This window comes from Aotus nancymaae, unplaced genomic scaffold (assembly GCF_030222135.1).
Source record: "Aotus nancymaae isolate 86718 unplaced genomic scaffold, 86718_ANA_hifiasm-v0.15.2.pri h1tg000015l_1, whole genome shotgun sequence".
Lineage (NCBI taxonomy): Eukaryota > Metazoa > Chordata > Mammalia > Primates > Aotidae > Aotus > Aotus nancymaae.
Genome location: NW_026988427.1, coordinates 11212817 through 11495043, shown reverse-complemented (window position 1 = coordinate 11495043; position 282227 = coordinate 11212817). Strand labels below are relative to the sequence as shown.

At 46.7% G+C, this 282227-nt stretch overlaps 8 protein-coding genes, 12 non-coding genes and 1 pseudogene across 41 annotated transcripts; 14 read left to right on the top strand and 7 right to left on the bottom strand.

Annotated features, from left to right (window-relative positions):
- Window positions 1–15862: 15862 nt before the first annotated feature.
- Window positions 15863–16003, bottom strand: LOC135275189 (U4 spliceosomal RNA). The gene has a single exon (XR_010342889.1). It is a non-coding gene; the product is annotated as a U4 spliceosomal RNA (small nuclear RNA).
- Window positions 16004–26470: 10467 nt separating this feature from the next.
- On the bottom strand, window positions 26471–26577 carry LOC135275196 (U6 spliceosomal RNA). The gene has a single exon (XR_010342894.1). It is a non-coding gene; the product is annotated as a U6 spliceosomal RNA (small nuclear RNA).
- Window positions 26578–39302: 12725 nt separating this feature from the next.
- Window positions 39303–45329, top strand: RACK1 (receptor for activated C kinase 1). Its single transcript, XM_012451538.2, has 8 exons — window positions 39303–39521; window positions 41043–41214; window positions 41730–41877; window positions 42534–42629; window positions 42950–43060; window positions 43722–43862; window positions 44249–44359; window positions 45222–45329. Exons 1-8 carry the CDS (start codon window positions 39413–39415, stop codon window positions 45285–45287), a joined length of 954 nt encoding a protein of 317 aa, XP_012306961.1. The 5' UTR covers window positions 39303–39412; the 3' UTR covers window positions 45288–45329.
- On the top strand, window positions 39800–39867 carry LOC135275206 (small nucleolar RNA SNORD95). Its single transcript, XR_010342903.1, has one exon. It is a non-coding gene; the product is annotated as a small nucleolar RNA SNORD95 (small nucleolar RNA).
- On the top strand, window positions 41489–41567 carry LOC135275204 (small nucleolar RNA SNORD96 family). Its single transcript, XR_010342901.1, has one exon. It is a non-coding gene; the product is annotated as a small nucleolar RNA SNORD96 family (small nucleolar RNA).
- A 1460-nt stretch (window positions 45330–46789) lies between the features above and the next one.
- On the bottom strand, window positions 46790–59043 carry TRIM41 (tripartite motif containing 41). Of its 3 annotated transcripts, XM_012451537.2 has the most exons (7): window positions 57522–59043; window positions 51994–52089; window positions 49607–49837; window positions 49089–49111; window positions 48761–48888; window positions 47827–48363; window positions 46790–47614 (listed from the first exon to the last, which is right to left on the bottom strand). In XM_012451537.2, exons 1-7 carry the CDS (start codon window positions 58338–58340, stop codon window positions 47607–47609), a joined length of 1842 nt encoding a protein of 613 aa, XP_012306960.2. In that variant the 5' UTR covers window positions 58341–59043; the 3' UTR covers window positions 46790–47606. The 3 variants fall into 3 exon arrangements, 2 of the variants coding, with proteins under 2 accessions (XP_012306960.2, XP_012306959.2); XM_012451536.2 differs by having other exon boundaries at window positions 46790–48363; XR_002479509.2 differs by lacking the exons at window positions 46790–47614; window positions 47827–48363; window positions 48761–48888; window positions 49089–49111; window positions 49607–49837 and adding an exon at window positions 55505–55603 and having other exon boundaries at window positions 52011–52089; window positions 57522–59036.
- A 1082-nt stretch (window positions 59044–60125) lies between these two features.
- On the top strand, window positions 60126–60198 carry TRNAV-CAC (transfer RNA valine (anticodon CAC)). Its single transcript has one exon. It is a non-coding gene; the product is annotated as a tRNA-Val (tRNA).
- Window positions 60199–60567: 369 nt separating this feature from the next.
- On the top strand, window positions 60568–60641 carry TRNAK-CUU (transfer RNA lysine (anticodon CUU)). The gene has a single exon. It is a non-coding gene; the product is annotated as a tRNA-Lys (tRNA).
- A 3617-nt stretch (window positions 60642–64258) lies between these two features.
- On the top strand, window positions 64259–64331 carry TRNAV-AAC (transfer RNA valine (anticodon AAC)). The gene has a single exon. It is a non-coding gene; the product is annotated as a tRNA-Val (tRNA).
- A 10843-nt stretch (window positions 64332–75174) lies between these two features.
- Window positions 75175–75247, bottom strand: TRNAK-CUU (transfer RNA lysine (anticodon CUU)). Its single transcript has one exon. It is a non-coding gene; the product is annotated as a tRNA-Lys (tRNA).
- A 474-nt stretch (window positions 75248–75721) lies between these two features.
- TRNAA-UGC (transfer RNA alanine (anticodon UGC)) lies at window positions 75722–75793 on the bottom strand. Its single transcript has one exon. It is a non-coding gene; the product is annotated as a tRNA-Ala (tRNA).
- Window positions 75794–75844: 51 nt separating this feature from the next.
- TRIM7 (tripartite motif containing 7) lies at window positions 75845–89467 on the top strand. 4 transcript variants are annotated; one of them, XM_012451533.3, is made up of 7 exons: window positions 75845–76368; window positions 78854–78949; window positions 82029–82259; window positions 83540–83562; window positions 83851–83966; window positions 84406–84441; window positions 87452–89467. In XM_012451533.3, the coding sequence occupies exons 3-7, from the start codon at window positions 82035–82037 to the stop codon at window positions 87961–87963; spliced, it is 912 nt and encodes a 303-aa protein (XP_012306956.2). In that variant the 5' UTR covers window positions 75845–76368; window positions 78854–78949; window positions 82029–82034; the 3' UTR covers window positions 87964–89467. The 4 variants fall into 4 exon arrangements, with proteins under 4 accessions (XP_012306956.2, XP_012306957.2, XP_064232716.1 ...); XM_012451534.3 differs by having other exon boundaries at window positions 75845–76423; XM_064376646.1 differs by lacking the exon at window positions 75845–76368 and adding an exon at window positions 77411–77920.
- A 2063-nt stretch (window positions 89468–91530) lies between these two features.
- On the top strand, window positions 91531–91603 carry TRNAT-UGU (transfer RNA threonine (anticodon UGU)). Its single transcript has one exon. It is a non-coding gene; the product is annotated as a tRNA-Thr (tRNA).
- A 2696-nt stretch (window positions 91604–94299) lies between these two features.
- On the top strand, window positions 94300–94371 carry TRNAP-UGG (transfer RNA proline (anticodon UGG)). Its single transcript has one exon. It is a non-coding gene; the product is annotated as a tRNA-Pro (tRNA).
- A 19664-nt stretch (window positions 94372–114035) lies between these two features.
- On the top strand, window positions 114036–142727 carry ZNF354B (zinc finger protein 354B). Of its 3 annotated transcripts, XR_010342881.1 has the most exons (6): window positions 114036–114159; window positions 115015–115099; window positions 119450–119576; window positions 120480–120575; window positions 134260–136050; window positions 140175–142727. XR_010342881.1 is itself a non-coding variant. In XM_012451529.3 (5 exons), the coding sequence occupies exons 2-5, from the start codon at window positions 115067–115069 to the stop codon at window positions 135840–135842; spliced, it is 1839 nt and encodes a 612-aa protein (XP_012306952.2). In that variant the 5' UTR covers window positions 114036–114159; window positions 115015–115066; the 3' UTR covers window positions 135843–137189. The 3 variants fall into 3 exon arrangements, 2 of the variants coding, with proteins under 2 accessions (XP_012306952.2, XP_012306953.2); XM_012451529.3 differs by lacking the exon at window positions 140175–142727 and having other exon boundaries at window positions 134260–137189; XM_012451530.3 differs by lacking the exon at window positions 140175–142727 and having other exon boundaries at window positions 114055–114128; window positions 134260–137189.
- On the top strand, window positions 136602–136770 carry LOC135275183 (U1 spliceosomal RNA). The gene has a single exon (XR_010342885.1). It is a non-coding gene; the product is annotated as a U1 spliceosomal RNA (small nuclear RNA).
- A 7506-nt stretch (window positions 142728–150233) lies between the features above and the next one.
- On the top strand, window positions 150234–182030 carry ZFP2 (ZFP2 zinc finger protein). 7 transcript variants are annotated; one of them, XM_064376643.1, is made up of 5 exons: window positions 150234–150252; window positions 152958–153054; window positions 161981–162110; window positions 162435–162530; window positions 179742–182030. In XM_064376643.1, the coding sequence occupies exons 2-5, from the start codon at window positions 153022–153024 to the stop codon at window positions 181202–181204; spliced, it is 1722 nt and encodes a 573-aa protein (XP_064232713.1). In that variant the 5' UTR covers window positions 150234–150252; window positions 152958–153021; the 3' UTR covers window positions 181205–182030. The 7 variants fall into 7 exon arrangements, with proteins under 7 accessions (XP_064232713.1, XP_064232714.1, XP_064232712.1 ...); XM_064376644.1 differs by lacking the exons at window positions 150234–150252; window positions 152958–153054 and adding an exon at window positions 158164–158171; XM_064376642.1 differs by lacking the exons at window positions 150234–150252; window positions 152958–153054 and adding an exon at window positions 159297–159373.
- A 6999-nt stretch (window positions 182031–189029) lies between these two features.
- Window positions 189030–216806, top strand: ZNF454 (zinc finger protein 454). 4 transcript variants are annotated; one of them, XR_001107349.2, is made up of 6 exons: window positions 189030–189276; window positions 190537–190673; window positions 194253–194379; window positions 194790–194879; window positions 211150–214288; window positions 215318–216806. XR_001107349.2 is itself a non-coding variant. In XM_012451520.2 (5 exons), exons 2-5 carry the CDS (start codon window positions 190641–190643, stop codon window positions 212478–212480), a joined length of 1581 nt encoding a protein of 526 aa, XP_012306943.2. In that variant the 5' UTR covers window positions 189030–189276; window positions 190537–190640; the 3' UTR covers window positions 212481–216806. The 4 variants fall into 4 exon arrangements, 2 of the variants coding, with proteins under 2 accessions (XP_012306943.2, XP_064232709.1); XR_010342880.1 differs by having other exon boundaries at window positions 211150–215543; window positions 215762–216806; XM_012451520.2 differs by having other exon boundaries at window positions 211150–216806.
- A 6212-nt stretch (window positions 216807–223018) lies between these two features.
- Window positions 223019–240818, bottom strand: GRM6 (glutamate metabotropic receptor 6). Of its 4 annotated transcripts, XM_064376638.1 has the most exons (11): window positions 240642–240818; window positions 239363–239416; window positions 235945–236161; window positions 235496–235631; window positions 234668–234822; window positions 233454–233594; window positions 233151–233351; window positions 231021–231166; window positions 230312–230935; window positions 227491–227802; window positions 223019–226474 (listed from the first exon to the last, which is right to left on the bottom strand). In XM_064376638.1, exons 1-11 carry the CDS (start codon window positions 240741–240743, stop codon window positions 226283–226285), a joined length of 2280 nt encoding a protein of 759 aa, XP_064232708.1. In that variant the 5' UTR covers window positions 240744–240818; the 3' UTR covers window positions 223019–226282. The 4 variants fall into 4 exon arrangements, with proteins under 4 accessions (XP_064232708.1, XP_012306941.2, XP_064232707.1 ...); XM_012451518.2 differs by lacking the exon at window positions 239363–239416; XM_064376637.1 differs by lacking the exons at window positions 239363–239416; window positions 240642–240818 and adding an exon at window positions 238528–239031.
- A 3027-nt stretch (window positions 240819–243845) lies between these two features.
- On the bottom strand, window positions 243846–269068 carry LOC105716767 (F-box/WD repeat-containing protein 2-like; annotated as a pseudogene).
- ZNF879 (zinc finger protein 879) lies at window positions 268465–281920 on the top strand. 3 transcript variants are annotated; one of them, XM_012451514.2, is made up of 5 exons: window positions 268465–268631; window positions 269267–269334; window positions 274401–274527; window positions 274965–275060; window positions 279561–281920. In XM_012451514.2, the coding sequence occupies exons 2-5, from the start codon at window positions 269302–269304 to the stop codon at window positions 280994–280996; spliced, it is 1692 nt and encodes a 563-aa protein (XP_012306937.2). In that variant the 5' UTR covers window positions 268465–268631; window positions 269267–269301; the 3' UTR covers window positions 280997–281920. The 3 variants fall into 3 exon arrangements, with proteins under 3 accessions (XP_012306937.2, XP_012306936.2, XP_012306939.2); XM_012451513.3 differs by lacking the exon at window positions 268465–268631 and adding an exon at window positions 268646–268933; XM_012451516.3 differs by lacking the exons at window positions 268465–268631; window positions 269267–269334; window positions 274401–274527 and having other exon boundaries at window positions 274976–275060; window positions 276200–281920.
- Window positions 281921–282227: the final 307 nt, after the last annotated feature.

Below are 282227 nucleotides of genomic sequence, written 5' to 3'. Positions count from 1 at the left end.
ACACGCAAAAGAATGAGATTAGACTTTATCTCTCACCATATACAAAAGTCAACTCAAAATGGATTAAAGATCTAAATTAAGAACTGACATTGTAAAGCCCCTGGAAGAAAACAAAGGTCAAAAGCTCTTTGATATTGGCCTTGGCAATGAGTTTTTAGGTATCACACCAAAAGCTCAGGCAATAAAAGCAAAAACAAACAAGTAGGACCACATCAAACTAACGAGATTCTGCACAGCAAAGGAAATAAGCAACAGAATGAAAAGGCAGCATGGGGATTGCAAGAGAATATTTGCAAACCATGTATCAGGTAACGGCTTAATATCCAAAGTATACAAGGAACCCACATAACTTAAAGCAAAAAAAAGGAAAAAAAAGGAATTAGAAAACTGGCAAAGGACCTGAATAATTTTCCCTAAGGAGACATACAGATGGCCAACAGGTATATGAAAAGGTATTCAACATCACTAATCACCAGAGAAATGCAAATAAAAACCACAATGAAGTAGCGCCTCATACCTGTCAGAATGGCTGTTATCAAAAGAACAAGATGGCCAAGCGTGGTGGCTCACACTGGTAATCTCAACACTTTGGGAAGCCGAGGTGGGAGGATTACTCGAGGGAAGGAGATCAAAACCAGTTTGAGTGACATAGTGAGACCCCATCTCTACAAAAAATAAAAAATAATAATTAGCCAGATGTGGTGGTACCTGTAGTCACAGCTACTCAGAAAGCTGAGGCGGGAGGATCACTTACGCCCAGGAGTTCAAGGTTTCAGTGAACTATGATCACACCACACTCTGGCCCTGGTGACAGAGCACAGCTGTCTCTAAAAATAAAGAAAGGAATAAATAAGTCAGAAGATAAGAGTTGGCGAGGGTGTGGAGAAAAAGGAACCCCGTATGCTCTTGGTGTGAATGTAAATTGGTATAGCCATTATGGGAAACAGCATAGAGGGTCTTCATAAAAATCGAATATCAAACCACCAGGTGACCCAGCGATCCCTCTGCTGCATGTATACAATCAAATGTAGCCATATCTGTGCCCCCATGTTCACTGCAGCATCACTCACAATAGCCAAGGTATAGAAACAACCTTCAGGCTCCTCAGTGGGTGAATGGATAAAGAAATTGTGAGAGATACATACATGTGAATATTACTCAGCCTTAAAAGAGAAATACACATGCCATTTGCCACAACATGGATGAACCTGACGGACATTAGGCTAACTGAAATAAATCAGACACAGAAATAAAAATACGAAATGATCTTATTTGTAGGCGGAATCTTAAAAGAAGTCAAATACAGAGAAATGAAACGTAGAAAAGTGGTTACCAGGGGCGAGAGGTGGGAGAAAATTGGGAGACATTGGTCCAAGGGTATAAACTTGCAGTTATATAAAATAAATGAGTCTGGATGTCTAACAGACTGTATCAGGACTATAGTTAGTAACATTGTATCCTGAAAATTCACTGAGAGCAGGTTATACGTGCTCTTACTATGTCAAATGTGACTAGGTGAAGTGACGGGTGTTCGTTTGCTTGACTATGGGAAATCATTTCACCATGTTTGTATATATGAACACATTATGTTGTGTACCCGAAATATATACAATAAAAAATAAATAAACATCTTTAGAAAATGAAGGGGAATTAAGGACCTTCTCATACAAACAAAAACTGAGGGAATTCGTTGCCAGTAGACCCATATTGTAAGAAGTGTTAAAAGTTCTTCAGAGAGAAGGAAAATGGTATAGTTCTGAAACTTGGAGCTACCTAAAGAAAGGAAGTATGTTAGATAAAGAATAAATGAAGGCAAAATAAAAGCTTAATTTTTCTTCTTATTAATTGACCTAATAGATAACTTCAAAATAATAATAGCAAAAATGTACTGGGTAAATATACCTTATGGATAAGTTAAATGAATGGTAGCAATGTGAATACTTCTATTATAAGGTACTCACACCACCCATGACGTAGATTTGAGAATGGACTTAAATTGGTTGTAAACTGCCAGGTGCAGTGGCTCATGCCTGTAATCTCAGCAATTTGGAAGGCCAAAGCAGGAACATACATGAGCCCAGGAGTCTGAGACCATCCTAGGCAACATAATGAAACCCCATCTGTACAAAAATTGTTTTTTAAAAAATTAGCTGGGCATGGTGGTGTGCACCTATGATCTCAGCTACTTGAGGGCTGAGGTGAGAGAGCTTCTTGAGCCCAGGAATCCAAGACTGCAGTGAGCTATGATTGCACCACCACACTCAAGTCCAGGTGACAAAGCAAGACCTTATCTCAAAAATAAACGAAGCAAAATTAGCGATAAATTAGTTGCAAAAGTATCCTGAAAACCCTAAGGAAGCCATTAATTTTTTAAAATAGAGATAGGGTCTCGCTGTATTGCTCAAAAAAAAAAAAAAAAAAAAAAAAATAGCAAATAAAACAATGAGATTTCACTACATGTTAAAATGGTTAAAATCTAAAACAATGACAAACACCAAATATTGACAAGAGTATGGGGCAAGTGACAGTCACCTTGAAAGATAGTTTGACAGCTATTTTTTTTTTTTTTTTTGAGATGGAGTTTCGCTCTTGTTATCCAGGCTGGAGTGCAATGGCGCGATCTCGGCTCACCGCAACCTCTACCTCCTGGGTTCAGGCAATTCTCCTGCCTCAGCCTCCTGAGTAGCTGGGATTACAGGCACGCACCACCGTGCCCAGCTAATTTTTTGTATTTTTAGTAGAGACGGGGTTTCACCATATTGAACAGGATGGTCTTGATCTCGACCTCGTGATCCACCCACCTCGGCCTCCCAAAGTGCTGGGATTACAGGCGTGAGCCACCGCGCCCGGCCCTTGACAGCTTTTTACACAGCTAAACAAAGCCTTACCATATGGTCCAGCAACTATGCTCCTAGGTATTTACTCAAATGAGTTGAAACACAAGCATCTGAACATGAATGCTTTATTCATAATCGTCAAAAACTGGACGCAACCAAGATACCCTTCAAAAAGTGAATGATTCAACACATCGTGCTATATCCACATAATGAAATATTATTCAGCAGTAAAATTAATTATCAAGCTACAAAAAGACATGGAGGAAGCTTAAATGCATATTACTAAGGGAAAGAAGCCAGTCTAAGAACTGCATACTGTATAGTTTCAATTATATGAAATACTGGAAAAGGCAGAATTATGGAAATAGTAGGGTTCAGGGGAAATGGAGGGATTAACAGGAAGAGTGCGGGAGATATTCTGAGCACTGGAACTATTCTGTATGATACTATAATGATGGATACATGGCATTTTGCACTTGACAAAAGACTTCGTAACAAAAAGAATAAATTCTAATGTAAACCACTTTCTGTACTGTCAGCTCAATTTTCTGTAAACCCAAAAGTGATCCAGAAAACAAAGTCTATTAGTAAGATTTGAGGAAAGCAGGTTTCCAAAAGCTTAGAGAAAGGAGGGCTAGCATCCCACGGCCCCATACTCACAACCACTCATAAATAGTTCCAGAACTACGGGAAGAGGGGGTCACTGCAGAATTCTGAGAGAAACATGGCAGTGATTCTGATTGCAAAGGGGTGAGGGATGGCAGGGAGCCATGTGGCAGCTCAAACAGCTCTGAAGTATCTGGCAGGGTAGACGGAGTGTCGCTGGCCTCACCCAGATCTCAGACACAGCAGAGGCCCTGGTGGACAGCTCAGATCCTACCTTCAGAGAAGAGGCTTCGCCTAGCAGCGGGTACTTGGCAAATTCATCTGTTTGAGAACTTAACTTGTGTTCCCAAAGCCTAGAAAGCATCAGGCCCTGTGCTGGGGGCCGAGGATCCAGTGTGAACACCGACGAGGGCCCTCTGGGTCTTCTGGCCTGGCAGGGAATGAAGACAGCAACGGCTGAAATAGCAGGAGCCCGTGGGTTCAAAACTGGGGGGTAAAGGGTGCACAATGTGATATGACCCCTGCCTGAGCGGAGGACCCGGTGGGGACAGAGAGGGTCCTCGGAGGACGAGAGGCCTGAAGGAGGAGGAGTCAGCTCAAGGCGGAGGAAGCACCAGGGTCAAGGAAACGCAGTCAGTGCTGGGGAGGCAAGAAAGTGCAGCAAGAGCCTGAAATCACAGCAAGGCTGGCTGAGGAGGTCTGTGAACCACAAGGAGGCCAGGCATTCCCTAAAGGGCAATAGGAGACCGTGGAAGATTGGCCACACCTGCAATTCGAACCAGACTTTTACTTTTGAGCACTATTTCAGAATACAGAAGTTAGAACATGAACTGACGTATGTGGGGAGACAGGCAGGTCATTCCTCAGGCCTAGCGACAGGGGATAGTGGCTTGGAGAGGGTGGCAAGAGTGACTAGGATGTCTAAGCAGTGTTGCAAGCCTGACCTGCACACAGCCAGCCTGCTCCTCACCACAGTCAGCCTCGCCCAGGCCCTGTTACACCTGCGGGTTCTAACACAGTCCACCTCGCCACAGTCAGCCTCGCCCAGGCCTGTTACACCTGCAGGTTCTAACACAGTCCACCTCGCCACCGTCAGCCTCACCCAGGCCCTGTGACACCTGCGGGTTCTAACACAGTCCACCTCGCCACGGTCAGCCTCGCCCAGGCCCTGTGACACCTGCGGGTTCTAACACAGTCCACCTCGCCACAGTCAGCCTCGCCCAGGCCCTGTTACACCTGCGGGTTCTAACACAGTCCACCTCGCCACAGTCAGCCTCGCCCAGGCCCTGTGACACCTGCGGGTTCTAACACAGTCCACCTCACCACGGTCAGCCTCGCCCAGGCCCTGTGACACCTGCGGGTTCTAACACAGTCCACCTCGCCACGGTCAGCCTCGCCCAGGCCCTGTGACACCTGCGGGTTCTAACACAGTCCACCTCGCCACGGTCAGCCTCGCCCAGGCCCTGTGACACCTGCGGGTTCTAACACAGTCCACCTCGCCACGGTCAGCCTTGCCCAGGCCCTGTTACACCTGCGGGTTCTAACACAGTCCACCTCGCCACGGTCAGCCTCGCCCAGGCCCTGTTACACCTGCAGGTTCTAACACAGTCCACCTCGCCACGGTCAGCCTCGCCCAGGCCCTGTGACACCTGCAGGTTCTAACACAGTCCACCTCGCCACAGTCAGCCTCGCCCAGGCCCTGTCACACCTGCGGGTTCTAACACAGTCCACCTCGCCACGGTCAGCCTCGCCCAGGCCCTGTGACACCTGCAGGTTCTAACACAGTCCACCTCGCCACCGTCAGCCTCACCCAGGCCCTGTTACACCTGCGGGTTCTAACACAGTCCACCTCGCCACCGTCAGCCTCGCCCAGGCCCTGTTACACCTGCGGGTTCTAACACAGTCCACCTCGCCACGGTCAGCCTCGCCCAGGCCCTGTTACACCTGCGGGTTCTAACACAGTCCACCTCGCCACCGTCAGCCTCACCCAGGCCCTGTGACACCTGCGGGTTCTAACACAGTCCACCTCGCCACGGTCAGCCTCGCCCAGGCCCTGTGACACCTGCGGGTTCTAACACAGTCCACCTCGCCACGGTCAGCCTCGCCCAGGCCCTGTGACACCTGCAGGTTCTAACACAGTCCACCTCGCCACAGTCAGCCTCGCCCAGGCCCTGTGACACCTGCGGGTTCTAACACAGTCCACCTCGCCACAGTCAGCCTCGCCCAGGCCCTGTGACACCTGCAGGTTCTAACACAGTCCACCTCGCCACGGTCAGCCTCGCCCAGGCCCTGTTACACCTGCAGGTTCTAACACAGTCCACCTCGCCACAGTCAGCCTCGCCCAGGCCCTGTCACACCTGCGGGTTCTAACACAGTCCACCTCGCCACGGTCAGCCTCGCCCAGGCCCGGTTACACCTGCAGGTTCTAACACAGTCCACCTCGCCACAGTCAGCCTCGCCCAGGCCCTGTTACACCTGCAGGTTCTAACACAGTCCACCTCGCCACAGTCAGCCTCACCCAGGCCCTGTGACACCTGCGGGTTCTAACACAGTCCACCTCGCCACAGTCAGCCTCGCCCAGGCCCTGTTACACCTGCAGCTTCTAACACAGTCCACCTCGCCACGGTCAGCCTCGCCCAGGCCCGGTTACACCTGCAGCTTCTAACACAGTCCACCCCGCCACCGTCAGCCTCACCCAGGCCCTGTGACACCTGCAGGTTCTAACACAGTCCACCTCGCCACAGTCAGCCTCGCCCAGGCCCTGTCACACCTGCGGCTTCTAACACAGTCCACCTCGCCACAGTCAGCCTCGCCCAGGCCCTGTTACACCTGCAGCTTCTAGGACTTCACCCCAGACTGCCTGAATAAGTGTCCGGGTGCTGCCTGGGATCTGTGTTTAGCCTACGCTTCTCCAATTTGATCCTGCGCCCCCGCAAGGGCTGTCGCTGACATGTTTTATTTGCAGGCTCGGCATCTCCTCCAGACTGTGGGATGAGATGGGCCCCCTCCAGCAGGGCCCTGAGCCACTGTGTGAGTTGACCAGTTACAAACACAGCTACTTATGGTCCACCACCAGCCCACTCCCCACCTCCCACACACCAGGCATTTGCTGTGGGCACAGGCAGGAAAAGCGAACATTGACTCAAGGCCCACTGAGTGCCAGGCACTGGGCACCAAGATGAAGCTGCTGTCAAGGAGCTCCCAGCCACAGAGAGACAGAAATTCGGTAGGCAAGGCTCTAGGACAGGTGATGGGAGGGAACAGCCAGGGCTGGCAGAGCTTGGGAAGCCCCAGCAGCAGGCGGCATTCAAGCCCAGTCTTCACACTTAGGGCACATCCGAATCACACGAGACCTTGTCATACACACGGATCCCAGGCTGCACCCAGACACTTATTCAGGCAGTCTGGGGTGAAGTCCTGGAACCCGCAGGTGTAACAGGGACTGGGAGAGTCTGACTCAGGTGGATGGTGTTAGAAGCTGCAAGGAGGAAAGGGAGGGGCTGAGAGTCATCACCACTGCAGGCTTCCTCACAGTTCTGGGGAGCTGTGGGTGGGCAGAGGGGTGCAGGAGTGCAGCTAGGGAAGAAAGAACAAGGCAAAGGGCAGCCCTGCTGGACAGAGGTCCGGATGTGGTGCCTCGGTCTCTGGCAAGTGCGAGTGAGGATACTGTGTGCCTCCCGGTGAAGACTCAGTGAGTGGCACATGATCCTCACATCACTTTTGTGGAGCAGATTATTGCTTTTTTCAGCCCCCTCAGTTCTCCATTTGCACCTGTTTTCCAGCCGCAATACAACACGAGGCTCCCTGACCTCCAAATCCAGTCTTCCCCTCCAAAATGGCCTTACCTGGCCCCACCAGCTGCTGCTCTTTGAGCTACAAGGACTCCTGCCTGTGTCGGCCCCGGGGAGTCAGTGCTAAGGGCTCTTATTTCCTTATGTATTGTTAAACCTGCTGCATGGAGTTTCAGAACAAGAATCGGGAAATCCCAGGAGCTGCCAGGGCCAGACAATGGGCTTGAGGTCAGAGAATTGCTGGATGTCAAACTCCAAGGAAAGGACCCTCCCTTCCCATTTTCTTCCCTCCCCTCCATTGGTGACTTTTCCGCCCCACAAAAACAGCTGGGGAAGATTCCCGCTGACCCTGCTAGTCAGCAGAGGCAACAGAGCTCTGCATCCAGTAGGGGGAAGGTGGGATAAAGGCGAGGGAAACGAGGTCCCCTGGGCACTGACCTGGAATGCAGGATGAGGTGTATGCTGTTGGAGGAAGGTGGGCCCAGTACAGGGAGAGCAGGAGCAGGGCATGAGAAAGAGGGTGGGATGGACATCACCAAGAACAGGCCTTGAAGAGATGCGAGGGCTGAAGCCAGCCACGGGGGCTGGGAAGAGGTCGCAAGACAGAAGAGCTTGGTTTTCTACTTTCCTTAGCTCTTACTTGACATAATGTCTGATGACTGGGCTTTTCTCTCTGTTTAATGCATGGATATTTTGATAAACAATACCAATCTTTGAGATTTGTTAATTTAGAAATGATCGTTTAGCTCATTCATTTAGAATGATCTTTACCTATCAACTGAAGGTGAACATATGCCTGAGTTTACTTGCTTACTGTAAACTCCTTGTTCTCTATAAGAGGTCTGTTTCTGGCTGGGTGCAGTGGCTCACACTTGGCATTCCAGCACTTTGGGAGGCAGAGACAGAAGGATTGCTGTAGGCCAGGGGTTCAAGACTACCCTGGGCAACACAGGGAGACTGCCCCACCCCCATCTGTACAAAAAATAAAAATTAGCTGGGCTTGGTAGCACAGTGAGACTCCACAGTAGTCCCAGCTACTGGGGAGGCCGAGGCGGGAGAATTGCTTGAGGCCAGGAGCTTGAGACCAGTGTAGGCAACATAGTGAGACTTTGTCTCTCAAAATTTTTTTTTTTAAAAAGAGGTCTTCTTCCTCTCTAAATAGTAAGCATATTATTTTAATATTCATCATGCTGAAAAATATTGGGAAAGAAAAAAGCACCCCTGACAATTCAAAACTGGCCTGGCACCCTCAGCCAAGCTCTCAGGTGGGCTTTGGTGCGCTCCTGTGGAACATGAAACATTCCACAGGACACCAACAGCAGACAATGCCAGTCTGTAATTAGGATGAAATGAGAAAGAAAAATAAGATACTCTGTAATCTTGTCGTAGCACCAACAGAAACAGGGTCACTGTGCAAGCCACAGAAATAATACCACAAATCTGGCTAATGTGAGTAGCTCTGGTCTGTCCCCTCCTGGACAGGATTTATCACCACACCCACCGTAGAATGAGCCCTGCCTCTCAGGAGCAGGTAGCCTAAGCAAAGCCCTGCGTCCTTCAATGCTCCCAGGGTTACTAACAAGAGTCCTAACCTCGTACTGAGCCTCCTCTGATGCCCTCTTACTGAGATACCCCACAGCTCCTGTGGGGAGTTCTTCCTCACCGCAACAAGGAATAAACCTAATTTGAAGAGTTACAGGTAGGTTTCAGGTGGCCTCTGGCAAGAAGAATCCAACAATGCTTTATTATTATTATTGAGACAGGATCTCACTCTGTCACCCAGGTTGGAGTGCAGTGGTGCAATCACAGCTCACTGCAGCCTCTGCCTTCTGGTCTCACATGATCCTCCCACCTCAGCACCCCGAAGTAGCTGGGACTAGAGGCGTGTGCCACCACACCTGGCTAATTTTTGTAGTTTTTGTAAAGATGAGGTTTCCTGTGTTGCCCAGGCTGGTCTTGAACTCCTGGGCTCAAACAATCCATCCACTTCAGCCTCCCAAAGCGTTGGGATTATAAGCGTGAGCCACCATGCCCAATCTATGCTTTCTTATTCTAGGATCCTGTGTGTTCTTGTTTCCATTTCTAGTTTTTCAAAAATTTTTTTTGGTTATATATTTTAGCATCAGCATCATAGTTGACCTGACATTTATTTCCTCCTCCATGTCGGGCACTGGGCTGGGGCGTGTGAACAGAAAGACAAGAATCCTGCCCTCATAACAAACTTCTCCAGGGTTGCGGCACGAAGAAGGAAATAGACAAGCTCATGGGAGGCCTACTTGTAAAACCTTGCCAAGGCCGGGCGCGGTGGCTCACGCCTGTAATCCCAGCACTTTGGGAGGCCGAGGCGGGTGGATCATGAGGTCAAGAGATCAAGACCATCTTGGTCAACATGGTGCCTGTCTCTACTAAAAATACAAAAAAATTAGCCGGACGTGGTGGCATGTGCCTGTGGTCCCAGCTACTCGGGAGGCTGAGGCGGAAGAATTGCTTGAACCCAGGAGGCGGAGGTTGCAGTGAGCCGAGATTGCGCCATTGCACTCCAGCCTGGTGACGGAGCAAGACTCCGTCTCAAAAAAAAAAAAAAAAAAAAACCTTGCCAAAAAAATATGAAAAACCCTTGCATGCCCCTCCCCATACATTTGTGCCAAGAAACCCTGTTAAAGCTCTGGCCTGAGGGAGGTAGGTCCACCTGATGCTCCCATCATCCCAGGGCCCTGCTCACCCCACCCCTGGCCCTCCCGAGGTCTGTCCCTTAGTGCTGAGGCCTTGCCTGGACTAGGGAGAGTGCCTGTGGTCAGACATCCAGCTTCTGGCCAGCACAGAAGGAGCTCGGAAGTCGTCACTTGGTCCTAACAACAAGTAAAAAGCTGAACAGACTGAAAAAAACCAGCAACTCTTCTTGGATCCAGAGAAAAAAGGTCACAGGGCAAACCACTGCCCCCAAAGTATGAGAGACAGGCAGACACAAAGAATCAGGACTTACCAGAGCAGAAACTCACGGGCGCCAACGCCAGGGCCGGAAGACAAAACAGTAACTGAAGAACTGCTGGAGGCTCCCCATGGACAAGTAATGAGAGTTGAAACCTCCAGGAGACCTCAGTTAAAAGGTGTCCCAAGGGCCGGGTGGGGTGGCTCACACCTATAATCCTAGCACTTTGGGAGGCCGAGGTGGGTGGATCACGAGGTCAAGAGATCGAGACCATCCTGGTCAACAAGGTGAAACCCCGTCTCTACTAAAAAATACAAAAATTAGCTGGGCATGGTGGCGCACACCTGTAGTCCCAGCTACTCGGGAGGCTGAGGCAGGAGAATTGCTTGAACCCAGGAGGCGGAGGTTGCGGTGAGCCGAGATCGCGCCATTGCACTCCAGCCTGGGTAACAAGAGCAAAAACTTCGTCTCAAAAAAAAAAAAAGTCGTCGCACACTGTAAGGCGTTTCACCTCCAGCTCTACCAGGTTCTCAGTGAAGGTCACAGAATAATCCACAGAATAATCCCCTCCTAATTACAGTAGGGGAGGGGAAATGTAGCCATTTTGAAACACACAAGAACATTCCGCCCTTCATCCGGCTTGTCCTCAAGAGAAACTACTTTACTAGAGCCTAAGTGACCTGGGGGAAGAGAAATACCTAGCTCCAGCCCCATCTAGCCCTCCTGTCCCACCCAAGGGTGGAAAGAAACTGAAAAGCAGTGGCAAAGTTCATAGCCCAAGGGCACAGGCTCACTAAGAGACAGACCTGGGCTGGTCGAAGTGGCTCAAGCCTGTAATCCCAGCACTTTGGGAGGCTGAGGCAGTTGGATCACCTGAGGTCAGGAGTTTGAGACCAGCCTGGACAACATGGCACAACCCTGTCTCCACTAAAAATACAAAAACAGGCGGGCAGGGTTACACATGTCTGTAATCCCAACTACTTGGGAGGCTAAGGCAGGAGAATCACTTGAACCCTGGAGGTGGAGGTTGCAGTGAGCTGAGATGGTGCAGCTGCACTCCAGCCTGGGTGGTGACAGAGCAAGACTCCATCTCAAAAAAATAAAAAAAGACTGAGAGTCAATCGTGAAAGCTTTGGGACCCTCCTCCTCCCCCACACTTTAATGGCACATCACGAAGGGCCTATTTACCAGAGTTCCTTTTTCCCAGTGGTACATGATTTTCTTGTTCAACAACAACAAAAACTTCACAAGGCACACTAAAAGCGAAACGCACGGTTTAGAGACACAGCGCAAATTAGAACCAAATTCAGATATGTCAGGGATGGTACAGTTAACAAACCATGAATCTGAAACAACTCTGAATGATACGCCAAGGCCCTGATGAAAATGTAGACAGCATGCAAGAACAGGTGGTGATGTACGGAGAGACGAAAATGCTAAGGAAAAAATAAAAAAGAAATGCTAGAGTTCAAACACTAACTGAAGAACGTCTTTGGTCTCATTAATAAACGGGACACAGCTGAGGAAAGAACCACTGAGCCTGAGGACATGTCAATAGGAGCTCCTAAAACCGAGAAGAAAAGAAAAAAGACAGGGAAAAGGGACAGAATAGTGAAGAACTGTGAGGTGAGTACAGTGGGTGTAACATACGTGAGACGTGAATACCGGCTGGAGAAAAAGGAACTGAATAGATGAACCAATGATGAATGAGAATTTCCCCAAGTTAATGTCAGACACCGCACCTGGGATCCAGGAAGCTCACAGAACATTGAGCAGGACAAATGCCAAAACAAAACAAAATAAACCAAGCCAAAACAGAAATAAACCTAAATATATTATAGGCAAACTGCAGAAAGAAAGAATGTGGCCCTGACTTCTACCTGGAAAACAAGGAGGAAATGAAAAGCTGAAAGTAGCTAGGCCTGGTGGCTCATGCATGTACTCCCAGCACTTTGGGAGGCCGAGTCAGGAGAATCGCTTGAGGCCAGGAGTTTGAGACCAGCCTGGGCAATATGGTGAAAACCCATCTCTACAAAAAGTGAAAAGTAGCCAGGCATGGGGATGCACAGCTGTAGTCCCAGCTACTCCGGAGGCTGAGGTGGGAGAACGGCTTGAGCCTGGAAGGGAAGGCTGAGGTTGCAGTGAGCATACATCACGCCACTGCACTCCAGCCTGGGCAGCAGAGCAAAACCCTGTAGGAAAAGAGGGGGGTGGGTAGGGGAGAGGGAGAAGGGAAAGAAGGGAGGGAGGGAGGGAGGGAGGAAGGAGCAGAGAACCAGAAACATACCATACCCACTGTCCTGATCAGAGGTGTCATCAGCCAAGGTACAGATGACATCACACAAGGAATGTTGGGAATTTCCCATGGTACCTGGTGCCTGGAAGCCGTTTGATCCATAGTTTCCACCTAATCTCTTTTATAAATAAACCTCTCTGCTCCTGGGACCATCACCCTTGGCGAGGCCGCAGCCTCATTTCCAGGTGAAGGCGGCCCAGGTCACAGCCCCCTTTCCGCACGCAAGGGGCAGAACTCAGCGTTGCGCAGAAGATGGGAGACCCCCTCCAGCTCCCTGGCCCTGGGTCCCCACCTTGGTGGCAACTCCTGCTGGACGACAACCTCCTGCGGCGGCTCGTCAATCCCTCACACCCCTCCCCGCACTCACCGCCTCGTAAAGGCCCTAAGGGCAGGAGAACAGACTGGAGTGGGGCTGGTGGGAGTGCCCCGCGGGGAGACTCTTGGAGCAAACAGTGGGGAGAGCTGATGCTGCCCCGCCTCGGGCCTCGGGGAGCGGGCTGCGCCCCTCCAGCCCGGCTTGGTGCACTTGGTATCTGGAGCCTGGCTGGGCCTGGAGGGGCAGGCGGTGCTGGCCGCAGCCCTAGGGGAAGCAGCGGGTGCCTGGACAGGATTCGGGACAGCTCCCAAATTAATCACAGAATAAGGCATAGAAGTTACAGAGAATGACTTGAAGCATTGCTTCCTTAAATGACAGACCATTGTATATCCTAAATTGTTTTAAAAATGCATTGATTGGCCGGGCGCGGTGGCTGGGAGGTGGAGGTGGGCGGATCACAAGGTCAGTAGTTCAAGACCATCTTGGCCAACACGGTGAAAATTAGCTGGGCATGGTGGCGCACACTTGTAATCCCAGCTACTTGGGAGGCTGAGGCAGGAGAATCGCTTGAACCCAGGAGGCAAAGATTGCAGTGAGCAGAGATCGTACCACTGCACTCCAGCCTGGCAACAGAATGAGACTCCGACTCAAAAAAAAAGAAAGAAAAAGAAATGCATCGATTACGAAAGCATATATGCACTTTCATGAAAAGAGCTCAAACTGCCAAAAGGGTTAAATGAAGTTTCTCGTTTGATCCCCCTTGAAACCTTGTGAGCTAATATGATTAGCTCCGTTGTAAGGAAGAAAATCCTGTTGTTTGAACTTAAAAATGTATCCAAAACCTGTCCACATCTGGCCACCTCCTTTATCTCTCTCCGGGTACACATGCCATCATTCTCTCACCTGAATGGCTACAGAGCCTCCCTAGTGAGGCAGCAGTCAGAGAGCTTCTATCGAAACGCAGGGCAGATCCCATCTGCCCTCTCTGGAAACCCTAACTCCTCAGGCTGGCCCACGAGGCTCGGGCGCTGTGGGCAGGCTTCTGTGGGCCATCTCTCCTCCTCTCTCCCTGGCTCTCCCACTCTGGAACTCATGCTCACCCTGTGCTCGGCTGTCCTCTCCAGAACACTCTGAATCTTACCGAAACCAAGGGCTAACCCAATTAAGGCCTCCAACTTAAGTGCCTCGCCTGCTTCTAGTTGCTCACCTGTAGCTGATCTTAAAATCTGTATAGCTAAGTCACATAGCCGAACAATACAGAGTTAGACCCCCACGAGCCTCCGTAGAGAGAACATCTGGGACTGTACGCCACTATGGTAATGGCTGCTTGAAGTTGCTTCAGGAACCAGGGGGAAGATCTTGTCCAGTCCAAACTGGTTGGAACCACTGGCCCTACAAACAGGCCTGCACGAATGCCCATGAGGTAACCTTTTGACACAGTGCCCAAAGCTCCCCCGTTGGATCATGGTCACCTCACCATCTCCTGAACATGCATCCTGTGAAGAGCCATGAACCCCGACTATGCTTGTGCACACCACTGACAACCTCAGTTTCCCCCAGTGCAATTACCTTTCCCCATGGCTGGGACCACCTTGCCTCTCCATCCCGTAAACATCCCTGAAACCCCATCTTTGAGGAAGTGGATTTGAAAGGTGTTCTCCTACCTCCTTGCTCGGCTGCCTCCTGAATAAACTCTTCCCCTTTTGCAAAACCTGTTTTCACAGTGACTGGCTTGCTGTGTGTGGCTGGTTCAGTATCTACCGGATTCCAAACTCCCCAGGGCTGGACCATGTCCAGTCCTTCACCATTGTGTGTTCATGCCCACATGGTACCCAATATTTCATGGGCTCTCAAGAAGTGATGCCGGTCTCTTGTGAGGGAGTGATTGAATGGAGGTTGTGGTCCACTGTTTTCAAGGAGGTCTTTGTAGAAGACATCGAACAAAAGAGTATTCCCCAAGTCCCTTCAGGGTGCTCCAGGATGGAATCTTGATTGAAGTACATCCCTGCCATTATCTCTTCCTCACACCTCACTCCCAATGGTGTCAGTGATAAAGAATAAATCTGCCCCCAAAGTCCTTGATTGCATGGAACGAGGCATTTGTATCCTCTGTAATTTCTACCATGTTAATGCTTATAGGAAAATCACAAAAACATTCTGGTGTTTTGAGATAACTGCATTTAGTGACAATCATTTCACAATGTATGCATATACCAAAACATCACACTGTACACCCTGAATATATGCAATGTTTACTTGTTAATTATACTGCAATAAAGCTGAAACTAATCAATAAAAACATCCTGGCTGTTTTGAGATTTTACGCCTTGATACTCGCATTAATATTTAAAGTATAATTGGGAGAAGGCACAAAACTCTGAATGTTGCTTAAAAATATAAGACACATAAAAATGGAGTTTGTGTTACAGAGAGTAATTAGTAGTTAGTGAGTGCCAAGCAACGTGGGACTTGACTTTGCAGTAGCTGTGATGCTGCAGAAGAGAAGTAACTTTCCCCAAGCTTGCACAGCTCCTGGAGCATGTCAGACCAGAGCTCTTGTTTCAGTGAACAATGATCAAAATCAATTTCCACTCCTGGGCCACTTCTTTGTTTTTGATATGAAGTTTTTGCTCTTGTTACCCAGGCTGGGGTGCAATGGCGCGATCTCGGCTCACCGCAACCTCCGCCTCCTGGGTTCAAGCAATTCTCCTGCCTCAGCCTCCCGAGTAGCTGGGACTACAGGCGTGCGCCACCGTGCCCGGCTAATTCCTGGGCCACTTTTAACATGCAATCCAGCAGAAACGCTGGGCCTTCCAACCCTGTTATTTCCAATTTAAGTAATATATCTGCTAGGTTTTAGATTTCCAATGGGCCTTGATCCCTTGGAAATAGTGCTTCTCAGTGGGGATAAGATTCATTGATTAAGTACCATTGGCTAACCTGGCATCTTCCTTCCAAGTGCCAAACTAAGAAGCAGAGAGGGAGACGCGTAGAGCCTTGCAGTGGGCATACATGTGCCACGGTAAACTACGCATTCAGAGAGGTAAGAAAACCAAAAGTATTTTTTTCTTTTTTTTTTAATTCAGTTCCCATAGAGACTGCCAAAAATTGCCAATGCCGACTATATTTCAAGTCATCGTGGCGGGGTATTGGGAAAAGTTTTCAATTAGCAATAATCGCGCCTCGAATAAACCTCATTGGCTACAGTACTGCATCGTGCAAAGTGACCACAAAGATTCTTAAAGAAAATATGAGACAGTTTACACAATTGTTTTGAGGTGATTCTGGCTTCGAGGATCAATAACAAGGGTGGTACCAGTTGGAGGCTGGACTGGCAGTTGCTGGGCGGCTGTCCTCACAGATCTTATCGTGTAGGCTGTAATGGCCTTTGTGCAAGGTTGTGGCTTTGCAGTCTTTTGTGGTAGTTTCTGTTATCAGGTATTCATTCATAAGAACCCTCCCTTCATGGCCTTCCCCAGCTCTATTTGTCAGGGTTTTTAACGCAAGTGACCCCACTTTGGTTCTGTCAACCTTCACATCAGTATCCTAAATGTTTGCAGCTTCCACAGCTCACAGCCTTGCCCCGACCACCCAGCGAGGTCCAGTAAGAGCAGACAGGAGGAGCAGAAGCAGTGGGGGTCTGGGCAGAGGAAGGGGCAGAGCAGAGAGGAAGCCCTAGAGAGCGGGCGGCTATACCTCTCATCAGTCCAGCACCCTCGGCAGGCCGGTGTTACCTGTCTATTCCTCAGCCTGTAAATGAGTGAGCTGAGCACGGATCGAGGACAGTGCAGAGAAGGAGGCGTCCTGGCCTCCCACTGGGTCCTCCATAGTAGAGGCCCACCACAGCCAGGTGGGAGAAGCAGGGGGTTAGGGCCTTCTGCTCGGCCTGGGTGGACGACACCTTCATCACAGCCGTGAACCGGGCGTGACGCCATTATGACCCCTTTTTCTTTCTTCCAAGCTGCAGGAGATCACCACTTGATTCACAGGAATAAGCAGGGTTAGTCTAAAATGTAGGCAAAAAGCTTAAAAACAATTAATGAGACCAGGATTTAATGACAAGTGTGTGATAAGCTTCGAAGCACAGTTTCTCTCTCCAGTCCTCGTGTCATAATTTGTTTTTATCAGAAATGAGGACTGGAGAGAGAAATTGTGCTTCAAAGCTTATCACACACTTGTCATTAAATCCTGGTCTCATTAATTTTTTTTAAGCTCTTCACTTACATTTTAGACTAACCCTGCTTGATTATTTGCATAAGGTGCCACAAGAATGGTTATTTCTACATAGGCCTTTTGGATTGGCTTTGGTGAAACTCTGTTCCACAAGGAATCTCAAATATGACCTTTAAAGCCAAGCCCAGCCATGGGTTTGTATCCTCACATACCTGTGAGTTGGGTGATCCTCTCCTCTTGAGGTCCCCAGATAAACTCAGAGCTCCCAGACCTGTCAGAAGGTGACATTCTTCACTGACCACAGGTGAAGAACCCTGTGTGGAGACTGTAGACAAGGTGTGAGGCCAGTTCTCCCCAAGGGGCTTTTGTGCCAAGCTTGATTCCTTAAAGGGAAGCACACCCTTTCAGTCAAAGCCTCGGTAAAATAACCAGTTTCTCCAATTGTGCCCTATTGACAAAGAAAAATGGATTACCATGCGCTGATGCAAACAGCTATATTGCAATAAGTTAAGAGTATTCACAGGTAGTCTCCAAATTCTAGAGGAACCAGCCAGATAAAAGTAAACATGCTCCAAATTTTGTTCACAGTAGAATACCTTACTCAGTTACTAAAAGCCATAAATGGTTTACAGTAAGTTTCCTTGACTCTGAGAAACAAAATAAGAATCGGCAATATTCCAAGCAAAAGTCAAAAAGGTCGGCTTTAACTTTCTGAGTGTGGTCCATTTAGTTAACTCTTATTTTGCTTCATATTTGTGAACACGTCAGTTCTTTAGGAGTTTATAACAACTTTACGCTTAGTTATGATTGACAGTATACACATCAGAATTTTAGAAAGCCCATACAATTGTGGAATATATATTAGTATTATTCACCAAAATATAACTTAAAGAAGATTCAGCATCATTTTGGCAATCTCATGTGACTAAACATGCCAAATAATCCTGTTTACCTCTTTTCTGAAGAGGCGCTCTGAACCATCCAAAAAGCCAGGCATCAGGAAGGACAATTTCCAGATTGCCATAAATTATTTTGCCAAAATGATGACTCAAAAGGCAAAAACCTTTCATCAGCCTTTACTATGACATGAAAATCCCTTTCAAAGCCAAATTTACCCTTACTTTAGTTTGTGAACGTTAACTCCAATTAGTTTAAATGAAACTTTATAGATCATTCTATCTAATCCCAACCAATTTGATCATGAGGTAAAATCTTTACAAACCTTTTATAACCCTTTTACTAAAGGGCAGATTAGTGTCTTACAGTCTCATTGCTATGTTTTTATTTCAATGCTCAGATTTTTGGCCTTTGAACTTTACAAAAAGTAACGTCATAGGTAAAACAGATGAGCCTTAATTAGGTTATGACTTAACTTCGAGCGTACAACGTATTTTCAAAGGAGCGATAGACAGCCTTTTGTTGGAAATATATGCCCAGTGCCGCAAAGAAAAATTAGCAGTGAGACAAAGGATCTTTCAGCAATGCAATTTTTACCTCCTGGACGGCAGGAAGGGTATTCTCACTACCTATCTTGCCATAAGAGTACAATAAACAAAGGAAAACACACAAATTTTTCCCTTACACTTTTGGGGTCGTCCTCACTGCTGTGTCTGATCTCCGTTGGCTGGAGCCAGACCTCACGATCTAAACAAAAACCCGACTGGCTAACAACTTCAAACTTATCTAAACAGGTAAAAGCAATGGAGAGCTGGGACATGCCTGTGAGCACGTCCAGCAGACACCTTGGTTACAGTACAAGGACATAGAATGTACTTCATGCCTGTAAGCACGGCGTGTCTCACAGCTACATAGGATAGGGCTTAACAAAGTTATCAGCACACTTACTCTTTAACAAGAAAGGAGATTTTAAAAAGGAACTTTTCTACTTCCCACATTTTGAAGCTGTCATTGCAAAACAGTGACTGAGACAGCGAAAGAGGTCCAACTCCAACAGCTTCCTCTGGTTTCCAGCCCCCAAGCGGTCCTCGCCCATCCCTGAGCACAGGCTGAACCAGCCTTGTGAGGAGCCCGGTTTGCAGTTTACAGTTTAAAGCAAAGATGGTAACAGCCCCTTCTGAAGATATACTTTCCTCTTGCCTGGGGAGCAGGACAAGAAACTAGCCATAAGATTAGAAACCATGGCTTAGGGGTCATGCAGCTGGAGGCCACAAGATTTTGACCCTCCCTAAACTGCTCTCAAGATCAGTGCTTAAGATATTTTGTAAGCCCTGCCCTTGATGGATCAGCTGGCACCACCCAGATGGACAAACTGCCTTATCGGATTTTGTGGCCCTCACCCGGGAACTGACTTAGTAAGAAGACAGCCACCACTGTAAAATGGTGGAGACTAAAACGCAGCGTTGCCGCGCTGTTACAGGCCATGTTCCCAGGGACATGAAACAAGATGCAGGCCTGGAGCCAAGTTTGTTACTGACTATTGTGTTGGGTTGGCTTCAACAGCAGGCTTATGGCCCGTGCTAAAGCCTTTACCTGTAGAAAAATGGTCCTGGTTAACTTCCGGTCTTAAAATCCCCTCATTAGTTAAGTCTTAAAGGAATGTAGGAACCGAGTGAGTGGCCATTTTCTTGCCAGTGGGACAATATCAAGACTGCTAAAGGCAGAAACTTCGCATTCCCAGGAGAGGCCTGGAGCCTGATTTCTACCAGGTGGCTTAGAAATACCATGTGCTCCCCATGGGAACTGTAGAGAGAGAGACATTTATTGAGTTACTGCTTGCTACGATTCACGATCTTTTCTGACAGACCTGTTTCCCTGAACTGTAAAGATTCCTGCACATTAGACACACAGAGAGAGGGTAAAAGACTGCAGATAGAAAGAGAAAGAAAGTTTGGCAACAGGGTAGCTGGAAGAGAGCCTTGAGATTAAAGGACAGATTTAAAGTTGAGATCCACTCCATATGCACCAGTCTGTTGAGTGAATTTCATTTCCTAGCCCAGGCACCAAAATGATACAGCTCCAATGAGTGGGGGAACACCAGGGCTCTTGTCTTGAGTCCAGTTAGAAAAGTAAGAAAGAAGGAAGAAAGCAGAAGGAAGACACCCCCCCATACAGAGACAGAGGGAGGGGGACTCCAAAGTCGAAAGAGGAGACCCCAAGTGGGGCAGAAACCACCCAGGTATATGTAGAGGCTGGAGGGAAGAGGTGATGTCTGATTTGCATAGGGCTCAAGGAATTGGTTGGCCAGGCACGTCATTCACATAGCCTGTGAGAAAACTGGCCCTCCCACCCTAGCCTTTTACTATGCAGATGCAGGGTGCCAGGATGTCCTACACACGTGGGGAGATGTGGGGGCGGCCATGTTGCCAGGCACATGTGGGGCCAGGAGGGCAAGAAGGCCGAGGGAATCACCAGGTTTGGGTGAACTCGGTTTCTAATGGCCTGCATTTGCATATCAGTTGCTGGCCCAGTTCTAAGAGCCGGGGCTTTCCAGATAGAAAAGAAACATTTCTGGAGCTGCATTAAAAAAATGAAAGTTTTACAAAGACCTCTTTTCCTCTCTATCTGCCTAAAATAATAACTCCTACCACACTATCAGCCTCCCATTACTTTTCTCTAAGACAGCGCCACACTCCTATTCCTTTCTGTAGCTCAGAATGCGTAAGCTTCAATCATCTGACCCATCTTTGAGTCTCGTGTTTTGTAAATCTCCCATGTGTATATAATTAAACATGTCTTTTCTCCTGTTAATCTGTCTTATGTCAATTTAATTTGAAGCCCAGACAAAGAACCTAGGAAGGTGGAGGGAAGCCACTTTTTTCTCCGCTGCAACCCTCACCTCACGCATGGAGGCTGTGAGGGAACAGGACCCCTACTGAGTGTCGCGGTGAGAATCTGCCTGCACTCAGGGTTTTGTTGATGCATGACTGACAGGAAGTGCAGTGCAGTCAGTTATTCTGTGGGCCTTGTCACCAGCTGATGGCCTATACTTTTAGGTACTCAATCATTGGTTATTCACTGTTCATTCAACAAATTCTTACTGAACACTGTGGAAAGAAATGAAGACCAACCAAATGAGAAAATCAAAGGCTGTTTATCCAGAGTTCACGGTAGTGAAGGAGTCAGCCACGGCCACTTGCACTTTGTCAGAGAAGAGGAAAAGCTTTCAAGTGTAAGAAGAAGCCTCAGGTGTGCTCTGATGGGAGGCTGTGGCTGCGGGGGTGCTGGAGGTGGCCTAACTAGGAGCAGGGTGTCTCACCATGTTATGGGATCTCTGGGGTGGCGATGGGTGACGGGTGCCTTCACAGGAGGTGTCTTGCATCTAGGAAGAATGAGGTTCACAGACAAGTGAAGGGTGAAGAAGAGTTGTATTTGGTGTTAGAACACCTCAAGGGGAGTGGGTGGCTCCTCTCTGTAAGCAGGTCATCCAGTCAAGTGTTCAGCTCTTAGCAGAGAAGAGGCCCTGGATAAGGTGACTCAGAGGATGCCCTGGAGAGGCTGGCTCCTCTCCTCTCCACAAGGACGATGTCTCTGCAGGTCTCTGAAGCTCTCAGCAGAGAGGATACTCCTCTCTGCAGCCAAGGGTACTCCTCTCTGAAGCTGATCTCGATTTTCGGTCCCTCGATCGTTCTCTGGCCATCCTCTACCCTGCTCTGGCCGAGCCCAGGGCTTTTAAGGATCTCAGAGGGGGAAAAGTGTGTGCTGACTGGCCCATGGGTAGCCATGAAGGGACCAGAAAAGGCACCACGAATCTCTGTTCTGGTCCACTGGACTGACATCCCGGGCCCCTAGCCTTCAGATGCTCCCTGGCCTGAAGGTGGGGCCTTTCTGGGGACATGTCCCCTTCCACCCAGGACTCTTGTCTACCTTCTGCTGCTATTCACGACCTTGGGCTTGGCCCCAACCCACTCTGAGATCAGAGAAGACACTGGGAGTGGAGAAGCCAAGCAGACACCCCTGAACCTGCAGGGATGAGGAGGTTCTTCCTGGAGCTCCTAAGGGTGCAGGTTGCAGAGACACCCAGCTCCTGCACCTAGGAGGGTGGCTGCAGCCTCAACCACACTGGGAAGACAGATCCTGACTGCTCCTGGCCCTCCCCAGAGAGCACAGGGACAGTGTTTGGAAGGGAAGCTAAACACCATCTTCGTCATCATTCCAGCAACTGTGTCAAAAGATACTGTTTCTTTAAGACCTCCTTCTCCTAAGCTCTTTGTCCAGGTCCAGCACTCATGACCGTAAAAGTTGATGCTTATCTAGTGCTTACTGTGGGGTCTGCACTAAGTGCCTGTCATATGCTCACTCACTTTACCTCCACAACCCACAAAGTACTATCATGATCCCCATCTTATGACGAGGCGACTAAAAGGCACAGAGAGGTTCATGACTTTCCCCCGAGTGGCTGGGACTACAGGCGCGTACCACCACGCCCAGCTAATTTTTGTCTTTTTAGTAGACACAGGGTTTCGCCATGTTGGTCAGGCTGGTCTTGAACTCCTGGCCTTATGTGATTCACCCACCTCAGCCTCCCAAAGTGCTGGGATTACAGGCATGAGCCACCACACCTGACCCAAAATTAAATTTTTTAAATGATGGATATTATAATATAGAAATGCTACACTCTGCAAAAAAATCAATGTTATGCATACATTCAGCCATATGCAGAGCCAAGCCTATATGAGGTGGGTATTATCATTCCCATTTTGGATATAAAGAATCTTGAGACTCATATCCAAAATGGGATACCGTTTCTATTTTGGGTATGATTCTTAAGAAAGGTCAGCTAACTTTTCTAAGATTACAGCCACTAGGTGGCAGAGCTGAGACTCCTACGCAGGCAGGTGTAATAACTTTAAATGCCGTGTTCTTAATCACTGACAGGATTTGAAACACTTCTCAGTTGCTACACTTCCTGCCTTCCAAACAGTTATTCTTTTTCTTCCACATACTGCAGTGCAGTGAATGGCACGATCTCAGCTTACTGCAACCTTATGAGAAAGTTATTTCAATATTCGGGCAATTTTTCCTAAAGAGAAACAAATGATCTATCTATATATATGTTTTTGTCCAAGTATGTGTCACAGACAGTGTATAAAAAGTGGGCTGGGCGTGGTGGCTCACTCCCAGCACTTTGGGAGGCCGAGGCAAGTGGATGGCCTGAAGTCAGGAGTTTGAGACCAGCCTGGCCAACATAGTGAAACCCTGTCTCTACTAAAAATACAAAAATTAGCCCAGTGTGATGGCAGGCACCTGTAATCTCAGCTACTTGGAGGCTGACGCAGAGAATCACTTGAACCCTGGAGGCCCTGGAGGCGGAGGTTACAGTGAGCTGAGAGCACATCACTGCACTCCAGTCTGGTGACAGAGCGAGACTCCATCTCAAAAAAAAAGAAAAGCAGATACTCTATGTAAATGATACTTATTTTTAATACTGACACATATGTTAACAAATAACAATCCATATAATGCTTGTATGCATAACATGTACTGGCACCATGATATTAGACAGTTACAATTTTATCAAAGTATAATACCTAGGATTACCACATGAGCTATAATTCTTTTTGTCAATTCGATCAGGCTTCAAAATTTCGAAAGAAGTTTAATTTGCTTCCTTGATTGATTTATTCATTATTTATACCTTGTCTATTAAAAAAAGATTTAACACAACTCACACACACACGAAAGAGACCCACAGAGTCATTAAAGCAAGGATGGAAGAATTGTCATGCAGTAAAAAGGACCAGAGAGTTATGCCAAAACCTTAGATTAAAGAAAATTACTGTGATCAGGCATGCTTTAGCTGTGAGTTTCTAGACATCAAAACAAAAACAAATAGCACATAAAAATATAGTTCTCTAAAATAAAAAGAATACTAAATTTTTTTAGAAAAGTCACATCTTTGTACAGTTAAATTTATAATGTTTTGACTTGTATGTGGGAAGAGGTAGGAATCAAGATTAATATTTTTTCTTTATGAATATTCAATGAACCCAGCACCATTTATAGAATATATCCACTTCAGGCCCGGCATAGTAGCTCACACCTGTAACCCCAGCACTTTGGGAGGCTGAGGTGGGAGGATCACTTGAGGCCAGGAATTCGAAACCAGCCTGGCCAACATGTTGAGACCTCGTCTCTACTAAAAACACAAAAATTAGCCGGGCATGGTGGCACACGCCTGTAATCCCAGCTACTCAGGAGGCTGAGGCAGAGGAATTGCTTGAACCCAGGAGGTGGAGGTTGCAGTGAGCTGGGATCGTGCCACTGCACTCCAGTCTGGGAGACAGAGTGAAACCAGGTCTCAAGAAAAAAAAAAAGAAAAAGAATATATCCACTTTTCATTTACCCACTGCACTGCAGGGTTCTCTCTGCCATAAGTCAATTGATCTATATCAGTAGGTCATTTTCTGAACTTTTTATGTTTCAGTGTTCTATTTATTCATGTTTGAACCATTAACATTTTCTCAATTATTCTAGCATTATCTAGCATTGAAAGTTCACCAGCTCTGTTCTTATTCTTCAAGATTTCTTGGCTCTTCTTGGATCTTTTCTTTTTAAATATTTTAGAGTCAACTTATGGATTCAAAATGCTGTAGGGATCTTAATTATGAGTGAGTTAGAACTCTACATCATTCCCAATTATGGCAAGGTATATGCCTCCATTTCTTTATGTCGTCTTGAGTTTTTCTCAACATTTTGAGGTTTTAATTAGATGCATTATATATCTTGCATCTAATTAGTTTTTTGTATTTCGTAGGTCTCTAATATGATTGTAAATGATGTATTTTAAAAATTCATTTTATTGCTTATTTCTCATATAGAGATGCAATTACTCTATTTATTGATATAGTACCCAGTGACCTTGCTAAAGTTACTTATTGGTTCTAATAGTGTGTAGCTTCTTTTAGATTCCCTAGATAACCATGTCATCTAGGAATCATAGCAGTTTTGCATCTTTATTTCCAGGAAGTCTTTCTCTTAACCGCTTGCACTAGAGGATAGGGTCTAACCGATTGCACTAGAGGATAGGGTCTCCGGAGCAATACTGCAAAGACGGGGTGATAGCGGCATGCTTGGCTTGTTCTCCTGATCTCAGGGGATGCTTTCAGCATTTCATCACCAAGTGTGATGTTTTCTGGATGTACACTTATAGATTGTGTTTAAGAAATCAGATTTAAGAAGTTCTCATTTCCTCATTTGCTTAAAAAAAAAAAGCGTGTATATGTTCGGGTGTGTTTTACTATAAAAAGTTGAATTTTATCACATACTTGTTTGCACCTATTAATATGATCATATAGTTTTGCCCTTTTTTTCTCTAATAATATGGTGCACAACACTGATTAGTTTTCAGTTGCAAAATCATGTTTGAATTACTGTTATAAATCCTCCTGGGAAAGGCATATTATCCTTTATCTTAATTGCTAACTAGATACTAGATTTAAATGTGAAAGATAAGACAATAAAGGTTTTAGAAAAAAAAGTGAATATATTCTTGGCCTTGAGTGGGCAAAGGATACTCAATAGGGCTCAAAGAGGTTAAACATAAAGATAAAAATTGATACAGTCAACAATATTAAAATTGAGGCCCTCTTCACTGAAAGACGTTACTGACAGAGTGTAACTGTATGTCACAGTGTGGGAGAAAATATTTGTAATACATATATCTTTAAAAAAACAATATTCAGAATGTAGAAAGAAATTCTACAGACAAATAATGAAAAGCAGAATATCTATATTAAAAAATAGTCACATTACTGGAATAAGAATTTCACAAAAGAGAAAATCCAAATGACAATAAACACAGGAAAATGAAATAGATGTCATTATTTTTAGGAGAGTACAAATTAAAATCACAGTGAGATAATGTTATACACACACCCCCAGAATGGCTAAAATGAAGAATACACACACAAAATCTAATGTTTTCAAGGACAGAGCAACTGGAGTATTGCTTACAAAAATATACATTTATGCAAACACTTTTGGAAATCTCAGAGTATCTTACCAAATGTGAATGTCTGCATGCCACATGACGCAGGACTTGTACTATTCCTGCATAGAAACACATAGTGTACTTACAAAGTCTTTGTAAAGAAATATTCAAAGCAGCATTATGCATATAAGCCAAAAACTGAAACCTACTCCAATAGCCACTACAGTGGCCAGCTGCCATGTCACGAAAAGGCCCATGAAGATGGTCTCTGAACAATGCGACGAACAGTTGTTTGATGATCGTTTCTTAAAAGTCCATATTGACTTTACATGTTGTCATTTCTAATACTGATTTTTGATTTAAAAAAACTAAACAAAAAATAGTAAATTATTGTGCCATGAAGGCTATTCTCTAGGAAATTAATGAGGTCTCAGCATATAGTTTTCTAATAATCAGATTTAATTCTGAGGTAGGATTAGCAGTGCTTCTCTAACTTTAATAATCACAGACCTGCCTAGGAGATCGACATAAAATGAAGGTAACACTGCCTCTACTGCCAAAGAATCTAACTCAGCAGGACCGACAAAGGGCCAAGGATTTGTATTTGTATTTATTTATTTATTTATTTATTTTTAAATATGGAACGCTTCACGACTTTGCGTGTCATCCTTGTGCAGGGGCCATGCTAATCTTCTCTGTATCGTTCCAATTTTAGTATACGTGCTGCCGAAGCGAGTACGGATTTGTGTTTTTAACAGGTATTCCAGTGACAACACTTTGTAAAATACTGACATAAAAGTGTACAGACATTTATTGCAAGTCCTAGTATGTACGCATGTTTCTTAATTCAAAGCAGAAGTTTATCTGCACATACATAGGATATTTGGTACTTTCTTTTCTAACTTATCTCAAAATGGGAGTAAACAAAACATAAAGCTTGAATACGGATGCTCATATTTTGAATACCTTTGGAAAATAAGACATGAACTAAAAATAATCGCATACAGTTTACTGATTCTAATATAAAAGTACTGTAAGCAGCCGGTTGGGTTACATCTATAAAAGTTGTATGAATTTCACTCTAATGTGAACATCTCTTCCCACACATGCACACACTTAAATGCAGTCCAAATCGGCAACTCTGGATCCTCAATGAACGATAAACAAGTTAAACAAAGTAAAAAACAAAAAACAAATTTCAGTAAGATTACTTTGGTTTCTTAGGACTTTATGTTGTATCTTTCACTACAGCTAACAAATCTTTTTTTTTTTTAATTGCGTTTTAGGTTTTGGGGTACATGTGAAGAACATGCAAGATTGTTGCATAGGTACACACGGCAATGTGATTTGCTGCCTTCCTCCCCTTCACCTATATGTGGCATTTCTCCCCATGCTCTCTCTCCCCAACTCCCCATCCCCCGCTGTCCCTCCCCTATTTCCCCCCAACAGACCCCAGTGTATAGTGCTCCCCTCCCTGTGTCCATGTGTTCTCATTGTTCAACACCCGCCTATGAGTGAGAACATGCGGTATTTGATTTTGTGTTCTTCTGTCAGTTTGCTGAGAATAATGGTTTCCAGGTTCATCCATGTCCCTACAAAGGATGCGAACTCATCGTTTTTTATGGCTGCATAATATTCCATGGTGTATATGTGCCATATTTTCCCTGTCCAGTTTATCATCGATGGGCATTTGGGTTGGTTCCAGGTCTTCGCTATTGTAAACTGTGCTGCAATGAACATTTGTGTGCATGTGTCCTTATAGTAGAACGATTTGCAATCCTTTGGATATATACCCAGTAATGGGATTGCTGGGTCAAATGGAATTTCTATTTCTAGGTCCTTGAGGAATCGCCACACTGTCTTCCACAATGGTTGAACTAATTTGCACTCCCACCAACAGTGTAAAAGTGTTCCTATTTCTCCACATCCTCTCCAGCATCTGTTGTCTCCAGATTTTTTAATGATCGCCATTCTAACTGACATGAGATGGTATCTCAATGTAGTTTTGATTTGCATTTCTCTAATGACCAGTGATGATGAGCATTTTTTCATATGTTTGTTGGCCTCATGTATGTCTTCTTTTGTAAAGTATCTGTTTGTATCCCTCGCCCACTTTTGAATGGGCTTGTTTGTTTTTCTCTTGTAAATCTGTTTTAGTTCGTTGTAAATTCTGGATATCAGCCCTTTGTCAGATGGGTAAGCTGCAAAAATTTTTTCCCATTCTGTTGGTTGCCGATTCACTCTAATGACTGTTTCTTTTGCCGTGCAGAAGCTGTGGAGTTTGATTAGGTCCCATTTGTCTATTTTGGCTTTTGTTGCCAATGCTTTTGTTGTTTTGGTCATGAAGTCCTTGCCTACACCTATGTCCTGAATGCTTTTGCCTAGGTTTTCTTCTAGGATTTTTATGGTGTTAGGTCTTATGTTTAAGTCTTTAATCCATCTGGAGTTAATTTTAGTGTAAGGTGTCAGGAAGGGGTCCAGTTACTGCTTTCTGCACATGGCTAGCCAGTTTTCCCAACATCACTTATTAAACAGGGAATCCTTTCCCCATTGCTTGTTTTTGTCAGGTTTGTCAAAGATCGGATGGTTGTAGATATATTGTGTTGCCTCCGATGCCTCTGTTCTGTTCCATTGGTCTGTTTTGGTACCAGTACCATGCTGTTTTGATTACTGCAGCATAGTTTGAAGTCCAGTAGTGTGATGCCTTCCGCTTTCTTCTTTTTGCTTAGAATTGACTTGGCTATGCAGGCTCTCTTTTGGTTCCATATGAAGTTTAAGGTGGTTTTTTACAATTCTGTGAAGAAGGTCATTGGTAGCTTGATGGGGATAGCGTTGAATCTGTAAATTACTTTGGGCAGTATGGCCATTTTCACGATAGTGATTCTTCCTAACCATGAACATGGAATGTTTCTCCATCTGTTTGTGTCCTCTCTTATTTCGTTGAGCAGTGGTTTGTAGTTCTCCTTGAAGAGGTCCTTTACGTTCCCTGTTAGTTGTATTCCTAGGTATTTTATTTTCTTTGTAGCAATTGTGAATGGCAGTTCGTTCTTGATGTGGCTCTCTTTAAGTCTGTTATTGGTGTATAGGAATGCTTGTGATTTTTGCACATTGATTTTGTATCCTGAGACTTTGCTGAAGTTGCTTATCAGTTTCAGGAGATTTTGGGCTGAGATGATAGGGTCTTCTAGATATACAATCATGTCGTCTGCAAATAGAGACAATTTGACTTCCTCCTTTCCTAGTTGAATACCCTTTATTTCTTATTCTTGCCTGATTGCTCTGGCTAGAACTTCCAGTACTATATTGAATAGGAGTGGTGAGAGAGGGCATCCTTGTCTAGTGCCAGATTTCAAAGGGAATGCTGCCAGTTTTTGCCCATTCAGTATGATATTGGCTGTTGGTCTGTCATAAATAGCTTTTATTATTTTGAGACACATTCTGTCAATACCTAGTTTATTGAGGGTTTTTAGCATAAAGGGCTGTTGAATTTTGTCGAAGGCCTTCTCTGCATCAATTGAGATAATCATGTGGTTTTTGTCTTTGGTTCTGTTTATGTGGTGAATTACATTTATAGACTTGCGTATACTGAACCAGTCTTGCATCCCTGGGATGAATCCTACTTGATCATAGTGGATAAGCTTTTTGATGTGCTGTTGTAATCGGCTTGCCAGTATTTTATTGAAGATTTTTGCATCTATGTTCATCATGGATATTGGCCTGTAGTTTTCTTTTCTTGTTGAGTCTCTGCCAGGTTTTGGTATCAGGATGATGTTGGTCTCATAAAATGATTTGGGAAGGATTCCCTCTTTTTGGATTATTTGGAATATTTTCAGAAGGAATGGTACCTTTCTACCAGACATACAAAGTTCCTCTTTGTATGTCTGGTAGAATTCGGCTGTGAACCCATCTGGACCTGGGCTTTTTTTGGGTGGTAGGCTCTTAATTGCTGCCTCGACTTCAGACCTTGCTATTGGTCTATTCAGGGTTTCGGCTTCTTCCTGGTTTAGGCATGGGAGGAGGCAACTGTCCAGGAATTTATCCATTTCTTCCAGGTTTTCTAGTTTATGTGCATAGAGTTTTTTGTAATAATCTCTGATGATGGTTTGAATTTCTGTGGAATCTGTGGTGATATCCCCTTTATCATTTTTTATTGCATCTATTTGATTATTCTCTCTTTTCTTTTTTATTAATCTGGCTAGTGGTCTGTCTATTTTGTTGATCATTTTGAAAAACCAGCTCCTGGATTTATTGATGTTTTGAAGGGTTTTTCGTATCTCTATCTCCTTCAGTTCTGCTTTGATCTTAGTTATTTCTTGTCTTCTGCTAGGTTTTGAGTTTTTTTTGATCTTGCTCCTCTAGCTCTTTCAATTTTGATGATAGGGTGTCAATTTTAGATCTCTCCTTTCTTCTCATGTGGGCACTTATTGCTATATATTTTCCTCTGGAGACTGCTTTAAATGTGTCCCAGAGATTCTGGTATGTGGTGTCTTTGTTCTCGTTGGTTTCGAAGAACATCTTTATTTCTGCCTTCATTTCATTGTTTATCCAGTCAACATTCAAGAGAAAGTTGTTCAGTTTCCATGAAGCTGTGCGGTTCTGGGTTGGTTTCTGAATTCTGAGTTCTAACTTGATTGCACTGTGGTCTGAGAGACTGTTTGTTATGGTTTCCGTTCTTTTGCATTTGCTGAGGAGTGATTTACTTCCAATTATGTGGTCAATTTTAGAGTAGGTATGATGTGGTGCTGAGAAGAACGTATATTCTGTGGATTTGGGGTGGAGAGTTCTATAAATGTCTATTAGGTTTGCTTGTTCCAGGTCTGAGTTCAAGTCCTGGATATCCTTGTTAATTTTCTGTCTCGTTGATCTAATATTGACAATGGTGTGTTGAAGTCTCCCACTATTATTGTGTGGGAGTCTAAGTCTCTTTGTAAGTCATTAAGAACTTGCCTTATGTATCTGGGTGCTCCTGTATTAGGTGTGTATATATTTAGGATCATTAGCTCTTCTTGTTCCATTGATCCTTTTACCATTATGTAATATCCTTGTCTCTTTTGATCTTTGTTGCTTTAAAGTCTATTTTATCAGAGATGAGAATTGCAACTCCTGCTTTTTTTTGCTCTCCGTTTGCTTGGTAAATCTTCCTCCATCCCTTTATTTTGAGCCTTTGTGTATCCTTGCATGTGAGATGGGTTTCCTGGATACAGCACACTGATGGGGTTTGGCTTTTTATCCAATTTGCCAGTCTGTGTCTTTTGATTGGGGCATTTAGTCCATTTATGTTTAGGGTTAATATTGTTATGTATGAATTTGATCCTGCCATTTTGATGCTAGCCGGATGTTTTGTCCATTGGTTGATGCAGATTCTTCATTGTGTTGATGCTCTTTACCATTTCGTGTGTTTTTGGAGTGGCTGGTACTGGTTGTTCTTTTCTATGTGTAGTGCCTCTTTCAGGAGCTCTTGTAAAGCAGGTCTGGTGGTGATGAAATCTCTGAGTACTTGCTTGTTAACAAAGGATTTTATTTTTCCTTCACTTATGAAGCTTAGTTTGGCTGGATATGAAATTCTGGGTTGAAAGTTCTTTTCTTTAAGGATGTTGAATATCGGTCCCCACTCTCTTCTGGCTTGTAGAGTTTCTGCTGAGAGATCTGCTGTGAGTCTGATGGGCTTCCCTTTGTGGGTAACCCGACCTTTCTCTCTGGCCGCCCTTAGCATTTTCTCCTTCATTTCAACCCTGGTGAATCTGACGATTATGTGCCTTGGGGTTGCTCTTCTAGAGGAATATCTTTGTGGTATTCTCTGTATTTCCTGGACTTGAATATTGGCCTGCCTTGCTAGGTTGGGGACGTTTTCCTGGATAATATCCTGAAGAGTAGTTTCCAGCTTGGTTTCATTCTCTCCATCACATTCAGGTACACCTATTAAACATAAATTAGGTCTTTTCACATAGTCCCATATTTCTTGGAGACTTTGTTCATTCCTTTTTACCCTTTTTTCTCTAATCTTGCCATCTTGTTTTATTTCATTGAGTTGATCTTCGACCTCTGATATCCTTTCTTCTGCTTGGTCAGTTTGGCTGTTGAAACTTGTGCATGCTTCGTGAAGTTCTCGTGTTGTGTTTTTCAGCTCCAATTCACTTATATTCGTCTCTAAGTTGTTTATTCTCATTAGCATTTCGTCAAATCTTTTTTCAGTGCTCTTAGTTTCTTTGCGTTGGGTTAGAACATGTTCTTTTAGCTCACAGAAGTTTCTTATTACCCACCTTGTGAAGCCTGATTCTGTCAGTTCATCACACTCATTCTCCATCCAGCCTTGTTCCCTTGCTGGTGAGGAGTTGTGATCCCTTGTAGGAGGAGAGGTGTCCTGGTTTCGGGTGTTTTCATCCTTTTTGTGCTGGTTTCTTCCCATCTTTGTTTATTTATCCACCTGTCGTCTTTGTAGTTGTTGATTTTGAGATTGGGTCTCTGAGTGGACATCCAGTTTGTTGATGATGAAGTTATTTCTTTCTGTTTCTTAGTTTTCCTTCTACCAGTCAGGCCCCTCTGCTGTAGGACTGCTGAGGTCCACTCCAGGCCTTGCTTGCCTGGGGATCGCCTGCAGCAGCTGCAGAACAGTAAGGATTGCTGCTAGTTTCTTCTTCTGCCATCTTTGTCCCTGAAGGATACCCACCTGATGTCAGTCTGAGCTCTCTTTTATGAGATGACTCTTTGGATATACGGGGGTCAGGGAGCTGCTTGAGGAGACAGTCTGTCTTTTATAGGAGCTCAACTGCTGAGCTGTGAGCTCCATTGTTCATTCAGAGCTGCTGGGCAGGTACGTTTAAGTCTGCTGCAGCAGAACTCATAAACCCCCCTTTTTTTCCCAGGTGCTCTGTCCCGGGGAGTTAGGGCTGTATTTATGAGTTTCTGTTGTGCTGCTGCCTTTTTCCAGGGCTGCCCTACCCAGTGAGGTGGCAGCCTAGTCACTGTCTGCCTGCAGAGGCTTTGCTGAGCTGCTGTGGGCTCTGCCCGGTCGCCGTGTGAACTTCCCTGCAGTCCTGTTTATATGGGTATAGTTAGAACTGCCTCAGCAATGGCAGCCCACCTCTATAATGGTAGACTCTCTCTGTAATGGCGGGCTGCCTCGGCAATGGCAAACTACCCCCGTAGTGGTGGACTGCCTCAGTAATGGCGGACGCCTCTCCCCCACAAAACTGGACCGTCCCAGGTTCAGCTGTGCTTGCTGTGAAACTCTCAATCCAGAGTGTTTCAGATTGCTGTTTTTTTGTGGGGGTGGGACCAGCCAAGCCTGATCACCTGGCTCCCTGCCTCAGAGCCTTTTTTTTTTTTTTTAGTTGAACGGTCGAATATCTCCCGGGTGTTCCAGTTGCCTGTTGAAAAGGTGCTGGAATCTGTGTGATTTCCCATGTGGCGACCCACTGCACTGGCTAAACAGCCGCGCTGAGAGTCGTGGCGCTTTTTTGCCTGGGAATCTCCTGGCCTAGCTCCCCGTTTCAGTCCCCTTTTTAATCAGATGAATGGGAGACTCTGTCTGCCAGGAGCTCCAATCACCAGCTAAAATGGCTCCCGGACCTGTGTATTTTGTACGGAGAATCGCCACACTGAGGCACTGGCCAAAACAGCTATGCAGCTGAAACAGCTGTGCCAGCCAAAACAGCTGCATTGGCAACCTGTGGGGCTCTTCTGCCTGGGAATCTCCTGGTCTGTGGGCAATAAAAATCCATCTGGAAATGCGGCATCCACTCACCCTCTGCGCTTTCGCTGGGAGCGGCAATCCTGAGCTGCTCCTAATTGGCCATCTTGGATCTGTCCAAATCACATTTTTTTTTAAAGCTAATGACCAGGCTGGGCAACATGGTGAAACCCTGTCTCTACCAAAAAAGACAAAAATTAGCCAGGCATGGTGGCACATGCCTGTAGTCTCAGCTACACAGGAGACAGGTGGGAGAATTACCTGAACCCAGGAGGCAGAGGTTGCTGTGAGCCAAGATAGCACCACTACCCTCCAGCCTGGGCAACAGAGTGAGATCCTGTCTCAAAAACCAAAACAAAATGAAGATATCACTAATCTCTTTGTCAGATTTGTTCCAGGAACTTATTTAATTTCACAGCCCCCCTCACTAGGAGTAGAACAGCAACCTATACTTGTACTCCTGTTTCCTGGTCTCCAAACTTTTTGTGAGTATTTTTTTTTTCGTTTTTTTGAGACAGGATCTTGCCCTGTCACCCAGGCTGGAGTTTAGTGATGTGATCATGGCTCACTGCAGCCTCCAACTTCAGGGCTCAAGCAATCCTCCTGTCTCAGCCTCCTAAGTAGCTGGGACTACAAGTGTGCAACACCATGCCCGGTTAATGTTTTTAAAAAAATTTAGAGATAGGGTCTCTCTGTGTTAGTTAGTCTTGGAACACCTTAGCTCAAGCGATCCTCCCATCTCAGCCTTCGAAAGTGCTGGGATTACAGATGTGAGCTGTACTCAGCCAAATAGCTCCTATATACAGAGCCCAATTCTAGACACTGGAGTGAAGGAAGTAGTGTAGGGATGAGAGAGGACTGGAAGAGGTTCCACCCCTTAATCATAAGGTCTCTGGTAAGTACTCAGTCCCTTTTTTAGCGCCACTTCATAGGACCCTCTTGTACAGCACCTCGGCCTTTGGCTCGACTCATCTGTTTTGATTACTGCGGTAGCTTCTTAACTCTTGTTTCTAGTTTTACTCCTCCAACCTAGCCTCCACCCTGACAGTAAATGCTTTTAGCAGGTAGCAATAATAATTTGTTCTAAAAAAAGTAGTCTAGGCAGGACAGTGCTGAGATCAAACTCTTACAGAGACTACTCTAGGCTTCAGGACAAAATCCAGGCCCCTTAGCACCAAGTGCCATCCTGACTGGGGCTCCTTGCGCCTCAGGGGTTTCACTCCCTCCTGAGGGTACCTCTCAAAGCTATCCCTCCCTAACCTCTGCACCTATACTGCCTGGAACACCCTTCCTTTAACTGCTTGACCTTACTTTTCAACCCATGAGGCTGGCCCCCAAAATCAGAATCTTCCACAGGCCAAACCCTCTACTGGGTGATGAGAATGCAACACTGAGCAGAAACAGAGCAGTCCCTGTCCTCAGGGCACCGAGAAACCTGAGGGATAAGAAGGACCAGTACACAGTACACCACTGTGAAAGCATGAAACAAACGTGACCTAGACCTGGGGGTCCCAGAGGCTTCCCTGAGCTGGCAACCTAAGCTGACACCCCCAAGGAAGCTTAGATTCAACCAAGAGGGTTGGGGAGGGATGTGATGGGCCTTCCAGGCAGAACAATGTGTGTTCTGCGTGGGAAAGAATGAGTTTGGAGGATGGGGGGAGGGCCTGTATGGCCACAAAACACAGAGTATGGGACACGCCAGAGGCAGCCACACTGATTCTGCAAGGAGACGGTAAAGATTTTGGCTATCAACTTAAAGTACATGGGAAAGCCTCCTGCCCGGAGTTTTAGCTGGCAGTCAGCAGGCCCCCTGGTCCTGGCCACTCACCTTTCCTTCAGCCTCACCTCAGCATTCAAGGGAAAACCTGCCACCCCACAAGCCCTCCAGGGTCTGGAATGCTGGCAGGAGGGGATGGATGCCGCTGCTCCTGGAGAAAAGGGCCGCTGGCAGGGAAGCCTGAAGGGCTCGTTCCAAGTGTACAGGTCCCGTGGACTCCTCCCAGAAAAAGAATGGTGAGACGGGCTTTCATAGAAGCGTCTCTCCAGTTTCTCCTTGGGACTCTCACTTTGTGTCGAATGCAAGTGCTGCCCCTGGGCCCTGACACGGTAGACGGGAGGCAGCCTGGGGGCCTGGAGAAGTGGCGAGACCCAGGGGAACGGTGGACTCAGGAAGGGTCCTGCCAACAGGGCGTGGGCTGGCCTCGGGGGCTTCCCCAAAAGGCAGGTGAGAGCCTCCAGCAGGCTTCCCACCCCCGTGAGGCTGGAGGAGAGGCCTCCCGGAGGAGGAGGAGGAGGCCGGCAAGCCCGGCGGGCGCAGGCGCGTGTAGACTTCGGGTGGGAAGCGCGTGGCTGACTCAGCCTCCTACAGCGGCGGCAGGACGTCATCCTCGCCGGAAGGGGCCGGGCCCCCTTTGCCGACCCAGAGCCAACCCAGCGGTCCCTCCTGGAGAAGCGGGAGCCGCCGGCTGCAGCCCACGGCGCGTGCCTCTGCCGAGAACAGCGGGCGCAGACGGGGCACGGCTGCAGCTGGTGCCCGACGGGAGAGGCGGCCGCTCCACCTCGGGCCGCAGGGTCGAGGCCACTGTCTTCTCCTTCCGCTCAGGGCTGACCTTCAGTGACCCCGTAGCCCGCGGGTATCCCCGGGGGGCGGTAGCGGGTGGAGGGAAACTCCGAAGGGAAAGCCGAGCCCTGCAGGGTCCGGTCGCCGGAAAGTCCTCCACACGGTCCGCCCTCCCTCTCCCGGGGCTGCCATCGCCATCGGGGTCCACGCGGCTCCAAGGCAAAGCCCCAGGTGCCCCCAAAGCCCCATAGCAGGGGCGCTGCCGGAATCGCCTGTTTTCAGGGCAAGGGAAGGGGCGGGTAGAGGCCGGAGCACTGCCCAGGTCTGCGGGGAAAGAGGGAGGCCCCGGGCCGGGCGGGAAAGAGAACGGGGCGCGGCCGGCTGGGCAGGCCATGGCGACCTCCTGCTTTCGGAACCCGCGGCGTGGGAGAGTCCTCTTCTTGGGCCTCCGCGGGGGACCCGGAGGGAGGTTCGTGTTAGACCCGGACTTCTGAGGAACCTTCACAGGCTCACGCCTGTGGTCCCGGCACTTCGTGAGGCCCAGGCGGGTGGATCTCGAGGCCAGGAGACAAAGACCATTCTGACCGACACGGTGAAACCCCGTCTCCACTAAAAATACAAAAAAACTAACCGGGCGTGGTGGCGCGCGCCTGTAGTCCCAGCTGCCCGGGAGGCTGAGGCTGGAGAATTGCTTGAATCCGGGAGGAGGAGGTTGCGGTGAGCCGAGATCGCGCCACTGCACTCCAGCCTGGGGGACGTGCAAGACTTCGTCTCCAAAAAAATAAAAAAAAAAAGAATAAGGTTTCTCGAAAAGAAAAAAATGTAACAGTGTGATATAGCGCTGATGGCGGCCGGGAACGGAGGAACTGCCTGTTCTCGAGGGCAAAGTGGAACTCCTCGGCGTTTTAGGTCCCCAACCCGGGAACCCCTCGCACGGCGAATCTCAGTCCACAGCGGGCGGCGGGTGAGGTAGTTCATCTATTTGTGCCCGAGAGCTCAGGGAGGCGCTGGTGTGACCCGAGTCGGGGACAGCAGGCTGTTTAGCGGGTGGGTGAAGGTAGGCGTCTTCCATGACCACCACGGAAACAAAACACCTGGGTCGGGATTTAGTCCCGTATTGGAAAAGCAAAAGAACAGTCAGCTGGGGGTGCCGGGGAGGCAGGTGATGTACAAACCTGGAACCCTTAGGATGGTCCACAGAATGCGGAGGAGCACAGCCAGGACAGCGTCCCGCGACATCCAAGGAAGACTGGGCAGAAGGCAGGGGAATCTGCCAGGGACCAGGCGAGCAAGCCGTTTCAGGGAGGGATCCTGGCCTTCTCTGCACACCTGGATGTCTGTGGCCTACGGCGGCCCTGCCACCATCCCTGTCTCCTGCCCTTCCGCAGGCTTGTTAGCCGACATTGCCAAGGTTCTTCTCCAGGCCTTCAAGGCCCTAGGTTAACTGCGCCCTCCATTTCACTGCTGTGTCCTCAGCCCCTCCACACTGCAGCTCAGTACGTTGGCGCTAACTCTTCCCTCTGATGGAAACATTTTTGCCCCATGTGACTTCCCTCCTACAGGAACGTTATTCTCTCATATACCCACAGGGCTGTCCCCGCGTGTCTGCTGTTGTCATCTCCCCTCTTCACATACCATAGGAAGTAAACTGCAAGCAAAACAAACCAGGGATCCCCCTGTGTCTTGTTCACAGCTGTGTCCCCAAGAGCTAAAACAAGTGCTGGTACCCAGGAGGTGCTCATTCGGTTTCACAGGATCTGCTCTGCCAGACGTGGTTCCGGGCGCTTTACATTTGCTGCTTTATTTTCCACGCCACCATGTCATGTAGATACTAATGTTATTTCCAATCTCATTTCACAGATAAGAAATGAGAGTTGATAGATACCACAAAGAGTATATACTTACGTATGATGCCCCCTTTATTTTGCATGGGTGTTGGTGGCTGCTATCATCCTGATCTGTGCCCCTGTTTAAAACTACTTGAATAGACACGCTGCCAGTACTGTCTCTTATAGTCAGAGGTGTGTGAGCATGGAAGGCGTCACTTACTTACATTCCTGCGGTTAAGCGGAAGGCAGAAGGACAGCTAGGTACCCATGTTCCACCGCTTCCCTGTCTGGGGCACATCTTTCAGGGCACACCTGGACCCCAAGACCCCTGGGCTTTTGTGTGCAGTGGCTGGGCTCAGAGAGAGCTTTCCACTAGGCATCCCCAGAAGTCAGAACCTTAAGGTCCTCCTTTGGGCATTTCCATTTCTGCGAGAGCTTCCCGCGTTTTGGCCTAGACAGGAACGGATTGGCACTCTAGCAACACACAGGCCAATTTTTACTTTATTGTTTTAATATGTATATATTTATTTGAGATGAAATGCCCAGGCTGGAGTGCAGTGGCACGATCGCGGCTGACTGCAACCTCTGCCTCCCAGGTTCAAGGGGTTCTCCTGCCTCAGCCTCCCAAGTAGCTGGGATTACAGGCACACGCTACCCTGCCTGGCTAATTTTTTTTCTTTTATTTATTTATTTGGTAAAGAGGTTGCATCATGTTAGCCAGGCTAGTCACGAACTTCTGACCTCAAGTGATCCGCCCTCCTCGTCCTCCCAAAGTGGCAAAGATTACGGGCATGAGCCACCATGCCCGCCCCAAACAGACCAATTTTTAGTTCATCCAGAGTAACCCTCTCCTACCTTAGTCCAGCCTGGACTAGGATTCAGTGTGCATCAGAACAAAAACTTCTTGGGAGAACAGCCCTTGCGGGAGCACAGTTTTAAAATTTATTTAGTTAATTTTTAAAACTTTAATACTATACTTTTTAAATCGCTATCGCTACCCACGAGAGTGAACTCAAAATTAAGCTCGCCCGGGGTGAGCTCGCCCCCTCCCCGCACCAAGTGGAAGAGGCGGAGCTCGCGCAGGCCACACAGGGGCGGGGAAGCCGCCAGGCGGTCCTCATGGGAATGCGCCGTACACATAACCTCTTTCCCTTCACATTCTACAGCACACTTGAGAAGCCGTTTTAAACACTTAAGTGTGCTTGTTTCAGAATGTATTTGTACAGCGCTTCCAGATTATGTTGTACGGAAGAGGGGACTGTGATGCCGTGCAATTGCCCTTCGCCTTTTGCACTACGGGGCGCCGCCATCTTGAGCGGAGGCGTAGCAAAGGGCTCGCCATTTTGTTTGGTCGGACGGGTATTTCCGGTTCCGGCGGGGGTCGGCTCGCTCTCTTTCACTGCAAGGCGGCGGCGGGAGTGGCTGTGGTGCTGGTTTCTCTGAGCCATCCGGTGCCATCCTCGTCGGTGCAGCGGCACACGCGCTCTCCGCCGCCATGACTGAGCAGATGACCCTTCGTGGCACCCTCAAGGGCCACAACGGCTGGGTAACACAGATCGCTACTACTCCTCAGTTCCCGGACATGATCCTATCCGCCTCTCGAGGTACGGGCTAAGGTAGCTGGCAGGGCTGGGGGATTCGGCGTGTCGCGTGACGGCCCAGTGGCGCGCGAGTTGGCGGGGACTGGCAGACTTTTCTGCCCCAGTGTGAGTTGGGGGTTGCGGACCCGAGCCTAGGCCTCAGCCCGGGCGACTCACTTTGCAGATGAGGACCTAGACGTGTATCAGCTCGTAGCTGCTAGGAGGGCTGGAGAGTTGGGAACTTTTAAAATAAATCTTCTGCCTTCCCTTTCCTAATATGGCCAGGGGGCTACGGGCTGGGCGGGGCGGTGATGAGTCCAACATGCCATCTGAGTGTCGGTGCTGAAATCCAGAGGCTGTTTCTGAGCTACCGCCCGGCGCGAGGCTCTCGGGGAGACGGGTGGACTCCAGAAGACCTCGTGGCTCAAGTCTCGGCCTACCCGTTCTCCCCTGGTTCTCCCCATCCCCATCCCTGTGTGCCTGACGGCATTCAGACGCTTCTTAGGCATTCCGTTTGCTCCTACGCTATTAAGAACTGTCTGACCCTTGAATCATGCCTGCCTGTTAATCGTAAAATTTGTTGAGTGGAACAGGTTTCAGTGAAAGCATCCAATCCTGTGGCGCTTAAAGTGGCTTTTCCAGCGTTCATTTCTACATTTCTGTCGGCCCTCAGAGGTGGGCACAGGAGGCCCCCAGCTACTGAACGGCCACAGACTTGCTGTGCATTCGGTTGCAGAGAAGACCCGTCTCGGGAAAGGGTGTCTATAATTTCTGGCACCTGGATTAAGTTCTCAGGATACAGGCCGAGGCGGGTTGATCACTTGAGGTCAGGAATTCGAGACTAGCCTGGCCAGCCCTGTCTATAGTTTAAAAAAAAAAAAAAAAAAAAATTAGCGGGGCATGCTGGCGGGCACCTGTGATCCTAGCTGTGGAGGCTGAGTCAGGAGAATCGCTTGAACCCAGGAGGTGGAGGTTGTGGTGAGCCGAGATCACTACACTCCAACCTGGGCACAGAAAAAAAAAAAGCGGGATGCGGTGGCTCACACCTGTAATCCCAGCACTTTGGGAGGCTGAGGTGGGTGGATTGCCTGAGGTCAGGAGTTTGAGACCAACCTGGCCAACATAGTGAAACCCTGTCTCTACTAAAAATACAAAAAGTTGGCGGGGTGTGGGGGCGGGTGCCTGTAATCCCAGCTAGGAGGGAAGCTGAGGCAGGAGAATTGATTCAGCCTGGGAGGCGGACGTTGCAGTAAGCCGGGATCCTGAGATCATGCCGTTGCACTCCAGCCTGGGCAACAACAGTGAAACTACATCCAAAAACAAAGTTATCAGGGTACAGTTTAGCTCTACCTGCGTTTTTAGTCTGGAATAGAGCCACTCGGTCCTGGCCTAGTAACTGGCCTTGTGGCCTGCTGTTCCCATTCCTCCGTAAGTGTCCTTAGTTGTTGTTAACCCACTGATGACCTTGACACTTAGTGAATTATCCAGTGTGTTAAGAAACGGGCTGCAGGTTCCTCACTGGTTTTTCTGTTTTACCTCCTTTAGACAAGACCATCATCATGTGGAAACTGACCAGGGATGAGACCAACTATGGAATCCCTCAGCGCGCTCTGCGAGGCCACTCCCACTTTGTTAGTGATGTGGTTATCTCCTCAGATGGCCAGTTTGCCCTCTCAGGCTCCTGGGATGGAACCCTGCGCCTCTGGGATCTCACAACGCAAGTAGCTGCTCACTTAGCTCCGGGGCATTGGGAAAAATCTGGGCAGAAATGAGGTGGATGCAATTGGCTGGTTTCCCAGGGGAGAGCCAGTCCATTTGGGAACTGGAAAGCAGGGCACACCTACGGAAGACGTTTGGCCTCCCTCCCACATTACTCAGTGTTGCTGAGGAGCGTGGTTGAATGTTTTTGCCAGGTGCAACAGTCTTGAGTAGACAACAGTTTGAACATGTTTTGCCTTGAAAGCTCAGCTAATTGGCAGATGGAATTAGAGGGTCCTGGTGATGACAGATGACATTGTCAGCCAATCCCTATGGGGGAGTGAGGACATGTCCTGCAATTCTGAAGGGATTCTCTGTCATATACTCAGTCAAGGGCTTGCTGTGATCAGAGCCATGTCCAGGGTTGTGTGAATGATGCAATGAGATAGAGACAAGGCCTAGGATAGGAAATCAGTCTGACTGTTGAATGAGAATGTTTGCTCAGTCTGAGAATGACAAAGTCGTCCTTCTCAGGGGCACCACCACGAGGCGATTTGTGGGCCATACCAAGGATGTGCTGAGTGTGGCCTTCTCCTCTGACAACCGGCAGATTGTCTCTGGATCTCGAGATAAAACCATCAAGCTATGGAATACCCTGGGTGTGTGCAAATACACTGTCCAGGTAAAGTGAGGGCACGGTCAGAGAGCACGTGTCTGAGGTTCTCTCCCACCCTTGTCTGGGCTGGGCTCATTCCTGTAATCCTGACTCTTTGGTAGTCCAAGGTGGGAGGTTTGCTTGAGGACAGGAGAGCAGCCTAGCCAACATACTGAGACCCCCATCTCTGGATTTTGTGTCTACTTTTGTTTTTTGTTGTTCTTCTGAGGCGGAGTTTCACTTGTTGCCCAGGCTGGGTGCAATGGCACAATCTTGGCTTACTGCAGCCTCCATCTCCTGGGTTCAAACAATCCCCTGCCTCAGCCTCCCAAGTAGCCGGGATTATAGGTGCCTGCCACCACACCCAGCTGATTCTCGTATTTTTGGTAGAGAGGGTTTCACCATGTTGGCCAGGCGGGTTTGGAACTCCTGACCTAAGGAGATCCACCTACCTCAGCCTCCCCAAGTGCTGGGATTACAGGCATTGAGCCACTGCACCCAGACCCCATCTCTAAATTAAAAAAAAAAAAAACTGTCTTGTCTAGAATCTAAAGGGATTCTGTTGAGCTTAAAGGTTCTCGCTCTGGGTTTTTGAAAGGTGCTGTCAGCCATCATCCTACTGGAAGGTCTAGCATTTCACAGGATCGGACTGTTTCCACTTATTTCCTTTTCATCCACTGTAGGATGAGAGCCACTCAGAGTGGGTGTCTTGTGTCCGCTTCTCGCCCAACAGCAGCAACCCTATCATTGTCTCCTGCGGCTGGGACAAGCTGGTCAAGGTGAGCTTCGAGCCAGAGCAGGGGCTTTACCAGTCAGGGTGTGCTCCCAGGTGGTCATAGGCTCCAGCTCCTGTGTAAAGCTTTACAGATTCCCTCAGTTGACTCTCTCTTGTTACATGATCTGAAGAAGCTAATTGATGTCTCTTGTAAGTCCGGACACAGCACTGGGTATGTGTCATAATGTAACTTTAAGTGGCCAGGATGTGTTACTGAATGATAAATGGCTATTGTATCCGGGAATGCCAAGCCCTTTTTTCTTGGGCCTGACCCTAGCTGATCCAGAGCTAGGATGTTCACCTGTCAATGTCATATTTATGCAGGTATGGAACCTGGCTAACTGCAAGCTGAAGACCAACCACATTGGCCACACAGGCTATCTGAACACAGTGACTGTCTCTCCAGATGGATCCCTCTGTGCTTCTGGAGGCAAGGTATTTGGGGGCTAGGAGTCTCCTATTCAGTGAAAGACGGTGTCACGGAAGGAGCACTGAACCAGCATCTCTACCATAAAATGACAAACATTAGCCAAGATGGTTTTAGGATAATGAGATGATGACAATCTGAGAATATGTTTCCAAAGATTACTATTCAGCAAATGACAGTTAAGGCATACTGTCTAGAAGAAAAAGTTGGGTTGTTTTTTAGAGACGGAATTTTGCTCTTTTTGCCCATTCTGGAGTGCAATGGTGCGATCTTGGCTCACCACAACCTCTACCTCCTGGGTTCAAGCAGTTCTCCTGCCTCAGCCTCCCAAAGTGCTGGGATTACAGGCATGAGCCACTGTGCCCGGCTGAAAAAAGATTATTTTCTATGAAGTTGGTTTCTTGAAGCAATTGATGAGATCGAGATCCTAGTTTTCAGAAGTGATTACAGTGTTTATGGAAATTGGGAGGGTTTTTACTGATACAGTTGGTAAGGTCTTGTGTTAAAAGAAAGGCTTATGGAAATAAATTGGTACTTGAATCATTAGCTTTCAAGAAACCTGGGCTAATGGAACACAGGTAAGAACTGATTCTGATGGAATCTTGAGATGGGCAGGATTAACATCTGGAAGAGGTCGCGGTGTCCTGATTAACCTACCTGTTTGCCCAGGATGGCCAGGCCATGTTATGGGATCTCAACGAAGGCAAGCACCTTTACACCCTAGATGGTGGGGACATCATCAACGCCCTATGCTTCAGCCCTAACCGCTACTGGCTCTGTGCTGCCACAGGCCCCAGCATCAAGATTTGGGTAAGTGTGGATTACAGTTGACTGAGTACCTGGCTACACTCTCTAAGCCCTGACAATGTTTTGGTTACTGTATATAGCATCTGATTCCAATGTGGCGGCTAAGCTTACTCAACATCCACAATTGACATCTGGATAACTCCTTGTTGTGGAGTGCTGTGCTGTCCATTTTAGGATGTTTAACAGCATTTCCAGCATCTACTAGATGCCAGTAGCAAACCACCCTTCCACTAAGGGCAACTAAAAATGCATCTAGGCATTGATAACATGTACCCTAGGGGGCAAAATCATCCCTTTAGAACTTGAAAATCTTGAGTTATAAAGGAGCTTTTAAGAGGGGAGTCCATGATTGGTAAAAGTGTTAAGGGTGCTTTTGCCCTGTTCCCCAGGATTTAGAGGGGAAGATCATTGTAGACGAACTGAAGCAGGAGGTTATCAGCACCAGCAGCAAGGCAGAACCACCCCAGTGCACCTCCCTGGCCTGGTCTGCTGACGGCCAGGTAAGTGGGTCTGTCCTCCCAGGTAACTTGGCCAACGACTTTTCTCCCTCATTCTGTTAGTGTTATCTAGTCTGTCAGACACAAGAGCAGTGTCTCTGGCATTAAGTGAAATGACAGCATAAGCATAATGCCCTAATTTGCCATGCCAGTGAGTATGTTTCTGCATCAGAGGGGAGATTGATCTGGAGGGCAGTGGCTATCAGCTTTCAGTTAATACCTTGATTAATCTTACCAGTTTTCAAATGTCTAGATCCTTATCACCAGCTGTTTCTTCCTCAAGGAATACATAAGCACCACTTACATAATCTGACTGTTAAAAAGAGAGGGTTTTTTCTTTTTCTTTTTGAGACAGAGTCTCACTTTCTTGCCAGGCTGGAGTGCAGTGGCATGATCCCAGCACATTGCAACCTCCATCTCCCGGGTTCAAGTGGTTCTCCTGCCTCAGCTTCCTAAGTAGTCGGGCCTACAGGCGTGTACCACCACACCCAGCTGCTTTCTGTATTTTTTAGTAGAGGTGGGGCTTCACCATGTTGGCCAAGATGGTCTTCATCTCTTGACCTTGTGATCTGCCCGCCTTGGCCTCCCAAAGTGCTGAGATTACAGGCATGAGCCACTGTGCCCAGCCAAGAGAGGAGTTTCTTATAGTCACCCCAGCATGGTGACACATGCCTATACGAGCTGGGGTGAGGGGATCACTTGAATTGCAGGGCCTCAAGCCTGCCCTGAGCCAGGACTTCGCCACTGCACTGGAGTCTGGACGATGGAGCAAGACTCTTTCAAAAAAGCCACTTGTGCTTAATGTAGTGAGACTGTAGAGTTTATGATGCCACCCTGACCTGTCATTGTCATTTCTCCCCTGCAGACCCTCTTTGCTGGCTACACAGACAACCTGGTGCGAGTGTGGCAGGTGACCATCGGCACCCGCTAGAACTTCGTGGCGCAGCTTCACAAATTAAAGAAAAGAACTGGCTTTTCTGACTTTTAGAAAGTTTTTTTTTCTCTTAAAAGCAAAAGGCTTTATCCTATCTATATTGCTTACGCATGAAGTTTGCGCTAGCAAGTTGGACACAAGGTATGGACTAAGTAAACAAGGCTTTGAGGGGGAAGGGGAGCTAAGTTCTCCGGATTGGGGTAGCGTAAGGTGGGATGTTTATGAGAAACCACAGCATTTTCCCTGAACCTAAACCCTATCAGTGTACTACCTATCAGGTGCAGATCATCAGGGCCTACCTTCAACCTGGGGAACGTTCTTGAGGGAAAGGACTGATTATTTCAAGGTGGTTGCAGTCAATTTTTAGGAAAAGCAGACTCCTCACGTCCAACCCGTGACGCATAAGAAAGGAACAAAGATGAATCCTCATTCCTCTAAAGACTTGAATATGATTCAGAAAACTTCTTAAGCTTGGCCTAGCAGTCTCTATCAACTTGGTCTTTGAGGAAAATAAGAGGTTTTTTGTTGTGGTTTTTTTTTGTTTGTTTGTTTTTTGAGACAGGAGTTTTGCTCTTGCCCAGGCTGGAGTGCAGTGGCATGATCTCAGCTTGGTACAGCCTCCTGAGTAGCTGGGATTACAGGCGCACATAACTACACCAGCTAACTTTTGTATTTTTCAGTAGAGACAGGGTTTTGCCATGTTGGCCTGGCTGGTCCAGAACTCCCAGCCCCAAGTGATCTTGCCATCTCAGCCTCCCAAAGGGTGGGGATTATAGGCGTGAGCCACCACGCCTGTCTGGGTTTTTAATTCTTCAACTCTCACCAGAAAAACCTGCAGACTGATCACAACTTGTTTATTCCTCATAATTACAGGTTAAAAGTTTTGGGGTGGTAAGAAAGTATTCATAAACGTAACCATAAAGTTGGCCCTACTAAACATTTCCACTGCTGCTATAACCTGGCCCTCAAGAGGATAGATGCCTTGTGAAAGGCCAGAAGTCAGCTGTTAACTACAATTAATTAGCTTCAGATAGAAAACTCAGGGATGGGATGGCTCAAATTATGGCTGAGACCCCACCGCCCTTGAGGTTTTCTCCGCAGTTGTGTGACGGCTAACCAGCTGAAGGCCCACTTCACCCTGCACTCCCCACTGCCCTCAATCTTTAATGGTGGTGAGGCATTTCTGGCTTCAGTTTTTGTTGGTGTGTGCATGTATGTGTGTACTATTCTAGGACCTGGGCTTGTTAACTATGGGTACGGAGATTCTCGGGGGAACCTCAGTCCTACAGCTTCAAAGTAATGGTAGGAAGGAAGTGGCAAACATCTCTAAATGTTAGTAAATTAGGTAGGATATTAAAATGGGGAGCAGGGTCTATATCCCTGTTGATAGGTAATAACAGATGCAAAACATGCCTTAGTTCTGTGGCTTCTCATTGGAGGGGTAGGGAAGGAAGAAATCCTTAGTCATATCCTCATCTAAAGGAATGGACCTCACAAGAGAAGCAAATAAACATTTTATTTCCATAGCACCCCTTCCCTTTTCCCAAAGAACATGAGTTCACCTCAGCCATCAAAGCAGAGGGCAAAAGCTGGTAAGTGACAAGGCAAGGGGTTACTAGAAAAATAGATTATACCCAAGACTCTCCTCTTGGGGACCCAGACCCCTGTCTTCAGGCTTCCCCTCAGTGCTTGCCAAATGGAGGGAATGAAAGACATGGAAAGGGACTGGAAGAAAAGCCAGGTCTGTTGAACAAAGGGGAAAGGAGCCTGGCACTGAACAGACCTGGGTGGGGGTGAGGTGGCATAAGCTTTGTTCAGTTGAGTGCTGGAGAAGGGAAAGGGGGAGAAATAATTTATTGGGTGATGTCAGATCTCTTCTCAAGTGAAGCTAAATTCTGGCCGGTCTATGGAGGTAGAAATTGAGGACAGAAGGTAAGTTTAGAATCCCTCCTCCCCAGGAGAATAGACATTTATTACCCAGCTCTACCCTTTGGCCCAGCCTGCCTCTCCAAATGGCTTCCAAATCCCTCAGCTAAAATTTGCATCAGAAAATGGAACTAGAATGGGGACGCTGTCCCGCCCAAACCCTCCAGCCTCAGAACTGATGTACAGGTTGAAGAGCATGGATGAGGAAAAGGAAGTTAAGGAATGAAATTGCAATTTCCCCTCATCCCCTATTCAAATTCAGGTCCCAGGGCTGGGCTAGGCAGACAGGGAGAGTAGACCAGGCAGCTGTTTTCATTACCAGGGACCCATGCAGACCTGGTGGACAGACATAGTAGGAGAGAAGGCTGAGCTGGAGGCCGGGAGGGTTCTTTAGGCTCCTAGAGGTAGAAGCAGGGGCCTGGGGTCAAGGGGGAGTGGGAAGCGACACAATAAACAGTGGGCAGAGCCTTTGAGCCCTCCGACTTACGGGCCACCCGCCCCCTAAGTGCTGACCAGAAGGGCCCCTGCAGGTGGCAGGATGATGATCAAGGGCAGAGCTTGATGCGGGTGCCCTTGGAGAGCACCCGGAAGAAAGGAAAGACACGCTCACCCAGGAATGCAGCCGAAAAGGTGTGCACGTGCGCTAGAGTCTCTGCGTTGTAGAAGCCCAGGCGCCCAGCTTCATAGTCCAAGTACACGCCAAAGCGCCGTGGTTTCTCACTGGGGCTCAGCAGCGTCTGTTCTGTTGAGCTCTGGGCCTGGTAGCGTTTGCCATTGGTGCCCACACACCATACTTCCCGCTGGAGCAGGGGCTGCTGGGGTAGGTGGAGCCGGCGACGGCGATGGTGGTGGCGCGAGGAACTGGCATCCCCGCTGCCCACGGAGGACCCCCCGGGGCCAACCTTCTCCTTATGATGGGTTGATTCACGGGCAGCACCCACTGCCCAGCCCCGCCGCCCGCCCACCTCCACCTCCCAGTAGTGCCGGCCAGAGCGGAAGCCCTGGGCCCCCAGTACGCAGCAGTCGGCCAAGAAGCACTTGGGATGGTCAGCAACCTCCTGCCACCGCTCTGCCAGGCGGACCCCCCGGCGATCAGGGGACAGCATCAGGGCCGGGTGAGCCGTGTCAGGGTCCAGCGTCAGGTCCACTTGGAAGGGGAGGAGGACAAATACACTAGAGCTAGAACAACTGTTCCCCTATCAGCAGCCAACTCCACAGATTCGGCCTTTCCTGCCTCCTTCCTCCCTGAATCCAGCTCCCCACACCATCCCAGAGGCCAGCCTCAGATCCCAACAGGTTCCATCTTGCTCCTCTTGTTCCCAGGATACCTGACAGGTCTTCCCCTAGCCCCAGCTCTTCTTGCCACTCCACCGCACCCCCACCCACCAGGCCTGCCTGGACTAGGACTACCTGCTCAACCTCTGAGGTTATATCCTGCTCCATCTCAACCCCCACAATTTCCCTGGGGCTCAAGTTCCCTCAGGACCCAGTCTAGGGTCTATGGAGGGAAAGGCAAAGGAAGGTCGTGCAGGTGACCTCCCTACCTCTCGCAGCCTGACAGAACATCCGGCTCATTTTCCTCACAATGGCGTCTGTCAGGAAGTCATGGCTGTGGGGTTGGCACGGGTCAGGGGACCAGACCTCTGGGGGCTGCAGCTGCACCTCTTCACACCTGGAGGAAGGGGACCGGGCAGGGGGTGGGACTATGACATTCCCAGAGGGAAGAACAAAAGCTGAGGGGAAGGAGAGGAGGGTCCAGGAGGTAGAAACTCAGGCCCTAGGGAAGGAGGGAGAGGAAAGGGATACCCAGGAGAGGCAGGGACAGGGAACCAGATTCTACTGGGTCACAAAGGGTAAAAAGCGGGAACACACCTATTGAAAGTCTCCTTGATGTCCTGGGAATAAGAGAAACAAAAAGAGGGAGAAAAAGAAAGAAAGAGTCAGCTGCACAGGGACAGCTTTCCCCAATCTCTAGCCAGAGACTGAACCTGGGCAGGAAGGGAGCAGCGGCACCCTCGCGGCCTCAGTAAACACACGTCATTTCCACCACCCCATGCCTCGCCATACCTAACTCATCTCTTCCTGCTGTGAGCCCGGGAATACTGTCCTTTCCATAATATGAAAGTCATTGTCAAAAATCCTTTCCTCAACTGTCATTTAAACCTCTCCTACAACCGAATCTTTATGTTTTTCACTGGGTATCATCATCACACATACCACATTCTACATTACATTAACTATCTCCAGCTTTAAAACATGTTTCTGGTCTTCAGGTTAAATCATTGTGGGTTCCTCCCAGTGAGAAGCAGCAGCTCTGGACAGGCGTCCGGTAAGCACTGCCTGACGGCCAACAAAGAATGCTAGGGGAACAGGGAGGGAACAGTGCTTACCTGGAGCAGCCGGAGACCCCCCTGCTGGCTCCGCTCCTGGGCCTCGGCCAGCAGGCGGCTGAGCTGGGCGGCCTGCTCTGCAAGGCGACTGGCTGCGGCTCCCGCACGTCCCAGCTGGGCTTCATGCATCTCTCGGAGACGCCGTTCCAGCCCCGCCTGCTCTTCAGCCAGAAACCGTGTCAGCCGCCCAAACTCTGAGGCCACTGCTGCTAGCTCTGACTTCATCTGGCTCTGGAATGGTGCAAAGGGGATGGTAGATACCACCTCAACACACAGGAAGATAACCTCCAGTTTTACAACTACTACTTCTCACTGCAAGGCAAAAGAGCCCTATACTCCCCAGGTCGAAGAAAGTCCTAAAAAGAGGTTTATCTCCTACCAGCCTTACTTCTCAGGCTTACCAGATACCACCCCCTTGCTCCCAGCACACTGGTCCCAAACTCACCAGCCTCTGCCTGGAGCACTCCTCTCCACGTGGTCTAACTAACTTGACTCATCCTTCAGGTGCAACCTTAAATATTTCAAGAGGAGCCTTCCCCCTTCTCTAGATCTAAATCGGGACCATCCCCACAAATGTCACTGTATCTCTTTGTGGCACACATGATATTGAAATGTTGGGCCGGGTGCAGTGGCTCATGCCTGTAATCCCAGCACTTTGGAAGACCAAGGCAGGCAGATCATGAAGTCAGGAGATCGAGACCGTCCTGGCTAACACAGTGAAACCCTGTCTCTACTAAAAATACAAAAAATTAGCTGGGTGTGGTGGCGTGCACCCGTAGTGCTAGCTACTCAGGAGGCCAAGGCAGGAGGATTGCTTGAGCTTGGGAGGAGGAGGTTGCAGTGAGCTGAGGTCATGCTGCCACTGCACTCCAGCCTGGGCGACAGAGCAAAACTGTCACACACACACACACACACACACACAAAAGAAATACTGTGTTTACAATGACATATCCGTTAACATCCTTTCCCCCACTGTACCATAAGCTCTCACTGGCAGGGACTAGGAATGTCTTTAGTTTGCCACAGTGTCCTCAGACCCTGACATAGCACCAACCAGAGTAGGCACTTGGTAAAAATTTTTTTAAATGAATAAATAAAAATTCAGGAATCAAGACATGAAGTTAGGGTCCTGACTACCATTAAACACTGTGACTTTAAGAAAGTCATCCAAAAGCCCTAGATCAGGACTCTGAAAAACTTTTTCTGTAAAGGTCCAGATAGTAAACATTTTTATGCTTTGTGGGCTAAGAGGCAAAAATCAAGGATATAATGTGGATACCTAATATCCTGTAAAAGAAAAATCTCCTGCCCAGTCCCACCCCATTTGCCAAGAATGGGCCATCCTGGGTCGTGGGCATACTTTTCACCCAGTTACCATCAGCTGGAGACACTGTGAGTAACAGGCCAGAGTAAGGTCCTAACTGACCAGATGAGTGAGGGCAACAGCTGCCACGGTCAGTTTCACTCTACCCCAGGGGCAGACAAATCCTGTTACCTCTATACCCAGGAAAGCCCAAAAGTATCAACTTGGGCAGCTGGCCAGAAGCAGGATGACGTTCTACTCCCAGACGGATTCTAACATTCAGTGCCTAGCAGCCGCCAGCAGCAGAGTCCCTAATGTTTAGGTGGCAGTGAGCATGGGCCCTGGGCAGTGGCAAGGTCCAGGCACTGGCTGGGAAGGGAGAAGGGAAGAGGGACAGAAGGGGAGGTCTTGGCTTGGTCTATGAAGCTCACAGTGCCAGCCCACTCCAGCAGAGCCCTCTGGGTGTATGAAAACAGGCTGGGGGTGGGGAATGGAAAAATACTTAAAAGACTCCTTGGAGAAGGGTGAACAACAACAATAATAATAATAATAATAATAATAATAATAAAAGGTGGGGTGCTGAGAAAACACTGGACTAGGAAATATTCAGTCTCTGCAATGCTAACATACACTAATTCCTGCCCCAGCTTAAACACACTGGCCCCTCCCAGGACACAGCAAGTGTCCCAGGACAGTGTCAGGCTCATGCTGAGGGTTGCTCTGCCCACTGACTACATTGATCCTGGGGCCGGCAGCTTCTCTGTTGGCTGAGTGTGGGTTTTGCTTTGCCCCTTTCAAGCTCTGGTGTCTGGGTAGAAAGCCTGTTCTGCAGCCTTGGGCCAGAGACCCAGTCCCTTCACTCCAGGCCTCAGTTTCCACTCCATTTTGGAACTCAGGAATGAACATGCCTACGGATTCTCTAAGGCCCCCTCTCCTCAGCGCCTAGGGAAAGCATGTACCCACTCCCAGGCGTTGGTTGTCCCTCCTCAGGGGACCAAGTCACCACTTGTGAGGTGGGCAGCACCACCTCCCTTGCCTCGACCACAGACAGCACCCATGAGCCCCCGTCAGGGACGTTACTCACTTTCAGCTCTGTCACCCGCCTCTCCTCCCTGGCCTTCATCTTCTGCACGGCCTCCAGGTGCTTCCTCAGCGGTTCCACGTGCCCCTGCAGTTTGGCCTGAGGAAATAGAAAAGTGGGGGCTGGGAGCGGCACCTGCCCCTTCAGAGCTCACCTCTGCAATCCTCCCTACAGCAAGTCGGGCCTCAAAGCCTGATCCCTACCCACTCAATGGGTGTCAAGTACCATACTCCTTCCTCCACTTTCTTCTTTCAGGTGACAAAAGCCTCCAATCCCCTCTGTGCAAGTTTGTAGAGGCCCTGTGTATTCTCTAAAGCTAGGAGCCTCAAAACTAGAGAGCCCCCACACTCACAACTGAGGGGGAAGTAGCTTGAGCCCTACACCAGTCTCTGCATGAGTGCTCGCTCTTTTGGTCCCGGCCCCCTTCACAGGCAATCTTCCCCAGACCTTTTCTCTTAAATACTTTTCTAATGATTTTCTGCCTATGCTAAAAACCCTTCAATGGTTCTCTACCAACTTCCAAAACATTGATCCCACACTTCTAGCCTCACCTCTACACTCAACACCTTCCACACAGACTCTTAAGAGGTTTGGCCACATAAAATTACTTGTCATTTCCTGAGTATATTTCCATGCTATTCCCTCTGTCTGAGACTGCCTTTCTCCACTTGGCCCAAGGTATTCTTCCTTTGAAACACAGCTCCCTGAAAATGGCCCTGATCCTCCCCACCCCCAACTTCCCTGTGATCCCAAGAAATATCTAATACATTACTTCCCAGGGCACCAATAATTGACAGGTGTGCCTCCTCCAAGACACCGTGGAGTCCCTCCCCACACTTTACTTATTTCAATTTCTATGCTTCTGCTCATCTGTTTTCTCTCCTGCTCACTTACTTGCTAAATAGGACACAAAAACAAAACCCCTCTTCCAAAGGTTGTAACTGTCACAGCCAATTGGCACATGAGCTCTGTGTTTCCACAATTTGTAGTCAAATCTTTTTCTTTAAAGGGCCATTAGCTGGGCCAGGTGCGGTGGCTCACACCTGTAATCCCAGCACTTCGGGAGGCTAAGGTAGGTGGATCACAAAGTCAGGAGATCAAGACCATCCTGGCCAACACGGTGAAACCCCATCTCTACTAAAAGTATAAAAAAAATTAGCCGGGCATGGTGGCTTATGCCTATAGTCCCAGCTACTCCGAAGGCTGAGGCAGGAGAAATCCCTTGAACCCAGGAGGCAGAGGTTGCAGTGAGCTGAGATCTTGCCATTGTACTCCAGCCTAGGCGACAGAGCAAGACTCTACCTCAAAAAAATTTAAAACAAAATAAAGAAAGAAAGAAAAATAAAGAGCCGTCAGCCCAGAACGAGTGGAATAAGCCCCACCTATTCGCTCTTTCCTTCTTTATGTTTTCTACTAGCCTTTCTCTCTCCGTTTCTTTGAGATAATACAGGGTAGGAGAGCCCAAGCCTACACTCCGATCAGGACCAGAGTGAAATGAAGCGATCTCAGGCGAGCCATACTTTGTTTCCTCAGCTTCAAATAAGAAGAGAACATACCTCAAGGATAGTACACTTAGTGCAGTGCCTGGCATATAGCAAAAGACCAGTACATATTGCCTATCTAATATTTGCTACTTACAGCTTCAGCTGCCAGTGACATCCTGATAATGACCCCTGAACTAAAGAGGTTACCAAGCCACAGTACAAACGGCAACTGTCGCACAGAATAAGTGGGTGGAGACAAAACCACAGCAATAATGGAATTAGTCAACTCATGACATGAAAACAGCATAAACTATACGAAATTTGGCCTTCTTTCTACTTTTCGACAGTAGTCAATAATTTCTCCATTCATTCAGAATTTATAATGCTTAAATTTACCACTTAGTGTTTTTTTCTTTTTTTTTTTTTGAGACAGAGTCTCGCTCTATCGCCTAGACTGGAGCGCAGCAGTGCCGTCTCGGCTCACTGCAACTTCATCTCCACGCACTGCAACTTCCATCCACCAGGTTCAAGAGATTCTCCTGCCTCAGCCTCCCAAGTAGCTTGGATTAAAGGTGCCTGAGACCACATCCGGCTAAATTTTGTGTTTTTAGTACAGACGGGGTTTCACCATGTTGGCCAGGCTGGTCTTGAACTGCCTACCTCGGTCTCCCAAAGTACCAGGATAACAGGCGTGAACCATCATGCCTGGCCCCTAAATTGTTGCCAAAACCAAAATTCATAAGCACAAATTCAAATAGAGTTTTGTGTTTTTTTTGAGACAGAGTCTTGCTGTGTCGCCCAGGCTGGAGTGCAGTGGCATACTCCTGGCTCACTGCCATCTCCGCCTCCCGGGTTCAAGGGATTCTCTTGCCTCAGCCTCCCAAACAGCTGGGATGACAGTGGCACACCACCATGTCTGGCTAATTTTATATTTTTAGTAGAGACAGGATTTCACCATGTTGGCCAGGCTGGTCTCGAATTCCTGACTTCACGTTATCCACCCTCCTCAACATCCCAAAGTGCTGGGATTACAGGTGTGAGCCACTGCACCCAGCCAGTTTAAGAGAAATTTTTTCCTTTTTCTTTTGAGATGAAGTTTCACTCTTGTTGCCCAGGCTAGAGTGTAATGGCACGATCTCTGCTCACCGCAACCTCAGGCTCCCGGGTTAAGGCAATTCTCCAGCCTCAGCCTCTCAAGTAGCTGGGATTACAGGCATGCGCCACCATGCCTGGCTAATTTTTTATTTTTAGTAGAGATAGGGTTTTTCCACGTTGGTCAGGCTGGTCTTGAACTCCTGACCTCAGGTTGTCCTCCCGCCTTGGCCTCCCAAAGTGCTGGGATTACAGGTGTGAGCTACCGGACTCAGCCCTTCGAGAGAAATTTTCAAAAACATTTAACTGTCAGCCACAGTGGTACACACCTGTAATGCCAGCACTTTGGGGGGCCAAAATGGGAAGACTGCTTGATGCCAATAGTTCAAGACCAGCCTGAGCAACACAGCGAGATCCTGTCTCTACAAAAATAAAAATAAAAAAAAATTAGCTGGGCATGATGGCACATACCTGCAGTCCCAGCTACTACGCTACTAATCAGGATCACCTGAGCCCAGAAGGTCAAGGCTGCAGTGAGCTATGATCATGCCACTGCACTCCAGCCTGGCCACAGAGCGAGACCCTGTCTCAAAAAAAAAAAAAAAAAAAAAAGGTAACTGTTCAGGAATTCTGTTTACATATTATCTCTGTGTTATTACCTATTTAGTAAAAAAATATTTCCACAAAACAACACTGTGCCGAACTAACGTTGGTTACTGCAAGTACTGCATGTACATATCTGAAAACAAATGACCCACTTGTGAAACAGCCTACTAAGTCAGAAAGGGAATCACTCAAATTAGTTCTATACAATAAAACTATGTATTTACATGTACTCATCATTTAATGTCAGATTAAATATGTGTATATGGCCTCCCAAATTGCAGAGCCCCGTAAACAGATCAAGAAAAGAGACTATGACTTTTTTAATTCCTCACCTACTTCAGGACCTAATACGGGATTTTCAGGCAGCTGGCATTCAACAGATTTGGCTAATACAAATTAAAATCCAGTTTCAGAAGCTCTTTGGAGGAGTCCTATAGGGGGAGGTGAAAGAGAGAGGGTGGAATGCCCATGGATGGTTTGGCATGGGGTTCCTGTACACACAGTGACCACACATGATATGATGGGTTAGGGTTAATCAGGAACCGAGGAGACATAAAGGAGGACAAAAGGAGCTCACAGTCTCTGCTACAAATGCAGGGCCTGACAGGTAGGCAATGTTACCAATGCAGTGATTCCCACGCTAGACTGGGCTTTTTAAAGATATTCTCCTACTCACTGATTCAGAAACTCTAGTGGTAGGACCCACTGTACTTCTGAAAACCTCCCCTAGTAATTCCAACAATCAGGCAGGTTTAACAACAATCATTGTGTGGCCAGACGCAGTGGCTCATGCCTGTAATCCCAGCACTTTGGGAGGCTGAGGCGGGCAGATCACCTGACGTCAGGAGTTCAAGACCAGCCTGGCCAACATGGTGAAACCCCGTCTCTACTGAAAAATACAAAAATCAGCCAGGTGTGGTGGCGGGCACCTGTAATCCCAGATACTCAGCAGGCTGAGGCAGGAGAATCCATTGACCTCAGGAGGTGGAAGTCGCAGTGAGCCGAGATTATGCCACTGCACTTCAGCCTGGGCAACAGAGACTCCGTCTTGAAAAATTAAAAACAAACAAACAATCACTGTGTGGAAGGAACTGTTACTTTTGATGAGGTGACGTAGGTTTGTCTAGTTATACCACTCAGAGCTGAGAGGCCCCAGACACATTACTCTAAATTTGGGGTAACAAAAATAATACCTAAATGAAGTTATAGTAGGAATCAGGAGAAGGTGTAAAAACGTGAGTCATGAAACAGAAAAGCTCTGCGCAGACCACACAGAGGCTCCCTCCTGGTGCCACTGCTTCAAACCCATCCCGGCCGTCACTAAGCAGTGCTATTTGTCCTGGCTGCCTTGCAGACAAATGTCCTTTACCTATGTCCAAAGAAGAGTCAGAATGAGAAGTAGGGGACAAGATATTAGCCAAACTAGAATCACACTCCAAGAAAGTCGTACATCAGAAAAGTCAAACGACAGACATCCAAATGGTGGTGGCATTTTTAGTATACACCAGGGGAAGGGATGGTAAATAACCAAGTCAATCATTACTAAAGCTCTGTGGCTCTCTGTATAGTACTTAAAACCTCTCTGACTTTGTTTCCCAATCTATAAAATGGGAATGGAAAACTTATCAAACTTACAGTGTTGTTTGGGTTTTAATGAGACAGTCCATGACAAGTGCCTAGTACAGTGCCCGGTATACATACAAATGTCCAGTGAATAGTAACTATCGATCCTGGAGAAATTGAAGTTCAAAGACACTCAGACACTTAACCAAGATTTGACAGAGAAACTTGCAGAGCCAGGTCTTTTGACTGAAAAGCTCCTCTTTTCCAGTCAGTACATAAGACTGACACAGAACCAACAAAAGTCCTTGAAGTCAGAACCAAGCCATCTTGTGGTGGGTGGGGATCCCATTGGGAGGCAAGTGCAGGGCATTTGGGTCTGACACTGAATACTAGCAGTCATCTCTGTATTCTGCTTTTGAGCCTTTCCTTGTTCTTTGAAGCCCCAGTTCTTTCCATCTCTAAGCGATTCCGTCAAGGATAGACTTAAGACTCAACCGAAAGAAAATGAGACTGCTGGTAAAGCCCTAGGGACCTGATCGGGCATCACCTGCTTTGCTCTATTTGAGAAAGCCACCATTCCCTGGTGGTCTTCACTGCATCTGCTCGGTATACAGGATCCTTCTCATTCTAACCCACCCTGGTGGCAGTAAGTGCTTAAATAAGCAAACTCAGCTCACCAGTACCATCAGGGTCTTTGGTGGATGAAGAGATGCTTCTTTTTCCCAGCTCCCCTTGCTTCCTTTCCACCCCCACTAAACTCCCATCTTCTCTCTGTACTTCTCTCACCTTATACTCCTGCACCACCTCCTCCAATGGCACCACGCTGTGCTGTTTGTGGCTCCTGGATTCTCGGCACACCACACAGATGGCCTCTTCGTCTACCTCGCAGAAGAGCTTCAGGGCTTCTTGGTGTTTGGGACAGATGCCCTGATCGGTTACACGGCTCCCTCGACCAGGGGTTGGGTGCATCTGCCGAATCACCTGTACCATATTGGCCAGTTGCAGGTTGGGGCGGAAGCTCCGCCGAGGAAAGCTCTTTCGGCACTGGGGACACGTGAAGCACCTCCGAGGGACGGGAGGCGGGGGTAGTGGGGTGACGGGGTCTAGCTCCTCTTCTTCATCCTCCTCCAGCACTTCCTCCTCGTCCTCCTCATCCTCCCCCCGCAGGTCCTCCTCTATGTCCCCCAGGTAGTAGTCCAGGTCTTCCTCCTCCTCCTCCTCCTCCTCCCACACGTAGTCCATGTGGCCCCAGCCGGACCTGCCCATGCCACTGGTCCAAAACACACCCTCCTCCTCCTCCTCGACCTCCTCCTCCATGTCGCCCTCGTAGTCATCATCCCGCATGGGGGTGTCCCACCCTGCGCCGGCCCCCACGGCCTCCACTTCCACTTCCTCTTCCTCTCCGTCTTCCTCTTCCTCCTCCCGATCTAACTCATCCCTGTCCTCCTCATCCTCCCCACCCCACAACTGGGTTACACACACTCGGCAAAAGTTGTGCCCGCAGCCGATGGACACGGGGTCCGTGAAGTAATCGAGGCAGATGGCGCACACCGCCTCCTCCTGAAGGGTCTGCACAGGGTTGGGTGTCATGGCAACGGCAGCCATCTTCGTGTCCAGCCAGCCAGTGTAGCGGTGCGGTGGGGGGCAGGGGGCGGGGGTCTTCCCCCATCGACGCCAGGGCGACCCGGCCCCACCCCCGGCCCTGCCCCTCCACACCTTGCTCCAAGAGCAGCCAGAGAGACGTCCTCCAGGCCACCCACTCCGCCACACAGACTTCCCTACTCCCGAACGACAACCATGTCTCAGCGTCGCGGCGAGGGGAGGGGAGGGGACGGAGCTGGGCGCCACCTTCAAGTCCCTCAGGTGGCTCTGAGTGCAAATCTGTCCCAATGCTCCCTTGAACTCCTCATAGACCCCCGCCCCTCCTCACTTCCTGGCCCCGCCCCTAGCTTCCGGCCTCCTTCCAAACACTTCCGGCGTCTACACACCACCCAAGTTCGCGACTTCCCTCCGCTGTCGTTGTACTCCCCCTTTCTCCCGCTGCGGCCCCAGGGCGACAGGAAACGGCGAGGAGACGCTCTAGCCCGCACTCGAGAACAGGGCGGGAGAGCTAGGACGGTGGAGGCCCACGTCTCTGTGGTGCGGGGGCCGCGGCGAAAGCAGCAGAGGAACCGCCTACCCCCATCCCGGCTGCTGGGAAGAAACTTCGGAGGGCGGAGGGTGCGCTTGCTGGCCGTCCGCTTTCGGTGCTACAACAGCATAGGCCCAGCGCCATCCTACCCACCCGGCACGCCCCAACACCCGTTGCCGGTCCGCGGAGCGCTCTGAAGTACTTCCGGCCCTTCTAGGCAGACGACTTTGTGGTGGAGGACTCAGAGGGTCGTCCGGGTCGGACTTGGGGGCGGGGCCTGAGAAAGCGCGGCGAGGGTTGGGCTGCAGACGCCCCACCCTTCCAATTGTATTCTGCGTTCCGCATCCACTGTAGGAATTGCGAACCCAACGCTGTCTCATGGTTTAGATGAATTTCCCCAACTGCCCAGCAGTAAAGAAGTGGCGACGAATCATTACGTCTACATTCTCACAGCATCTCTGCAAAAATAGATGCTTTGTGCAGTCGAAATAATATTTGATACTTAGATAGCTCTTTAAATTTTATTTTTTCGGGACAAAGTCTTGCTCTGTCGCCCAGGCTGGAGTGCAGTGGAACGATCTCGGCTCACTGCAACCCCCGCCTCCCGGGTTCAATCGATTCTTCTGCCTCAGCCTCCCAAGTAGCTGGGATTACAGGCACGTGCCACCGTGACCGAAATTTTTGTATTCTTAGTAGAGATGGGGATTTCACCATGTTGGCCAGGCTGGTCTTGAACTTTGTACCTTGTGATCCGCCCACCTCGGCCTCCCAAAGTGCTGGGCTTACAGGCGTGAGCCACCGCACCCGGACATAAGTTTTATTTTTATAGAGACTGTTGATGTCGGTAGTATATAAATAAATAAATGTTGGCCATGATTTATGTACAGAATCTCCAGTGAGTGTCGGACACGGCGTGACGCCAGGGCTGGGCCTGCAGAACTTACTCCGCTCTCGAGGCGGCTCGCGGGAAAACTCCAGATGGATGTTGTGCTTCCTACGGGGGTGGTCAGGCCTCTGAGGACGTCAGATCAAACGCACCAAAACCACGAACCCTCGTGGGTGAACTATGCTAGGCCATGCCAGGAGCTGCGGACTCTGCTGCGGTGGAAAAGTACGGCCCCAGAACTGGGACACCGGCGCTCAGCTGGCTGCGGCACGGGTCCCGGGCCTGTCCTACCAGGGCGCCGGCCTCGCGCTCTCGCGGCCTTCGCAGTCATGTGTATCTTCAGGACTGTGCCGGCACGCTAATGACTAAGGTGGTTTCCGTAGTGTAGTGGTTATCACGTTCGCCTCACACGCGAAAGGTCCCCGGTTCGAAACCGGGCGGAAACAGCTGCTTTTTGGTCTGGTCAAGAGGACCCCTCTCCCGAGTTCGGCCTTACCTGGAAGGAAGGGTATGTGTGTTCCGGCTTTTCGAAGGAACACGGACTGAAGCAAAACTGAGGGATAAGCCCTACTCATAGCAGGCCCTTAATAAATGATCACAATATATATTCAGGTCTTGCACCTCACCTGATCTCTTGCTTTTCCTTTCTGAAGCCCATGCAACTACCACATGTAAAGGAATCAGTAGATTTCAGATCCTTGTCTCTGGTACCTAGAACAGAGCCAGGCGCGGGGGCTTCTTAGTATTTGTATAGTGGAAACGTACAAATACTGAAGGTAACGTCCGTCTTCCGAGACAAAGGAAGAACATCAACACACCTGCTAGCTAAGTCGGTAGAGCATGAGACTCTTAATCTCAGGGTCGTGGGTTTGAGCCCCACGTTGGGTGGAGTGTGTTTTGGAAAGATTAGGGCAAGCTGTGTTACATAAATGCAGCAATGGACGAAGATCTAGTGGGTAGTGGATTCATCAACGGTGGGTGCTAGAGCTTGGGCTTACCCGGTGTGCTGAAGGCCTTGAGAAGAATTCTCACCACCTTTGCACCCTTGCTAATCTCGATGAGAGGCGGGTACCTGCGAACCAATTCCTGCAGGCCGGCACCTTGACCTGTGGTGCATGCATGATGCTTTGCTGTAGTCCACTCACCCACAGGCAGCACATATCAGGCACTTTCTCTTTACCAGACGACCTGCCCCCGTGCCGGAGACTTGATGTGGTTTACCGAAACTAGGGTGAGACCGCAGGACGGCCCCCGGCATTGGTGAGTGTCAAACCCTATCTGATTCACTGCCACTTTACTAGGAGATTTAGCGGTTAGGATTCGGCGTTTGCCTCTCCGCGACCTGCTTTTGATTCCCTATCAAGAAAGGTGCTTTGTGTAATTTGAGACACTTGTCTTCAGTATATTCTCTTTTATGCTCTTGATTTTAAGAGTCTATTTTTGTGAGACGTTGCCCCACACATACCAGCCTCCACGTTTTCCCCATACATAAAGAAAGGTAAAAACGGGCCACGCGCAGTGGCTCATGCCTGTGATCCCAGTACCTTGGTAAGACAAGGCGAGAGGATCGCTTGAGCCCAGTATGGCCTTGAACTCCTGGGCAACATAATGAGACTCGCATCTATGCCAAGAAAAACTGTGTTGACCGTTCCGTAGTCCTGCAAATGTGGCCCGTTTTGTATTTTTAAGCTGTCGAAGTCTCTTCCTCATGCACACCACACCACAAGAGAAGTCTGTTGATCATAGAAAACTGGCTTAAACTTGCTGAGCCAAAGGTAGCGTCGTCTTCTGTCTCAGACGTGTGTCAAAGGGGGGATTTAGGAGCGTTATGTAGTCTGTGAGGGCGCTGTGGGCAGAAGTCGGTCAGAATTTTAAACAGGTAGAGTCGCTAGTACAATCCTAGCACTTGAGTTACTGGGGCTGTGGTCTTGGAACATCAGGGAGGGTCTTAACAAGCTGGTGTTCAAAGAGTTTGAAGTTTGACATTTCATCTTGCACAAATGCTTTCGGATTGTTTTGCAGACTGTGGTTTCAGGGTTATTTCTTACCACCTTCGCTGGGACTGGAAAACATTCTTAAAGGATTCTCCTTTTAATTAAAGTGGAGATGAAGTGGACAGGCTTCTCTTCTTTATCCCCCAGCAAGCCAAGGGAACATCCGCTACTGCAATTCCTGCTTTATCTCCTCTCCACGCTGCTACCTATCGCTCCTCTGGCTAGGCCAGGTGTGAGATGCCGTGCCGGGCAAGTGACCCACGCTGCTCTGGGCACAAAGGCGGCAAGCGTTCAACAGGTAGAGAAGCATGATAAACACGTGGAACCTGGTGGGGTCTTTGGTCTCCCCCAAGGCCTGTGGTGATGGGGCTTGAGGAGATTGAGGCACCCACTCTGATTCATATTCCAAGAAGTTCCCTCAGGGATGATGCAAACAGGGAATATGAGGGGGAGTAAGACTGTCCGGGACAGGGGCTGGAAGGACACAGGCGTGGTCCACACAGGAGGCGGCCCGCACGGGTGAGGCGGCAGCCAGAGGGAGACGCAGCTGAAGGAGCGGATGCACGTTTGCAGCGGAGATAGATGGGGGGGTTCCACAACCGAGACCACAGACTGAGGATGCCACAGGGGAGGGGAGAAAAAAACAGTGACTTAGGTCTCGAACAGATCAGTCATGAGATGCTGCGAGACATCTAGAAAAACTGCCGAAGACACGCGTGGATCTGAAGCTTGGGAGAACAGTTCTTGCTGGAACCGGAGACAGAGCTAAGGAGTGGGTCCTGCTGCGAGCCGACGTGACGCTCCAGGGTCAGCCTGGGGCTCTCGGAGGCGGAGGCGGGATGGGAGAACAGCTTGCAGCGAAGCTTCTACTGAGGCCGAGGGCGCCCACAGTGCAGAGAAGGAGATTGACAGCGTCCAGTTCGGCACACGGTCTCGAAAGAGAAGGTGTCCATGGATTGGGCCACCTGGAGGCCCGTGCTGACCTTGACCACAGAACCAGATTCACGCCAGAAGGGCTCCCGCCCTGCTCTGGATGGAGCGGGGCTTCGGGGTCACAGAGGCAGCAAGGATCCCTGTTCCACAGGACTGCGCCTCCCTTCCAAGCTCTCCAGGCATTTGGAAATTAGGCCGCGGCGGCGGAAAAACATTTTACAATATTAGTCAATCGCTGCTACTTTTAAATTTGCATATATGCAAGTCTCTCTATGACCAGCGTTAAGCTTCGGTCCAACTCTGCTCATACCTTGGATGTTAGGATTGGCGAGTTTTATTTATTTTTTATTTTATTTTATCTTATTTTTGGAAACGGAGTCTTCCCCTGTCGCCTAGACTGGAGTGCAGTGGCGCGATCTCGCCTCACTGCACCCTCCGCCTCCCGGGTTCAAGCGATTCTCCTGTCTCAGCCTACCGACTAGCTGGGGCGACAGGCGCGCGCCGCCACGACGGGCTAATCGTTTGTATTTTAGTAGAGACGGAGTTTCACCGTGTTGCCCAGACTGGGCTCGAACTCCTGAGCTCAGGCAATCCGCCCGCCTCACCTCCCAAAGTGCTGGGATTACAGGCATCAGCCACCATGCCTGGCTGGCAAGTCTTAATTTTATTAAAATACCTAAAATTTTTCATTGAACTTTTAAAATGCAATAAAAATTTCAGATTTATCTTCAACTGACTTAAAACTCTGATATTCATTAATGTATATTTGCCCTTTATTGTAATAATTATGCGTAATTCATAGAAATAAAAGGACAAAATAATTTCATTTTTTTGATTTTTTTTTTTTTTTTTTTTTTGAGACAGAGTCTTACTCTGTCGCCAGGGGCCAGGTTGGAGTGAAGTGGTGCGATTTCCGCTCACTGCAACCTCCGCCTCCCGGGTTCAAGCAATTCTCCTGCCTCAGTCTCCCCAGTAGCTGGGACTACAGTCCCGCACCACCACGCCCAGCTAATTTTTGTATTTTAGTGGAGACGGGTTTTCACTATGTTGGCCAGGATGGTCTCGATTTCTTGAACTCGTGATCCACCTGCCTCGGCCTCCCGACGTACTGGGATTACAGGCGTGAGCCACCGCGCCCGGCCTCATTTTTTAATTTTTACATTTACTTTAATTTACATTTTAACAAAATATATTTAAATATCGTGTTCTTTGAATGCATTTTGCATTTTTAAATCCTCTCTGTCATTACTGTCGGTAAAGCACAAATCATGTGAAAATTAAAACCTCTGGCTGTCTTCCCCGGAAGAAAAGGAGCCAGTGTGGAAGTGTATCCGAAGGCACACTTGCCTCTCCTCCTGTGATACTCGCTAGTTTTCTGTTTTGTTTTGTTTTGCTTTAATTGCTGGACGTGACTGGGATACCCTTAGAGGTGACGCTTTACAGTTGGACAAACACCGCTTCAAGAAGACCGGTGTTCCGGGGAAGAACGGGTCTAAGAGCCCTGACTCAATTGGTGAAGCCGACAGTTAGATGCTGACGATAAGACTTATAAAAATAATAGCTCGTTCTGCGAGCATCTGTTTCCGTAGTGTAGTGGTTATCACGTTCGCCTAACACGCGAAAGGTCCCCGGTTCGAAACCGGGCGGAAACAGCTGAGATGTGTTTTCCTTCAAACTCAAAAGGTTTTTTTCCTATTTTTCTAATTTTATTTATTTATTTACTATTTCATCTATTTATTTCTTTGAGACGGAGTCTCGCTCTGTCTTCAGGCTGGAGTGGAGTGGCGCTGCAACCTCGGCCTCCGGGGTTCAAGCAATTCTCCTGCCTCAGCCTCCCGAGTACCTGGGATTACAGGAGCTCACCACCGCGCCCAGCTTTTTTTTTTTTTTTTTTTTTGTATTTTTAGTAGAGACAGGGTTTCACCATTTTGGTCATGTTGGTCTCCAACTCCTGATCTCGTGATCCGCCCTCCTTGGCCTCTCAAAGTGCTGGGATTACAGGCGTGAGCCACCGCGCCCGGCTTCAAAAAGTTTTTTTTAACTACGGATTCTATGTGTATAAATGTTCACAAATTTTTGTACTACACTTACAGACCAGTTAGATTTTCTTTTTCCTTTCTTTTTTTTTTTTTTTTTTCTCGAGTCGGAGTTTCGCTCTTGTTACCCAGGCTGGAGTGCAATGGCGCGATCTCGGCTCACCGCAACCTCCGCCTCCTGGGTTCAGGCAATTCTCCTGCCTCAGCCTCCCGAGTAGCTGGAACTACAGGCACGTGCCACCGTGCCCAGCTAATTTTTGTATTTTTAGTAGGGACGGGGTTTCACCATGTTGACCAGGATGGTCTCGATCTCTTGACCTTGTCATCCGCCCGCCTCGGCCTCCCTAAGTGCTGGGATTACAGGCGTGAGCCACCACTTCCAGACCAGCCAGATTTTTCAATCCATTGCCGATCAACTTCAACCGGTGTATTCGACGTCTACGTCTGGAATATAACGGTGAGAAGTAAGTGGTCTTGCTGGTCATTATTAGGGTCTGCCTGCAAAGTCCCGGCCAATCAAATACAGCCAGCCGCCGGGGACTGCTACGGAATGACAGGTGAACGATTAAAACGTGCAAGAAGGCTCGGGTTGGAAATGCTTGGTCGAGGGTGTGCACCGGAAGGCCAGTAGTGACGGCGATAACTACAACGTCTACCACACAGCGAGTCGTCTGCAGGTGTGGCCCTGGGCTTCCCTAACCATTCTGGGAGGGTTGTTTACAGATGAGGCCACAGGCACGGACAGGTCACACAACGCGACGGAACGTGTGAGATGGCGCTAAAGGACAGGAAATGGAAAATAAACGGCACGGAGAAATTCAACTGAAATACAGGCGGAAAACTCGCGCAGGCTCGGGCGGAGGAGTGCTGGTGACTTCGTGAAAAGCGGGGTTCCAGTAAGTTTTAAGACAAACCCGAGTGGTGCAGACACCCCCGCCTTGCTGCGCGGCGCGGCGCTGCGGGAGAGCGCTGGCTCCCACCCCCCACTGCAGTGAGTGCGAGCGAGGCTGAGACTTTTCCCCCCGCTGACTTCTCGCGCCTGCCCCCGCCTCTCCGCCGCGGGACCGCCCCAGGGCGTCGCATCCACGTCGTCCGCTCCGGTTCCTGGCGTGTGTCCGCAGTGCAGGCCCGCATGGAGTGGAGCGTGCCCCCCAGCTCAGGCCCGCATGGAGTGGAGCGTGCCTCCCAGTGCAGGCCCCCCGGGAGTGGAGCGTGCCCCCCTCAGGGCAGGCCCCCCGGGAGTGGAGCGTGCCCCCCTCAGTGCAGGCCCGCATGGAGTGGAGCGTGCCCCCCAGCTCAGGCCCGCCGGGAGTGGAGCGTGCCCCCCAGTGCAGGCCCCCCGGGAGTGGAGCGTGCCCCCCAGCGCAGGCCCGCATGGAGTGGAGCGTGCCCCCCAGCGCAGGCCCCCCAGGAGTGGAGCGTGCCCCCCAGTGCAGGCCCGCATGGAGTGGAGCGTGCCCCCCAGCGCAGGCCCCCCAGGAGTGGAGCGTGCCCCCCAGCGCAGGCCCCCCAGGAGTGGAGCGTGCCCCCCAGCTCAGGCCCCCCGGGAGTGGAGCGCGTCCCCAGTGCAGGCCTCCCGGGAGTGGAGCGTGCCCCCCTCAGGGCAGGCCCCCCGGGAGTGGAGCGTGCCCCCCTCAGTGCAGGCCCGCATGGAGTGGAGCGTGCCCCCCAGCTCAGGCCCGCCGGGAGTGGAGCGTGCCCCCCAGTGCAGGCCCCCCGGGAGTGGAGCGTGTCCCCCAGCGCAGGCCCCCCGGGAGTGGAGCGTGCCCCCCTCAGTGCAGGCCCGCATGGAGTGGAGCGTGCCCCCCAGCTCAGGCCCGCCGGGAGTGGAGCGTGCCCCCCAGTGCAGGCCCCCCGGGAGTGGAGCGTGCCCCCCAGCGCAGGCCCGCATGGAGTGGAGCGTGCCCCCCAGCGCAGGCCCCCCAGGAGTGGAGCGTGCCCCCCAGCGCAGACCCGCATGGAGTGGAGCGTGCCCCCCAGCGCAGGCCCCCCGGGAGTGGAGCGTGCCCCCCAGCGCAGGCCCCCCGGGAGTGGAGCGTGCCCCCCAGCGCAGGCCCCCCCGGGAGTGGAGCGTGCCCCCCAGCGCAGGCCCCCCGGGAGTGGAGCGTGCCCCCCAGCGCAGGCCCGCCGGGAGTGGAGCGTGCCCCCCAGCGCAGGCCCCCCGGGAGTGGAGCGTGCCCCCCAGTGCAGGCCCCCCGGGAGTGGAGCGTGCCCCCCAGCGCAGACCCGCATGGAGTGGAGCGTGCCCCCCAGCGCAGGCCCCCCGGGAGTGGAGCGTGCCCCCCAGCGCAGGCCCCCCGGGAGTGGAGCGTGCCCCCCAGCGCAGGCCCCCCGGGAGTGGAGCGTGCCCCCCAGCGCAGGCCCCCCGGGAGTGGAGCGTGCCCCCCAGCGCAGGCCCCCCGGGAGTGGAGCGTGCCCCCCAGCGCAGGCCCCCCGGGAGTGGAGCGTGCCCCCCAGCGCAGGCCCCCCGGGAGTGGAGCGTGCCCCCCAGCGCAGACCCGCATGGAGTGGAGCGTGCCCCCCAGCGCAGGCCCCCCGGGAGTGGAGCCTGCCCCCCAGTGCAGGCCCGCCTGCAGCCCTGACGAGGCTTTTGTGTCCCTGGTGGTGGTGGAGGGCAGTCAAGAGAACCATCAGCCTCTCCAGGGCGTCACCGTCGGTTTCCCTCTGCACCCATTCTCACTTGCAGCGCTTAGGCCTCGGGCCGCGGTAGGTTGGCAGGTGAGTGGGGAGCCCACTCCCCAGGGGGCCTCTTCAGCGATTCCCGGTAAAAGGCAGCAAACTCTTCAGAGAAGCAGCCGCAGCCGTGGTCCGGATCCCGAGCACAGCGCTCCTGGCCAGAGAGAAGTCTCGGGAAAGCCACGTGCCCTGCGGCCCCTGCAGCGCAGGCTGCTTCCCCGCGTGGAAAATGGGCTTCCACCTTTCTCACATCGCACTGGCACACTTGTGCGCGTGGCAGGGGACCAGCCACCTCTTTCCCAGAGTCCTCTGCTCAACTTGAAAGTCAAATAAATGCCACATCTAAGTGGCAGAGCAAGGGTCGGGCGTGTCAGCGCGCTCTTGTAGCCCCAGTTACTCGGAAACTGGGCCTAGGAGTTCGAGACCAGCCAAGGCAACATAGTGAGACTGCCCCCTCAACCCCCGCCCCGGCCCCATCTCTAGGGGTAAAAAATCTTTTTAATTAGCTGGGCATGGTGGTGCATATCTGTAGTTCCAGCTACTACCCTACGTCGAGGCTGCAGTGAGCCAAGATCGCGCCACTGCACTCCAGCCTGGGCACAGAGCCTGTAAAACGAAAAAAGAAAAGAAAAGTGGCAAAAACCAAAATTCTCTTTAACGTTTCATACATCTTAAATCAGACAAAGCGTAATAAAAGCAGAGTCCCGCGATGGCAAAGCTCAATTGTCTACAGTCCCAGAATTTGTGGATCAGAAAGTCCGGTAGCCAGCCTGGAACTTACAGACCCTATGCAGGACAGTTCTCCCGGAGTTCCCCTGCTGGCCCAGCTTCTTCCTCCTCATCCCTTCCTCACCGAGCGCCCCTCGCATTCCCTCCGTCATGTCTGACTGACTGGTTTGAAGTGAGTCTGTACTTTTCTGACAGAGTGCCTTCTGCACCCCTTCAAGCTGACCTCCTTGGCTACCAGGATTCTGTGAGGCCAGGACCATCGCTCAGTCCTGTGTCGCTCTTCTGTAAGCGTATTTTGCTCTGTGTCTCAGCTAACATAAAACAGTTCTCATTGGTCTTCTTGTGGCGACGGTGAAGCAAATTCAAAGCAACATAATCCACATCAGCCAACTAGCTGTGCGGGGCAACAAGATGCACAGGAAACAATCTGTTTGAAGTCATATTTCGAATCACACCTTTAAAAATATTCGGAAACGGGCCGGGTGCAGTGGCTCATGCTTGTGATCCTAGCACTTTGGGAGGCCGAGGTGGGTGGATCACCTGAGGTCAGAAATTCGAGACCAGCCTGACCAATATGGTGAAACCCCATCTCTACTAAAACTACACAAATAGCCGGGCATGGTGGTGCATGCCTGTAATCCCAGCTACTTGGGAGGCTGAGGCATGAGAATCACTTGAACCTGGAGGTGGAGGTTGTAGTGAACTGAGATCACACCATTGCCCTCCTCCCTGGGCAACAAGAGCGAAACTCCACTCGGTCTCAAATAATAATTATAATAATAATAATAAATATATGTGTATTTTATTATTTTTATTTGAGATGGAGTTTTGGGAGGATCCTTCAGGAGGACTCTTTGAGACCACTGCCCCGTCCATGTCTCTAAGTATATATTTTATATATATACTCATAAAACATATAATGTATACTTATAACTATATATTTATAAAAATATATAATACATATTTATTATATAATGTGTATTATATAAACAATAAACGTATCATATATTCATATTATATATACTACATATATTTTAGAGACATGGAGTGGGTGGTGGCCTCAAAGGACCCTCCGGGAGGCCTCCCAGAGCTGACGGGGTCCCAGGTCTCAGCCACTGTGGCTGGCCTTGGGTCACGCAACGCCAACTTGTCATCACGTCTTTACAGCTTTCCTTAACTCGTCTCGTTTCAGTTAACTGGAACTCAGTGCTATTACTCTCTTTTTGATGCTTGAATTGCAGCTGCTTCTTGGCGAGGTCCCTTTGCCATGGCCCTTTGTCCTTTCACCATTGTCCTGACAGTTTGAAAGCACCCATTTCCAAATTCTGCTTTGGCCTGTCCGTAATTTCTCTACCCTATGATGCAGAATATTCAGGAAGTTTGAGGGTTGTTTTTTTTTTCTTCAGTGAAGAATGAAAGAAAAGAGCCCCTCTGCGTGCCAGGACAGTGCATGGAGCCCAAGCACCTGGCTCCCTCACTTGCAGGCACCCTAGAGAAATAGTTTGAAGGAGGCGATTTCACATTGAGGGTTCTATTTACTTGGAGCTGGAGTGCAAGGGCACTATCTTGGCTCACCTCAACCTCTGCCTCCTGCATTCAAGCGATTCTTCTCCCTCAGCCTCAAGAGTAGCTGGGATTACAGGCATGTACCACCATACCCCGATAATTTTGTAGTTTTAGAAGAGATGAGGTTTCTCTACTAAAAATTTTGTAATTTTTGTTTTGCCGTGTTGGTCAGGCTGGTTTTGAACTCCCGACCTCGGGTGATTCGCCCGCCTCGGCCTCCCAAAGTGCTGGGATTACAGGCGTGAGCCACCATGCCCAGCCTGCTTTTTTTTTTTTTTCCCAAATAAACCCCAACATCATTTCCCTACCAAATTATCTACTTAGATTTTGAACCTCTCACTCAAAAGTAATTACAGGCCAGTCATGGTGGCTCTCACCTGTAATCCCAGCATTTTGGGGGGCCAAGGTGAGTGGATTGCTTAAGCCCAGGAGTTTGAGAGCAGCCTGGGCAACATGGCAAAACAAAAATTACAAAATTATTTTTTCTCTTTTTTTCTACATTAAAGTAGAAAATACAGAATATTTTCTACAAAAATTAGCCAGGCATGGTGGCACATGCCTGTAATTCCAGCTACTCAGGAGGCTGAGGTGGGAGGATGGCTTGGATTCAGGAGGTGGAGGTTGCAGTGAGCCAAGATAGCGCCATTGCACTCCAGCCTGGGTGGCAGAGCATGACCTTGCCTCAAAACTTAGAGAGAATGCTGTAATGAAACTCCAAATATGCGTCTCCCAGCTACTCTCATTCTCCCACCATTCCTGTTTCATCCCTGTCTTCATCCATCTCCAACCCACTGCTGTTTTCTTTCTAATCCTCCCAGATCTCCTGGACGGTCCCTCTATAGCCACATCACTGACCCTCCCTTTCGCCGTGGCTGTTCTGATACTCTATAACCCTTTGAGGATTAGGGAATCATACTAACAGCTACAAATCTCGTAAATTAAGCCCTTAGTAGGGACTAGGCACTGTCCTTTTCTTTTTTTCTTTTTCTTTCTTTTTTCTTTTATAAATCTAGAGTCTCCCTGTGTTGCTAGGACTGACCTTGAATTCTTGGGCTCAAGCAATCCAATCCTTCTGCCTCAGCTCTCCCGGGGTTACAGGCACACACCACCATTCTAGGCATTGTCCTGTGTGCTAGGCATGCATTGATTCATTGCATCCTCACAAGCAACCTGTGGTGTGCCCTGTTAAAGTGACACTTCATTTATTCATTCATTTATATTGCAGTAAAAAGGATCGATCACGTCCCTGCCCTTCTGAAGTTCACTCTCTGACAGGCGATTTAAATAACAAAGAACAGGCAGATACAAAAACCACCTCAGAGAGTGATAGGGACTGTGACAAAATTAATGAGGGCAATCTGGTAGAGTGGCAGGTAGACAGAAGATGTCACTATAGAGAGGGGCCAGGAAAGAGACAGCAGAACAGGTGACACTGAGTTGAGCCAGGAAAAGAGAAAGGCAGCCTTTTAAAGATCTCGGAGAAGAGGCTTTTGGGAGAGGAAGTGGAGGAAGATCAAAGAACCCGAGGTAGGAGTGAGATTGACGTGTTCAGGAGGGAAGACTTTGGTTGTGGGGAGGTAAGGCGCCACAGCTACACTTCCTTAAATGAGCCTTCTCATGACTCCTTCCACACCATTTGCTGTTTTGTTTCGCAAACAGATTGAAAACTGAGTGGAAGACATTGTATCTGCCATCTATGGGCCCCCAGGCTGATGAGGCGCACAGTAGGGTCTCAGTGCAGGACTGTGAAAGACAGACAGATGAGCACAGAGCTTTATTCAGAAGATTTCAAGTAAACAATACTCCCAGGACTTCTAAAAGTGCTATGGGTTAGTGGTTAAAGCAGGGAGTCTGTAACAGCAAAGGAAGTTGGATACCAGCTCTCTCCTGCCGGCTGAGACCTAATCCCACATTCTTCTGCCTCCTTGTCCATGCAATGAGGGTTCATAAATACAAAATCCATAATTGTAATTTGAAACATATAAGAGAATATTACCAGTCTTAGCCATTCAGAATGCCTCTGTTTGATAGCCTTAGTTACCGAAGGAACCAGCAAAAGGGATTGTTCTTGTTGTTTCAAAAATTGATAGCGTAATAGAAAAATAACAATATTTATAAGTTGAACTCAAAGCCTTCAGAAAAACTAGGCCTTAACATTTACTACTCTAATAAATTGAATTTTAATCACAAAGCCAGCATGTATTCTTTTTTATATTCAAAAGCATCCGCCCTCACCCTTAGATATTAAACATCTCAAATGACAGTGATAAGCAGAGACATTTCCCAGAATATCCCATGGCTCTACTCCAGTTGGTCCCAACACAGAATGGAAGAGCAGGCCATTCTGGGTCAACTTTTTGGCCACTCTTCCTCTTGCAGGCAGTCCTCCGGAATTAGGTTGCTGTAGAACACCAGCATGTGACTGGCCTGCCTCTTACTGAGGGACTTACACCTTTAATCCAATGTGATACGATAGAAACGGCAATGAAACAGTGGAGTGAGCATTTGATGGCAGGTGAGCCATCTCCCCTGATGCTACCACAGAGATCCTAGGAGGATGACTTCCTCAAGTTTAGTAAAGAGAAACCAGTGATTGGTAAAGAAAGAGACACTGGAGTATTTTTAGACTGGATAGAGTAGATAACGGCCATGAAGATATTAAACCTGAAGATAATTTTCTGTTTGAAATGAGGTTTTTAAATAAAAACATTCAGAAATTGTTGATTAATAGTTTACATATAAATTATATGAAATCATTTTTGTAGACCACTTCACAAAACATACCTGTGCTCTAATAATTCATACATGTTCCATATGACACCAAGGCCAAATGGAAAATGACATATACATTTTATTTATTTCTTTTTTGAGAGAAAAGCTTGCTCTTATCTCTCAGACTGGAATACAATGTCTCAATCTTGGCTCACTGCAGCTCACTGTGGCTCACTGCAACCTCTGCCTCCCTGGTTGAAGCAGTTCTCCGCCTCAACCTCCTGAGTAGCTGAGATTACAGGCACCTGCCACCACGCCCAGCTAATTGTTAGATGGGGTTTCACCATGTTGGCCAGGCTGGTCTTGAACTTCTGACCTCAGGTGATCCACTCGCCTCTGCCTCCCACAATGCTGGAATTACAGGCGTGAGCCACAGCATCCGGCCATAAATTTTATTTCTTATGTGTGGTTGGATTCTTCCCGTCCAAGGAAGAAGATGTGCAGAGTAAGTAAGAAATAACCGAGCCGTCCTTTCTAATGGAGTCCTGGCTTTGCAAGTGAAGAGAACAAGACAGCCTCTTCAGAAACAGCCCTGAAAAGAGAAAAAACAGTGCTGTCATGTAGAATTGGATTAAGAACTGTAAACAAAAGTGACACGTACTCTGCAAAATCTTTTATTTGAGTACATTCCCGTGATGTAAAGGGGCACGAGAGGGGCCTTCTCCCTATCAGGTGGCATCCCGTCGGCCCTCAAATGGGTGTGTCCTGTAGGCAGCCAGTGAGGGACTCCAGCAACTTTTAGTTGGGGAGTCACACATTTAAATTTTTTGTCAAGGCAGCCCATGTTCCCCAAAACTGTGGAGAAACAATCTCATTCATGGCTAGTGGAAGGTAATATCAAACGGTAGGTTCTACAGTGGGGTGATTTACCTATTTTTACAAAATTACTTGCATGTAAACCTGCATGCAACAAATCTCACTTCTGGGAATTACCTCCACAGATAACGTGCAAAAGTGCAAAATAACAATACATGCTTAACCGTAGCACTGATTGTAACAATAAAAAAAATTGGAAACGATATGAATGCTCATCCATAAGTGATCTCTTAAATAAAAGATGGTTCATCTACAGTGGAATATGGTGCGGCAGTAAAAAAAGACTGAAGACATTTTCTATGTCTTGAAATAGGAAGATCTTCAAAATGTAACAGTAATAAAATACAAAATTTTGTATAAAATACAGAAAAATAAAACTATACTTGCTCCAGCCAGGCACAGTGGCTCAAGACTGTAATCTCAGCACTTTGGGAGGCTGAGGCAGGCAATCGCTTAAGACCAGGAGTTCAAGACCAGCCTGACCAACAGGGTGCAACCCGGTTTTTACTAAAATCAGAAAAAATTAGCTGGGCATGGTGGCGCACGCCTGTAGTTCCAGCTACTCAGGAGGCTGAGGCAGAAGAATCGCTTAAACATGGAGGGCGGAGGTTGTAGTGACCTGAGATTGCACCACTGCACTTCAACCTGGGCAACAGACGCCGTCAAAAAACAAAATAAACAAAAAGGCCAGGTGCAGTGGCACACGCCTGAAATCCCAACATTCTGGGAATCTGAGGCAGGCGGATCACCTGAGTTCAGGAGTTCGAGACCAGCCTGACCAACATGGTGAAACCCTTTCTCTACTAAAAATAGAAAAATTAACCGCATGGTGGTGGGCGCCTGTAGTCCCAGGTACTGGGGAGGCTGAGGCAGGAGAATCACTTGAAAGCTGATTTTGTGGCGCAGCCTCTGTTGAAAATGGTATGACACTTCCTCAAAAACTTAAACATACAAATGCCATATGACCAGTAATTTCACTTAGTGATGCATACTCAAAAAAAAAAAAGAAAGAAAGAAAGAAAGCGGCCGGGCGCTGTGGTTCACGCCTATAATCCCAGCACTTTGGGAGGCCGAGGCGGGCGGATCACGAGGTCAAGAGATCGAGACCATCCTGGCCAACATGGTGAAACCCCGTCTCTACTAAAAAATACAAAAATTAGCTAGGCCTGGTGGTGCGCGCCTGTAGTCCCAGCTACTTGGGAGGCTGAGGCAGGAGAATTGCTTGAACTCCAGAGGTGGAGGTTGCAGTGAGGTGAGATCGCGCCACTGCACTCCAGCCTGGTGCCTGGCGACAAAGCAAGACTCTGTCTCAAAAAAAAAAAAAAAGGAAGGCACCAAGTGTCCATTGGCAGATGAACGGATAATGTGGTATATATACATGCAATGGAATGCTAATCAGCTTTAAAAGGAAGGAGATTTTGACACATGCTACAATATGGATGAATCTTGAAGACATTAAGTGAAATGACAGTTTAAAAAACATTGCATGATTCATCTTATATGAGGTACCTAGGGAAGGCAAGTTCATAGAGACAGAAGGTAGAACGGTGGTTGCCAGGGGCTGTGGGCAGACGGGAACGGGGAGTCAGTGTTGAATGGGTTTAGAGTTTCAGCTGGGAAACATGAAAAAGGACTGGAGATGGATGCACAACGATGTGAATGTACTTAATGCTACAGAACTACACAGTTAAAAAGTGGTAAATTTTGTTGGGCATATCTTACCACAGTTTAAAACCCTAACTGTCACTAGATACACATCAATGAACAGTTGAGGGCCCACAAGAGTATTGCAGACACGAAAGCAGACTTCAGAACAGATTATTTTCATAAGAGTTGTTCAGCCAAATATATTTTTAGGTATAGCCAATAGTAGCAGATTTAAGAGTAAAAGGACTGATTACGCCCAACGTGGGGCTCGAACCCACGACCCTGAGATTAAGAGTCTCATGCTCTACCGACTGAGCTAGCCGGGCGCCCGATGTCTTGCTCTCAATAATCTTTTATTCTAGATTAGATTTGGACTGTATTCAACTACGGGTTTGAATTTGGATTTATTTGGAGTCTGATAAAACTACGAAAGTGTCTCGACTCCTGGGAAATTCAAACTCTGTCATCCGTTCAAACCTGACCGTCCCTCCCACTTATGTTTGTTTTCTGCTTCTTCTACCCTACCAGCGACCAAGCCATTTTCTACCCGAGATGAAGCTCACGGCACGGAGATGGAAAAACAAGTGCATCGTGACGCCACTGGAGCTCTCACCGTGTGGATTTTTAAACAGGAGGGAAAGACAATGAATGGGGCCCAGAGGAGGGCAGAGGCCGCCGCGGTCTTTCTCCACTCAGCAGACTCCAACCTCTGGGGCTTTTCCCTGCGCTCTGCAAAGATGCTAGATTTCAAAATTTGAAAGGAAAATCGGAAACAGATATTGAAGGTGCAAAAATCCTACTGGAGATGCCGGGGATCGAACCCGGGGCCTCATACATGCAAAGCATGCGCTCTACCACTGAGCTACATCCCCACACGCACATTACGTTCCTCCCGGATCATCCTTATTTGTTGCTTAGCTCAAGGCACCAGGAATGGATGGCAACCGGTGTGAGCTGGATCTCAGCTGCTGCAAAAACCTGTTCCCGGGTCCTCCGCTGACTCCACACCAGCGGATTCCAAGAGGGAGGAATTAGGCCCGGCTAAGCACCTGGGAGCAGCGGTGGAAAAAGGAGAGAAAATCGTCAAGCAGGATGCCAAAAATGAACTGTGACCTAAACAAGAGAAGAGGTCGAGGCAGTAAAATCCAGAATATTTGGTTAACGTAATCCAGAATTGTAAAGTTTATTGCTCGGGATGAAGAAGGAACTGGGACAGGCGATGGGCCTACTTTTCACCGAGAACTGCGGCTCATCTTTGGGAATCTTGAACCACGTTTAATTCAAGAAAACTTTACTGAGCTTGCCAAGAACTGCTCTAAAAACAGGATTCAGCCGTGAACAAACCTGGTACAGTCCACCTCAAAGCTGACATCCCAGAGGAGACAGAGTGCAGGCACAGAGCCAGCCCTGAGCGGGGAGCGCGCTAAAAGGCGACTTTACACAGTGTGTGCGTTCGGGGCGGGCTTCGTGGGCACAGACGTCTGAAACAAGACCTGAATGAGGTGGGAGGGAGAATGAGGTGCAAGTGGTGGGAGAAAAGGGGCCACGCGGTTCAGGAACAGCAGGAAAGGAGGTCGGGGACACAGGGTCCCGGAAGGCGCTGAGAAGCGACCTCGGGAAGGAGGCAGCATCCGGGGGCAGATGAGGTGAGGCGAGGCCTTTGGGTTAGAATCGCGGAAGTTCCCGGTGACATCGACAAGGGCGGCTTCTGAGGAGGGTGCCGGGGGAAAGCCTGACTCGAGTGGCCTCCAGAGTGAACCAGGAGAGAGGGCGTGGAAGTGGACAACACCCGCAGCTCTGCAGTGGGGCTGTGGAGACAGCCGGGGCACAGAGAGCGCTGTTGTTTTTCTCTGTGGGGTGGGGGGAATAGTATTGAATAAAATTATAAATGTATTATTTGTTCGAATATTAAGAAGGGGGAGGACAGTCGCAGAAAAGATAATGGAGTCGATAAAAGGCCACGCTTGAGGGTGAGGAGACAGGGCCAGGTTCCAGACTCTAAATTTAGCTCAGCACAGGGCCGGGGCGAACCCGCCCTAGGGGAACCTGACACCTTGGACCTGGCGCCAGGCCCTTGCCACGGCGATGCTGGGTCGGCCTTGGGCAGGAACCGGGAGTGGCGCCCGGCAGGGTTTGTGCGCCCACCTGTCGCGGTCTGTTTCCCGAGGCTGACTAGGTCAGGCTGAGGGACGGGGGCGACGGGAAGAGGCGGGGGCCGGCGGAGCGCGCAGCCGGGGGCCCAGGGCGCTGTCCGGCACTTAAATGGCCCTGCGCCTCCCCGCCGCCCGCAGTCAACTTGCGCCTCGCCTCCCGGCTCCCCCGCGCCCGGCGCGCCCTGGGCTCAAGTCTCCGCCTGTCCGGTGGCAGCCCCGCCCTTCCTCTCCCAGTGGGCACTCGGCGGCCAGCCCGGACGTCGCGCTCCGACCCGCGTCCTGTGAGGTCCAGTGGCCGCCCGGGCGCGACCAGACCTAGGCGAGCGGAGAGCGCACATGGCGGCAGTGGGGCCGCGGACCGGTCCCGGTACCGGGGCCGAGGCGCTAGCGCTGGCGGCAGAGCTGCAGGGCGAGGCGACGTGCTCCATTTGCCTCGAGCTCTTTCGCGAGCCGGTGTCCGTCGAGTGCGGCCACAGCTTCTGCCGCGCCTGCATAGGGCGCTGCTGGGAGCGCGCGGGCGCCGGGGCTGTAGGGGCCGCGACCCGCGCGCCGCCGTTCCCACTGCCCTGCCCGCAGTGCCGCGAGCCCGCGCGCCCCAGTCAGCTGCGGCCCAACCGGCAGCTGGCCGCAGTGGCCACGCTGCTGCGGCGCTTTAGCCTGCCCGCGGCCGCCCCCGGGGCGCACGGGTCCCAGACGGCAGCGGCTGCCGGGTGCGGGCAGCATGGCGAACCGCTCAAGCTCTACTGCCAGGACGACGGGCGCGCCATCTGCGTGGTGTGCGACCGCGCCCGCGAGCACCGCGAACACGCCGTGCTACCGCTGGACGAGGCGGTGCAGGAGGCCAAGGTGAGCGCAGGCCCCGCTCTCCCCTTCGGGTCCCCGGCTCCCTTGCCCGCGGTGCGGAGAACAGCCTGGTGGTCAGGAGGCCTGGGGGAGCCCCTCCCTTCTTTCGCCTGTTCCAGGAAGCCCCGGACTGGTTCCTGGACTGAGCGCGGTTCTCTGTCCACCCCTAATATCACCAATACCCCGCCCCACCGCCACTGCGTTCCCTCTGAGCCAGATACCGGGCCACCTGCGCGACGCCCCCCACGCGCTTGGCGATGTTCTTCCTGTCTGGAGCCTCTAGCCGTGCCTGCATCTCCGCAGCTCTCAGCCCGCGGGAAGTCTCCGGCACAGCCACGCAGCCGCTGCCCCGACTCTTATCTTTTTCCCTGAAGCGGGCTCTGCTCAAAGTTCTCACCTCGTGGAACTTAGTTGGAGGACCTCTCCAAGGGGTCCTGGGATGGGGCCCCTGGGTTAAGCAGCGCACCTAGAGCCGTCTGACTGTGCCAAGGCTGTCGATTCTGGGCGCCCTTCCTCTGCTGTTTTCTCGCCGAGCCCCCGCGAGGATGTACGCCGGGGTTGGGGCGGGGCGCGGCGGGGAGGCTCGGGTGGCAGTTCCCAGCCTCTCCTTGCTCGCCTATTCTGCTCCAACTCTCCTACCCGGAGGGCTTCCTGATGGTGGGGCGGATAGCAGAGGAGACGACTAGAGGTAGGGCTGCTGGAGGATTGTGTTGCAGTCTGGCCGGTCCAGCAGATGCTCTTGGGGAAGCAAGATCCCGAGGCCTTCAGAGTCACCTCGAAGTGTGGCCTGCAGCCTGTAGAGATGACTTCTACCCGGCCTCTCCCTCAGTGAGCAGGGGCCTCCCCTTCCCCTGGCTGGCTCCAGGAAGGCACAGGTGGGGGTTTCCAGAATCCCCCCACCTCCCCACACCTTACATTGTTGCCCTTCACCTGCAGGAGCTCTTGGAGTCCAGGCTGAGGGTCTTGAAGAAGGAACTGGAGGACTATGAGGTGTTCCGGTCCACGGAAAAGAAGGAGAGCAAGGAGCTCCTGGTGAGCCAGGCACCCTGTGGGGGACAGCAGAGGCCACTCAGCGTTAGGGCCTGGCGTGCAGTCTTAGAGTATGTGCTATGGAACCACAGGGTGGATTTCACAAAGATAATAGAGTGTATATTATACAGGGTGACCATATAATTATTGTACAAACCAGAGCTTTTGAGAGCAAAAGGGAGTGCTAGAATAATTATCGCAAAACTACTGGCTTAAACTGGAACTGTCCCAGTGAATCAGAACGTACAGTCACTCTGATATTACGTAACACACCAGTTAGGGCCTGTGGAAGCGTCTTGTAGTAGAGCACATTAATATTTCTGCAGAGAAACATGAATATTCAGTAAGTGGGAATATTAATACAATAAAGAGCCTCAGATCAGTTCATGGCATGTTTTGTCAACAAAACAGTAGTGAAAAAATTTTCATTTTCAGAGATTTTGATTTGAAATTGAGGCTAAGGGAGAAATGGCTAGAGGGTGTCAGAGCTGCTCCCTGGCCCTGGTAGAAGGAGGAAGTTTGGGGTCTTGGGTTCACAGTAGCCCCTGCTGCACAGCCCAGGGTCTGGGTACTGGCACTCCTCCACTCGAAGTTGGAAGATATTTTATCTTTCTTAGAATAGAACAGGAAAGTGAAATGGGGGCTCATTTTGGTGAAGATAGGCAAACAGGAATCACCAATGGTCATTTTCTACCTTGCAAATTCAGTTCCTAGTTCAGTAAATAGATGTCGAAAGAATGAAAGGATCTACTAGGGCCTGTCAAGGCAGGGAATTGGAGGAAGATGAACTAGAGGACCCTCCTATTCTCAATGTCAGGAGGGGCAGGGGAGACACCTGGGGTTCAAACACCCTAAGGTCGTTCCAGACCGTCAACCACATCTGTTACGCCTGCGTCCAGTGTTCATCCCAGACCTTCCATTCGATCACTTACTTCCCTCCATGAGCTCACCCTCTAGACCTTCATCCCTCCTCCGCTGGAGATACAGGCCTTGCTTCGCACCTTCCAACTCTGTCCTCTCCCAACACCCGCCCATCCACCCCCACATTCATTTTTATTGTTTTGTTTCGCTTTGCTTTTAGAAGGGTCTCACTTTGTCACTATGGCTAACGTAGTTCAGGTGATCCCCCCACCTCAGCCTCCTGAGTAGCTGGGACTACAGGTGTGCACCACTACACCCGGCTAATTTTTAATTTAGTGTTTGTAGAGTTGTAGTAGGGGGTGGTCTCCTATGTTGCCCAGGCTGGTCTGGAACTTGTGGACTCAAGCAATCCCCCTCCTCAGACTTCACCCCTCTCAGTCTCCCAAAGTGCTGAGATTCCAGGGGACTACATAAAGAATGAGTTCCGCCCATTCTTCACAGTGATTTACAATGCTGGTGTCATTTACAATACCCTGCTTATGAAACATCAGAGGCAGAGTCCAACTATCGCTGCAACATAAAAGGGAGAAGGAATATTCTTATTTGAAAATACTCCTACCCCAGGGGGACATCTGGCAAAGTCTGGAGATATTATATTCTGGGTTGTCAACAATGGGATAGGGACGCTATTGGCATTTGGTGGTAGAGGCCAGAAGGGCTGCTAAGCATCCTGCAAGGCACAGGACAGCCCCCCACGACCAAGAACTATCTGGCCCAAAATGTCAACTGTGTTAAGGTTGGGAAACCCCGGTTTAGACTAGTATTTTGGCAAATACTGTTTCACTTGTGTTATTTCCTTGCAAGGCAATATGGTGGAGCTGCCAGAAGCTCGGGCTCTGGGGTCTGGCTCCCTGGCCTAGAAGCCTGGCTTTAACACTTTCTGGTGATGCGTCTGTCGTTGTCTCCCCACCTGTAAGACTAGAGGGGAAGTGTGCCCACCTCACTGGGCTGCTGTCAGGGTTGAGGGAGTTAATACTTATAAGGAGCTCAGGGCTACTGCAGCCTGCCTGGAAGCTGAAGGCAAGGTGAGGGCACTGTGGGACACCTGAACCCACGTCCCCCAACTTCCTGGAATTCCCTTCCGCCGCCCAGGAGTTTTCAAGGCAGAGGAACTTCCTGGTGGGACATACTGAGTACCACAAATGTGTTCACATAAAAAAAATCAAGAGATCAGGGAATGAGTCTGCATCTGAAAACTAAGGAGTAAAAAATCCCGTGTATGCTGTTAATGGAAAGAATAGAATATCCAGCTTGCACGTAGCGTACTCTCACTAGTTCCTTGGGGGTATGCTGCCACCTCTGGTCACTGGCGTTGGGTTTTTCTTCCTCCTACTTTCCTACATCTCCCAGGGTTTGTATTTTGAGCATTTGTTACCATTATAATTACTACACAGGAAAGATCGCCTTTAACAAGATGTAAAGTCAAGAGTGAAAGTTTGAGGGTGAAGTGAACGTGCTTGAGGAAGAAAAAGCAATCTCGGATTAATCCTATGGTTGCCCCAGAAGGCACTCATTTATCTCTTCTGCCTTTTTTTTTTTTTTTTTTTTTGAGACGGAATCTTGCACTGCCTCCTGAGTTGGAGTTCAGTGGCATGATCTCGGATCATTGCGACCTCCGCCTCCTGCATTCAAGTGATTCTCCTGCCTCAGCCTCTTGAGTAGCTGGGATTACAGGCATGCGCCACCAGGCCCAGCTAATTTTCTATGTTAAGTAGAGACGGCGTTTTGCCATGTTGGTCAGGCTGGTCTCGAACTCCCGATCTCAGGTGATCCTCCAGCCTTCGCCTCTCAAAGTGCTGGGATTACCGGTGTAAGCCATCACACCTGGCCTCCCTTCTACTTTTCAAGAAAGGAACCTGCAGGTTGGCGTAGTTCTAGGTAGAGTATGATGCTGCCTTGGTTTAGGTGGTGGAGCCCAGGTCCACAGACGTGTGCAGGCACATCTGTGGCAGGGAAGAGAAAAGCACGTGTCGAGACTATAGCTTGTTTGGAGCTGGGACATTGAAAATAAAGCATGCGCTATCTGCATAGATGGTGTGTCTCTGATCCCCCAGCAGTGACAGGGATGAAGCTTTGCCCCGTGAGATGACTCAGGTCCCCGGCCAAATGTTATTCTCCATGCCCAAGTCCCCTGCCTCTCCAACTTCTCTTCCTGGGACAGAAGCAGATGGCAGCGGAGCAGGAGAAGGTGGGGGCAGAGTTCCAGGCACTGAGGGCCTTCCTAGTGGAGCAGGAGGGCCGGCTGCTGGGCCGCCTGGAGGAACTGTCCCGGGAGGTGACACAGAAGCAGAATGAGAACCTGGCCCAGCTCGGGAGTGAGATCACCCAGCTGTCCAAGCTCAGCAGCCAGATCCAGGAGACAGCTCAAAAGCCTGATCTTGACTTTCTCCAGGTGAGTCTTGCTAAGCGAGGAGCTTGAGTCATTTATCCTAAGGTGTCAGGACCCGCAGCTAGAGGACAGTGCCAGTCCTGGGGGATTAGGAGAATCACATGATCTGGAGCTGAAGAGGACTGGCAAGAAGTCCCCTGATTGTCCTGGGTTTGGAGATCTAGAGGGATGTGATAAAACTTTCTTGACTATGAGCCACAATAATATATATCATATTTCAGAATCATATGCTTGAGACAAAAGTCTCAAAAAATAATACTCACCTTTGCTACATGTATACACTTTGATGTTTTCTATTCTTTTCACTAAAAAACAAAATAGTTGTAAACCACTAGACAAACTTCGCAAACCACAGATGGGTTAAGAACAGTCCTTACTGGGCTGAGTGAGCGGTAGGTACATAAGGGCTGTGACGTCCCTCAGGTGGGTTTCAGGACATAGGCAGCACTGGGTCCATGGGATAGCTCCAGTGATGATTCTGTAATAAAGAAAGCAGCTGGGCATAGTGGCTTATCCCTCTAATCCCGGCACTTTGTGAGGCAGGAGGATTGTTTGAGGCGACGAGTTTGAGACCAACCTGGGCAACATATCAAGACCCCGTCTCTACAGAAAATTAAAAAATTAGGAGCCTATAGTCCCAGTTACATGAGAGGTTGAGGCAGGAAGATTGGTCGAGCCCAGGATTTTGAGGCTGCAGTGAGCCATGATCACACCGCTGCACTCCAGCCTGGACGATAGAGTGAGATCCTGTCTCTAAAAAACAAAAAACCGGCCGGGCGCGGTGGCTCACACCTGTAATCCCAGCACTTTGGGAGGTCGAGGTGGGCAGATCACAAGGTCAGGAGATCAACATGGTGAAACCCGTTTCTACTAAAAATACAAAAATTAGCTGGGCATGGTGGCTCACGCCTGTAGTCCCAGCTACTTGGGAGACTGAGGCAGGAGAATCACTTGAACCTGGGAGGTAGAGGTTGCAGTGAGCTGAAATCGCACCATGCACTCCAGCCTGGGTGACAGAGGGAAGACTCTGCCTCAGAAAAAAAAAAGATAGAAAGCATGTGAAGAGCTGTGGCAAAGGGTGAGGGGTTCACTGTGTGGATGAGACATGCTGCAGCCAGTAGCCACTGGAAGCTGCTGTCGCCTGGAGTCCACGCAGCCGGTGAGGTGTGGCACACCTACTTGTCGCTCACGTCCTGGAGGCACAGCAAGGGACAAGCTCTGTTTCTCGAAGACGAACGGAGTTTCCCTGATGCCGATTTGGTTTTCTCCATCTTTCCTTCCAGGAATTCAAAAGCACGCTGAGCAGGTGAGTGGCCCGCAGCTGCTGGGGTCTCTGTACGGCGTCTCTTCCGTCTTCACGGAGCCTTCCCTTTTTTTCCCACCCACCGAGTTCTCACCTCCTGATCCCCACACTTGCTTGCCCAGGGACCTTCCAAGACAGATGTTTGCCTGCCTGGCCATGGGTTTTTCCGAATGAGGTCTGGCTCTCCCTTTTCTGCCTCTTTCTGCCAAGAAGACCTTGCCGTCCTAATTGTCATAGCCTGTGGGAGCAAAACGGTGCACACGGGCCCTTCTCAGAGCCCCTGTCCTGCAGGTGCAGCAATGTGCCTGGCCCCAGGCCAACCACAGTCTCTTCTGAGATGAAGAATAAAGTCTGGAATGTTTCCCTCAAGACCTTTGTCTTAAAAGGGCTGCTGAAGAAGTTCAAAGGTAGGGGCCTGGGTACCGAGCGGGGCCACACAGTGTGGAGAGGCTCAGGGGTCCCTGGCTGTGCTTTCCAGAAGCTGTGTGTTGAAATACAAGATGGCTGTGCCATGGTTAGATTGGTGTAGGGGCTGTGGTGGCAAGTCTAGTCAGACCCCCTCCCCAGGCCACGCAGCCTCCCATGGAGACAGATGGGTAGAGGGGTGCTGCTAGGGTACTGGGGTAGGAAGACGGCTGTGTAGGGAGAGCTCAGCTCAGAGCCACTCAGGTAGAGCTGGAATGCTTGGGCATTGGCCCCCCATGCTCGGCCCTGTGCCTGCACATTCATTCTTGGCCTTAGGAGTCTCAGGAATGAGTGAGTCAGTTGGGCTATAAAGAGCTGGTGACCTTGCCATAGAATCTCCCATGTCGCTCATGCACACCCTGTTTTGTTTCTCCTCCTCAGAGGACCTTCGGGGAGAGCTGGAGAAAGAGGAGAAAGGTAGGGACGGTGCTGTGATGGCAAGTATGGACTGTCTGCCACATGGAGAACCTACTCCCTGCTGGTGACCATCTCAGGGCTTTGCACATGGTCGGTTCCTTCCACCAACCCACCTCGGCAACCCTGTCCCTCTGTCCCCTGCCCCTCCCTGTCCTTGCCTGGGAACTCTGACACACTCAGATGGCAGTGGGGCCTGTTGGCCCAAATGCTGCAGGCCGCTTAGGAGCAGGAATGCTCCCTACCTCGAGACATTCACACTGAGGAAGGCAGCTCGGCCACCTGGTCAAGCCGCTCCCCAGTCTCCACTCCAAGAGAGATGGAAACCTCTCCTAGAGATGGGGTGTGTACAGGGGACCAGGAAAGCACGGGGAGGCTGAAGGCTGGAAGGAATGTGGTTCTTACTCTTGCAGAGCTACAGAGGATTTGGGATCCGACATTCGGGGGGGGGGGGGGAGGGCACATATTCCTGATGCTGATGTCTGAGCTGAGTCCGAGTGTGTCTGGGTGACACCCAAAGCACCTGAGTGAGACCAGGTCCTCCTCCGCTCAGAGCCCCGCCACAGCCCCTCTAACTTAGTACAGGTCAGAGCCCTCATGGTGGCCTCGAGGCCCCAAGTACACCCCTGCTACTCCTTAAGTGTGCCAAGCACACACTACATCTCGGGGCCTTTGCACTGCAAGGCTCCCCCGCCCCAGCCCCTACCTGGAACATGCCTTTCCCAGCCAGTCACATGGCTCACTTCCTCACCTTTTTTGTTTTTGTTTTTGAGATGGAGTCTCACTCTGTTGCCAGGCTGCAGTGCAGTGGCACAATCTTGGCTCACTGCAACCTCTGACTCCCTGGTTCAAGCGATTCTCCTGCCTCAGCCTCCCGAGTAGCTGGGATTACAGGCATATGCCACCACGCCCAGCTAATTTTTGTATTTTTAGTAGAGATGGGGTTTCACCATGTTGGCCAGGATGGTTTTGATCTCCTGACCTTGTGATCCACTCGCCTGGGAGTGCTGAGATTACAGGCGTGAGCCACCGCGTTCGGCCTTCCTCACCTCCTTTGTATCTGTCTGCTCGATGCCCCTCTTCAGTGAGGGTCTTCCCTGGCCACTCTGGTTGAAGTTACAGCCTGTTCTGGTCCCTCTTACCTGCTATGTTTATCATCTATCCTCAATCCTTTTCCCGCAGGAAGGAAGCTGGAGGCAGGCAGAACTACTCTGATGCTCTGTGGTATCCCCAGGGCCTGGGAGGTAGCACTGCTCACAATAAGTGTACATATTTTAACTTTTTTTTTGGAGACGAACTATTGCTTCGTTGCCCAGGGTGGAGTGCAGTAGAACTGCAGCCTCAACCTCCCAAGCTCAAGCAATCCTCTCTCCTCAGCCCCCTGGAGCAGCTGGGACTACAGGAGCACGCCATGCTTGCTAAATTTTCTATTTTTTGTGGAAACGGGGTCTCACTATATTGCCTAGGCTGGTCTCCAACACCTGGGCTCAAGCTGTATTCCCACCTCTGCTTCCCAAAGTGCTGGGATTACAGGCATGAGCCTCTGCACCTGGCCTTAACTTTTTATCATGGAAAATTTCAAACATACTCAAATGTAGAGAGAAGAGCATAAAGAATGTTACATACCCATCTCTCACCTTCAGCAGTGGTCAATTAGTGGCCAAAGCTTCCACAGACACTGCTATCTACTTCTCATGGGATTCTTTTATTTTCTGAGACAGGGTCTTGCTCTAAAGTGAGATCCTGGAGTGCAGTGGCCTGATCTCCACTCACTGCAATCTCTGCCTCCTGGGTTTTAGTGACTCTCATGCCTCAGCCTCCCAAACAGCTGGAATTACAGGCACAGGATACCACGCCGGGCTAATTTTTGTATTTTTAGTAGAGAAAATACAAAACAAGGTTTCCGCCATGTTGGCCAAGCTGGTCCCAAACTCCTGACCTCAAGTGATCAAGCGGCCTCGGTCTCCCAAAGTGCTGGCATTGCAGCCGTGAGCCATCTCGTCTAGCCTCCGCTGTATAATAATAATAATTATTATTTATTTATTTTATTGAGATGGAGTCTCGCTTTGTTGCCAGGCTGGAGTGCAGTGGCACAATCTCGGCTCACTGAAACCTCTGCCTCCCGGGTTCAAGCGATTTTCCTGTCTCAGTCTCCCGAGTAGCTGTGACAACAGGCATGTGCCACCACGCCCAGCTAATTTTTGTAGTTTTAGTAGAGACAGCGTTTCACCAGGTTGGCCAGGATGGTCTTGATCTCCTGACTTTGTGATCTGCCTGCCTCACCCTCCCACAGTACTGGGATTACAGGCGTGAGCCAGCATGCCTGGTCTATTATTATTTTTATTTTTGAGACAGGAGTCTTGCTCTGTAGCCCAGGCTGGAGTGCAGTGGCACGATCTCTGCTCACCGCAATCTCCGCCTTCTGGGTTTAAGCGATTTTCCTGCCTCAGCCTCCAGAGTAGCTGGGACTACAGGTGCATGTCATCACACCCAGCTGACTTTTATATTTTTAGTAGAGACAGGGTTTTGCCATTTTGGCCAGGCAGGTCTCCAACTCCTGACCTTAGGTGATCCGCCCCCTCGGCTTCCCAAAGCGCTGGGATTACAGGCGCGAGTCAAGGTGCCTGGCCCCACCGTATTAAAGCACATCAGAGACAACATATTATTGCCATAAATATGTCAGTGTGTTATCTCTAAAGAAACAGACTTTGTAAAACCTAACCATAAAGCAGTCATCATACCTGGAGAGAGTAGTGATTCTTTCCAATGTCTAGCATTCGAATTTGTTTGAATTGGGGTTCAAATCAGGCCCATGACATTCCATTTGTTTGATTTCAGCAAGTACTTGCTGAGTGGTGCGGGAGGAGGGACGCTAAAGAGCTGGGAGGCAGAGAGTGGGTTGGTTGGGCCATTCTCGAGGGAAAGGCAGGCAGGTTGCCAGGGAGGGACGGGCGCGGCCCTGCAGACTGTGCCAAGCCTTCGTGGGGACATTTCTCCCGGTCTCTGCCTGCAGTGGAGCTCACCTTGGATCCCGACACGGCCAACCCGCGCCTCATCCTCTCTCTGGATCTGAAGAGCGTGCGTCTCGGCGAGCGGGCCCAGGACCTGCCCAGCCATCCCCGCCGCTTCGACACCAACACCCGCGTCCTGGCGTCCTGCGGCTTCTCCTCGGGCCGGCATCACTGGGAGGTGGAGGTGGGCTCTAAGGACGGCTGGGCTTTCGGCGTGGCCCGGGAGAGCGTGCGCAGAAAGGGTCTCACGCCCTTCACCCCCGAGGAGGGCGTCTGGGCCCTGCAGCTCAACGGCGGCCGGTACTGGGCCGTGACCAGCCCCGAGAGGTCGCCCATCAGCTGCGGGCACCTGTCGCGTGTGCGGGTGGCCCTGGACCTGGAGGTGGGAGCCGTGTCCTTCTACGCCGTGGAGGACATGCGCCACCTCTACACCTTCCGCGTCAACTTCCAGGAGCGCGTGTTCCCGCTTTTCTCTGTCTGCTCCACGGGCACCTACTTGCGAATCTGGCCTTGAGGGGCACCGCTGGGGAGCTCCTGTCTCCGGGCTGCCGGCGGGAAGGGATATGGCCTCCCCGGAGCTCCCTGCTCCAGACCCTGGTTGCTATAGACACAACCCTGAGGCAGGAGACTGAGACTACGGCCAGCTGAGCAGGGGAAGAGAGACTTTGGAGTCGGGCTTCCTTTCCTGAGGTCACATGTGGATTTGGCCAGAGCCCTCAGGAGGTGGAGGCCGGTGAGGTCAGGAGCCCAGCTCTCCAAAGGGCTTCTGCCCTGACTGGGAAGCGCGTCTGCCTCCCTAAAAAAATGTCAAAGCCAGTCCTGCTGTTTCCCGTTGCCTGGGGACAGGTCTGGGCCCCGGCCAGCCAGGTTTATTGTGGCTGCTGCCTTCTGGATAGCTGCCAGCTCTACCTTGAGAGGTTGCGGGACCTCTGGATCCAGCTGGCCTGACAGGCCATCTACTCAGGGAGGAGCCCTGTGCTCCCAGCTCAGAGGACAGTCTAGGCCAGAACTGGAAGGAGGTCCTTGGACCGTCTGTGAGAGAGAAGCCCAGGACAACAGCCACTGGGTATCACAGCTCCACAGCACTCTAGTCGGAAGATACAGAGTGATGGGTGCGTCCTGACCAAAGCAGCAACCAGCATGTGCTCTCGCAAACCCCTGACTCCCCCACTTCCCAGTGCCAAAGTATGAACACTTCTGGGATAAGGAGATCGAAGCTTCTGGAACTTTATTTTTTCTTTCTTTTTAATTTTTCTTTTTTTGTGTGTGACAGGGTCTCACTCTGTCACCAGGCTGGAGTGCAGTGACAAGATCTCAGCTCACTGCAACCTTCCGCCTCACGGGTTCAAGCGATTCTCCTGCCTTAGCATCCTGAGTAGCTGGGATTACAGGTGCCTGTCACCACGCCCAGCTAATTTTTGTATTTTTAGTAGAGACGGGATTTCACCATGTTGGCCAGGATGGTCTCGATCTCTTGACCTCGTGATCTGCCTTCCTCGGCCTCCCAAAGTGCTGGGATTAAAGGCATGAACCACTGTGCCCAGCCTCTTTTTAACTGTTTTTTAGAGACTGGGTCTTACTATGATTCCCAGGCTGGTCTTGAACTCCTGGCCTCAAGTGATCATCCAGTCTCCGTCTCCCTAAGGGCTGGGATTACAGGTGTGAGCCACTGAACCCGAACTGTTTCTTGTTGTTTTTGCTTCTGGAACTCTGAAACACAAAACACAAGATGGTACTTACAGTTTTAAAGATGCAGCCAGTTCTGAACAACGCACAAACAGCACAAACATGATCCTGACAGACTCAGGAAACTGCCAACAGCAGAGCACCAGGTGTCAAGGCCTCCTCAGCCTATGCCCTGGAGGGGATTCCCCCGGCCAGCCTCAGCCCTTGTCTACTTGTTCTCCAGCTTCTGGATAGCTGGGCTTCTGGAAGGGTGGCAGTGGGCTGCTCCCTGCTCAGTGCTCCCCTGGGAAGGGGGTGGGGAGATGAAAATGAAGACTGTGAGCTGTCTTTAAGAGTTGGCTTGGCTCATTTTCTACTCCCTAGATCTGAGTGCAAGAGCGTAAGTATGAGCCAGGGTTTCTGCCAGAGTGAATAAGTGTGCATGTTTATATGTAGGAGGAGTGTGTGTTTATTTATATCTCACCTTGCGTGTGTGTGTGTGTGTGTGTGTGTGTATGTATTTGGAGAGAGCATTTATGAGCATGGCATAAGGTTCAAGTATTGCAAAGGGTCCCAAGTCAGTTTGGTCATATTCTATTGATTTGTTTTTAAGTATTAACCACCTTCTATTTAGGCAAGGGCCACAGGCTTCTTTCCTCACTACCTGGCTACCAGGCTGGATGAACAGAATACCTGGCTCAGATCTAATTCTGTCCACACAGGTTATTTAGACAGATTTGCTGGCAAGCAGGGACAATGACAGTTGAATTGCCCTGGGTCATGGAGCTTCAGTGCTCTGTCTCTGAGATGCTTCAAGCTCACTTTGTACATAGGGTTCTCGAAGGGCAGGCGTGACACTATCCCAAAGGCAGAATACTGTATCCTCTGGGCTGAGGACAGGACCAATTAAAAGTCCTGCCTACAGAAGCATTCCAGAGAGCGAATCCTATGTCCTGCTTACACATGCAGAGCATCTCTAAAACCTGGTAGCCAATTCTGGCATTTGAATACCTCCGATTTCCATAAGGAAAACCAATCTCTAATATTCATTTCCTAACTAAATCACCTATTGTTACCGTTAAGCCCTAATGTTATCTGGCTGGTATGGCTTTTTGATTAAGTACCATAATTCCCTTTGTACCATCCAATAAATGTGCCGGGAATCAGAACGCATTACAGGTCCCAGAAGGTGCTGGAGGCACCACGTAAGGGTCAGGTCTAGGGACTGGGAGTAGCTGTCCACATGTGTATTTTCAGTTTTTGTGTTCATGGGTGTAATCGTGTGTCTATCAGAGAGTGTGTGTTTGCAGAATAACTACATACGTATCTATATATCTGAAGAAATGTAACAACAGTTACTGTAACAATTGCATGTAGAAAGGAAGAGGTGTTCTTTCTTGGTCACCAGGGCAGTGCAGTAACTTAGATGTCAGGATGCTGGTGTGAGGACATGTGTATGCATATCCCTCTCCTATAGTCTGAGCGTCATAAACTCTAGACATCTCTGGGTCTGTGAGAACAACTGGCCTAACTTGGGCCCTTCTTATCCACCCATTAGTCCCAGCTGCTGAGCCATAAGCCCAGGCCTCTGCCATCAGAACTTCACGGGGCCCCTCAGCATCCAGACTCGGGGAAATCTAGGGGCCTGCCTCTGGCCTGGCCGCCCAGTGATCTAAGTCAGCCGGCTGTGCAGGGAGCATAGGGCAGGCTGGGCCACCAGGCCAAGGTCCACTTCCTATACCCACCAATTTCTGTCCTTTGCCAGGCTGGGCCCTCATCCTTTTCCCTCTCCTCTACCCCGTGGCCCTTTAGGGGCCCTGACAGAACAGTTCCTCCAGTGTGCCCTAAAAGCTGCCTTTTCCAAATTCATTCAAATGTGAGGCAGGGACTAGCACCCACCTGCAACCCTACCTAGACCCTTCTGCCCCAGCGTCTCCAAACACCTAGCCGTCCTGATTCCTCGCTTCCCCACTCCCCTCGGCTTCCACCTCCAGATGCCCCCACTGCTCCCCTACTACCAGCTCGCTCCAGGTCGCGCCCTAACTGCTCGGACCTGGACTCCCTGCACGCGTGCTCACACCCTTCCCTGACTTTTCCATAGCCCTGACCTCTGGCCCAGTATCCTCCTGCACAGCAAGCCGCAAAGCGTGCTCTCCAATCCGCGCGCCCCTCCCCAGGCCGGGGACGGTTCTCACCGCGCTGAGCTCCGCCCGGACCGGACAGCTCCTGCCCGCGCCCGCGCCCGCGCCCTAGCCCAACGTCAGCCCCGTCTTCGCGGAGCTTTCTCCGGGGACTAACGCCGGGGGAGGAGCTTGGGTCCAGCCGCCACGGAACTCGGCCCGGGTTCGGCGGACTGCGGCTGCGCAACGCCCGCGATAGCGCCAACTGCTTATGCGCGAAAGCAGGTTTCGCAGTTGGCTCCATAGCTCAGGGGTTAGAGCACTGGTCTTGTAAACCAGGGGTCGCGAGTTCAATTCTCGCTGGGGCCTACTTCTACTTTTCCTCTTTTTTTCCTTGAAAAATAGTGGAAGATACGTGAAACTACTTCTGCCTTCCTGGGAGGCCAAACCGTGGCAGAGTCACTTTCTGTTTACCTCCAAAGTACCCGCCACGGAAGGCTGCTTCCCCACCATTTTCTTATCTCTTGAAGAGTCGGACCCACTGCGGGTTTCCTTTTTTATCACAGGTTCACCGAGCCTCGCGCGCCCTCTCTCCGCCACCCCGCTCACTTTCGTCTGCGCGCGCTCTCCGGGAGCGTCTTTCCCTTCCCCTCCGTTCTTCCCACTCCTGCCAGGGACTCTCCTTTCTGTCTCTGTCCCTCTCTCCAGGGGGAGACGATGGCACTACCGCGCCCCTTCCCGGCCGGCGTTTCTTTGCGGCGTTCTCCCAGCGCGCGCTGAGCGTGGGGTCTACAGCTCTGTGCTTGGCGGCTGCGCGCCGTCGGCCTTCGGGTCCCCGCCGCCTCCGTGCTGCAAGCTCTGACTTCTTTTAACACAGAAAAGCGCAGACGGCCACATTCGTGACCGGGGCCTAACGGCTCTCCCTGTCAAGATTCGCTTTCAGCCTTTAGAAAAAATTTATTTTAAACAAAATACACAACTAACGAATGCTGGCCTTCTGGCTGATTTATTCCTGCTGTTAACGGAAGTGTAGAAAGTGAGCCCGAGTCCTCAGTGGACAGTGGGGGCGCTGCCCAGGTGCAGGAAGGGCCCCCTGGGGGTCTCGGGGCCGCTCCTGCCTCGGTCTTCCCCGCAAGGCGCACTCCGGAGGCCTGAGCACGGGCGGAGGCGGGGCCCGGTCCCGCCGCACACTCCCCTGTCGCAGGCGCCCTCTGTCCAGCGGAAGGGGACCTTAAAAAGCCCTGAGCGAGTCCCCGTCCCACGTGGGGCCGCGGCTTATACAGGCACCACTCCAGGGTAGCTCGGGGTTCGAACGCTTCCATGTCCAGGGCAGCAGAGAAGAGAAAACCGCTCGCAGCCGCCTAGGGAGAGACCGGAGCCGTGACTGCGTTGACTGGGCGGGGAGGAGGAGCGAGCGGGGTCTGCGGCTCCGGCCAGGAGGACGCGCTTCCCTCTCTCACCCACGCCCGCTTCGGTCCGAAGAGCCGAGACTGTGGGTCAAGACCGGGACGGATTCGCTGCGCGCCGGTCAGGAGCCCGCCAGCACATTCCGGCGCTCGCGCGCCTGGGGCCGCTCAGAAGCTCGTCGATCCCGAAACGCCTGCCCCACGGGAAGATCACGCTAGTTCAGAAGTCAGGCCACGGGGACCAGCAGCGAGCTACCCGAGGGCTGAACTGTAGACACCCTCCGGACGAAAACCGCGGACTCCCGGGGCGCGCGCGTGTACCTGTGTGTGGGGTGTTAGCAGGCAGTCCCCACAACGATCCAACAAACGGCTGGGCGAACCTCCGGCCTCGCACTCCGCGGCTGTCAAAGTCTGGGCGTCCCAGCCGTTCCCATGCACTCACTGGTCCCCTGGCCGGGTTAGGTGCCGGGAGGTCTTCCACGCTCGCGCTCCTCTCCGGGTGGAGCTGGTGGAGGCGTGGGTGCGAGGCTCGGGACGAGGGAGCGCTCTCCCGGGTGGGGCGGGCCCAGGGGCATCTCATCGGAAATGTTCGCCGTGGGGAGAGCTGACGGCCAGCCACGGCGCTCGGGGGAGTCCAGCGCGGAGAGGCGGAGGGGAGGGCCGAGGGCAGCGGCGCGCGCGAGCAGAGCGAGATCGCCGAGACAGCGAATGGAAACACGAGCCTCGTTTCCCCGGAGTCGCTTAACCACCATCCGCGCTGTTCACAGCAGCGCAGGAAGCGTCTCTTTTAGTGACACAGAAGCAAACCTGTGGCTGAGCTCTGAGTAGATTATCGCGAATTTTAAAGCAGGGAATCCGAATCATTATTTTTACTACTAAATAAACCAGTGCAATTAAAGCGCGCCGGGCGGGAGTGGGTCCGAGGCGAAGGAAGAGGAAGGCGCCCGGCCACGTGGAGGCCCAGGCTTTGCCCTGCGCTGTCGGCGGCCCGGGGTCAATCCCGAGAGAACGCGGTTAGACCCGTGAGCCAGGACCCCGGGCCCTGCACCGCGGGAGCGCGCGCGCGCGTGGGTCCCAGCCTCGGAGCTGAGCTGCAGCCCAGCGGCCCGAGTCGCCACGAGAAGACAGAGTTCCCGGTTATCGATCGTTTCCTGAACATTTTGCAAATGGGTCTGTGCCGCTGACCATCTTTTCATAAAGCGATAAAGAGCCCCCGCCCCTGGTGTCACTTCGCTTCTCGCAGCCGCCGACCCGGCCGGTCCGGCGTTCCCGCCCAGCCCCGTGCCCTCTCCCGAGCCCTCCAGCTCCGCCGACCTCTGCGTCCTGCCCCCGGGCCTCAGGATTTGAGCCTTTCTTGGACTCCCCTGGGAAGGGGCGCCCAGCCCGAAGAACGGATGGATGCCCGCGCTGCTGCTGCTCGAGCGGGCCGAGGGTAGGGAGGCTCAGCAGAGGAGGCAGGACTTTACCGAGCATTTACCCTGCGTCGAGCTGCCGGCGGCTGAGGATTAGCGGCAGACGCGGAGATGAGCAGCGAGGACAGGCTGGGCTTGGACTGCGAGATCTTGAGAATTTTAAGCTGCCGGAAAAAAATCCGCTCTTCGGTGAACTGATCAATGAAGAACACAATCATGGGAAGATTCTGCACCGTGTCTGTCAGTTGGCTCGTTGGTCTAGGGGTATGATTCTCGCTTTGGGTGCGAGAGGTCCCGGGTTCAAATCCCGGACGAGCCCGCTTTTTTCACTTCAACGAAATTTTGTGCTACCTTGACAGTTTTGCCCCTCAACAGTGTCTAGTGGTGGCATCACCAAGATTTCCGGGAATGCTGGGGATTGGAAAGAATCGTGAATAAGAGACTAAGCAAGCTGCCCTGGAACCAAGAGTGGCCGTTAAGACTTTGGATATAGACCCGTATGCAGGTGTATGCTCTTGACGGTTGTGGGGCTCTCCTTTCACAGCTAGAGAACACTCGTCTAACATTATGACAAGGTGGCAAGTCGTGGGTTTCTGTGGCATAGTGGCTATTACTTTTGCCTAACATGCAAAGGATCCCCGGGTTGAAACCAGAGGCAAACAGCTCAGAGTGGGTTTTATCTCATCACACACTCTTATTACACTGGGGACTTAACCGAGAACACCCCGCTATCATGTCCGCCGGGTTGCAGAGGCACTAAGAGAAGAGGGCATCCACTCTTTTGCTTTCCAGCCTCAACCACCCGTACTTCTGAAGAACTCAACCCACCTTCACTTGCTGTGGACAAACTCATCACAGAGCCCATCCACTCGACAGCTGCATGCTGCCAAATGGAACCTCAGATCCTGAGTAATTGTGGGGCCCATTACTCCTTTTGTAACTTACAGGGGAGAAAAGTGACAAAACTACAGCAAATTGGCAGGGGTGGGATTCAAACCCACGCCCCTAAAAAGACTGGACTCTTAATCCAGTGCCTTAACCCTCTCGGCCAGGCTACCTCACCACAATGATACATTTACATATTTTCCTTCAGTATAAAGTGTCCCAAGGGGCTCTGGGCCTACAGGGCGTTGGCGTGAATCCACAGGGAAGAACCAAGGCGGGATCCGCTCCCTCAAAGCCCCTGGCTGGGAAATGGCTCCACCGCGACCTGACACACAGGATTCTCAAAGCGCAGGCCTCAGGACCTGCTTTGGGAAGGCCACTCAAGGAGCCACTGCCGGCCCCCTTTGGGGAATGGGCTCCAGAGCAGGGAAAGACTTCTACACTCTCACTTCAAAAAACCAAAAACAAATACAAACAAAAATAAAAACCTAAAGGAAAACAAGCAAAAAACCCCAGCCTAGGTAACACGGCAAGACTCCATCGCTACAAGAGGTATAAACATTAGCCGGGTCTGATGGTGTGTGCCTGTAGTCCCAGCTACTCGGGAGGCTGAGCCCAGGAGGTCCTGGCTGCAGTGAGCGGTGAGCGGAGATCACCCCACTGCACTGAGCTTAGGTGACAAAGCAAGATCCTGTACCAAAACCAACCAAACTACAAAACAAACAGAAACCCCAACAACAGCAACAACACAGATGACAAACTGGGAGTATGTATTGATTTTATGAGCCAAGAGCAGAAACATTCTTAGCAGCTTCGTTCATAATAACTCACATCTGGAAACAGTCCAAATGCCCACCATCTTTGTACTGGATGAGTAAAATTGTACATAGTCTTATATGGGATAATTATAACACTGATAATGAGCTTACTGCTGCAAACAGCATGACTGGATTTCGCTAACATCAGTATTGAGCAGATGCAGCCAGACACCAATGATCTTCTGTTGATTTCACATATGACATTCACGCATGAGCCAAACTAATTTATGGTAATGGAAGTTAAAAATCCTGTCACTTGGGAGAAGGAGGTGCAGGTACTGACTTGCAAGGAATATGAGGAAACTTTTTGTAATGCTGGAAATATTGCTTTTAGATCTGAGTGATAGGCACATGTGTGTGTTTGTGCACATGTACACAAGCAAGTGTATTCAATTCACACTTAAGATCTCTTAGTTGGAAAGGCTATTGTGTTAGATTTTACTGGTGTGTAACAAATTACCACAAATTTAGTGTCTTAAAACAGCACAGATTTATTATCTTGCTTTTTGTGGGGTACAGGTTAGCAAGGTCTTCTACTGATATCGGTGCAGTCTCATTCGAGGCAGGGGGTTCTCTTCCAGCCTTTCTGGTTGTTGACAGAATGTGTTTCTTTGTGGCTGTGGGACTGGAATCTCCCGTTTGCTTGCTGGCTGTCAGTTGAGGGCCACTCTCAGCAACCAGAGGCCCCTTTCCTTGAGGCCAGCAGTGCACAGTTTCTGGCACTTCACCCTCTTTTAAAGAGCTCACCTGATTAAGTCAGGCCCACCCAGGAGAATTTCCCTTTTAATTAATCAAAATCAACTGACCAGGAGCCTCAATCACAGCTTCACAATCCTTTGTTCCATAAAATGTGGCATGGTTGTGGGAGTGACATGCTATCACGTTCACTCAGAGGCGGGCGGTCTACAGGGCGTGTGCATCAGGGTGGGACTCTTGGGGCCCGTCTTTGAGTTCTCCCTATGACAGTTACAGGCCTGAGAACCAAATACAGTAGAGCCTCTCAGCAGAACAGGCTTTCCTACGTGACTTTGTTTTTGTAACTTGTTGAAAGAAGCCCCTGGGATGGGGTGAGGGGGAGTCCTGTCCTTCCTCCTTGCTGTGTGGCCACGCTGGCTTCCTGTGTCCCCTTGGCATCCTCAGGCTCAGTGAGCACACCATTGTGTTGCACCAGGGTGATCGGGAGACAGAGGCGGCTTCTATCAGAGCTCAGCCCCACGGTGCTTTTGGAGCTCGTGCCAGGCGCCTTTTCTATCCCCTCCAGCCTGCTGTTTCAGTTCCTAATGAGTTCCTATTTGTATGTTTAGACACTAAACATTTTTCATTAACATGTGCTCACTATGGAATAATGAGACACATCTAAGAAGAAAAAGTGGCATAAATGAGCTTAAAGAACATGAAAAACGCCGTCAACCATGCCACGCATACTGCTAATATTCTGTTTTAGAGCTTTGTAGATTATTTTCATGGATACTTTAAATTATTTGTCTTATATTTATTATTTTTTTGAGGCAGAGGGTGGGGTTTATGATATTTAGCTGAAGGTGGGCTCGAACTCCTGGGCTTGATCGATCCTCCCACCTCAGTCTCCTGAGTAGCTGGGATTATAGGCCTGTGCCACCCCACCCAGCTCTACAAGCTATGTCATTTATTTATTTATTTATTTTTGAAATAGGGTCTTGCTCTGTCACCCAGGTTGGAGTGTAGTGGTGCAAACACAGCTTACTGCAGTCTCGACCTCCTGGGCTCCAGTGATCCTCCCACCTCGGCCTCCGGAGCAGCTAGACCCACAGGTGCACGCCACCAGGCCTGGCTACCTTTGGTATTTTTTGTAGAGACGCGTTTCGCCATATTACCCAGGTTGGTCTCGAACTCCTCTTGCCTTGGCCTCACAAATTCTGGGATTACAGGAGTGTGCCACCACGCCAGGCCAAGCTATGTTTTTAATAAGAATACTTTGCATTGTGTTTTGTAACTTGTCTTTTCAAAAATACTTAATTTCGCTAGAAAGATTCCATAGTAAAAAGAAAAACCTCAACCAATGTACTATGATGCCATTCATTTCTACATTTCATTTTTCACTTTTTTTTTTTTTTTTTTTTTTGAGACGGAGTTCCGCTCTTGTTACCCAGGCTGGAGTGCAATGGCGCGATCTCGGCTCACCGCAGCCTCCGCCTCCTGGGTTCAGGCAATTCTCCTGCCTCAGCCTCCCGAGTAGCTGGGATTACAGGCACGCGCCACCATGCCCAGCTAATTTTTTGTGTTTTTAGTAGAGACGGGGTTTCACCATGTTGACCAGGATGGTCTCGATCTCTTGACCTCGTGATCCGCCCGCCTCGGCCTCCCAAAGTGCTGGGATTACAGGCATGAGCCACCGCGCCCGGCCCATTTTTCACTTTTCTTAAACTGTAAACAAAGAACCATAGGCCACGGGGGGGTAGGGGTAGGGGTCGCCCTTCAAAACACAACCAACGGGCCCATAAGACCGTGCTTTTTGGTAACGGTTTACAGTTCCTTCTAAGCACCTTCAGATGCTCTCTGAGGAGTGCGGTTTTCGGCGACTCTTTCTGGATTTTTGGGTCAGTGCCGCCACGTAACCACTTGGGGGCGCTCAGGACTCCACCGTCGCGCGGCTCTGGTCCCGGCGGGTGCGCGATGCAGGCTTGGCGCTGTGCAGACCGCACTGCCCGGGGTCGGTCGCCCGGGGACCTCGACGGGCAGGTCTGGACCGCCAGGAGCAGCGAAGCCCGGGCCCAGCGCTGCAGGAGGAACGCGGACCTGGGCCTGCCGGAACTCCCTGTATCCCTCAACCAGACCCGGGGCAGGACTGTTATCCGGGGAGAAAAAACAGCCCACAACACCGTTTTTACTGTTCCAGTGTTTGGAAGAACTCTAGATATCTAAGCAGTCACTGTTGTTCGACGTTTAGATTCAGATTTTTCCCCCCATTGCAAGATTATCCTTGTGGCTCAATCTGTGTATATCATAATGATTATACAGAGAAATAAATATCTAGAATAATTAATGGGCCCAAATTCTGTAACTTTTAAAGTTACATATCGGCAAATTACTCTCCGGAAAGTGCCAGAAAATTACTGAAGTGTCGTCATCTGGGGTAAATACCCGTTGTCTCCTGGCCATGGGAAAATAGGCCGCAAATACATCAAGAGTGGGGTTTAGAGCTGAAGTTTAATAGGTGACAGAGAGAGAGGAGCTCTTGGTAGCAGACACGGGTCTCGGAGAAACGGGTTGCCGGCTTTGTGGTGAAATGCAGCAGGTTTCATAAAAGAGCTTGAGGAGGCGATGTCTGATTTACATAGGGCCCCAAAGATTGGTCAGATCAGGTGTTTCATTTGCATAAGGGGAGAAACACTGGTTAGGGCTAGGTGTCATTTGCATAGGGCGGGAAAAGCTGGCTGACCACCCCAATCTTTTATTATGCAGATGGTTCTCTATCTGCCCTCGGCCATGTTGCCCGTTTCTTTACTGTACACTTGGGTGACAAAGAAAAGGGAAGTGGAGCCTCCATGTTGAACATACCTGGTCCCAGGGAGCCCTTTTCTATTGGCACAGCTGCCGGCATTCACCCGTGCAAGCTTCCAGCTCGCTTATCTATGTTTGCAGCTCAATTTTTCAGGATGCTCTTTGTTGGAAAAGAAATGACTTTGGGGCTGCTTTTTGTTAAAAGGAAAATTCTGCCGAGGACTCTCTTGCCGTTAATATTGTTAGATATAGTGAACTCCAAGTTTCTCTTCAGAGAATCAGTGTGTCAGTATGTTCAGCTCTTATTCTAAGGGCTGGGAGTGGTGGCTCACACCTGTAATCCCAGCATTTTGGGAGGCCAAGGCTGGTGGATCCCCTGAGGTCCAGCAGTTGGAGACCAGCCTGGCCAACCTCGTGAAACTCCATCTCTATCAAAAATACAAAAAAATTAGTCAGGCATGGTGGTGGGCACCTGTAATCCCAGCTATTTGGGAGGCTGCGGCAGGAGAACTACTGGAACCCAGGAGGCAGAGGCTGCAGTGAGCTGAGATCCTGCCATTGCACTCTATCCTGGGTGACAAGGGCGAGACTCCATCTAAAAAAAAAAAAAAAGTATATTTTAAATTTTTTGTTACAGTGTGAGGCTGAGATAAAGGTTAACATATTTTTTTGACCCGCCCACCTCAGCTTCCCAGAGTGCTGGGATTACAGGTGTGAGCCACTGCGTTTGACCAATTTCTTTCCCCTCTATGGACATCCGGTTGTTCCCAAACCATTTGTTGCAAAGACTTTCCTTTCCACATCGAATTACTTAAGCAAATAATTATGTGTATGTGGGCCCAAATTATCGTTTTGTTCATTTTTGTTGTTCAATTAAAAATTTCAAATTGGCCAGGGGTGGTGGCTCACTCCTGTAATCCCAGCACTTTGGGAGGCCCAAGTGGAGGATCACTTTAGACCGGGAGTCCAAGGTTGCTGTGAGCTATGATTGCACCACTGTACTGCAACCTGGGTGAAGAGTCAATCCGTGTCTCTAAAAATATAAATAGACTCAGCAATCCTAGCACTTTGGGAGGCTAAGGTGGATGGATCATTTGAGGTCAGGAGTTCGAGACCACCCTGGCCAGCATGGTGAACCCTTATCTCTACTAAAAATACAAAAATTAGTTGGGTGTGGTGTTGCATGCCTGTAATCCCAACTACTTGGGTGGCTGAGGCAGGGGAATCACTTGAACCCGGGAGGCAGAGGTTGCAGTGAGCCAAGATTGTGCCACTTCATTCCAGCCTGGGTGATGAAGTGAGACCCTGTCTAAAAAAAAAAAGAAAAGAAAAAAATATATATTTATGTTTTAAAATATTTTTAATATACCAATGATATGGAGATTACTATAATGAACAATCATAAACCACCAATTGTATTTCACAATTAGTACAATTTTGTGAAAACATCTTTACATGTATAGTTTTTTACTGAAGTGTTCAAAAATAAACATAATTGTTATAAAATTTTGTCCCTAAATACTTCAGTAAGCATCTTTAAGAAATGATAGATTTTCCTACAGAGCCACATTGCAATGGTTGTATGTAACAACAACCCCAATTAAATTTTCAACCTGTGCTTTTCGCCTTTAGACAGCCAGTCCAAAGAACAGAGTAAGTGGCACCATTTAAAAGTAGTAGTGGTTTGAAGAGTCAGAGTAGCCCAGAGACACAGCATTCACTTAGCAAGAATACATGGAAACAAATCAATTCGTTGATTTTCTTGAATAAAGGCAAATGTAGGATTTATAAAAGAAAAAGAGGAGAGGCCAGGTGTAGTGGCTCACGCCTGTAATCCCAGCATTTTGGGAGGCCAAGGCTGGTGGATCACCTGAGGTCAGGAGTTTGACACCAGCCTGGCCAACATGGTGAAACCCTGTCTCTGCAAAAACACAAAAATTAGCCAGGAATGATGGCGCAGGCTGTAATCCCAGCTACTCAGGAGGCTGAGGCAGGAGAATCGCTTGAACCCGGGAGGTGGCGGTTGCAGTGAGCTGAGATCGGGCCATTGCACTCCAGCCTGGGCAGCAGAGAGACTCTGTTTCTAAAAAAAAAAAAAGGGCCAGGCGCGGTGGCTCACGCCTGTAATCCCAGCACTTTGGGAGGCCGAGGCGGGTGGATCACGAGGTCAACAGATCGAGACCATTCTGGTCAACATGGTGAAACCCCGTCTCTACTAAAAATACAAAAAAATTAGCTGGGCATGGTGGCGCGTGCCTGTAATCCCAGCTACTCAGGAGGCTGAGGCAGGAGAATTGCCTGAACCCAGGAGGCGGAGGCTGCGGTGAGCCGAGATCGCGCCATTGCACTCCAGCCTGGGTAACAAGAGCGAAACTCCGGCTCAAAAAAAAAAAAAGTAAAGCAATTTCTAACTGGTCACGGCTCGTGATATTATTTGGATATATGTCCTCACCAAATCTTGCCTTGAATTGTAATTCCAATATTGGAGGTGGGAACTGGCGGAAGGTGATTGGATCACGGAGGTGGATTTCTCATCCATCCCCTTGGTGCTGCTTTTGCGGTTGTGAGTTGTCCTGAGATCTGATTGTTTAAAAGTGTGTGGCTTGGGCTGGGCGCGGTGGCTCACGTCTATAATCCCAGCACTGTGGGAGGCTGAGGCAGGCGGATCACGGGGTCAGGAGTTCGAGACCATCTTGGCCAACATGGTGAAACCCCGTCTCTACTAAAAATACAAAAATCAGCCAGGTATGGTGGTGCGCGCCTGTAATCCCAGCTACTTGGGAGGGTGAGGCAGGAGAATCGCTTGAACCCGGCAGGTGGAGGTTGCAGGAAGCTGAGATCGCGCCACTGTACTCCAGCCTGGCAACGGAGCGAGGCTCTGTCTTAAAACAAACAAACAAAAAAGTCTGTGGCTGCGCGCTCTCCCTCGGGACAGCGCGGTCTCGGAGGGGCGCCGCAGGGTACGGAGGGGTGGAGGGAGCGCGGCTCGCCGAGGACGCAATGGAAGGGCTCTCCCGCTGGCTGCTTTAGGCCACCACCTTCCTGGCCGTGCTCTGCGTGCTGGCCGCGGATGGGAACGCCACCAGCACCCAAACTTCAGCGCCTGTCTCCAAGATAACCCCGACGCGGTGACGTCCCTCCCGCTGGTCACCGCTCCGCACCAGAAACCTGTGAAGGCCGAGACAGCTGTGTTTCCCGTTTTAATGCTGGCGCTGCCAACGCTACCTGCTCTTGGAGCGAATGTAAAGGAGGGAGCTATTGTTCACATAATTCGACAGTTAGTGATTGTCACGTGGTGAATGGGACAGAGTTCTGTGCCCAGTGCCAGTCTGGTGCCAACCAGTTCTACAGTTAAACCCACAACTCAGCCTTCCCTTTCTGCATTTCCAGGTACTACCTCGGGCCCAGCAGATCCCACCGTGACTCCACCCTCACCACCTGGGCTGAACTGTCCCTGTCTTGGCTGTGCAGGCTGTACTTTTTCTTCACAAATTCTGCACATCTAAAGGGCGAAATGACCACACTCTGTAAACAGACCCGTTAAATTAACAAGGACTGGTAATTCATTTGTGTAATTCACTGACATCAAAATACTGTCTTTCAAGATGTCCCACATGGATGATGCTATTCCAGGTTCCCTAAATTTCCATGGATGCATATAGGATATTTGGGAGCATTATCATTGAGGAAAAATGAGTTAAATCATTGTGTTCAACGAGAATATTTAAAATATTCTGCATGAATTCTTGTGGTCGTCTTATTTTTTTATTTTTTTGAAGACAGAGTCCCGCTCGCTGTCACCCAGGCTGAAGTGCAGTGGCTATCTTTGCTCGCTGCAAACTCCGCCTTCCGGGTTCAAGTCTCCCAAGTAGCTGGGATTACAAGGATGTGTCACTACCCTTGGGAAATTTTTGTATTTTTAGTAGAGTAGGAGTTTCACCATGTTGGCCAGGCTGGTATCAAACTCCTGACCTCAAGTGATCCGCCAGCCTCAGCCTCCCAAATCGCTGGGATTATAGGCGTGAGCCGCAGTGCCTGGCCCATCTTTTATTTTAAATAGCTGCTGCTGTGGGATTTTTTTTTTCTTGACATGCCAAAATATTGTTTTGTGCAGATAACATCATAACTCTTGGCAGTTTAAACTTAATTTTTTTTTTTTTTTTGAGACATGGTCTCACTCTGTTGCCCAGGCTGGAGTGCTGTGGCACAATCTCGGTTCACTGCAACCTCTGCCTCCTGCCTCAGCCTCCTGAGTAGCTGAGACCACAGGTACCTGCCACCACACCCAGCTCATTTTTGTATTTTTTGGTAGAGACAGGGTTTCGCCACATTGACCAGGCTGGTCTCGAACTCCTGAGCTTAAGTGATCTGCCCACCTCCACCTCCCGAAGTACTGGGATTACAGGCATGAGCCACCAAGCCCAGCCTAAATTTAGTAATTTTAAAGCCTGAAAGCTGCATTCTTTTCTCTTGTCCTTCCTCCCTTCCTCCCTCCCTTCCTTCCTTTGTTTCTTCCCTCCCTCCCTCCCTCTGTCTCTCCTTTTCTCTCCCTCCCTCTGTCTCTCCTTTTCTCTTTCTCTCTTTCTTTTCTTTTTTTCTTCAGAGTTTTGCTCTTGTCGCCCAGGCTGGAGTGCAATTATGTGATCTTAGCTCACTGCAACCTCTGCCTCCTGCATTCAAGTGATTTTCCTGCCTCAGTCTCTCAAGTGGCTGGGATTATAGGTGCGTGCCACCACACCCGGCTAATTTTTGTATTTTTGATAGAGATGAGGCTTCACCATATTGGTTAGCCAGGCTAGTCTTGAACTCCTGACCTCAGGTGATCTGCCCGCCTTGGCCTCCCAAAGTGCTGGGATTATAGGCGTGAGCCACTGCGCCCAGACAGCTGCATTATTTTCATCCTAACTCAAGATGTAATTTACTGAACAGAATTGAGAAGTACGTGCCAAATTAGTGTCAATTATGTGGATTTGGGGCTATAATTTCAAAAGTGGGATAAACTTATAAATATAGTCATACTAAATCGTACCCTTAGAATAAAATTTTATGCTTGATAACAGTTATTTTTTCTACATTAGAAATAAGGTGCCACACAGGGAATTACATTCCAGATTTAAAGAAATGAATGGGAGGCTGGGCACCGTGGCTCATGCCTATAATCTCAGCACTTTGGGAGGCCGAGGCAGCCAGATCACCTGAGGCCAGGAGTCTGAGATCAGCCTGACCAATATGGTGAAACCCTGTCTCTACTAAAAATGCAAAAAAATTAGCCAGCCACGGCAGCTTAATCAGTAGCTGAGATCATACACATCATGTGTTGGTTTCTTTTCTCAGCGCCTGGCTCTCCCCTGGGGTGTAAGCCTCATGAGGGCAGAGAGCTTGCTTGATTTACTCCCGCTGTGCCCCTGGAATGATGGCAAGAGTGCTGCTCAGTAAGCCATCCCAGGCAGAGCCCCTTTCTCAACTGAGGAGTGATTCCGACGCAGCACAGCGCTTGCCACAGTCTCAGGCGGCCTCTGTGCTTTTAAAGCCATGAGCACTTCTCAGTTCCCACCTTTGTCAGTTCTCTGAAGCCTCAACAGAACGGACCTGAAATATGACCTCTCCTCCAGTTCCTCTGGCCTCCTGAGCCTCAGAGTCTGACTCTCCTCTTACTCTACCTTTCTTAAATGTTGGAATTCCACAGGCATGGGCCTGATTTCTGTTCTCGTGCACACTTTCTCCCTGGGCAGCCTCGTCCACCACCACGGCTGCAAAGCCTATCCATGCTCTCCGTTATCTCTAGCTCCCATCTCACCTGGCTTTCTCTCCTCCCTCCCTCCCTCCCTTCCTTCTGTCTTTCCCTCACGTATTATTTTGAGTGTGTGGTAAGAGGACTTAAAATCTACTCTCCTGGTGATTTTTTTTTTGAGACAGAAAAAAAAAATCTCTGTCGCTGAGGCTGGAGTGCAGTGATGCGATCCCAGCTCACTGCAGCCTCCACCTCTCACGTTCAAGTGATTCCTGTGCCTCAGCCTCCCCAGTAGCTGAGATTACAGGCACACACCACCATGCCCGGCTAATTTTTTTGTATTTTTAGTAGAGGGGTTTCAACATGTTGCCCACGCTGGTCTTGAACTCCTAATCTCAGGCAATTCACCAGCTTTAGCCTTTCCAAAGTGCTAGGATTATAGGTGTGAGCCACCCTGCTGGCCTCAGTGATTTTCAAAAATACAATACATTGTTTTTATTATACTTACCATGTTGTACAATAGATCTCTTGAACTGTTTCTTCCCGTCTACCTGAAATTTTGTATCCTTTGACCATCTCCCCTGTTCACCCCTCCCTCCCCACCCAGCCTCTGGCAACCACCATTCTATTCTCTGCTTCTATGGGTTACACTTTTTAGCCTCCACATACGAGTGATATCATGCGGTATGTCACTTAACATGTCCCCCAGGCTCACCCATGTTGCCACAAGCGACAGGATTTCCTTCTTTTTGAAGGCTGAGTGATGCTCCGTGGTGCACATCCACCACACTGTCTCCACCGTTCCTTCACTGATGGCTGCTGGCTTTTGTCAAATATCTTGGCTATTGGGAATAGTGCTGCAGTAAACGTGGGGCACAGACATCTCTTGGGCAAACTGAGGATATGAAATGGATATTTCCTCTGTCATTTCCACTCCAATTTCTCCAGGCCTTGAAGCTCCACCTTCAGGCCTGAACTCATGGCCTTCCATTCCCCAAGCAGCTTCACCCAAATGTCCCCTCTCTTAGAAAATGATGCCAGCGCATCCCTGTTCAATCTCTGTGCCCACTGTTGTCAACCCCAGACAGTTCCGCTGCCACCATCACCTCTCTCTGCAGTCACTGCCACACACGCTCAGGCCTCCCATGCCCCCTTTTGTCACCATATTGGTCATGACATTTTCCTTTTCTTTCTTTTGTTCAAGACAAGGTTTCACTCTGTCACCTAGGCTGGAGTGTAGTGATGCGATCACGGCTCACTGCAGCCTCCACCTCCGGGGCTCAAACAATCCTCGCACCTCAGCCTCTCAAGTAACTGGGACTACAGGCATCTGCCACCACACCTGGCTAATTTTTATTCTTCTATCTTTTAGTAGTGATAGGGTCTCCGTATGTTGTACAAGGTGGTCTGGAACTGCTTGACTCCAGCGATCCTCCCACCTCAGCCTTCCAAGTGGAAGCTCCTTGTGTGTTCATGCCCATTAGCCAAGCTCAAAGGGACACATGGACAAAGCTCAGGATTATAATCAGAAACAGAACAGGGCTGGGTGCGTCGGCTCACACCTGTAGTCCCAGCACTTTTGGGAGGCAGAGGTGGGCGGATTGCTTGGGTCCAGGTGTCTGAGACCAGCCTGGGCAACATAATGGGAACTTTTCTCTATTTATAAAAGCAACAACCGGAGAGATACCTGCCACGGGTGACAGGTGACCAGGGGAAAACTAGAAGGTGAATGGGAAGTCCCGGCATCCACCGTCCTGAGAACCTGAAGGCCTCCTCCAGGAACTGCACCGACGCGGGGTGCATGTGTGCAGGCTTAAGGCCTTCAAACCCTCCTTTAGTGGGTCCCTTGTGGATGATTTCCCTTCTTAGTGCACACTTTAATAAAATACTCCAGGCGCTTAGATGAAGGTGTTCTTAGTTATGCTGGTAGCACAGTCACGCCCACCTCATGCAAGTCACTTCAGCAGACTCGGTCCCTGCTTGCAGGCTCTACTGTTCTGCCACTTGACCTAATTCTAGGCCACAGTCTGAAGGAACCTCTTGCTGTTGGCGCCATCTCCTGCCCATAGGAAGAGGTGAAGGCCTGGCCCCGAGAAGTCGGGAAGATTCTCTTTCCTAGGGGGTCAGGATAACAAGAAGTCTGTGAACTTGGGTGGGAACAAAGAATAGAACTCATACTTTTCCTAATCACGAATTGAAATAGAGTTTTCCATTCTGAAAGGAGGCTACAAACCACAGTGGAATCAGCAGGACCTTTACTGCTAATGGAAATCACAGATGTGGCTGAGGTGGGGGGATCGCAGAATCCCCGAAGTTGGAGGCTGCAGTGAGCTAAGGTTGTGCCACTGCACTCCAGCCTGGGCAGCAGAGGCAGACCCTGTCTCAAAAACAAAACAAAAAGAAATCACAGATCCCTTCATATCACGTATCAAATCATAGTCTTGTAGGTATTTTGAAATATCACTTATGCTCATTAGTACTTAAAAATTACGGTAATTGGCCTGGCGGTGGCTCACAGCTGTAATTTTGGCTCTTTGGGAGGCCAAGATAGGTGATTTGCTTGAGGCCAGGAGTTTGAGACCAGCATGGCCAACATAGGGAGACCGCATTTCTAAAAAAAATACAAAATATTAGCTGGAAATGGTGGCATGCACCTGTTGCCCCAGCTACTCAGCAGGCTGAGGTAGGAGGATCGCTTTAGCCCAGGAGGTCAAGGCTGCAGTGAGCTAGGTTCTCATCACTGCACGCCAGCCTTGGTGACAGAGCAAGACCCTGTCTCAAAGAAAAAAAAAAGCATTATTTTGAGAAGAAGTCTATAACTTTCACCAGACTTGCAGTTCATGGCCATTCATCTTTAAAAGGCCTCAAACTCTAAGAAATAGTGCAAAAGAGGTGTGGTTCAAGGGTGGAACATGGAGTCCCCCTTCAATAAATGAGTGAGTGACTTTCAGAGAATCAAAAGCCCCACAGATCCAAGAGGTCAGGTGGGGCTGCTAGAAGAGCCCACCTTTGTGAGTCAGGAGGGAGGTGCTGGTGGCCTCAGCCAGGGCACTGTCAGGGGACAGGTTGAGGTCCCCTGGGACTGGCCAGAGCCAGAGGTGATTCAGCTTTTTCAAGGGGGGTCCCCAGCTGAGAGTGAGGACTGTGGAGGGTTGGCTTGTTGAATGAATGAAGGATTATTACCACTCACATATTTTCTACTCGTTCATTCATTCATATGCCCAACTCCTGTCCCACGTCCTGGTCTAGGTTCTAACAGTACAGATTCCTGGCCTCAGCGCACTCTCAGATTCATGGGGATACAGAATTCAGACTGAGAGCTGCTGGTTTCTCTCCCTCTCTTGTGAGGACACAGTGAGAAGGCAGCTGGGCATAAATCAGGAAAAGGATCCATACCAAGAACTCGACTGTGCTGCACCCTGATCTAGACTTCCAGCCTGCAAAACTGTGAGAAATTAGTGTTCGTTGTTTCAGCCGCCCAGTGTCCCCAACAAAGACAAAAGCTCTCAGCTGGGGAGAAAGAAACTGATCAGGAGGCTGCACTCCACCTGGGGAGGGAGGACGCCTATGGACCTGGACAGAGGGCCCGGACAGAGGCAGCACCTGGGCTGTGGTGGCTCTTGCTTGCCATCTCTGCTCAGGGGCACTGGGACAGGATCCCAGAAGGTCCCAGAATGCATGTCAGGCAAGCAGCAGTCCCTGTGGAATTTGAAGTAATGTGCACTGAGGAAGAAATGACGGAAAAGCGGCATCAGGATGGGGCTTTAGGGCAGGTAGCTGTTGGGAGGTGGCACCAAGGGACTGATTCACAGTGCGTTAATGACAGACATGGAAGTGCTGTCATGTGCTGCACAGTGACCTTCCAGGCAAGGAGGGACACATACACGCCGATGATCCCATAAGATTATGATGGAGCTGAAAACTCCTATGGCCTGTCACAGCACAGACATCATGGGAGTGAACGACTATGCCACCCAGCCTAGGGGTGCAGGAGGTACACTGTCTAGGCTTGTATGAGTGCGCTCTGTGATGTTCACACCAGGAACCACCTAAGGACCATTTCTCAGAACACATCCGTGTCGTTAAGGGGCCCGTGACTGTGTATCTTGGGAAGCAGCACGTGACTGCTGTCCCACTCTGCACTGCCTGCCAAGCGAGTGCTCAGAATGCATTAAATACGGGGTGGGCAGAGGAGGAGGACAGCGCTGGCCTTTGGAATCGCCATTTCCTAAGCCGAAGGACCTCCCCAGCCGCCCACACCAAAGCCTGAAATTTCATACCTCCTCTCTGTAACGCAGAGGGCTGCAAGCTTTCTCTGCAAGGACCACGTGGGGAATCTTCCGGTTTGTCGTAACTACCCAGGTCTGCCCTTATAGTGCCAAAGCCAGCAAAGGTGACACAAAATGAAAGGGAGGGGCTGCGTGTCAATGGGACTCGACTCACGGACACCAACATTTGAATTTCATCTAATTTTCACATGTCATGAAGTATTATTCTTTTTATTTTTTTAACCAGTAAAAAATGTTCTTAGCTCATTGGGCAGGACAAAAATAGGTTGCAAGCTGTATTCGGCTTAAGGGTAGTTTGCTGACCAAGGGAAAGGGGAAAAAAACAAACTTGCTCCAACCCACCGTTCCCTCCAGTCCCGTGTAGTCTCCCCGACCCTTTTTTTTAATGGTAGCAACAGAATTGTCTCCACCATGAATTTTGTTACTTTTGATCTGGCTTTCTATTACATAGGAAATTCTATTCTCCCCATTGAAACTCCACCATTGTCATGTGCTCAATTCCCAAACACATTTGGGTCTCTTGACTCAGTTCCACTCCATCAATCTTCTTGGTTCTTCCTGCATCGGGACCAAAGTTACTGGTTAGTAATACACGTAAGCACTGTGCAAATTTCTTTGTACTGGGATTTTCAGAAGACTGTCCTAGCGCTGGAAGGCTGGGTTAAAAGAAAGGTTTCAAGTCTGGGCATGGTGGTTCATGCCTGTAATCTTGGAAAGGCAAGATGGGCCCATCATGAGGTCAGGAGTTTGAGATCAGCCTGGCCAATATGGTGGAACCCCATCTCTACTAAAAATGGAAAAAAACTTCAGCTGGGTGTGGTGGTGGGTGCCTGTAATCCCAGCTGTAAGGTATATTGCTGAGTCAAAATGAGGAAACTGAGGCCAGTGTGAGAAAATGAGAATCCAATTTATTCAGCTCCCGGGCGAGGTTCTGTGGTCCGGGAAGGGGCCAGAGAAGTTGCACTGGGCTTCTCAGGGTGCGGGGTTTTATAGGGAGTGGAGGTAATTGATTGGTCTTTAGGGAAACAAAGAGCAGACAGTTTCATTGGTGAGGAGGGTTGATTGATTATTAGGGAAACAGAGCAGACAGTTTCATTGGTGAGGGGGTTTGATTGATCACTAGGGAAACAAAGAGCAGACAGTTTCATTGGTGAGTTTTATTGGTGAGGGGGTTTGATCACTAGGGAAATGAAGAGCAGACAGTTTCATCGGTGAGGGGAAGTCAAGGTGCCGATGAGGTGAGCTGCCATTGGTTCCAGGTGGGACTACTGGTGGGCTGACCGGCTGGGGAGGTCAATGTTAAGCTGCTGTTGGACAAATCTTTGGCGGGCTTTTTAAATTTTGAAGGGGTTGAGTGAGGAATGCAGGAGTGGGTGTGTGGAGCCTGCATAGAGAGACCAGATAGGAGTGGGTGTGGGGAGCCAGCATAGAGAGGCCAGCATGGGGAGAGATAACTGTGTCAGCATGGAGAGGCCGGCATGGGGAGAGATAAGTGTGTCCATTTAACTCTCGGTGAGGCAGCCGGCCTTACATTGACTTTTGAGTTTCATGACCTACTTTTTTTCTTTTTCTTTTCTTTTTTTTTTTTCGAGACAGAGTCTCGCTATGTTACCAGGCTGCAGTGCAGTGGCACCATCTTGACTCACTACAACTTCTGCCTCCTGGGTTCAAGTGATTGTCCTGCCTCAGCCTCCTGAGTAGCTGGGATTACAGGCATGTGCCATCACCCTGGATAATTTTCTTTATTTTTATTTTTAGTACAGATGGGGTTTCACTATGTTGGCCAGGTTGGTCTGGAACTCCTGACCTCAGGTGATCTGTCCACCTTGGCCTCCCTAAGTGCTGGGACTACAGGTGTGAGTCACTGTGCCAGCCATATGTCCTACTTTTAAAAAGGGTATTCTTCAATCCAAGATTATAAAAATATCCCTTGAGGTTTTTCTTCATTTTCTGTCATTTTAATTATGTATTCATATATATATATATATATATATATATATATATATATATTCATTTTTAATTACCTTTGGTTTGTTTGGAAATCTGGCAAAAATAAGAAGGAATCTACCCATTTTCCCAGATGGGTAATCATTTATGAGGAAGGATTTTTTTTTTTTTTTAATTTGAGATGGAGTTTTGCTTTTGTTGCCCAGGCTGGAGTGCAATGGCTCGATCTCAGCTCACTGCAACCTCTGCCTCCCGGGTTCAAGCAATTCCCCTGCCTCAACCTCCCAAATAGCTGGGATTACAGGCATGTGCCACCACGCCTGGCTAATTTTGTATGTTTAGTAGAGATGGGGTTTCACTATGTAGGTCAGGCTGGTCTTGAACGCCTGACCTCAGGTGATCCGCCCACTTGGTCTTGGTCTCCCAAAGTACTGGGATTATAGGCGTAGGCCACCGCACGTGGCCGAGGAGGGATTTATTTATTTATTTGAGACAGAGTCTCCCTCTGCGCCTAGGCTGGAATGAGGTGGCACCATCTCGGCTCACTGAAACCTTTGCCTCCTGGGTTCAAGAGATTCTCCTACCTCAGCCTTCCGAGTAGCTGGGATTACAGGTGTGCACCACCACACCTGGCTAATTTTTCTAGTTTTAATAGAGATGGGGTTTCACCATGTTGGCCAGGCTAGTCTTGAACCCGTGGCCTCAAGTTATCTACCTGCCTCAGCCTCCCAAAGTGCCGGGATTACAGGTGTGAGCCACTGCACCCAACGGGAGGAAAGATTTTTATGGAAGACAGCAACACATTTGGCTGTTTTTGTGCTGAGAAGCAGAGAGCAGTAGAAAAACAGTAGATATTGGAAAAGGAGTCAAAAGCCATATGATTGAGGGCCCACAACAAGGATTCGGGCTTTCACTGTACATGCAAAGAGAAGACAATAAAACATCTCATTTTTGTTAAAAAATATTTTTTCGTGCCAGGTGTGGTGGCTCACACCTGTAATCCCAGTACTCTGGCAGGCCAAGGCGGGAGGATCAATTGAGCCCAGGCGTTTTGAGACCAGCCTGGGCAACATAGTGAGACCCTGTCTCTGTAAAAAAAAAAAAAAGCAGCAGCAGCCTGTGGTAGTGTAGAGAGAGATAGCAGGGACCTGCACTGGGCTAGCACCCATGGAAAGAAACCTGCAGTTCATGGTAACAGGATGGGTGTGGCTGCGTGAGTAAGGAAATGATCCCCGTGCATCCAGGCAGACCGTTGTGCCATGTGGCGTTACCTATGTGGGAAGGTTAGTATTTAACACACATGGAAATCACCATGCTACTTTCTTCTTCTTTGAGTTTGACTATTTTAGATTCCACATATAAGTGAAATCATGCAGCATTTGTATTTCTGTGTCTTGTTTATTTCACTTAGCCTAATGTCCTCCAGGTTCATCCATATTGTCGTGTGTGTCAGGATTTCCTTTTCTTTTTCAGATGGAGTCTCGCTCCATCACCCAGGCTGGAGTGCAATGGTGCAATCTCTGCTCACTGCAGCCTCTGCCTCCTGGGTTCAAGCAATTCTCCTGCCTCTGCCTCCCGAGTAACAAGGACTACAGGTGCACACCGCCACATCCGGCTGTTTTGTATTTTTAGTAGAGACAGGGTTTCACCACATTGGCAAGGATGGTCTTCATCTCCTGACCTCATGATCCGCCCACTTTGGTTTCCCAAAGTGCTGAATCACAGGTGTGAGCCACTGTGCCTGGCCCTGGATCTCCTTATTTTTTTTTTAAGACAATAATATTCCATTGTGTAATAAACACATTTGCTTTATCTGTTCATCCATCAGCAGACATTCAGTTGTTTCCATATCTCGGCGATGGTGAATAGTGTTGCAGCGAACATGGGGGTGCAGGCGTCTCACAGAGTTTCATTTCCTCCGCATCTACAGCCAGAGGTGGAACTGGTGGATCAGAACGTAGCTCTAGTTATAATTTTTTGAGGAAACTCTGTACTGTTTTCTGTAATGATTGTACCGATTTACATTCTTTTGATAGTGGCCATCCTAATGGGGGTGCAGTGATATTTCATTGGGTTTTGGTTTATGTTTTTCTTACACCTAGAGATGTTTAGCATCTTTTTATATGCTTATTGCTCATTTGTGTATCTTCATTGGAGAATTGCCTATTCAAGTCCTTTGCCCATTTTAAAATCAGCTTATTTGGTTTTGTCATTGTTGTTGAGTTGTCAAAGTTCCATATAAATCCAGGATATATTGGAAATCAGATCTATGATATGTAAGCATTTTTTTCTATTCTGTAGATTGCCTTTTTACTCTTACTTCCTGTGATTAGCCAAAGTTTTTAAGTTTGATGTAGTCCCATTTGTCTATTTTTGCTCTTGTTCTCTGTGCTTTCGGTGTCATATTCAAGAAATCGTTGCCACCTCCTAAAGTTTTCCCCTTTTAATAGTTTATAATGAATTTTGGTCTCACATTTAGGTTTTTAATCAATTTTGAGTTAATTTTTATGTATGGTATAAGGTCAGGGTCCATTTTCATCTCTTGCACGTGGAAATCCAGCTTCAGACACAGAGTTGCGTTACTGTCCTCCGGGAACCTCCCCTTCTCTTCCGAAGAACCAGGAACCTGGGGCCCTCCAGCTCACAGGGGCCTTCTCGCGGCGTCTGGCTGCCTAACAGCTTAGCCGGGACCCCGCCTCAAACGCGTGGAACTACACTTCCCAGAATGTCAGCGTCTTCCCGTGGACTCCATTTCCCAGAGGCCTCAGCGGCCGCTCCGCCCCTCGTGGTCTCAGGCGCGCCGCGGAGCGTTCGCAGCTGATTGAGCGGCGCGGCGACTAAGGTAGCCCAGACGCCGCCGGGTCGTGAGGTTGCAGCCCGGTTGGGCGATTTCGTAGCCTCAAGCCTGCGGAGCGCGGCTGGGGAGGTGCGTCTCAGGAACGCCCGAGTCTGGGGAGGTGAGCGGCGGAGGCGGGCCCGGCCTGGAGGAGGTGGCGCCGGGCGTTGGGACGGCCTGCGGCCGCCGCGGCTCCCAGAGCCTTTGTGGGCGCGGGCGGGCACCCCAGAGTCTGTTACCAGCCCCCGCGTCGGGCCCTGGACTCTCGTCCCCCGCGGACGGCTCCCGCGCCGCCGCCGGCACCTCCGCGTCGGGCTCGCCGCTGGGGCCCGCCGTGGACGCTGGGCCAGGCGTTTCCTCCCGGGTCGGCCCTGTGCGCGCCGTGTGGGCCTCGCGGACTCGGGGCGCCGGGACCCCGAGCGCAGGGCGGACGCAGCCGGGCCCCGGTTTCCGTGTCCGTCCCCATGATGGCCGCCCCTTCCGCCTCGGGACACCTGACGCTTTCCTCTCCAAAGCCGTTTTCTGTGGAAGTCAGGAGATGATTCCTTGGCGGGAGGCAGAGGAACCGGGTGGAAAAAGGCTTGGGGTGGAGGGAAGTCGTCCCCGGGGCGGTCGTGTTGGGAGTCCTGGGCCAGCCTCGCAGGGGCGTGAACGGGGCAGGTGCCCTGGCGCTGCCTTAGTTTCCTGAGCGGTGCACTGGGTGCTGGCAGTGCCACCTGGCGCCGAGGGACTCAGCGGCTAGGGGCGGGCCCTGGTCCTAGTGGGCTCAGCGGGTTGTTGCTGCCGCCGCGGGTCCAGCGTCCGGTCCGGAAGCCCAGAGCCCCCGAGACCTGGGCCTGGACGGGCGGCCCAGCGCTGCTCCTCTGCGAGCTCCTGGGGCCTCCCTCTGAGGACGCGCGGGGTCGGGTTTCAGAGCTGAGGATCCCGGGGCTGGCAAGCAGAAGGGATTTCCTCCTGGCTTCCTTTCTCTTCTCAGATCCGCCTTCTGAAGACTGCACCGCCCTCAGGGGAGGGCCCAGAAAGAGAACATGGCTGCTGGGCAGCCGGAAGCGAGGCCCCAGGTGAGCTCATTGCCGTCCCAGATCTCAGTGAATGGATATTTTCCCACTAACAGTTTCTTCACCCAGGGCCATCTTCAGCCAGGGCGGAGCCCAAGTCCTTTTCCCTTGGAGGAGCTGGTCCGTCCTTAGGAGGGGTGGATTCTGTAAGGAGAACCACCCACCCTCCCCATCCATGTCTAGTGGTTCTTTTTTCTTAATAAACGCACTTTGTTCACTAATCTCAATCCATTTTGTGACTAATTTGACAAGTAAGATGCTACAAGTCTGTGTATCACTAGGGACAGAACAAACGTGCACCCCTTGGGAACAGTCCCTGCCTCCTTCACTCGCCCACGTCTCCCTTCCTACCCTTTGCAAGAATACTTTTTCTTTTCACCCCTGAGAATCCTCATCACACCACCCCTTCCCCAGGCTTCTCCAACGCTAGTTTTTAGTTTTTTTCTCCCGCTTTGTAAATCGTATTCTTTGCTTGTATCACTTTTGAAAACTGATGTAGACCGTTTTCATTTTTGTGTAGTGGGAATGAGAAGGCCACCCTTTCTAGGTGAGAGAATGAACAGAGTTGGAGAGGTCAGTTAACAGCAAGGACAGAGACAAGACCCCTCAGGTAGCCTCAGGAAGTGTTTCATGGGATATTAGTAGTACAGAGGCAGCACACGTGGTGGTTAGGAAGTAGGGCTGTCAAGCCAGATGGCCGCATTTTAATCCATCTCTTCTGTTGCTGTTTGTGGGCCTTGGGCTTCACCTCTCTGTGCCTCAGTTTTCTCACCTCTAAAGTGGGAGTAACAGCTGTGTCCACTTCCCAGCGTAGATGAGGGGCTCACATGAGTTAGTGTATGGAAAACGTTTAGATCAGGACTAGGCACATAGTTACCGCTCAGTATGTGGTGGTTGTGGTCGCTGAGTGACATTGTTAATACATTAATAATGTTGATCCATAGAAACTGCTGTACAATGTGTTTAGGACCCAGATGATGTTATCCTTTATTCATTTTTTGCCTAACAATAATAATGTCCACTGAGTGTCTGGCATACCAGAGAATGGGCTGAGGGCTTTACATTTGTTTTCTCACTCTCATAATAGCACAACAATTAAAATTTTTGTTTTACACGTGAGGAACCTGTTAAACTCAGAAAAGTTAAGTAACCTGAGGACATTTCAATTGTGTCGGGCTCTGAGTTCTCTCGGACCACTCAGTCGTTTCTCTGGAGCGTCTTTCAGAGCGTGGGCAGATCCAGCCACGTGATCCCAGAGCTCTTCTGCGCGTGGCATTATCTTTTAGACCAAGGGAACACAGTGGAGTTTGATCTGAGGGTGTGGACAGAATGAGCCATTATGCATTTGAGCTGCTCTTCGTCCTTCAGGGCATTCCTGTTCGCTTCCAACAGAGCCAAGCTGCTCTCCTGACCAGAACCTGCCGCATCCCTGTGTTTGAGTGAATCTCTGTGGTATCCTTCCTGTCTGCTCTTGCTGCCCATGCATCAGTACTGTGTAGACATGTGTGTAAAATTCAGAGAAGGGAATTCTTAAGACCAGAGAAAGTACAGAGTTCACAGTTAGAAAACTGGAGTTAGGATCCTGCCACTGCCACTAGCAAAGCACATGACCTGGGACCTTGGCTGCCTTGGACCTTGTGTTCTCATCTCAGGGCCCTTTCCAACCACATAGTTTTTCATTGCTCAGATTATTTCATGCATTTTCTAGTCTGCCAGTCAGATTATGCATTCTTTCCTTAAAGAAACATCATTTCTTGTACTCTTACCCACTGTACAAATAATTTGATACTCTTGCTCACCATAAAAATATTGCAGGGTCATGGTGCAAATTTTAGAGAATAAAACATTTGCACATATATGTATGTAGATATATATCTGTATTTGTGTTTATGGATATGTGTGTATATACATGCACATATGTATGTGTATGTTTGTATAGACGTGCATTGCATAATGACGTTTTGGTCAATGAAAGACCATCAATGTGGCAGTAGTTGCTTAAGATTAAAACGTAGCTAGGTGTGGTGGCAGGTACCTGTAATCCCAGCTACCAGGAAAGCTGAAGCAGGAGAATAGCTAGGACCCAGGGGGCAGAGGTTGCTGTGAGCCGAGATCACCTCATTCCCCTCCAGCCTGGGCAACAGAGCAAGATGCCATCTGAAAAAAAAAAAAAATGAAAAATTTGTTTCTAATTGACTTAATAGCCATTGTAACATTGTAGTGCAAGGCTTTGCTCCTGTTTTGTGGTGATTTTGGTCTAAACAGGCCTATCGTGCAGCCTGCCAGTCCTATAAAAGTCTACAACATATGCAATTATGTATAGTTCATAATACTTGATAATATCTATGTTGCTGGTTTATGTATTTATTATACTATTCTTGATACTTTACAGTGTCTTCCTTTTGCATGTTTTTTAAACATTAACTGTAACAGCCTCAGGCAGGTTCTTTGGTGGGTATCCAGAAGAAAGCTTTGTTCTCAAAGGAGATGACAGCTGCATGTGTATCGTTGCCTCTGAAGACCTTCCAGTGGGGCAGGACGTAGAGGTGTAAGACAGTGGTGTGGATGATGCGCACCCTGTGTAGCCTAGACTAATGTGCACATTTATGTCCTAGTTTTTAACAAGTTTTAAAATAGGAGAAAGCTTATAGAATAAAGATGTAAAGGAAGAAAATATTTCTGTACAGCTATACAACGTGGTTATTTTAAGATAAGTGTTACTACAAAGAAGTCAAAGTTGGAAAAAACTACAGAGTTTGTAAAGTAAAAGAGTTACAGTAAGCTAAGGGTAATTTGTTGTTGAAGAAAGAAAACTTTTAAAAAATAAGTTTAGTGTAGCCTAAGTATACAATGTTTAAAAGATCTACAGTCGTGTACAGTAATGTCCTAAGTTTCCCATTTACTCACCACTCAGGCAACTTCCAGTCCTGCAAGCTCCATTCATGGCAAGTACTCTGTACAGGTATACCATTTCTTAGTTTTTATGCTATATTTTACTGTGCCTTTTCTATGTTTAAATATATTTACATACACAGACACTTAGCGTTGTTTTACAGTCCCCTATAGCATTCAGTATGGTAACATGCTGTGCAGGTTTGTAGCCTGGGAGCAATAGGCTGTACCATATAGCCCGGGTATGTAGGTGGCCGTACCATCCAGGTTTGTCTCTTACAATCCCATGATAAGGAAATGGCTCAACAATGCATTTCTCGGAATGTACCTCTATTGTTAATGCGACACATGAACGTATACTCTGTGTGTATTTCATATATACAATAGGAAATAAAACCACCCTTAACCCCACCATCTGGAGATAATCACTGTCATTCAGTTTATTGTATATCTCAATAATTTTCTGTGTATATAGAAATATTTTTTTTGAAGGGGACAAACTAAATAGTGATATATAACCTGCTTTTTGTGCTTAGCATTTTCCTGGATGTCTTTTTATGTTAACAAAAAGAAATTTACACCATCAGCTCTAACGATGGTGTAGTGTTTGTATTAATATGATAATAGTTAACATTTGAACCTTTAATGTGAGCCTGATATGGTTTTAAGTGCGTTGTGTGGATTTTCTTATTTATTAACTATGAGGTAGATTTTGAGAGGCAGTTTTAGAGTACTTTCAAATGGAGCCTCGGACATCTGCCCGGATTGGAATGCCAGCTATACCACTGAACAGCTGTGTGACTTTAGGCAAATTTCTTAGCCTCTCAGTGACTTTATTTCTCTTAAAATGGGAACAATAACTATCTTCTTCATAGGGTAATCGTGAAGGTTACATGAAGTATATACTAATGATTAATATAAAGCTCTAAAAATAGTATCTGTCCCATGTAAAGCATTCAGTAAAATAGATTTATTCTGATTTTCATCATTACTATCTTCAAGCTTGAATGAGCACACAGGTAGTACCATAAGTTATTTAGCCTATATCAGTGAATATGTAGGTTATTTCCAGTTTTTTTGCTACTAACACCATAATAAGTATCCTTGTGCTTATATTTTTTGTGCACTATTCCTAACAGTAATTGGTGAGTTAAAGATTATACACAGTTCTAAGTTTTTAAATATGTATTATCCAATTGCCAATGAAAAAGTAATTAACCCTCCCACTAATGGCCTTAATCTCTCTACCCATCTCTTACAGTGGTGGACAAGGCCTGGCTCTCACTGTGTGCTGCTCAGTATATCTTTGTTACTGGCCAATCATTCATTAAATGAATGACCTGGAACCTTCAGAAGCTTAAATAGTATCAGAAGCATTTCTTGGGTAGCCTGTCTTCCCCAGTGCTGCCCTCTCCACTCTGAGGGTGGTCCTGGGTGAGCTGGAATGGCTTGTCCTTACAGGTGTCACTGACGTTCGAGGATGTGGCTGTGCTCTTTACCCGGGATGAGTGGAGGAAGCTGGCTCCTTCTCAGAGAAACTTATACCGGGATGTGATGCTGGAGAACTATAGGAACCTGGTCTCACTGGGTAAGGAAATTTCCCCTCTAGAAACAGAATTCAAAAATTGGGATATCTCGGGCCAGGCACCATGGCTCACGCCTGTAAGCCCAGCACTTTGGGAGGTTGAGGCCTGCAGATCACGAGGTCAGGTGTTTGAGACCAGCCTGACCAACATAGTGAAACCCCGTCTCTACTAAAAATACAAAAATTAGCTGGGCATGGTGGCAGGCGCCTGTAATCCCAGCTTCTTGGGAGGCTGAGGCAGGAAAATCACTTGAACCCAAGAGGCAGATGTTGGAGTGAGTTGAGATCGTGCCACTGCACTCCAGCCTGAGGGGCAGAGTGAGGCTCTGTCTCAAAATAAAAAAAAAAGAAAATTGGGATATCTCAGCACTTCCTTGCCTGAATAAAAGCTGTGGGTCACCAAAAAATTTGAGCTGAGTTTGAGGATTATACAAATCAGGTCTCTATAAATAAACATTGAAAACCTTCTTCCTCCTAATAAGTGTGGAATTGCTTCATGTATTGACAGGTGGGTATTGATGATTATCCCCTCTCCACTACACAGTTCATTAGAAATTCTCTCATAGTTCAGGCAACATTTTTCTGCTTTGGTGGTTCTGTGATTTGTTTGCTGATCTCTCAGCAGAGGGCTTACCTTACCCTTCATTGACCTACCAGTGCCTTTCCCACTTCTCTTTTCCAGCCAGGTGAATGTTGTAAAATCCACCTTCAAAAGAGAATCATACGATGTTTTCTCATTTTAAAAAAAGTTACTTGATACATCATTCTGTAGATTCCTGTTCATAAATTTTAATTCATCCATACATACAACATTCCTTCTGTAAAAAAGTCACGGCACTCTAGTAATCAGGGCATACTTTGTTGTGTCAAAACAAGACCAAGACTTTTTTTTTTGTCTACGTGCAGGACTCCCGTTTACCAAACCAAAAGTGATCTCCCTGTTGCAGCAAGGAGAAGACCCCTGGAAGGTGGAGAAAGACTGTTCTGGCGGCTCCTCTCCTGGTAAGTGGGTGGCTGCAGACAAGGGTAGGGTCTGGTTAATGAGAGGAGGCACAGCCTGGAATATTTGTTTGGAAGCTCCCTTGAGGAGTCTCAGAACTCAGAAAGTGGTGGGGAAGGGGAAGCCCAGGCTTGCAGACACGAGCTTCTGCTTATTCCCTTGTAATCACTTCACCATGAATCTCTGAGAGTCTCTTTTCTTACTCTTTCCTGTTGTTTCAGGAGAGGGCTGTATTTTCATGTATTCATTAAGCAAACATAGTATATTTAAGGAATTTCAAATAATTCACTCCGGTTGAGCTCAGGGTGTGTATTTGGGAAAAGGAAGAGGTAAGGGAGGAAAATAGCCTAGAAAGCTAGGAAAGGGCCATGTGGTGAGTGCTTTGGCACAGTTCTAAGAGGTGGAAACTGTCCCACGGAGCCCTGGAAATCATTGAAGGAGTGGGGCAGGGAATCATGGTCCTTGGTATCTTAGAAAAATTGGTCTGAATTAGAAACAGTTGAGTTTTCATCAGTGTAAGAACAGCTTGGGACCTGCGGTGTGTCCTTCCTCTGGCGAACATTGCCACCCTGAAAACAAGAGCCCACGGACATGGATAGAGCTCCCAGCAAGTTACAGAGCATTGTTAGGATGTCACCATTTATGGTTAATGAAAATTATGTGTATGTGTAATGTGCATGTAAGCCCAGAGAGAATGTTTAGGAGGATACACCGTAGCTGGTGGTGACATTAGTTACGCTTGGAATAAGATTGAGAATGGGTCCCACAAAAAGGGGACGTTATTTATATGTAGTATTTTAATTTTTCACAAAGACAGTATATTCATGACGTTCTGTGTGATTCGAGTTTAATACAGATGGTGACTTTGGAAGCATTGTGACTGAAAGTGAGGCAAAACTAGAGGCGGGAAGCCTTGCAGAGCGATTGCAGTCATGGAGGGAGGCAGGTAGGAGGTGGAAGGGCCTGGACGAAGGCGCTTGCTGTGAGTTTATGAGGGAAGAGGCGGCGCCTACGTGATCAGGGTACAGGAGGACTCGGATGTGGGCTGGATTTCACTTGAGATGCAAGTGAAGTAGTCAGATGGAGATCGCTGGTGGGCAGGTGTGTAAGTGACAGGGCCGAGATTCAAGGGAGGACACGGAGCCATCAGCACAACAGGGTCGTTGGAAGCCTGGACCTGGCTGGGTGAGGGGGCCAACCAGAGGCCTGAATCCAGGAAACAGCATTTGTGAGGCACTTAAGCAGGAGGAATCTGTGACAGAGCCTGAGGAAACGGGGAGGGGCCATTGTGACAGTAGGGGACTGAGAGGTGTTGAACTGGGGGGCTCTGGCTCTGGGGGATCTAGGTTGAACCCTCAACCACAGCTTTGCTGTCCCTTGGTCAGTGATGAGCAAGCTGTGCTGAGTGCTGCTGGTATAGAATTGGGCAGAAAGAGACGCCATTCTCGCACTTCCGGAATGCACGATCTAGTGAGGGAACAGGGTGAACACACTCACGTGAGGACCACATGGGAAAGACACTCGGTGCTGTGAGAGTACAGAGCAGGCAGGGCGGCGTCAGCAAAGGCTTCCCCGAGGAAGGGCCTGGGATTCAAGGACTGAAGAATTGCTTTAGGCCTAAAGAATGGTGTTCATGAAGGTCCAAAGAAGTAAAGCCAGTGAAGAGAAGGCAGAACAGGTAGCCGAGAGAGCCACGGGCCCTGTCACAGGGTTTGGTTGGTGCTTGAGAGCCAAGCACAGGCTCTGAGGAGCCATAAGTAGCTCAGGGCAGGCCCAGGCTGTGTTCTGCAGCCCCTAGCCCATGTGGGGAGTCTGATGACCACAGTGCAGGGGTTGTCAGGTCCAGAGGGCTCAGTGACAGCTTCTTGTGCCATGGGCCCAACGAGGAGCTGCAGGGCAGGCAGCCTTGGTCCCCATAGCCCCTGTTCCAGGGAGAGCTTTCTCGTGATGGTAGCTTGAACTTTTCTTTTATAGGGGAATTACACCTGTGTTTTCACTCTCCTTTGAGAGAAATACACTAATTTGATATTAAATTAAAATTTAATAAACTTCCAGAGGCCACCACAAAGCAGAATGCAAGTAGCAGGGAACCAGGTAAGATTTAAGGGAGGGTGTCAGTCTGGCCATTATGTGTGGGCTGAATCTGGTGCAGAAGATTAGAGGAAAAGAAGAATTGTTAACCTTTCCCCTCACCTGGGGAGCATCTGATGGCTGAGTAAGTCTCCCCTCCAGGGAGAAGTGAGTATTAACAGGCTGAAAATATGACTGGAGTCTGGAGCTGTCCAGAGGGATGCTGGGGCCCCTGATAGTGTTGTCAGTCAGTTCCTTTTCAGATTTGGGAGGATATGCCTGCAGGAAAACCATGAGCAGGTTGTTGAGTAAGTGAAGGATGTCAGAGCTGTTTCCTGGCTGGTTCCTCTTAGTGGGATGACCTTCCTCCTCCTTTTGTCAGATGGAAGTCAGATGGCATTCCTAGGGTGCTGACATGTGTTTGCATCTCTGCTGTACCCCTGGTGGGGCTCCTGTCTGCCTGGACTAAGATTGCCTCAGGACAGACAGCTTCCTTTTACCACGAGAGCTCACTTCACTGAGAGCGTGGTTGAAGGACTGGGATGTTCCTGGAATTATCTCAGACTCTAGCTCGAACCAAAAACTCAACCTGTAGGCTGGGTCTGGTGGCTCATGCCTGTAATTCCAGCATTTTGGGAGGCCGAGGTGGGAGGATCACTTGAGCCTAGGAGTTCAAGACCAACCTGGGTAACATAGACCCTCTCTATGTTTATGTAATTTTAAAAAAGAAAAAACATTTTAGACAAAAACCTACCCCTTGAACAGCCAGTGACAGAAAAACTTGTTCTCCCGGGGATAGGACTCTCTAGAACCTCTGGTAGCCTCAAAATGTACAAAGTTATTTTCTTTTGAGATGGACTCTTGTTCTGTCACCCAGGCTGGAGTGCAGTGGCATGATCTTAGCTCACTGCAGTGTCCTCCTCCCAGGTTCAAGCGATTCTCGTGCTTCAGCCTCTTGAGTAGCTGGGATTACAGGCATGTGCCACCATGCCCAGCTAATTTTTGGCATTTGTAGTAGAGACCAGGTTTTGCCATGTTGGCCAGGCTGGTCTTGAACTCCTGACCTGAAGTGATCCGCCCGCCTCAGCCTACCAATGGACTGAGATTACAGGTGTGAATCACCACGCCCAGCCTGCTTTGTTTTCTTATTGCAAGAAGCCGTCTTGGGCAGACTGAATTGTGCAGGGTGGTGAGCAGAGAGGGCTTGGTCAGTGAGGTTTGCTGGAGCTGCCACTGCACACAGTGAAGGCTGTCTTTTCCTGATTTGCACAGAGTGCTCTGGAGCTTAGCAGCAGCCCTTATGAAATGGCCTGGAATGGTTTTAAAGTGACTGTGCTTTTAAGATGGAAGTGTAGCCACAATGCTCTACAGCCCTGTTTTATTTTACTTGATTTTGTAGAGATGGGGATCTTGCTATACTGCCCAGGCTGTTTTTGAACTCCTGGCCTCAAGTGATCCTCCCATGTCAGCCTCCCAAAATGCTGGGATTATAGACCCGAACCACCTCACCTCTCAGTCTAGTCCAGTTTAATTTGTATGAGTTAGTCTTTTTCTTGTTTGCCAACAAAGCCTCCTACATAGGGCCTGCCCCTCCCCTCCTCCCAGCAACGTCTGTTCTCTTTGTAACTTCCAGAAATGTCTATTTAAAGAGTAAATCAAGTTGTATTGCTGCCATGCTCAAAATTTCCAGTCGTTTCCATCTCATACAGCATAGCCCAAAGTCTCCACCGTGACCTTCAGAGACCTACATGGTCTTGCCCTGGCTACCTCTTTACCCTCATCTCCTTCCACTCTGCCCCTCATTTGAGGCCTCTGATCACCCTTGGCCGCCCTGTAGTTTGTCACGGGGGCCAAGCCTCTGCCCTTGCTTTTTTCTGTCTGAGACTGCACCCACATGGCTCACTTCCTTGTGCTGCACAGGCATCTGCTCACATAGGCACAGCTCATCTGACACACGGCCCTCCAGCCCCCATGCTGTGTCCTCGGTGGGCTTTATTTTCCCTCCCTGTGCTTAGCACTGTGTAACAGTACCTAGTTCTTCATGATCTGTCTCTTCCTCTGCATTGTTAGCTGCTATAGGAGGTGTTGCCTCTTTCATTGACTCCTGTTTTCCAAGAACCTAAAACAGTCCCTGGCCAGGGTAGGCTTCCAGTTATACAATGAATGCACAATTGACTTGGACTAGGTTAGCGGTATTGAAGACAGAAAGAAGTGAACCAGTTCCATAGACGTCCAGGAGATAAAGCCAGCAGGACTTGTATTTGATGTGGAAGATACACGAGATAGGGTTGTCAGGGATGCTTGCTTTGTTTCTGCTTTGTTCTGGGATGGCTGTTGTCATTCAATGAGATAGTAACACTGGAACGAGATTGGATTTGGAGAATGGTATGAGTTTGATTTTCTTACTTTTCGGGGGAATTTTTTTTAGAAAAAGTTTTTGAGATAATAGTAGATTTATATGCAGTTGTGATAAGTAATATAGAAAGATTCCACCTTATACTCATTTCCAAAACTATAGTATAATATCACAACCAAAATATTGACATTGATACAGTGAAGAGACAGAAAAATCCCTTCAGTCAGCACAGAGATCCCTCCTGGTATCCATTTGTAGACACACCCGTTTCCCTCTTGTTCACTGCCCCTATTCCCTGCCTCCTCTTTTCCTTAAGTCCTGAAAATCACTAATGTGTTCTCTATTCTATAATTTTATCATTTGAAGAATGTCACACACATGGAGTAATAAAATGTATATAACCTTTTGGGATTTTTTTTTTTGTCCCACTTAACATAATTCTCTGGAAATTCATCTGTGTAGTGCTATACATCAATACTTCATTCCTTTTAATTGCTGAGTAGTGAGTGTTCCGTAGAGTGTACCATAGTTTGTATAGCCATTGCCTTGTTGAAGGACATCTGGTTTATTTAGTTTTTGACATTTAAGTATAATGCTGTTATAAACATTCATGTGCAGGTTTTTGTGAAAAATTAGTTTTTATTTCTATGTGATAAATGCCCAGTAGTGGAATTGCTGAGTCATGTGGAAGTTGTATGTTTAGTTTTTGAAGACATAGCCACATTTTTTTCCAGAGTGGCTCTGCCATTTTATGTTTCACCAGCAGCATTTGAATGATCCGGTGTTGTTGCATCTTTGCCTATATTTTGCCTTGGTACAACTATTTATTTTAACTGTGCTGGTAGGTATATGGTGAAATACATTGTGATTTTAATTTGTGTGTTCCTGTCTGTTGATGTTGAACATAGTTCATGTGCTTAATTGCCATTTGCATTTCCTTTTTTTGGGGAGAGTCTTGCTCTGTCACCCAGGCTGGAGTACAGTGGTGTGGTCTTTGCTTACTGCAGTGTCCGCCTCCCAGGTTCAAGCGATTCTCATGCCTCAGCCTCCTGAGTAGCTGGGATTACAGGTGTATGCCACCATGCCTGGCTAATTTTTGGCATTTTTAGCGGAGATGGGGTTTCACCTTATTGGCCAGGCTGGTCTCAAACTCCTTAGTTCAAGTGATCCACCTATCTCAGCCTCCCAAAGTGCTGGGATTACAGGCATGAGTCACCACACCCGGCCTGTGTTTCTTATTTGATAAAGTGTCTGGGTATTTTGTTCATTTTCTATTGAGTTATTTGGAGTTTTTACTGTTGAGTTTTGAAAGATCTTTATATATGCTGGATAGTAGTTGTCAGATATGTGGTTCGCAAATATTTTCTCCTATTCTGTAATTTATCTTTTTATCCTCTTACCTGGTTCTTTTGCAGAACAAAAATTTTAATTTTGCTGAGGTCCAGCTGATCAGTGTTTCCTTTTATGGATTGTGCTTTTGGTGTCAAATATAAGAATTTTGCCTATACTTAGATCATGAAGATTTTCTGCCATGTACTTCTAAAAGTGCTATAGTTTTACCTTTTTCATTTATGTTCATGACCTTTTTTGAGTTAATTTTTGTATTAGTTGTGAGGTTTATTTTTTTGCATATGAATGTTTACTTGCTCCATTATTTGTTGAAGCTGTCTTTCCTCTACTGAATTCTTTGGTACCTTTGTCAAAAGTCACTTGGCCATGTTTGTTGGGTTGTTTTGGGTTTTCTTTTTCATTCCATTGATTTGTGTTTCTGTTCCTCTCCCAATACCACACAGTGTTGATTGATACATACATATATATAGGCTTTAATGTTGGGTAGAGTGATTATTTCTTATCTTTTTTTTAATTTTTATCTATTATTCTTTTGTTTGTATGAATTTTAGAATAATCTTATCTATATCTACAAAAAGAATCTTGCTGAGATTTTGATAGGAATTGCAGTATACCTGTATATCAATTTTCTGTGCTTAGTCTTCCAATCTGTGAACATGATATGTCTATTTATTTAGCTCTTTTTTATTTGCTTCTATCAGTGTTTGTAGTTTTTATCATGTGAGTCCTCTACTTTTTTTTTTTTTTTTTGAGATGGAGTCTTACACACACTGTCTTCCAGCAGGTTGGAGTTCAGTGGCGTGATCTTGGCTCACTGCAACCTCTGTTTCCTGGGCTTAAGCTATTTTCCTGCCTCTGCCTCCCACGTATCTGGGATTACAGGTGTGCGCCACTATGTCCAGCTAATTTTTGTAGTTTTAGCATAAACAGGGTTTCAACATTTTGGCCAGGGTGGTCTCGAACTCCTGGTCTCAAGTGATCGCCCACCTCAGACTCCCAAAGTACTGGGATTACAGGCATGAGCCACCACACCTGGCCCATTTCCTGCGTTTGAATATTGGCTTGTCTAGCAAGGTTGGAGAGGTTTTCATGGGCAATATCCTGAAATGTGCTTTCCAAGTTACTTGTCTTCTCCCCACCTCTTTGAGTGATGCCAGTGAGTCATAGATTTTGTCTCATTACATAATACCATGTTTCTCAGGTTTTGTTCATTCATTTTTACTCTTTTTTCTTTATTTTTATCTTGACTGAGTTCAGAGAGCCAGTCTTTGAGCTCTGAGATTTTTTCTTCAGCTTGGTCTGTTTTATAGTTCAATTGCATTATGAATTCTTGTAGTATGTTTTTCAGCTTTATCAGTTTAGTTTGTTTCTAAAATGGCCATTTTGTCTATCAGCTCCTCTGTCATTTTACTGTAATCCTGAGATTCCTTGGATTGGGTTTCACCTTTCTGAATCTTGATGATCTTTGTTCCTATCCATGTTCTGAATTCTATTTCTGTCATTTCAGCCTGCTTAGGAGCCCTTGCTGGGAAACTAGCGCAGTCTTTTGGAGGAAGGAAGACACCCTGGGTTTTGGATTTGCCAGAGTTCTTGTGATGGTTCTTTCTCATTTGTGTGAGGTTATGTTTCATTAACTGTGGTGTAATTTGAGTACAGTCAGTTGACTTCTTTTCTGGATGTTTTCAGAGGGCCAGGGCTTTGTGCAGGGCCTTTATTTGTATCTGAATTCTGATCCTAGTTTCACAGAGGGGTATATTAGTAAAGTGTTCTTGGTGTTGAAGTTTGGGCTGTGGTCTGGTAGATGGCGCTTAAGTGTAATGGCCATTAGGTAGACTCTTACACAGCTATGTTGCTCCTCTGTATTTCCTCAAGATTGCAGCCATTCCTCTCAGTGCTCTGACAATATGGGCTCCTCTCCCACTCGAGTGCTGGCTTCACATCTCAGTTTGGCACTGCTGGGCTGCCCACCACAGCTCTGGGGTGATCTCGGTTTATGTTCCCTTCCTAGCTTGGAGGCAACAGGGGAAGGAACTTTGGTGGTGGTTGTGGCAGAGAGCCTTTCACTTGTCTATGGGGCTCTATAGAGATACAGAACCACTATCAGTCAGTGCCGTTGGCCCAGGGTGCAGTGGCTGCCCTGTGGCCAGAATGGGGAGGGAGGCCCTGCCTGGTGAGGAGCAGGAGGAGCTGGCAGGGGGAAGGGAGGTCACCAGGGAGACAAACTGGCTGCTGCTTATGGCAACTGCAGCTTGCTGGAGGTACAGCTAAAGTACTCAGGGTCTTTGGTCCTTCCCCAGTTCAAGTGTAGCGAGGGCAGTACCACTGTAGCGGCAGCCACAGAGGGACTTTGGATTGCCGTTGTCTGCTGCACCTCAGAACACAGAGCCACTGCTACTGGGAATCTTCAGCCAAGGGGTGAAGTGGCTACACTGCTGGCCTGAGGCAGGGGATCTGCTTGGTGAATAGTGGGGGTTTGGTGCTCACAGGGAGAAGAGACTGGGCTCCTGTCCACATGGTGACTATGGCATGCTGGAAGCGCAAGTGAAGGCTTCACTGTTTCTTCCCCAGACTGAGAGCAGCAGGTGTAGGACTGCTGCTGTGGTAGTGGCATAGGGGCTGTCATTTGCCTCTGAGAGCCCTTCCTCAGGGAAGCACAGAGCCACTACCAGTAGGAATGCTCAGCTAGGGGTGGGACAGCTCTTCACAGGGTCCCTGCCTGGTAAAGAGTTGGGGATGGAGGCTCACAAGGTAGAGAGACTGGGCTTGTCTCCATGTAGTACCTGTGGTGTACTAGAGGTTCCAGTGTAGCAACTGGGCCCTGTGTTCCTTCCCCAGCCCAAGAGTGGATAGTGTGGTACCATTTTAGCTATAATGGTGGAGGGGCTATGGGTTCTCTCTCAGATTTCCTCTTCAGAGAAATGTGCCACCTCCATCTGAAGTGTTCAGGTAGGCTTGATGGTTGTGCTGGAGTCCTAGGTCAGGAGGCTCTGGCCAGTAAGGAGAAGTGGAAATGGGGACCCATGTGGGAAACAGTCTGGCCACTTTTTGTGGGGCGGCTGTGCTCTGCTGGGGCTCTGCTCCAGTCGCTAATCACTGTGCACCCTCTGGAGCCTGAGCGCAACAGCAGTGAGGACTGTGGCAGAGCAAAAATGACAGCTTGCCCCTCCCTTTGGGAGCTCTGTCCTGGGGAAGTACAGAGCTGCTGCTGGCCTGAGAGCCTAGGCAGGGCTGATGTGGCCGTGCCAGGGCCCCAGGATGATGCATATTTTGGCATCCTGCATGTCCCTTAAGTTCTGTTCACTTTTTAAATATTTTCTTCTTTTTCTTCCTTAGACTCAAGTAATTTTAATTGTCTTATTTTAAAAAGTTTGCTGATTTTTGCTTAAACCTTTTGAATGTCTCTGGTGAAATTTTCATTTCAGTTATTATACTTTCAAAACCTAGAATTTCTTCTTGGTTTCGTTTTGTTTTCTTTTTATTGATACTTCCATTTGTTCGTCATTTTCATGACTCATTCATATTTTCCTTTAGCTCTCTGTGCATCTTTATGATAGTTGTCTTTGTGTAGTATGCCGCCATCTGGTCTTATTCATAGATGTTTTCTATTTATTTTGTTCCACTGACTGAACCATACCTTCCTTTTTTTTATTTTTTTGGAGCCAGAGTCTCACACTGTGACCCAGGCTGTAGTGCAGTGGCACAATCTTGGCTCACTGCAACCTCTGCCTCCCGGGTTCAAGCAATTCTTCCGTCTCAGCCTCCCGAGTAGCTGGGACTACAGGTGTGTGCCACCACGCCCAGCTAATTTTAGAGACAGGGTTTCACCATATTGGCCAGGCTGGTCTTGAACTCCTGACCTCATGATCCACCCGCCTCGTTCTCCCAAAGTGCTGGGATTATGGTGTGAGCCAGTGTAGCTGGCCTACTTTTTTTTTTTTTACTCCTTGTTGTTATTATTATTATTATTATTGTCTTACAGTGTTATAACTCTGGGGATCAGATTCTCCCACTTCCATAAGAATCGCTGGTTGTTGTTTTGGTTTTGTTTTCTTATTGTAGGGTGTCACTAGTCCAGGAATTAGCTAAGGTATATATAAACTGAAGATCTTCTCATATTTTTTTCTGAGCCTGCGTCTTCCCTGGCCTTGTGCAGTGACTTTCTACATTCCCCATGTGTGCATTTGCTTTACTTTTAGTTTGTTTTGCTTTTGAGATGGAGTCTCACTCTGTCACCCAGGCTGGAGTGCAGTGGCATCATCTCGGCTCACTGCAACCTCCGCCTCCCAGGTTCAAGTGATTCTTCTGTCTCAGCCTCCCAGGTAGCTGGGATTACAGGTGCCTGCCACCACACCTGGCTAATTTTTGTATTTTTAATAGAGTTGGGGTTTCCCCATGTTGGCCAGGCTTGGTCTCGAACTGCTGACCTCAAGGGATCTGCCTACCTCAGCCCCCTAAAGTGCTGGGATTACAGGCGTGAGCCACTGCGCCAAATATCCTTATCCTTAAATGTCTGATTCCCCAAAGCAGGAAAAGGAAGAAACAGAAGGGAAAAATAGTAGGCACTGTTCCTTAAATCCTCTGGAAGCACATCAGGTCAGTGGGGATTGCAAAAATGCCAGCCTGCATTTCTGTCTGCACCTCTGTGATTCACAGCAATAATTTGCAGTCTAAACCCAGGATCCCCATTATTTGGAGAGCAAGGTCTTTGTTGCCACTTTGGCCACCAAAGGCCACTCTAGGGAGGCCAGTATGGCTGCAAGCCCTGAGTTTAAGGGATTAGACATGGGTAGCTGCTACCAGCTGAAATCAATTCGCTTGACTGGCCAGGCCTTCCCCTAGGAGCTGCAAGCCTTCAAATAGTTTCCAGAGTTTCAAAATAGTTGTATGAGACAGATTCTGACAGCTCACTTGTCTAGGTGGATAGATAGAACCTTGCTGCTTCCTACTCTGCCATCTTCCCTGACATCCACTTTTTCTTTTACCTCACATTTATTTCACACTTGGCATTCTCTGTCTTCAAGTATGTATGTAGTATGTAGTATGCCACCATCTGGAGTTTTAAGGGGGAGGTGCTACCGATGTCTGTTGGTTGAGGTCTGCTGAAGGTGAGGTCTTGCATAAAAGTCACAGTTATGAAGTACTCTGAAAATAAATAAACAAACGTATATTTTGTCATTTGATAAATACTTAAATTTTCCACTTAGAAAGTTATTTTTTTTTTTTTTTTTTTTTTTGGGACGGAGTTTTGCTCTTGTCACCCAGGCTGGAGTGCAATAATGTGATCTTGGATCTGTCTGCCTCACAGGTTCAAGTGATTCTCCTGCCTCAGCCTCCCAAGTAGCTGGTGGGATTACAGGCATGCACCACCATACTCGCTAGTTTTGTATTTTTAGTAGAAATAGAGTTTCACCATGTTGGTCAGACTGGTCTCGAACTGCTGACCTCAAGTGATCACCTGCCTCAGCCTCCCAAAGTGCTGGTGTGAGCCACCACTCTGGCCGAAAGTTTGTTTTTAAAGGAAATATATTTTTAGGACCTTATCCTCTGTGTGCTGAATTTTTTTTTTTTTTATTTGACGGAGTCTCGCTCTGTTGCCTAGGCTGGAGTGCAGTGCAGTGGCGCCGTCTCGGCTCACTTCAGCCTCCGTCTCCCAGGTTCAAACTATTATTCTGCTTCAGCCTCCTGAGTAACTGGGTTTACAGACATGCACCACCACTCCCGGCTAACTTTTGTTTTTAGTAGAGATGGGGTTTCACCATGTTGACCAGGCTGGTCTCAAACTCCTGACCTCAGGTGATCCACCTGCCACGGCCTCCCAAAGTGCTAGGATTACAGGCAGAAGCCACTGCGCTCAGCCTGTGTGCTGATTTCTTTGCAGAAACCAGAGTTTTTAAATTGCAACTCTCTTACTAGGTATGGTCTATAAAGGGAAAAAGGTTAACCCATTCACTCCTGTTACAAGGAAAGACAGAAGGTAGAAGGAACCTTCATTTTTAGTATTGTTGTGGAAAAGTTTGAGCACATATAAAAATAGAATAATATAATGATTTCCCATTTATCGTCCAATTTCTTTTCTGTCTTGTCTCGTCCCTCCCCTCCCCTCCCCTCCCTTCCTTTCCCTTCCTCTCCCTTCCTCCTTTCCTCCCTTCCTTTCTCTCTCTTTCTCTCTCTCTCTTTCTCCCTTTATCCATCCTTCCTTCCTTTTCTTTTCCCTCACTCCCTCACTCTCTCCCTCCCTCCCTCCCTCTCCTTCCTTCCGTCCTTCCGTCCTTCTTTCTTTCTTTTTTTCTGTCTTGACAGGATCTCTCACTGTCACCCAGGCCGGATTGCAATTACATAATCATGGCACATTGTAGCCTCCTTGGCTCAAGTGATCCTCCTGCCTCAGCCTTTCGTGTAGCTAGGACTTCGGAGGAGTGCCACCATGCCCAGCTAAGTTAGTTAGTGAGTTTGTTTTAGAGACAGGATCTCACTATATTGCCCAGGCTGATCTCAAACTCCTGTGCTCAAGGGATCCTCTTGTCTTGGCCTCCCAAATTGCTGGGATTACCCAGCCCATCATCCAGTTTCAGCAGCTATCAATTCATGATCATTTTTGTATTCATCTATTCCAATGATTATCTACCAGGAGTGATTCTGTCATTTGTCAGTGTCTTGAAACATTTTTGCTTGTCACGTCCTGGAGGGAGGAGTTGTGAGGGGGAGGTGCTACTGATATCTGTAGGGTAGAGATAGCAAGTATGCTGCTAAATATTCCACAATACACAGGGAAGCCCACACTATCCACACAACTAAATCATCTAGCTTAAAATGTAATCTGAGGTTGAGAAATCCTATCTATATCCTGTCTCAATGCAGTGACGTTTTTATAATGTTAAGTTGTTACATCCAGGAATAGGAGAGGTGATTATTTCTTCAGATATACTTTAATGTCATCCATCATATATACTTTAATGTCATTTAAGACTGGTATAAAATTTCCCTCATATAGGCTTTTCATACAACTTGTATATTTACTACTCTGATCCCTTGTGTAAACGAAGGCTATTGATTTTAATGTGTCAATTTTATATCCAATTACTTCACTGAATGATTTTTATCATTCATTCTCTGCACTTTTTAATATTATATTGTGAGCAAATAGAGGTAGTTTTACTTTCTTTTAACTAATCTCTAATCGAATTATGTTATCTGATTGCATTGGTAAATTGTAGGGAAAGTAATGGATGTCTTTGTCTTGTTCTTGAGCATAGCAGAAATACCTCTAGTATATTTAATAAGATAGTAGCTTTAGGACAAAGGTCTATGTATTTTATCATGTTGAGGAAGTATCCCTCAGTTCATTTTTGCTTGAGTGTTTTTATTGTCAATGGTGCTGAATTTTGTTGAAGACTTTCTCAGCATCTCTAGTTGTATATTATTTCTTACTTATATGCATTTAATGTACTGTAATAAGTGCTATAATAAGGGGAGTGAGTTGTTAGGAAAAGGTACACAGAGGAGTTAACATTTGAACTGAATCTGAAGGATACAAAGGAGTTTGGAATGTAGGAAAAGGAAGGAAGACATTCAGAAGTATACATAATCACAGGAGTGGGGTAATTTATGAGCCCATCATAGGCTTTGGGTACCAGACTGTATTTCCTAAATTCATATGCCTCCTCCTTCTCTGATCCCTTCGCTCCATTCTCTTGGTCACTCCTAAAATGAGTTTGCTTTATTTTTTTGTTCACTTACCAGTTCAGCTGTCATCCATTGTTTTATGTAGTGTTTTTAAAAATTTTGTCCTCTTACTGTCTTTTAGTCATAAAGCAAACCCTTCTTGAGATATCATTAATCTTCCTTCTACACATTTAGTCTCAGCCAGTCACATGAATCATTGGCAGTTGCTTTCTTTTTTTGTTTTTCAGGATGTAAGAGCAATCCTAAAATGACAAAGACAACTCAAACTCAGGATTCATTTCAGGAGCTGATGAGGAAAAGACTGAAAAGGGATGAACCCTGGAACTTCATGTCAGAAAGACCCTGCATATATGAAGAGAAATTAAAGAAACAGCAAGACAAAAATGAAAATGTACAAATAATTTCAATTACCCATACAAAAATCCTCACTGTAGACAGAAGCCATAAAAATGTTGAATTTGGTCAAAACTTCTACTTAAAATCAGTGTTCATCAAGCAGCAGAGATTTGCTAGCGAGAAAACTCTGTCAAAATGTGAAATACAAAGAAATAGTTTCAAGCAGAATTCAAATTTACTTAACCAATCAAAAATCAAGACGGCAGAGAAACGCTATAAATGCAGCACATGTGAAAAAGCCTTCATTCACCATTCATCCCTTCGTAAACATCAGAAAAACCACACTGGAGAAAAATTATTTAAATGTAAAGAATGTTTAAAAGCCTTCAACCAAAGTTCTGCTCTTATTCAACATCAAAGAACTCATACAGGAGAGAAACCCTACTTATGTAAAGAATGTGGGAAAGCCTTCAGCCATAGTGCATCCCTTTGTAAGCATCTAAGAACGCATACCGTGGAGAAATGCTACAGATGTAAAGAATGTGGTAAATCCTTCAGCCGAAGGTCTGGCCTTTTTATACATCAAAAAATCCACGCTCGAGAAAATCCCCATAGATATAATCCAGGTAGGAAGCCATCCAGTTACAGCACATCCCTTTCTGGATGTCAGAAAGTTCATCTCAGAAAGAAGTCCTACTTATGTAATGAATGTGGCAACACCTTTAAGTCTAGCTCATCCCTTCGTTATCATCAGAGAATTCACACCGGAGAGAAACCTTTTAAATGTGGTGAATGTGGGAGAGCCTTCAGTCAAAGTGCCTCTCTTATTCAACATGAAAGAATTCACACTGGAGAAAAGCCCTATAGATGCAACGAATGTGGAAAAGGCTTCACTTCTATTTCACGACTTAATAGGCATCGAATAATTCATACTGGGGAGAAATTGTATAATTGTAATGAATGTGGTAAAGCCTTAAGTTCCCACTCGACGCTTATTATTCATGAGCGAATTCATACTGGAGAGAAACCATGTAAATGTAAAGTATGTGGAAAAGCCTTCAGACAGAGTTCAGCGCTCATTCAGCATCAGCGAATGCATACTGGAGAAAGACCCTATAAGTGTAACGAGTGTGGGAAAACATTCAGGTGTAACTCATCCCTTAGTAATCACCAGAGAATTCACACTGGAGAGAAACCATACCGATGCGAGGAATGTGGGATGTCTTTTGGCCAAAGTGCAGCTCTTACTCAACATCAGAGGATTCATACAGGAGAAAAACCCTTTAAATGTAATACGTGTGGGAAAACTTTTAGACAAAGCTCATCACTTATTGCACATCAAAGAATTCACACTGGAGAGAAACCCTATGAATGTCACGCCTGTGGAAAACTCTTTAGCCAGAGGTCATCCCTCACTAATCATTATAAAATTCACATTGAAGAGGACTCCTTAAAAGCTGATTTGCATGTGTGAAAGCCTTAAACCAAAACTCATCAGAGAATACATGCTTGAGAATGAAATAGAGAAAACTTAGTTCTCATCAGATACCAAGTTTAAAGAATAAACTTTAGCTCCGTAATACATATGGGGAAAGCTTTCACACTTGTCACCCACTTTAAAAAAATATCCCAAGACAATTCACTGTTGCAGACTTTGAAATTGGCCATTTGTAAGATAAAAGGTATGTTTTTAAAATCTCTTTATTAGCATTATATGCTATCTATGATATGCAAGAATGAGAAAACTCAGTGCTCAGGTGCTGGAGTTTTCATTAGAAAAACAACTATATAAGCTACTATTGCATAAAAATAAGCATATTTATTATACCAAACATTTTAATAGCAAACAGAATAATTGGATCTTAAAAATATATGCAATAGGCCAGGCACGGTGGCTCACGCCTGTCATCCCATCACTTTGGGAGGCTGAGGTGGGCGGATCACCTGAGGGTAGAAGTTCGAGACCAGTCTGGCCAACATGGTAAAAACCCCATCTCCATTAAAAATACAAAAATTAGCTGGGTGTGGTGGCACATGCCTGTAATCTCAGCTACTCAGGAGGCTGAGACAGAATCGCTTGAACCCAGGAGGCAGAGGTTTCAGTGAGCTGTGGTTGCGTCACTGCACTCCAGCTTGGGCAACAGAGCAAAACTCTCTCTCAGAAAAAAAAAATTACACACACACACACACACACACACACACACACACACACACACACACATGCATGCAACATACTCTTACCTGGCAGGGGAGGTACCATGATCACAAAGGTGGTTTTCTCAGAGCAAGGCTTATCCATTGTACTCCAGATGTGTTGACCCCTGTGATTTCCCCAAATGTGGGAAACTCAACTGCATAATCTGTGATAGTGGGGGGAAAATAATACTGTAAAATATTTTTCAGGCACCATGTGCAACTACAGCAAATACTGCAATAATTCATAAACATTTTTTGAATATTGCACATATATGTGTGTGTGTGTGTGTATATATATATATATATATGCAATATTAGAGCAAAGGACCAAATAAGAGATAAAAACTAACTGAACTACCTCTCAGTGTCTGGAATTTACCTTTTCCTGACCTAGTGTCAAACTGCGTGCATGGCTTTATTATGAAACCATACTTGCTATTCTCTGAACAGTAATGTTAGATAATTTAGGTTGAAGCATTTTGTTTGTTTAGGCAATCACTTCAAGGCTAAAGCTATTAATATTTTTTAGTTGGCTGCAGATGAAATTCTACCTGTTTAAAGAGCCTATCACCTGTGACAGTCTTCAAAATGTATCAGTTTATGAAATAAAAGATTGTTTTCCTCATGGGGTTTTCTAGTTTTTAAAAGTTTCAGACCACAAAGGAAATTTTTAAAAAATAATTGTAAATTTCAAAACTGATTTACTCAGTAATGTTTGTTTAAGCCTGAGTTTGGGCCAGATACTCTCCTGAGCTCTAGGAATTGCATAGACGAAAGAAACAGAACTTATCTTAAAGAAGTCATGAATTGTGTGGGTGGAGAAGAGATTAAAGGGAGTAAACAAATTATAATGTGTTAAAGGGGTTTTCACAGATAAATAGGTAAGCTGTGATGCTGTATTGCAGAATACAGATGGAGAGATATGCATGGGATGCAGAAATAAGGAAGGGAGAGTAACCAAGCGAACCAGGAGAGACCAGCGATAGTGTCCCAGAGACCACAAGGCCTGAGCCCAGTTTTGAAAGAATAATAGGTATTCTTCATAAAGTGAGATTCTAAATAGAGGGAACCACGTAGACAAAGATGTAGGTGGGCGGGTGATGACAGCATGTTACACTTGTAGAGAGTCTGTAGAAAGTAATGAAAAAAGATACTGAAGCTTGAGAAGGCAGTAGCTTAGGTAACAAAAGGTCTAACTTACCAAACTAAGGAATTTGACTTTTATTCTGAAATTTAGGGTACCAAGTAACGATTTTAAGTAATGGAAACTGTATTGCATCAATGTATGGAGGATGAAGTTAGGAGATTGAAGACAACTGAACAGACTGAAGCCTAGAATTCAACCTCCAATGATTGGTGAAGGAGGCTCTAAGCTCAAGCAAGGGTAGTCAGTGAAGAACATGTTGCAAATACTAATGTAGTAAGAATAGATAGGGCATAGTTTTTGCAGTCAAATAATTGGGGAAGGTGATTGACACACAGGGTAGATTAACTGCTAGGTTTCGTAGTTACCTGGATGGATGGTGGTGTAATACGCCTTGTAGGCAATGTAAACAGTTTGATTTTATACGTGTCAAACAATGTAAACAGTTTGATTTTATACGTGTCAAATTAGTCATCCAGGCCAGGCACGGTGGCTCATGCCTATAATCCCAGCACTTTGGGAGGCCAAGGTGGGTGGGTCACCTGAGGTCAGGAGCTCAAGACCAGCCTGATCAATATGGTGAAACCCCGTCTTTACTAAAAATACAAAAATTAGCCAGGCATGGGTGCATATAGTCCCAGCTACTCAGGAGGCTGAGACAGGAGAATTGCTTGAAGCTAGGTGGCAGAGGTTGCAGTGAGCCCAGATCATGCCACTGCACTTCAGCCTGGGCGACAGAGCAAGACTCTGTCTCAAAAAAAAAACTCATCCAAATCTAAAAGGGCAGTGTGAGCTGGATGGCTTAGAAGTAGTTACGATATAGTTAGTAGTGAAAAGCATGGCACATGTAAATTGGCCATGAGAATGTATAGATTAGAATGAGAAAGGGATCATGGATACAACCCAGGAAAACATCAGTATACAAGAAGTTGATGAAGCCATTGTGCAAAGATGAAAAGGAATGGCCCCTTATGTAGGAGAAAAGGCAGAAGAGTGATGTCACTGAGCCCAAGGGATAAATGCATCTCAGATGCAGTAGTGTCAGGTGCTATAAATCAAGTCATAAGAGTAAATTGATGAATAAGGAGATATTGGAGACTTTGGCAAGAGAAATTTCATTGAAGTAGAGGGCACAAGTAGGCTGTTAGAGTATTTCAGGTGTAATTGAAGGGAAGAATGACTTAGGGAGCATTTCTGTTGTAATGATTTAATGTATACACATGTTGAGAGTGGATTAAAGACAACATCGCTGGGAGGAACAAATTTTCTGAAAGACATTCGAGTCATAGCACAGGTGGAGGAATTAACCTAACTTCAGGTGGGGGAGAAGCCCACATAAAGATGGGAATACAGATAAGTTTGTTTGATTTGGAGGTGAAGGAATTTCTGCCTGCTGACTCATTTTCTGTAAGATAGGAGAAAGACTTCATTTTTTAAATTGTTGCTAAGAATAGCAATTTGGATATTTGGGTGCTTAATAATAATAACCTGGCTGGACGTGTGGTGGCTTATGCCTGTAATCCTAGCACTTGGGGAGGCCAAGGCAGGCAGATTGCCTGAGCTCAGGAGTTCAAGACCAGCCTGGGCAACACAATGAAACCGCTTCTCTACTGAAATAGTTAGCTGGGCATGGTGGCGCACACCTGTAGTCCCAGCTACTAGGGAGGCTGAGACAGGAGAATCGCTTGAACCCGGGAGGCAGAGGTTGCAGTGAGCCGAGATCACACCACTATACTACAGCCTGGGTAACAGAGCAAGACTACCTCTCCAAAAATAATAATAATAATCAAATTAATGATTTTCAGTCTTTCCCTGGAGATTTTTTGGGAAGTCAAGGCTCTTGAGTTTATTTCCTACCCTTGTTTCAATAAGAAAGCTCCATGTTTATCACTTTTATATATTTGATAGTTACTATTTTTTGTAATTATAAGGAAAAAATTTGCTGGTGAATTAAAGTTTGAAAAGTACTCAGGGAGGGAGAGAAAATGTTTTTTAAAAAGTGGTATATCTGAAGAGACTGGAAGTAAATGTTGGAGTTCAACAGGCATGTGGAGGTAGATGGAAAGGCATTCCAAATTGGGGAAAAGCGTGTGCAGTGGCAAAAGGTGGCACGATGTCTATCACTGCAGATACATAGGCAAGACTATATTATTGCAGATCGTATTTTAAAACTTCATTCCTGTTTGTTACTGGTATGTTAGTACAATTGGTTTCTGTATATTGACTTTGTGTCCAGCAACCTAACTAAATTCTCTTATTTCTAATAGCTCATTTGTAGATTCTTTTGATTATTCTGCATACACAATCATCTAAATAATTTCCATTCTATTTCTCTTTTCCAATCATAATACATTTTATTTATTTTTCTTACATTATAGCACTACATAGTATAGGCCAGTACAGTGTTGAATAGAAATGATAAGTGTTTCTCTATTTAATATTATGTTAGCTTTAACTTCTTCGCAGGCTGGGCATGGCGGCTCACACCTGTAATCCTAGCACTTTGGGAGGCCAAAGCAAGAGAATTGCTTGAGCCCAGGAGTTCGAGACCAGCCTGAGCAAAACAACAAAAACAAAATTAGCCAGGCATGGTGGTGCCCATCTGTAGTCCCAGCTACTTCGGAGGCTGAGGTAAGAGAATTGCTTGAGCTCAAGAGGTTAGGGCTGCAGTGAGCTGTGATCCCACCACTGCACTCCAGCTTGGGCAACAGAGCCAGATTCTGTCCCCACTCACCCCACTGCCAAAAAAATTGCGGATCCCTGTTATCAGAATAAGGACATCGCCTCATATTCCTAGTGTAATGTGAGTTTTCATCACAAAAGGGAGTAGTATTTTGTTACATCCATTTTCTGCATTGGTTGAAATGATCATTTTGTTTTTCTCTTCATTCTTTTAATAGATAATTGTCTGAATTTTGGTGTTACCTAGTGTTTCATTCCTGAAATTCTGCTTGGTCATGATATGTCATCATAAATGTGTGTGTGTGTGTGTGTGTGTGTGTGTATATGAGATGACATTTCTTCCTTAGTAAATAGAAGCCTGATGAAGTACCCGACGTTGTATTCTAAGAACTTAGAGCAAAAAGAAATTATCCAACTCTTAAGGACAGATGTAATAATACATGGAAATGACGTCTCTTGGAAGGCAAGGCCAAGAGTAACGGAGGAGCGAAAGGCTCAGAGGGAGAGTAAATCTAGCATCTGTAGGGACCTGTAGAGAGACTGGCCTTGCTGGTGTAGACGGCTCCTGGTAGCATAAAATAAAAATACTTGAAATGAAAGCTACAGTCTTTGAATGGTGTCTAAGACTAGGAGTTTGGATATGATGCTGGACATACTGATTCTCTGTATATTTCTGAGGAGCAAATGACCAATTTGAAGACTATTTTAGGAAGAATTATCTGATAGAGGAGATGACTCGATCATTTCTGGCTTGAGAAACTGAAGGACTGGTTCTTGAGAGTAGGACTTTGGGTGAGTCACTGAGAAGAGTTCTTAGTGAGAACTAAAAAGGTTATTTCTGTTCTTAGTGTCTGATACTGTTCTGGTATTTTGCCAAATACTACAGATGGTAAAATTCTTTTTTTATTTATTATTATTTTTTTCAGATGGAGTCTTGCTCTGTTGCCAGGCTAGAGTGCAGTGGTGCAGTCTTGGCTCACTGCAACCTCTGCCTCCCGGGTTCAAGCGATTCTCCTGCCTCGGCCTCCCGAGTAGCTGGGACTACAGGCGGGTGCCACCACGCCCAGCTAATTTTTGTATTTTTTAGTAGAGACAGCGTTTCACCTTGTTAGCTAGGATCATCTTGATCTCTTGATCTTGTGACCCACCCACCTCAGGCTCCCAAAGTACTGGGATTACAGGAATGAGCCACCACTTCTGGCCAAAATTCTTCATTAAAGCTGACATAGTTATGTTTTTCAGAATTAAGGTGCAATTAGTCTTTCAAAGTCAGAAGATATTTAGTATCATAGTTCAGTCTGTCCCAGACTATAAAGTCAGTTATTTCAGTAATATAATTTCTAAGATCTATTAAAAAAATGAAAAATTTTTTATTTTCAGATACAACTTTTTTTTTTTTGAGATGGAGTCTTGCTCTGTCACCCAGGCTGGAGTGCAGTGGCATGATCTTGGCTCACTGCAACTTCCACCTCCCGGGTTCAAGCGATTCTCCTGCCTCAGCCTCCTGAGTAGCTGTGATTATAGGTGCCTGCCACCGCATCTGGCTAATTTTGTATTTTAGTAGATACAGGGTTTCTCCATGTTGGTCAGGCTGGTCTCAAACTTTTGACCTCAGGTGATCTGCCCGCCTCAGCCTACCAAAGTGCTGGGATTACAGGCGGGAACTATCACACCCAGCCTTATTTTCAGATAGAACTTTCTGAGGTCACTGAACAGTCAGGAAACCTGTATGTTTTCCAGCCCCCATTCTGCTTCAAGTTACATAGTTTCTAGCCTTTTCAACTCTAGAAATTCCACAGTATTATTTAATATCTTGCATTATGGTTCTTACTGGTATATGGTATAGATCAACTCAAAATTTTAAATGTTCATCATAAGAATTTTTGTTTAGAGATTTCAAGATGAGTTGACCTGAGGATAAAAAGAACTATAAATAAATTTTACTATTTTCTTGTTGGTACATATTGTTCAATAAAATATTGGTATATATTGTTCAATAAATTAATTGTGCATTACAAATTAAATTTTCAACCTGAAAACCAGATTGTTCCAGGAAGATGGAATAGATGGATGTACCTTTCCTTATTTATCCCATACATCTGAAACCTTGTATATTATAAACAAACATAAGACTCTGGTGATTGATTTTTTTTTTTTTTTCTTCAAGACAGGGTCTTGTTCTCTTGCCCAGGCTGGAATGCAGTGATGTAATCATGGCTCACTGCAGTCTTGACCTCCAAGGCTCAACTGATCCTCCCATTCCAGCCTCCAAAATAGCTGGGACCACAGTCCTGTACATGCATCACCATACCTGGCTTTTTTTTTTTTTTTTTTGGTAGGGATGGCTCTCCCTATGTTTCCCAGGCTCAAACTCCTGGGCTCAGGTGATCCTTCCACCTTGGCTTCCAAAGTGCTAGGATGCAGATATGAGCCACCATGCCTGACCTGTGGTGATTCTTTTTGCCTCATATATCCCAGACTTGGAGCTGAAGAAGATGGAAACCCAGAAACACCAACAGAGACCCACCATAAAAGGAAGCCCTAAGAAAAGCCTACAGTCTCTACCCAAGGGACCAGCAATTGGGCAGTCTAGCAAGACAGAAAACTTGAGATGGCCACTCTACTTCAGTCACACAACCTGATAGAGCCGGTCCTATGACTATGCACATCCACAAAGCCAAGTGGGGAGTCTAGACTTACACCCTTAAAAGGATGTAAAGAAGGTTCATAAAACCCTGCTGGGTGGTGTCAGAGAATGCCAAGAGTTAGGTTATTCATCCACAGTGGCTGGTAATGAGCACCTACCCTATCCCAGCACTAATAGTGGGGACCATATGCAGAAAGAGCTTATTCCCCACACAGTAGGAAGAAGGCATCCTTCCCCATTTCTGCTAGGTTGGTGTAAGTGGAGGCCTAGTGCAGAGTAAGACCATTTCCCACTGCCCAGCGGTAATCAGACCAGGTTCTAACCCCACAGTGTTGTTGGAAGGTAAATAGGGAGCAGGAACGAGGCACACTGACAGCTCCCAGCCATAGTTTTATCAGTGTAGGCCTAGTGAGCTGCCAGAAATTTCACCCTCACAAGTAAAATGGAGACCCTTACATCGTGTGGTGTCTAGAGATGACAAGTGAGGAACCTGAACTTCTAGTCCACCTGGTCAATTAAGCATCAGAGTTTCATAACGTAATACCAAAATTGTTCAAGTTTCAAAAAGTCATGTCAAGAGCCAGGAAGAGGGCAGAGATGGTGGCTCACGCCTGTAATCCCAGCACTTTGGGAGGCTGAGGTGGGAGGATCACCAGGTCAGGAGATCAAGACCATCCTGGCCAACATGGTGAAATCTCATCTTAAAAAAAAAAAAAGCCAGGAAGATCACTTGAATGAAAAAAGACAATCAGTACACACTAGCAAGTTAATGATAGACATGTTACAATTATCTGACAAAAGATTTTAAAGTACCGTCATAAGTATGTTTCAATGAGCAATTATGAAAATATTTGAAATAAAGACTCAGCAAAGAAATGGAATGTTTCAGCAAAAAAGTGAGATGAAGAAAAAGTGGAAATTTTAGAACTAAAATACGGTAACCAAAAATTTAAAGACTCACTGTATAGGCACAAAAGCAGAACTGAGAGGACAGAGGAAAGTATCAGTGAACTTGAAAATATAATAGAATTTACTCAGTCTTAAATACAGAGAGAAAACAGACTGGAAAAAAAGAAGAGACTCAGGAAATCTGTAGAACTATAATAATAAATCTAACAATATAATCAGAGTTCAGGAGAGAGAGAAGAAAGAGTGGGCCTGGAAAGTCTTTGAAGTATTAATGACCGAAAAATCCCAGGTTTAATAAAAGATAAGAACCTATAGATACAAAAAGCTGAGCAAACCCCCTAAAGCATGAAACCAAAGAATCCACCCCAAAACACATCGCAGTTCAACTTTGGAAAACTAAAAGACAAAATCTGGAGGCTAGAGAGAAAACACACCTATAGGGATAAAAATCAAATGAAAACAGATTTTTTGTCAGAAACCACGGAGGCACAACATTTTTCAAGTCCTGAAAAGAATTTTTAACCCAGGGAAATGACATCGGCAGAATAGGAAGCCTTAGGCCCTTGTTCTCCCACAGAGCCATCAGCTAACACCAAAATACAAAACAAATTGCTTCTATAAGAATGCCAAACGCTATTTAAGAGGTTGTAGCACACCAGGTGAGTGCAAAGACGAGACATATCAACGTGGTAGAAAAATTTTGACATTTACCCACTCTAGCCACTCCCACTGCCTAGCATGGCAAGGTGTGATCAGGAAAAAAATCACTCAGCTCTCAGCTTCTCCCTCAGGAAGGAAGAAGAGTGGTTTTTCATGGGGCTTTCCAAGGATATGGTTTCTGTCTCATGAGACTCAGAAAACTGACTGGAATTAGTAGTTTGGATGCTAGATTGGGGGCTGTTGAGAACAAAGGTGAACACTGCAGTTTGTTACATCACCAGAGAGACTGTAAAACTGCAAACAGCAAGGGGAGCAAAGGTTACAATCTAAAGAAGCAGGCAAAGACCTCATAGGCACAAGCGCGGAGAAGTAGCATCCCCAGAAAAAGTTTGAGACAATTCCAGAATCTCTAGTTGTGCTAAATGATGGTGGTCTTCTTTTATACAAAGCCAATCCTTCAAGACTGCTGGAGGGGACTTTTTTCAAAGGGCCAATCTCAACAAAATATCACAAGGCTATAAAGAAAGAGTGAAAGCGTCCCCTTAAAAAAAAAAAAAAAAAACCTCCAAAAACCAACACTAAAGAAATGCAGATCTGAACAGGCATGGTGGCTCATGCCTATAATCTCAGCACTTTGGGAGGTCAAGGCAGGCAGATCACATGAGACCAGGAGTTTGAGACCAGCCTGGCCAACATGGTGAAACATCTCTACTAAAAATGCATAAATTAGCCAGGTGTAGTGGTGGGCACCTGTAGTACCAGCTACGTGGGAGGCTGAGGCAAGAGAATCCCTTGAACTTGGGAGGCAGAGGTTGCCTTGATCTAAGATCATGCCACTGCACTGCAGTCTAGATGACAGAGAGAGACTTGTCTCAAAAAATGCCAAAGGGCATTCTTTAAATTAAAAGGTAATATGAAACTATATGAAAATATGAAGAGCTGTGGTAAAGATAAATAGATACAGAATCCCTTAGTATTGTAATGTTGGAATGTAAACCATTTTTAAGCCTGAGGTAGAATTTAAAAGAAAAAAGCAAAGCTAGGCCAGACATGATGGCTGATGCCTGTAATCCCAACATTTTGGGAAGCTGAAGCAAGTGGATCACTTGAAGTCAGGAGTTCGAGACCAGCCTGACCAACATGGTGAAACCCCGTCTCTGCTAAAAATACAAAAATTAGCTGGGCATGGTGGTGGGTGCCTGTAATCCCAGCTACTCGGGTGAGGCATGAAAATCACTTGAATCTGGGAGGTGGAGGTTGGAGAGGTTCTTGGTTGAGGCAGGAGAATCACTTGAACCTGGGAGGTGGAGGTTGCAGTGAGCCAAGATTGCACGACTGCACTGCACTCCAGCCTGTACAACAGAGAGACTCCATCTCTTAATAATAATAATAATAAAAGAAAGCCGGGCATGGTGGCATGTGCCTGTAATCCTGCACTTTGGGAGGCTGAGATGGGAGGATCACTTGAGGTCAGGAGTTCCGATACCAGTCTGGGCAACATTAGGTAGATCCTGTCTCTAAAAAACATTAAAAAAAGAAAAAACTGATTGCTATACTTTTTTGGTAGATTAGCCCTTTTATCATTATGTAATTTTCCTCTCTCAATTTTCTTTTGTCTACAAAGTCCACATTATCCAATATTAATACAATAGTCCACTTCAGTGCCTTTGGTATTGAACTCATGGGATTCTGGGTTACCAGGGGCATTGTTCAATATCAAAAGAACATTCATGGGCAGTCCCTTCCTGGCAGGGTACTTCCTGATTTCATGGACAAAAGCATCAGTGGAACCAGTCCAGAAAAAGTTTCTCATTGTTCAGGCCTTTGGTTGTATGCTCAAGGACAGAAAGCTCATACTTCCTTTTCCCTCCAAGGCTTGGAGGTTAGCAGCATTACAGATAACAGCAGTTCTGATCATAAACCTGACTACATTTGCACAAAACAGTAGAGATACTATACCCTTTCCTGCCTTTGTTTATAACTCTCTGCTATGGTGAATTTGTCAGAACTCTTTGTGGTTCTGCCCATGTTTGCTTTATGTATTTCATTTATATATTTTTTGCAAAGACAGCATCTCACCATGTTGCACAGGCTCTCCTGGAACTTGGGGTCTCAAGTGATTACCCCCAACCTCGGCCTCCCGAGGTACTGGGATTACAGGCTCCAGCCACTGTACCCAGCCTGGCTTTTAGCTTTCTTACAGCTCTCTTGGATTTGGCATTCTTTCAGGTTTGCCAAGAAAATAACATCCCTCTGTTTCCAAGATTTAAAATGTTGTTGCTGGTGTATCCTTACTTGTTTTTCCTGACCTTGTGAATTAACAACTTTTCAAACAATTCCTTAAATCTGCTTTTAGTGGTACAGAGGAGGCAAAATATATTTTCCTTGCTCATCCTATGTTCATGGCTGAGGCCCCTAAGACAAAAGGCCGATTAACAAGAGAAAAGCATACAAGTTTCTTTAATGTAAGTTTACATGACACAGGAGCCTATATAAAGAAGTCCCAAAGAAACAGTTAAAGTTGTGTATTTTTATACTAAATATGGTGAAGAGCCATGGAGAAATATAAATGGACAAAGGATATGATCTAATGGTAATACAGTAGGGGAACTTAACAAGGCCTGTTCAGAGTTTTTTTCTGTGACTATGTGTCTTCAGCAATAAAGATGCTACTTTCTTCCAGATAGAGGGAGGGCAAATCTCACAGGAGAATCTTAACGACCTGCTTCAGGGGAAGGTCAGGAAATTCTTCCTAGGTACAACCTGCTTTGTGGGAGATGTGTGGAAAAATCCTTCTTGTTTCTGCTGTTTTCTCAAATGCTGAGGTGCCATATTTTGGTGGTGTGTCCTGACTACATAAATATGTATTGGGAGGGAAAAAAATTAGATGTGTTCCACCCAGTCTGCCTTCTTTTCTTCTTTACTGTATGCTTTAAAGGCTGCAAAATTTTCTCTAAATATTCCCTTTACCTAAATCTTTTCTAAAAGCTTTCTAGTCTTTTACAAAATGTCTAGCTTTATTGCATTGTCAAAGAATATGGTCTGTGTGATACCAATTCTTTGGAATTTGAGGCTACTTAACAGACTAGTATGAGGTCATTTTTTAAATAAATACATGCTCTTACATGTGTTTTCTTCAGTTTTGGGATGGAGTAGTCTACATATCTATTCATTAACATAAAACTAATTTTGATCTTCATATATTTCATATCGTTAGGGACCTTTTGTCAGCTTTTCTATCAATTACTGAGAAAGTAGGTTATAAATAACTCTGAGGCCTGGGTGGTGGCTCATGCTTATAATCCCAACATTTTGGGAGGCCAAGGCAGGAGGATTGCTTGAGCCCAGAAGTTAGAGACCAGCCTGGGCAACAGAGTAAGATCCCATCTGTACAAAAAAGGAAACAAAACTAAAAATAACTCCCTGCTGTGGTGAATTTGTCAGAACTCTTTGTGGTTCTGCCCATCTTTGCTTTATGTATTTTGTATCTTATTAAATACACAAAAGTTTATGAATGTTTTCTTTCCTGGTATATTAATGGTTTTTTTTTTGTTTGTTTGTTTTGTTTTTTTTGAGACAGACTTTTGCTCTTGTTGCCCAGGCTGGAGTGCAATGGCATGATCTTGGCTCAATGCAACCTCCGCCTCCTGGGTTCAAGCAATTCTCCTGCCTCAACCTCTTGAGTAGCTAGGATTATAGGCATGCACCACCACACCTGGCTTTTTTTTTTTTTTTTTTAAAGTCAGAATCTCTGTCTTGTTGCCCAGGCTGGAGTGCAGTGGCATGATCTCAGCTCACTCCAACTTCCACCTCCCAGGTTCAAGCGATACTCCTGCCTCAGCCTCCTGAGTAGGTGGGACTACAAGCACCCGCTACCACGCCAGGCTAATTTTTTGCATTTTTTAGTACAGAGGGGGTTTCACCATATTGACCAGGCTGTTCTTCAACTCCTGACCTCAGGTGATCCACCCTCCTCAGCCTCCTAAAGTGCTGGGATTACAGCGTGAGCCACTGTGCCCAGCCTAAATTAATTCTTTTATTATTATGTAATTACCTTCTCTACCTGTAGCAATATTTTTTGCCTTAAAGTTTGTTTGATCTAAATGTAGGTACATAAGCTTTCTATGTTTAATATTTGCTGGTTATATCTTTTTCCAACTTTGACTTTCAAGCTTTGTGTATCCTCATGTTTTATTAGAGAGCTAGATTTTTACAAATCTATTCTTACAGTATTTTTAATTCAAAAGCTCATTCTACATGTCTGTCTAGTGATTATTGATAGATTTTTGATTTATTGCTATCATCTTGTGTGCTATTTGTCCCAACTTTTCTGATTTTCTCTCCTCCACCCCAAACTCTCTCCTTACTTTTTGGAAATTGCACACTCTTACATTGTGGAGTTTTATGAAGGACCATTTCTCTACCAGAACAACTGTGATGACTATGCTCATGTTTTCCATGTTACACTTCTCTTGTGATCCTGGAGACAACTGGTTCAAGTCATTTGTCCTAGGGCAGCAGTAGATTTTTGCTCAGTTAATAATGTGTGGGGCTAGCTGGGTTACCTTAGATTGACTATATGAATAGGTAAGTTTTTCATATTTTTCAGCATTTTGAAATAGTTCAGACAGTTGTGAAAGAGAAAGTGCCAGATATTGAAGGCAGTAAAAACAGATTTTATTAAGTGGTATTGTAGTGGAGGAAAGCAGCTTCATTAAAGCTGAGCTCAACTCAATACAGCAAAACCAGCCTGGGATTTATAAAGCCAACAAGCACAGTGGGTGGAAAATGTCTAAGAGCAGACATCAGAGGTAGGGGGTTTCTCGCTAACAGCAGGCCAAGAACTTAAGACTTCAAGGTGGCAGATGAGAAATTCGGTCAGCTATTGAGGGTGGGATCGCTAGCAGGATTGTAGGGCCTCGCAGGCTCAGGACAACGCCTAGTTAAAAACAGGGCTTACAGGCCTAAAGTTTGGTTAAGGAGAGTGTCTTTCTTACAGTGAAAGAGGCAGAGGAAATTAGCAGCTACCTTTAGAAAACTAAGTATTACCATCTAAGCTGCTACATTGATGTGCACGTCTCCAAGTGCCAAAGTGGTAGATCCATTTGAAATTACCAGAACATCGGCCACACATTTAGCTGATGGAGAATTTGTCCACATTCTGAAGGGTCATAATTCTCAAACACTTCGAGCAGCACCTGACAGTGAGTGAGCTGGGGGACGGGGTGTGGCGGCGATTCCTGAGGGGCCCGCAACGCGTGCCGCGCTGTGCAACCTCATGTCTTCCTTACCCCTTGGCGAGGGGGACCTCTGGGTTCCGACCTTTCAGAGGACAGAGGCTTACCCAAGGCCGTCCCCTCTTCCCATGGGGTAGAGGTCGACATGCTCCAAAGGGGGACATCTAGCCCGGGTAAGGCGGCCACCTGGGAACCCCGCATCCCGCCTGGAAACCTGACGGCGTGCGCACCGCTGCCGCTGGTCACTGGCACAGCCTCGCCCCGTGGGCCCCCGCGCTTGCGCACTCCGACGGCCGGGGCCGTCCTGCGGCCCCGCAGCGTTGTGGGAAATGTAGTCTGGTGCTCCCGGCTACAGGCGCCCGGCGCGGCTGCGTCGGTCGCCGGCTGCTCCCGCTCCTGCTGGGAGAGGGTGAGTGCGGGGCCCGCGGCGGGGGCGCGCCAGCCGTGAGTCTCGTAGGCCACAGCTGAAGGAACTTAGGACTGCGGGGCGAGGCGGGCCGCGCAGGGCCGAGGGGCCGCCCGGCAGCGGATGGGCCGGGGGCGCGGCCTCGCTGTACCTGTGGAGCGCCGGGCCCCGCTCAGCTCCCAGTGCGCTCCCTCTTCCCCGGGAGCTGACGGCGGGAGCACTTCGGGAGCTGTTTCCTCCGGTGCGGTCCCGGGTCAGGCGCGGAGGTGGAATCACAGCCCGGGAGCGGCGGGGACGGGGGTTCGAACAAGGGCTACACCGACCACCGCGGGTCAGGGAGGGGCCCAAGATTCCAGGAGTCGCTCGGACCCGGATTCCTCCCTGGCTTTTCCCGGCCAGCGCAGCCTCGTCCCGGGACACGCCGCGAAAGTGGAGCGAACCTGCCCCGCGGACATCCCGGGGATTCTGGGCCAGAGACCGGAGTCTCCCTGCGCGGCACCTGCTCTTTGTGTAAACCGCGTCTGGGGACCCGACCTCTGGTCGTCATTCCTAGGCCGTTGGCAGGGGCTCCCCTCCCATCTCTCCGTAAGAATGGGGAGGCCAACCAACCGGGTGCAGGTTCTACCTCAGGGAATCTTTTGTTGGGGAAGCCGTTTCACTGTAACACAACTAGAAAATTCAGATTAAAACAATCATTCAACATCTACCTAAATCTGCATGGCAGCGTGGATATGTGTATAAGCATAGAAACACTTTGCACTTCGTTTTTAAAAAGAAATACATCAGTAGCTTTTTCGTCTATCTTTTAAAATTGAGTCATGAGATGCATTTCGTAAGGTGTTTGAAGTGCACAACTCTTAAGCCTCATAATTTTTACTGGCCTGAACACCACCCAATGAAGATAGAGAATACACCTGAAAGAAAAAATTAATATGTTGACACCATCTACTTATTACCAAATTTTAAATTACAGCTACAGCGTCATTTTAATGAGCGTGAGGGAAAGTATGGATGTGAATCCTCTCCTTAGGTTTTTGTGTTAAGGTTTTTTTTTTTTTTCTTCAATATTATAAACAATATAGGCCATCTGGCTACATACATCTTTGCATTTTGTCTTATTCTATAAGTCTCTTAAAGTGGAACTTCTAGGTCAAGGGTACTACGGTAAGGCTTTTGATACCTCCTGTCTTATTCCCTCCACTTCTTACTTACTTGTAGTGTAAGAGTGCCAGATTTACCCCCACCAACTCTCTATGTTAGTATTCTCTTGAACTTCTGAAAGGTGAGAAAGGGTTGCTTACATTTGCATTTTGAACACTAATGAATATTTTCATACAGTTTGCATTTTGTATTTTAATTTTTATCTGATGCATAAGCATGTTTCCTGACTATGCAGAGATGTCGCAGGTTCATGTGGACATGAAAACATTTTCTTCACATTTGAAAATGTGTTTGATATTATTGTCAGCGAAGCCTTCTGTCCCACAAGATCACAAAAATGTTTGTAGTTTCTCTTAGTACTTTTATTTTTTGTGTACATTTTAATTCTTTTCCAAGTGATAAGCCTTTGTTACAAGTTACTTTTTTCTTTGCTGATATGTCACTTTTTTCATATCCTGAATTCATATACATGTGTGTGTGTATGTGTATATATGTGTGTGTGTATGTGTATATATGTGTGTGTGTATATGTGTATATATGTGTGTGTGTGTATATGTGTATATATGTGTGTGTGTGTATATGTGTATATGTGTGTGTGTATATGTGTATATATGTGTATATGTGTATATATGTATATACACACACATCTATATGACCATTTAGATTGCTAGAATTTCAATTTGTTCCATTGATCCTTTTCCCTGTTTGGCTATAACATCCATAAGCTTGGAGAATTTATCTGTTTTATTTACAGCTGTATCCACCCCCATCCCCATGCAATGGTGCCTGGTGCAAAGTAGGTGGTCCACAATGTATCTGGTAAATAAGTCAGTAATACTGTGTTCCAATTCTTGTAGCTTTATAAATATTGGTGGACAAGTTGTCTCTCATCAGTATTCTTTTTTAAAAAAGATCCTGGCTGTTGTACCACACAACTTAAACATTTTTTCAATAATTAATTAACTTTTTTAAAAAATTGAGATGGAGTCTCCCTCTGTCACCCAGGCTAGAGTGCAGTGGTGTGATCTTGGCTCACTGCAACCTCCACTTCCCCGGTTCAAGCGATTCTCCTGCCTCAGCCTCTCAAGTAGCTGGGATTGTAGGTGCCCACCACCACTCCTTAATTTTTGTATTTTTAGTAGAGATGGGGTTTTGCCATTTTGGCCGGGCTGGTCTCACACTCCTGGCCTTAAGTGATCCACCTGCCTTGGCCTCCCAAAGTGCTGGGATTATAGGTGTATGCCACCGTGCCTGGCCCATGTTAACTTTAAAATATTCTTTCTTAGGTGTAACTTGGTTGGGAATGTGTTAAGTTTATAAATTAAAGAAATTACATCCTAGGATATTAAGACATCTTGTGCAAGAATATGTCATGTCTGTCTGTCATTCATCTTTATATAGCTAAATTAACATAATAAAGTAAACAATACATGAAAATTGTTTTCTTTATGTAGACACTATTCAGGTCTTACTTAGTTTATTTATTGTATTTTTGTTGTTGCTGTTGCAGGAGTCTTGTTTCTCACGGCTTCTTTCCCTTCCCTCAGCTCTGCCTCCTCTGACTTCTGTCCCTCCCTAAGGAAGAACCCCACAGGAAGAAAGGAGAAGGCAATGGCTGCTTGGCCTCTGCCATTGGGAGCTCAGGTGAGCTCATTTTTCCTCTCTCAAACCTCCCCCTTACTCCTATACTGCATGTGGGTTCACTGCCGAGGACAGTAACCCTGTCCTTGAAATAGCAGAATGCTGGATATTTTTCACAAAGCCCCCTCAGTGTTCCTGACCTCCATTCCCAGCTGTCACTTACTCATTAGGCTGGATACCCTGGCCTGCTGTGTACTTGGTGGTGTTCAAGGGTCAGAAAGGAAACAAAAATTATGTGAGAGTTGGTCCTGGTGCTTATAGGGCTTACAGGCTCTCAGGGATCATAAAACAGGGCACATCTGCATGGGATAAAATCATAATTGTACCTGAATATGGTAATAAGAACAAGTGTGGCCTGGGTGCAGTGACTCACACCTATAATCCCAGCACTTTGGGAGGCTGAGGTGGGTGGATCACAAGGTCAGAACTTCAAGACCAGCCTGCCCAATATGGTGAAACCCTGTGTCTACTAAAAAAATACAAAAATTAGCCGGGCATGGTGGCATGTGCCTGTAGTCCTAGCTACTTAGGAGACTGAAGCAGGAGAATTGCTTGAACCTGGGAGGCAGAGGTTGCAGTGAGCTGAGATCGTACCACTATGCTCTAGCCTGGGTGACAAAGTAGACTCTGTCTCAGAAAAGAAAAATAATAAAGAACAAGTGTGGTTAGGAATTCAGGTTGTCAGTATTCCAAGCCTGAGTGAAGGGGAGAATCAGGGGCGTGGCCAGGAGAAGTAGGGAGTGTTTGTCCATCTCGAGGGTTGGGAAGGTATAACTGGAGAGGATTTGGTATAATTGAGTCAGTGTGTCCAGAGTTTAAATCCTGACTATACCATTTAATAGCTACATTGTCTTGGCAAGAGGCTTAACTTTCCTAAAGCATGATTCCTCATGTCATGATAGGAATTACAGCATTAACTAAGTGTCTGCCATATAGGTGGCATTGTTAAGAATTTCACATGGCTCATTTCATTTAATGATACCTACTTCATAGGTCTGTTGAAAGTTCAAATAAAATAAGTAAAAAATGCCTGGCATGGTTCCTGAAATGTTGACAGTATTCAGTAAGTGGTAGGCATTCTTAGTATCATCCCAGCCAAGAGCCTGGTGTTTAGACTTCTAGAGGTGGAATGAAGGGAGCAGTGACTGATAGACATGCTTGGCTGGAGTAGAAGAAATCAGATAAGAATTGTAGGACCAAATGTCAGGAAGAAGGAGTTTGTGTGTTTGTCTGGGTGGTGGCCATGGGGGTGGAGGTCAGTCTGAGGAATTTTGATAAGGGAGCTGGCACTATCAAAGCTTTTCTAGGAAAAAGTAGTGTCCATGAGATAGAGGGAAGCATGGAGCTAGGATAGTAGGTGAGGATTCCAGGTTTCTCTGAAAAAGAAAATAAGGCATCAGAAGACTTGGCCCTAAGTTCTTTTTTTTTTTTTTAAGGTTAAACTTAGCCTTGTTGTCTGGAATACTGAAGACTTATGATGTTTTCTCTTTTCATAAAATTATATATTTGGGGTCCTTGATTTATTAGGATCACTTGTTTATTTATTAGAGACCAGTTTAAAGAAGGCTTCGTGGAGGCAAGTATAAACTTGTGATTTCCATTTGTACTGCTTTCTTCGGTATTATCAAACTCAGCTATAAAAGGCAAAATAACTTTTTCAAAATGCGGGTATTAGAGAAAGGGAGTTTTTGGAAGAGGGAAAGGTTGAAAGGGGAAGCATTCAGAAGATTCTGGTTGATGACAGTTGTGGTTTGGTGTCAGTAATCTAAATTTTAATTTATTTAGTCAAAATAGTGTTAATTTTTAAATCAGTTTTTTCTGAGGCACAGTTTAATAAAATAACCCATTTTAAGCACAGAATTCATTGAGTTTTGACAAATTTATGCACCAACATAACCACCACCTCAGTCAAGGTATAGAACAATTTGCATCACCCCAGTCAGTGTCCTCATGCCACTTCTAGTCCACGTTCCCTACCCGTGGCAATCACTGGTTTGATTTCTGTCAGTATAGTCTTGCCCTTTTCTAGAACCTCATGGAAATGAAATCAAACAGTATGTATACTTTTGTGCCTGGCTGTTTTTGCTCAACATAATGTTTTGCAGATCTGTCTATGATATTGTATGTGGTAATAGTTTGTTCCTTTTTATGTCTAAGTAGTATTCAGTTGAATATACCACCTTTTGTTCATTCAGTTGTGACAGATATTTCAAGTTTTTTCCTGTTTTTAGCTATTATGAATAAAACTGCTCTGAACAGTCACGTATGAGTCTTTGTGTGGATACAGTTTCCTTTCTCTTGGGTAAATACCTAGGAGTGAAATTGCTGGGTCAAGTGTACGTTTGAATTTGTAACAAACAGCTAAACTGTTTTCCAAAGTATATATACCATTGTACATTCCCTCCAGCAGTATTTGAGAATTCCTGTTGCCCTATATCCTCTTCCATGTTTGGTGTATCAGTTTCCAAGAGCTGCTGTGATAAAGTGCCACAGACTGAGTGGCGCAAAACAATAGAAATGTGTCGTCTCACAGTTTTGGAGGCCAGAAGTCTGAAAGGAAGGCATTTGCAGGGCCGTGCTCCCTGAAACTTGCCGGTGAATCCTTCTTGCGTCTTCCTAGCTTCTAGCTTCTGGTGGTTTGCGAGAACTCTGGTGTTCCTTGGTTCATGGCTCTATCATTCTAATCCCTACCTCCTTTGTCACCTGATGTTCTCCTTATGTGCTGATGTCTTCAAATAGCCATTTTTCTTATAAGGGTGCCAGTCATATTGGAGTGTGGGCCTACCCTACTTCATTATGACTTCATCTTAATCAGTTAAATTTGAGACAACCCTATTTTCAGATAAGGTCATATTGCAAGGAACTAGAAGTTGGGACTTCCACATATCTTTTTTGGGGACACAGTTCATAACACTAGGTATTATTAGCCTTTTAAATTTGAGTTATTTTCAAGGGTGAAAAATGGAATCTCATGGTTTTTAAAAAAATTCTTATTATGCAATAATTTCAGACTTTAAAAGCTGCTGCAAGGCTGGGCATGGTGGCTCATGCCTGTAATCCCAGCACTTTGGGAGGCCAAGGCGGGTGAATCATGAGGTCTTGAGTTCAAGACCATTTGGCCAACATGGTGAAACCCCATCTCTACTAAAAATACAAAAAATGAGCTGGGCATGGTAGCACACACCTGTAATCCCAGCTGCTTGGGAGGCTGAGGTGGGAGAATCGCTGGAACACGGGAGGCAGAGGTTGCAGTGAGTTGAGATCATGCCTCTGCCCTCCAGCCTGGGCAACAGAGTGAGACTCCATCTAAAAAAAAAAAAAACTGCTACAAAAAATAAAACAATTTCTGGATAGCCTCCATCTAGATTAACATTTTGCCATTTTCCTCTCCCTGTATACACACACACACACATAAATATATAAACATAAATATGTGTGTGTGTATATATATTTCCAAACCATTTGAGAATGAGTTACAGACATCATGCCCATTTAACACTGTCAGTGCATGTTTTCTATTATCATATATAACAAAAATACAGTTATCAAAATGAGAAAACTTACATTGATACAATACTGTTAGCCAATCTACAAACCTTACTTGGATTCTGCCACTTGTCCCACAGGTGTCCTTTATCTGGTGCAGGACCCTCTCCAGATCACACATTGCATTTAGTTGTTGCATCTCCTTGGTCTCCTTTCATCTGGAATAGTTATTCGGTATTGATCTTCAATGACTTGGATAATTTGAAGAGTGCGGGCCAATTATTTCATAGAATGCTCCTCAATTTGGGTTTGTTTGATGTTTGCTCATAATTTGATTCAGATTTTGATTAATTAAAATTTGAGGCTGGGCCCTGTGGCTCACACCTGTAATCCCATCACTTTGAGAGGCTGAGGCGGGCGATCACAAGGTCAAGAGATCGAGACCAGCCTGGCCAACATGGTGAAACCCCATCCCTACTAAAAATACAAAAATTAGCTGCGCATGGTGGTGCACGTCTGTAGTCCCAGCTACTCGAGAGGCTGAGGCAGGAGAATCACTTGAACCTGGGAGGCGGAGGTTGCAGTGAGCTGAGATTGCGCCACTGGACTCCAACCTGGTGACAGAGCAAGACTCTGCTTCAAAAAAAAAATTGAATGGCTGATATATTCATGGTATTCAAATTTCAAAAAATATAAGTAAGCATTCACTTAAAATAAGTCTTCTTCCTATCCTTGTCTCTAAGCTCCTTGTTCTCCATCCACATAAAAAGGTAACGATGCTCATTGTTTATGTAGCCTTCCAGATGACTACAAAAGCCCATAAATATACATATTTTCCCCAATTTTTTATCCAGTTGGTAAGAGATAATATTTATTCGGGATTATGCACCTGTTGTATTTTAAGCTATTTTGCATTTCACAATATATCTTGGAGACCTGTCCGTATCAGTACATCAGGGGCTTCTTTCTTTGATTATGTGGGTATATCATAGTTTAGTTAACCAGTCTGTCTTTTTTTTATTTTGTTTTTTGAGGTAGAGTCTTGCTCTGTCACCCCGGCTGGAGTGCAGTGGCGCGATCTCAGCTCACTGCAACCTCTGCCTCCCGGGTTCAAACAATTCTCCTGTCTCAGCCTCCTGAGTAGCTGGGATTACAGGTACACGCCACCATGCCCAGCTAATTTTTAGTAGAGATGGGGTTTCACCATGTTGGTCAGGCTGGTCCCAAACTCCTGACCTCAGGTGACCCACCCCCCTCGGCCTCCCAAAGTGCTGGAATTACAGGCATGAGCCACCATGCCTGGCCTAACCAGTTTCTCTTAACGGGCATTAGTCTAGATATTTGATAGCAGCTGACCACAGGCATTTCTTCACTTTTGTTGCTGCTTCTCTGAACTGCTGTTCAATCACTTGGAACTATACAGTAGATAATGAGAAACGAGAGACTCAGATGTTGAGAAATAAAGTGTAATTGTCAACTAGATGTGTTTACAAGCTGTAAATAGAGTTCAGTTATGAAGTATAGTAAGATTTGGGACATACCAGTGCAATATTAGAGTTGTTTTCCTTTTTTCATCTTTCTCCATAGTGTTACCTTTCGCATACTGGCCAGTGACGTGAGTATGAATTGTCCAGGTACTACTGTTATTTGCCTTTAATCTTTTTTTCTGAATATAAATATTGGGTATATAGACTAATATCTACTAGCCCTTTTTAAAAATTTAAAGGCTATGAGAGAGATTTCCAGGAATCCAGCCCTCAAAAACAGCTATGATATACATTCTTCCAGCCTTTTAAAATACCTGTCTATAGCCTTTGCCCATTTTTACATTGGGTGATTTACATATAAAAGAGATCTTTTCTGTAAAGTGGATAGTATTCCTTTGCCATAAGTTGCCAATATTCTCCATAATTTTTCTTTTAAATATGTTTATAATATCTTTTGCTACAAATGAGTTTTATGGAGTTAAATTTCCTTTCTCTTTGCTTGGCTTCGGGGTCATGCTATGAAAAGTTTTCTGTAACCCCAAGATAATATAAATTTTTTTGTGTTTTCTATTAGTTTTATAATTTTAAATTTCCATCCTTGAGCTACCTGGGATGTATTGTCTGTGCTGTGAAGTAGGGTCTAGCCTCATTTAACATGATGTTGTGAAGCATTTCATCCGTCCGTCCACTTGTTAAACGTTTAGCGCCTCTCCACCGTGTGCTGGGCCATGTTCTGGATACTGGGAGTATAGCAGTGAATAAGACAGGCAAGGTCTCCTTCTCTTAGATCTTATTTTCCATAGGGGATGCAGACAATAAAAAGGGAATATTATTGAGGATAGTGTTAAGTGCTGTGATGAGGACGCAGCGGGACAATATGGTAGAGTGTCACTCAGGGCTGTTTTAGTTCGTCAGAGGAGTGGCCCCTCTCAGGAGATGGCATTGGAGCTGATGTTACTGAAGTAACCTGCTCACTCTCCATAGACTTGAAATGAAACCTTTAAAATAGGCCAGACTGTCACATCTATATATAATATACATGAGTTTATTTATTTATATATAGTTTACATATATTTATATATGAGTTTATTTATTTATTTATTTGAGACAGAGTCTCACTCTGTCACCCATGCTGGAGTGCAATGATGTGATCTCGGCTTACTGCAACTTCTGCCTCCCGAGTTTAAGCGATTCTCCTGCCTCAGCCTCCTGAGTAGCTGGGACTGCAGACATGTGCCACCACGCCCACTTAATTTTCTGTATTTTCAGTAGAGATGGGGTATCATGGTGTTAGCCAGGATGGTCTTGATTTCCTGACCTCGTTTTCTGCCCACCTCAGCCTTCCAAAGGTACGAGTTTATTTAAAAAATATACACACACACACACACATACATAAATGTATGTTTATTTTTCTGGATTCTATTCCATTGTTCTATTTCTGTTGTAGTATCACACTGTTTTATTTGTTGTCTCAGAATTCATTTTGCTATTTCGTTGTTGTTTTTTTTTTTGAGTCAGAGTCTCGCTCTGTCGCCCAGGCTGGAGTGCAATGGCGTGATCTTGGCTCACTGCAACCTCCGCGTGCCAGGTTCAAGCAATTCTGCTTCAGCCTCCTGAGTAGCTGGGACTACAGGTGTACACCACCATGCCCAGCTAATTTTTTCTATTTTTAGTAGAGATGGGTTTCACCATGCTAGCCAGGCTGGTCTAGAACTCCTGACCTCATGATCCGCCTGCCTCAGCCTCCCAAAGTGCTGGGATTACAGGCATGAGCCACTGTGCCCGGCCCATTTTGCTATTTCATAAAGCGACTCTCCCCTCACTTTTCTTTTCAAAAGTTTGGTTACTGTTCTCATATATTTATCCTTCTAGTCGAACTATATTATCAAGTTCCAACAGTAATAGTAAAAAAGTAAAAATACGCAGTTCTGATTTGAATTAAGTCTGTAAGTCAATTTGAGGAAGATTGCTATCTTTACAATGTTCATTCTTATTAAGTAAAAAAAGATGATGCTTCATTCTATTCGGATCTTTCATTATGGACTTTGTTAACTTTTTATAGACTGATCATAAAGATCTTGCATATTTCTCTTAAATGTATCCTTAGGTGTTTCATTTTTTGTTGCTGTTGTGATTGGGGTTTAATGATTGTGATTTTGTAAAGAAAAAATAATTGGATTGCTAAGTATTTGTTTGCTTTTTGGTTTTTTTTTGAGATGGAGTTTTGCTTTTGTTGCCCAGGCTGGAGTACAATGGTGTGATCTCAGCTCACCGCAACCTCCACCTCCTGGATTCAAGCAGTTCTCCTGCCTCAGCCTCCCAAGTAGCTGGGATTATAGGCATGTGCTGTCATACCCAGTTAATTTTGTAATTGCAGTAGAGACAGGGCTTCTCCATGTTGGCCAGGCTGGTCACGGACTCCTGACCTCAGGTGATCCGCCTGCCTCGGCCTCCCAAAGTGCTGGGATTACAGGCATGGGCCATAATGTCAGCCTGTTTTTGATTCTTTATGTCTTATTTATGCTTCTGTCCACTATAAACTCACTTCTGCCTCCACCACACTGCTAAAATTGCAAATTTTTACATCAGGAGCTCTCTTTTCCATTAGCATTCTATTTGTCTGACCCCATGACCTCTTTCTTGAAACTCTCTTTCCCCTGAGCTTCCAGGTGAATCTCCTTCTATCTTTCTGATTCTGTTGCTTGCCACAGTTCTTTTGTTGGCCATCTTCTCATCTCATAGCATAGGGAGTTGGATGCCCACGGGGAGTTGGGTTCAAGTTCCAGCTGTGTGATCTTGGATAAGTTATCTAATGTCTTTAATCCTCAGATCCCTCCTCTATAAAGTGATTAGTGCTATCAATCTAGCAGGTTCTTCTATGGGTTAAATGAGGTGATACATGTGAATCTCCCCTTAGTAAAAACTGAGTACAAATGTTAGTTACCATTTATAGTAGCCACCACTCAGTTGGGTTTTCCCTCATGAAATGGATATTAAATGTTTATAGTATTTAGTTCCTGTGCTAAGGGCTACAGGACAAGGCTGCAGTGGACTTACACATTTGAAATGCCGACTTCCAGTACAGCTGAATTTGTCATTGGTTCTCTCATAGAACAACCACATTCTAGATTTTCCGTCTATACATGCTTTCCTCCATTAACTGGCAGTTCCCACTTGTCTTATTTCCACTTGTGCTCCTTGGACATCCTGGAGCCTCTAGGGCAGTGAGTCAGGCAGTGAGACCTGGCCGTGAATTCCCCTGCTCTTGTCAGATGTGCCTCTTCCCACCAGAAAAAGCTCTCTGACCCACTGGCTCCCCCATCAGCTGGGCCAGATACAGCCTACCCTGTCCTCAACCTAATGGCCTCACCTCCCTACCGGCCTGTGGAATTATTCAAACAAGCAAGTCACATCCTTCCATGGTAACCAAAGGTCACCCCAACCCCTGTCACTACAGAGCCTGCTCCAAAGAGTCCCTGCTGGTCCACCAGATTCCTGAACGTTAACCCCTTTATGACCCTGAATGTCACGTGGTGCCCTCCTCCCCCGGCCCGTGACTGTATGTGGCTGATAAATTGTTGTTGTCCTCATGTGTTCAGTGTCAAGTGTCCTGTGTTTGGTCATCGTGTACCATTTAGGGCAGGGATTTCCTCCTTCACCAATGGGGTGAATAGGAGGTGATCACAACAGCACCCCTTCCCCTCCCAGGGGAATCTAGAGCAGCCTGTAGTGCCCTTCCCTATTTCTCACCTACTGTTCTGACCTTAACTCCCAAAGCACTTTTTATATTGTGTCTCTGGTTATTTTGTGATTCGTTGCAGACATTTCTTCCATTTGGAATGCAGCATGTTTTCTCATGCAGATCTTTGTGTCCTGTCCTTCTAGTGCTGCTGGCTTTTCACTTCCCTCGGGGCTTTTGTTGGCATAATCCCTTATTGAGCAATTTTTACTTTCAGGAGTCAGTGACCTTCAAGGATGTGTCTCTGGATTTCTCTTGGGAAGAGTGGATTCAACCAGATTGTGCTCAGAGGATGACAGTGTATGGGAACGTAATGCTGGAGAACTACAGGAACCTGGTTTCACTGGGTAAGGACTTCTTGTAACTCAAAACCTACCTCTTGACACCTTTCCCCCCTCAATTGCAGATTTTCCCCTATAATACCTCCTGTGTGACCTCTGAAATTTATGGATTTGGACTGAAAGTCTCTGATCATAAGGCGTTGTTTTAGGGTGTTTGCTTGGTGTCCTCTCTTTCAAGGTAGAAGATCTTTTCTGTGTAGAATGGAAAATGGGGAACTTCATAAGCCACACCTTCCTTGTTTCAGAAGCCCTGAAGGAGAACAGATCAGAACTGTGCTAGGATTGTTTAGACTCAGTTCAGAACCCAAATTTAATGTCTTTCCTCTCAAGCAGGAAATAACCTTTCCAAATCCAATGTGACTTCCCAGCTGGAACGAGAAGAACTGAACCTGATGAAAAAAGAATTGCCTGAGGGTGGCTTTCCAGGTAAGTGCCAGGCTGCACAGACTTGCTACATGAATGTGTCTTTTTGGAGAAAATGACTTCAGAGATCCTTGGGTCTCTGTAGAGACTAGGGCCACTGGATGTGTATTCTCAGATGATACCTCCACATTACTGATGGGCCTCATTTCCCTAGGGCTCACTTAGGTCATCTTGGAGGGAGGCGGTACATTATGAGGAGCAAATAAAAGGAGAATAAATTAATAAAGGAAGAAAGAAGGGAGGAAGGGACAGAACGGAAAGGAAAGGAGGCAGGAAGGGAGGAAATGCATATAACACAGTGATACGTATGATGTGGAAAAATAAAGCCGCATAAGGGAACTACAGTAGTTAATGAGAGTATGATTTCACAGGATAGTCATGGAGGGCCTCTCCTTTAATGTGACTTTTGAACAAATACTCGAAGTGATGGGCTACGTGGGAGGACGCTGGGGGACACAGGAAACAGCAGGTGCGAAAGCCCTGAAGTAGGAGATTATGTGGCATTGTTTGAAGGGGAGAGTGCCAGGAGATGTGAAGATTTCTGTAAACCTTACCTTTCAGTTCTTTTGTGAAAAGATCTATTTGTACTATTTTTTTTTAATTTCTGTGAGCCACTTTCTCATTCTCTGAATGTTCTTCTTAAATAGCAGTCTTTCTAATGCATGCATTAAGTTCACTCATCTGTTTGAGAATATTTCATTTTTTTGTTTCTGGTTTTCTGGTATGTACGTGCAGCAGTTTTTTCCTTGCTCCCTAGATCATTTTATTTATGCCATTTTCATGGCTTATTGTCATTCTGGTGGGTTTTCTGGAGGCAGCAGAAGCAAACACATATATTTTGATAAGTGTTTTCATCTCCCACTTCTTTACCCCCTTCATGCTTCCCCACTGGGTTGGAACTTAAAGCTTTTTCACTTGTTTTATTTTAAATTGCATTTCCCACTGTATTTCACTCATCATTTTGAATGTCGTCTACCCACTAACGTGTAGGCTCATTGAATTGTTTTGAACATGTTTTTGTTTATATTCCCTGCCTACAACATTTTCTACTGGAGTAAGTAGTTAAATATTTGTTGAGTGAATATTGAATGATACCAAGTAGAATTTTCAGAAATCAGGTGAAAATATAAATTTGATTTTGTGAAATTCATATCAATACAGGTTGGATAATTATCGGGATGAGCAAATGAGTGGGCAGGGCAAAACAGCAAGGGTGGGACCCTCAGGACAGTAACATATTGAGGGGGCCAAGGATGCTCTGGTGAAGGTGAGTGGTCCAAGGAGGAGGAGAGGACCCGGCAGAGAACAGGGTCACAGAGAGAGAGGAGAGCTGAGGTGGAGTGTGACAGTGCCAAGTAGGGAATGAAAATGCCTGCTGGGCTTGGCGATTCGGGAGGGACCTGGGACCCAGGGAAGAGCCCATTTAGTGCTGAGAAAAAGATGCTGTGTGCAGAAAAGTGAAGGAGAAGCAAGCAAGTGAAGACTTTTAAGTAAAGACTGTCGTTTCAACAAGGTCATCTTTGAAGGAAAACGAAGAAAGAGTAAGAACTCAGAAGAAGTCTGTGGTTTGTTTTTTAACAAGGAAAATACTTGCGTGTGTCTAAAAGAGCAGAGAGGCGTACATCGCAGCGGGAGAGACTAAAGATAGGAAAAGGAGCCCGTAGAACCTGATGATTTGCAAACTCCAGATCTTGTTCTTTCTAGACTTTCTTGGATATTGCTGCCCGATTAATCTACCATTTAGTCCTCTCATTATCCTGTCCAAGCCAAGAGGAGAAAGCACTGACTGAGCGCTGTGCTGGGCTCTTCCCCACCAGCACCTCACTTACTTGGCACACACACCCATGGGTGAGTACTGCTACGCCTCTTACGGTGGAAGAAATTGGCTCCAAAAGGTGAAATAACATGCCAAAATTTGAACACAGATGTTTTGTTTTGTTGGCTTTTTGCTTCGAGTTTAATGAGAATTCTCACTTTCTTCCATTGACCTGCTGTGACTTCTTATATCCTAGTATATTTAGTAAAACTAGAAACTTCTGTATCCTGGCCTAATTTTCTTTTCAGCGTCAGTTCTTTTTTCTGTACTGAAGCTTGGTACAGTTGAAAGCTTTGTTAGATTTTTGCTCCTGTTTTATAAAAGATGAGTAGAAACTGCAAATCCAGAAGTGCTGTCCCTGGTGCCAGCATTATCGTGGTAAACTGGCTAATGTTAAGAAAAGATAGAAATTATTAGTAATGTGGGAAGCAGTGACTTTTAGTCTCTCAACATTGGTAATTAGATTTAAATCATTTGATGATGTTCAGTTATGAAGGAAACAAAAATTAAAAACATGCATAAAGTATTAGAAACCCACTAACAAATACTATGTGTAAAAATACAGTTGGGGATTCTATAATCTGTTCAGCTCTCCAGGAAGCCACCCTAACCATCTCTAAACATGGGAGCCCACTGTCTGTGTTTCATACATGATTTTTAAAAAATTTCAACCGGGCGTGGTGGCTCACTCCTCTAATCCCAGCACTTTGGGAGGCTGAGGCAGGTGAAGGTCAGGAGTTCGAGACCTGCCTGGCTAACATGGTGAAATCCCATCTCTACTAAAAATACAAAAATTAGCTGGGCATGGTAGCATGCGCCTGTAATGCCAGCTACTTGGGAGGCTGAGGCGTGTGAATCACTTGAACCTGGGAGGCAGAGGTTGCGGTGAGCCGAGATTGCGCCACTGCACTGCAGCCTGGGCAACACAGCGAGACCCCGTCTCAAAAAAAAAAAAATTCAGAGATGTACTAGGTGACTACCTCTGTGTGTATATATATATGTGTGTCTGTGTAAATATATGTGTACATATGTATAGAAACACACACGGAGAATTTATATACCGTTAGTCTTTATCTACCTGCATGCTCACATTAGCCTCACTGATGTTTACTACATGCACATATCTTTGCTTCCATTACTAGGAAAATTGATCTAAAATACTATAATGTGCGTAGAAATATTCAAAAAGTTCATTCTTCCTTGAATAAAAGAGGCCCACTGCTGCCACAGGGCCTTCGCACTGGCTGCTACACCGTGTCTGGGAAGCTCTCCCTTAGGTAACCCTATGACTTCCTCTCTTAGTCTCTTAAAGTCTTGGTTTAAATGTCACCTTTTCAGTGAGGCCTTTCCTTATGACCCAGTTTAAAATTGCAGACCTTTCCTCTCACCCATCATGTTCCCTGTATGCATTTAAATGCCTTACTGTTTTTCTGTAAGGTATACCACTTAAATACTAAGTATTTTACTTATTGTCTTCCTTTCTCTTGCTGAAATATGTTTCATAAGGGCAGAAATTTTTTCTGTTCATTGCTATATCCTGAGCACCTAGAACAGTACTTGGCTTGATAAGTATTTATTGAACGAATGATTTATCATGTTCATAAAACCAGTGTGACTGCTATATAGAGAATGCATTGTAGGGTACAGCAAGAGTTTAAATCGAAAATCCAGACAGATGGGTTTAGAAATAGTCTAGTTGGGTGTTGGGAGAAACTTAACTGTTACACAGGAGATGGAAGAAATATAACATGAGAAAAGAAAGAAATCAACTTACCCTTTCCATCCCACACACCGATACTGTGCGAGTTCCCAGCCTGTGCTGTGGCCAGTCATATGTACCAAGGGGTCTCTGACAGACAAGACACCGTGGTCTGGAGACTCTTGTTCATGTCCTGATGAATATCAATGTTATACAAATCCTATAAGTTAATGAGGGAAGGCAGAAAAAGCATTCCAAACCATTAAGGGAGTATTGAATGTTTCCAGTATTATCACTCAAAAGTCTTGCTTAGGAAAAAAGGAAAGGCAGAGAGAACTGTATGTTGCTTATTATAAAATAGTAATAATGGTCATGATAACAGCTAATAATTATTGGATCCTTATTATTTCCAAGCATAATGCTATGTGCTTTATAAAGTCCTTATTTAATGGGATGGTAAAATGTCAAGGATACGAAACATTGTCTACTCCTGGAAGAGCTACAGTTTCTGATCTATAATGCTCAGGTTCCAAGCCCACAATACTTCATCAATTCTGAGTAAAGCCACCCTGACCATTTTTCATTTTGTAGGTAGACAGTTACATCATCTGGTATTGGTGAGACCAGTTCCCAATACATCAACGTGGGTTTAAGATCTCTCAAAGTGATCGAGTGGTCAGTGAAAAAGAGAGACAAGGAAAAAGTTTTCCTTAAAGCTGGGCCCAGGGGAAACACCACATAAAGCCGCTCTGTGGATGTCTGACAATCCCCTGAAAACCTCAGGTTTTTACTGTGCTCTTTCAATAGGGGAGGGGGAACGAAGTTATGCAAAGTTTCAGTGATAATTATACAAAAAGAATACATTTGCAAAAACTGATGCACAAAAATCACAACGTGGTATTATGAAAGCAGAACAATGTAAAGATAACTTTCTGTGTGTCAGCATAGAAACCATACACCTTAGCAAGATTGTAGGTTAAACATAAACTTATGATTATTAGCAAGAACATATTGGGCTCACAGCTACCGAAGAACAGGATCTGACACAGGACAACCAGCCTGACCACAAAACTGCAAGAGGAGGGGGCCTCCACGCAGGCCTGGAGGAGCAGTGGGAGAAAAAAGACTTTTACATCCTTATCTCAACCACAGAGACAGATGTCCCTCATGCGTCCGTTTATAGGCTCTCCATAAGGGTTGCATTCCCTTTCCAGGGCCCTAATAAATATGCCTTTCCTGGGAAAGGAATCTAGGTAATAAGCCTCTCCATTACACGTCCGTTTATAGGCTCTCTGCAATGAGAAGCCCATTACGCGCTGTCGTCTCTCTCTGGCACTCGAGCTACCTGGTTGGTCCCTTTCACAGAGTTCCTGTTTTTACCAGAACAGTTCGGCAGAGCCAAAGTTACAAGCTGCAGCTTGGCAGAGCCAACATTGTAAGTTTCATCCCAGCATTTCACATTATCCTTCATTTTCTCAAATATAATCGATACAGCAAGTAACAAGCATCACAAAGCAAATAACTCATTTCAGGGAAACCAAATTCAATAACAATTTCTTCTTGTTATTTCAGGTAACTTGCGTTTTGCCAGTTCTTCCAGAAGCTTGGGGTTGCTCAGTCATCACAGAGGGGTTCAGAGTGTTCCCAGCAATCTGGGAAAAATTAAACTTTCCCTCCATTTCAGTTGTGATATTGGTTACACTTTTGCAATAACATTAAGTAGAAGTAGTAATAGTAAGCACCTTTTCCTTGGTTCTGTTTTTAGAGAGAATTCTTCTAGAGAGAATCCATTCCATTGGTGCAATGCTAATATTTTTGTTTTTGAATCGGGAATGGATGAAGGATATGAGTCGAATACTTTGAAGCATCTATCAGGTTGATCATATGACCTATCACCTATTAATATGATAGTAATTCTCAATAGTGAACCATTCTTTATTTCCTGGATAAATCCTTCTTTGTCCTAGTTATACTCTTGATATCTAAGTAATCAGCATCGTTTAAAAACATTGAGAGTTCTGGCTTTGAGATTACATTGACTTAACAGGGTGGTTCTGCTGGTGACAGATTCTCGCAGTTTTCTTTCATATGAGAATGTCTTTATTTCACCTTCATTCCTGAAAGAGTTTGGCTAATATAGAACTTTAGGTTTATAGTTATTTTTTTTCAGCACTTTGAAATATTTAGTCTACTTCCTTCTGGCATCCCTGGTTTGTCATGAGAAATTCAGTTATTCAGATTTTTGCCCCACTACCAAGCAGTGTATTAATTTTCCCTGGCTGCTTTCAAGATTATTTTTTACTTCCATTTTTAGAATTTGATTATGGCTGGGCATGGTGGCTCACACCTGTAATCTCAGCACTTTGGGAGGCGAAGGCAGGTGGATCTCTTGAGGCCAGGAGTTTGAGACTGACCTGGGCAACATGGCAAAACCCTGTCACTGCAAAAAATACAAAAATTAGCTGGGTGTGGTAGCACACGCCTGTAGTCCCAGGTACTTGGGAGGCTGAGGCCTGGGAATTGCTTGAACGCAGGAGGTAGACTGTTGCACTGAGCCAAGATTGCACCCTGCATTTCAGCCTGGGTGACAGAGTGGACTCTGTCTCAAAAATAAAGAAAAAAATCATAATCAGATGTTTCTGGGCGTGGATTTCTTTGGGTTGACCCTGTACCTATAGGTTGAAGTCTTTTGTCAAATACAAGTTTTTAGCAATGATTTCTTCAAATACTTTTTCAGTTCCAAACATTTTCTCCTTCCCTGGGACTCCAGTGAGACAAATATTAGATCTTTTGGTGTTGCCCCATATATCCCTGAGGTGCTCTCCATCTTTATTTTTCCTCAATCCCTTTTCTCTGTGTTGTTCAGCTTGAATCAAAATTTCTTTTAATATGTCTTCAAGTTAATTCTTTCCTGTTTTCACCCGTCTGCTGTTGGCCTATTTAGCAAGATTTATACACACACATTCATTCATTCATTCATTCATTTATTTTGACATGAAGTTTCACTCTTGTTGCCCAGGCTGGAGTGCAATGGCATGATCTCGGCTCACTGCCACCTCCCCTTCCTGGGTTCAAGCAATTCTCCTGCCTCAGCCTCCCAAGTAGTTGAGATTACAGGCGTCCCCCAACCATGCCCGGCTAATTTTTGTATATTTAGTAGAGATGGGGTTTCCCCATGTTGACCAGGCTGGTCTTGAACTCCTGACCTCAGGTGATCCACCTGCCTCAGCCTCCCAAAGTGTTGGGATTACAGGCGTGAGCCACCACGTCCAGCCCCAAGATTTCTATTTTCTAGATTAACAAATAAATGTTTGTATATTAAAAATACTGCATATTTTTCACTTCCAGAATTTCTACTTAGTTCTTTTTTATATGTTCATTTTCTTTACTGAGATTTTATTTCCATTTCTTTAGAGTGTATTCACTCTTGCTTGCTGGAACACGTAAGGCAGCTGCCTTAAAGTCCTTGCAAGATGAGTCTATCATCTCACTTGATGCCTGTTGGTTATCTTTTCCTATGTAAGTTGAAATGTTCCTGGTTCTTTATATTTTCAGTGACTTCAAAAGGTTTCATGGACATTTAGAATACTATGTTATAAAACTCTATGTCTTCTGTAAATCCAACAGAAAATGTTGATATTTCTGTTTTAGCAGGCAGTCAGCCTGGCTGAGGTCAGACTACAAAGTCTAGCTTCTTTTCTGTGGGTTGTGGTTTTGGTGTCAGTTTAGTTGTCAGAGATTTCACATTGTTGCTTGAATCTTGCTCACATGTGTGTCACTCTGTGGCCAATATGGAGTTTAAGCAGTGGTCCCTCTTATTCTCAAAGTCCATGTATGCTGCTTAGGGGGTCAGATTCATGCATACGTGTCTCACGTGTGAGCTCAGGAGTTCTTAAATAACTTCCAGGGTCATTTTCTCAAATTCTTCCCTGTCTATGTCCTCAATAGTTTCAGGTTCCTGTGGCTCTCCTTTTTATTCTTCTGGCTACAGTTCAGGGGCTTGTAGTTGCCCCACGCTGCTATGACTTCCAGTGACTGTCCTCATGCAGAACCAAGCAGCAGGAGGACAAAGAAAGAGAAGATGAAATGGGGTTTCTCACTATCCTCCTTGGGACCACAGATTCCTTGCTTGGGGAGGAAGGACCCTCTCCTCTTGGTTTTGGGCTCCTGTCAGCTCGCAGTGACACTGCCGTCGCAGCCGCCCCCAGAGGATTGCTTAGGTGCTGGAGCGCCATAAAACGAAGAAAAAGAAAAAAAATAGGCAATTCCCCTACTCCCTTTAAGCATTAGAAATCCTTTTTCTGCTCCATGAGCCAGCCCTAGAGCTTCTCCTGGAGAACCTCCTCTGCCTTCTCTTACCTCGATGCCTGTTTTCAGGTTGCTGTATGAGTTTAGTACAGATGATAGCTGAGGGAAACAAGGTAAGCTCACCACTGCTTCAGCGGTACTTCCTCCCCAGTCCACCTGCTACTGTTTACTTTTCAGGGCCCTCAGATAATTGCTTCGTGCTTCATGCTTCCTGTTCAGGTTTATTAGTGGAAGAGATATGGTGGAATACACCTACTCCACCTTATCAGGAAGAGGATCCTCTTCTTAGGATTTAATTTGATCTTCTTTGTCTAACTTCTTAAGGTGGAAATATAGGTCACAGATTATGGGCCATTCTTATTTACTGTAAAAATATTTAAAGCTATACATTTTCCTCTAAGCGTGACTTTGGCTATAACATGTAAAATATTTTCTTAATTCCACTGTGATTGCTTCTTTGACCTCTTGGAATTTACGAGTTCACCGCTTAATTTTCAAACATGAGGTTTTCCCAAATAGTTGAAATGAAATTCTTTTTTTTTTTTTTTTTTTTTTTGAGATGGAGTCTCACTCTGTCACCCAAGCTGGAGTGCAGTGGTGTGGTCTCAACTCAGTTCAACCTCCACTTCCCGGGTTCAAGTGATTCTCCCACCTCAGCCTCCCGAGTTCAAGCAATTCTGCCTCAGCCTCCCAAGTAGATGGGACGACAGGCATGCACCGCCACTCCCAGCTAATTTTTGTATTTTTAGTAGAGACAGGGTTTCACTATGTTGGCCAGGCTGGTCTTGAACTCCTGAACTCATGATCTGCCTACCTCAGCCTCTCAAAGTGCTGGGATTACAGGCGTGAGCCACTGGGCCTGGCCTGGAATGTAATTCTTTAGGTGTCTTTTTTTTAATTGTAATGTTTTGTGTTTGTGTGTGTACGTGTACAATATACATAAAATTTGCCATTTTAGCCATTTTTAGTGTATAATTTGGAGGCATTTAAGTACATTCACATTTTTGTGCAACCAGCACCACCATCCATCTCCAGAACTTTTTCATCTTTCTTAATGAAAACTCTATACCCATTAAACAGTAGCATCCCATTCCCCACTTCCCCCAATCCCTAGTAACCTTTAATTTGCTTTCTGCCTCTATGATTTTATGTATATTGTAGTCAAATCATAGATACCTTTTATAATGTAAGTGGATTCATGCGATATTTGTCTTTTTTTTTTTTTTTTGAGACGGAGTTTCGCTCGTTACCCAGGCTGGAGTGCAATGGCGCGATCTCGGCTCACCGCAACCTCCGCCTCCTGGGTTCAGGCAATTCTCCTGCCTCAGCCTCCTGAGTAGCTGGGATTACAGGCACGCGCCACCATGCCCAGCTAAATTTTGTATTTTTAGTAGAGACGGGGTTTCACCATGTTGACCGGGATGGTCTCGATCTCTTGACCTCGTGATCCACCCGCCATGACCTCCCAAAGTGCTGGGATTACAGGCGTGAGCCACCGCGCCCGGCCGCAACATTTGTCTTTTTGTGACTGGCTTATTTCATTTAGCATAATGTCTTCAAGGTTCATCCTTGAAGTGGATTCACCACTTCATTGCCAGTCTTTTTATACCTAAACTAACTTTCTCATTCATGTTTATTTTTTGTTCGAATTGAATATTTAAATAATAGTTCAGAAATGGTTTAGGAGTACCGTTATTACTGAGTCTTTCATATTTAAGAGCGTGTTTTGCTTTTCTCTACACATGTATGGAGTGCTGACCATGTGGAGTTCTTGAGTCCTATCAGTCTTCCCTCAGTTCTGACAGGCATCCTCTTAGGCCAGTTTTAAAAAAATCTGTAAGTAATCTGTTATCTTTCATAAACATCAACTCCTCAGAACTAACTTTTAAGTCTAAATTCCATGAAGATACACTGAATCCTATTAAGTTTTCTGTAGTACAAAAGGATGTTTGAGCTTAAAATGCTTAATATTTTCCAGAATGGCAAAATACTAGAAAATATTAAAATATTAAAACTGTTAAAAAGAACAAAATACTTCCTTCTTTTTCTAATTTGATTTTTGAAATACATACAAGGAAGAGTGTGTAAAATATGTACTATTTAACCAAAATCTATATACTCTTCTAAGCCCTTTATAAATGCCAACTATTGTGCTTATATCAACACTATGAGATAGGTACCATTTAACAAATTTGGACACTAGAGCACAGAGAGGTTAAGAAACCTGCCCAAGGTCACACAGCTAATAGCGGTGGAGCTCCGGAGTTTGTTTCGAGTTCGTTAACGCCCAAGTCCAAAGTCTCATCTTAGTGTTATCATAACCACTGTGCCCTACTGCTTCTCTTTTTAGTTAATAATGACAAAGACAAATTAAAAAAAAAAAAAGAAAACCGGCCAGGTGTGGTGGCTCATGCCTATAATCCCAGCACTTTGGGAGGCCAAGGCGGGTGGATCACCTGAGGTCAGGAGTTTGAGACCAGCCTGGCCAACATGGTGAAACCCCATCTCTACTAAAAAGACAAAATTAGCCAGGCATGGTGGTGCATGCCTGTGGTCCCTGTAATCCCAGCTACTCAGGAGGCTGAGGCAGGAGAATTGCCTGAACCTGAGATCTGGAGGTTGCGGTCAGCCTTGATTGCACTGCTGTGCTGCAGGCTGGGCGACAAAAAAAAAAAAAAAGAAAAGAAGAAGCAGATATTCAGTTACCAGAATCCAGATCAAGAAACAGAACGTTGCGTGCTTTGTGTGCATCTCCTTACTCACATCCTCTTACCTCTATCCATGATGTAACCATTATTCTGACTTTTGTGATACTTCCTTTCTCTCTCTTTATAGTATGGCCATTTGTCATTGAATCTCTAAACAATATATTTAGTTTTGGTCTGTTTTAAAACTTTATCTAAATTGAATGTTACGATACACACACACACACACACACACACACACGTACTTACGTGCCTTTGCTTACTTATTTATATTGATATGTGTAGCTTTAGTTTATTAATGTTCACTGTTGTCAATTATTCCATTATATAAACACTTGACAATTTTGTTATCCATATTTTGATAACAGGCATTTGTGTTGTTTCCAATTTTTTTTTTTTTTTTGAGACGGAGTTTCACTCTTGTTACCCAGGCTGGAGTGCAATGCGCGATCTTGGCTCACGCAACCTCCGCCTCCTGGGTTCAGGCAATTCTCCTGCCTCAGCCTCCTGAGTAGCTGGGATTACAGGCACGCGCCACCATGCCCAGCTACTTTCTTGTATTTTTTAGTAGAGACGGGGTTTCACCATGTTGACCAGGATGGTCTCAATCTCTTGACCTCGTGATCCATCCTCCTCGGCCTCCCAAAGCGCTGGGATTACAGGCGTGAGCCACTGTACCCGGCCCTTGTTTCCAATTTTTACTGTTATACACAATGCTATGTAAAGAATCATGAATTCTCATACTGTTGCAAGGTAGAGCTACCTAAGTCTATGTACCTAGTAGTGGACTTGCTAAATCAGCCAGTGTGCTTGTTCTAGGTTGTACTAAACTATTTTCAAATGCTTGAATCAAATTGCATTTCCAGCAAGATATAGAAGTTTCCATTACTGAATCTTTCCAAAAGCTGTCAGTTTGAATTTTTACATTTTGTTATTTGGGTGGATGTGGTCATGGTATCTGGTTGCAGCTTTAATCTGCTTTCCCTTGGTTACTGTTGAGATTGGGCATCTTTGCTTATAAGCAGTTTGCAGACCATTTAGGCTTCTTTTTCTTAAGTGCTCATTCAAGTCTTTTGCCCATTTTTCCTAGTGGCCTTGGTGTTTCATAAACATTATTTTCCAAGTTTCCATTCTAGTTTTTTGTGGGTCATGTGTTGCAAGTATCTTCTCCCAGTAGGTAGTTTCTATTTTTTTAGCTTTTATTTTTAGAGACAGGATCTTGCTCTGTCTCCCAGGCTAGAGTGCAGTGGCATGATCACAGCTCACTGCAGACTTGAACTCCTGGGCTCAAGCAATCCTCCTACCACAGCCTCCGAGTAGCTGAGACTACAGATGTGTACCACCATGACCTGCTAATTTTTAAATTATTTGTAGAGATGGGCTTTCACTGTGTTGCCCTGGGTGATCCAGAATTCCTGGTCTCAAGAAATCCTCACACATCAACCTCCTCAAGTGCTGGGATTACAGGCGTGAGCCACCGCACTCAGTTTTTTATCTTTATGATGTTTTTTGATGACGAGAAGCACTTAATTATTCTCCCAACATTTTTTTCTTTCTTTTGGTCTTTATACTTCTTTTTTTTCCTCACACTCCTGTTTTTATTATTTTTAACATTTATTTCCTGAACCTCTACATAGTTTCCAAACTTAGTATTTTCTGTGTATAATTTATCTTTGAATAGAAGCAGTTCTATCTGGACTTTGTATCTGTCTAATAGTGTGAATGGATTCATTGTTTAATAACATCTTAAATGTTCCCAAGGAACTTGAGTTGACTGGCTGACCCCCATGCAGAGGTGGGGCAACAGGCAGCTGCACACTCACATGTCACCCGCCGGTATTTTCATACTAAGTTTGACAGGTCCTCCTTTTGGGGTTACTTGGTGGTATGTGTTCTGGAGGTGGAGCCTGCTTGACTTCCCACTTTTTCTCTCTTTTCATGTAAGCAGGTCAGGTCAGAAGAAAGAGGCCTGGTAAATGCATATTTCTTGCTTCACAGGAAAGCCTGTGCCCATAGGCCTTTGGTTTATTTTTGTTTATCTCTACTCTATTGACTTTGATCAGCAATCAGAAAGCTGATTCTTAGCTTGCAGTTCCAGTTCTCTAGCCCTTATTTTGTCTGGGTTAAGAAATAGGATCTGAGAAAACAGAAGTCTGGGTAGCTACAGAGTCCTTTTCCAGCCTCTTCTCAGACAGTGGATATTTAGGAAATGGTAGGATCCTTTAGGACTGTCTTACCCCCGTGAATAAATTACAGCCTGCTTAAAGTTTAAGGAGAAGAAAGTCTAGATTGTCATCCTCCTTTAAGAGTTGAAGTTTCATGTATGTTCTGGTACTTTATGTTCCAGAGGAGTGTATTCCCAAAGGGTACTTTACATACTGTATTAGTCTGTTCTCACATTGCTGTAAAAAATACCTGAGACTAGGTTATTTATTTATTTATTTAGAGATGGAGTTTCACTCTTGTCACCCAGGCTGGAGTGCAATCTCAGCTCACTGCAACCTCCACCTCCTGGGTTCAAGTGATTCTCCTGCCTCAGCCTCATTTTAGCTGGGAATACAGGTGCACACCACCATGCCCAGCTAATCTTTTGTATTTTTTTTAGTAGAGATGGGATTTCGCCATGTTGGTCAGGCTGGTCTCGAACTGACCTCAGGTAATCCACCCACCTCAGCCTCCCAAAGAGCTGGGATTACAGGTGTGAGCCACCACGCCCAGCCAAGACTGCGTAATTTATAAGAAAAGAGGTTTAATTAGCTTATGGTTCTACAGGCTGTACAGGAAGCCTTAGTGCCAGCATCTGCTTCTGGAGAAGCCTCAGGAGGCTTACAATCATAGTGGAGGGCAAAAGGGGAGCAGACACATCAAATGGCAAAACCAGAAGCAAGAGAGAGTGGCAGGGGGAGGTGCTACACACTTTTAAATGGCCAGATCTCATGAGAACTCATGCATGATTGGGAGGCCAGTACCAAGAGGGATGATGCTAAACTATTCATTAGAAACTGCTCCCATGAGGCCGGGCGCGGTGGCTCAAGCCTGTAATCCCAGCACTTTGGGAGGCCGAGGCGGGTGGATCACGAGGTCAAGAGATCAAGACCATCCTGGTCAACATGGTGAAACCCCGTCTCTACTAATACAAAAAAAACTAGCTGGGCATGGTGGCGCGTGCCTGTAATCCCAGCTACTCAGGAGGCTGAGGCAGGAGAATTGACTGAACCCAGGAGGCGGAGGTTGCGGTGGGCCGAGATCGCGCCATTGCACTCCAGCCTGGGTATCGAGCGAAACTCCGTCTCAAAAAAAAAAAAAAAAAAAAAAAAAAAGAAACTGCTCCCATGAGCCAATCACCTCCTGCCAGGCCCCACCTCCAACACTGGGGATTATATTCCAATATGAGATTTGGGCGGGGACACACATCCAAATGATACCATTTCACCTCTGGCCCCTTCCAAATATTATATCTTTTTCACATTTCAAAATACAATCTTGCCTTTCCAATAATCCCTAAAGTCTTAACTTGTTTCAGCATTAACTCAAAAGTCCAAAGTCTCATCTTAGACAAGGCAAGTCCCTTCTACCTATGAGCCTATAAAATAAAAAACAAGTTAGTTACCTCTAAGATATACTGGGGGTATAGACATTGGGTAAACTCCCCTGTTCTAAAAGGGAGAGCCAAAAGAAAGGGGCTGTAGGCCCCATAAAAGTCCAAAAACTATCAGAGCAGTCATTAAATCTTAAAGCTTCAAAATTATTTTCTTTGACTCTGTATCTCATATCCAGGGCACTCTGCTGCAAGGTGTGGATTCCCAAGGCCTTGGGCAGATCTGCCCCCGTGGCTTTGCAGGGTTCAGTCCTGGCAGTGCTCTCATGGGTTGTAGTTGAATGTCTCTGGCTTTTCCACATGCAGGGTGCAAGCTGCCAGTGCATCTCACATTCTGGAGTCTGGAGGACCTTGGCCCTCTTCTCACAAGTCCACTAGGCGGTGCCTCAGTGGGGATTCTGCATGGGGCTCCAACCCCACACTTCTTCTCTGCACTGCCCTACTGTGGGTTCTCTGTGTGGCCTCTACCCCTGCAGCAGGATTCTACCTGGACACCTAGGCTTTTCTGTACATCCTTTGAAATCTACATAGAGGTTCCCAAGCCTTAACTCTTGTACTGTGTATACCCACAGGCTTTAACACCATATCAAAGCTGCCAAGGCTTACATCTTGCACCCTCTGAAATAGCAGCTTGAGCTGTAACCTGGCCCTTTTCAGCCATGGCTGGATCTGGAGTGGCTGGGATGCAGAGAGCAGTGTCTCAAGGCTGTGCAGGGCAGCTGGGCCCTGGGCTTGTGCTAAGAAACCATTCATTCCTCCTAGGCTTCTGAGGGAGGGGCTGCCGTGAAGGTCTCCGAAATGCCTTGAGGCCTTTTCCCCATTGTCTGGGCTTACTAGTACTTGGCTCCTTTTTACTTATGCAAATTTCTGCAGCCTGCTTGAATTCCCTCCCTGAAAATTGGCTTTTCTTTTCTACCACAAGGCCAGGCTGAAAATTTTCCAAACTTATTCCCATTTAAATGTGTCAGTTCCAGTTTTAAGTCATACCTTTGTTCTCACATCTGAGCATAGGTTGTTAGAAGCAGCCAACCCATCTCTTGCGTGCTTTGCTGCTTAGAAATTTTGTCCACCAGTTACCCTAAATCACCACTCTCAAAGTTCAAAGTTCTACAGATCTCTAGGGCAGGGGCACAGTGCAGCCAAGTTCTTTAATAAGGCATAGGTAAAGTGACCTTTGCTCCAATTCCCAGTAAGTTCCTCATTTCCATCTGAGACCTTCACCAAGACTTAACTGTCCATATCACTATCAGCATTTTGGTCACAAACATTTAGCCAGTCTCTAAGATGTTCCAAACTGTCCCTCGTCTTCCTATCTTCTTCTGAGTCTTCCAAACTCTTCCAACCTCTGCCTGTTACCCAGTTATTCCAAAGTCACCTCCACATTTTCAGGTATCTTTATAGAAATTCCCCACTTCCTGGGACCAATTTTCTGTATTAGTCAATTCTCATGTTGCTATAATGAAATACCTCAGACTGAGTAACTTATAAGAAAACAGGTTTAATTGGCTCACAGTTCCTATACAAGAAGCATAGTCCCAGCATTTGCTTCTGGGGAGGCCTAATGAGGCTTACAATCCTGGCAGTAGATGAGGGGGGAACAGGCACATCAAATGGCAAAAGCAAGAGCAAGAAAGAGTGAGGACGGAGGTGTTACACATTTGTAAACAACCAGATCTCACAGGAACTCACTTAGGATAGGGAGGACAGTACCAAGGGAGATAGTGCTGAACCATCCATGAGAAACCCGTCTCACGATCCAATCACCTCCCATAAGGCTCCACTTCCAACATTGGGGATTTAATTTCAGTATGAAATTTGGGTGGGGACACACATCCAAACTATACCATATACATCATCTTATTTACTTCCTATCATTTTTTTTTTTTAACAGAGTGTCACCTGTCGCCCAGGCTGGAGTGCAGTGCCACTATCTCAGCTCACTGCAACCTCTGCCTCCTGGGTTCAAGTCATCTACCCACCTCAGCCTCCCAAGTAGCTAACGCTACAAGTACCCACCACCATGCCCAGCAAATTTTTTTTTTTTTTTTTTTTTTTTGGAGACGGAGTTGCGCTCCTGTTACCCAGGCTGGAGTGCAATGCCACGATCTCGGTTCACCGCAACCTCCGCCTCCTGGGTTCAGGCAATTCTCCTGCCTCAGCCTCCTGAGTAGCTGGGAATACAGGCATGTGCCACCATGCCCAGCTAATTTTTTGTATTTTTAGTAGAGACGGGGTTTCACTATGTTAACCAGGATGGTCTCGATCTCTTGACCTCGTGATCCACCCGCCTTGGCCTCCCAAAGTACTGGGATTACAGGCATGAGCCACTGTGCCCGGCCCACTCAGCAAATTTTTATATTTTTAGCAGAGATGGGGTTCCACCACGTTGGCCAGGCTGGTCTTGAACTCCTGACCTCAAGTGATCTGCCTGCCTTGGCCTCCCAAAATGCTGGGATTATGGGCATAAGCCACCATGCCCAGCCCTGACCATATTTCTTAATCCTCATTTTATATCTGTGAGACTAGGACCCAGTGAGACAAGTAACTAGTTAAGATGGTGTTAAGGCAGGGTTTGAATTCAAGTTTGTCTGACTTTGGGTCAGCAATTTTTACACTGTGTCACACTGTAATGTTTTAGGAAGATTAATTAGGTGTAGAATTCTAGGTGGCCTTGTAGGAGAGAAGAAACTGCTGGTAGGAATACTAGGTACAGTGTGCAGAATTTCCTGATCTGCCTCTCCCAATCCCAGCTCTTCTGCATATCTTCCCTTAGTTCCACCTTCATTATGTAGCCTAATCCAGTGGTCAGTGCCTTCACTGTCCATCCCCCCTAAATAGGCTCACTCTTTTCTCTGCTTACCCAGTACATCTTCCATCCCCTGCTTTCAGCATCCCTGTTTTCTATGGACTAGTTCACTGTTCCTTCTCTCCCTTCCTATTTTTCTACCTAATTTGGGGTACATCTTTGAAAGCTCTCAAATGTGCTCAAGTTACTTTAGTTTGAGTTTAATTCTCATTCCCACCTTATACAGTTTCCAGTCTCCCAGCATAGAAACCAATGTGCATTTGAATTTTTGTTTTTTTTCAGACTGGGAGACAAGATTTGAAACCAAAGAGCCAACTCCAAAGCCCAACATTACTGAAGATTTATGCCATGGGGTAATAATGGAAAGGGAAAGTATCTGGCATTCTACTGTAGAGGAAACCTGGGAACCTGATAATTGGTTAGAGGGACAACAGGATAGTCATCTGAGCCAAGTGGCAGTTACCCATAAGGAAACCTTCACTGAGAAGAGAGTATGTGGAGGTAATGAATTTGAAAGATGTTCCAGTCAGGGTTCAATCCTTGATATACAACAAAGCATTCCTATGGTAAAAAGGCTCCATAATTGTAATTCACATGGAGAAGATGCCAAACAAAATTCGGAGTTAATGAAAACTCAAAGAATGTTTGTAGGAAAGAAAATCTATGAGTGTAATGAGTGCAGCAAAACCTTCAGCCAGAGTTCATCCCTTCTTAAGCACCAGAGGATTCATACTGGAGAGAGACCCTATAAGTGTAATGTATGTGGGAAACACTTCATTGATCGCTCCTCCCTTACTGTTCATCAAAGAATTCATACTGGAGAGAAACCCTATAAATGTAATGAATGTGGAAAAGCCTTTAGTCAGAGCATGAATCTTACTGTCCATCAGCGAACTCACACTGGAGAGAAACCCTATCAGTGTAAAGAGTGTGGCAAAGCCTTCCGTAAGAATTCATCTCTTATTCAACACGAAAGGATTCACACTGGAGAGAAACCCTACAAATGTAATGAGTGTGGGAAGGCTTTTACCCAAAGCATGAATTTGACAGTCCATCAGAGAACTCATACAGGAGAAAAACCCTATGAATGTAGTGAATGTGGAAAAGCCTTCAGTCAAAGCATGCATCTTATTGTACATCAGAGAAGCCATACTGGAGAAAAACCCTATGAGTGTAGTCAATGTGGAAAAGCCTTTAGTAAGAGCTCAACTCTTACCCTACACCAGCGAAACCACACTGGAGAAAAACCCTACAATTGTAACAAATGCGGGAAATCCTTTAGCCAAAGTACGTACCTTATAGAACATCAGAGACTTCATTCTGGAGTAAAACCTTTTGAGTGTAATCAGTGTGGAAAAGCTTTCAGTAAGAATTCATCTCTTACTCAACATCGGAGAATTCACACTGGAGAGAAACCTTATGAGTGCATGGTATGTGGAAAGCATTTCACTGGACGATCATCCCTTACTGTGCATCAGGTTATTCACACTGGAGAGAAACCTTATGAGTGCAATGAATGTGGAAAGGCATTCAGCCAGAGTGCTTACCTTATTGAACATCAAAGAATTCATACTGGTGAGAAACCCTATGAATGTGATCAGTGTGGAAAAGCCTTCATTAAGAATTCATCCCTTACAGTGCATCAGAGAACTCATACAGGAGAGAAACCCTATCAGTGTAATGAATGTGGAAAAGCCTTCAGCCGGAGTACAAACCTTACACGACATCAAAGAACTCATACGTGAGGAACGTTTTCACTGGCCTCTACATCATCATTAACTCTTTAATAATAAGCATGTAAGACATACAATGTAGAAACCTAATAAATGTAATGACTGTGGGAATCTTTCAGTTGAAATATAACATACCATATCAGATAACACAGAGCACTGCAGAGAAATCATCTAAAAGTAGAGAAGTCTTGATTCAGAAAGTACAACTTACTTTAGTATCAGAAGTTTTAAGTAGCTAACAGAAGCAGTAAAGACTCATGCTGAAGATAAGTTGCTGTGTCATACTGCAGATTCTCCTTTGGCCATCAAAGACTTCATACTGGAAAGAAAAATCTGAGTGTTTAACTGGACAGCCCAGAGACCTGGGATGTAGTCCTAATCTGCCACTGTCTTGGTCAAATCACCTACTTCCACCAGGTGATGGTTCTCTATTTGGTATATGAATGATGTTGGAGATAGAAGTCTTGTAGGATCTCTGTTAGCTCTAAAATGCTACAAACCTATAAATATAATGAATGCTGGGAAATCTTTCTTCTTTTATGATTTCAAGCCGTCTGTATGCTGTCTAGATGGTCCTGTTCCACAGTCTGGTTTCCTTGGATGTTTTAGTCAAAATTCCTTTACCAGTTCCTGGCACCCTTCCATGCTCCTAGTCTTTCCCTGCACTGTTCTTTTGTCCCTTAACTACAGGCTGCTTTCCATAAATTAATGAAATAAGTATGCACATCTTAGTGCAATAGCATGCTGTTTAGAGTTCTCAATTAATAGTTATTAAACTGTTGTTAAATGATCACTTAGAAAATAACATAGTCCTATAATTACAAAAGAATCACATACATATCTTTGTGTCATATTTTGGCTATCAACATGGAAAGGAAAAGACGGACTGAACACGAGTAGACATAGCCATCTGACCTATTAAAAAAATGTTGAGGCTAGGCATTGTGGCTCATGCCTGTAATCCCAGCACTTTGGGAGGCTGAGGCAGGATGATTGCTTGAGTTCAGGAGTTGAAGACCAGCCTGGGCAACATAGCGAGACCTTGTCTCTACAAAAATTTTTGTTAAAATTAACCAGGCATGGTGGCACATATCTGTAGTCCCAGCTACCGGAAGGCTCAGGTGAGAGAACAGCTTGAACCCAGGAGCTTGAGGCTGCAGTGAGCAGTGATTGTAACACTGCACTCCAGTCTGGGCAAAAGAACAAGACAGTCTCAAAACAAAAAAACCAGAAACACTGCAACTCAAAAACATATTCAGAACGGGAGATTTTATAGATCTACAGTTATTACGGTAGTTAAGATAGTTTTATTTCACACACTTTACCAAGTCCTAAATATGTGTTAGACATGATTAGAAAGTCAAAATGAGTAAAATACGTTATTTGGTTTATAAGGGGTTAAACTAAGAAAGTGGCAGCATGAGGCCGGGCGTGGTGGCTCATGCCTGTAATCCCAGCACTTTGGGAGGCCAAGGTGAGTGGATCACGAGGTCAAGAGATCGAGACCATCTTGGCCAACATGGTGAAACCCTGTTTGTACTAAAAATGCAAAAATTAGCTGAGCGTGGTGGTGCTTGCCTGTAGTCCCAGCTACTTAGGAGGCTGAGGCAGGAGAATCACTTGAACCTGGGAGGCAGAGGTTGCAGTGAGCCAACTGCAGCCACTGCACTCCAGCCTGGTGACAGAGTGAGACTGTCTCAAAAAAAAAAAAAAAGAAAGAAAGTGGCAGTTGGCAGTATGATGGAAGAGGAGAAGGAAGAATATAAGCAATAACAAAGCAGAATCTAGGAAATTTGGTAACTGACTAAATGTGCCAATTGAATGGGAAGGAAGAGTCTAGGATTACTTGGATTTTTATTTTGGTAGATAAAGTTGCTATAGTTAAAAACATAGCTGCCCAATTTTGTGGGGCAATGGAGTTCACTTTGGGAACACTTCCATGAGTCTGTGGAACATGCAAGGGAAGAGTCCTGATAGGCAGCAGAGTAAATGATAAAGGAGATACTGGGAGGACTGTCACTGATGGGGTAGCTGGTGAAAAGAGGAATTACTAGAAGCTAAGTGGAATAAACAGCCAAAAGAAAATAGAAAAGTCAGAAGTTGGTGCCACAAAAGTAAAAAGATGCTTTAACACGGGGATAGGAATAGTTAATACGGTCAAGTGCTATGGAGGGTAAAGTAAGATAAAAATAGAATTATGTCCTTTTGTTTTAGATATCAATTTAAGATGGCTTAAAATCTCTCTTTTAGGAGGTTGAGGACTGAGTTAAATGTTAAAAAGAACTTAGCAGCCTTACTGAAGTGGGAGAGACTCAGGAAGATAACTAGAGGGAGGCTGGGGCTTGGAGCATATCAGAAGAGCTGTGGGCTACAAACAATGGAAAGCCCAGTCCACGATGGTGTAAGTAAATAGAGATTTATTTTTCTCACATAACAAATATGGAGGTGGCTGTCACCGGCTCACGTGTAAAACAATTCAGTGTCTTGAGTTCAATGGGGTTTCCATCATGGTTACATCATGATGGCCGCAGCATCAAATAAAGTATCTGCATTCAAGGCAGGAGGGAAGGAGGGGGGAGCACCTCCCTGATCAACATCAGTGCCTTTGATCAGGAGGGTTTTTCCCAGAAGCCACTTGGTAGACTCCTGCTTACATCTCATTGACCACAGCTATATTGTATGGCCACCCCTAGCACAAGGAAGGCTGGGGAAAGAAGTATTTAACCCTGCCAGCCTCTATGGAGGAGGCAGGTACAAAAAAGGCGGGGTTGAGGATGGTGTTGATTTAGCCAGCCAACAATCTGCCAGGAAGTGTTTGTATGATTTAAGGTAGGATTGAGCATGTTCATAACTAAGAAGAGGTGTGGAAGAGTGAAGGTACAGAAAGGAGGGAACATGCAGCTCAAAGTGGGAAAATAAGATCTGGAACATGGGTAGAGGCTGTAGGGATCTCTTTCAACAGGAGGAGGGAAACTTTCCACTGGGAGAGATGAGAATCCAAAAACGATGGGTGCAGAAGATGTCCGTAGATGGCAATGGAGGAAGTTTCTGTGAACCTCCAGTGTCTCTGGACTATGTGACCTCTTAGGGTTAATATTTTACCACTTTTGAGACATTGCATCCATCCTAGGCTTCAAAACCCTTCATTTCTCCCTTTCTCTCTTGTCCTGTGCTTGCCTTTTGAGCCTTTATTTTGCTGCTGTCTTTATCATTTCCATCAATTTCTACCCGTTTCCTCTGTCTGCCTCCTTTCTTCCCCTCTAGCTCTATCTCTTGAGATGATGTGGGGAACAAGAAAAAAAAAATCTGAAGGGAAAGGAGGAGATTGTGTAGAAGAGAGAGATTATTATAAATCTAAGTTCCTGAGGATAAGGCTAATTTGATGTTTTATTCCCCCTTCTTTTCCTTTTCTAACTCGAATGGTTTGTATTTGAGTATAGGCAAGGAGACCCAGGATCTGCATGCTGAGTTGAGAACTGTGTGTATGGAAGGAGGCGGGGGCAGGAGAGTGGAGAAGCTTAGTGTCAATGATTTGCCCCATCCTCTTCAAGCCTCCAGACTTAGGGGAAGGGTGCCGTTTATTTGTTAAACAATAATAATCTGGACCAAATGGGTTTCTTTCTTTCGTGGAATTTTAAAATTAGGACAGAGGCACTTGGATGTTAGAAGATGAAAACACTAATGAGTGCTGATGCTGACATCTTGGGTCACGTGCAAACACTGTAAGCAAAGGAATCCGATCAGCTGGGAGGAGTACTAGGAGTATACTGGTCTAGGAGAGAGGACCTTTGTTACCATATCCTGAGTTAAACCCAAGCCCTTCACTTCAGTGTCCGCTCTCAGGTAGAACTTAAGTTTCAGTAATATGTGAGGATTTGTTGGTAATTAAAGCAGTACAGCCAGACTTTGCAGCAACTGGGAATCACCAGCAACCAAGGACGTGTGTATGCTCTCTCTCTGTCTCTGTTCCCCCACCCCTCACCACTGCTACCACCCCCACATGGGCTCTGTTACTGCTTTGTCCATCCCCTCACTGGTGGTTAGATTCCTTGGCTTACAATTAAATTTGCACATGACCCAAGATGTCAGCATCAGTTCTCATATCTAGTGACCTTTCACCTTCTTTCTAACACCCAAGTGTCTCTGTCCTAATTGTAAAATTCCATGAAAGAAACCCATTGGTCCAGATCATCCGTTTAAGACACGCCTCACAAGTCACCTTTTCTGGCTAAGTATCCATCCAGTCAGCTGGTGGGAGGAGGACTGCCATGTGATCACTGTCCATGCAGGCAGGCCTGCGTGCAGCAAACTATGACAGATATGACCAATAATGTCATGAGATATTTACAGAGCACCTACTCAGTAGTTGCTGGTGATTTAGAGCTCAGGAGTTCACAAGGAGCTCACAGTAGGGAAATCTGAAATAAACCAGGAGTTAGGATGCACTAGGGGGACTCTGAAGGTAGTAAGAAACACAGTTCCCTCTGGAACTATAGAGAACTGGGTGAACAAGGTATTTTCTCTATGGCTGGATCATCATTCAGAAGACTCACAGGGCCATTACCTCCACTTGAGCTCTGCGAAATGGGCCTCTGGGCATTGAAAGAGGTTACCAATCAGGGTTCTCTGACTAATAGAGGTGGAGCTGCAGAATATGGTGCCAGCACCCCCTCCTAGATTGTGCATAGCTTTGAACTGCCTCTGGCTCCTGAAAAATATCACAACAGATATCGAGAAGTGCCTCTGAAAAATTTATGAATGCTTAGAACTTAATTGAGGTAGGTTACTTTCCTGCCTATATACACAATGGCATGATCTGATTCCTGCCTGTGGTCAAGAGACTTGTAAGTGATTGGCCTGTGCTGCATGTTATTGTGACAGGGATGAGTAAGACCTTGTTGCTACTTAGTGTAGTACATTCATGCAACTAACATTTACTGAGCCCCTAGCATAAGCCAGCTTCTATGAATTCCAGGGTAAATGAGGCCTGATCTCTGCTGTCAAGTAGCTCCTAGCACAGAGTGCCATGGGAGTGAACTAGCTGGGGAGGAAATGAAAACGTGTAGGAAGAATAAGAATAATGGCAAGAGAGGCTAAGAGAGCATAGTGTATAGGAAATTCTCAGAGGTGTATGACTTGAGCACGGAGTAGAAGTCAAGAAGCAGGAAGAAATGAGGTTAAAGGAAGATCTTATTACATCATGCTGCAAGGGTCCGAACAGGGCTCAGCAAATGAACACCAGGAATTATTAGCAAGTCGCCGCTGTCCTGGGGAAGAGTAAACAGACTGGTGATGCAGGGCTCAGTCAAATGTGTTCATTTGCATATCCAAGTTAATAGAGCAGAAGGGAAAGGGATTCTCCAGACCACATTTTAACCTCCTTTCTCTGAGGAGACTGGATCCTAATGAGAATCCTTGACAGAAGCGGGGGCTTCCTCGGTGAATGCTCAGAACAATATAGTGGGTGAGTTCTGGCTAAAGCCAAAGGGTGTGTCAGGTTTCATACTGGAGGTTTCACTGCTTCTTTTCAGCTTGAATAGTTTTGTTTTTTGTTTTTTAGTTGCCTGCGGAAGGGCACCTGTTAGATACTCCTAATAAACTACAGCATCTCCAGGACAAATGGGTCAGATAAATGAAGGTTTCATTACTTTTTTCAGTTCTGGAAGACTTGGGCCTTTGTGTGTCAGTTCTTTGCCATCCAGGTGACAAGTACTAAGAGCACTTTTGAACCTTTCCTCCATCAACGGGAGAAGGACTCCTGGTTCCAAGGACATGGGACTTTGAGCAAGGCACTTAATAGATCAGTGCCTTGGTTTTCTCATTTATTAATAGGGCACACCTCACTTTTTGGTTGCCTTAAATAATGTAAAGTGCTTATAAACGTGCCCAACATGTAGTTAGTGCTCAATACATATTATGATTCTCACATTCCTCAAACAATAATATCCAACCTCCTTAGCATGGGCACCCAGAACCCTTCATTATCTTAGAATCATTAGGCTCTCAAAGCAACTGCCTTGTAGAAAAGTTATATAATTGTGGGAGGCTATCATTGCCTCCTCACTGGTTTCCCTGTATCCCCCCTCTAGCCCCACCACTATCTGCCCTCCTTGAAGCTGACCAGTGATTCTATCGAAATGTGCCCAGCCATGTCACTCTTTCGAATCTAATAATTTCCAGGCACACAGAATAAATCCAACTTTCCTTCAAGGCCTGTAGTTACCCCTGCAACAGCATCTCCCACTCTTCCTTGTTCACTAGGCCCTCGCCAGTCATACGGACCTTGCTGAGCCTGGAGTTCACCAAGAACACTTCTCTCTGGACAGCATTTCTGTTCCCTCCCTTTAGAAGGCATGTTACCCACATATTCACTTCGTTTCTTCCCTCAATTCAAATCTCTGCTCAGATGTTACCTCCTCAAAGTGAACTTCCAAAAATGCTACTTGAAATCATTCCCCGCCCCATCACACCCTAACCCCTAAGAGCAGTGTTATCAATACCTGATAAATATTTTCTACTTGTTTGACCCCTCCTCTAGTACAATTAAAACTCCATGCGTGGAGAGTTTTCACAGCTATTTCTCCAGCCCTTCGGCTCGGGGTTCTCACTCTCTAGGGCCCAGTTTGAGGGACCTGGAGTCACGGGTGGGCCAGAAGTGGTGTTTATACGCCTAAGGGTTTGGGAGCGGAGAGAGAAGGGTTACCAGCGATATTCACAAACCATCCTCCCGCTTCCCCACCGCTTTGCCAGGTTCCCCGGAACTGCTATAGAGGCTGCTCAGAGGCTGCCCCTGGCCTTATTGAACACTTGACACAAAGTGTCTATAGAATGAAATCTTCAATAAAACTCCAAACAGAATGCTGTAGTCAGTGACACTGCTTCCTAAAAGGGGGCCAACAATTCCACATGTGACAAACGTCAGGTCACATTCTTGATTTTTTTTTCAACAACAAAGTTAAAACCCTCTCATCTTTCTTTCCTGAGCTCCACGCAAATTACGTATTCAAAAGCAACTAAGTATCTCCAGTTAGATATTCTTAGGCATCATCTCATCCTCGCTAGTCGCAACAAAAATAAATACCACCTTCTAAACACCACCCAGCTGTCCAGGATGGAGACTTCCTGGCAGCCAGGCTCCTTCCTTTCCCTCGTCCCCGCCTCTGAAAGAACCCAGGCACGAAGTGTTCTGCCTCCCGAAAACTGCAGGCGCCGCCAGCCGGGTTCCAGGCAGCAGGGGCTCCGTCCCGAGGCGCCGCGCAGGACATCCCTGCCCGACGTCCTTGTCCTCCCCGCAGCGTACACTCGTTAACGGCCGTGGCGTCTCCACCCCAGCACGCACAGGCCCGCCCGCAGGGCCGGGCTGGATTCCAGCGTCGGGCGCTTGCCCGGCCCAGGCGCACTCCCGCTGCCTTCCAGGCCTCGGCGCGGTCCCCGTCAGGAACGCGCCCGGTCGCCTCCTAGTCGGTCTCCCAGACCTTCCCGACCCTCTCTCGTCAGTGATCGGGCGTCACTCCCCCGGACTAACCTCCCTCGTCCCATCGTCAGCTTTTCGCCGGGACTTACTGCGAGACAGAGACCCGGTTCTAAAGCGAACGGAACGGAGCCGATTCCGGACGCGGTGAGCGCGCTGGCGTCGACGTGGAGGGGCCTCTGGGAAAGGTAGTTTCCGCGCCCAAAGCGCCGGGGGCGGGGCCCTATTCGCGCAGGCGCAAGACCGCACTACTGTCTCCGCCGATTCTCCCTGCGGAAGTGGAGTCTGCCGGGCCGAACTGCCGCAGCTCTGAGACTTGTGGGAATTCGGCCCAGCGGTTCCCAGGGCAACGCGCAAGCGCAGTTCGGTTCCCAGCCGCAGCCTCCAGTTCATTGTGTTCTGACTGCGATGTGGCGCTTGCGATCTCTCGCCGCTGGCAGAGGCTCCTGGAAGAGCGATACGGGGGTGACCAGGCACGGTGGTCAGAGACGCAGAGGGAGAGCGGTAGTGGTCCTGAGGTGGTCTGGGGAGAAGGGCGGAGGGAAAGCCGAGGAGGTGCGGGTCGTGGTCCATTCTGGAGGACGTCGATCGAATGCCCCAAACTTCCTGGAATGTACGTCTGAGATTTGATCCCAAACAGAAAGAGGGAGGACAGCCAGGGGTGGTCATCGTGGGCTTAGGGTCCAGTCTGTGAGTGCGTCTGGAGGAGATGGGGCCAGGGCCTCCGGCGTGTGTCTTGGAGCGGACTCCGAGAAGCCCAAGGATTCCGCGCAGGTGATAGCTACACGCCCGGCGTGGTTCCGAGTCCTGCGCCAGGAACTTGCCAAGGCCGGAGGCCGCCGCTGCGCGGCCCCTGCAGCAACCCCCGGGGGACCTGGTGAAGCGGCAAGGGCGGGAGGGAGTTGCGTGAAGAGGGTTCCTACCCTTCCCTGTCCTTACCCCAGCAAGCCACACAAACGCAGCTTCTGCCCACCTGTGACTCCAGGCCACCCAAACTGGGCCCCAGAGAGTGAGAACCCCGAGGCCAGAGAAGGGCTTGCCTGAAAGGCTTCGACAGTGAAGAGCCAGCCTTCTTAGCCTCCTTTTTGAGGAGAAAGAAGACTACCCTCCTTTCCCTCTTCTCCCATCACTCCCAGATTAGGCAGCTGTTCCAAAGCTGCAGAGGGAGAGGGAGAGGGAGAGGGAGAGGGAGAGCCATCTTCCAGTCCAATCCAACTCAACCACCGCCCTCAGTTGCCTCTCCCCAGCGCCCCCACCTTTTCGGGTACATCCTGGTGAGTTCTGGAGCTGAATAACTTGTTAAAGAGACAATTCTCGGCCGGGCGCGGTGGCTAACGCCTGTAATCTCAGCACTTTGGGAAGCTGAGGAGGACGGAACACCTGAGGTCAGGAGTTCGAAACCATCCTGGCCAACATGGCGAAATCCCAGTCTCTTCTAAAAATACAAAAATTAGCTGGGTGTGGTGGCAGGAGCCTGTAATCCCAGCTGCTTGGAAGACTGGGGCAGGAGAATCGCTTGAACCCAGGAGGCAGAGGTTGCAGTGAGCCGAGATCGTGCCACTGCACTCCAGCCCCTGGGTGACAGAATGAGACTCTGTCTCAAAAAAAAAAAAATAATCTTGAGATTGCTCAGTGAGGCTGAAGGGAAAGACCAGAGGGTGGGTGGAAGGTGTGAGAACTGGGCCTGGAGCAGGCTTTCTGCCAGGAGAAGTCAAGGTATAGCATCCTCTGAAGCAGGAGAGAGAATGGGGAGCAAACAGGGACCAAAGCACGCACTGCTTGGGGTACTGAGGCCTCCCAGGGTGTGAATGCTCGCTGCCTCGCTGTGGGCTGCTATATGAGAGCTTTTGACCCAGTCCTCTCCTAATTGCAGGTGTGTAGACCCTTCTAGCCTGAGGAGTCCCAAGGGTGCAAAGCTCCACATCTGCCTCCACAGCACTTTGCCTGTCCGTAAGAGGGCTCATCAGAGAAGAAAGAATGGCTGTCAGCCACCTGCCAAGCATGGTCCAGGTGAGTCGGGGTTTCTTCCCCCTAAATTGCTTTCTGGATTTGAAGAGTGTGGCATGTTTCCTTCCTCAGACCAGGAGCTTTTCTCCCAGTCCAGTCCCACCCAGACACTGACCTCAGTTGCTTCTCCCCAGCCAACTCCCCACCCATATCTGGCTCATCCTGGTGGATGTTGGAGATGTATCATTTGCTAAAGGTCACATAAATGTCACAACTGGGACTGGAACGCAAGTTCCTATGAAATCAAACCCTGTACTCTTTTCATTAGCAAGTAAGGTTAGGGATCTGAAGTGGTAAAGGCATGTATGAGTCCTTTTTCGCATTGCTCTAAAGAAATACCTGATCCTTGGTAATTGATAAGGAAAGAAGTTTAATTGACCCACGGTTCTATAGGCTGTGCATGGTGTCAGCCTCATCTACTTCTGATGAGGCCTTAAAAAGCCTCTGATCATGGCAGTAGGTGAAGGGGGATGCAGGCATATCACACAGTGAGAGAGGGAGCAAGAGAGAGAAGTAGGAGATCCTAGACTCTTAAACAACTGGATCTCAGGTGAACCAACTGAGTGAGAATTCACTCATTACCAAGAGGCTGGCACTAAGCCATTCATGAGGGATCTACCCCCATGATCCAACCCCTCCCACCAGGCCCCACCTCCAACATTGGAGGTCACGTTTCAACAAGAGATTTGGAGGGGACACACATCCAAACCATATCAGGGTGGTACCCCACACAGAGCTCAGAGAAGGGCAGAGTGGGAACACTTTTTTGGGGAGGTGGGATTTACTAGACTTTTTTTTTTTTTAATGACACTTGCCTTTTTTTAACCAATGAAATGACTGAAAAGACTATGCTTCCAAAAAGTTCAGTAAATTCCTAAATCGCTTTGAGCAGGCCTAGCACGTTTGGAGTAAGAATATGGACTGTGCTTTGAAGGAGACAGTATTCATTTGGACATACACATTCTGATACATTTGGTAAAATTGTTCCAATTCCTTCACATTTAAACCTCCCCGAGGACTGGAATGTGTGGCAGGAATCACTGGAAAGGATGACCAGCTAGGTGAGAGTGCCATGTTCACCATAGCCCAGCTCACCAGCTGCTCCCCTCCTCCTCTTGGCTTCTGACTTGTCACTTAGGACCCATCTCATGCACCAGGTTTTCTGTGAAACCTGTCTCCACCCACGGTTCCAGTCTGCTGTGACATTTTCCTTCCCCAGCCTTTTCCTCAAAGTCATTGTCAGTGTCACACAATTTATCTCATGTTTAGAGGATGCCTTAATTTGGTTGGCATTTAACAGACATATGTTAGGGCTGTAAAATGTGCCGGGAATTATGATTTGGGCTAGAAATACAAAGTGAACGATAAATAGTCCCTGACAAATTGGTTCATGGCTTCAATTCAAGTGTTTCTTGACTGCCTGCCATGTACCAAAGATGCAGGTAACAGAAACCTAATTCAGACTGTCTTAGGCAGAAGCAGCACTTACTGGAAAGATATGGAGGTGTTTCTCCAAATGCAAAGGCAAAGACACAGCTGGATGTTGGCTATGGAAGTGGGGCCTAGAATAACCTGAGTGTCCTTTCTCATGGACCTTTGGTTTCTTCTCTGGGCTCCTGCTTACCTCTTCTTCCTCAGTGAACACTGGCTCCCTTAGCTTCTCAGCCAGCTGGGAAGACCAGAGCTATAACAGTTACTGGATTTTACATACTAGGTTAGGCTTCAGGTACACCTGTGTGTCAGGACAGAGAAACTTTCCTCTGTGACCCCATCTCAGAGTTTCTAAGAAAGGGACTAGTTCTAATCAGAAGGAACAAGGTCCTGTTGTGTAGAATGACTGGTTCCATGGGACCCATGAGTGCACATGTGCCCATGTGTGCGTGTGTGTTTGTTGAGGGTGTGTGTCACAGGGTGTGTATGGGGAGTGTATTTGTGTGTGTGTGTGTTTGGGTGCGTGTGTGCTTGCATATGCGTGTTGAGGGTGTGTGGGGGGATGTGCAGGGGTGTGTCTTTGTGAGTTTGTGTGTATGTGTCTCCGTGTGTATTTCTGTGTGTGTATATGTGGGGGTATGGGTACGGGTGTGTGTGTTTGTGTATATGTGCATGTGCACAGGTGTGGTGTATGTGTGTGTTTGTGTATATGTGCATGTGCACAGGTGTGGTGTATGTGTTTGTGTGTTTGTATGTGGATGTATGGATGTGGGTGTGTGTGTGCGCTTGTGTGTGTGAGTTTGTGTGTTTTTGTATGTGAGGGGTGTCAATAGGGTGTGTGTGTGCTTGTGTCTGTGTGTGGGGTGTGGGTATGGGTGTTTGTAGGGGTGTGTGTGTAGGTGTATGTGTGTGTGTCTCTGGGGGGTGGGTATGGGTGTGTGTGTGTGTAGGTATATGTGTGTGTGTCTCTGGGGGAGTGAGTTTGGGTGTGTGTGTGTAGGTGTATGTGTGTGTGTCTGTGTGGGGGTGGGTATGGGTTGTGTGTTTGTGTGCAAGTGTATATGGGTGTGTGTTGTGTGTGTATGTGTAAGTGGAGGGGTATGGGTGTGTATGCTTGTGTGTGTGCTTGTGTGTGTGGGGGGGTGTGGGTATGGGTGTGTTGTTTCTGGGTGTCTGTGTGTGTGTAGGTGTGTATGTAGGTGTGTGTGTGTATTGAAGGTGGGAAGGTACACCCTGAGGAAAAGCAGGAGTGACTGAGCAGCCACAGATAGGTGCCAAGTGCATGGGTCATGTTCCGGACATGGGGAAGGCCAAGAGATGTAGAGACAGGCGGTCCACATCTTGGAGTTAACAGTCCAGTGGAGGAAACTGAAAGTAAAGCAAACATCACACTAAAATGGGACAGTGCCTTGATGGCCCTCATAGGCGACTGTGGGAGCTGCCAGGGAAGGCTGCACTCAGCGAGTGGTGTCTATGCTGAGACCTGAGTAGGATTTGGTCCCCTGGGGTGAGAGGAGAGGCAGGGCTGGGCGGTTTGAGGGAGATAGAGAAAATGTTCTAGGCTAGGCCAGGCACAGTGGCTCATGCCTGTAATCCCAGCACTTTGGGAGTTTGAAGTGGGTGATCACGAGGTCAGGAGTTCAAGGCCAGCTTGGCCAACATAGTGAAACCCCGTCTCTACCAAAACTACAAAAATTAGCCAACCATGATGGTACACAACTGTAGTCCCAGCTACTCAGGAGGTTGAGGCAGGAGAATCACTTGAACCTGGGAGGTGGAGGTTGCAGTGAGCCAAGATGGTGCCACTGCATTCCAGCCTGGGTGACAGAGTGAGACTCCATCTTGACAAGAAAAAAAAAAAAAGAAAAAGAAAATGTTCTGGGCTAAATGAATGGCAAGTTGGAAGTCTCGGTGTTGAGGAAGCCTATCTTCACCACCATATGTATTTCTTCAGAGTGGGTAGCAATGTCTAGTCCAAGACTCAGCCCCTAGAAGACCCTGAAGAGGCCTTAACTGGCCACAGAACACCGGCTCCCTGTGTGCCAGCGGTCCTGTAAATCTCCAGAAGCTCCTAGGGGCTGCCAGTCTCTTTTCCAGATAACCATGTGCAGGGGTTGCCCCTGATCAAGGAGAATGAATTTGTTGTTACAGGAATCGGTGACCTTCAAGGATGTGGCTGTGCTCTTCACTCAGGAAGAGTGGGGGCAGCTGAGCCCAGCCCAGAGGGCCTTGTACAGGGATGTGATGCTGGAGAACTACAGCAACCTGGTCTCGCTGGGTAAGTGGGACCCCTGCAAGGTTTCTCTTCACTTTCAGGGATCTCCTCGGACTCTTACATTGACACCACATAGAAGGTTCGGTTGGACCAATTGAGGATGCCGTCTTCAGGAGTGTTATTAATACTTGCCTGTCCTTAGTGTCCGGGGCACAGGCCTCTTTTGGAGTCCTCTCAGATGCCTCAAAAGTGACTAGGGGTCAAATGCTTCCTTTCTGGCAGGGAGAGGAATGTGTGAACAGATCGTTTTAGGCTTGAGTCATCTTTTCCTTCCACTGGGATGCACCTGGCCCTGGGCTTTCCTATCAAGTCCCCTTTTCCAGGAGGTTCTGAGGGCCAGGCTTTGTCTTTGCAATGATTTTTATCTCTTGTATAAACAGATGTGGTTCATTTTTGTCTCCCCTCAAAAACAGGACTCTTAGGACCCAAACCAGATATATTTTCCCAGCTGGAAAAAAAGGAAGAGTGGATGCCAGAGGACCCCTCTGGAGGCTTCTGTCTTGGTAAGAATCATGTGTGTGGGAGATAGGGAGGAGCCCTGCTGGGTCGGGAAGGCAGGGAGGCAAATGCACCAGCCTGTGGACTGAGAAAGCGCCTCTTTTACCTTCGTTCAGCTTCATACCTCGTTGCTTCATTTGTCCTGGCCTGCACTGCCAAAGTGTAGTAGGCCTGGACGCTTCCCGCAATGACTTTTCTTCTCTGCCTGTTTGGTGTAGGTTAGTAGAGTCTGTGGTCTAGAGAAGACTCAACTTCGTCTGGGCAGTTCTCCCCACACTCCTGTGCACGGGTGTCCTGTTCGGCATCTGACAGCGCAGTCTCTGCCTGCCCTTCTCTCATGAGGAGCCGCAGCATGGCAGCTTTTGGTCTTAAGAGCCAGTTATCGTGTGCCTACTGGGCGTCTCCTCCAGTAAACATTGCACGTTTCCTCAACTACCTCCATGTGTGTTTGGCCACGTAGATTATCTTCTACGTTTTGCCAGCTATTGTCTTAGACTGCAAGTGCCATGGAGACCAGCTTTACTGCATATTTTGCTGTGTTGCTCACACCTAGCACAGTGCTTGGCACCTAGTAAGTGGCACAGACTTGTTGCCTGGGGATACAAAAGACATGGCAGTTTGGTGACTGTTACTTGTCCTGAGGAGCTCATTGTATCTGGTGGCTTAAGGGCAGGGTGTGTTTTCGCCCCACAACCCCGTGTTCTGGAGCGCTTCGTGCCCTAGCCAAGTCCTGTAGTGTGTCACTTTCAGCTAGCATTGTGTAGGCTGTCAAGTATTTTCACAAACCTTTTGTTAGAGATTTTTCACAGTGACCCAGTGTAGTAGGCAGGAATTTATATCCTACAATAAATAACTGTGTACCTGGAATATCTAGGACCCAGTCTGTTATGGAAATTCAGTATTTTTTTATTTTTTGAGATGGAGTCTCGCTCTGTCGCCCAGGCTAGAGTGCAGTGGCGCAATCTCAGTTCACTGCAACCTCCACCTCCTAGGTTTGAGTGATTCTCCTGCCTCAACTTCCCAAGTAGCTGGGACTACAGGTGTGCACCACCACGCCTGGCTAATTTTTGTATTTTTGGTAGAGACAGGGTTTCACCATGTTGGCCAGGCTGTCCTCGAACTCCTGACCTCAAGTGGTCCACCCGCCTTGGCCTCCCAGAGTGTTGGGATTACAGGCGTGAGCCATCTCGCCCAGCCGGAAATTAAATATCTTAACTCTAAAACTCAGTTGTCAACAAAAAATGTTTAATATATCCAATAGCATTCGGAATAATCTATGAAGTTGTATGTTCCATTACCAAACTAAGGCATTTTAAATATTTTATTCTGTGTTATACAAAGAGTCTTATAACAAAAATGGAGGAAATTAAAAGAAACTCATTCACGCTTCTACCACCTTGGCATAACTGTTTCTACTTAAATCATACTATTCGTCAGTTCATTCATGATTCCTGAAGTCTAATTCTTCATTGCACCCTTGAGAGAGGGGCATGGAGATGGAGAGGACTTTTTTGCCTACAGAGATTTCATAGTCAGGTGCAGGTGATGACGTGAAAGTACAGCCAGCCGCAGTTCACTGCATTCAGGCCCCTCCCTGCATTCTGTTCCTGCAGAGATTTCACAGTCAGGTGCAGGTGATAACATGAAAGTACAGCCAGCCACAGTTCACTGCATTCAGGCCCCTCCCTGCATTCTGTTCCTGCAGGCCTGATTTCTGAGTTGCCTGCTGATGGGGCACTGGGGCTGGTTTGTGAAGGATGATTAGCAGTTAGCCAGTCTGACATCAAAGAAGACTTAATTTATGTCTCGAGAAAGTTTTATAGCTTTTCCATTTCCTATTAAAGTTTTAGATGTATATATAATTTATTAAATTTTTATATATTTTACATAAATTATAAATTCTATAAATTTATATTAATAAATAAGTAAATTTACATAATGTATAATTTATGTAAATTGTGTGTGTGTGTGTATATATATATTTTTTGAGGCACAATCTCCTTCTGTTACCCAGGCTGGAGTGCAGTGGTGTAATCATGGCACACTGCATCCTTGAACCTCCTGGGTTCAAGTGATTTTCCTGCCTCAGACTCCTGAATAGCTGAGACTACAGGTGCTTGCCACTGCCTGGCTAATTTTTATTTATTTATTATTGTTTTTGAGACAGAGTCTCGCTCTGTCACCCAGGCTGGAGTGCAGTGACGCATTCTTGGCTCACTGCAACCTCTGCCCCCTGGGTTCAAGTGATTCTCCTGCCTTAGCCTCCCGAGTAGCTGGGATTACAGGCGCCCACTGCCTTGCCTGGCTAATTTTTTGTATTTTAACTGGAGACAGCTTTTCTCCATGTTGGCCAGGGTGGTCTCAAACTTGTCACCTTAGGTGATCTGCCCCCATCAGCATCCCAAAGTGCTAGGATTATAGACATCAGCCACTGCACCTGGCCTTTCTTTTTTAGTATTTTGTCCAGGCTGATCTCAAACTCTGGACTTCAAGCAATCCTCCTGCCTCAGCCTCCTAATAAAATTATATTTAAAAAAATAGATCTCCTATTTTGTTTTTTGTTCACTGAGAATTTCTGCTGTAAAGAAGTGCTAGTCATTTCCAAATGACTAGTATTTTCCCTTCCTAGTTCATATTCATTCTTAATATGTTTATTGAATTCATTTTTAGCTTTTTTCCTCTTATTTCTGTATTTCTGTTTCATTTCTTAATGACTGGCTAAGACATCAAAGACCGTAGAGAGCAATGATAATAGGTTTTCAAGGTATCGGATCTAGAAATTTTCCATTGTTGCACCAATTAGTCATGGTTTACAATATACACTTTTTGTGTGTGTGGAGACGGTCTCACTATGTTGCCCAGGCTGGTCTCATACTCCTGGGCTCAAGTGACCCACCAGCCTCAGCCTCCCAAAGTTCTGGGATTACAGGTGTGAGCCACCTTGCCTGGCTGATGCTTACTTTTAATCATAATAAGAAAAAGGTCTTTGGTGAGTAGCTTTCCTTTTTAGTTTTCCTATTCTCTGTGCTATGAGCCAGAGGAGGGGAAGAAAGCTGACATTTGAGCACCTGTGGATCAGCACTGGGCTGAGAGATTTGGGGGGATTTGTGTTAGCCGCCCCTTTTAATTCTTACAACGTGTGAGGCGATGACTGACTCCACTTCGGAGAGAATGGAGCCTCAGCTGCTGAACTAGTTTGGACTGATGTAATGCTGCTATTAAGAGGTAAGTCAGGGTTAGCACGAGGCCAGCAGGAGACCCGTCCGACCCTTCAAGTGTACGCTTTCTGCCCCTTTTCAAAAGGGCTTAAATTACACAGAAATTGTTCACTCACTAAATGTAAAGAAAACTGATCCCTTAACGGAGTAGTTGCTAATACCTTTTATAATTTCTTCCTTATTTATTAATCTGTTGAGGTTTCTTTTTGTTACATCAATTGTACATTTTATTATTTAGTTTTATTATTTTTTTTTGAGTTATAAAATATATTAGATTACAACTATGTATCATCTATGACTTTAACATTGTATATTATATCCTTTTATTTCCAAATTTATTATCTGAATTTTTTTCTCTTAAATTTGCTTGGAATTTCTTTTAGAGAACCATTTCTTATTTATTGCTCTTATATGTGATTTCTACACACTCCATTATCGTTTCTTTTTTTCACCATAAAATAAATTTGTTTTGAATATTGTACATCATGTATACAAAAAATAATATGTAGTAATTTTGAACAGTTTAAAGAATGATGGCCGGGCGTGGTGGCTCACGCCTGTAATCCAAGCACTTTGGAGGCCAAGGTGGGCGGATCACGTGAGGTCGGGAGTTCAAGACCAGCCTGACCAACATGGTGAAACCTCATCTTTAAAAGAAAAAATAAATAGATAAATAAAAATGTAGAATAATAAGGAAGCGATGCCCATGTCTCAGCATCCGGCTTGGGAAATGGAACGCGGCAGCACCTGGGAAGTCCACTGTGCCTCTCCGTGTTTCCTTCGTCTTACAACAAAGAGAGCGACTGGCTTGGATTTTATACCAGCATCTCCTGTGCTTCTCTTCGTGGGTTTGCCACAGACATCCACAGATCTAAGCAATACTCGCTTGGCTTTGCATGCTTTAAAACTTAATATGTGTGTACTTTACTGTAGAAACCTTTCTACAACTGGCTTTTTTCAGATCCCTGTTGAGGCATGTAGCTCTAGGTCATTTCTGAAATTGCATTTTTCCTTCAATGACTATACTTTAATTTATCCATTCTTCTGCTGCCAGTCGTGTAAGTTGCTTCTAGACTTTTTACTGTTACGGATAATGCTGACCTGAATATTCTTGTACATGCTTCCTTATATACATGGACCTTGTTTGGGAGTTTCTTTGTGTGTATTCATCGATGTAGAGGTACTGGATTTTAGGGTATATGCTCTTTCAACTTTACTAGATATTCCCAGATTGATCATCAAATTAGTTGTTCCAAATTATACTAATAGTTGATGCAAATTGCTGTTATTTAATATCCCTGCCTAAATTTGGAACTGTCAGAGTTTTAAGGAATTCTTAGTCTTATACCTGAGAAATGGTATCTTGTGGTTTTTGTTTACATTTCTTCGTTACTAGTGAGGTCGGACATCTTTTCATATATTTATTTATTATTTACATTCTATGACTTACACATTCCTATTCTTCACTGATTCTTCTATTATAGTTTCTTTTTCTATTAATTCATAGGAACTCTCTCTGTATTTAGGAATCTATACTTTATCAGTTGGTATGTATGCCCATCATCTTCTCCAGTCTATAGCTTACCATGTCTCTTTCTTCATGAACAGAAGTTCTTATTTGATGAAGTAAAATATATCACTCTGTCTTTCTGATCTTTATTCTTAATGCTTTCTGTGTCCTGTTTAAATGATCTTTTCTACCCTTTGATCCATGAGGGAAGAACTTTGTCTTGTTTGCTCTTGTATCTTGGGCATACTAGGTCTCAGTACGTATTTGTTGAATAAATAAATTTCTAATAATATTTACCTTTTTCTTTTCTGTGTGTTGTCAAAAGTTTGTCCTTTTTTGGGACTTTTAAAGGAATAAACATTTGACTTTGCTGATCCTTTCTATTTGTGTTTATTTTATTAATTTTTGCTAGTCACTATTTCCTTCAACTTTTTTGGAGTTGTTTTTTTCCCCTTTTTCTTTCTTTTAAGCATTTATTTTTAATCAAAGTAATACAGGCATTTAATGAAACTCTGCGAGGTTTGTAGTGAACAATGGTGGCTCTCTCCCCCCACTTCCCCACTTTCCCCTCTCTGGAAGTAACCACTCTCTTCTTGTAGCTGATTATTTGATGTATTTGCTTCCATTTCTCCAAGTGACGTGTTTGTATTGCTACCTCTTGACTTTTCAGTTTTAGACATTGCGTATTGAATTCTTTCTATAAAAAGTGAGGCTTAAACTCACCCCCTGCCCCTTCAACTACTCTGCCTGCTGCACTTTGCATTCCCTGTCCGCCCGGTTGTAGTGTAGCTTTCATTTCATCGATAGTCGGTGTTTCCACATTCTTAAACACTAAGCAGTGTATTCCTAGAGTTCACTGTTCTTAGTTTAGTTTATATTGTCATTAATTTGATCTCAGCCCTTCTCTCATTCACTTTATCTTTTCTGGAGCCTTCTGACCTCCATTCTAGGAGGCTTGGCCATCTGCCTCTGGTGCCCAGCTGGCATCCTGAGAACCCCCTTCTCTCCTGCGCAGTTCACTATGCTGTTCACTGTGTCCCGTGTCTTCTTTCGTGGTTTGCTCTCTCCTTTCGCTGACACACCTCTCCTTGTAGCTTCTTCAGGAAGGATGCAAGGAAATAAATATTTTGTAGCTTAACTTGTCTGTAGATGTCTTTTTTCCTCTCTGACACCTTATGGATCATTTGAGTGGATACAATTCAGGACTGGAAATCATTTTCCTTCAGAAATTTGACATTACTCCATTGTTTTCTGGACCTCAGGCTGCTGTTAAGAAATCTGAAATCACTCTGTTTCTTAATCATTTATAACCTGTTTTTCCTCTCTGAAAACTTTCAAGATCTTCTCATTTACTCCAGTGACCTTAAGTTTCCCAGTGAGGTTCCCTGTTGTGGTTCTATTTTTATCCACAGAGCATTGATGCGCCTTGCCTGAGCATTTAGTGAGCCTTTCCATCTAAAATTCCTGCCCAGCCAGCCGTGTTGGCTCACACCTGTAATCCCAGCACTTTGGGAGGCCGAGGCAGGTGAATCACTTGAGGTCAAGAGATCAATACCAGCGTGGCCAACATGGCAAAACCCCTTTTCTACTAAAAATACAAAAATTAGTCAGATGTTGTGGCGGGAGCGTGTAATCCCAGCTACTCGGGAGGCTGAGGCACATTGCTTGAACCTGCCTGGGAGGTGATAGTTGCAGTGAGCTGAGATTGCACCACTGCACTCCAGCCTGGGCAGCAGTGAAACTGTGTCTCAAAAAATAAAAATAAATAAATAAAATTCCTGCCGTTGACTGTAGGACATTTTCTCTATTATTGTTTTATTTCCAGCTTCAATTTTTTCTGTTTCTCTTTGTGGAATGCTTGACACTAATATTGGACACCGTAGACCGTTCTAATTTTCTTCTCTGATTATGGAAATTCCCATCTTTTATGCTACTTTGTGTATGTACTTTTTGACAGGCTTCCACAGCTTTATCTTCCACCTCTTCTACTGAGGTGTTTTAACGTCATTCTTACTCGGCTTCATCAAAATACAATTACATGGAATAAAAGGCACCAGTTTGAAGTGTAAAAATTGATCGGTTTTGACAAACGTCTAGGGTTTGTAGCCATCAGAAAATCAAGGAAAAAACCATTTTTCTTATCCCCCGAAGTTCTCTCTTACCCCTTGGCCGTTAATTCCCTCCCCTTCTCACAGTCCCTGGCTGCGACTGACCTACTTGCTGCCACTGCGACTGCCCCCTCCAGGATTTCCTGTGAACGGAGTAGCGCAGGGCGTGTTCTGTCTGGTCGCTTCATTGGCATCATGTCTTTGACGTTCCTCCCTGTTGTTTTGAATGTCAGCCGTTCCTTGGCATTGCTGAGTAGCCTTCTGCTGTTTGCTCACCCATTCATCACTAGTGAGCATTTGAGTTTAGAGTTTCGGGCTAAAGCCACTATGAACATTCCTGTGTAAGTTTTTGTGGATAGTTCACATGCTTTGTTTCTGTGGGCATATGTTCCCTCTAGGGTAATTGCCTAGGAGGAGGATTGCTGGTTGTATACCAAGTGTGTGTTTCTCTGTAATAAACGGAAACTGTTTTCAAAGTGACCATTCCATTTGTATTCCCACAACCATGTAGGTGAGATCTGGTTGCTTCTTATCGCACTGGTTGGGACCTCCTTCACCAAGTTGATAGCAGCTGTAGGGGGAGCCTTGCCTTCTTCCCTATCTTGGCAGGAAAGCATTGAGTCTTTCACCGTGGAGTATGATGTCAGCTGTAGGCTTTTTGTACATACTCTTTATTAGGTTGAGGACGTTTATACCCATTTCTGGTTTGATGTGAGTTTTATCACAAATTTGTACTAAATATTTGTCTAATGTTTTTCTCAATCCTTAAGATGATGCTGTGGTTGAGATAATGAATTATGTTGGTTTTTAAGGACCAAGTGAAAGTTGTATTTCTGGGATAAACGCAACTTAGTTTTCACTTACTATCTTTTTTAAGTATTGCTGAATTGGATTTGTGAACGTTTTGTTGAAGATTTTGCATTGATTTTCATGAGCGATATGAGTCTATAGTTTCCTTTCCTTATGACATCTCTGTCTCTGGTCTCAGAGTAACGTTGGTCTCACAAAATGAATTGGGAAATTTCTCCTTCTGTTTTCTGGGAAATTTTGTGTCAAAATACTGTTATTTCTCCATTAGATATTTGGCAGAACCAGCGATGTATTCTGGGCCAGGAGCAGAAGACTTTTGGGACAGTTTAAACTATAAATTCAGTTTCTGTGGCTTTCTTCTCTTTGATGGTTCGCAGATTACAGCCACGGCCTTCCCGAACCCTGATCTCTGTCCTCTCAATTTATTGAGACCCTGGGCCCTGTTTTGGTCCTGTGCCATGGCCTGGAGTCTGCTTCCAGGAACTACACTGGGGCATCCGTAGGTCTTACCTGGTTGTTTTCCTTCTCTCAGGGACCACCATCCTCGACCACCAATTGTCATTTACCTAAAAACAGTCATTTCATACTTTTTTCTGGTTTTCTAATTGTCTACAGAACTATTTCATTTTTGAATTTTCTAATCATTTTTAATTTCCAAGAACTCTTGTTTCTCCAAATATTGCCTTTTAAAAAGATAAATTCTTATTCCTGTTTTACAGTTAAAATATCTTACATTTGAAGATAATGATTTTCAAAAACATCTTCTTTCCCATCATTGGGTCCGTTTTCTCTAGTTTTCTGTTTGATGATTTGGTATTTCTTTCTTGTTAGAGGCTTTCTTCAGCTACCTAGTAATCCCTCATTGCCTACCAAAGTAAGCAGTGGGAAGACGAACGTCCTTTTGGAAGCTCTGCATGGGTAAGTGGGGCTTCAGTCTTGACACAGTTCTCTGGCCCCAGGTGTCTTCAGTCTAGACCAGCTTTCTTTTGTTCTCTCCTGAAAAAAAAACCTGCCACCTTGAGAAAGGGCGAATTCCCTAGTTCCCTTGAGTGGGGAAGAGGATCTGGACAGCTAAGGGCAGGGCAAACTGACCTTGAGCCAGTCTTCCTTATTTTATCCGTCCTAACTTCCACTTCCAGATGAAATTGATAGGACCAATTCTTGAAACCTTCAGTGATTGAAGAGTGAATTGGTCTAGGGTTTGGTCCCTCCCAGTGTTTGTAGACCTCTTAACTACATCGTATAGGAGCCTTGGAACATGTTACTTGCATGCCACTTCAAACTCTACATTAAGTACATTAAGTATTTTAAAACTTTTTTTTTTTTTTGAGATGGAGCTCGCTCCGTCACCCGGGCTGGAATGCAATGCTGTGATCTCGGCTCACTGCACCTCTGCCTCCCAGGTTGAAGCGATTCTCCTGCCTCAGCCTCCAGAGTAGCTGGGATTATAGGTGCGTACTACCACACCCAGCTAATTTTTGTATTTTTAGTAGAGACTGGGTTTCGCCATGTTGGTCAGGCTGGTCTCAAACTCCTGACCTTGTGATCCACCCGCCTTGGGCTCCCAAAGTGCTGGGATTAGAAGCATGAGCCACCGCACCTGGCCTTTTTTTTTTTTTTTTAATATGGACCAATGCAGGTAGGGATATTGTTGGGAACCAGCCCAATCCTGTACTTGGGCGCCCCGTGTCCCTGCAGTGACGAGGGAGTGAAAAAAGAAATAAAGACAAAGACACAAGAATAGAATTTTACAGCATGGGTCCAGGGGTCCAAGGCACTCTCGCTGTGTGATCCAAGTGCGGGCTGATCCGAGCTGGCCTGGAGCTCTAGGCTTCATGTGCTTTTATCGGATACATTATCTTGTTAATCTTGCAGGCTGTGGGGAGGGGGGTTGAGGAGGAGGATAGCCGGAGGAAGAGCATGTGTTTGCAGCATTCAACAGCAAACGTGGTTCTCCTAAGAAATTCTGACTAAGGACACAGATTTTACCACCCATTGTCTCTCCAGGTGTTTTGGCAAGAGAGGCACAGTGGATAAGGCCCATAAGGTCTGACCACACACAGTGCATCAAGGGGCTTTTCCTTCCCAAGCATTGTAGACACAGAGCAATCGGAATTGCTCCATATTCTGAGAACACAGGCAGAGCCTGTGGCGATCCAGTGATCTCTGCCTTTTAAGGCCTTCCAGCCTTACCAGCTCCCATCTGCAAAGACCCTCCTGAGTCTTGTGAGCAGAGGTTGCATTATTTCCCAGTCTCTTGCATAAGCTCCCTTTACCAGATCCTCACACAGACTCTATGTTGGGAAGAGTTGTGGGACCAGAGCAGTTTCTCTTCTGCTCTGCAGCCACACCGCAGTGTTCCGCGGTGACAGGGCGCTCTCAGACGGTCCTCACCACAGGCCTCCTGTTACGCTCGACCTCTGCTTTTATTTTACTGCACCATAGTTTGGATGTGATCCGTGGGACAAATCTCGGTGTACGGAAAGCAAAGCAAGCCTGTAATCATTTAACTATAAGTAACACAGCTCTGCCCCGGCCGTCTCTTCCCATAGGGTATAGCTCCTTAATTCAGCCTACCCTGAAGTGACTCGGTACGCAGTGAGTGTGACTGAGTTGCTCACACCAGAGTGCTCTTTCATACTGCAGGCTAAATCAGTGCCAGTAAGTCCAGTCTGACTGAACTGGCTCAATTCACACCTCATTAATTTTCAGTGTGGTCAAACCAAGATACATTTGACTCCTGTCTTGATAAAATGTTTATGAAGATGAGTGTTATCATGTAATACAGAATATCTTAAAAGTCAAATAATTACCCTCAAAAAATATTTTAGGTCATATGTTCTCTGATATATAGATGATGTGTTTTTAATCACAATCAAGAAAAGGTTTTAATAGACATCAGTATCCAATAGCTGATAGAAAAGATAGAAATTGGTATTTTTATTTTTTATTTTTGAAAGCCATATCCCAGATTTTTAAAAGCAAACTTTTTGAACTTTATACAGAAACTGTTTGCTGTATACATCATACAGAAAAGTACATAGATCATAAATGTCTGATTCAATGAATTTTCTGTGTAGTCAGCACTCATATCAAGAAATACAGCATTACCACCACCCAGTCCCCTCTCAGTTTCTTTTGTCCTAAAGGTAACAACTACCCTGGCGATAGATTTGTTTTGCCTGTTTTTAAGCTTTAAATCATACAGTATGTATCTGGCTTCTTTCTTTTTCTTTTTTCTTTTTTTTTTGAGATGGAGTCTTGCTGTGTTGCCCTGGCTGGTGTGCAGTGGCATGATCTCGGTTCACTGCAACCTCCACCTTCTGGGTTCCAGCGATTCTCCTGCCTCAGCCTCCTGAGTAGCTGGGACTACAGCTGCGCCCCACTATGCCTGGCCAATTTTTGTATTTTTTAGTAGAGACAGGGTTTCACTATATTGGCCAGGCTGGTCTCGAACTCCTGACCTCGTGATCCATCCGCCTTGGCTTCCCAAAGTGCTAGGATTACAGGCGTGAGCCACTGCACCTGGCCTGGCTTCTTGCTTTCAACAGTATGTTTGAGATTCATCCTTGTTGTCACTTGGAAGAATAGTTGGTTCATTCTATTGCTGTATAATGTTTTGCCATGTAAACCTGTTACTATTTGTACATTTTACTGTTGCTAATGTTTGGTTTATTTCTACTTAGAGCTATTATAAATAGTACCATTATGAACATTTCTTGTGCAACTTTTAGAGAACATACGTACACATTTTTCTTGATTAAATAGCTAGGACTGTTATGATTGTGCATATGCAAACTTTAATGGACATAGCCAAATACTTTTCCAAAGTGGTTATACAAATTTATACTCCCGCCAGCATAATGATAGCATCTCTTATACACTTAGTATTATCATTAAAATTTTTTTCTACCATTCTAGAGGATGTACGGTTATAACTGAAGTTGATCTTTTAATTTTTAGAATTTCAATATCCTCTTTTATAAAGTATCTGTAAATCTTCCCCCCACTTTCTACTTTGTTGTCTGATCTTCTGTGATTGGCTTGTAGGGCTGTGTACTTGAAATGTAGAATCCTCTGTCATATATACGCACTGCAAATATTGTTTCCCAGTCTGGATAATGATGTCATCTGATAGATGGAAATTCTGAATTTTGAGATACCTGAATTCATCAGAAGTCTTTTTTTTCTTCTTCTGCATATTGCGAATGCTTGTTGTGTTCTATTTAGAACATCTTAAGGCCATGAAGATCTGTGTTTTCCTCTAGTAGCTCTAGGATTTTGTCTTAAACACTTAGGTCTACAGTCCATATGGAAGATTTATTACTCATTGTTTTCTATATGGGTGTCCAGTTGACCCAGGATCATTTGCTGAAAAGACCATCTTTTCCCCATGGTACTGCACTGTCACCTTCGTCATACATGAGGGGACTGCATGAGGTACTTGAGTCTGATTCTGGGTTCTACAATTTGCCCCATTGTTGTGTGTGTGTACAGATTTGTTTCTATTCTGTTTCATTCTGTCTAATCTTGTGCCGACACAACATTGCTTTAATTACTCTAGCGTTATAATGAGTCTTACACTTGCTGATGTAAATTCTCTAGTTTTGTTCTTTTCTTTTCTTTTAGAATTTTAGAATTGGCTATTCAATTTTCACAAAATTCCAGCTGGAATTTTGATAGGAATTGGCCTGAAAGTGTAGCTTAATGGGGGAGAATTGAGAATTTGAGGTCAAATCTGTTTATTGGGTCGCTGAGATCATTTTTCTTTTTCTTTCTTTTTTTTTCTTTCGAGACAAGTTCTTGCTCTGTTGCCCAGGCTGGAGTGCAGTGGTGTGATCATAGTTCACTGCAACCTTGAACTCCTGGGCTCATGGCAATCCTCCTGCCTCAGCCTCCTGAGTAGCTGGGACTACAGGAGCATGTCACCATGCCTGGCTGATTTTTAAAATTTTTCGTAGAGATGAGGTTTTACCATATGCCCAGGCAGGGTTTTGGACTCCTAGACTCAAGCAGTTCTCCTGCCTTGGCCCCCCAAAGTACTGGGATTACAAGAATGAGCCACTATGCCCAGCCAATTCCTCCATTCCTTTCTTTTCTTTTTATTTCTTTTTTTTTTTTCTGAGACGGAGTTTTGCTCTTATTGCCCAGGCTGAAGTGCAATGGTGCAATGTTGGCTCACTGCACCTCTGCCTCCAGGGTTCAAGCGATTCTCCTGCCTCAGCCTCCCAAGTAGCTGGGATTGCAGGTACGTACCACCAGGCCAAGATAATTTTACATTTTTAGTTTCACCATGTTGGTCAGACTGGTCTCAAACTTCCAGCCTCAGGTGATTTGCCTGCCTCAGCCTCCCAAAGTGCTGGGATTATAGGCAGGAGCCGCCATGCCCAGCCAGCCCCCTTCCTTTTTTAGTGGTTTGATTTCTGAGTCACTGAGGGTGCCGAATGAATATTTCTCACTATGATTATTGATTTGTCTATTTTTCCTTTTTTTTTTTTTTCCTATTTTTACTTTATACATTTTTAAAGTTACGTTGTGTGTATACAAATGAAAATTTGTTGTATGTTCCTGGGGAATTAACCCTTTTGTCTTTGTAAAATACCTTAAAGTCTATTTTCTCAAATATTGTGTGATTGCTCTTATATTACTGTGGGTATAGCACCTTTCTTTTGTATGATATATCCTTTGAAATTCTTTTATTATTTCAGTATCTACATTTTTGGTATTTCTTTTCTAAGTGATATTCAATTATGTTTTATTGTTTATCCAGTCTCATAATCTTAGTTTTTAAAAATAACTTAGTTAAGTTACTATGTATGGGATTTTATATCTACTATCCTATTATTTATTTTATATTTTATTTACTTGCTTTGAATCCCTTGTCTTTTTTCCTGGCTTCTATTGTATTAAATATTTTTATTGTGCCATTTTCACTCTGTATTAGCTTGTTAATTAACCTTCTTTACCTGGTCTTTTATTGTTAATGCTAAAAAGTAAAACCAGCTTATTACTGTCCAAAATAAAATTTTATTTTTAATAATTCCCAGGCATTGGTACCACCTTAATAATTAACAGCATTTTCATCCCTCTATTTTTATGTTTGCTACACATTTTAATTCCACATATATTTGCAATTCATTAAGACATTATAATTATTGTCATATATAATCAATAGTATTTTTATCCACATATTTACCTTTTCCATTGCTTTTCATGCCTTCTTACATTTTCATATTTCTACCTGGAATTATCTTTCTTCTGCCTGGAACACATCTGTGTTTCTTTTAATGTAGATCGGCTGGTGACACAATCTGTTTTTATTTTTGTGGAAATACCTGCTTCATGTTTACTTTCTAGAGGTATTTTCTCGGTGCTGAATTCTAGTTTGGCAGTTAGCTTCTTTCACTTCACATGTTACTTCATTGTCTTCTGGGTGCCATTGTTTTCATTAAGACACTGCCAGTCTTAATTTATGCTTTTTCAAAGGTAATGTATCATTTTTTTTCAAGCAACTTTCAAGGTAATCTTTGGTTCTCAGCATGCCTAGGTGAGGTACCTAGGTGAATTTTCTGTAGAGTTATCCTTGGAGCTTATAGCGCTTCTCGGAGTTCATTTGTCAACCTTTCTCTTTTTAAAAATGTTTATTTTTTTAGCCATGTTTTACTATGGATATTTTCTGCTTATGTATTTTTGTAGCTCACTATTCCTCTCTTCTGCTGTGTTTGATGTCTTGTTAAAAATCTATTGAATTCATAATTTCAGTTTTTGTATTTCTCAGTTCTAGGCTTTCAGTTTGATTTTTCTGTTCCAGTTCTTTCTTGTAATTCTCATTCCTCTTTTCCTGAACATATTAATCCCGGTTGTTTTAATGTTCGCAGCTGATAACTCTGTTATTTGTGTTCTGCAGTTCTTTTTCTATTATCTGTTTTTTCCCCTTCATTCAATTTCTTAGCACCGCTGACTTTTATTGAGTCCCTGACACTATGTGTGAAGGAGAGCCAAGGCTCTAGATGGTGTTCCTCCAGAGAAGATTTAAATTCCCTGCTGGCAGCTAGAGTGTAAGCAAACCATCTTCGTCCAACCAAAGAGCTGTAACAGCTGGAGATTGGTCACAATGTTTATAAAGCTTTGTCAACTGCTCGTTTGCCCCGACTACTAGGTTGTAGCCCTGCGGGAGTCCCAGCCGAGAGCTTCACGTGTCTACTATGACCTCTCCTTGGAAGGGCCTGGTTCCATAGTACCAAAAGACTATAGAAAATTCTAGATATCTGCTTAACTTTAGTCTTTTGCCCTGTAAAGCTTAAGAATTCAGTAAATTGTTTGAGTGACAAGCCACTGAGTATTGGGATCACCTCTCTATAGTTTCATTCTCTCCCAAATATTTTAGACTATAAAGTCTGTCTGGGTGACATCTCATGCCTTCAGACAGATGACTTTTTTCAGTTCAGATTTCCTAGCTGTTTTCTGCAGAAATGTTAGTCTGCCACAGGCTACTCTATTTGGGCCAGAAGTGAGAGTAGTCCTTAACATTCTGACATTTGGCAACGCTGATGTTTAACTTTGACCATTCTTTGTTTTGAACAGGGATATATTAATTCTGAGCTCAATAGGATTTTAGTCTTGAGATGTGCCTGTTTACCTTTCTTTTCTTGATAAGTAAAGAGGTTTGTTTCTTTGATTCTAAAATAATACCAGGAGTGCCTTTTAAAGATTTTCTGGAGCGAGTGGGAAAAGAAGGTAATAAGGATGGCTTTTCTAGGAGTTCTCATGAATTTTGTATCATCTGTGTTTAGAATCTAGTCCTTAGTATTACATTTTAGCCCCTTTCCTGTTTGCCCTGAGAAAGTCCACCATGAGCTTGCTGGCAGTGCTTCCAGCTGCAGCGTTTATCCTGAGATAACTTTGCCACAGAATATCTCATGGCACTCCCTCCTGTAGGTGTCACATTATCCATATGGGTTTGCAGACATTGCTTCTTCACAAGCAATAGGAGGGCCTGATTATTTTTTTTTAAGTAGATATGAGCATTTTACACAGCCTGTACAGCAGCCTAGCTTTTTATTATTCATCTGAATGCTCAAATGAGCCTATATCTTGATTTTAGTAATTGCTCTGGAGTCAAGGTTTTTTTCCTACCAAGTGTTGACTGCTAATTTCAGTAGCTTCTTGAGGCCACACCTGGGTTGTTTTAAAAACCATCTCTTTAAATAGACAGGGTAATTTTTTTCTTGTCTGTTAGCATTATGTGGTCTTTATCAGTTTTTTTCCTTTCTTTTTTTTTTTTTTTGAGGCTTAGGAAATCAGATAACTTCTCTATTATCACAAAGAAAATATGTGTTGTACTCAATTCTAACTGAGGCCTGTGGCTTCTAAGATCATGCTTCCAAGCTCTCCTGCCTCATGTATTACACATTAGATCAACCCCTGCCATCATCCCCTCTTTACCCTGCTTTTCTGTCCTTTCTTACTGTTACTTCAGAAAATCTTCAGTAAGAAAGGACAGAAAAGAGGGTAAAAGAAGGGACTAACAGAAAAGCTTACAACTCTCTGTTAGCACTATGAACAGGCTTAGCATCTTGTCCCATCCAAATGTTTTACTATGGACATTTTTATTTTTAACGTCTTTCAGACTGGATGACCATGCCTGTCCGTAAGAAGTCTACTCTCAAGGCAGAGATTCCCGAAGAAGAATTGGATCAATGGACAATAAAGGAAAGATTGGGTAGCAGTAGTTACTGGAAATGTGCTAGTCTGTTGGAGTGGCAATGCGGAGGCCAGGGGATCAGTTTGCAGCGAGCAGCACTCACTCACCCAAACACCCCATCTGGGATCGGTGAACAGGAACGTGATGATTCTGGGAGCACTGTGAGCTCATCTCTTCGTAGTGCTCAAAGCCAGGGACTTCAACCCAGCAAAAAAGCCTTTGAGTGTAGTGAGTGTGGAAAAGTCTTCTCTAAGAGTTCAACTCTTAATAAACATCAGAAAATTCATACTGAAAAAGCAACAAGTCAGAAAGTTCATATTAAAGAGAAAAGATATGAATGTAGAGAATGTGGGAAAGCCTTTCACCAGAGCACGCACCTTATCCATCACCAAAGAATTCACACTGGTGAGAAGCCCTATGAATGTAAGGAATGTGGCAAGGCCTTCTCAGTGAGCTCCTCACTTACCTACCATCAGAAAATCCATACCGGAGAGAAGCCTTTCGAATGCAACTTATGTGGAAAAGCTTTCATCCGAAATATACACCTTGCCCATCATCACAGAATACATACTGGAGAGAAACCTTTTAAATGTAACATTTGTGAAAAAGCCTTTGTGTGCAGGGCACATCTTACCAAACACCAGAATATCCACAGTGGAGAGAAACCCTATAAATGTAATGAATGTGGGAAAGCCTTTAATCAGAGTACAAGTTTTCTTCAGCATCAGAGAATTCACACTGGAGAGAAACCCTTTGAATGTAATGAATGTGGGAAGGCCTTCAGGGTAAACTCCTCCCTTACTGAACATCAGAGAATTCATACTGGAGAGAAACCTTATAAATGTAACGAATGTGGGAAAGCTTTCAGGGATAATTCATCCTTTGCGCGACATCGGAAAATTCACACTGGAGAGAAACCTTACAGATGTGGTTTGTGTGAGAAAGCCTTCAGGGACCAATCAGCACTAGCCCAACATCAGAGAATTCATACTGGGGAGAAACCTTATACATGCAATATATGTGAAAAAGCCTTCAGTGACCATTCAGCGCTTACTCAACATAAGAGAATCCACACTAGAGAAAAACCTTACAAATGTAAGATCTGTGGGAAAGCCTTTATCCGAAGCACCCACCTTACTCAGCACCAGCGGATTCACACAGGAGAGAAACCCTATAAATGTAATAAATGTGGGAAAGCTTTTAACCAGACTGCAAACCTCATTCAGCATCAGAGACATCATATTGGAGAAAAGTGATATGAATGTTGAATGTAGTTTGTATGGAAGACCTTTGAGACTGAGTAAATTAATTGTTGAATGTAAGATAATCCATTCTAGAGAATAACTATGAAAGCTTGCATCGAGATAGTCACTTTATTTACTGAGGGTCGAGATTCACAGTGTCATGGGGTTTGGGCATTTAAGAACGGCAAACACTCCTCATTCTTTAATACTGCCTCAAGTAGCAGTCCTGTTTCATTAGTCTGAATTGCCAACTATCAGAACCAAAATGGAGCTTCATTAACAATTAACAGCATTAAAATTGGTTTATCAAATTACATCTTGACTATTAGAGAAACTATGAAATTATAAAAATTAAAGTTGAGAAGCAAAAGAACAAAAAGTCAAAATGGCCCACAAGCGTTTCACGCTACTGGATTCTCTACATAAGAGAGTTGAGTTGCCACCTTTAATGGAACCCTTAGTCCTCTGTTCACCCAAACCACTGACACCCACTATAAAGAAAGTGCAGTCACCATGCGTCACCCATAATTATTTGCCTTATGCTTCCTACCTTCTGCTTCAAACCATCCATTGTCAGATACCTCTGGTCTGCCTGTCCACTGGCTTCATCCCTGTGAGATTATTTTCCCCAAATGACCCTCTTCTGACTTAGCAACTCCTAACTGTCTGCATGGTGTCACCTGTCACTTCCCCATGTGGGGAGTGTGGTGATCTGGTCTCAGACACAGTCCATGATTCTGAATATCACACCCAAATACGGTTTTCAGAACTTAGAATCTCTGTCTGGAAGGCAAAACTTGATCAAAATTCTCGAGTTAGGGTTTTTACGCGTTTCCACTGGGCTTCAGCTTGACTGACCCTGGGATGGTACCTGAAGTAGGGGCTTTGCCTGTGCCACGTTTACCCTCCAGTTGTTCTGTAGTATACTTAGTGACTGTACACGTCAGTCAGGGACTTGCTCAGCTTCTGGTGCAATGATTCCACCCACTTAAGTTGTAGTATTCCCAGCCACCTCCATTCGTCACTTCCCATTTCCCTGTGTGCAATTGATAGAAGAGGTGAAAGCCCCAAGGCCAGATCTCAGAATGCTCTGACCCACTCTCTTCTCCCTCACTGGACAGTCCACCGTGTCTACCGCATTAGAGTACGTTTCCTCTCTCAGCATAAACTGCTGCATCCTAGTCCTTCCCCTGTTTCTTTTTCTAGGTTTCTGGAGGTATTAATTCTATATTAATAGGAGAGCAGACAGCTTTGAATTTCGCTTTTGCATTTGGAAGTGGTCATTTCCTCTCCTCCATCTAGGCCTTTCACTATTTAAGGACTCGTGCTGACAGCGGTGAGAAAAATGTTGAGGAATTCCATGAGTCAGGAAGTGGTCAGTAGCACCATTGACGTTCCCTGGCAAGGGCCATGTCCATGTTCAAAAGTCTGTGGTACAGCAGTCCGGGAGGTAGGGTTCCTTCACCATCTTTCATCCTTCATTGCTTTCAGCAGAAATCACACAGATAAAGTAACATCTGCGCTCCTTCACGCACAGCCTCTGGGGCCCTCTCCCTTTCCCTACCACAAGGAACGGGGGAGCCTGCACTGCCACCAGGTGGAACATACCATGCAATGAAGATGGGAGGCCAAGCAAATTATTCCGGAAAGCGAAGTGGCAAGTCCCTGGTTTGTGGAAGTGCTGTCTGAGCAATGTGGACCCCTCAGAATGCAGCACCTCACCCCATGTTACAGAAGAGGATATTTTATATCATGGTAGAACTCAGTGGGCTCTGAGTTGCAACATAGACGTGGAAGCTTCCAGCAGCTTCAAAGTCCAGGTAATCTAAATTCAGTCTTCATCTAATAAAGGCCACCTTTGTGGGCCAGCATCTCCTGTTAGGTGATCAGCAACTCAGACTTTCTCCCGTATGAAGCTGCATGTGAAGTGCTGTTTGAAGAGGTTTCCTGGGACTGTGTGTCCCATGTCCACAGAGGTTCATCTGCAGCTTCGCATGGCTGACGCCCCGAGATTCCAGAGTAAATCTGAAAAAATCATGTTCACTGCTACAGATGTCTGCCTTCATCCCTATCCATGTGATGTGCCAGGTCTTAACTACCGCCCCCTTACCTTGAATCCCTGAGAAGCATGTTTCTAAGCTGAGTTGGTTGGTTGTTTTATTTGTAATCGATGCGTGAGAACTACCACTACTTAGTATGTGCCTACAGTTGAGCCAGGGCCAAGGCCTGCCCCCAGCTCAAGAGTCTCATTCATCTCAGCCACAGCTCCAGGAACTACGCCTCTAGCGCGTAAGTGCAGCCTGGAGCCCCCCCGTCTGAGATGACAGTGCACTCTCCCTGAGTTCATCTTCTGTTAGGCGTGGGTTTTCGTGGATTTAGTCCTCCGAGGTGCCTGTTCACTCATCCCTGTCTGGGAAGGCAAATAGTAAGTCACTGGCTTATTAGATACGCCCAGGCGGACTTGAATATGTTTATGGTCCTAGTATTTGGCCAGGCAGTGGCTTTATTGTATCTTACTGTAGGAGTGCGAGCTTGCTACGTGGCCTTCTCAGTTAGGAGAGTGCTCATTGCCTGGGTCTTAGTCTTTTTCTCACGTGGATTATATGGCTCTCTACCTGGGCATTTTAACCTGCCGCAGCTGAACCCCTAAAAGTAAATTTCTGAGGACCCTGCAGTAAGACTTCTTCAGCCACAGTCTTTTCTGCCAGCTGATCTGTGCAGTGTTTGACATTTCAGCAGTTACTGAGAGGGCGTTTTCTGTACCCCACCTTCAGCTGGGTTGATCCCCGAACACCGTGTTTCCTAGAGGAGCAGTTCATTCTAGTTCATTCTGTACCTTGCTTTTCTAGTCCTAATGGCCATGTAGACACAACCAGCTGTGACAAGATGAAGGACCACGACTTGGGACTTCAGGGACAGACTTGGCCACCTGGTGACGTGCCACCTTCAGCAGCTCCGTCTCTACACGTCCAGCCTGCCCCTGCTTCGTTAGTGCACAAAACTGTTCTGGCACGCCACGACCATGAACTTCACGTGAAGCCGGTCTCCCCGCCCTCACCTGGGCCATAGAAAAAGGTAAGAGCCAGAGAAGCCACTCCTGGCCTCTCCTCCCATCTCGGAGCCTTCTGAGACCCATCCCGGTGCCAGTTCCACTCAGCCCAGGAGGAGGGTTTGAGAAGGGAATTAGCATCTAGACTTTGATAGGTTCTTCATTTCTATGAGCTTCTGGGAACAGCCACTGAAACTGCCTCCTCTTTAAAGAAAAAAAAATTGCTTCATATTTCCTCTTTCAGATTCCTCTGCCCATCTCCTGCTGGGTGCCCCTCATCTCCAGCTGACTCATTTGCCATCTGGGTTCTTTCTCCCTGCCTGCCTGTTTGTCCGGCTTTGACAGTGGCCTCTCTAAGACGTTACCTTCCTCCGTCTTCACTGACTGCTTCCAGAACAGCACTTTGTCCCTGCAGCAGACTCAGGCTTCCAGGTTACTGTGCCTGAGCCTCAGAGTCTTGGAACAAAGTTGCTTTAAACTGAATGCTTTTGGTGGAGAAAACAGTGTAATTCAGAATTAATCCAAAACACCATAGCCTCCCCCTGTCTGATTCCTCTCCTTTTCTTCCCGTTCCTTTGCACTTTGCCCCACCCTCCCCCATCGCCCTGGCTCAGTCGGCAGCACACCATGGAGACCCCAGTCTCTCACCCTCTTTCGTCTTGCAGCTGGGGGGCTCCCCACTTCTCGGCCCACCTCAACTCCTGCTGAATATATCTTTGGCAATTTAAATATTTTTATAACAGTTTGTGAAGGGAAAAGAATGCAAGGCTTGGTTGATTCTGATCACTCAAGGACCTCTTGGTGGTGCTGACAGTCATGCTCTGCAGGTGCCAGCACTGGGTGGCACTGACATTTCCTCTGTGTTCCATGTGCCACCCTGTGTACCCACGTCACTATCCTTAAAAAAATGTTGACAGTAGGCCGGGCGCGGTGGCTCAAGCCTGTAATCCCAGCACTTTGGGAGGCCGAGGCGGGTGGATCACGAGGTCAAGAGATCGAGACCATCCTGGTCAACATGGTGAAACCTCGTCTCTACTAATATAAAAAAATTAGCTGGGCATGGTGGTGCAAGCCTGTAATCCCAGCTACTCAGGAGGCTGAGGCAGGAGAATTGCCTGAACCCAGGAGGCGGAGGTTGCGGTGAGCCGAGATCGCGCCATTGCACTCCAGCCTGGGTAACAAGAGCGAAACTCCACCTCAAAAAAAAAAAAAAAAAAAAAAAAAAAATGTTGACAGTAATTCTTCATTGGTGTGTCTTTCTGAAAATAAAATAAGAAAAGTGCCCAGTTTCCTAAGATGTGTGAGTTGCATTTTTGTCACTTGGTTATCTGATTAGATGGCACTAAGACATGGCCAGAAGCATTCCGAGTGTTTTTCTCTCTGTAGCCAGCCTGGCCCAAGCCCCTGGCAGTGACCATTGAAACCCTATGTGGTCCTCAAAAGCGGAGCGTTGACACTGTGGAATATAAAGAGCTGTACCCTCATCACTGGGGCTCACAGTTCACATGTGAGGGCACGCCTAGTACCAGATGCTATTGTAAGAACTTTGCATATGTTAATTCATTTAATCGTCACAAAATTGCATGAAACCGTTACTTCCATCCTGTTTTGTATTCTATTACGAGGCGGTCAATGAGATGCAACCACAAGAGGCCGAGGAGAGGCTCGGGAAACGGAAGTTACTCACTGTCCCCGGAGACAGGAGGCCGGGCAGGCCATACAGGGCCATGTGGGCAAGGCACAGGGTGGCCAGGACGAAGACGGGAGTCGGGGGTATGCAGGGAAGCATGAAGCCAGAGCCTTTCTTTGGGTTTCTGAGGGAAAGGCAGGGCAGGGTGCATAGTTTAGACTGACTAGTTTGAGTAATTTCAGCGGGCTCTAATCCGTAAGGAGAGGGGTGTCCCTAGGTGCCTGGTCTCCACCTCGGGGATGATGGAGGCAGCGGAGTGGTGCTCCTGGGGCGTGCGACCCTGAGAGAGGAGGCCTGGCTCTGGGTGGTTAGTGCATATTGAAGCCATGCCCAGCTCATTCTTCGCTGTCTCTTAAGAACTGGCCAGCCCCAGGAAGGGCACGCTCTGTCTGTCCCCGGCCAAAAGGTTTGTTTCTTTTCTTTTCTTTCTTTTTTTTGACAGTCTTGTTCTGTCACCCAGTCTGGAGTACAATGGTGCTATCTTGGCTCACTACAAATTCTGCCTTCTGAGTTCAAGTGATTCTCCTACCTCCGCCTCCCCAGTAGTTGAGATTACAGGCATGCACCACCACGCCCAGCTAATTTTTTGTATTTTTAGTAGAGCTGGGCTTTCACCATGTTGGCCAGGCTGGTCTTGAACTCGTGACCTCAAGTGATCTGCCCACCTTGGCCTCTCAAAGTGCTGGGATTACGGGTGTGAGCCACCACACCTGGCTAAAACAAAATATACAGGAAAATTTTTAAATATATACACTATATTTCATAACTATTTATGACCATGCAACATTTTACAATCTGTTTTACAACTGCATTGGTATTTGACCCTAAAAGGTCATTTTTTTCCCTTCCAGTTTGAGGAGAACTGAAAACATTTCCCTAGAAGCACTCTGGGCCGCTGGCACCGTGTCTACTCCACCTAATCGAAAAGTCTGCGCTGCCTGGGCTTGGTGGGTGGAGAGGGCTGGGGCCACGTGCTCACCTGGAACCTAAGGAGGTGGGGTTCACCCAAACCACATGAGCCAAGAGTGGGAGAGAGGGGTCCACAGGAAAAACCCAGGGCCTTTCTCCAAAGAAGGGAGGATGTGGAAAGGTCCCGTGCAGGCAAACCACAGATGACCCCAGGCCTGACACCGCTGAGGCTGCGGCCCTTGGTGGCTCACCCCCTTCTCAGATCCACACTTTCTCGGTGGGGGGGTGAGAGAACCGGGAGCCTGGGTGAAGATGCGGGGGAAGGGCAGGTGGAGCGCTGACCCCGAGGACCTCTTTCCCTGGAGAGGCAGCAGTTTGAGAATAAAACGCAGAGGCCTTTCTGACAGTGGTGACTGGCAGCAGACCTACTGAAGTCCTTCCTTCCTTCCCCCCTCCCTTCCCCCTCCCTTTCCCGCTCCCCTCCCCTCCTCCTTCCCCTCCCCCCTCCCTTCCCCCTTCCCCTCCCTCCCTTCCCCCTCCCCCACTTGCCCTCCCTGCCTTTCATCAATTGAAGCTGTAAGACCACACAGGCCCATCAGCTCATGCAGGGGGCCTTGGTAGCACTTGAAACGGAGGAAGCTGTTACCTGGTTTTGGGCTTCGTATTTCAAATTTCCAAGCTCCAGATAGTTTTTGTAATAATATACCTTTTACCAGAGTGTTAGAAAATGGAAAAGTTTCAAATTGCTTTTCTTTCTCTCTCAATTAATTTTCCTTGCAGTGAAGAAGGAATTCCAAAGTTGGAAACGTATTTAATCACCTGAAGTTTAATTGCTAATTCGTCTCAGTAATACACACAGGCAAATCTTTTATCATCCAGTGTTTAGTGTCTTTACTGATTAAAAACATAGAGGTCGACTGAAGATTTTAAAAAATCTTATCTAGTTATATGACTTCTGGCGCTCTTGATCAGCGCGTACACAGGCAGGAGATGAAACTTGGACGCCGTTGTCACCAGGGTGATAGTTTCAACTTCTTAAGCAGGCAGTGGGGTTGGGCTGGGATGGCGAGGTGAAGATAATGCCTTAACTAAACAGGCTCATTAGGAAAGATGTTTGTTACAAGAGTCTGGCAGGAAAACATGGATACCTGAAGTTAGAGATAAACTGGATCTCGGGAGCCTAGTTACGCAGCCGTTAGACAGGTGAAGGACGCGTCAGTGGCTGTTCCTGGAGAAGCAGGCCATGGTCCTTCCTGTCTTTTAGGTTTTCTTTAGTCAGGAACTTCTCTTAGTCTTTCTAATGGTTTTTATACTTCTCCATTATTGCATGAGAGATAGGTTCACTGAGCACTCATGAGCCAGGCAGTGTGCATTTTTTCTACACTATGCCATGAAATTTATATAGGAACCTTCGAGTTTGTAGGGGTGGATGGTTACCCATCAGCTAGATATGATTATCATACTTACTTGACAGACAAGGAGTCTTTGACTTGAGTAGCTTGACCAGGATCACATTAGAGTTAAGAGAAGGGTTTTAAATGTGAAGGCTTTGTGATAGAACCCAAATGCTCACCCAATAAGATGTACCACCATGGATCTCAGGAGTCAGTCACTCTGGCTGCCAAAGTTCTGTTCACCTCTTTTCTCTCTCCTTTTTATTCTTTTCCCAAAATATAAGTACACATCAAAAGATGTCTCTGGCTGGGCACCGTGGCTCACACCTGTAATCCCAACACTTTGGGAGGCTGAGGCGGGTGGATCACCTGAGGTTAGGAGTTTGAGACCAGCCTGGCCAACGTGGTGAAACCCTGTCTCTACTAAAAGTACAAAAATTAGCTGGGCGTGGTGGTGGGTGCCTGTAATCCCAGCTACTCCCAGGCTGAGGCAGGAGAATCACTTGAAATCAGGAGGCAGAGGCTGCAGTGAACTGAGATCACGCCACTGCACTCTAGCCTAGAGTATAGAGAAAGACTCTGTTTCAGAAAAAAAAAAAAAAAGATGTTGCTAAGAATGCTAGCAGTGCACGTTTGAGAGCAGCACTAGTCCTGTGAATGAAGGTGACCACTGCACTGTTTCTGCGTGTATAAAAGATGTTGCTAAGAGTGCCGCTTGGGTGTGATTGCGAAGTGTTGCTTCTGGGAATAAAGGTGTCTGCCACACTGTCCGCATGTAATATACTCTGAAAAGACAAAAGATGTTTCTAAAACATTCTCAACACAGTAGCCAGAGTGGTCCTTTTAGTTCGTCAGACCCTCTAACTGTTATTAAAACCCTCCAGTGTCTCCTCATCTTACCCAGAGTAAAAGAAAGTCCATGATTTTAATGGCCTTGGCCTACAGGGCCACACACGATACACATGCGCTGGTGCCTCGGGTGACGGTTAGCTTTCTATGTCACCTGGCCAGGCTATGGGACCTAGTTATTCAATCAAGCACTGATCTAGATGTTGCTGTGAAGGTGTTTGGTAGATGCAGGTGACATCTACAATCAGCTGACTTTAGGTAAAGGAGATTACCCCCAATAATTTGGGTGGGCCTCTTCCAATTAGCTGAAGGCCTTTGGAGCAAAACTGTCTCTCTCTATCTAATCCACATCTATGTCTAATCTGTTGATCCTTTGGGCTCTGTCCTCTGGAGACCCTGACTGCTCCACTTTGCTGCCTTCCTCACATTGCCTCCCTCCCTCACCCTGCTCCTCCGTGCCACTCTCTTTGCTGGATCCCAAACACACCAGGCGAGCCCCTGCCCTAGGGCCTGCAGGAGCCTGTCGCCCACACATCCCCGTGGCTCGCTCCCCACCTCCTTCAGCTGAAGCCTGCACTGGATTGCCCCATTCAGAACTGCAGCCATCGCCCCCAGCTTCCTTATTCTCTGTTCCTTGCTTTGCTGTTTTCTTTTGTCCCCAGAATGTCACCCTCCAACATACAATATTCTTTATTAGTTCTGTATGTTGTTTATTGTGTGTCTCCACCATTAGCTGCAAGTCACCTGAAGGAAGCAATTCCTGTCTGCTTTGTCTGCTGACGTATTCCAGGTGCTTAGCACAGAGTAAGCCCCAAGGCTATATGTGGGACTAACAATGAATGGGCAGCCTGTGGGGGCCAGTGAGTAGGGGCCACCTGGGTGAGAGATGGGGTCCTGGGACTGCCCAGCTGTGGGGCTGAGTTAACGAGTGGGGCCTGTGTGGGCAGTGACTGGTAGGACTGGGAGCACCAATGGTAGGTTTACGGGGCCAGCAATTTGGGCACCTGTACAGTGTGCATTAAGGAGACTCTGGCTTTCAGTGACTGTGGGAGAAATGCGTATCTTGCCCGAGGTCACTCATCTAGCAGAGCTGCAGTTGACCTCAAGAAGCCTTAACCATGACACAGTGCAAGGTCAAGATGTGAAAGCTGACTTAAAGAAGTACACAGGGCATGAGCAAGGCAAGGTCTGTGCGCCCTGGAAGCTTTACCTGTCTGCAGACCAGAATGGGAAAAACAACTCAGACATTGATACTACCGGTAAATTCAGTATGAGAGAGCTATGATCATACCTAATCTGGCAGACTGTATCAGTGAGCAGTGCCTGGGGCCATGTTCCCCTAGACTAATGTACCCTTCTACTATTTCTGTTAGGAGAGTCTGCAGGTAGCTTTGAGAATGAATCACAACCCGGAAAAGGCTGGGACCCTAGCAATGGGGTCACAGCACCATGGTGCCATGGAAAGCTGATTTTTTTATATTAGTGTGTAGGATGAATAAGAGGGAAAAGATACAAGAAGCAGAAAGACTAGTTAGTATTCCGACAGAGTAATTGCTATATGCTGAGTATTTATGTTGCTCCAAAATTCATATGGTAAGATCCTAACCTCCAATGTATGGTATTTGGAGGTAGGGCCTTTGGGGGGTTATGAAGGTAGAGCCTTGGGCATGGGATTAGAGCCCTTACGAAAGGGACCCCAGGTGCCCTCACACTTCACAGCATGTGAGGACACAGCATGGACCAGGAAGCAGCCCTCAGCAGACCCCAAATCCACCGGGGCCTTGCTCCTGGACTGCCCAGCCTCCAGAACTGTGGGAAGCGCCTGTTTTCCAGAAGCCACTGCTTGTAGTCCTCTGTTATAGCAGCCTGAACGGAGTAAGACAGGACTCCACAAATGAAGTGATAAGGCTTAAAATTTTCAAGTCCAGTCCTTTTTTTTTTTTTTTCATTTTGGAGACGGAGTTTCATTCTGTTGCCCAGGCTGGAATGCAGTGGTGCAATCTCTTGGCTCACTGCAACCTCCGCCTCCCGGGTTCAAGTGATTCTTGTGCCTCAGCCTCCCGAGTAGTTGAGATTACAGGCATGTGCCACCATGCCTGGCTAAATTTGTGTTTTTAGTAGAGATGGTGTTTTGCCATGTTGGCCAGGCTGGTCTTGAACTCCTGGCCTCAAGTGATCCGCCCACCTCAGCCTCCCACAGTGCTGGGATTACAAGTGTGAGCCACCGCACCCGGCCAAATCCAGTCCTTTTGCTAATTTACCTCTCTACACTCTTTTTGGAATTCCATCCAATTGGTCAGTTTCTTCCTGTCAGAGCCTTATTCCTTCTTGGTTTCTATCCCTTGCATGTCTTCAGCCTTTTCTCCACAGGGTGGAATGTCATTTTGGAAACCCCCCAAGCTGCTTGTAATAACCATCAATATTCCACTCTGGCTGTCCATCCTACAGCCGTGTTCCCCCATCAAAACCCAAGGGGTGGAAAATATTTACAGTTTGGAATTTTTCTTACTTAGAAACAAAGGTATCAATAAAGAGTATTTGTGAAGCAGTTTCATTCTATAAAATGATGGGAAGATTCACTTAGAATTGTGCATTTTATTCCATTTTTTAAGAAGTTTTATGAAATGTATAAAGGAGCAACCAAAGGCCCAAATCAAACTTTTGGGAAAAGTTAAATTTATTTAACAGGAAGTAACTGAGTAAAGTCAGTTACCTGGACTCTTTATCACAAGCAATGAATGCGGTAAATTAGGGGGAAGTTTCTAAAGAGCAAAAAGTATAAGAAATGTGGCAAAGCTGTAATAAATGTGTCAGAAGATTCGCACAAGTGAGAAAGCCTAAGAATATGGTTAACATACAGAAGCCCTTCGATACAAGTCTCGGCACATTGGACCACAGGTGAGACCTTATAAATAGGTGGGTAAAGCTTATGTCAAAACATAATCTTACTCTGCTTTAGAGCTCTCATCCCAAGAGAGGAACGCCGCAATTTTAACTGTGTAAACGTGGAATAACCCCCAATCAGAACTCCATGTTCACTGGGACATACAATTCATGATGGGAGAAATAATTCAAGCGCATCAAGTGGGACAGAAGCTTCGGTGCAGGTCAGCTCAGCCGGCAGAAGAGAAACCACATCGGCAGAATGCCTCATACCTTCCACACATGGGAGAAAAGCCACAATACTTTTCTCAGGGGTCCGAATAAATTGATTGGACCTCAAAGAATTCAAATCCCCGCATGCAAAAAACAGGAAAATCTTTAGGGAGTTTTCAACCTCCACTGAACACCAAAGAAATGATCAAAGAGGGGAGGTGCGATGGCTCACGTTTGTAATCCCAGCACTTTGGGAGGTGGAGGTGGGAGAATCGCTTGAGCTCAGAAGCTTGAGACCAGCCTGGGCAACATAGTGAGACTTCATCTCTACCAAAAAAAAAAAGCTGGGTATGGTGGTGCACACCAGCTACTCAGGAAGCTGAGGCTGGAGGATTGCTTGAGCCCAGGTCGAGGCTGCAGTGAGCTTTGATGCCACTGCAGTCCAGCCTAAGAAACTGAGCAAGACCCTGTTCCAAAAAAATTAAATAATAAAAAAAGAAATGATCACAGGCAGAAACTGTATGTACACACTGCGTGTGGGAAAGGCCCTCTTGTAGAAGTCAGTCATTTGTATACATCAGAACATTCAGAAAGTAGAGAAACCTTGTGAATGTACTGAATATGATAATATCTTTAGTAACAGAGGATGTCCCACTGTACACAGAAGGGTTCACGCTGTGAAGATAACCTACAAGTAGACCCAATGTGACAAAGCCCACAGGAGGCAGCCAGGACTCGCGGTGCATCACAGGATTCCCGCCAGAGAGGCCCGCGGGCATGAACGTGGCAGAGTGTGAAAGTCTTCTGCGGGAAGCCAGGACTCTATGCCAGAAACCTCACACTGGGGAGAAATTCTTAATGCAGTCAGTGTGGAAACGCCTTTACTCAGAACGGCTTCTAATTCTGAATCAGAGTTCAGAGTGGGGAAAACACAAATGTAAAAAAATGTGGAAAAGTTTTCAACAGGAAGTCAAAACTAATTGCACATCAAAAACTCATACCGGGAGAAACACTGAGAAAAGAGCAAATGCAGGAAAACTTTCACTGGGAGGCCAGCGCTCACTGACTCTCAGAGTTCATATAGAAGAGCCCCAGACGATCACAAGCGTGGAACCTCCTTCGGCAAGGGACACACCACATTACCCACGAGAGCCCGCACGGGAGAGAAACCCTGTGGGTAAACACATTCTGGACAGCACTCAGCAACAAAGGAAACGTCCTGATTCACACTGCGGAGGAGCCCTAGGAGCCACAGAGGTGGGGAAGGAGAGTCAGAGGTTTCACACAAAAAAACACCTAGTCCCAAAGTCAAAACCTACTGCGCACCAGAGAAGCTGTATGAGGAGTCCATATGTTGGATAGTGTGGTTCACCCTCAAACTAGTTCCAGACATCACATACTAGAGACTATACACTGATCTTAAACAGCGGTCAATTTAACAAAATTTAAATTTTACCCCCAGGGACACAGAATTCCATAACTGAAACTAAGCTTTTTTATAAAAACTGTCAATGAAAAACAAATGTGCCTACCTCTGCAGCCCAAGCCTCTCCCAGGCCTCGTGCACAACTATTGAACGAGGCTTCCCAGTACGTACGGGGAATGAAGAGTTTCCATCCTGAGCCTGACTCATCCCGAGCCGTCCATCTGGGATTAACCTTCACCACAGACATGACTCACTGTCACTATTGCCAACCTGGAGTTCTAAACCCATCCCCAACCCCAAACACAACACAATTGCATCCCTGCTCCTTGTTCTCACATCACTAACACTACACAAGTGGATCTGAATTTCTTAAGGTTTGGGAGTGATTTTTTTTTTTTTTTTTGAGATGAAGTTTTGATCTGTTGCCCAGGCTGGAGTGTAGTGGCGTGATCTCAGCTCAGTGTCACCTCTGCCTCCTGGGTTCAAGTGATTCTCCCACCTGAGCCTCCCGAGTAGCTGGGACTACAGGTGCCTGCCACATGCCTGGCTAACTTTTTGTATTTTTAGTAGAGACAGGGTTTCATCATCTTGGCCAGGCTGGTCTTGAACTCGTGACCTCAGGTAACCCACCCGCCTGGACCTCCCAAAGTGCTGGGATTACAGGCATGAGCCCTTGTGCCTGACCAAGATTTGGGGGTGATTTAAGGGGGTACATACAGGGGAGGAAAACAGCTGTACTCTAAGACTGACCTTGCCCAATCCTGGGGGGCGGGGGAAAAGCCCATGGCATGGAAAATCTCATGGGGGTGCACCCCAGTTCCTCACCTCACTCCCTCGCCCACTGCAGGCCCTTCCCATGCTCACAGGTATCTCACCCAGGGGGTCTCTCTCCGTGCCAGAGGAATCCTACCCAGACCTGAGTGCCTCCGTCCAGAAGCACAGCCACAGGTCTCTTGCTGAGACAGCTCGTCCTCTACTCTGACCCCATGTTTCATTCTGGGATCTACACGTTCTTCCACGCTGCCCAATGCCCAGGTTATGGGGCTTGACTGAGGGGAGGACATCTCCCTCAAACCAGGCAAAGCCCGGGGCTGCATCATCATCTTTAAACCTAGAAAGAGAGTAAGTTTAGTCCCTCTCTGGAGTTAGAACCTTCTCGGTGGCTGTTTCCTACCATAGGTGGCGAGTCTGGTCTGTGGTGAGGAAGCCTGAAGCTCAGGTGCTGGAATCAGGGCAGAGCTGGGTCCAGGTCCTTCTCAAGGCGAGCCCCACCCGTGCTGCGCGTGGTCTTGGCAGACGCCCTTCCTCTGTTCACTGTAGGCATGGGCTCTTTACAGCTTCCACCGTGAAGCCGGAGGAAGAAAGCGGAGGCAGCGAGCAGTCCCATTCCCACCTGCCCTGCTACTTGTGGTCCTCCGCATCCTCGCCCTTGGGCGGGGCTGCCACCGTGGCCTTGAGGCTCCGCTTCCGCTTTTGCACGTTCTGCTCCGGATGGAATAGGATGACGTAGGTCTTGGGGACGTAGAGCATGCCGAGGGACACCGATGCGCTCAGGCTCAAGGACACGGTCAGTGTGGTTGTCTGGATGTAGATCTAGGCCACGCAGGAGGGGACAAGGTGGGGTCAGCCCCGCTCGCCCCGCCCCGCTCGCCCCGCCCCGCCCCACACATCCTCACCACACAGACTGGGGCTGGGTCTATTTCCGTCTGGGAACGGGAAATGAGCACTTAGACCAGGACAACGGTCTGAGCAGAGGCCCTGGCGCCTGAGGGGCTGGCAGCCTCCGTGCGGCTCTGATACAGGCAGGAGGGAGGGGCGAGGAGGGGTTATTAACAGGAGTGACACCTGGGGAAACGGGAGCCAGCGAATGAGCACGTTTCAAATACATGCAAATAAATAAATGGGCGGAGACTGAATTCAGGAGCAGGTGGGCAAACAAATGGATGACAGTTACATAAACTGTTCTGCCCTGCATGTGAATAAATGATGTAGCGATGGACTGACACATTAATGGGTTGGCCGCTATAAAGCATATGAAGGCTGGGCACAGTGGCTTACCCCTGTAATCTCAGCACCTTGGGAGGCCAAGGCGAGTGGGTCACCTGAGGTCAGGAGTTCGAGAGCAGCCTGACCGAGATGGTGAAACCCCGTCTCTACTACAGATACAAAAATTGCCCGGCTTGGTGGTGTGTGCCTGTAGTCCCAGCTACTTAGGAGGCTAAAGCAGGAGAATTGCTTGACCTGGGAAGCAGAGGTTGCAGTGAGCCGAGATCACACCACTGCATTCCAGCCTGGGCAACAGAGCGAGACTCTGTGTCAATAATAATTAAAAAAAAAGCATATGAAGAACTTGAATTAAAAAAAAAAAAGTTAACTGAGTGACAGAGTGAGGCACCATTTCTCAAAGAAATGAAAATGATAAAAAAGAAGAGTGGGAGTTAAGAAGCAGGGTTAGAAACGTAGATAAGCGAATGAATGAACCAAGTAAGGAGCAGGCAGCCGGATACGGGATAAACAAAAGCGTGAACAGGCATTTAAGCTCCTGAATGAATCAGCCGCAGGACAGGCAGGAAACACGAGGCGGTGAGACCTTCTGGGGACCTCATTACCTTTTCAGCTGACTGGGCAGTGCCAAAGAAGATGGGCACAAATGCCAGCCAGATGATGCAGGTGGTATACATGGTGAAGCCGATGGGCTTGGCCTCGTTGAAGGTCTCGGGCACGCCGCGGGCCTTGATGGCATACACTGTGCACGTGACCATGAGCAGAAGGCTGTAGCCCAGGCAGCCGATCAGAGACAGGTCTGACATGTCGCACTTCAGCACCCCTCTGGCCTGCTCCGGGTCCACCGTCCGCTGCTCCTCATAGTCAATCACGCTGTGTGGGGGCCTGACCCCCAGCCACGCTATCACCCCCACCACCTGCAGGAGCCAATATCACATCAGAGGCACAGCATTTTCCAGGGACAGGTCCATTCCAGCTCCCACCGAGGCCCCTGGCAGGCTGGGATCTCCCTGAGGCTCTGGCCGCCTCTTCGTGGTTGCTCTCAGGAGCAATCAGTGGAGAAGAGGGGGTGGCAGCCCAGGAAGGGGCAGCTCAAGAGGGGTCCACCCAGCCAAGGGCCTGTGACGTTGCAGCTGCGGAGAAGGGCTGTGTTGGCCGTATGATCAGTGCAGTTTGCATAAAGGGCGGCTTGGTGTCCTCTTCCTGTGTTCTAGCCATTAATATTACCAGTGCCACTGACCTCACCCCTTCCAGGTAGATGGCTGCGGCCGGAAGCTCTGGAACCGAGGCCCTACTCACATTGTCTCTCTAGCCTCCTCACATGCAGTGAGCTTCAAAATAAGGGCACGTCACAGGCAAGAGAAACAGGGGCACTCAGTGGGGAGCGGCAAGAGTGGGAGCTGCTGCCAGGTGGCCTGAGGAGTGTTGGCGTCTGCAGGCTCCCACAGGGAGTAGGTGGGGTTCCAATTCTCTCACAGGACAGGAAACACAACCTCCAGCCAAGGGAAGCTGGGAAACAGGACTGAAGCCACCTGCATAGAGGTGGGACCCTGGAAGGGCCGCCCCAGACGTTTGTGCAGGTTGTTGACTGCACGAGAGCGCCTGATTGGGAGTGCGGGTGGAACTGGAATCCGGCCTGCATGCCAGCGCCGTGCCATGCACCTGGAGCAGGGCCATGTGATCCTGCCAGAAGGGATGCTTTGCAATCATCTGCCCACCCAGAAGAAGCAGCTTTTTGTGCTTTTCCCAAAGGCAGCAGACCCCTGAAGAAAGGACCTTCCAAAATAAGTTCGGAAGTTCCTACTAGGACAAGGCTCCAGGTGGGGGAAAAAAAGTTGCTCTTAAGAAACAAAAATGCAAGTCCAGGGACGCAGAGCAGTGACAACCGAAACGTGCCCACGGACGCTGCAGCCCGTGGCACTGAGAGTGAGTGAGCATGCCTCACTCAGGAACGGACTCCTGCAAAACGACAGAACGTGAGCAAAGGGCAGGCACAGGCAAGCACAGGAAAGGAAAGCCCCGGGGCCGGGCGACTAGGATTAGCTGCAGGCAGATTAAAACCACAGTGAGACGCCGTTTCACATCCATCACGATGTGGTAGTCATGGCAAAAACACCTGGTCCAGTTGCAAGTTTGTGTTTGTTTAAAGATGCATCTATCTGGAAAGGAGGGTATAGTGTGGGGCGGGCAATGGCTCAGGCTGGGGAGGAGAGCTGGGACCCCAAATGTGGTGTAAGCATCTCGGCCTGGGGGTGGGGGAGCATGGAGCACCTTCTCACACGGAGACCCCGGGCCTGACCAGGGGACGCCCAGGCTCTGTTATCTGGAGGAGGATGGGAGTACCTCCTAGTCACGAAGAACTGCATAGACCGAGGCACGTGGCGTGTGTGGGACCAGTAGAGAAGGGGCTTGCTGGGAGTGGAGAGTGCCACGTCCAAATGAGCAGGTGCTGGCACTGAGGCCACCCTCCACCTGGCCCTGCAATGTCACACCAAGTCACCCTCCCCAAGCCATCTGTCTCTTGTACCCTTCCCACAGAAAACATCCAGGGCATTCCAGACTCCAGGAGCTGTCTCCAAGGCTGTAATGACTTTACTGTCTTAGGAGAATCCCCCAAAGGAGCTCCATTTCTTAATGCACAGCACAGCATGAAGCATCGGCCACTGGATGGAATTCGATGCTCCACTCCACAGTAAAATGTTGGACCCCGCGCCTCTCGTCCACACTGCCGCAGTGAACGGGGCAGCAGTGACTCCCTTGTGGAAACAGGAAAACCGGGCAGGTAGCTCTTTGTCCCATTTCCATATGTGAGCCCAATTGTGGAAGAGCACATTCGGTTTATGAAAATAACTTCACTGTGGTACAGAAAGGTCCCTGAGGCCCACACTCCCCACCTTACTGCCCCGTGTTCCTTAAAGGACCCAGCAGGGAGGATGGCCGCCCTAACTGAGCTGCTGTCACCATAGGAGTGAAGGGGCTCCCTTTCCTGTGGCCTTTAAAAACAAAACAACAAAACAAAACACAGGAGCCAAAACAGAAAAGAGTGACTCTAGAATCAACATTTCTCTTTTTGTTTTGAGACAGGGTCTCCTCTGACGCCCAAGCTGGAGTGCAGTGGTACAATCTTGGCTCACAGCAACCTTGAACTCTTGGGCTCAAGCAATCCTCCCATCTCAGCCTCCCAAGTGGCTGGTACCACAGGCATGCGCCAACATGCCCAGCTAATTGTCATATTTTTTGTAGAGACAGGGTCGTGCCATGTTGCCCAGGCTGATCTCAAACTCCTGGACTCAGGTGATCCGCCCACTTCAGCCTCCCAAGGTGCTGGGATTACAGGAGTGAGCCACTGTGCCTGGCCTTTTCTGCTTTTTAAAGTTGAGGACAGTCCCTCTCCCTGCCCTGGCCCCTGGGAGCCCACGGACCCACCTGCAAGGAGGTGAGGCTGAAGGTGATGACCAGCTGCGAGGTGGGGCTGATGAAGGGAGGGGGTGTGACCGAGCGCTTGCCCTGCTCGAAGATGCGGTAGATACGGTTGGTCTTGGTGAGCAGGGCAGAGTAGCTGAGGGTCGTTCCCAGGCCCAGGAAGAGCCTGCGGGCGGCACAGACGGTGGCCCCGGGCTCAGCCACCATGAGGAAGGTGATGGCGTAGATGAGGAAGATGCCGGTGAGGAGGACGTAGCTGAGCTCTCGGCCCGAGGCCCGGACGATGGGCGTGTTGTTGTGCCGCACGAAGGTGGCCACCACCGTGGTAGTGGCCACAATGCCCAGCACGGCCAGGAGGAGCGGCGGGGCTGCCCAGGGGGAGGACCAGCTCAGGCGTACCACAGGCGTGGGGCGGCAGCCCGTGTGGTTGGGCGTGGGCCTCATGTCCCCGGGACAGGCCTCGCACGTGAACTCATCCACCTGGAAGCGGTAGCCGTCACAGGCCTCGCAATGCCAACAGCAGGGAACGCCCTTCACCATCTTCTTCCGCTCCCCTGGCCCGCAGGGGAGGCTGCACAGAGACGAGGGCACCTCGTGGGGGTCACCAGACCACTGCAGGGCCTCCACCTGGGATGCACAAAGCACAGGCTGGTGGCCTCTGCCTCCGGAATCCTGGGCCCATGCCCACCCGGGGCCCGGTCTGCGCACTCACATCCAGTCTGAGGGTCTCTGCCCACTGGCCCACTGCCTGGTACCCGCCACTGCTGGCACTGCCGTTGGTCGCCTGGTACTGGAAGATGTCGTAACGCCCAGGCGCGTCTCCGTTCTCATTGAACATCACAGGGGTGCCTGCACTGCCTGGAAGGAGAGCCCGGCATCCTCGTTGGTCCTCCAGCCCAGCAGAGCTGGCCTCCTGGGGAGGCCCCAAGGACCAGCAGGAGAAAGGAGGAGCTTAACGAGCACCACTCCTCATAAGGGAGGTGGAAATCCAAGCCACGGGGAGATCCCCCTTCACCCGTTGGGATGGCTTCTATCCAAGAGCCAGAAAATAAGAAGTGTGGTGAGTGTGCGGAGAAACCAGAACCCTTGGGCACGGTGGACGGGCAGAAAGCAGCCTCCTCAAAAAATTAAACACATGACCAAGCAATTCCACTCCCGGGCAGATACCCACAAGACTAGAAAGCAGGGTGGCAAAGAAATACTTGTACAGCCGTGTCCACGGCAGCGTTATTCACATAGCGAGAGCCACCGGAGTGTCCACTGACAGGAACGGACGGACATGATGGGGCCCATTCAAACAATGGGATGCGATTCAGCCTTCGAAAGGAAGGGAGTTCTGACCCACGCTATAAAATAGATGGGCCCTGAGGACATGAGGCTCAGTGAAACAAGCCAGTCACACGTGGGCAAATACCGTCGAATTCTACCACAGGAGGTACCGAGGGGACAGAATTCATAGAGGGGGCAGTGGAACGGTGGTTGCAGGGCTGGTGGGAGGAGGACGTGGGGAGTTGTTTAATGTGTACAGAGTGTTGGTTTCATAGATTAAGAGTTCTGGGGATGGATGGTGGTGACGGCTGCACAACACTCGGATTTTTTTTTTTTTTTTTTTTTTTTACATTTTTGAGACAGACTCTCATTCTGTCGCCCAGGCCGGAGTGCAGTGGTGTGATCCTGGCTCACCACAACCTCTGCCTCCCGGGTTCAAGCAATTCTCTTGTCTCAGCCTCCTGAGTGGCTGGGATTACAGGCACCCGCCACCATGCCCAGCTAATTTTTTATTATCCTTTACACAATTTTAAACTTTATGTATTTTTAGTAGAGTAACTAAAAAATTTTTGTATTTTTAGTAGAGACAAGGTTTCACCATGTTGGCCAGGCTGGTCTCGAACTGCTGACCTCCAGAGATCCGCCCACCTCAGCCTCCCAAAGTGCTGAGATTTCAGGCGTGAGCCGCTGCGCGGGGCCTGAATGTATTTAACATGACTGAAGTCTACACTTAAAAATGGTTAAGGTGATACATTTTATATTATGTGTATTTTATCACAATTAAAAATGAAAAAAGTTTCACTGTCCAGGCTAGAGGATGAGGTCAGACATGGAGAGAGGTCTGAGGGATAGTTTGAAATTGGAATGACTGGAACAATGAGCTCTATTTTTCTTACAAGCTTGTTCTACCAGCCTACAGAACTGCTCTGGAGTAATATTAAGCTGAATTGATCAGCAGAGAGCATGGTACAGAGAAGGTGGCGAGCAGGTGTTTAGTGGAAGAGCGGAGTTTTGAACTGTGTAAAGGATAGTAATTGAACAGAAAGTCATCTCTCCACAAACTGTGGACGCAGCTTGAGTCCACCGGGGTCTTCTCAGAAGACAGAATTTTGAGCCCTGACCACACACCTAGGCTGGTGCCGAGGGACACATCAGACCCACACCTGTACCTAGCGTGTGACTCAGAGTGGGCAGCGTGCCCCTGGGTGGGCCCCCCATGCAGTCTGAACTTCGCCCCACGTGCGCCCCCAGGGTCCACATGCCCTCAAGCTCTGCGCAGTGGAGGGGGGTACTGTGTGATCCACTGAGGGTTCCAGGCAGAAGGGATCACAGAGAAGCTCCCCAGCATCTGAATGTGCAAACCAGCACGGGGAAAACCGAAGCCCAGGAGGGAGTAGCGTTAAAAAGTGGGGACCGGAACTTGTCTCAAGTCTCTGGCACTCAGCCCCAGGCGCCCCAACTCGACCACGCAGCCGCTCCCAGCGCTTCCACCCGGAGGTCATCCCAGGCTTCACAGACAAACCCACCCTGCCTGCTGCCCTTCACTGCTGCAGGCGTGCAGGCACCCACTCACCATTGAAGCGAACGGCTCGGATATACTGCAGCAGCGTCCGCCCATCGGTGGGTTCCATCGCCGGGCACAGGCCTGTGTGCCCAGGGCAGAGTGCCTGGTGCATGCTGTGGAGGGCGTGGGCAATGGCATATACCGCATCGATCACAAACTGCACCTTGCCCTCCTGCTCGTAGGTGGAGTCCCGGCCGATGCGTTCCTCGCCTGTCTTAGGGATGCCCAGAGAAAGTGTGCCCGGCCCCCATGCACCCAACCCGGCCTCCCACCTCCCCTCTCCCCACCCTTGCCTCCCTGGGCAGCTCTCACCTGTGCATTTGCGGGTGGAATCGTCTGACTGGGTACCTGAGCTGGTCAGTTTGCAGTTAAAATTCTCTTCCCAGAACTCAGCAAACCAGATGTTCCTACGGTTGTTCTCCAGGGATCGAGTCATGAAGTACTGGTCAAAACCTACAGAAAGGGAAGGAGGGGGAGGGTGGTGATGACCCGAGCCAGCTGTGTTTCTCCTGTGTCTTTCTGCCACGTGCTCACTTTGCAGCTAGGAGTGGCCAGGTGACCAAGTTCTGATTGGTGGACTCAGAGCCAACCGGGGGTTCCAGGGTAGAATTTGCATGCTAATGCAAACTCAGAGCCTCACCAATTGAAAGACTTTTTATCCCTGCTCCTTCTTTCCTGTTAGGATGCCGCTGTGAAGATGTAATGGGTGGTGCCTCAGCAGCCATCTTGTGACTATGAGACCACAAGCAGGAAGACACAAGGCAACCACAGGGAATGGTGGAACAAAACAATGGACAGAGCCCAGGGCTTTGAGAGTGTCACTCACTCACTGCCCCACACCTAAAGTCGCCAACTCTTAGACCTCTTGTTTTGTGAGGAGATGCCTTTGTCACTAAAACTACCCTGAGTGCAGGCTGTCACTGGCACCCAAATGCATCGTAGCTGAAATAAAAGGTGTGATGGTGAATATCCCCCTAAGGCTGGGAAGCCCTAGCACCCAGGGCTCCCCGTTTCCAGGGTCTGTGTTTCACAAAATAGCCCTGACGTGTGTCATCAAGGTGTCCTCAGTCCAGCCTTGGGGAAAATGAGCAATCCTATTGTAAACTGAACCATCTGTCCCTGCTGGATTCGTCCAGATCCACAGGCGGGACTGGGGGTGCAAGGGCCGCATCACTTTGATCAACAGGACGGTATATTCCATATCCTTGGTTTCTCTCCCTCCTGCCCTCACCCTCAGATTAGAATGTATTTGGCAGAACTAGAAATACAGGCACTAAATTTAAAATCAAAACCAAAAAACCAACAATTCCTCCCCTGTCCGGTGAGTGGAGCGTGCTTGTCCTCATGCCATCTCATTTAAGCACTGCTTGGAGGGACGTGTCCACAGATTATCAGAATCATGGGATCTGGGGATCTGAGAAGGGACCTGGATTATCACACCAATTACCCGATGCAGAAAAGAGCATCCCCAAGAGGGGGTGCTGGGGAGACACGTGGGGTGGGGAACTCAGTGCCCCTGGACTCACCGTCAATGGAGGCCCTTTTGGGGAGGATGGTGATGGCCCCAACGGCCACGTCCTCCAGGCTCAGGATAGGCGAGGCCTTGGCCCCCCAGCTGTCTGAGCCGACCCACAGGAAGTGGCCGGTCAGGTTGGCCTGGCGAGCTGCCTCCAGGACCCGCCTGGTAGGAACAGGGCTGCAGTGAGAGAGGGTCTGGGAACCTCTTCCAGCTTGGCCCTGGTTCCTTCCCACTCTATCCATCTCCCCTGCTCCACAAACACTCACCAGATCCTTGTTTCTCAGGAAACATGGGGCTTGAGGCATTTTGCGCACTTTCCCTGGGCTTTCCTCTGACCCCAGGCCCGCCCACTTGCTCTGCCCAGTGTAACCCACTGTATGGGGGGGACTTCTTCGGGGAAAACCCTGTTAGAAGCCACCCCTGCCCTACACACCTTCGCCAACATCGCATCCAACCTCCCAGGCTGGATAGGAGCTCGGGGCCGGTGGGTTTCGGGCCGAGGTCCACAGCCTCTATATGGACCCTGGGCTCCTTCCCTAACAGCTCCTTTTCTGCACTCAGATCTGCCTTCAGGTCCCTCCCCATGCCCCGGGAGCTGTAAACACAGACACCAGTTCTGTGTGCTACTCGGTCTGGGCTTATGGCATCTCCCCAGACACGGCTGCTTTGCCGCTGGGGGCACCAGACTCACAGCCGGCAGCAGGGAAGGTCCAGGATGCGGGGAGCAGGGGAAAGGGAGGCAGGGAGGGTGTGCATAAGGCAGTGATGTGCAAGAGCAGGGGCGGGACCCTCAGGGAGAGCCCCAGGGAGCCCGGCGATTGTGCCGCTGTCCCACCTGATGTCATCCTCGTTGGCAAAGATGATGATGCCCCGGGCGTTGGGCGTCTCCATGAGTCTCCTGATCACCTTGTTGAACTCTCCTGGCTTTGGTTCCCTGGGAATCTTGATGGACTGGGCAATACAGACCCCCCCTGGGTGTTGGGGGTGCCAAAGTCAGCTTCTGTCCCACCCACCCACACACCCACCTGGCCACCTCTGCATAGAGCTATGTAGCCTGGCTGAGGGGTCTGCAGGGGTGAAATCTGGCCTGTACCGCCCGCCAGGCTTGAGGTAGGGCTGAATCCTCCAAAAGAGAGGCCCTGTTCACGTGGAGTACCAGCCAGGCAACCTCGGCCCTGGAGCCCACCGTGGACCCAGGCCCCTCGTCTCCCTGCTTCTGCCCCACCCAAGGGCCCTGGGCGCACCCTCTGTAGACCCCTTGGTGCCTCGGAGTCCCCAGCTCACCAGCCTCTCGGGAGATCTGAACAAAGGCCTCAACGCCGCTCTCGCCATAGTTGCCCTCAGAGGCCAGCGTGGACACATAGTTCCATCCCAGTGCCCTCACGATGTCCACCATGGCCTGGGCCTGGTAGGAGTCAGGCGGCACCACCCGGGAGAAGAAGTCATAGCGCGTGGAGTCGCTGAGCTCCGGGGCTGTGGAGGCATAGCTGATCTGGGGTATCTGGGGGCAGGAAGGACAGCTGGGCTGTGGATGGAGGTCAGTAACTCGATAGAGGGAGGGCAAGGGGGGCCCAGGACATGGATGGGGCACAGAAGGTGTGGGGCAGGGACCTGGGACACAGATGGGGCATGGAAGGTTTGGGCTGGGGACCTGGGGCCACCTGGAGCAGCCACCTGGAAGGGCTAGAAGGTGTGGGGCAAGGTCTGCGTTTTGTGAGTGGGTCTGAGAACTCTGTGAAGGTTGTGAACGTGGGAGGTACGCAGGTCTAGGGGAGAGGGCAGGATGGCCACGTACAGTAGTACAAGCTGTGTCCCGAACAAGAACCCCCCAGCAGAGAACCTGCAACCCATCCAGCTGCATGTGCCTGTCCTAATCAGCCCCAGGGGAAAGTACATCGTCCTGGTTCACACCAAGGGGCGGTCAGCAGGGGCGAGCAGCTCCAGGAGGGATTAGCGCAGACAGCCGAGCAGCGGCAGGCGTTTGATTTAAGGCTGTGTCTGGCCTAGGATGGGGTCTGTCGAAAACTGGGTTTCTCTGCGTGCATTAGAGTGATTAACAGCAGAGATCAGAGGCTGAACTGACCAGGGAGTGTGGAGGCGGAGCCACAGGGCTGAGAAGGCAGGCAAGAGGGGCTCCGGGGCTCCAGGGCAAGAGGGGCGGCAGCAGGAGCTGGTGTGAAGGCCAGAGACACAGAGTTTTTGGAAGGGAAGCGGGGGCTGGCCCAGGGTTGTTTGAAGCAGGATAGAAAGTGTGGAGACAGCATGAAAAGGAAGCAGGGAGGGGCAGGGAGAGAGAAAGAAGGAGGGAAGGTGGTAGCGGAGAGAAAGAAGGTGAGAGAGAGAGAAAGCCCAGGAGAACAGGAGGCAAGAAAGGCCCCGTGGCCACAGCTCAGTGAGCAATGCTGAGGTCCTCTTAGCACTCCTGGACACTTGAGTTCGGGAAGAACCTTCCGGAGCCCCTTGGACCTTCTCAGGGAAGTTAACTGAAGATGCCTCCCAGCACAGTGTGGCCGGGAAATGAATGTATTGTTCCGTTTAGACAGGAATCGCAGCATCTTGCCTGTGGCTGTGCTTCGCACACCGTTTTTATTGTTTTAATGTTTGCATTTCTAGGCCCGTAGCACAACCTCAGTCTGGGCTGAGATGGCAGCAGGGAGCCCTGGGCTCACAGGGTCCTGCCCCCTTGAGTCCTCAACTGGGCCCCTTGAAAGCCCTGGGGTTTGGGATCTCTGCCTTCGATCTAGAGGACAGAGACAGAAACTAGAGCTCTTAGGCAGGGCCGGGGACCCACACAAGCGGCTGAAAAACCCCTGGGCCGCAGCACAGCCTCTCTGGTGCCAGCATGGAAGTGTGTGTCTGGCCACATTAACACTGCCCACCCGAGGAAACGGGGATGGGGGCTTCCATGTGCTCAGCCGATGGGAGGCAGCCCAGCATGCCTGGAGCAAACGCAGATGCTGCTCCTGGGAGAGTCAGAGAAACTCTGAGGAAACAGAAGTTCCTCCCTGAGGCAGATGGAAGCTAGGCCTTCCTCCTTCACAGACAGCCGCATGCAAATGGCCCTTCCCCTGACAGAACCCCAGAAAAACTGTCCCACAACCCCCAGTTAAAGACCAAATCGAAAACTCCCAAACTCATATGCCAAAGCCCCCTAACCCCGATTCCTCTGGCCCCTAAAACTTCAAGGAACACGCTGTCCCTCACGGGACACTTCCCTACATTTGAGGACAGGGCAGGGCCAGCCTGGGCACCTGCGCAGAGCAGGGTGCAGGAGACCAGCGCTCAGAAAGGAACAGCCCGCCCTGCTCTCGGACGCCCCTTGAGGGAGGGTTCAAGGCAGACATTTTAAGAATGAATTTAAATGATCAAAAAAGAGAAGGACCAGACCTTTCGGGCTTATAAACCCCCCATAGCAGCTCGAGGACACGTCCCAGTTGCTGCTCTGGAAGAAGGGCTCCGTTCCAAATAAAACTCAAGTTCATCACTCGAGCCTACGCAGGTCCAGGGGCAGGAGCACCTAGTGTGGCTGCAGGGGGTGCGCCCGGAACAAGGACACCCGAGCAGGCCGGCAAATGGGGACTGAAGTCCAGGCCGCCCTCCCCAACCAACCGGCTTAGGCATAGGTGGCACCCGCCGGGGAAGGGGCGCCCTTGCGGGACCGGGTAGACAAGGGCGGCTGGAGTGGTCGGGTGGATCCGATTCAGTCCTGCGTCGGGCCCAGCGAACAGGATTTCTTTGACGCTGTGTGAATTCGAGTGATTAAAACGGACACTCTTCCAGAAGAAGTAAAGAAAGGAGACTCGGGCCACCCCAGGGCGAGGAAGGGAGAGAGACCCTGGAAGCCGAGCCCGGCCACGCGGCCCTCACCGCAAACAGGCGCAGAACGTTGGCGACCATGATGGAGACGGAGCTGGCCGAGGCGCCCACGACGGCCACCACGCGCTCAGGGGGCGCGGCGCGCAGCGGAGGGACGCCTCCTGGGCAGCGCACGCCCACCTCGTCGCCGTCGCCGCGGCCGCGGATCAGCGCCTGCACGAAGCTCAGCGCCTGCTCCAGCGCGTAGGTGTCCCGCGAGCAGGTGTCCAGCAGCCGCGCGCCCAGGCGCACGCCGGGCAGCAGCTCGGGGTCGGCGTTGACGCGGTCCAGGGCGTACAGCATGGCCTCCAGCCGGTGCACGCCCTGCTCCTTCTTCAGCGGCCCGCACGCCCGGCCCGCCGCGCCCCGCGCGTGCACCGGGAACAGGCCGCCCAGCGTCAGGCCGCCCGCCAGGCGCACCGAGCCCGCGGCGCGCGCCAGGCCCGCCTGCGCCAACCACGCCAGCGGCAGCAGCGCCACGAGCAGCGGCTCCCGGGCGCTCCCGGGCCGCGCCATCGGCTCGTCTAGCGGGCTGCGGGGAGACAGAGGGGCGGGGAACGCTCTGAGGGTTGCGGGAAGGAGGGCGCGGGCTCAGGGCGCCGGGAGGGACACCGGGGTCCGGGGGAGAAGGCGCTCCGGGCGCGCCTTCCACTCTGGCTCTGGGGAGTTAGCTCAGCTGGCCTGCCCAGGCGTCCATCTTGCTCTCACCAGCGCTGAACCCTATCCCCTGGGGTCCCGCCCGACCACCGCCTCCACCCCTCCAGGCCTCCCACATCCTGACGGCCTGGCCCCTCTTCCTCGAGGTCCATCCCCAGCGAACACCCAGGCTCCCTCCCCAGCCAGTCACCTGCGCCAGCCGCTGTCGGTTCAGGACAAGTCTATGACAGATGCCACCGAGGTCCTGAGCGAGAGAGGATTTAAGGATTCTGGGGAGGGATGAGAGACCGCTCCGGGGGTGGAGACCCCTCCTGAGCGTGGGAGTGGCGGTGCTGGCTCTCCCTGAATCTCGGTCCCCTCCCTCTCCTAATCTCTGGGTCTGTCTCCTGTTTTTCTGTCTTTGGTTTGTCTCTGACTCAGACTCTGGCCGTCTCTCTGCGGCTGTGTCTGACACGGAGTCTGTCCATCTCTGTCTCTGGCTTTCCTGCCTCTGTCCTCTTCTTGGAAATCTTTCTCTGTCCCTTCCTGTCGCTCCCTGACGTTCTCTCTCTGTGTCCCTAACCCCTTTCTGTCTCTCTCCCTCTGTCCCGTGTCTTTCTCTGTCCCGTGTCTGTCTCTCTCCCTGTGTCCCGTGTCTGTCTCTCTCCCTCTGTCCCGTGTCTGTCTCTCTCCCTGTGTCCCGTGTCTGTCTCTCTCCCTGTGTCCCGTGTCTGTCTCTCTCCCTCTGTCCCGTGTCTGTCTCTGTCCCGTGTCTGTCTCTCTCCCTCTGTCCCGTGTCTGTCTCTCTCCCTCTGTCCCGTGTCTGTCTCTCTCCCTCTGTCCCGTGTCTGTCTCTGTCCCGTGTCTGTCTCTCTCCCTCTGTCCCGTGTCTGTCTCTCTCCCTCTGTCCCGTGTCTGTCTCTCTCCCTCTGTCCCGTGTCTGTCTCTCCCCCTCTGTCCCGTGTCTGTCTCTCTCTCCCTCTGTCCCGTGTCTGTCTCTCTCTCCCTCTGTCCCGTGTCTGTCTCTCTCCCTCTGTCCCGTGTCTGTCTCTCTCCCTCTGTCCCGTGTCTGTCTCTCTCCCTCTGTCCCGTGTCTGTCTCTCTCCCTCTGTCCCGTGTCTGTCTCTCTCCCTCTGTCCCGTGTCTGTCTCTCCCCCTCTGTCCCGTGTCTGTCTCTCTCCCTCTGTCCCGTGTCTGTCTCTCTCCCTCTGTCCCGTGTCTCTCTCCCTCTGTCCCGTGTCTGTCTCTCTCCCTCTGTCCCGTGTCTGTCTCTCCCTCTGTCCTGTGTCTGTCTCTCTCCCTCTGTCCCGTGTCTGTCTCTCTCCCTCTGTCCTGTCCGCCCAGTGCTGTTGACTGCAGATGCCTAAGGTACTCCCCGGCTTTCTCCTTGCAAAACCCTGCAGGGAGCAGGGGCTGCCTGAGCTGGAGGAGGAAGAGCAAGGGGCAGGAAGGAGTCAGGAGTGAGCAGCCTTTAATATTAGTGAACTTACCACACCCTGCAGTCGGGAAACAGCTCTTGAGGAGTGAGTTGACTTGCCCAAGGGCATGCAGCTGGCATGTGTGGGCATCGGGGTTCGCATCAGGAATGGCATGAAACCACCAGCGCACACTGCCCTTGATGGGGGGAGGGGAGGGGCCGGCTCTCCCTGCAGCCCCCACTGCCCGCTCTCGCATGGGAAGATGGAGTCCCCATGGGTTGTTCTGGCTGTGTCTAAAGCCTCCCTGGGCTTTGGGTCTGAGGCAGCGACTCGGGCTGTGGCATACACTGCATGAGGCTCTCTGTATCTAACTTTCCCCATCTGATCGTGGGGGCCAAGGTGAGGGGGCTTGGCCAGAAGAAGCCTTTACCATCGCCCCCATCTGAGGCCCAGGATTGGGCTCTCTGGTGCCAAGAGAGCAAAGGGCACCCTGGAGACAGGTGGTGACCTCCCAGCCGCAGGGATCAGCCGGCTTCTCATACGAGGCCTGAGCCGGCTTGGGCTCCATTAGACAGAGAGGATTAGGGTGGCTGCAGGGATTTGGGCAAGGCTGGCAGAGGGAGCAAGCAAGAAACATGCCACTTTCTCTCTTCCCCCACTCCCCAGGCCCCAGTAGTTTGTACTGCCAGGGCCACCTCTCCTGGTGGAAGCCCAGAGTCAGCAGGCTGGGTCTAGCCCTGCTCCTATCCACTGTAACAGTGGGAAGGGTGAGGAGCTTAGCTGAGCCTGACATTGAAAAGGACTGCACTAACTGGGCTTGGGAGGTGGATGGGCCCTTCCCTGTCAGGAGCAGGCCTGACAGCTCCCAGCACCCAGCAGCCTCCTGCTTGGCATGACCAAGGCAGCCCTGCCTCTTCCTGGAGGAAAGACCATCAGAAAGCAGGGGCAGCAGCAGGGGACTGGCAGCGGGTTTTCACCCCGTAGGAGGGAGGCGCGCACACCTGTGAGCAGGGGGCTGGAGGAGCAGGAGAGGGGGTGGCAGGATTTAAGGCCTGATGGAGATTGGCTCTGTGGGGTGGAGGATGGCATCACTGCTGGGGCATTCCCTGAGAAAACGTGGGCAAAGACAGAGCTGAGCAGGTCAAGGAGGGCAGAAGCCAAGAGTTAGGTTTGGATGCAGGAAAGCAGAGGCTTCATGATTCATGAGCCTGGCATTGAGGGAAGAGGCCAGGGTGGGAGGGAAAGCTGAGGTGGGATTGCGATGGTGGTGTTGAAAGCCACGGGATGCAGGAGCTCACTGGGCCGAGAGTGTGGACAGGTGGTGAGGACAGAGCCCCAGGAACCCCAATATGAGGGGGCTGAGCAGAAGTAAGGAGACTGGGAGGGGGTGGCTGAGGAGTTAGAGTTGAGAAGCAGGAGAATGGGTGGCAGAGGGGCCCAGAAACAAAGATTGAGAAGGGCAGGAACATTCGTCATAATTCATTCAGCCCCATGCCACACCGCCCCGATGCCTGTGGCTGGGAAACCCCTACAGCCTTCTGTGATTTCAGCTGCATCAGCTGCAGCTGCTGCCATTAACAAGCACACAGGAAACTGAAAGCTGGGCTGCTGCCTCCAGCTCGTGTCCACGCTTCCAACCCCAGAGCCGGGCCAGTCAGTGTCTCCTCCAGACCAGCCCCCATTTAACAACCAGACGGTTCCAGTTGCAAAATTAGTTTAAAGCCCTACGTTCCCAGGTTTGTTGAAGGGTTAAGCTTCCGGTCCCAGGATTGGGATGTTAGACATATTTCACTCTCTCTTTTGTTGGAAACATGTTTTGTGGGTGAACCGGGGCATCTAGCATGGACTCTGGCACAGGGATGTTGAAAAGCACGGGGTCTGTACCTGGGAAGCCTACCCGATCCCTCCCGGAACGTCCCGTCTGGAGCAATGTGGGGTGTGTCTAGGAAGCAAGCCCCACTAGCCTGCTGCCCCCAAGTGCCCTCACACCCCCAAGAGGAGCCACAAGCCCTTCATGGCAGCGGGGCATGACTTTGGGCCTTGGCTGTCACCAGGACCCAGCGTCACCTCCTCCAGCCTTCCCTGTTGACCCCTGGCCTCCTCACTGCGCTCTTCAGAGCTCAGCTGCCATATGACGCACTGCCCGGGGACCAGCGTTTCCAGCCACGTCCACCGATGGCGCTGCTGCCACCGCGAGGCCTGGTGCTGCTGGGAGACCCACCAGCCGGGAAGGAAGCAGGCCAGATGCAGTGGCTCCTGCCTGTAGTCCCAGCACTGTGGGAGGCCGAGGCGGAAGATCGCTTGAGCTTAGCAAGACCTTGTCTCTGCAAAAAATACAAAAATTAGCCAGGCACGGTGGTGCATGCCTGTGGTTTCAGCTACTTAGGAGGCTGAGGTGGGAGGATCCCCTGAGCCCAGGAGGTCAAAAATGCAGTGAGTTAGGATTGTGCCACTGCACTCCAACTTGGGCAACAGAGCGAGACCCTGTCCGACCCCCCTCGCTCCCCTCCACCACTCAAGATAAAAGCAGCCTAAGCCCAGGACTTAGAGGATGAAGAAAGGGAACAGGGTCTGGATGAAGAGATGTTGCCAGACCTCCTCAGAGCTATACCAGGACAAGCAGTCACCTCTCCAGCCTCCCTAGCCAGGGAGAATGCCTGCTGGGGACACCCAACCACAGGGCACAGGCCCTCTTACAGCATCCTGATACAGCTGCTCGGGCTCGATGAAGTTGCACAGCATTTTTACCAAATGCGTGGGACATCATTTAAAAGGTTGCTCCAAGAAGAAGTCCTGTTGCCCTCTGCCCCTGGGACTGTTTTTCTCAGCTGGGCTGCCATAGCAAAGTCCCACAGACAGCTGGTCAAAGAACAGAGATTTTTTTTTTATGGTGAAAAGCTTTAATAACAGACAATCTGATTTCATAGGCAACCAATGAGCAGATGAATGAATCATTTAACTTTGTTTACTTACAACCAATATTCCACTCAAGAAAGATGAACCCAGAATGCATCGTCCTGCATTCACCAGCATAACTAAGTACAAATGAAGTCAGCGGTGTGCCCCGTTAGCACAGCATACTGCACCGTGAGTCAGTAAAACAAGCCTTCGCCCACTCCGGGTCCTGCCCCCTGGCAGACAGATACAAATGGTGTGCACTGCGTGATGATACCCTTAGGTGAGAACTTGGGGTCATGCGGTCAGCTGCTGTAGAGGTTGCACCCAAAGCCTACGGCCCTGGCACCCAAGGTCAGTCAGCGGTGGTGGCTCACGGTGTCAGCCATGTTCCTTCCACACCAGGTGAATGCTGCGGTCAGGCATGCTGCTGGCAAAGACCAAGCCCATGTCATTGTGCCCATCTGGTCCATTCAACCAGGATGCTTCACCTGCCAGGAAGCTTGAGCCTCTCTTTGATTTCCTGTACTCTGGCAGAGGCCAGCGACTAATCGGGCTGTGTGTCTGCAAGTCTGTGATGTACAGGTGGTGGTGGCCAAACAGCAGAGCACAAGTATTTCCAAAGCCAAGCAAGGCCAAGTTTGCTATCTCAGGAGTCTTGATGAGCCTGAGAAGAGCGTAACTGGTGGCAAAGTTGCTGGTAGAGACCGAACGCTGAGCTATAGACGATGTATTTGCCACCCAAATGAAGTCTTGGCTGCAAGCAGATCCTTCTAACCTCAGAGACAAGACAGTGTCTTTAAGCACTTACAGCTGATTTCTCTCCCAACTGGCCAAATCTTAATCTCATATTTGTCTGCACTTAAGAGGATATAGTCTTCAGGGCTGTGCAAGAGAGACTTGACTTTGCACTTCTGCAAGACTGCCTTGGTGACCCATGCCGTGCGCCCAGTGAGTGTTCAGGCATGCCCCAGTAGATAAAGGCCATCTTTCCACAGTGAAGTCTGCAGAGCCACTCTCTAAGATATCACTGTAGTCCATGCTAAACGCTGTCCCCGTGTGCCCATGGAAGTGCTGGGTCCTGGCTCCGGAACTGTATTCCCAGCAAGCCACGGTGTTGGCAAAGGAGCCTGTCACAAGCTTCTGTTCATCGAACTTCACCACTGCACAAGTGTGAGTCTGGATGCCATAAACACACTGCCCTGTGCTCAGACCCCACAGCTTTGCAGACCCTGTGACTGTCTTCCTCAGCTGGGCTGCCGCAACAAAGCCCCACACAGAGGGTTTAAGAACAGAGATTTATCTTCCCACAGCTCTGCAGGTTGAGCGTCCAAGATCGGGGTGCCAGCGTGGTGAGTTCTTGGGCGGGCCTCTCCCTGGCTTGCAGACCATCCCCTGCTCCTTGCGTTCTCACGTGGCCTTTTCTTGGTGTGTGCAGGAGGAGAGAGAGTCCTCTTGTCCTCTGCTCATGAGGCCACCAGTCCTATCAGATTAGGGCCCCACTCTTATGACCTCATCTAACCTAATCACCCCTTAAAGTTCTGCTTTCCCAGACACTCACATTGCCAGTTAGGGCTTCTGCATAAGAATTTGGGGGACACAACCTGTCTGTATCCCTCTGACTCGGCCTGAGGCATCCAGGGGAAAAAGCAAAGGGCACCCAGCAGAACTGCAGGGTGTGGTTTAGGGCACACTCAGAGCTACAGAGCCCAGGTCTAGATCTTGGCCTGGTCACTTTTTATCAAGGTGAAGATGAGCAGTCTCTGTTCCTTTATTTAGCTTCAGGGTCCACATCTTTTTTCTTTTTTTTTTTTTTTTTTTTTTGAGACAGAGTCTCCTGCTGCCCAGGCTGGAGTACCGTGATGCGATCTCGGCTCACTGCAACTTCCGCTTCCCGGGTTCAAGGGATTCTTCTGCCTCAGGCTCTGGAGTAGCTGGGATTAGAGGCACACGCCACCATGCTCAGCTAATTTTTGTGTTTTTAGTAGAGACGGGGTTTCATCATATTGGCCAGGCTGGTCTCGAACTCCTGATCTCATGATCCTCCCGCCTCGGCCTCCCAGAGTCCTGGGATTACAGGTGTGAGCCACCACGCCCGGCCATCAGTGTCCACATCTTTTAAGCGGAAAACTTGACATGCCAAATTCTAGTGTTTTAAAATTTCCATTCAATGTTTCTAATCCTAGTGTCTAGGCTTTTGTATATTTCTGTTAAGAGTCTGGTTAGAAACAGAGTACTAATGAAATTACTATCGTAGGTGATGAGAGCTCTCATGTGTATCTCTCCTTAATTCTCACAACACCCTGCTGAAGTAGGTGTTAGTATTACCCCATATTGCAGACGAGGAAACCGAAGGGCAGAGGAGGGCAGACGCGTAAGGAACCAGGCTGCCAGGGTGCAAACATCCGACAGCATGGCGGGGCTGGTGGAGCCCGGCTGATCCCTGAGCCCGGCTGCTGCTCATTAGGTTATAAAGACGATACTGTGGATAGAGACTTTCTATCCGTTTTCTCCCATTTATTGTAGATGTAATCTTGTCAGAAAAGGAATCGAGAGAACTCCAGAGATTGCAGTTTGTGTATTTTGAACCATGTGGTTTTTTGTTCTAGGAGGATTCTAGTTCCAGAATTCCTGTGGAAACAGGTGTCTCTTACCCTGTTTATTAGTTTGCTATGATTTCCATAACAAAGTACCACAGGCTGGGTGGCTTAAACAACAGACTTTTGTCTTGCAGTTCAGAACCTAGAAGTCCCACATCAGGGTGTCAGCAGGGCAGGCTCCCTCTGAGGATTGGGAAGGAGGGATGTGTTCCAGGCCCTTCTCCTTGGCGTGTAGATTGCTGTCTTCTCCCTGAGTCTCCACATCATCTTTGAACCTGTCTGTGTCCAAAATTTCCTCTTTTTAAAGTTTTTTAGAGACAAAGTCTCTTTATTTGCCCAGGCTTTGAACTCCTGGCCTCAACAGATCCTTCTGCCTAAGCCTCCCAAAATGTTGGGATTGCAGGTACCAGTTACCAAACCTCACCCAAAGTTCCTTTTTTTTTTTTTTTTGAGATGGCGTCTCTGTTGCGCAGACGCTAGAGTGCAGTGGTGCAATCTCGTCTCACTGCAAACTCTGCCTCCTGGGTTCAAGCCATTCTCCTGTCTCGGCCTCCCAAGTAGTTGGGACTACAGGCATGCACCACCACACCCTGCTAATTTTTGCATTTTTAGTAGAGACAGGGTTTCACCATGTTGGCCAGGCTGGTCTCGAACTCCAGACTTCAAATGATCCAACCACCTCAGCCTCCCAAAATATTGGGATTACAGGCGTGAGCCACCTCGCCCGGCCCCAAAGTTCCTCTTCTTATAAGGACACCAGTCATATTGGATCAGGGTGTACCCCAGTGACTTCTGTTAAACTTGGCTACTTCTGTAAAGATGCTGTCTGTATATACAACCATATAGGTCCTGGGGAGGTTAGGACTTTAACATGAACGTTTTTCAGCATTGTTGAGGGGGCATATAATTCTACCTATAACACACGTAATGACATTGCAAATGCATTCCCTCCCAAGGCTGCCAGGCCTTAGCCTTGAGACAGCGGTAACTTATCACAGGGGTTCTGAGGTGAGCAGAGGTCAGGGCAGGCACTGGGTATGAACTTAGCCTGCTCCACTCCTGCTTGAGCCAAGGCTTCCTCCTGGTGTCCCCTTTGACCACACAGAGCAGCCCAAAGAAGCAGGGCCTGTTCCTCCCACCTGACTGACTGAAATGCAAAGTTCAGCTGGAAATAGCTGCTGCAAAATGCTGGTGGCTCACAGCTTATATGGGTGTGGCACATAGAAATGCATTAAGTGGACCAGGCACATGGCTCAGGCCTGTGACCCCAGCACTCTGGGAGGCCGACTTGGGTGGATCACTTGCGGTCAGGAGTTTGAGACCAGCCTGACCAACATGGTGAAACCCCGTCTCTACTAAAAATGCAGAACTAGCCAGATGTGGTGGTGCATGACAATAGTCTCAGCTATTTGGGAGGCTGAGGCAGGAGACTGGGAGGCAGAGGTTGCAGTGAGCCGAGATCACACCACTGAACTCCAGCCTAAGCGATGGAGCAAGACTCTGTCTCAAAAAAAAAAAAAAAAAAAAAAAAGAAAGAAAATAAATGCATCGGGTATAGGTTAATTTGAAATGCATAATAAAATAAGTGTCTATTCCTAAATAACCCACGGTACAGTTTTGCCTGTTTGGGATGTTACATAAATGAAGAGGGAATACCTTCGAAAGGAAAACCATAAAGTAATTTGATCAAATCTGAATCTCATCATAAGTAAAAGGCCCAAACAGCTTTCCAAAGGAACTGAATGCACCATACTGGGGTTTATCAGTTTTCAGGGTATCAGTCCATATGATGTTTACTGCTTGTAGTTGGCATCGGCTGGAAGCTCAGTATGAACACCTACATTTGGGCTCAGAGTTTTGAAAATAGAGGAACTGCCTTCGTTTGGAAACAGAAATGTGTAAACGCACCACAGACTTGTTTGTAAAGGCTGCGTGTTAAGCTGCCTTTCCACAGGGCAATGAGGGATTTCAAGCATAAAACATATTTGAGAAACTTCATTTTTAAGGAGCCCATTAGTTAGGTGATATTGTTTTGTTTTGTTTTTTAAATAGAAACTCTTTAATCAGAACATAAATTCTCTTCAAAATTACAGAAATCAAAGTACTATACAACAAGGCCAGAGAATAAATCTTGAAGTCATCCCAGATATACAGTGAACATCTACTCAGAACGTGGCTCAGAAAACTTTTTCTTTTTGACTTTTTTGGGCTTTTTTTTTTTTTTTTGAGACAGGGTTTCACCCTGTCACTCAGTCTGGAGGGCAATGGTGCCGTGACCCAATCATGGCTCACTGCAGCTTCCACCTCCTGGGCTCAAGCAGTCCTTCCACCTCAGCCTCCCAAAGTGCTGGGATCATAGGCAGAAGCTAGCATTCCCAGCCAAGAATACTTTTTCCTGAAGAGCCATGTGACGGCTGAATAATACCCTTGCTCCTGTCCAAGTTCTAATTCACAGAACCCGTGACTGCTACCTTATATGGCAAAGGGGACTTTATAGATGTGATCAGATTAAGGTCACAATTCAGATCCTGAATTGTCAGTGGGGCCCATGTAATCACAGGCCCTTATGAGTAAGAGAAGGTGCTGTGAAGGTGGAAGCAGGGAGTGATGCAAAGATGCTAAATGTAGGCTTTGAAGGCAGAAAGGGCCAAGGAATGCAGCTCTGAAACCTGGGAAAGGCAAGGAAGTGGACTTCTCTAGAGCCTCAGGAGGGCAGCAATCCTGCTGACACCCTGATTTCCACCCTGCGAAACTGGTTTCAGACTTCTGGCTTCCAGAACTGGGGGAGAATTAATTTGCATCATTTTAATGAACTAAGTTTGTGATAACTTGTTACAGCAGCAATAGAAAACCAGACAGTAAATATTTTTGGCTTTGCCCCCATGTCATAACTGTTGAGCTCTGCCACTGTAGCACAGACACTGTCACAGGGAATAACCAGAGTCAGCCTCGTGGGCTCGGCCAGGGATGGAAGCCAGTTGGCAGTTGTGTGACCAGGATTTTCATGATCAGCATCAGCTTAGCTCAGGATCCACAACGACCCAACCACTGAGATGGAGTGCTGGAGGCCATAACAACACACCACACACACACACACACACACACACACACACACACACACACACGGGGGGTGGTGGGGGAAGAGAGAGAGAGAGCACAAGAGCAAGAGACCGGGAATGGTGAGACTACAGAGTTGTGGGTAAAAGACAGTCTTTTCAATCAATGAAGTGGGAAAATTGAGTACTCCTATGAAAATAAATGGAACTACACCCCTACCTCCTTCCACACACCAAAATCAATTCAGATGCATTATTTACCTAAATGGGAAATGCAAACTGTATTGGTCTGTTCTCACACTGCTATAAATAACTACTTGAGATTAGTTAATTTGTGAAGAAAAAAGGTTTAATTGACTCAGAATTCCACACGCTCTAGAGGAAACATGGTTGGGGAGACCTCAAGAAACTTACAATCGTGGCACAAGGGGAAGGAGAAGTAGGCATGTCTTCACATGGCCAGAGCAGGAGGAAGAGAGAGAAGGGAGAAGTGCTGCACATTTTTGAATAACCAGATCTAGTGAGAGCTCACTCACTGTCATGAGAACAGCAAGGGGGAAGTCTGCCCCCATGAGCCAATCACCTCCCACCCAGCCCCACCTCCAATCCTCAGGATCACAACTCAACGTAAGATTTGTGTGGGGACACAAATCACAAAGCAATAAAATAGGTCAAAGATTGTATGTCAGAGTATTTCATGACCTTAGGGAAAGATACCTTAAACTGAACATAAAAAAACACTAACCATAAAGGAAAGGAACTATGAATTTCATAACCCTAAAATTAAGACCTCTCTTGCAGACAGCATAAAGATAAGGATGAACTGTTGATAATGATCAAAGCTATATGACAGGTTTATAAGAGTTTTTAACACTGTTTTTCTAGAAAACAAAACAAGAGAAAAAGACACCATAAAGAGAGTGGAAAGGCAAGCCACCAAGTGGTAGAAGATATTTACAACTCATATAATTAACAAAGTGCTCATCTTCAGAATGCAGACTGAACTTCTATGAATCAATAATAAAAACACAAATTACACATTAGAAAAATGGGCAAAAGATTTGAGCAGTCAGTTCACAAAAAAGGGTATCAAAATATCAATAACAATATGAACAATTCAGCCTCATTAAAAATCAGGGAAATGTAGATTAAAACCACAGTGAGCTATCCAGCAGAAAGGCTAAAGTGGAAAAGACTGAAAATTCCCTGTGTTAAGGGTGATGAAGAATAGGAATCCTCATACATTGCCGTAGGAGGGTAAATTGGTACAATTCTCAAGAACACAATCTTGAATTATTTACTAAAGTTGAAGATACACATGCCCTAGGTCTCAGCAATTATATTTGTAGGTATATTCCCTAGAGAAATGAATGCACAGATATATGCATAAGAACATTCAAGGTACCATTACTTATTTAAAAAATGTAACAAATCAAAGGTACATTGTAGAATGAATAAATGACTTGTGGTAGTCCGTGCACTGGAATGGAATATTATATAGAAAAAGAAGTGAGCCAAATTGATACATAATAGCACAGATTAATCTTTCATATAATTGAATGCACGTACTTTAATTCCATTTTACACAGTATCCATAAGTGGGCAGAGTAAATCGTAGTGTTTAGAGTGCACACTTCAGCAGTAGAAGCACAAAGAAATGCAAAGAAGGATCATGACTGGGAGGTGACTTGTGAGGGTGCTTGTGGATGGTGAAGGATTATACGGGTGTTTTATTTACACCCTTCTGCTACACTGAACATTTATAGTCTTGCACTTTTAAAAATGTATGTGTTACTTTTCACAATTTCAATATTTTAAAACATAAAAAGCAGGACAATTAGAAAGCAAAATGCAAGATGTGAGAACTAAATTGAAGTATATTAGTAACTCAAATAAATGTAATTCTGCTTAATGTTTCAGTTAAGAGATAAAAATTTCAAGTTTTTGTGAGACAAAAATTTCACGTTTTTGTGAAACAAAATCTAGTTTAATGTTGCTTATAAGAGACTCCCCTAAAACATAAAGCTGCAAAGTTGTCACTATCAGATGCATGTGAGTGTTCTCTGGAAGACCCTACTTGAAACGTATGTCTTTATTTTACCTAACTCAGTGCTCACTCAGTGCTAAAAGTTAGAAATAAAAATGGGGACATTATTACCAACCTTAGAGAAATTTTAAAAAGCTGTAAGAGAATACTAAAAACGTTTGTATGCTAAGAAATTAGATAATCTAGATGAAATGAACAAATTCCTGGGAACACTCAACCTACCAAAACTGATTCAAGAAGAAATAGAAAATCTTAACAGACCTATATTGTTATCAGTAATCGAAAAACTCCCAACAAGGAAAAATCTATGTTTCACTGGATGAGTTCCAGCAGACTCCAGGAAGTGAGTCTGAATTAACATCCATCCTTCTCAAACTCTTAATGAAAAAAAAAAAAAAAACAGGACAACAACAAAAGAGAAGAGAACTTCCTCAACCATTCTATGTACGAGGCCAGCATTAACCTGGTACTAAACCAGACAAAGATGTGGAAGTAAACTACAGACCGATATCACTTACGAACTGGAAATACAAAACATATTCCACAAACTACTAGAAAACTGAATCCAGCAGCATATAAAAAGGATTATGCACCACGAGCATATGGGATTAATCTCAGAAATGCAAAGGTGGTTCAACATATGAAAATCAATCACTATAACTCACCACGTTAATGGAATGAAGGAAAAAAACCACATGAGCATCTCAATCAATGCAGGAAAAGCATTTTTAAAAAATTGAACATACTTTAAGAATAAAAACACTCAGAAAACTAAGAATAAAAAAGTGACTCATTCAACACAGTAAAGGAAATGTATGAAAAATCCATGGCTAACATACTCAGTGGTAAAAGATGAAAAGCTTTCCCCCTGAAACCAGGAGCAACACAAGAGTCCCGGCTTCACCACTGGTATTCGATACTGTACCAGAAGTTCTAGCCAGAGCAATTAGGCAAGAAAAAGAAATAAAAGACATGTATACTGGAAAAGAAGAAAACTCTCTATTCAGAGATGACATGAACCTTTATTTGGAAAATCACAAAGAACGTACAAAAAAACCTACTATAGCTAACAAATTAATTCATCAAATTTACAGTATATGGAATCAACATGAAAGTAAGTTATGTTTCTATACACCAGCAATAAGCAATCTTAAAAGTAAATTAAAATCAAACACCTTTCACAACAGTATTCAAAAGAACAAAATATCTAGCAATAAATTTCACCAACAAAGTGAGAGACTTGGGCACTAATAACTATAAAATAAGACTGAAATAAATTAAAGAAAACTTAAAATAAATTTTAAAAACCCTGTGTTCATGGCTTGAAAGATTTAACATTTTTCAGAAATGGCAAAGCCAATGCTTACATATATATGTAATTGCAAGAGGCCCTGACCAGAACAGTGTGGTATGGGCATAAGGATATCTAGATTAAGGGAATAAAATTAGGAGTCCAAAAATGTATTCTAACACATTTTCAGCCAGTTGATTTTCAAGGAAGGAATCAAAATCTATGGTCAACTGATTTTTGACAAGAGTGGTGAAATCATTTAATGTGGAAAAAAATGGTTTTTATCAAACGGTGCTGGGATAACTGGATACACATGCAAAAATATGACACTGGACTTAGGCAACAATTGCTTAGATATGGTATAAAAAGCACAAACACTCAAAGAAATAATAAATTGGAAACTTTTAATTAAACAAAGTAAATTAAAAACAAAATTTAAAACTGTGGCCATCAAAGAAAACAATCAAGAAACTAAAAAAAGGAAACCAGGAACAGTAGAAAATATTTTTAAACATTCAATACATTCCACACATCTGATAAGGGTCTAACATTTAAAACTCACACAGAACTCACACACACACACACACACACACACACACACACACAGACTGAGAGAGAGAGAGAGAAATATTTGTTTTAAGGAACTGACTTGTGTGATTACGGAGGATAGCTAGTCTAAAATCTGCAGGTTGGGCTCGCGGACTGGAGCCCCAAGAAGAGTCAGTGTTGCAGTTCCAGTCCGAAGGCCATCTGCTGGCAGAATTTCTTCTTGCTCTGGTGAGGTGAGCTTTTTGCTCTATTCAGGTCTTCAGCTGATTGGATGACGCCCACCCACATTATGGAAGGCAATCTCCTTTACTCAAAGTCCACTGTTCTATATGTAAATATCCAAAAACACTCTCACAGACACATCTAAAATAATATTTAACTAAATATCAGTATTGTGGGCTAGACAAGTTGACACACAGAATTAACCATCAGAGGTCTACCACTTGTCAACCTGGCATGCATACGTATCTGCTTAAACCATACTTAATCTCCAAACCAAGACAGCAACAAGGTCATACTTCTTCCTAACATGATAAACCCCTGCCTACAATTGAAAGTGCACTAACCCTTTGCTCAGAAGAAGATGCAAAGTGTTTAGGTAATGTTTGCTCTTCTCCTTGATATCTCATAACTTAAATACTATGATGTAAAGTTAACAAATACTATGACATAAAGTCAACACATCGTACATTACATAATGAGGGATAAGAGAGGGATGAAGTATTACCAAAACATATTCATAACCAAACAAGGAAAAAATACTCATAAGTACAGTCCTCATTTCTATCACTGGTCATGTAGTCATGACCACTCTTCCACTACCCATTCCGTATTCCTTTTGCCCTCAGCAAACACCTCAGCTGGTTGTGGATCTTAACCTGATGGGGCTACGCCAACTTTTATTCCTAAAGGGGCTTGGCCATGAGTAGTCCTGCCTAACTGGTTGTTGTAGTTTTCCATTCTATAATCACAGGGCATTCACCGTGTTGGGCAACCACCACTCACATAGTTTTCTATTGCTTTAGCTCTCATATTTAGGTCTTTGTTCCATGTGGAGTTAACATTTGTGTATGGTGTGAGGTAGGCGTCCAACTTCATCCTTTTGCATGTGGATACCAAGTTTGGTATATAAAAGGCCTTTATGGTAGAAAATATTTGGGCAGAGGGGACAGCAAGTGAAGATCCAGGTGCAGACAAATGCCACCAAACAATCAAGGAATGAATAAGGTGTTTCTGCTAGACTATAGTATAGGTATTTCTGAAAATTACTGTGTTGTACTGCAGACAAAAAACAAACGGAGGTATTGGAATGATAGGATTGTAACAGACCGTTCAGATCATAAGGAGGTTTGGAACCAGAACACTAATGAAAATCACAATCCTAATGAAAAATAACAGCAAAGTTAAAAGGGCATGATAAATTGTGACAAACACACACACATATGTGCATATCTGTACATACATACTATATTAAACTGAGAACTTGACCTTTTAAGAAAGATGAAAGTATATTGGAGAGAAAGGATATGATGAAAGATTGATGCCACTGAGTTATAAAGATCAAACAGAAGTGTTTGTGAGAGAACAAGGGGCCACACTAAGCTGAGAGAGACCGAGTCAAAGCCACAACGGGCACAGCCTCATATTTTCAAGTTACACTCTCTCAGCTGTGTTGTTTGGCCTGAATTCAGAGCCTCTTACTTTGAGTGTAAAATATTAATGTGCTGGGGGAAAATCCCACACAAACCAAGACACTTTCCACATACCATCAAACTAATCCACAGTACAGAAATGCACTGGAACAAAATATGTTTTTTCACCAAACAATTTCAGAATAGAAAAAAAGAAAACATTTGACAGTGCCTTTCATGAGGCTAATACTTAGTACAAGAAATAAAATTTAAAGGCCAAACTAAGGAATATAGATACAAAAATCCTAGTCCAATATTTGCAAACTGAAATACATAAATGTCATAACCAAGTCTGGTTTGTCCCAGAAATGCACTTTAGCAGATTAATGACTTAGGAAATCTATTAATGTAATTCACTGCATTAACGGATTAAAGGAAAAACATGATCATCTAAATGGATGCAGAAAAAGCATTTGATAACATCTAATATTCATTCATAATTTTAAGTGTTTCATAATCTAAGGATCTTCTTTAAAATGATTAAGTTATCTACTAAAAGCCTACAGAAAATATTGCATTCCATGATGAATTATTTGAAGTATCTACTTCCTTTAAAATCAGAGCAAGACAATAATTTCAATTATCCTTCCCTCTAGGGGGCACTAGTCAGTGCAAGAAAAAACGAAGTATAATGATTGACTTGGAAAATACACAGCTTTCATCATTTGCAGATTATATGATTGCTTACTATGTCAGGGTTCTCCAGAGACAACAGAGACTAGATAGATAGATAGACAGATAGATAGATTAGATAGATTAGATAGATGTAACATACAGAGTTACATAAGTACATAGATTTATTTATTTATCATATAGACAGATACATTATATAGATTTATTAGAAGGAATTGGCTCATGCAGTTATGGAGGATGAAAGGTTCCAAGATCTACAGTTGGCAAGTTGGAGACCCAGGAGAGCCACAGTGTAGTTGCAGTCTGAGTCCAAAGAGCTGAGAATCAGGAGAGCCTATAGTGTAAGTTCCAGTCCAGCCAGTAGCCTTGAGACCCATGCAAAGCTGATGTTTCAGTTTGAGTCCAAAGCCAGAAAAAACTGATGTCCCAGTTCAAGGCAGTCAAGGCAAGAGGAGTTCTCTCTTACTTGGGAGAATGTCACCTTTTGTATTCTGTTCAGAGCTTCAGTTGATTGGATAAGACCCACTTACACTGCATTAAAACAATCTGCTTCACACAGTCCACTGATTCAAATGTTAGCCCACTTATAAATGCCCTCACAGATACACTCAGGATACTGACTGGCCAAATGTCTGGGTACCCCACAGACCAGTCGAGTTGACACATAAAATTAACCATGATAACTACATAGAAAATAATATATAAATATAAGAGCAATTCTAAAATAATTTTCATTTTATATACCAGGCACAAAAAGTTAGAAATTGTAAGTTTAAAAAAGATTCCATTTATAAGAGCTACAAAAATATATAGAATAACTAGGAATTATCTAGGAAGATGGGCAAAAATCTTTAAGGAGACTCTCAAAACACTTTATTTAAAGACTTAAGGAAGAACTAGATAAATTGAGTGGTTAAAATGTCTATGGATAGCAAGACTCAATAATGTAAAAATTCTGGTGCTTTTCAAATTGATCTACAGATTAATGTAACCCCAAACTATATCCCAAAGGTATTCAGATGTTCACATGGAAACGTGCTGATTGTAAAATATATATTGAAAATCAAAGGACTAAAGATAATCAGGTGCCTCTTCAAGGATAAAACAAGATGATGTATCACAAAACTATGTTAATTTATAAGCAATAAAAATGGTGCTGATTTAGACATATAGATGGACTCTATAGAACAGAGAGTCCTTAAAGTAAGTTACACATGTATATGGAAAATTTATTAATGGAAATCCATATATATGGAAAACTGACTTTTCAACTTATAAGGAAAAGGAAAATTTATCAATAAAAGATTTTGAGTAAATTGGGTAACTATAATGAAAAAGAATGAAACTGGATCCCTACCTCACACCATACATAGAATTAATTCTAGATGGATAAAGACAAATATTAGAATAAAGTTTAAAAAATTTTTTAATGTGTGAGAATGTGTTCTTTGAGCTAAGTACAGTGATTATTAAATATGATTAAAAACCACTAAACATTCTAGTCCCAAAGGAAAGGAATTATTAAATTGCCTATAAAACTACAAACTTTTGTTCACCAAAATACACCATAAAGGGAATGAATATTGTTGCCACAAACTGCTAGAAGACATTTGCAATGCAGTTAATTGACAAAGAATCAACAGGCATAATAAGTATAAGACATGAATCAATGAAAAGACGAAAACGACCTATGGAAACACTGTCAGAACACTTGAGGGCATTTCACAAAAGAAGAAACTCAAACTGACAGTAAACATACAAGAAGTTCAACTTCCTTAAGAATCAATAAAATTAAAATTGAAACATCAATAAGTTACATTTTTTATCCCACCTGATTGAATTTCAAGAAACTCTCATAAAACATTTTTACTGTGAATTGGTTTAATCACTTCATAGTTTGGCATTATATTGTAAAGTTGAAGATACCGTGAAAGGAAAATAAATCTTGGGGCCCCAAAATCACTCAGCTAAAGGAAAAAGTCAAGCTGGAAACTGCTTAGGGCAAATCTGCGTCCTATTCTATTCAAAGTTATCCCTCTGTTCACTGAGATAAATGCATATCTGATTGCTTCCTTTGGAACGGCTAATCAGAAACTGAAAAGAATGCAGCCCTGCAAGGTGGCTCATGCCTGTAATCCCAGCACTTTGGGAGGCTGAGGTGGGCAGACGACTTGAGGTCAGGAGTTCAAGACCAGCCTGGCCGACATGGTGAAATCTCATCTGTATTAAAAATACAAAAATTAGTTGGGTGTGCTGGCAGGCACCTGTAATCCCAGCTACTTGGGAGGCTGAGGCAAGAGAATCGCTTAAACCCAGGAGGCAGAGGTTGCCATGAGCCAAGATCATAACACTGCACTCCAGCCTGGGCAACAGAGTGAGGCTTCACCTCAAAAAAAAAAAAAGGAAAAGAAAAAGAAACTGAAAAGAATGCAGCCATTTGTCTCTCACCTACCTGTAACTTGGAAAACCCCTCCCTGCTTGAGTTGTCCCGTCTTTCTGGACGAACCATTGTGCACCTTACATAAATTGATTGCTGTCTCATGTATCCCTAAAATGTATAAAACCAAGCTGTGCCCTGACCGCCTTGGACACATGTTGTCAGAACCTCCTGAGGCTGTGTCACAGCTACACATCTCAAACTTGGCAAAATGAACTTTCTAAATTAATGGAGACCTGTCTCAGATATTTGGGGTTCACGATGCATATACCCAAAGCCCTGCAATTCCACTTCTGCAAATACCACCCCCTAAAAAAATTTCTCATTTTATGGACACCTGGATTCAATGAGCGTTGTTTGTGGAAACAATTCACAATGACCACTGACAGAATGATGAATAAATAAATTGTTATAAAGTTGCACAATGTATACTAAAGAACAATCAGAGTTAAGAATTTCAGTGACGTATTTCAAAATAGTTGAATCTTACAAAAACAATGATGAGCAAAAGAGCAAGCTGGAGAAAAGTAGATATTTTACGGGTACATACTTGGAAATTTTATTTTTTAAGAAGCAATGGAATAAGAAAAATCCAGGAGGATGGTTACCACTGGTGGTGGTGGGAAACGGAGACGGTAATAAGTCATAATGAAAACAGTAATAAGATGACAATGTCTAGTAGATACACAGTGTTTGCTATTTACCACTGTTCCAAGTGCTTTTGAGGCAGGATTTTTGCTCCATAGCTTAGCTAAGTCCGGGTTTTTGTCTCACAAGCAGGAAGAATTAAGCACACAGACACTTGAAGACTAGTCAGGCAGGGAGTTTGATTGAGTGCTGTAACAGCTTTTAGCAGGGAGGGAACACGGAGGTGGTCCCCCTACCTGAAGGCAGGAGTGTCCCCAGATGGCTGAGTCCAGGGCTTTTTATGGGCTCAGAATAGGGAGCGTGTACTGCTTGGTTTGTGAGAATGCATAAAAGGTTAAAGCAAAGGTACCATTCAAAGGTGGGCATGACAGTGTGGAACACCAGTTAGGAACGTGTAGGTATACGTCAAACAGGTGAAGGATGGGGATCAATCACAGGAATGCGTGTCAAATGGGAAGGGGGGTTCTCAGTCCGGTCTGAGGATTTACCCAGCCCCTCTGCCTTCTGCCTCTGTCATTTTTAGGTTTTCTACCTCAGTGAATCCTCACAACAAGCCTCTAAGCAGTTACTTGTGCTTTTTCCATCAGCAAAAAAGAAACCGATTTATAGTTCTCAAGCACTGCATCACGTTTCCTAATTTAAAAATAATAAACCACAGAGTAAACATGATCAATATTCAATACCTGTAAGCAGAAAAAAGGCAGTATAATTGTTGCTGTTTTTTAATTTGGAAATAGGGAAGTAAATTCCAGAAGAAATGAGTAAGCTTGAAAGAGGTGTCTTCTAGCTGTGGTATCCTCTTTGGGGAGGAGGGGCACAGGGCCTACTGTTTGGTAATGGAACTTTCCCTACCAATTGGCATATATACTATGTGCATGCATTTCATTGATACAGATAATTTACAGAGAAGTATAGGTAGAATAAAATGTCAGACAGAGCTGGTCTCTGGATGGGCAAATTCTTTCTCTGTGCTTTCCTCAACTGAATAAATGACACAGAAGATATTGTTATGGATGAATTACAAAGGCATTTAAATATTAGAATGTCATGAAAGTGCATGAAAAATTAAGACTAGTACAATATTTGTAACAAAAACATACAAATATTGAAAGAAAATGCTAAGTCCTTGTTATAGAATAAAGAAAAAAGGTAACATTATGGCTCTCATACAAATAGAAAAAGGACAAATGACAAGATTTTTATCTAAGTAATGAGGGAATCAGTAAGATTTTTAAAATCAGTTCAAAGGAAAGCTCAAAGAACCACACATATATAAGCTGAAATGAATTTACAAATAGATGCACAACGTTTCTGTTCATAGGGCAACAAGCGTTTATACAGCACCTTAACCAAAGAACACATTTGTAGAGAAGTGGCAATTGCATTCCACCAGACACAATCAGTCTGCATATCTATAAACAAGAACAGTTTGCATTATTAGAAGTTTTCAGCAACTTCCAGGATTGTAAAATAGTTTAAAGACAAAAGGTTGAGGTAATCCCCGAGGGCATTCCAGGCTGGACATCCAGTACATTTTTTGGTTCATATTAAAGTTTTTCTCATTTTTTTAACCTATAGCCTCAAGACATAATTGGGAAAAGAAAGAATTAATAATTAAAAGAAAATAGATGAAAATAAGCATATGAGATAATGTTTTATAAATCAAAGAAATGCTAATTATAGTATAAAATATTCATACACACATAATGCTTATTTGTTTAAAATTACAGTGACTCCTCACATTGTGCCAGACCTCATTTTTATTTTTATTTTATTTATTTATTTTTTTGAGATGCAGGCTTGCTCTGTCACCCAAACTGGAGTGCAGTGGCGTGATCTCAGCTCACTGCAACCTTGGCCTCCTGGGTTCAAGTGATTCCCCTGCCTCAGCCTCCTGAGTCACCATGCTCTGCTAATTTTTCATATTTTAGTAGAGACGGGGTTTCACCATGTTGGCCAGGCTGGTCTTGGTCTCCTGACCTCGTGATCCACCTGCCTTGGCCTCACAAAGTGCTGGAATTACTTTTATTAAAAACGATGGCATGAGCCACCATGCCCAGCCATCATTTTTAATAAAAATTGAATTTTAGAATAGTTTCCAATTTATAGAAAAGTTACAAAAAGAGTACAGTCACCTTATAACCCACACTCACATTATGAACATCTTACATTCATCCAGTGCATTTCACACTGAAGGGAAGGAGAACTTTTTCCCTCTGCCCTCCTGGGTTCTCCAGCTGGGGTCCAGCAAATTAGACAGACAAAAGACAAATTTGGCCAGGCCCAGTGGCTCACACCTATAATCCCAACACTTTGGGAGGTCGAGGCCGGCAGATCACCTGAGGTCAGGTGTTTTGAGACCAGCCTGACTAACCTGATGAAACCCCGTCTCTACTAAGAAGCAAAAAGTAGCAAAACATTGTGGTGCATGCCTGTAGTCCCAGCTACTCGGGAGGCTGAGGCAGGAGAATCACCTGAACCCAGGAGGCGGTGGTTGCAGTGAACCAAGATTGCATCACCACACTCCAGCCTGGATGACAGTGCGAGACTCTGTCTCAAAAAAATGAAAAATTGTAGTGTTAGTGTAGGATTTTGTAAACAAGTTGTTTTGTATTTCCAGTGTGGTGACAGATTTTATTGGGAATAGATGTTGCATTTTCAAGTGCCTTTTCTGAAGACTCTGTCAAAACAGTAAGATGGGACAGTTGTAGGGCTCACCTCGTGTATCTCTGGAACTAATGTCCTTTATTGCCTGATGTCTCATGTTACATGCTGTCTCTTGGTGGTGTTGGCAGTGTTTGTTTAAGGTGGGAGAGTAATTCCAGTCTCTTTTATTCTATCTTGGACACCAATAGTAAACAGACTTTTATGGCATTTGATACATTTTAATCCAATGTAGCTATTATTCTTTTTGGTGATCAATTCTTCCGTCTTTGTTCAACAGAGCCCCTTCAGCTCGGTTCCTGTGCCCTTTTGACATGACCCTTATGATAGCTTTCCTGCTTTCAGCCACCGTACCTAACTTGGGCCTTCCCTACTTGGATTTATCATAAACCTTTTGTGTTAAGTGCTAATCTAGAGACCATCATTTGGTAGCTAATTACTATTGGATTGTCATTCCTTCCAGGCTTGGCAGTGAATAGGAACAGGGACTTTTTTTTTTTTTTTTTTAGAAATAACCAAAAATCGATTGTTGATATTTTCAATTCAAATATTAAACAAAATACTTTTCACTTAACTTTGAATAAATTTTCTTTGTGTTTCTTCTTGCTTACTCTGAAAATCTTGGCTATTGACATTAATGTAATTGTTTATTTTCTTTATCCTGTAATATGTATATACATTTGAATTTATCAATATAATATTTTTGGCCAGGCGAGGTGGGTCACACCTGTAATCCAGCACTTTGGTAGGCTGAGGTGGGCGGATCATGAGGTCAGGAGATTGAGACCAGCCTGGCCAACATGGTGAAACCCCATTTCTACTAAAAATACAAAAATTAGCCAGGTGTGGTGGCATGTGCGTATAATCCCAGCTACTCGGAAGGCTGAGGCAGGAGAATTTCTTTAACTCAGGAGGCGGAGGTTGCAATGAGCCAAGATTGAGCCACTGCACTCCAGCCTGGGTGACAGAGTGAGATTCTGTCTCAAAAAAAAATAACATTTTTATTATTAAAAAATTTGAAAAATAATAATCTTTTAGTAAGGATATCAAATGTAGTTTAGATTACTCTAGGGCTGGTTACAAAGTCATATCAGGTTTCTATTTGCTCAGTGCCTTCTTATGAATATTTAACATACATATTTAAACGTAGAAATGACATACATGTAAAGTTAGTTGGTATCTATGTCTATTCCCCTGAGTGAGATAAGAACCTTAGCGTGCTATCATATTTTCTATTTCTTCACTGGCACTCTCTTTTGTAATCATCTGGGATTTTCATCGTGGTATTAAATTACCTTCACAATATGCCTTAAGAATTATTTTGACTCAGATACGTTTTACTTGTTAATTTACTTATTTACTACCTACAGTTTCCTGTAATCATCCATGCAAGTTTTACTATCTTGGATTCCTTCCTTCCCTCCATCCCTCCTTCCTTCCTTCCTTCCTTCCTTCCCTCCCTTCCTTCCTTCCTTCCTCCCTCTCTCCCTTCCTCCCTTCCTCCCTTTCTCTCTTTTGACAGGGTCTCACTCTGTTGCCCAGGCTGGAGTGCAGTGGTGAGATTTCGACTCACTGGTCTCACTCTGTGAGTGCAGTGGTGGACTTTCAGCTCTCTGTTATTTCCACCTCCCTGGCTCAAGTGATTCTCCCACCTCAGCACCCCACCCCCATTCCCAGTAGCTGGGACCACAGGCATGCACCACCATGCCTGGCTAATTTTTTTTTGGCAGGGGGAGAGATGGGGTTTCACTATGTTGCCCAGGCTGGTCTTGAATTCCTGAGCTCAAGCCATCCACCCACCTTGGCCTCTCAAAGTGTTGGGACTACAGGTGTGAGCCACTGTGCCCAGCTGGATTCTTCTTCTTTCTTTCTTTTTATTTTAAAATGAATTACATTAATGAATTCTATCAGAGATATTCTATGGATTTGAATCGATGTAAATACATTGATCTTCCAAATGCCTTTTCTTCACACACATTCCAATGTAAGATTGGAAGGTTACAGTATTCACGGTATCAATAGTATTCTATTTAAATTCCAAATTATTTTGTTTGAAATCTGAGGACATTGCTCCACACCATCTTCTAGAATCCATGTTGCTGAGAAGTCTGATGTCAGCTGCACCTTTGGTTCGCCTAGAGTAGTGGACATTCTTGCTTCTCCCCTTTCTCAATTTCCTCTCCCCTTCCTAATTCTCAACAGAACCTTGATTTTGTTTACATATCTGCATCACATCCAGCTCCTGAGGATCAGGGTGGAGAAAAGGAAGAAACCTGTTTTTCTTCTTTGTTTGATTTTTTGAGATGGAGTCTAGCTCTGTCCCCAGGCTGGAGTGCAGTGAGGCAATCTCGGTTCACTGTAACCTCAGCCTCCTGGGTTCAAGCAATTCACCAGCTTTAACATCCCGAGTAGCTGGGATTACAGGTGCCTGCCACACACCCAGCTAATTTTCATATTTTTAGTAGAGGTGGGGTTTCGCCATGTTGGCCAGGCTGGTCTCAAACTCCTGACCTCGGGTGATCCGCCTGCCTGGCCAAAACCTGGTTTTTGATGACATCACAGAACCACTGATTCTTCTGTAGCTGGAGTTGGCTCCAGTGATTCCTTGCTATGCCTTATTCATTTCAGCCAATTGGAGCAGTTTCATCTTCTATTACTTGTAGCAAATAACATATGGCAACCTTTTATTCCATCTTTTCTGGTCATTTTTAGGGGTTTCTGTTTATCTTCAGCGTTCTGATATTTCATCAAGCGTATATTTTTTATGGGCCATCCCTACCCTCGCTCACTCATTATGTTAAACACCTTACATTTTATTTAATCTGAAGACTCAGGCCTTCCTCAGCTTGAATGTGTTTTCTGCTATATCTCTATAGGTAATCTATTTGTTATCATTTCCCCCCTCCTCATTTTCTCTGCTTTCTTCTTCTGAATCTTTTTATTAGATTTTGGATCTCAGAGCACCTATCTCCTGCATGTCTTCCAGACGTTTTCTCAATTTCTGGTATTCTGATGGTATTTTTCTAGAATTGTATGAAATTTACTCCTTTGAAAATTACATACGTATATGTTTGGGGTTACTTTAAGGAATATTAAGAGGAAAAGGGAGGTTCGCCATCTTACTTTTATTTTGTAAATCTCAATGCTATGTTGTTTTGCCAATAATCATCTATAACTGTTATATCTTTTTTCATTTAAAATAATATTTAAACATAGAAATAACATATGGTCCAGAATTGGAATTGCCAGACCATGTGTTAATTCTATATTTAATTTTTTTGAGGAACTTCCATACCATTTTCCAGCACAGCCGTACCATTTTACATTCCCACCACTAATGCACAAGGATTGTTTTCTGGTTTTCCTTTTTCCCCAAATTTTATAATAGCCATCCTAATGAGTGTGAAATCGCAGTGGAGGTTTGATCTGCATTTCCCTAGTGATTAGTGATGTGCATTATTATCTTTTATCAATATAAACATCCCATTTTATTCAATTTAATTATTTTTACTTTGAAATTATCTTTGTATTATTGTAACATCGTATTCCAAGATTACTTTTTCATATTATCTTCCTGACATCTCTTAGTTCACCTCTGTATTTTCTTCTTTTTTTTTAAAGAAGAAAGGGAAAAAAGAAAGAAAGAAAAGAAAAGAAGAAAGAAAGAAAGAGAGAAAGAAAGAAAAAGAATGAAAGAGAGAAAGAAAAAGGAAGAAAAAGACAGAGAGAGAACGGGAGTATTGCTCTATTGCCCAGGCTGGAATGCAGTCTAAAAATGGGTATTAAAAACCTCTTTTATGCCAATAATTGTGCTTAACAATGGAGACAGGAAGGAATAAGGGAGGAGAATAACAAACAAGCAGCCAACCAATATTTCATTTAAACCTGTGAAATGCTATGCAATTGCTGAGGAGTGATTTACTTCCAATTATGTGGTCACTTTTAGAGTAGGTGTGATGTGATACTGAGAAGAACGTATGTTTTGCGGATTTGGGGTGGAGAGTTCTGTAAATGTTTATTAAGTTTACTTGTTCCAGGTCTGAGTTCAAGTCCTGGATATCCTCATTAATTTGCTGTCTCGTTGATCTGTCTAATATTGACAATGTGGTGTTAAAGTCTCCCACTATTATTATGTGGGAGTCTAAGCCTCTTTGTAAGTCATTAAGAACTTGCCTTATGTATCTGGGTGCTCCTGTATTGGGTGCATACATAATTAGGATCGTTAGCTCTTCTTGTTGCATTGATCCTTTTACCATTATGTAATAGCCTTCTTTGTCTCTTTTAACCTTTGTTGCTTTAAAGTCTATTTTATCAGAGATGAGAATTGCAACTCCTGCTTTTTTTTTTTTTTTTTCCTCTCCATTTGGTTGGTAAATCTTCCTCCATCCCTTTGTTTTGAGTCTTTGTGTATCCTTGCATGTGAGATGGGTCTGGATGCAGCACACTGATGGGTCTTGGCTTTTTATCCAATTTGCCTGTCTGTGTCTTTTGATTGGGGCATTTAGTCCATTTAAATTTAGGATTAATATTGATATATGTGAGTTTAATACTACCATTTAATGCTAGCTGGCTGTTTTGCCCATTAGTTGATGTAGATTCTTCATTATGTTGATGCTCTTTACCTTTTGGTATGTTTTTAGAATGGCTGATACTGGTTGTTCCTTTCTATGTGTAGTGCTTCTTTCAGAAGCTCTTGTAAAGCAGGCCTGGTGGTGATGAAATCTCTGAGTACTTGCTTGTTCACAAAAAATTTTATTTTTTCTTCACTTATGAAGCTTAGTTTGGCTGGATATGAAATTCTGGGTTGAAAGTTCTTTTCTTTAAGGATGTTGAATATTGGCCTCCACTCTCTTCTGGCTTGTAGGGTTTCTGCTGAGAGATCCGCTGTGAGTCTGATAGGCTTCCCTTTGTGGGTAACCTGTCCTTTCTCTCTGGCTGCCCTTAGCATTTTCTCCTTCATTTCAACCCTAGTGAATCTGATGATTATGTGCCTTGGGGTTGGTCTTCTTGAGGAATATCTTTGTGGTGTTCTCTGTATTACCTGGAGTTGAATATTGTCCTGCCTTACTAGGTTGGGAAAGTTTTCCTCAATAATATCCTGGAGAGTATTTTCCAACTTGGATTCATTCTCTTCGTCACATTCAGGTACACCTATCAAACGTAGATTAGGTCTTTTCACATAGTCCCATATTTCTTGGATACTTTGCTCTTTTCTTTTTATCCTTTTTTCTCTAATCTTGTCTTCTCCTTTTATTTCATTGAGTTGGTCTTCGACCTCTGATATCCTTTCTTCTGCTTGGTCAATTCGACTGTTAAAACTTGTGCATACTTCACGAAGTTCTCGTGTTGTGTTTTTCAGCTCCATTAATTCACTTATATTCCTCTCTAAATTGTCTATTCTCATTAGCATTTCATCAAACCTTTTTTCAAGGTTCTTAGTTTCTTTACATTGGGTTAGAACATGTCTTTTTAGCTCACAGAAGTGTCTTATTATCCACCTCTGAAGCCTGATTCTGTCAATTCATCACACTCATTCTCCATCAGGCCTTGTTCCCTTGCTGATGAGGAGCTGCGATCCCCTGAAGGAGGAGAGGCATTCTGATTTCGGGTGTTTTTAGCCTTTTTGCGCTGGGTTCTTCCCATATTTGTGGATTTATCCACCTGTCGCCTTTGTAATTGCTGACTTTCAGATTGGGTCTCTGAGTGGACGTCCAGCTTGTTGGTGATGAAGTTTTTTCTGTTTCTTGGTTTTCCTTTGGTGGACGCCCCTCCCCCACAGAGCTGGACCTTCCCGGGTTCAGCTGTGCTTGCTGTGAAACTCTCAATCCTCAGCGTTTCCAATTGCTGTTTTTTTGTGGGGGTGAGACCAGCTGAGCCTGATCACCTGGCTTCCTGTCTCAGAGTCTTTTTTTTTTTTTTTTTTTTAGTTGACGGGTTGATTCTCTCCCAGGTGTTCCAGTCACCTTCTGAAAAGGCGCCGGAATCTGTGTAATTTCCCTTGCGGCGACCCACTGCGCCGGCTGAAACAGCGGCATTGAGATTCGTGGTGCTTTTTTGCCCAGGAATCTCCTGGCCTGGCTCCCTGTTTCAGTCCCCCTTTCAATCAGCTGAATGGGCGACTCTGCCTTCCTGGAGCTCCAAATGCCAACCAAAAGGGCACCCAGTCCCGTATACTCCGAACTGAGAACCGCTGCGCCAGGGCACTGGTAAAACAGCCACGCTGGCCAAAAGAGTCGCGCTGGCGACCCGTGGGGCTCCTCTGCTGGGAATCTCCTGGTCCTGGGCAACAAAAATTCATCTGGAAAGGTGGCGTCCACTCACTCTCTGTGCTTTCACTGGGAGCTGCAATCCTGGGTTGCTGCTAATCGGCCATCTTGGATCTCTCTCATCCACCTCTGCATTTTCGATCTTAAGTACCCTTTGTGTTTAGGTTTGTCTCTGTAAACCCTAATGTTTGATATTTTAAAAAGCAACACTTACTGAGCACATCGTATTTGGTGTGTACAGTGCCAGTCACTGAAGATGCAGTTGCTGGGAGACGGGGTTTATTTTACGATTTAAAGAAGTCACTTCAAAAGAAATGAGTATCATAATGAGGGAAATACTGTGTTTATGCTTTTGTTTTACTCTATCTGAGTGCCAGTAAATATGTAAAGATCACAAAACTTAGACATAATTCCTTTTTAATTAAAATTGCAGTAGGGACTGTAATAGTTCTCTCACCACCTGCGAATAATCAGCAGCAACTAGTCTTCCACATTTAAAAATTCACACTCACTTTTCTGTCTCACTATTGTTGTCATTGTAATTACAAATACAGTGAGTGCCTTAGCGGAGGGAAAGTAGTTGGAGCCCAAGCTGAGGGACTCGGCTTCAGCCTTCTCCAACTCCAGTCCGACCGCGTTCTCCCGTGTCGGGGCTGTGGTTTCCTCTTGGACACCGTAGCGGGTGGTGCCGCAGCGACGTCTGGGAAATGAAGTCCGGAGAGACAGGCACTGGCGGTTCAGCCGGGGAAGACCTTCAGCTCTCCGATGCGCAGGCGCAGTTGAGTCCGGCTGCCGGCGGCTGGCGGCGGCGACGGGCAACGTCTCCGAGCTAGGTGTTCCGCTCGCCTCCTGTGCGGTGTGCAGCTGCGCGGCCCCGCCGCGGTGGGCCCGGGTGTAGGCTGCAGGTGAGGGCGGGCCCGTGGCATGCGGCTGCAGCGGCGCGTGTCCGCCAAACCTGGGCTCCGGGCGTCTCAGCCGCGGCGGCCTCGGCAGGTGAACCTGGCCCCGGAGGGGGCGTCGCCTGGGAAGGGCCCCGCGGAGGCCGGGAGAGCGCGCCGCCACCGCCGGGCGCCTGGGCTGCAGCCTGGGCCGAACTCCGGGGGAAACGGCCCCAGAAAAGAAGCTGGAGAAAGCAGCCTCGATTCAGGGTCCGGAGCCCTAGGGGCGGTTTTCCGCTCTTAGCGTTTGTGGGTTTAACCTTACCTCCGCTCCGTTTCCCGGAGTTTAAACTTTCCGTTTACTCGTTTTTGGCAGTCTTGCTCGTTTGGCAGTGTTTTCCTACACGGTCAGTCCTAGAGTGGTTTAACTATTTCCTTTTTTATTTACTATAACCTTGTCCACTTGCTAAGTTACTTCCCATTTCTCTAAATTTTAAATCCATTTGTAGCCAGTTATGCTATTCTCGAGCCCTTGTTTTTTGGGGGTGGGGAGAATGAGTAACGCTTCCGTTAAGCAGTTTTGATAACTGTTTTTGATAAAGAAAATAAAAAGAGGAAGAAAAGAGGACTAATTTTTGATTGGCTGTTCCTGAAAAGGGCGTCAGTTCTTCAACTGCTGTTTTTCGTATTGAACAACATCCAGCAGCAGGTGTGTGGAATATTGTGTCATTTCCTGTTAACTTCAGCATCTGGATGAGCCTTGCCTGATTGTGCCCTTGACCCTGTTAGTGCATGGCAGGTGGTCTTCATTCCCTTTGCTCAATTCGTCTTTATCATAAAGCATGGTGGAAAGGTAGTAGGCCCAGTGACTGTGTGCCTGCTGCCCACACTGGTTTGTGGCCGGGCTCAGGGCCCCTCTTCCCTGGGCAGTGCCAGGCTTCTCTGCAGTTACTCAGCTTGTGGCTTCTGACCTGGTCTGGCCTAATGAGGGTGGGCCTGCAGGTGGGATGAAAAGACCTCACAGATTGTTTCTCCATTCCAGGTGCCTTCTCCAAGAGGGGCAGCAGGGAGGGAGAAATGGCAAGGAGGTTGCTGCCAGCCCAGGTACAGGTGAGTGAAGGCTTCTTTTTGCTTGAAGTGCCTTCAGGGTATAGAGGTGATCAACTTGTTCATCTGTTGTTGAGCTTCTCTACCCAGTGAAGCTCAGGGAAGGACTGGAGGCCTTGGTAGCTGAGGAACTCTGGAAGGAAGAGGTTTCCCTTGCTTCAGAGCCAGTCTCATACATTTTTTTTTTTTTTCTGAGACAGGGTCTCACTTTATCACCCAGGCAGGAATGCATTGGCATGAACATGGCTCACTGCAGCCTCAGCCTCCCTGGTAGCTGGGACTACAGGTGCACACGACCATGCTCAGCTAATTTTTGTACTTTTTGTAGAGACAGGGTTTCCCCTATGTTGCCCAGACTGCTCTCAAACTTCTGAGTTCTAGCAGTCTGCCTTCCTTGGCCTCCCAAAGTGCTGGGATTACAGGCGTGAGCCACTGTGCCTGCCTAGTCTCATATCTTTTTTTTTTTTTTGAGATGGAGTCTTGCTGTGTCGCCCAGGCTGGAGTGCAGTGGTGCGATCTCGGCTCACTGCAACCTCTACCTCCCAGGTTCAAGCGATTCTCCTGCCTTAGCCTCCCAAGTAGGTGGGACAACAGGCATGCGCCACTATGCCTGTCAAATTTTTAGATTTTTAGTAGAGACTGGGTTTCACTATGTTGGCCAGGCTGATCTTGAACTCCTGATCTCAGGCAATCCGCCCACCTCAGACTCCCAAAGTGTTGGTACTACAGGCATGAGCCACGGCACCCAGCCCCCAGTCTTACGCTTTTTGACAAAGAATTTAATGGAGCTCCAGCCCCATGCCATCGCCACTCCCAGAGCTTTGTGAAAGATCCAGGTATGTTTTTGCCCTGTGGAGGACAAAGACATGGAGGAGTCAAATAATTCCTTTCTAACACTGGGAATTTGAAAAAGAGAGGCCTTGTATTCCCAGCATTTGGGGAGGTCAAGGCCGGGGGATCACTTGAGGTCGGGAGTTAGAGATCAGCCTGACCAACATGGTAAAACCTCATCTCTACTAAGAATACAAAAATTAGCCGAGCATGGTGATGCATGCCTGTAATCCCAACTACTTTGGAGGCTGAGGCAGGAGAATCACTTGAACCCAGCAGGTGAAGGTTGCATTGAGTGGAGATCACACCACTGCACTCCAGCCTGGGTGGCTCACTGAGACTCCATCTCAGAAAAAAAAAAAAAAAAGCCAGGTGTGGTGGACATGGTGGTGTGCACCTGTAATCTCAGTTACTCAGGAGGCTGAGGCAGGAGAATCTCTTGAACCCAGCAGGTGGAGGTTGCATTGTGTGGAGATCACGCCACTGCACTCCAGCCTGGCTGGCTCACTGAGACTCCATCTCAAAAAAAAAAAAAAAGCCAGGTGCGGTGGGCATGGTGGTGCGCACCTGTAATCTCAGTTACTCAGGAGGCTGAGGCAGGAGAATCTCTTGAACCCAGGAGGCAGAGGTTGCAGTGAGCCAAGATTGCCCTCAAGGAACTGAGGACTAATAAAAATATGGAAGTACACAGTCAGTCCAAGGAGCATTGAGGGTGGTCCCATAAGATTGTAATAGGGCTGAACATTTTTATCCCTTATGATGTCATAACTGTTGTAGCACAGTTATTTTTTAAGATAAATTTTGTGTAGCCTAAGTGTACGGTGTTCATAAAATCTATGGGAGTGTACAGAAATGTCCTAGGCCTTCACTCACCACTGACTCACTCACCCAGAGTAAATTCCAGTCCTGCAGGCTCCATTCATGGCAAGTTACCTATACAGATTGTCAACCTAAAATAATCAAAAGGCTCAGGATCCAGTTAAGAGTTTATTTAAGCGCAAAGTGTGAAGGCAGCTGTCAGGGAACACACACACAGACACCAAAGAATAGTGATTAGTGCTGGTGTGGGGAAAGGGATAATTTATATAGACAAACACGGAGGTGCTAGCATACAGGTGCTACCACACAGAGGCTAGCATACAGATGTAGGGGTTCATTGCCTGCTATTGATTACACTCTCAGACTTAACATTGTACAGAGGTAACAATCACCAGGGTCTCTATTACGAACATCATTTATTTTTGAGGAAAGCACAGGGAGTTGGGTTAATGTGTAATGTCTCAACACAAAGGTCAGGAAGCAATTGTCATGAACCAAAGGCAAACAACCATATTATGTAACTCAGTTTCCAGGCTTAACTTTTTTCCCTTGGTGTCATAAATTGGGAAGGTTCTGAAATGTTATTTTATTTTTACAAGATGTATCATTTTTATACTGTATTTTTACCTTTTCTGTGTTTAGATACACACATAGCATTGTGTTACAATTGCCTATAGTATTCAGTACTGTAACATGCAGCACAGGTTTTTAGGCTGGGAGCAATAGGCCATAGTATCTAGGAGCCTGTAAGTTACACCATGTGATGTTTATACCACAATGAAATTGCCTAACACCACATTTCTTAGAATGTATCTCTGTTGTTATGTGCCGCATGGCTGTGTTGGATGATAAGGGTCCAGGTGATTTTCTAGAAAGATCAGAGAAAGAAACTTCCTTACCAGCAGTTGTAGTTTCAGAATCTCACTAATAGTGTGTGATATTGGATTCACATGGTGGCACCAGGCTTGTATCGCTGGTGAATGGAAGGCTTCTAGAGGAAATCATAGCTTAGGCCATGGTTTGGGGGCAGATTTGGGGAAGAGAGCCATCCCTGAGATGAGAAGCCTCCTGGACCACAGTGGTTTCTTCCATTTTGTGCCTTTTTGTGGCACCTACTTGGTATCATTGATGGATTGTTGGGGAAATACGATTAAGAACATAATCTTCCAATCCCGAAAACCTCTCCACAAATGTAGAAAAGAAAGAAATTTTATTATTGAAGAATCATTAAACCCAATTGTGATACACATCACAGGCAATTCACTAAAGAGATTGTAAAGACAGAAAACTTTTATATCTAAGTGAATACAGCCCAATGCATTGGGTAGGTTTTGCAGTTTGGAGTCAGTGACAAGTTAGGTTCATCCCTTCCCAGGAAACTGGGAGATTGGCTGTTTTCTTTGTTAAGAGGTAAACTTTGGTATATTAAAATGTTAGAGTTTATTTGGGCAGACATTGGGCAGCTCTAAACCAGAAGAGGTTCTGGGCTCTGACCAAAGGAGGAAAGGGGAAAGCTTTTATAGGGTGAATGAGGAGGCAGAGCAAAGAAACTATTTGGTGAAAATTTGAGCAGTTTTTGATTTGGACTGTGTCTCTTGCACAGTTCCTATACTGTAACTCATGCTCAGTGAGTGTGCTTCTGATTGGCTGAGCTTTAGTTTCATGTGTTAGGAATCCAGGGTGTTAGAGCCACCTCAGCCTAATGGCATCTGTTCTTTGAACATCTTCCTTGATGATGAAATTCAAAGAGATGGCTACCAGTTTCTTGAGGAAATTTTTCTGAGTTGTGAGACTGGCAAGTGACTAGCCATTAAAATGATTTACATACATTTCAAAAGGAAAAAGAAAGAAATTGTGAAAGGAAAAGAGGATGATGGGGAATATCTTTTCCCTTATTTCCAATAGGGAGAATCCAGCCTCTGATTTTTATTTTGCCTTTGCCCTTACAAGTCAGGGAATGTGCCTGGCTTTTCAATCCCTTTCGTGGTTTTATGGGGACAACCCTTGGAGATGGTAAAGAGAAAGAAGCTGCGGCCTAACACTTAGACCCCTAGAAATGAGTCTGAGGGAAGTAAGCTTTGTATGCCTTTCTGATGATGTACAGGATAGGCAATTCAGCGTTTTTAGAGTATTAACAAAGTAGAAACAACCTAAACATCCACTACTAGGTGAGTTAAAGACACTTGATCATCCATACAGTGAAATACTGGGCAGCACATAAACAGTGATGACTGGAAACAATTATTTGTATAATGTAGTTTTATTTTTATTTAAATATAGAACCATATTTGCATGGAAATCATCTGAAGAGACATAGCAAAAAGTTAACTTTTTCTGGTGGTAGAAAGTGAGATGAACACTTCTTGTTTTTTTGCTTATTGATCTTTTATAATTTTCTAATAAGCTTTTTTAAGAATATGATTTTTTTTTTGTTTTATTTTTTAAGGGACAGGATCTTACTGTGTTGCCCAGGCTGGAGTGCAGTGGTGTGATCACATGTCACTGCAGCCTCGACCTCCTGGGCTCAGGCAAGCTTTCTGCCTCAGCCTTCTGAATAACTGGGACTACAGGCACATGCCACCACACCAAACTAATTAAAAAAATTTTATTTTGTGCAGAGTTGGGGTCTCCCTATGTTGCCCAGGCTGGTCTTGAACTCCTAGGCTCAAGTAATCGTTCTGCCTTGGCCTTCCAAAGTGCTGGGATTATAGGTACGAGCAACTGTGTCCAGCCAAGATGACTCTCAATATGGAAAGAAGGGGAGGTGGCCCTAGTTCAGAGCAGTGACACACCATCCACTGAAGGAGGAGCGGTAGAAGAACAGGAGCTTCTGGGTGGGGAGGGAGACTCCTGACCATAGCCTCCTCTGGCTTGAAAGGTTATGTGGCCCACCACCTGGGACCTCTCCTGGCACAGCCATGCCTGGGACATTCTCATAGCCTTCCCTACTGTGAATGTCAGTGTCCTCTTTCCCAGGACTCAGAGATGGCCTAACTCAGAGAGGCAGAACTAGGACTCAGTGACTGCCCTTCCAGGCAAGCCAGGTGGTGTTCCCCCTATACCTCCCTACGTGAATGTGCTGCTGGTGCCTCCTTCCAAAACTTGACTCTCAGGTGTCACCTGTAAATGAGAGTTTGGTCTAGGTGATTGGACATTTCCAACTCTAAAGTTCAGTGTTTTCTTGCTCTGATTTTGTTTCATGATTTTCAGGGGCTTATCTTGTTTGGCCTCTGTGTTCAGGCTTCCTGAGGGGACAGTGTTTCACTCACCATACGTAAATGATAAACGTGTGCTTGGTAACTGAAAAGTTGTCCAGAAATACTTGAAATACTTAGAACCCTAAGTTGTGACAGGGTTGCTTCTCAGTTGTCCCATTGTGGGGATGGTCCTGGGTGAGCAGGAATGGGTTTGCCTTCCAGGAGTCTGTGACATTCAGGGATGTGGCCGTGTTCTTCAGCCCAGACGAGTGGTTGCACCTGGACTCTGCCCAGAGAGCCTTGTACCGGGAGGTGATGCTGGAGAACTACAGCAGCCTGGTCTCACTGGGTAAGGAGCTTTCCTCTTTGATGCAGACTCTGCCACAAGAGCACCTTAGCACTCTCCAGGGGGAGCATTTGGAGAGCTTGGCCAAGTCGGCCCACAGGCAGGCTCCAAGCGTGGCCATTGCCATTCCCTTTTTTGTACTGAGTGACCTTGGCTTGGTAGAGCCGATGAAGGGCATTTTTTCCTCTGCTTTTCCTGTCTTCTGCCCACTGAGCTCTGTTCCCTGAGCCCCAGAAGATGTTCCTGCTGAGAGGAGTGCACAACTAGAGGCCTAATTTTCTTTCTGAGACCACCTCCTGATCGTCCTCTAGGAGCCCAATTTTAAGCCCCTCTCAGAACAAATCTCCTCCTTCCTGGTACTGCCCCTCTGCCCTGGGCACTCTCGGGCTGGACCTGCATGCCATGGTGGCCACTCATGTCTCTTTCTTGTTCATGAACAGGGATTCTCCTTTCCAAGCCAAAGGTCATCTCCCACTTAGAGCAAGGGGAAGACCCCTGGATGGTGGAGAGTGGAGTTCCCCAAGGCACACATCTGGGTGAGTGACAGAGTAATTGGGAGATGGGCATAACATTTTCTGACTGCCAGGGCACAATGAGGAGGCTGTGCTTAAGGGTCTCCCTGATGTGCCAGGCCAGTTGGGAATGCTGGGAAGGCAGATCCTTTCTCTACTTTTTTGATTACTTGATCCATCAGGTTCAGAGGAGGGTTGAAGTCTCCCAACATGGGTTGCACTGTTTTCAAATGTCTTGTAATTGCAGAAAATGTAATACAGTATATCATGTGTAAAAGTGTATCATTCTTTTATTTTCCTTTTTCTTTGCTTTTACCGGATTGATTCTTTTCCTAAATTATTTTCCTTAGTGACTTGAACGTACACTACATTTTTTAAACCGATATATGTGTATGTATTTACATACATGAAAGAGGGAAAGATGTAACAAACGGTAACAGTTACAGAATTTACGTGGGCTTCCACATACTCATCATGCCATTCTTCTCTTTTCTGTGACAATATAGAAAATAACGTGTCCCAGATCCTGGCTCCTAAGGCATGTCACTGAGTCCCTCTTAACCCCTTAGATGACCACATCATAAGCTTCGCTATTCATTCTCCCGTGAATTCTGTGTGTGCTTCTGGCAGTGGAGGAGGCCTCTCTCGGGCTTTACCACTTGCCTAGTGTTTATTTCTCACTTGGACAGGGCGTGGCTTTCTGGCTCAGTTCACTTCTGCATTTCCGTTCATCAGCTCTGTCTTCATATTGTTCCCTTTGGTTTCACTAGAATGTTTTCTGGAGTAATGTTTTTCAGAAAGGCTCATATGTGCAGTATCTGTAAATGTCTAAAATCAGTCGTTTTTTTCTCTCTGAGATTTGTGTTTTGGATCTAGAATTCTGGCATCCATTTTTTTTTTTTTTTCATGTTAGTGTTGTCCAAACTGCTCCGCTCTCTGGGCATGGAGTGCTGCTGACAGATAATCCCACTGGTCCGATTTTATTTCCTGTATCGGTAACTTGTTTTTTTTCTGTCTTCTCTTTGGAATCTTATAGGAGATCTTCTTTGTCTTTGGAATTCAGACTGTTCATTAGGTTGTATTAAAGAGTATTGTTTTTCTTTGTTATTTGGCACTTTACTGGGCCCTTTGCTTTGAAGATTCAGTCCTTTCTTTCATTTCAGGGATCTTTTGTTTCTGCCACACTCCACCAACAATGCAAGATAATTGACTGCAAGAGTAATGATATAACAAAATAGAAATTCAGTCAGAAATTTGGAAAATAAATACATGTGTAGTAAGGACCACAATGGTAGTTATTTATAAATGAGTTTCAAATTTCACTCTGAGCTTTCGGGTTGGCAAATAAATCCTTGTTACCAAATTGTCAGTGTTGTTTTACAAGCATTTAAAAAAATTAATTATTTTAAATTTGTACAAATTCTACATGCTGTTGTGAAAACAGAAGAGCAAGAAGAAGTCACCTGGAATTTTATCAACTATGATCAATTATTGTTTATTATCCATTCAAACTGTGAGAATATTTGTTTGAATGTGTCTGTGTGTGAGAAACAGACATAGAGAGAGACACAGAAAGATTGATTATAGTTTGTTCTCAAGCCTGATTTTAATTGTGAATGTCCTTCAATTATTCAGCCCTCAGTGAATAGAGACCTACCTCATTGAAAGGACTGTATTGTATATTAAGCCAATTAAACAATCTTCCTTTTGGAAATTTTAGTTTCCAGTTTTTTCCTGTTATTAATATTGCTGAGATGGTTATGGGACCACAAAGGCGTAATATAAAGAGACAAAGGTGCCAAGAGTAAATCATCACAGTACAAACCCGTGAGTATTGTGATTGAAAAGGCAAGGCCTGTGGGTTAAAAATCCACAAGGGAGTTTTCGAAATACTATTCAACTTCATTAAATTAAAGTCAGTGAAATTCAAACAAAGGCACGAGTTACCATTTTTCCCTTATTAAATTACCAAGGATTAAGAAATATATATCCGATGTTTTGCCCCTGCTGTGGGTGATAAGCAGTATTATCAGTGGGACTGCAACTGGTACAGTCTTTCTGAAAATGGTCTGGCTTTATTCAAATCAATTCTGGCTGGGTGTGGTGGCTTACACCGGTAATCCCAGCACTCTGGGAAGCCGAGGCAGGTGGATCTCAAGATTGGGAGTTCAAGACCAGCCTGGCCAAGATGGTGAAACCTTGTCTCTACTAAAAATACAAAAATTTAGCCAGGTGTGGTGGTGGGCACCTGTGGTCTTAGCTACTTGGGAGGCTGAGGCAGAGAACTGCTTGGACCCAGGAGGTGGAGGTTGCAGTGAGCCCAGATTGTGCCACTGCACTCCAGCCTAGGCAACAGAGTGAGACTCTATCTCAAAAAAAAAAAAAAAAAAAATCAATTCCAAGTCTAGAAATTTATCTTAAAATAATTTCTGCACAGATCACTGTGCAGAGTTACAACGATGTTGTAAAAGAATGTTTATTATAACATGAGGCATCACTGCCAGAAGAGGAGGAGGCTAAATGACACTCAAAAAGTGCCATTAAAATGATGATGTTGGCCAGACAGCGGTGGCTCGCCTGTGTAATACCAGCGCTTTGGGAGGCTGAGATGGGTGGATCACCTGAGGTCAGGAGTTGAAGACCAGCCTGGCCAATGTGGTAAAATCCCATAGCTACTAAAAATACAAAAATTAGCTGGGCATGGTGGTGGGTGCCTGTAATCCCAGTTACTCAGGAGGCTGAGGCAGGAGAATTGCTTGAACCCAGGAGATGGAGGTTGCAGTGAGCTGAGATCGTGCCACTGCATTCCAGCCGGGTGACAGTGTGAGACTCTGTCTCAAAAAAAAAAAAAAAAAAATTACATTTATTGACATGGAGAGAAGCTCATGATTTTTAAGTGAAATGAGGGTAAAGGAAGCTTAATTTCAACCCATTTTTATTTTTTAATTAAAAGTGATTTTTTATATGCAGAAAATTCTGGTGAGCTACATCCCACATATAATAGTGATTACAATTGCATGATGTATTTATGCGTAAGCTGTATGTTCATTTTTATAGTTTTCTGTTTTTCTTATAATGATTATATATTTCTTTTGTAGTTAAGCAAATAAAAGCTCTTTTGTAAAATACATTCATTTATTTTGAATCAGTGATTCCATTTCTTATACTGTATCTTAACTAACCAAAAAGGTGGACAAAAAATTATTCGCAAGAATCTTCTTTTACTCCTCAATATCACGATAATGGCATTGGTGTCCATTGAGCTGCCCCAGACCAAAAACCAGGAGTCATCCTTGAGTCCTCTTTTTCATTGCCTCTGTGCTCTATTCGTAGGTGAAGATAACCTGCCAGTGCTACTTGCAGAACATGCCAAATGTGCCCACCTCTTTCCATGTCTTATCACCACATGACAGTGCCAGCCACCACCATCTTCATCCAGGAAGAGTACTGTTCTGCCGCTGCCCTTGTTCTCTTTCTCCCTGGCCCCATTACAGTTTTTCACACAGCAACGAGAGTGATCTTTTTTAAACAAAACCATGTTGTGTCATGTCCTTTCTAGCCCTCAGTAATGCTGATGAAATCCCAGTATCTTCCTATATCCCAGAAAACTCCATGATACAGCCTGGTCCACCTCTTTTCCTAATCAGTGACTTTCCCCTTGTTCACTCTGCTTTAGCCACCATGGACTGCTGTGTGTCCTGGAACACAGGAGGCTTATTCCTGCCTAGGACCTTTGTGTTACTATTCGTTCTGACTGGAGTCACCTTTATACCCACATTCACATTTTTGCCTGGCCAGTCCTTGTTATTTAGATCTCACCTATAATTTCATTTTCTCATCACCTGGTTTAAAATAGCAGCCTATTCACTCTTATTACACAGCACTTTGTTCTTTTTTTCTTACTGTTTTAATCACTCCTTTGTACTTCTGTTGATTTGTTACTTGGTCATTGTCTGTACCACACTGCTAGAATGTAAGCCTTGAGAGTCTGCCCTTGTCTGGCTTGTGCCCTGTCATTCCCAGACTCTTGACCTTTGTGTAGCACACAGTAGGCACTCAGTAAATATTGCTTAAGTGGATGCCATTATTTACAGCCCTCTGAGGAGGCCTAGAGTAGCGCTGCTTGAGACCCTGTGTTTTGCAGAGCTCTTCTCTTTCATTTATTTTTAGCCTCTCTGCAGTTCCCTTGGGATTTACCTGAGTGCACTGGTGGCTGCCCTGGGAGATGAAGCTGAGTAGTGACACAGGCCGTCTCAGAAAGGCCTCATACCCTAGTGAGCTGTGCTTTGTTAATAGATCAAATCTGGCTCCTCCTGTTGTCCCCCCAAGTTCCTCAGCCCACCTACATGTAGGTTTCTTGAGACCCTTCCCACCCACACATCTGTCAATTTGCTTCCTTCCTTCCTCTTCTTTTTCCTTTCCTTTCCTAAGATTTCAAGGCTCTATTTTTTAACTATCTTTGTATGTTTTTATGTCACTTTTTTTATTAGTGCAAGAGACACTTACATGTTTTCTCTATTTTAGGATGGGAGAGCTTGTTTGGAACCATAGTTTCTGATGAAGAAAATCAGGAAGTCATGAAAAAACTTATACTTGATGGCCCATTTGACTTCAAATTGGAGAAAACCTACATACATGAAGATAAGTTAGAGAAGCAACAAGGCAAAAAGAACAAACTTTTCAGGAAAGTGTTAGTTAACATCAGAAAAGTCTACATGAAGGAGAGGAGCTTTAAAGGTCTTGAACTTGGGAAAAACCTTGGTCTAAAATCATCACTTATTAGAAAACCCAGAATAGTTTCCAGAGGAAGGAAACCCCGTTCACAGCAGTATTCAGTTCTCTTTAAACAACTGGGAGTCAACACAGTGCGTAAATGTTATAAATGTAATATCTGTGGGAAAATCTTCCTCCACAGTTCCTCCCTGAGTAAACACCAGAGAATCCATACTGGAGAGAAGCTCTATAAATGTAAGGAATGTAGGAAAGCCTTCAGCCAAAGCTCATCCCTAACTCAGCACTTGAGGGTTCATACGGGAGAGAAACCATATATATGTAGTGAATGTGGAAAAGCCTTCAGTTTCACCACATCTCTTATTGGACACCAGAGAATGCATACTGGAGAGAGACCTTATAAATGCAAGGAATGCGGAAAAACATTTAAAGGTAGTTCCTCTCTTAATAATCACCAGCGAATTCACACAGGAGAGAAGCCCTATAAGTGTAATGAATGTGGGAGGGCCTTCAGTCAGTGCTCATCTCTCATTCAGCACCACAGAATTCACACTGGGGAGAAGCCATACGAATGTACTCAGTGTGGGAAAGCCTTCACTTCAATATCACGGCTAAGTAGGCACCATCGAATTCATACTGGAGAGAAACCCTTTCATTGTAATGAGTGTGGAAAAGTATTCAGTTATCATTCAGCTCTTATTATACATCAGAGAATTCACACTGGTGAGAAACCATATGCATGCAAAGAATGTGGAAAAGCCTTTAGCCAAAGCTCAGCTCTCATACAACATCAAAGAATTCACACTGGAGAAAAACCCTACAAATGTAATGAATGTGGGAAAGCCTTCTCCTGGATTTCACGGCTTAATATACATCACAGGATTCACACTGGAGAGAAACCATATAATTGTAAGGAATGTGGAAAAGCTTTCAGTTCCCACTCAGGCGTTAATACTCATCGAAAAATTCATACTGGAGAAAAACCTTATAAATGTAATGACTGTGAGAAAGCCTTCAACCAAAGCTCAGCTTTAATTCAGCACCAGAGAATTCATACTGGAGAGAAACCATATAACTGTAAAGTGTGTGGGAAAGCCTTCAGACAGAGTTCTTCCCTTATGACACACATGAGAATTCATACAGGGGAAAAACCTTATAAATGTAAAGAATGTGGGAAGGCTTTTAGTCAGAGCTCATCTCTTACTAATCATCAGAGGACGCATAATTGAGAAAAACTGTATAAATAAAATGCATATGGGAACTGAAGCTTATTCCATACTGAATATCAAAGAATTCATTCTGGGGAAAAAGTGATGAAGAGGAGTTAATCATGGGTTAAACTTCAGAGTTAGACCTCATCAAACATTGGAGACTTCATGATGCAGGGTTAACCTTAAGAATACTAGGAAAGCTTCTGTAAAATGTTTATTCATATGTTCTTAAGTTATGAAATTGAGAATTTTTAAGATTGCAGGGTTAGTATTTGATTTTCTAGTGCTGTATGATAACAGCTACCAGCTTCGTGAGCATCTCTGGGAAGCCTGCTGTTTATGTAAAAGTACAGCCATAAAATGCAGACTTCAGATAAATCTAGGATTCTATTTTTTGAAACTGTTATGCAAGCCAGTGGTACTAGAAAGAATGTTTTAGAAAAGAAATATGAACAGGTGACCTGTAGCTACCTCACTGTCACTAACATGTTTTTTAATAGTCTTAAAGCAGATTCTGTACTTCATGGTAAGACTTCGAATTGTTTCTCTGCTTTCTAAGCCATTCACCTGAGAAGAAAATCACTCCATAAACTATGCAGACATACTGTCCTTTGAGTTTTCTTCTTGACTGCTTGTTCTGAGTCAGATACAAAGTCATTTGAAGTCAGAGCATATGGTATTTCACTTGTTTTTCCTCATAAAAAGTGATTGCCTTTGCTGTATTAAATTGGTAAGTAAAAGTCATTCAGATAACTACTGCTGTTGCAATTTACTGAAAAATGTCAGAAATTATCTCACAATGTAGCCAATATGGGAGCACAACTTGTCTCCCAGGCTGTGCCTGCTTCTGTGAGTTCTCTGGTTACCACCCACCAGAAGGCCCGGGAACATGTGGAACTCAGGTCATCATCCCTGGACATAAAATGAACCAGATGACTTTCACCATTACTTCCTACTTTTTTGCCTTTGTCAGACAATGTTCGTTTTCTCCCCACACTCTGAAGGTCACCGGGCAAGTACTTAGGCTCTGAGTTCAGATGCTCTTTTCTCCAGAAAATTGACTTAGGTCCTTTAACAAGTGATTTAGCCCATTTCAGCATTTCTAAAATGTGAATCATAAGATTAGCCAACTAAAAATACTTCCCTCACAAGTCAAACTAAAATCGTTGGGCTTTACAGATGCTAACATCTAGTTTAGCCAAGTTTATCAGTAAGGGGGACACCCACTTAAGGGCTGAAACCACCCATT

Coding starts and splice junctions, on each gene's coding strand:
- GRM6 (XM_064376637.1), bottom strand. CDS start 239,031: ATGGCGCGGCCCGGGAGCGCCCGGGAGCCGCTGCTCGTGGCGCTGCTG. Junction 235,632..235,944: donor TCAGATCTCCCGAGAGGCTG/GTGAGCTGGGGA, acceptor CCCAACACCCAG/GGGGGGTCTGTATTGCCCAG. Junction 227,803..230,311: donor TCAGCCTCACCTCCTTGCAG/GTGGGTCCGTGG, acceptor TGGCTCCTGCAG/GTGGTGGGGGTGATAGCGTG.
- ZNF354B (XM_012451529.3), top strand. CDS start 115,067: ATGGCTGCTGGGCAGCCGGAAGCGAGGCCCCAG. Junction 119,577..120,479: donor TAGGAACCTGGTCTCACTGG/GTAAGGAAATTT, acceptor GTCTACGTGCAG/GACTCCCGTTTACCAAACCA. Junction 120,576..134,259: donor TTCTGGCGGCTCCTCTCCTG/GTAAGTGGGTGG, acceptor TTTGTTTTTCAG/GATGTAAGAGCAATCCTAAA.
- ZFP2 (XM_064376640.1), top strand. CDS start 161,864: ATGCAGCATGTTTTCTCATGCAGATCTTTGTGTCCTGTCCTTCTAGTG. Junction 162,111..162,434: donor CAGGAACCTGGTTTCACTGG/GTAAGGACTTCT, acceptor TTTCCTCTCAAG/CAGGAAATAACCTTTCCAAA. Junction 162,531..179,741: donor GCCTGAGGGTGGCTTTCCAG/GTAAGTGCCAGG, acceptor GTTTTTTTTCAG/ACTGGGAGACAAGATTTGAA.
- ZNF879 (XM_012451514.2), top strand. CDS start 269,302: ATGGCAAGGAGGTTGCTGCCAGCCCAGGTACAG. Junction 274,528..274,964: donor CAGCAGCCTGGTCTCACTGG/GTAAGGAGCTTT, acceptor GTTCATGAACAG/GGATTCTCCTTTCCAAGCCA. Junction 275,061..279,560: donor TCCCCAAGGCACACATCTGG/GTGAGTGACAGA, acceptor TCTCTATTTTAG/GATGGGAGAGCTTGTTTGGA.
- TRIM7 (XM_064376646.1), top strand. CDS start 77,411: ATGGCGGCAGTGGGGCCGCGGACCGGTCCCGGTACCGGGGCCGAGGCG. Junction 77,921..78,853: donor AGGCGGTGCAGGAGGCCAAG/GTGAGCGCAGGC, acceptor CTTCACCTGCAG/GAGCTCTTGGAGTCCAGGCT. Junction 82,260..83,539: donor CTGATCTTGACTTTCTCCAG/GTGAGTCTTGCT, acceptor CTTTCCTTCCAG/GAATTCAAAAGCACGCTGAG.
- RACK1 (XM_012451538.2), top strand. CDS start 39,413: ATGACTGAGCAGATGACCCTTCGTGGCACCCTCAAGGGCCACAACGGC. Junction 43,061..43,721: donor TCTGTGCTTCTGGAGGCAAG/GTATTTGGGGGC, acceptor CTGTTTGCCCAG/GATGGCCAGGCCATGTTATG. Junction 43,863..44,248: donor GCCCCAGCATCAAGATTTGG/GTAAGTGTGGAT, acceptor CCTGTTCCCCAG/GATTTAGAGGGGAAGATCAT.
- TRIM41 (XM_012451536.2), bottom strand. CDS start 58,340: ATGGCTGCCGTTGCCATGACACCCAACCCTGTGCAGACCCTTCAGGAG. Junction 49,112..49,606: donor GGGGTCTCCGGCTGCTCCAG/GTAAGCACTGTT, acceptor TCTTATTCCCAG/GACATCAAGGAGACTTTCAA. Junction 48,364..48,760: donor GTTCTGTCAGGCTGCGAGAG/GTAGGGAGGTCA, acceptor TCCCCTTCCAAG/TGGACCTGACGCTGGACCCT.
- ZNF454 (XM_012451520.2), top strand. CDS start 190,641: ATGGCTGTCAGCCACCTGCCAAGCATGGTCCAG. Junction 194,380..194,789: donor CAGCAACCTGGTCTCGCTGG/GTAAGTGGGACC, acceptor CCTCAAAAACAG/GACTCTTAGGACCCAAACCA. Junction 194,880..211,149: donor CTCTGGAGGCTTCTGTCTTG/GTAAGAATCATG, acceptor AACGTCTTTCAG/ACTGGATGACCATGCCTGTC.